Below are 287,550 nucleotides of genomic sequence, written 5' to 3'. Positions count from 1 at the left end.
CCTACTCGGGTTGCAGGGAGTATGCTGGAGTAAGTCCCAGATGATTTTGGGTGAGAGGTGGGGTACTCTTTGGACTGATCCAAGGACCAAGTTATGTTAGGAGTTAAAATTAATTCATAAAACTCATCAACAGGGAAACACACTAAAAAAGCAAGCCAGAGGCAGAACTTTTTATTTTGCCTCAAAAGAGGAGAAGCTGTCTCCGCTCCAAGCGCCACACTCGTTACGAAGAGCGGCCTTCCCATCATAGCTTTTTATTAACCCACTACATCAACATCACATTTTCGTTTTACATTCCAACAAACCATATAAGGACATTTTTCATTAGTTGGTGTGTGCAAGTGTGGTCAGTGGGGTAGTGTCTGGAGACATACTTCAAGGCTATATGTCTGAGGAGCTGAATGTCTTGACTGCTACTATTTTTCCAAGTGTTTGCTCAATAGATGATACAATAGATAGAGAATATATGTGAGTTTTCATGTGATAACTTATTCACATTTTCCCATCATAATGTTGATGTTTAGAAGAACAGCAGTTTTGCAGTAAAAAATGAAAGAATAAATACAGGCCACACAGCCAGGAAACCCAGGTTTGATTCCCCGCTTGGGCATCTCTGTGTGGAGCTTGTATGTTCTCCGCGTGCGTGTACTCCGGTTTCCTCCCACATTCCAAAAACATGCTATGTTAATTGGCGACTCCAAATTGTCCATAGGTATGAATGTGAGTGTGAATGGTTGTTTGTCTATATGTGCCCTGTGATTGGCTGGCGACCAGTCCAGGGTGTACCCCGCCTCTAGGTAGGCTCCAGCAGGCCCACGACCCTCGAGAGGATAAGCGGTACAGAAAATGGATGGATGGATATTTAGAAGGAAGAATATTTATATTCTTATAATATATATTCTTATAATATATTTAGAAGAATTCACACACATTATTCACAGGCTTTTGCAAGCCACATAAAATGATGTCTGTGCATTACGGTCACATTTTAACAATGATTTGCTGAAGAAAAACATGATCAAGCTGACAGCTCCCACATCCCACTGATGGATAATTAGCAGAGCTCCAGGTTTTATTTTAAGATGTAGAGCAAAGCTTGCTTTTTATTTTTTATTACATGAGGCGATCTGATTTAGCTAGATGTGTGGGGGTGGGTTGAGGGGTGGTGTCAAAATTTCAAAAAGGTGGCGTGACAGGCAGGGTACACTTTCAATGTTACTGCAAACCTGCCAACATGAACACATTTATTGTACTCAAAAGGCAAGTTGATTTTTGAATACTCTTGTATACTTCACAGCTCTCCATTTTGTTGCATTTTCCTGTTTTCTATTTTGAGTACAGTCTGTATAGTACAGAGAAATAAATACTTGTCAGTTTCTCAATAATCTTTAAAATCAGGGGGGGGCGGGGCATGACAGAAAATAATTGAGAACCACTGATCCAAGCGCTTTTCCTCTCAAAGATGGAGCAAACAAATGAGAGAGATAATAGATTTTTGTCACATTTGGTGCTAAGCAATAGGCACTTGGTGTCCCGAGTTACATTACAGTTAGAACATCATTAAACAGTAAATTTTTAATAATTGAGCACACAATAGGATACAATAATAGAGGAGTTTCAATCACATTTAATAAAATAACATAGTACACCAGAATAATCTTTTATTTAATACAAATGTCTGCTATCCTTGGCCATTATGCTCATTTTTAATCACCAAAAATTCAAAGCAATGCTGTATTGAATCATGTGACATCGGGACAATTTTACCACCAAACCAGCTTGCCATCATATTTCAAGGCACTGCTCTGGCAGATAGATGCACACGATATCCGCTCTTGAAGGTTATTGTAGCTGCAGGGTTTAATTTTTATCCAGTTACAAAGGGTGCTGAAATCTGCAACCCGTACATCTTTGGCGGGATGATTCTGTAAATAACCTTCATAAATAGTAAATAACATCTACTGCAGGGCTATATACATGCATAGACTTTTCAATTTTCACATGTCAAACTATTTGAGAAATGACATCAACACAGACAAGCAACAATGTGACTTGTGTATTTCATTCTCTCATGACACTACAACCCATTTGTTTTGCTGTCAAGTTCCTTGAATAAAACTAGTTGTGAGAAATGTATTTTTGGGGCCAGTCTGGCTGCTGTGGTTGATCAATGTTGATAGTGTTTTGTATCTCTAGGTGTCATGACAGTATATGATAAAACATTCATAAATATAGGCTATCCGTCAATTATGGAAACGACCGTAATTACCAAACCTGCCTTATAAGCAAGAGTTAATCATAGAGTGATGAGCATAAATGGAAAAAGGTTAAAAACGTGGCTTTTGAGGGTCAAAATGTGCCATGTGGGGGAGAGGAAAGTGGCTATTCCAGTTGACAGATGACAGATGAGAGTTTTGGGCTCTGCTCAAGAGACTCAAATTGTTGCAATTGTGTGCGACAGTGAAAAGGCATACTTTTTTCATTTTCTTTCTATGCTTTTTGTCGGAAAGTGGTGAGTACTTTTCAACTTCTACGGTTGAACTCAAATTGTGACAAACTACCGAGAAAACATTTGTTTGTCTTCATTTCTATCCTCACAAGCACGTTTCAGGAAGGTTAATTAGTAAACATAAAGTACAGAAACAGAAATATCCAATGTTTCATTGATGTCCTTCAAACACACTTCAAACTCGACTAAGTCATGAACCCTAAATTGCAATATAAAACCAAAATATTGCACCTTCTATTAGTGGGCTTATTGTGGGTCTACAAAAAACTACTACAAAAATCTACAAAAACGACCAGCTCGTTTAATCCTACCCCCCTTTCTGTGTCACAGCAATTACAATACAATTGTTCAATTCCTGCATTCCAAATGTTCTCATTGGCAATTTTCTGGCAATTTGAAAATCCTCATTAGGTAGCTAATGTAACTAAGTATTCACTCTTGACGTTCTGTCATTGGCCAGTCACACACAGCGACAGCCCCCTCCCTACAGACAGATTTTCTGCAGGCTGCACATAAGAGGAGCCATGCCTCAGTCACGTGCATGGTGCAACCAGCTAAAAAGACAAGCTGTGTGCTGACGCCGTCCTTTATTTATTATGGTGAACTTCTACGACATTAGTGGAAGAAATAGGTCAAAGCAGTCGCCTGCTAACTACACACACTTGGTGGTCTTGTTCAGGCCTCATGGGTTTTTGGCGTCAGGTGTATGACACATGTACTTCACATGGCCTGAACCTTGCACCGTTCTTTTTGGGTGCCCTCCTGATCTCTCAGTGACAAAGCAGCACGTACTGGCCTTTACAACTCGACTGGTGAGACACCTTATTTCATTCAAGTGGAAGCCTGTTCACTCCCTGTCACAATTGGCTTAGGGAAGTCTTAATTAATATCATTTCTACCACTTATCCTCAGGGTAAGTGGGGTTGTGGGGGTGCTGGAGCCTATCCCAGCTGTCTTCGGGCGAGAGGCGGGGTACCCTGGACTGGTCGCCAGCCAATCACAGGGCACATGTAGACAAACAACCATTCACACTCACATTCATACCAATGGACAATTTGGAGTCGCCAATTAACCTGGCATGTTTTTGCAATGTGGGCGAAAGTGGGAGTCCCCAGAGGAAACCCACGCATGCACGCGGCAGCCCGTCAGGCAGTATTGAAATAGAACTACTATTCACCCAGAAAGTGACCTAGATGATGACTGCCCTCCCCCATCTGTCTTGTTGTTGTATTTGACTTTCTCATTGTCATTGTGTGGAATTGTATCTTTTTTGGGTTATTTTTCAGTACTTATTTACATTTTTCTTTTATAATGTTCAATAAGGGATAACGGACGTTGAAACTGAAGAAAAAAACTAATCACTGCCTATGTAATTAGATAATGAAATAAGCCTTAATAAGATGATTGCTGCGTTCGGCCAAGATGCTGTCCCACTTTCTTAATGTAACCCTGAAATGAGATATTCAGTGAGAATCCTCCATTTATTAACAAGGACACATCAATCCTCATGTCTATAAAAGGGCCAATGCTCTATATAACAGTCCTTGACCACAATGTACCCTGAGACAAAATTACACATTCACAGACAGAAACATTCCATAATGTATTCTGGAGATGAAGACTGGAAAAATGGTGAACATTCAACCTCAGAGATACCACGAGAAGCAACCTGTATAATGTTTGTGTCTTCATCATCTCTTGGCGCCCACAAAACGAAAAGGAAGTTTCATTTATTTTGATATCATGTCTTTAGATATTTATATTAATCTGAACAAATTGAGAGTATGTTATATAATATAACATGGAGAATATTTATGAGTACCTGTATTTACCTGTATTGCACTGTACCTGTATTGCACATATAAATCAGGGTTTTATACACCTCATTGAAAAGTAACTCCCTACTTTAAAAATCTATTCATGTGTTGTAATATTTTTCATTTTGTTTTTGTGTATGTTCCATGATGTATAGGGATTAAATCTCTGTTATAATTCAATTTATGGCGAACATGAGAACTTATGTCTTACACTCTACAAGAGTTCCTTGTGTAATCAGTTAATGTGGTTCCCATGCGGATTGAGAAATGCGGATGCAAAGGCTGGTGCCTATAATAAATTTCAAATACATTTTAAATAATAATACATGTTATGTTTACTGTTAGTAAGCAAATGAGCCAACACGCAGCGCAGATTTTGTGGAAACAGAGAAAGTGACCCATTAAACAACTAATAATTAACAACAAATAAAACAAAAATTAATATAAAGTTGGTTGTTAAAATCTGACTGTCAGTTATATTTTTTATTGTTCATTTTTTTCTCAAGGAGGATGAGGCGATGGCGAGAATATACCATCAAAGGTTCTCCTATTTGGCGACGACAGAGCATGAATGCAGGTGGATCATAAGCACGATGACTGGATTAGCCTGCTGCTGTGTTTAATGTGACTGTCAGGAACAGAGGTGGTCTACATGGTGATGCGCATAGTGGCCTCTGATGCGCAGTCCAGTGGGCCCTGCGCATTTAAAGACAGCGAGAGACGTTCATTTGATTGGTTAAGATTACACTCCTCCTTTTTTGCCACTTGCGCCAGTGGAGGCGTGAGTGCGCCGCGCTGCGCCAGACTGCGCTGCTCAAAGTGCGCTGGCCACACCCCTATGGCAATTAACGTGGGGGTACGCGTACCCCACTTTCGGAACCACTGCTATAACATCTTCAAAGTGACGTTTATGTTGTGGGTGGCACGAACGATCTACCCGCACCAACTTTGCCAATGACGTAACAGGCACCCCTGGGTTAAAATCTGGGCACAGTTGCATACTAACCACCAGTGGGATTTCCTTTTAAACCGGACTTGCTCTAATGGAGAGTAAAACAGTAGCTCATTAAAACTGCGAAGATTAAAACTGAGCTAGCAGCTGTCTGCGGTGTCTCGTCATACTACTTTGCAACCCAAGAGACAAAGTAAGTCACTGTAGCGTGAAGAAGCAAAGGCCTTGTTGCGTTCTTTTTTTTTTATTTTTTCGCTAAGTCCAAAGTTAAATGTCCCAAGAGACAACAAAGTTCTACTCATGCGATTGTTTAGCTTTAGGCTGGACACTTTCTAACTTCTTAATGTTTTTCTTCTTAATTTGTTTCCTTTGGAACTACCCCCATACGTCATCATCATACTGATTTTGGTTATGTGCTCGACTGCACACTGCACAGGCGAGCCAAACCATGAAAAAAAAACAAAACAAAAAACATGTCTGCCATGTGGAACTTACGCACCGTTTGTCAGAGTGAAAGAAATGTTATACTTTACAAAACATGCCATGAAAACATTCTCACCGGCATACCATGTTAAAAAGCTTTGATTTCATACGACAATTGGGGAACAAACACTTGACTGAGTATGGTGAGTTTTTAAAACATCAGTAAAACTAATATAGACTAATACTAATATAGTCAAAGTTGGATAGTCAACAAATCATAAAAATGATTACATTCATTAAACTAAATGCCCAGCCTCTCTCAGCGGTGAGACACCTCGTTTGCTGACTGCATTCTCACTTGTTCCCTTTTTCATATCATATATCCAATAGCAAGGTTGCAACCAGGAAGTGTGAGCCCCATGAAAAAAGGGACATTGGGTGCCCCCCCTTTTTATTTTTTAATAATTAGAATTATTTTTGGTCCTCTGGCAGTAACCTTTTCCCCTTATACAGCAACATGGGCCATTAGCACTCACCATAAAAATTTTTCACTTAATATATGTGATCGGTATGAGCCTGGCGAAGGCATCTCCTGCTGTGTCAGTGACTGCCTCGAGGCCACCTGGACACCATCTGAGGCGCAGTCTTGCAGCGTGCACTAGTTAGGGAAACCACAGTCACATGCCGGGCCGACTTTCATCTTACACCTATGGAGATAGTGGGCTGTCATGGCAGAGGTTAGATCCTATTCAGGGATGCTCACTACTCCCTTGGAAAGTCAAAGCCGACTGGTTCTGATGTGGGGCTTCAGTTTTGGAAATTCAGTCTCCTTCCATAATCTCTGCCTTTTTTTGTTTTAGTTTAAATTGCTATCTTGAAGAGACTTTGATAACTGCCAGAAAGGTTTGGAAGGTGGTCTAAGTCCTCATGGGTGGTAAGGTCAAGCTTGGAGTCCGTAACGGAGGAGAAGCTACAGCAATGGCCAAAAATTGCTGTAGCTCCTGATGAAGCTAATTTGTTTGCATTCCATGGACAGGCATGGCCAAAAACATAGGCACATATAGTCACTATAGCATGTGCATCATAACCAAGCCATTTAAGAGTCAACACTTAATTCGCCCAGCACTAGGCTGGCTAAAATTGACTGCCACCTTGGCACACTTTTCCATGGTCAAACATCTTGTGGGTTTTTGACTTATTATTTCCATCTACGGGGCAGTACATTCCTTCAGAACTAGATCATAAAAATGAGTGGATGGCAGCTTCCCAGTGGGAACTTATCTTAATGACAAAATTAACATGTTTTGGTGTCATAAGCACTTTAAATGACTGTCTATAGAACCCACAATCACAAAATTACAATGTGTTATCGGCCGAAGGTTTCAAAAATAAAAAAATAAAGAAACAAAAAAAAAGAAAAAAAGAAACATGCTGCATCACCTGATATTTCTTTCGGAGTGGGTGTGGCCGTGTGTGTGGTTAGAATAATTTAAAACAGACCATTTTTGCGGGAAGCACAAAATCCAAAGAAATTCATCTGGAATAGGTGCAGATTCTGGATGTTCTCGAAAGCTTTCTGTGCTGGTTGTTGTGTGTAGCTGCTCTTAAGGAGTCCACAATTCAATACAAAGGGCCCCAAAAAAAAAGAATAATATGTACCCTGTAATATGTATCCAAAATTCACTTATTGTTGTTGAGTCTAGAACTGGTTATCCATGATAAACGAGGGACAACTGCATAGTCCCAGATTTTCTGGCTATGGGAGTGAAAATTGAATTCACTGAGGGATGATATGGGTGTAATAGTGCAACTTGATAGGAGATAGGAAGCTGAAAAAAGGGCTTCAAGCAGTTTATTGAAACTCTTCAAACTTTTCCCTGTTGTGTGAACAAGATACCAGGGGAATAGAGACACTATTATATATATATTACATAAATCAGATGCTCTTTGCAACGTTTAATTAGCTATGACCTTGGGATATTGCCGCCTTTGTATGAAGAAAAAAAAAGTCATCCTTTAAGAAGATAAACCTTAGAAAGATGCTGTCAGTTTTTCTTAAATTGAAATCAGGAAGGACGTTTTACAAATAAACACGGACTTAATAAGTAGGCGGATACCGTCTGGTAGAGATGCATCATAATAAGCAGCCTGCGTTTCCTGCATCATACCCCCCTATTTGAAGCAGCTTGGCTCCTTAAGTCATCCCAGCATCCAACAGCCTATAGGTGTCACACTAATGAGCTCTAATTCTTTATTCCAGTGATGCAGGAGCTGTTGGGCCTTTATCATTAGGCCCCAGAGAAAGGTCAGTGCCGAGAACCCCCTACTATGACTTTGTGTCCTGGGGGAGTTTGGTTGACTATTGATCATATGGCCTGATGTGAAGTGGGTGCTTATGTCTCTGTTTACTTGTTCAAATTGTACATCTATTTGTCCACAGAATTGTACAAACTCTGGCCAATCTCTGTTTTTTTCATTCAGCAAGCAGCATATCATGCATTGTTTTGACTCAAGAACTAATAACTGTGGAATTAGAGTAGGCACATCCACTACTCCAGCATTGCAATATGATGTGATCCATACCTTCCACTTCAGTCATCTGACACCAGCATAGCCACGCTCACAGCATATCATATTATATTCCAGCATAATATCATGCTTGAATAAAGATGCTTATTGCTGTGATAAGCACCAAAGCACATCTATACCACTGATCAAAAGACCAGTTGAAAAATGGCAAGAATTTACATTTTGCATTTTTGGATCTTAAGGCGGGTCTAAGTAGAGCTCAGTCATGCACAGCTGCACCATTCTTGTTAATCACCTCCAAAATTAACTTCCAGCCCCCGGAAACTCATATACAACCGTGTTTCCAGCAGGCTAGTGGGAATGTTGCATCGGGAGGTGAATGAAGATGGCTTCATGGAGTGCAGGGATGGTCAAAATCAATAATGTTATTTTTTTGTCAGGCAGGCATTGTGAGTTTCAAATGACTGGTCTCTGCCCGCCATGGGAAAAAAGAAAATTGTGCCCGGTTCTATGACATGTCATCTATGTCATGTCCAATTCTAATCGCTTATAGTCCGGGAAGGTAAAGGTCTCCAATTCCAGATCCTGCTGTCCTGTTGGTGGTTTCATGACAGGTTTGCGTGGATGAATTTTTAGTTTTTCATGACAAAGATAAGCAATGTCCACCATTCTTTTTGTAGCTCGCAGCTCAGGCATCAACTCCCTCCTTTTCCTCCTGACATAGTCTGTGAAGCCCTCGTTTATAAAGATGGTTGATCCCCTGAGTGATTTAGTATGCTTTAATATAACCTCTGTCTTTCTATACCTGAGACCCACAACGTGTCTCCACCAAGCTTTCATCTTCGGTGCACCTTCTCCACTTCCACATCCTGTTGTAGTTGTCAGTCAGACAGACTTTCTTTGTCCATTTCCTTGTGCTTTGGTTTGGACCAACTCTTCCTGTGCGATTCATGTTTCCCATCGAAGACAAGAATGTTTTGCCTGGACTGTGTCTTATCTGTGATAGACAGCAAGCATTCTTAGACTTTGCAGATGTCTGCTTGCATAATGTTGCTATGTTCCGTCTGCTTAGTTTTTGCCATTTTTATGTTTTTATCCACATCTTTTTCTGCATATTGGAAGCTTATTTTTTTAATATTCTGCATGTGATGTCAAATTCCCCTTTTTCAGTTTTAGACCCAGTTGTATTCTATTAGCACAACAAAAAAATAGCCCAGTAACCACTGCCAATGAAGAACAAGGCTAAGACTGAGACGTGGACATGAGGGATGTTTCAGGGATTCTCTGCCATAGTGAAAACACATATTTTGACAGGCAGTGGTTACACAATGCCAAATGGACAATGTATTTTGGGGGCACTGACAATTTATCCATCCATCAATCCATCAATTTCCTATATTGCTTACCCTCACGAAGATACTGGAGCCTATTCCAGCTGTCTTTGGGTGAGACGTGGGGTCCAACCTGGACTGGTCACCAGCCAATCACAGGGCACATATAGACAAACAACCATTCACACTCACATTCATACCTATGGACAATTTGGAGTCACCAATTAACCTAGCATGTTTTTGGAATGTGGGAGGAAACCGGAGTACCCAAAGAGTGGAATCGAACACAGCTTGATAAAACATAGCATAAGGAGAACGCACAACAAATGTATGTGTTAAAAGTGAACTTGAAATAAACAATGTTAATCAGTTTAGTACAAATACTGCCGACAGCTAGCACAACATGAAAGCTGTCCAGGCGTTGCTATTATGTTGGGTCACTATGAAAGCCGCAGAGACACTATTGTCATTACAAGCCAGTGTACCATCACAATAGTTGAGATGCTCACTTCAAAGTTAAAAATGATCACATACTCCGGCTTTAATTGAACACCCTGGCTGGTGTTGTGGCAAACCCTGACAGAGAAAAAACAAAAATGAAAAATAGATCCAAAGTCACAAGGACAACTGGAAGAGTGAGTGAAGAGGCAAAGGGCAAAATTTCATGTGTGGAAATTCTCTTAGAAAATGTGGCTGTTTACATGTTTCATGTAAACAAAAATAATAAGGTCAAGAGAAATACAGGTCAAACTTTTTTTTGTGTCTCATTCCATTGTTTAAGGAGAGAAAATAATTCAAAGGAACAACAATCCTCAGCCATCCCCCACAACACTAATTCCTTTTACTTACACGCCCTTTTTCCTAGAGGCAAGGTAGCTGTCCTCTGAACATTTATTATGGAGGGTTCTAAGGAATGTAAGGTGTAAGGTACGGCGAGTTCCAAAAAACAGCTTTTGTTATAGGTTGTTTGTGCAGCACAGTGCAAGCTGCGGATTGTGTGCTTGGGGAAACAAATCTCAAGAGCCTCAGCTGTAGAAAAGCAGAAAATTCTTGCAAAAGCAGTCAAAACAAAGGCTAACAAAATCTTTCATGACACATCAGATGGGGATGTTGCCTGCCAAGGCCTTTGTCTCCTTTATTTTCCAGCTGCCATTGTGGAAAGCAAAGAGACATGAACCCACACTGTCTGATATTCAATAAAAGAACCGTGCAAGGATTGCACTCAGTGGAACACAGACCTCAACAGGGTGAATATAAAAGTGGACTCTCATATTTGTAGTGTGTTTGCATGTTGGTTAGCATGATTTTGATTCAAGATCAGCGGTTAGGATCAGGGAGAACTAACAAAGACCAGACCCATACACTGTCCAATAAGGTCCTGGACTGGCAGTGAATGCATTATTTATGTATTTTACCGGGGCATCTTTTAAAGACTTTATGCCACTGGCTGGTCAGCTTGGGAAATACACTGATGACGTGTGTGAATGTATGCCCCCTTAACATTTCTGACTGCCCCCCATGTGCATGCCTAGAACTGACCCCTGGTGGTGCTCCAAAAAGTGTAAATGTGAAACTATTATTTGACAGGAATCAATCATGAGGTATGAAAAAACGCTTTGAGTTTGGCGGTGGCATAGAAAGTGGCCTAGAAAATAGATGGATGCTTGCAGAGGTGCTGCAATGCTGCCTCTGTCCACCAGAGAGAGCCAGAGAAGCCCAGGGGGAGGCGTTGTAGTGCATTGGAGTGCTGGGACAGGCACCGATGAAAAAGTTTTTCAAATTTAACTCGTAATGGTACTTGTATTGTGTATTTCTTAGCTACCTTTTGAGTGTTAAATTGCTGTGTGATGAGTTTAGAGTTCCTTGTAAGATGACACAGTGAGACAGACTGTTATATTGACTAATGACCTTCTGAATGTCAACTGTCAACTTCTTTTGGACATTAGCCTGCCTGCACTTGCAAAGGCCTAGAAGATTTCATTATCAACTCAACACCAATAGACAACTTAAGTTTTATTTCACACTTCAAGTATTTACAGGAGCTTGTCAAATTAGGTTGATAAACTTCGAATGAAAGAGGAATAGCATCAAGTCACTACTCATTACCACACAGTTGTAACATTGGAACAATAATAGTGATATACCATTGGTTTATCCAGTCTTCTCTTGTTACAATCGTTTGAATAGTTGTCACAATGATGTTTGAAAAATCTTAGTAGTACTAGATTTACCCATTATTTACTTTGTACAACCACCTAGCATCATATAATGCATGGAATGGTTTTTGCATGTCACATGAATATTGAACAAGTCATTGAAAAATTTTCTCAGGGGTTTGAAAAACATGCACATTTTACATCATAATTATCAGAAGAATTGTCATACTCTTTGGTCATTACATGTACAGTCATATGATGCTTATTTTTAACAATATATTCTCAAATAAGCCAAATTTGACGAAACAGCTATTTGCAGCTTGTAGATGGTTGTTTATTGGCCGACGGCACATTCTGACATTATAATCTAAGAAGAAAATGAAAAAAACAACAAAAAACAACAGCACCAATAACTAACTAACTAAATAAAAATAGCAACAATTTTACAAGAAGAAAGTCCAAATATTAAGACAGAAAAGTTACAATATTAAAAGAAAAGTTGTAATTTTACAGGGACAACGTCATAATGTTATGAGGAAAAGTCATTTTAGTGGCATAATGTTGAAATATAAATTTCTTTTAGTTTTTGTTGTCATAATAATATGAGAAACAAACAATAACAAACAAACAACAATAATTTTCAGAAAATTAGGTTAATCAAAGAGTTCTAATGTTCATAATTATGAGAAGAAAACGTCCAAGAGGAAAACTGAAATAGTTGTAAAATAAAAAAAGCAACAGCAGAAATGGCAAAAACAAGTCAAAATATTAAAGGGGACCTATTATGCTTTTTCCACTTTTCTGACCTATAAATGTAATTATAATGTTGTATTGTCATGTTAAACAATGCCAAAGTTTCAGATAATGAGGTTTGTGTATTTGGAAGTGAGCCCTGAAAGAAGGTTGGGATGGCTCAAAACGCTCTGTTTGAAAAGGCGTGGTAAAACTGCCCCTTTATGATGTCACAGAGGGCAGAGTTCCTTATATGGTTGGTAGTTAGGAAGTACTTTGGGCGTGTGACCAATCACAGCCAATTGGGCATGCCCAGAGGCGGAATAAATTAAAAAGGAGGAGACCACAACTCAATACAAAAAAGTTTCAACAAATAATTTGCAATTTTATGAGAACAAATGTGTAATATTGTCATTTTAGTAAAAAAAAATAAACTTGACGATATGCCAAAAAGAAAATAAAGTTGGAATTTTTTGAAAATTAGGTTAAGAAAAATGTTCTGGGAATAAAGTTTGAATATTAAAAGAATTACATTTACAAATAAGGAAGAAGATATGTGGAAAATAAAAATAGAAAAAAATGGGTAAACATGAGCAAAAACGGAAGTTCATACTACACAAAAACCTCACACAAAAACCTTCACCTGTATAGCTGAGATGCACTTTCTTCTAGATTATATGTAACTTAGCATATCTACATGTGTTGCTTTGCAAAATATAGTGGCCCTTGTATCCTTTCATTTTTCACGATGCCCTTGCTGGAAAGAGTTTGAACACCACTGATAAAAGCCAACAAGAAACACCAAACAACTTCTTCTGATGTGAGGCAGAGCTTCTCTTCCTGTCAGTCACACACACCGGTGACCTGGATAGAATTGGACTCTACAGTTTTTTCTACATTTCCCATCACAATGTATTAATCATGACTGCCCCCCCCATTCATGTCCCATCAGCCGAGAGCTTCAGCTTGTTACCTTTATTCTGTCCACTCACTGGGTAGCAGATTACACTACTTAACATCCCAGACAAGTGTCAACTCTGCTAAATGTCATTTATGATTGACGTTTATACATATTCATGGTTGCATTCCGGAGGAGTGATGCTTGTCAGATCGACAAAGCTGGAGAAGATGAATGATCATATAAGGAGTACTCAGAGGAAGCTGAGGAGAAAATGGGGCACATCCCACTGCATCTAGTATGTGATTATTTGCACATAAGAGGTATATGATTAAAGACGTGCTGCCGAGGCAGAATTGAGGTGAAGGCATCCTTTTGCAAATCTATAATAGTTTTCACCCTCACCTTCAAAATGTCTTTTAAGGTCAAACGTCCATCTGCACCAACACCAGGACAGGTGGTGCCTCTGCTACTTTGCCTTTGCGCCGCAGCAGATGAGTCAGACCCCTGAAAGACGGTGTAGTGTGGAGGACAATCTCCTTGAGACCCGCACGGAACTCACGACGTATCAGGCAATAGAGCACAGGGTTGAGGCAGCTGTTGGTGTGCGCCAGGCACACCGTCAGGGGGAAGGCATAGGCTTGTGTGTTGTAGAAAGCCTTGCTGAAGGGCACTAGGTCGAACTTGATGAGCACCCCCCACAGCGTCAGTGCCTGATTGGGAAGCCAGCACAGAAAGAAGGACAGAACCACGATTACAATGGATTTGGTTACTTTGGAGCGCCGGCTTTGACGGCATTGCTCCACTTCCGGACCAGCAGCGCCTGAAATGCGTCGGCTGAGGACGAGGCGCAGGAGAAGCAGGTAGCAGACCGTGATGATGATCAGCGGGATGAGAAAGCCCAGCAGGACCTTTTGCAGATGGTACAAGCCTAAAAGAAGTTGCGGATCCCAGTTGGCCGTGTCTGGGAAACGCACCAAACAGAGCTCCTCATCCGACACTTGGGCGGTGGTAGAGTAGATGGCATGCGGTAAAGTGACCAACAGGGACACAGCCCAGATGCCCAGGCTTGTCCACTTGGCTCTGGCTGCTGCCGCCCTCCTGCTGTGCATCTTCAGTGCAGAGGAGATGGAGTAATAACGTGCCACACTCATTGCCGTGAGGAAGAAAACGCTGGCGTACATGTTCATGGTGGTGACGGAACTGATGATTTTGCACATGACACGTCCAAAAGGCCAGCGGAAATCCAGGGCCGTGTCTACCGCCCAGAAGGGCAAAGTCAGTACAAACTGCAAATCCGTAATGGCCAGCCCCATCACAAAGCAGTTGATGGACGATTGCTTCTGCCTGTAGCGCGAGTGAAGCAGATAGAGCGCCAGCACATTCCCCACCAGCCCGAGCGCACACACTACAGAGTAGACGCACGCTATCATCACACGCACCACCAAGCTGGAGCTGTCTCCTTGGAACTCCATGGTAGATTCCCTCGTTAGCAGCTGCAGCCAGCAGTGCAGGGACAGGTTACCCGTGGAACCCGTACTGCAATTCCCACCATTGTTGTCCAAATCTAGTTGGACCTGCTGGTCACATGGCTCCGTAGCCAGAGTTTGAAATCCAGTCTCATTCATGTTGGATCCTCTTGAAATCACACATCTTCAACAACTGGAAAGTTGGACATCTGAATTATAAGCCAAAAGAGAAGTTCTCTAGGAGGCTGCATATTCCTTGTGTCAGATTGTCTCCCATGTGTGCTGTAAATGCCGTCTCCCGCTACATTGAAGATGACGCCGCTCTCCTCCTGCCTCTCTGCTGCTGCTTGCCGCTCTGTTGTGCGCTTCGAGCTTTTCCTGTGAGCGCGCAAAAGAGCTGTGCCGCGCTGACGATGCTCGTCTCTTGCAGCCGGCTGGGCGACTGCTGTAGCTGTAGAGAGAGTGTTTACGCTCTGATTCCCACTGCCATGTCAAAGTCTGCTGGCATGTCCATTAAGGACCAATTGTGGTGGGTTTGGGGGGGGTGCTGTGTAGGAGTGTAATGTTTTGGGTGGCTCATGCAAATGTACTATTAGTTACTGCCATTACCAACATTACTTTTTAATTACTCACCAAAACTCACATCCTTTGCTATTATAGACAAATATAGACTTTATTTAATTCTTGACTATTATTGAAAAACAATGGCACACCTGTCACACAAATGTGGAATTACAGAACCCTACACTGCACAATTACTGTACTTATCAGATTTTTTTTCTAAGGGCTACTTCTCGGTCTAAGTACCACATTGAATCACATTGAATTGAATACATTATTTAAGATGACCTTTCTTTTTCAAAACCCATTTTTGTCATGCTATCATTTATCCACATCCATTTTTTTCAAGTTTCCTTATCCTGTTCAGGGTCACAGGGAGATAGAGCTGCTATATATATTATGCACAACATCATGTTTAATATGTTCAATATCAGTGAAAGCTGATAGCTGATAGGAGATTCCACGCCAAAAAGATACAATCGAGTACATTGCTTAGTTGCTGGACATTGATGATACTGCATCACTGATCTTCACAAAAATTATCATCATAACTCCTCCTCTGTTGTTTGCTAACTTGCTAACACTGTATATAGAACATATCCTGTATTTACGTTATCACAGTTTTCAAATAAATTAAACATGATCAATTATAGGCTGCACGGTGGACGGTGGTTAAGAGGCTAGGAGTTTTGAGGTTTGAGTTCGCATGATCTCCTTGTTTATTTCAAGTTCACTTTTAACACATACATTTGTTGTGCGTTCTCCTTATGCTATGTTTACTCCGGTTTCCTCCCACATTCCAAAAACATGCTAGGTTAAGTGGTGACTCCAAATTGTCCATAGGTATGAATGTGAGTGTGAATGGTTGTTTGTCTATACCAGGGGTCGGGAACCTTTTTGGCGAAGAGAGCCATGAAGGCCAGCTATTTTAAAATGTCTATCTGTGAGAGCCATATACATTTTTTTAAACATTGAATACAATAAAATGTGTGCATTTTTATGTAAGACCAACAGTTTTAGATAATGGGCTCTAATTACGTAGACCAGGCACACTACCCCACGCCAATGGGGTGTGGCCAGCACACTTTCGTGAGCAGTGCAGTGTCTAATAATAAATCAAATACTTGTTGCCATTAATACAACTTCTGCTGCTGCATAGTTTTGCACCGTACTCCGTAGACGTATTTCATTCTTTTGGCCATCTTCGTCAGAAGGCTTGGTTCTGCAGCTTTAGCTATTTGACTAAAGGAGGAAAGTTTACATTTACATGTTTTTTTGACATCTCAATGACCGAGGTAGACTACAGCATTACCCAGTAATAATCAAGTTTTGGTGTTTGACCTGGAAAATATCATCAGGAAAGATAGATATGGTTGGCCGTATTGCAGCAGAATATAGATGGACGAATTAAAATGCATAAGAAAGTTGTTGATTTTGAATATTATTTTTAACAGTCATTTCTGTGATGGTTTACTTTAAAATGTTAGCAAAAATAAATTTTTATTGTGGTAAGAAATGCTTGAGAGCCAGATACAGTCATCAAAAGAGCCCTACCTGGCTCCCGAGCCATAGGTTCCCTACCTCTGGTCTATACTATGTGCCCTGTGATTGGCTGGCGACCAGTCCAGGGTGTACCCCGCCTCTCGCCTGAAGACAGCTGGGATAGGCTCCAGCACCCCCGCAACCCTGGTGAGGATAAGCGGTACAGAAGATGAATGATTAGGATTTGTAGCTACTGTATGTGTGAAATATGCCAATTTTTAGTGTATGTATGTATGCATTAAAAAGGCCGAATACAGGAAATGAAGAACAGATGAGGGGTAGGATTAAATGAAGCTATGCTTCTTCTAATGTGATGTATTCCATTGTAACCTGTATGCAAGTTCCAGTAAAATTAAACCATGATCATTATCACTTATTATTCTGTTCATTTTGACCACACACATAATGAAGGGGTGATGTTCTCGTGTCCTTGAATGCATCTTGTGGTTGTGTGATGAGAATAAGAAAGTCATTTCAAGGACGAACAGACCATAAAGGTCTTTGTGAGTTGTTATGATATTGGAATTCATTACTGTTGCTGTGGTCAGGTAGGAATAAAGTCAAGAATGTGCGATAGACTCTGTGACTCAATGGAGACGCTACACGAAGCTTGTCATGTCAGGCTGTCAGGCTTGCCATGATGCAAAATCATTAACAAGATTTTCAATCAAAAATTATATATTTGTTCTACTCGACTGTTGACTGATTTATTGTTGATCATTGTCTGAAAATGAGTCTTGAAAAGTTGTTTAACGATGCTGCTAGGTATCATATCAGCCCATCTTCAGTATACAAAGACCTCTCTTTCAAAAAATAAAATAAAATTAAGACAAAATCAAAAACCAAATCTATCTTTTTCAAAAATCCCGTTTTCAATATATGTAGGAAAAATGGTAGATTGCAAAAAATATATATCATCTTTCTCAGCTGCCTGACTGTTGCTTGATGACTTTGCTTTACTGATCACGATTATCTTAAAGGGAGCATATGCAAGTTGCTCCAAATTACATTTTTGAAACCGAGTAATATGAGCATACCACAGCTGCCTAGCATATGTTATCATAAGTGGTTTGAAAGAACAGACTGTACAAAATATGTCCATCCAGTTGTCGCTCTCCACTTCATGTTTTCAATTTTGGAGTTTCACTGTTTTTCAAAATTAATAAATAAAGCCGTTTTGTGGATTAATCTGGTATACTATTAGTAAAAACAAATGCATATTCAAGCAAAAGTTATGTATTTTTTGCCCTAAATTAATACAAAAATTACTGCACAAAAATGTGCAAATGAACTAAAATACAAATATAAGGTATTAAAAAATGCATCCAAAGACGAATGACGTGTGCAACATAGTGTTCTCCATTAGTTTGAGAAACACAATAGGATCCGACTTAATCGCCAGAACAACAGACTTTCATGGCAGACTTGAATTATCACACAAAGTAATACTCAACTCTGAACCCCAAATGTCACTTTCGTCCCCTAGGGAACACATTTGTGGTCACACACACAAGCATGGTATGTCTTAAAAGACATATTTACTCTATTTGTTTGGTCTACTACATTGGATATTTGAAATGTTAATGTTACTATAGGGGTGTTATTTCATGGCCAGAGCTCTAATAATGTTAAAAACCGGTGGTAAACAGGTTTTCTACGATCTGACTACAAAAATTCACTTCTCACAATCAGATCTAGAACTAACTCACCGTAATAAATTAGGGATTACTGTATTTAATTACAAATTAAATTGCATATATATTTTCATTTTACATGAATAAAATAACTGCATACAGTTCCTTTAAATTTAGCAGCACAAATCCTCCTTTTGCTAACCACTTTGACACACTTTTTTCCCCAGTGGGTCTCTTGTGTCACAGCTGCATCTGTGCAGGTCTCCTGATGTGTGTGTGGGAGTGACAGGAAGAAAAGCTCGTATGTGGAGAAGTTGTTTATTCCCACCAGTTTACTCTATAAATCTCTACACATGGAATGTAAGATGTTTAGATGGATAGATAGATATCTAAGATATTATTAATCTCCACAAGAGAGAAATTCCTGTATATTATTCATCGCCTAAGGCTTAAAAGCTGTACATGAGCAGGTGGTATTCTGTCAAGCCATATTGCTGTGCTTCTGACAGCGTCACAGCAAGAAACGCTTAGCTGTTTTTTTGTTGTTTTTTTTATACCTTGCATGTCATCTTCCACTTTTTGCTATGAAATGGTGTTGTGTGTACACCTGTCAGCTTGGCTTATAGGTTAGCGCACACACAGAGATGACAGCCTTGTGCAGCTGACATTGGATGTTAATCCTTCAATGTAAGTTTTGTTGGGGTAAAAAAAATGCCACACTTTAATCCATTTTGACTCATTTCTTGTCATTTTAGCAAGGTTCTCAAACCTCCAAATGTACGACACGGTTCAATGTCACAAATGCCTGTAGCAGACGTTTCACCGGGCTCGTACATAACTTCAATTATGTTGCACTCAACGATGTTGCATGCAGAGTTTCTCTACCTGCTTCAATAAATGGCAAATCACCTTGTAACAGGAATTTGAATATTCCATACATTTTGGTTCGAACATTGCTCCCTCACTCTGGTTTTGAAAATGGATTAATGAATAAATGATTACTGTATTGTGATTGGCTCAAAAGATATTTACAGACAAGTTATATTATGTAGTATTCAGTATTGTTAGATTAGATTATGTTACATACGTGTCCAACATGACAGTGAAAAACAAATTCTGTGTGGAAGTGGTAAGTTTTTGGCTTCTTATGTTGTCCTTCTTCCCACTTTGTTCTGTCTGTCTGTTTGCAATCCTTTCTGATGTTTAGAATTATGAAATTGGTATGCTATGTTTTCCTGTGTGTGTGCATGTGTGTGAGTTTAAGCTAAAATGAAAGGAAAGGTATACAAAACTGTGGTGAGACCAGCCATGTTGTTTGGTTTAGAGACAGTGGCACTGAGGAAAAGACAGTAAGCAGAACCAGACGTAGCAGAGATGAGGATGCTGAGGTTCTCATTGGGAGTGACCAGGATGGATAGGATCAGGAAGGAGTACATCAGAGGGACATTACATGTTAGAGGCCTTGGAGATAAAGTCAGAGAGGCCAGACTGAGATGGTTGGGACATGTCCAGAGGAGAGATAGTGAATATATTGGTAGAAGGATGCTGCGTTTAGAGCTGCCAGGTAGGAGGCGTAGAGGAAGACCAAAGAGGAGGTTTATGGATGTAGTGAAGGAGGACATGAGGGTAGTTGGTGTGAGAGAGACAGATGCTGAAAACAGGGTTGGATGGAGGAGATTTTGCTGTGGCGACCCCTGAAGGGAAAAGCCCAAAGAGAAAGAGGGAGTTTATCGAGAATCCTGTGTCCCGATTCCATAGCCTGCGTATTACAGGTGAATAATGTGTTGTAAATAAAGAATACTAGGAGTGTACAGTTGACTATATGGGTGTTATTTTATATCTGCAGGAATAATAATAGTATGAATCAAATCTAAACAGATGTTCCATGCTCTGACCATAAAAATAGTCAATTTATTCATATAGAATGCTACTTTGCGGAAAGTCAGTTATCGCAGTTCTGCAACCAGTTAAACACAATAAATTGAAAACTATGACTTTCTGTCGGAGATTAATAAGGTATCTGTCCAAACGAAAGACAACTTTATCTAAAAAGGCCAGTTGAAGGGAAGACTTCCCTGCAACACCTTTAGGATGAAGCCCTCGTCCATAATGATTGTCACTATGACAAGGCTGGATGGCACCAGATGTGTCCATGTTGAGGATACAATGTGTGACCTACATTTTGTTTCTCCTATTGTACCCTACAAAGACTGAACAACATGGTATGATGAGTTATTATGCCAGCAATAAAGCAAAACGATGATACATTAAGTCGGCATTCATTTTGGAGTATGAATAATGAGAAAACAAGGTGGATATTGAAAAAAAAATCATGAAGTGGTACTCAGGAAATGGAAATTGATGGTCACCGCTGGTCTGTTTTTTAACCCGCCGTCTTGCTGTCAAATCAGACTACTTGACACACTCACTTGACAAGTGTGTAATTATGGAGGGTGGGGCCTTATGACTCGGTTGCCTCAAGTGTCACCATGGCAGAACAGAGTCATTTAAGGCATACAGAAATGTATTGGTGACACACATCGGTGGGTCAAGCGTTTAGACAGATGGATTAACAATTTGCTTCAAGACTGGTCACACACTATTTTACCAAGTCAAGTCACTTTTATTGCGTTAGTGCCAATATCTCTATTTGAGCATGACCTTTGGAGGCGGAACTAAGGAAAAGCAAACTCTAAGCACCTACCTTGAACAGAACTGAGGTTGATCAGTGTGAGGCAGCTGTCTGCCTCAACCATTTGGGTTGAGATAGAGACATAGAGAAGAGGGACACACATACAGAGAATATTCTCGACTTTCCTGACTTAGTTTCTAGTTCTGCTTATTTCTATTGTGCAAGTTGGCAGTTATCATGAATAACAGGTGGGAAGAGTGACTGCATTAGTTATGATTCATATGTTGGCTGCTCATATAGGGTCAATTTTGTAATAAATATGCTCAGAAGGGCTGCCGAGTGGTTAGCACGCATGCCTCACAGTTAGGAGACCCGAGTTCAATTGCGCGGAGTTTGCATGTTCTCCCCGTGCATGCGTGGGTTTTCTCCAGGTACTCCGTTTTCCTCCCACATTCCAAAAACATGCTAGGTTAATTGGTGACTCCAAATTGTCCGTAGGTATGAATGTGAGTGTGAATGGTTGTTTGTTTATATGTGCCCTGGGATTGGCTGGCGACCAGTCCAGGGTGTACCCCGCCTCTCACCCGAAGACAGTCGAGATAGGCTCCAGCACCCCCAATATTATGACTTTTTTTGTTAATATTCGCTACTACTAAGATGACATTATTTTTACTGATTATATTACAAATATATTCTTGTAACTTAGGACGTTTTTTTACCATCTGAATAAATAATGTTTCTTAATATTTTGACTTTATTCTTACAGTTACAGCCGTTTACATTTTTTTTAATTTTCCAATTATTTCCTCTGCTTTCTTGTAAATGTACTTTTCGTAATTATGAATTTATTCCCATATTTATTCTCATAACAGTTTAAGTTTTTATGCAACCTAATTTTCAAAATATTCCAACTTTTTTCATTCTTTCCAATTTTTTTAACAGATTTTATTTTTATTTGTTGTATATTATACTGTATATTATGATGTTATCTTTATGTTGTTTTCCCCCCAATTTTCTTGTTAAATATATTTTTAGAATGTGCCACAGGCCAGCAAAAACACCCACACACCCCCGACCGCACTTTGGACATCTCTGACGTATTGTATCACAGCTGTAACTTTGCGTCTCTTTCATCACTGACGAGACATCAGTGACCCTGAAGTCAAGTCTACTTGTTAGACAAGGACATTTGGTCGGTGACTGCTCATTAATTCTAAATGACAGAATAGTTAGAAATGAAAGAAAAGATAGCTGCTGCTTGATGGGCAATGTGCTCAGCACGCCGCCTGCCTCCTTGAATGAACCAATAGTTTGACCGCTTTGTCCTACAGGAGCCTCAAATAGTGCTCGATATGCATAATGAAGTTTTTGGAAAGTATCCAAAATGACCTTCATCCTTAACAGCATGAACCGGTTTAGATTGCCATCAATTAGCCTTCTGTTGTGTATCCCCAGTTTTTTTTGATTACTAATGATTTATGACACTCAATTATTAAGGTCTGGTTTGTTTAATCTGACTACTAAAGCTTCTGTTTGCTGCTTCTGGTTGCCACTAGCAGTGGGGACCAAACTGATATGTCCTCTAACACCTCTAACACAGTTATTCCACATAAGGATTGATGATCATGATGATAACATTTTGCACCGTGTAGTGTGTGTGTTTGGGCAGACTCCCACACAATCTTCCAAGTTTTATCACACAGCGTCCAAGCGAAACTGAGGTGAAATCAATTTTATTCTTATCTCAGTTTGCTTCTTAATGTCATCCCATAATTAACAATCATGAAAATAGATTTGTTAGCATTTCGTGACTTGACTATTAACAGAAGAAACAGAGGATGCTAATAGAAATAACTCTAAATTGTCTATAGGTTGAGTATGAATGGTTGTTTGAGTATATGTGACCTGCGACTGACTGGCGACGAGTTGTTGAGAAATCGCATTTTCGGAACAGTTTTATTTAGATTGTTGTTCGGTCTGTAATGTTTCTGGGGAAACTCAGGTAAACTCAGCATCTATATTTGACCTTTTAAATGGCGCCATGGCTCAGAGACTTAACTTCAAACTGAAAACTGGGTACCTGGGGGACAACAGAGCATACTCGGTCAAAATGCCTATCAAGTACCAAAAATGTACACATGTTGGCAGGTCTGCAAGTTTGTCATGGCATCAGTTTGACTCTAAAAACATTAATACTACTTCAATTATTTGAAATAACAAACATTTAACTGACTTGAAAGCTGAATGATTTGATTTTTTAACCTGTGTAGGCCACAAAACACTAATCCCAATCCAAACATTTTACAACTGCATCAAAGCTGATTTAAAACACGTCTTGCTCCCATGAGGCCTTTTTTCTGTTACATTGTCTTAACCGGCTGACAGTGGCAACATTGTGATCAGAGGCAGAAATAATTAAAGTGACTTGTAGATGTCATCGGTCTGTCAGTGCCTTTTTTATTCATTTCTCCATCCATGATTATGTGAGCTTTTATTGTGGTTTTATTGTCAGAGACAACATTCCAAACGCTTCAGAAAGAATGTCTGTATATGTAAAAAAATCCTCCATACAAATCGGTGTCAACTGATTAATGTGATTGTCTATGAAAGTCAAAGTGGAATCCCAAATTGTGAGCAGTCCCTGTAAAAGGCAGAGGACTACAAAGGTTTAGCCACAGTCGCTTTCTTTTCAGCACTCGAGTAGCTTTCAGGTTCCTTCATGCTCCATTAAGAACAACTCATTCTCCAGCTTTACTCTTCTTCTTCTTTGTACTTGGGTTTAGATTTAGAGTGAATTAATCATGTTACCAATTTATCTCTGGTTGATTAATAGCTGGAGTTTGCATTCCTGTGTTATAATTACAGACAAAATGGAAACATCCACCTCAGGCAGACCGTTTAGCCGCAGTCTAAATCATATAATGCTTTATGTCACCCTCCATCAGGAAGTAACTAACATATAAATACGGTAAAGGGAGTATAATCCTCACATTTCAACTCCTGAAAGGTTGCCAGAGAGGGCGCCATCACTTTGAGGGACTATAGTGATTTGAAGCTATAACCATATACAAATATACTGCAAACAATAAACGGGGTAAACAATCTTCTTCGTGTTTGTCATGTATAAAACAGGATTTGATTCAAATTTCAGCCTGTGTTGCCAATTTGCAACATGTGTAACTAGTGTACTTGTGTTATCTAGTTTCATATTGTGTTTCTATCTTTTTAAATATATCAAATATTGATGTAACTAATTGAGGATGATGGAACTGTTGATTCTCATCTACCCTAATATGCTCTTTTGATGAACTTTAGTGCATGAACATGTAGGTGAAGTTACTTAGAAGCTCTCCTGTATGCATCTCTATGTAATTATGTAATATTATCACAACTGTTTTTCGACTATACCGCTATACACGCAAAACACTCTGAGGTACAGTATATCCAAGTTTATTTTCTATAGTATTATTCTTTGTGAAGATACACTACAATACAATACTTGCTAAAATCATGTAAGGTAATGTGCAAACCATAAACATAAACATCATTCCTCAATACTCAAGCACTGACGCAGTAATGAGAGGAATGGATGAACTTCTTGATCGTTACAAATCCTATATAAATGTTACTGCAGTTTGGAAGAATTCACAAATTCATTTCCTGCATTGGACAGCTTACAGAGTTTAGAGCAAAGCTGATAAGTGGCATCCAAACAGCAGACAAATGAGGAAGCAGTTAATACCCGCACAAGACTAATGAGGCGATCTCTCCCAATTATAAAATGAGCTGATAATTACACTCCAAGCAGCCCAAATCCTGGAAATTGAATTGGCGTGTGTGCAAAAACTATTTATCCATGTTTTACTGGATGGCACCAGCAAGCCAATAAACAAGACAAGGCAACAGATATTTTAGAATGGTTCAACACTGAGGTTTCTTTAATCTCCTTCTTTGCTGAATGACATTGGGGGTGTTTTTGAGAGGTCCTGTGTTTAGAGTTTTTCTTGGATTAAGTCCCATTTGTAGATTAAAAAAAACAAAGATGGGGCTTTTCTTCCGATGGCCCAAGTGACCTGGACGCAGCTCATCTCTGTGGAAAGGCTCCCCAGAGATTTTCTTTAATCAAAGCAATGTATTAAGGCACTGATGGTCAAGACACTTTCTATCTGATTAAAAAGTAAAAACCAAACAAACGAAAAAACTCCCATTTGTGGGGATTGATTTTGTTGTAACACAAGTAGTCTGACAATCCACTATAGATTATACTGCAGTATAATCTATGACAGGGGTGGGCAAACTACGGCCCGGGGGCCACATCCGGCCCGCCAAGTGTTTGAATACGGCCCGCCCAATCTTTCCAAAGTATTTCATTTAAACTCAACATACAACCTGGCATCATGGCCTGAGCCAACCTTTTGATGGTTTTATCAATTTCGTTTTTTTGACATGGTCTGTTGTTTACAAAGTGCTCCTGAAAAAAGGGACACAAGCACATAATAATAATAATAATAATTATAATTATTATTATATTATTATTATATTATTATTATATTATTATTATTATTATTATTATTAGATTATTAGATTATTATAATTATTATTAGAACTATTATGATTATTATAATTATTATATTAATGCTAATTATTATATTAATTATATATAACATTATTGTTATATTTGCATATTTTACATAATAACAATAATAATAATATAATAATTATTATTTTAATTTTATTGTAATTATTATAATATTTTATTATTTTTCAAATATTTAAATATAAAATAATAAATAATAATAGCAGATTACATGACAATTTTACAGATACAATAATACCACGTGGACTGTTACGTGTAAAATATATAGTCTGCCCCTCCCCCCCGTAAATTTTGTCATATCAATGTGGCCCGCGAGTCAAAAAGTTTGCCCACCGCTGATCTATGAGGACACGTTTCCAGTCAATGAGCAATTGATGAAACAGTGAAAATCAGCATAAAAGCCCATTTCCAGCACTGACAGAAACAAAGTATCCCGATGGTCAGTCATAAATGAAATAAAAAATTATTGTCGTAATTTATTGATTTACAAATATGTGATAACATGTCAGCATGGTAAACAACTGCATTGTAGTACAGCACACTGTTACAAGCACAAGAAATGGTCAATGGCAATCTTCAAATTAATTTAAGGAGGTGCTCTTTTATTTGCAGCGTAGCAAATACTCATCCCACACAGTACAAAAGAACAGAGGGTCATCGACTCGAACCATTTATTAATAATAACTATTAATTTAGCACTGAAATAAGGCACCAATGTGTTCGTTTTTTGGTTGGGTTGTTACTGTTTAACACAGCACTGATACTATTATGTAGTACTGATATCCATACCTTTTCATAATCTTCCCAGAATAATGTATTTTCTCATCATATAAGAAAATAGTCAATTTTTTTCATATGACATTGTAATCACCCAAAAATGAAGTTTTAATATTTTTGAAAAAATATTATTATTATTATTCATTTTAAAGTTTTTTTTAAAAGTCATAATATTACAAAATTTAAAATGTAAGACATTGTAATATTATGGGAAAGTTATACGTATTTAATGAGACAAATCATGATCCCGCAAAGTTGTGTAGGTTTTATTTCTGCCAATATCACAGCTTTTTTGTCACGATATGATGATTTTATGTTGTAATATTATAATGTAATACCCGTCATCCCATGTTTATTGTGGATAACTTCTTCCAGCCCCACCGCAATAAGTGAATTTCCTTGAAGTCAGACTCAATATAATAAATGGAACAATAAATTTCCTCACGAGGGTTGCAGGGTGTGCTGGAGCCTATCCCAGCTGTCTTTGGGCCAGCCAATCACAGGGCACATTCGACAAACCACCATTCCCACCTATGGACAATCTGGAGTGGCCAATTAACCTAGCATGTTTTTGGAATGTGGGAGGAAACCGGAGTACCCGGAGAAAACCCACGCATGCACGGGGAGAACATGCAAACTCCACACAGAGATGCCCGAGGGTGGAATTGAACCCTAGTCTCCTAGCTGTGAAGTCTGCGCGCTAACCACTCGACCGCCATGCCGCCAACCTGTTTATTATTTTCTGTAATACACGGGATCACTGCAGGGACATAAGAGACATCCATGACTTTCACCATTAACAAGCTAGTGAGCTAACTAGTTAGCCTCCAAAGTATTTACTGTGTTCTAAACTTTAAAACAGAGTAGGGAATAAGGACAAAGAAGCCAGAAGCTTCCCACTTCCACACTCAATGTGAGGACTTCTGTTCACTCTAATATGTCTGATATCTTATGACTGACTCCATGCAGTGTGGCAGTAATCTAATGTCAATAATGGAACATGACTGAGGCCTAGTGGCTAGAATACTACCATATACCTTTCTCTTTTGATATTGTTTGAGTAATAATACGGCATAGTCAACCACAAAACAGCATTTTTGAAAAATCATGATAGAGTGAGTGGGATATTGCGAGGGACGATGGTACCATCTTGAATGATAAATTCTGATCTAATTAACAGCTGAAAGTTTTCATTTCATCTGTGTCTGCTGTAAAAATCAGATAAGCTTCTCTAATAAGTAAATATGTCAATAAGTCGGTGTGAGGTCATGCGATAATCAGGTGTTCATGCGACCTTTGTCCTAGTTTTCTCTCCTCTGTTGTCCCTACCTACATATTTACCTTTTAGATGCCTTGGCGAGATATTTGATCTGTTTTTCAGGCTAAAGCAGCAAGCATTGGGGGGAGAAGATGCCTTGCTGGCACAACATTTGGACATCCTACGTGTTTGTGACATCATTTATTTCAGGCTATTTTCTCCATAAATGAAAGCATGTATTCCAAATTCCTCTCAACAGTTACCAAATTACCCACTGCGATCACAGTGGTGCCGGACTATTTGCTGCTTTATTCTGCTCAAACACTCCTAAATCAAGCTGCTCACTTATGAAAGCTCATGAGGCCAGCTGACAGGCAATATCATCTTAACACACAACAAACTGATACAAAACACATTGACAACATGATTAAAACCAATTTCTACTACATGTCATCAGCATTCGGCGGCAGCCCAGCAGAGCGTTTGGGATCCAAGGTGACTGTGGCTACATGGCCCGTGATGGGGTCCAGGTGGAAATGACCCAGGCTTTTTTCTTGGCTGCTGTTTTGGGACAAAGTGTCCAGTTCTTGCTTCAGCTTCATGTTCCCCATCAGACTGGTAATTTCCAATCCAGAATCTCCCGGGAAATGCGGGTGTGCAGGCTTCGACTCGTCTTCGGTGGACAACGGGGGGTCGATAGCATGCAGCACACGGGAAGCTTGGAGGGTCTGTAGGGACCGTGACTGGACTATAAGACAGTGAAGAGGTGTAAATGTACAATATAAATGGACCTACCAAATATTGTCAAATAAATATAAAATGTTACATTTTGATTTTTTTTTATTCTTAGGAAAATAGAAACTGAAGTCAATTGTGTTTTAAAGCGATTCAATTATGTAGGTGCTATGGAATTGACATTAAATCCTCGAACAGATGAGAATATTCCCTCAGATGGCCACATGTCATTCTTAACAGTCCGGGGGGGGATCACTCACAGGGGAGGTGGCTTTCGATGTCAGGTTGGCAATAGGAGCTATTTAATACGGAAGGATACTCACTTCTGACTGGGCTGAAGTCTCCTTGGCTGACTTTAGTGTCGGCATAGGGCTTGAGGCTGGGAAAGAGGATTAGGGAGAAGGACAGCAGGAGCACCTAAGAAGACAGGGCATAAAGAAGTCAAAAGCAGAGGACAAGAAGACGTAAAATGTGGCTTGAATTTGCATGCGATTCTTATTTTTCACAGAATTTCATTCAATAATTCACTGCATTGGAAGTTATTGTCCGCAGGACTGCATGACTGTCTCAAGCCATCCAATTATCCATCAAGTCAGACATAAATCTAACATTTTTAATTCATAGATAAATTCATTGTATTGTATTGTGTGTGACCAAAACTCGGATGTGATAGAAGTTTGGGGAAGTCATGGAGAAAGATGGCTTTGAAGAGATTCTGGACCACCATCCACCATCTCTGATGGTGCGCTGTTGACCTTGACTCCAGCTGTTGTGATCCTTTGAAAGAAATACTTCAAAGACCTCCTTAATGGGTACGGCAAGTGGTCAAAAAGCTCATCATGGCAGTACCCTGGTGGTGGATCAGATCTGGCAAGTGTCCCTGGATGCTGTGGTGCTGTCATTGTTGACACAACTGTGCAGCATCTTACGTACATGCCTCTGGATTGACTGACCAGAGTGGTGTTTCCTCTTTTTAAGAGGACTGTAGACTGTGTTCCAACAAATCATCCATGGGAGTTTTGTCAACCATTCCGTATGTGTTTTGTGGACATGGAGAAGGCTGTTTACCGTGTCTATCGAGAACTTCTGAGGGAGCTGCTTTGAGAGTGTGGGGTATCGGACAGTTTGATTCCGGTGGTTTGCTTCTTGTACAACTAGTGTCAGGGATTGGCCCGAACTTTCGGCAGTAACTGCAACACGTTGTCAGTTGGAGGTTGGACTCCGCCAGGGCTGTCACCGATTGAGTCTCTACTTTTATGGACAGAATATCTGGGTACTGTTAGAGCATTGAGGGAATCCAATTTGATGACTACAGAATTGGGTCTCAGCCTTTTGTGGATGATATGGCCCTGCTGGCATCATGGGGCATGATCTTCAGTGCTCACTGGATCGGGTCACAGAGCGTGAAATTATGGTCATGAGGTTTCTGTAATGATGGAACGAACAGGAAAACAAGGCAAGGCACTCCTTTGGTGGAGTGCCAGAGATCCACCCTTTTCCATGCATGAACCACTGACTCCAACTTGGCAGTGCTGATTCACATCGGGGGCTGGTAAATTCTTTGACCCTTCAATTAACTGATAGATATTTTAACTCTATGTATGTGTGATTATATTTATATAATTTTGGCACCAAAAAACTCAACATTCACATTTAGTCAGTTTTTGTGTATGTTTTCTGTGCATTCTTAGTTGACATCATAATGTGTTCAATGACTTGACACGTATTGTCATTCATTAAAGCTCCAATATTGGAAAACTGCCAGGGTGCAACCAGCTGCTCTATGGCCAATATCAAAAGCGACACATGGCGTCCATTCAAAAATGGTGCTTTTTATACATGGAGATTGTACTTTTGTGTGTCCTTTTGAAATGTTTGTCATGTCTGTATAGACAGAGATTGGCTATTTATTTTCTCATTCACATTCTGTCTGGCTATCAAAGTGTGTCGCATCTTGATGCCCGCTCTTACCAGCAAACATGTACCAGTCTGGGCCGGCTTATTAGATGTATTCATAACCAGAGCTTGGAGACGGCGCAACTGTTCCATCAGTGAACTGTGGAGACAAATATGTGAAAGAACTATCAGAAGGAAGACCAAACAAATAAATACATTTGTTGGAGGCTAGACAGGAATGGATATGAGGGCCGTTGATGAAATGTCAGTGATGTGCTGCCACTATTAAGATAACAGGGCTCACAGGGAGGGGAAAAGAGAAGTTATATTTTCTAATCTCTTACATATTGCATTTCTCCAGTTGGGACACTTTGCGCTGCAGCTCGTGGTTATGTGCATTACATGCGGCCATCCTGAAAGCACAAAAAAGCATCAGCAACAGTAAAAAAAATAAGCAAACACATTACCTTTTACTTGTATGGTTCTAACACAGTCAAACAAAGCTAATTCAGATTGATACCAACCATACCTCATTGGTTGAAACTGTGAAAAATGCATATTCTTGCAATGTTTCCACTGTTCTTGAAATTTTAATTGAGTGTATACTTGTATGTTCCTGTTGGTCTATTGTGGAATTATTTTGTGTGGTTTTGTACGCTTGAAAAATCACACTGTGGTGCTCAACTAATTTCTTCAGTTTTTTTGGTTAGTGAAATTCTACTGTAAAGCAAAAACCACCCCTAGAATGGATGCAACTTTGTGTGTCATAGCAAATAGTCCACTTGGCGATGATGGATCACTCGGTGCAAACAGGCCTTGTGCTTCTCTGAGCAAATTCTTAAAGGTTACTTTGTGACATTTGTGTTTTGGACAGTCAGGAAAAGACAGTAAACATGGGGTTGCAGCTAAAAAGTAGTCCCCCCCACACACAATGCCTTAAAAATACGTGTTGGTGAACCGTACTGAATATTGGACTTTGTGTAGATGTGCTGCATTGCTTCAAGCAATAATCATTCCTGCTTTGGATTGTTACCTGCTCTCCAGTCCATCAATGTACTCTTTCTTCTTCTTGCGGCTCTCCTGGGCTGACTGCTTATTACGAATCTTTCTGCGTATTTTCTTCAGGATTCGTTCTTCATTCTGCTCAAGGGTAAAAAAAAAACGTGAAAAAAAGAGTTGCTGATTGTTTGAATGGTTTAGGTAAGGTTTGGGCAAACTTTTTGACTGGAGGTCCAAATTGTGTTTAAACATTTTGCAGAGGAGTCATATATATGTATACTATATATTTTAACAGCGGCCGAGCGGTTAGCGCGCAGTCCTCACAGTAGACCTGAGTTCAAAGTGGCCATACCTTAAAAATTAGTTTTTTTTGTAAATTTGAAAACAATGTTAATATATTGTAAGAAAGGATATATGTTATATAGATACTTACAAAACATACCTCATTATTTCCTCACATATTGACCACAATTACTTTGAAAACAAGTTAAAATATCATAAAAATGTTTCACGGAATCGCTTGTTTGTGCTTTTGGGGCCTTGCGTATGTGTGACCAGATACACAACAGTCTGTAATATATGTAGTCAATTGGTGACATCTTGTCACAGGCTAATCCTATCCATGCCAATGTGTGTGATTGCTCACATTTCAATCTCAATCCACGTTCTGGCATCTTTGTTTCCACATTTTGCCAGGCTCTCACTGACTCTCTGGTGGCAGCTCGCTCACTCAGCTGTGTCACTTTACAATCTTGCTCTCTTGTTATCATTCCAATACTTATGGCTTATCATCAAAACACTATGAAGTGTGTCCATCTTCTGTGTCTCCTACAGATAGCTCATTAGCTGATTTTGAGTAGTTCACCAAAGAATATTTACTTCACCTCTTAGTGTTCTATTAAGACACGATTGTGGCATTTAATGACAAATCAACCTGAGATAAATGAAATCCAATTAAAATATTGGCAGTCGTCATAATAATAATTCTATGCATGACAAAGCAGCATGCAGTCCACAAGCACAGCTTAAAAAATCCTAGGAGAAACCCTGAATCTGTACTTGTAATTGAGTCACATCTGGAGGTTGCTTTGCATTACTTCAAGCTAAAAGCCTTTTAATGACAGACTACCTCATACTTTATTTACTGAATAAGACTCCAAGAATGTACACAAATAAAGGATGCATGAACTATAAAACATTGAATATCAAGAATATGTTACCATCCCCCCTTGTGTACTTCCCTGATGACCTCCTCGACATATTTTGAAATCAAGCCTTCATTCATTCATTCATTCATTCATCCATTTTCTACCGCTTTTCGCGGGGAGTGCTGGAGCCTATCCCAGCTGTCTTCGGGCGAGAGGCAGGGTACACCCTGGACTGGTCGCCAGCCAATCACAGGGCACATATAGACAAACAACCATTCACACTCACATTCATACCTATGGACAATTTGGAGTCGCCAATTAACCTAGCATGTTTTTGGAATGTGGGAGGAAACCGGAGTACCCGGAGAAAACCCATGCATGCACAGGGAGAACATGCAAACTCCACACAAAGATGGCCGAGGGTGGAATTGAACCCTGGTCTCCTAGCTGTGAGGTCTGAAATCAAGCCAAAACAGCAAAAAAGTATCAACCAACCCCCTCTTAAAATGTCACTTCACGGCAGAACTTTGTCACAGAATGCTTGCTTCTCTGACCCCCGCAGTCACACAGCTCGAGATGCTCTGTACACAAACCCCCACCCACTGTGCTTTCTATCAAAGCCTTATCTTCCCAGAGCTGCTGTGACGTTGTCCCTATGGTTACCATAATGACCCATATATCACTTGAAACAGAAACCAGTGGAATCAGTTTGATAGTTCAGGATGGTAATTAAAAAAATACCAGTGCAAGGACTATTTCAGACTACAGCTTTTATGTTAAGTTTTAAAATGTATAATTTGGAACCGTCTCGTGGATCATAGCAACAAATATTAAGGTGTTGTGTATGTTCCGTGGACCGTAGTTTGCCCCCATCTGGTTTATGTGATAATAACCAACCTTTGTGAGCGGCAGTTGGCTGGGTAAAGTCACGCCCTCTTTGGCTAAGAGCTTCTTCTCGTCTTCATTGAGAATCAGTTCTTGAATGTACTGCTGGAATGGCTGGGGGGGCTGACAGAGGGGATAGAAGAGAATGCAAATGCTTGAATCATCACAGCCGGTGCTTGATTACATTTCCACTTTCCACTGCAATAGTCGCCCTACATCTTCACTCCACTCTCTGGTGAAGCCTTGCAGGGAATAGTTGAATTAGCCGGTAAGACTCCACCAATTAGGGAGCGAGGAACGAGAGTGCATTTTGAAGCTCCTCTTAATAGAATGGACTGCAAAATTTGGATTGTAGTTTCCCTACTGCCCTTATGTCCAGATAATTAGGATAAAATGATAAGCCAGAGTACATCCCCAAATAGTGTACATGAAATGTACAATTTATTAGTTCATGATATTCATGTGAAAATCTACTTAGATAGCATTATCTACTTAGACCTTGGTTGGGTAGCTACATATCCAGAATAATACAATATGTATACATATCTTTGATATTTGTACATTAAATATCTGTGTAACTGTTTCCTTTACTTTCAGAAATGTTGTGATGTATTGTAACTGATTTTCAAAATACAGCACAATTGTTTGTATTGCCAATTTACTTTTGGGATTGTCATTATTTATCAGTTTGAGTATTGGCTCAGAAAAGAAGTAACACTCTGTTGACCAAACATCCTGTTTTCACATTTTTTTAAGTGATGAAAACGTCCTGGTTTTCATTGCTTTTCATTGGTCATTTAATAAACTGAAATTAGTAATAATAAAATAATCCCTGAGCGTCTGATGTGTTTTCTTTTTGAATTGGAGTTGCCAAAAAGCCAAAAAAAAAGCAAAACATATTAAGAGTTAATCCTCTGACAGTTGCTGAGTTAAAGTCTCGTAAAATTGGTGATGTCAGGCACAATGGCGGTTCAAATTTGCAAGTTCTTGCAACTTTAGAAAATAAAATTTGTGGTAATATCGGGTTCCTGCGTCATTCTGTTTTTGTAATAATTCCTTTGGAATGTGTGTCTTTTGATATAGATACTATTTTGTAATATAACACATTACCAGGGCTGGTAGCACGCAGGCCTCACAGCTAGGAGACCCGAGTTCAATTCCACCCACGGCCATCTCTGTGGGGAATTTGCATGTTCTCTTCGTTCATGCGTGGGTTTTGTCCGGGAACATGCTAGATTAATTGGCGACTCCAAATTGTCCATAGGTATGAATTTGAGTGTGAATGGTTGTTTGTATATATGTGCCCTGTGATTGGCTGGCGACCAGTCCAGGGTGTACCCTGTCGCTCGCCCGAAGACAGCTGGGATAGGCTCCAGCACCCCCATAACCCTTGTGAGAATAAGCAGTAGAAAATGAATGAATGAATGAATGAACACATTTCCATCCATACAGAGGAGGCTGACTTTAAATGTATTAAAGTTACAAGGCATCTTTGGGGGATGTCTTATATTCAGGTCAATGAAGACACTTACAAAACAAAGATCCATTGTCGCTCCCTGTCAGCACACAGACAGTGCAGTGCTAATCATACATCCTATAAACAACCCTCCATAATACATACGTACTAGACAAGTGTAATCATTCACTTGCATGTGCCCCTTACACCCTAACTCAAAGCTAAACAACTAATTCGAGCAGCATAACAGAGATTATCAGCCATCATCCCCCCTAATCCCCCCTACCACCACCATCACCACCACACTTTGTCTCACTTACTGGCTCTGCCGTCCCAGACAGCAGCAGATCCTTAACAGTCAGCGGCAAGCCAGGGGACGGCTGTGCTCTGTTTACATCCGAAGGATATCGTGGCGCTCTCGTCTTCTCCGTGGGGAGCTCGGCCTTCCAGGCGTCTTTTCACACACAAACACACACACACGCAAACAGGGAGGCACATAGTGGACATGCATTACTTGTGTGGATTTGTAAAGCAAACTCAGATGTCATTTGGAGGCTTTCCAAACAATGCATATTTCATCAACCTTTTATTGTGAGTGTAGCAGCGATTGTAAAACAGTAAAAATTATTGTGGAACCATGCGAGGTATCAACATATTAGGGACTGTATTAGGTATTATTCTTAGGTCTAACTATATGGAACTAGGTGTTTTATTTTTATGTCTTATTGTTAGCAGGGATTAACTTATATTAACACTTGTGAGATCGTTTGCGGCGCATCTGTGGCATGAATTTCCTTTGTATTCTGTCTTTGTCAGTAAAGTTAAGACTGTTTATTTGTTTTTTTTCTGTCTAAATATAATTAACTAAGACGTTTTGTCATCACTGTGTCATTTCTGGAAGTGATGTCATTGGGATGACATAGAATCTCAGCTAAAGCAGAGAAAAAAAAACGCTTCTCGAGGTAGATCATCGACTTGGTTACTATTGTCATCACAATAGTCGGCATGCCCAAATGTTTTGTTGCTGCTGGGTGTTCATCGTATCCGAGTATATATATATATATATATTGTATACTGTGAGTACATTTGCTTTTCCAAAACAGGAAGGTTTAAGACACAAATGGATATATAGTATATAGAAGTTTTATTTATTTTTTAAATTTTTTTTTGCAGTATTCATTTCACTGATGACTGCTTTAAGAACCACCTTCGCAAGACAAATTTGGTTGGAAAGTATGGTGTAAAAACCTTTTGAAAAACAATGCTATTCCGCCAGCAGAATAGTAGGATAACGACAGGAAAAAAAATGATGATAATGATCACTATGTCTTGTCAAATTTACTGCAGTGTTCATACTGAGAGGTGTATGAATATTTGGGTTATCCTATTTAACTTTTCGACCTGTTTTGTGTAATGCAGTGTAGTTCTCCTCCACCACTGTTTTTAATACAGGTGTACCTAATGTTGTGACCCGACAATCGATTATTTCATAAGTGACTTACTGGACTTGATGGCCACTCTGGCCTCCAAGGCTGCTTTGCTTTGTGGCCTCAGACCCAAACAACGGGCATCACCGGGGGGGCTCTCGGGTCGCTGCGGGCTGTCCATCTGGTCCGAGGGCGGGTCCTCGCTGATCCCGCTGTCGCTGGGTGAAGGAGCCCAAAGAGGCGAACCCGACATAGAATCACTTCCACTCAGGAGGGCGTTGAGGAAGTCGGCGTCCGCCTGTTCAGCCAGCTGGAGCATCTTTAGGGGAGTGTTGTCAAAAGGGAGGTTGTTGTTTATCTTGTCTTAATCACAGTGACAATATGCTGATAGAAGAATAAATATCAATTTGCACTTGATTGAGAGTTCAACGCACATTCGGCTCCTGCATGGGCCAGTGGTGCTGCTCGTTGCCTGCTTGCTGTCCCACTTCGTGGTGCCGGAGGATGCCGTCGTTTTGATCAAACAGCCAGTCGAGCAGCTCCATGCCATCATAACCCTGCTGTCATTGTGACATTTATTTACAACACACATTGTACGCATTCAGAGGCACAAAAAGGGACAACAAAATGCCACAGCTGCTGCTTTTACCACTTATCACCGTTCTGTGTGAGCAAAGTGTATGGCACAATATGTTCTTTGCTTGGGTACTGTTTGACACTTGAAACACTTTGGAGGGTAAAGGCTAGCAAATATAGGTTCATTTTGATGCTTGCTGTCCATAACTGTTTGTTTTCTACTGCTTTTTCCTCACGAGGGTTGCGGGAGCCTATCTCAGCTGTATTTGGGCGAGAGGCGGGGTACACCGTGGACTGGTCGCCAGCCAATCACAAGGCACATATAGACAAACAACCATTCACACTCACATTCATACCTATGGACAATTTGGAGTCACCAATTAACCTAGCATGTTTTTGGAAGGTGGGAGGAAACCGGAGTACCCGGAGAAAACCCATGCATGCACGGGGAGGATCGAACCCCGGTCTCCTAGCTGTGTGGCCTGCGCGCATTTATTAATTTATTATTCATTATTATTATTTATTATTACTGGAGCCTATCCCAGCTGTCTTGGGGCGAGAGGCGGGGTACACCCTGGACTGGTGGCCAACAGGGCACAACCATTCAACCATTCACACTCACATTCATACCTATGGACAATTTGGAGTCGCCAATTAACCTAGCATGTTTTTGGAATGTGGGAGGAAATGAGGGTGGAATTGAACCCTGGTCTCCTAGCTGTGAGGTTTGTGCGCTAACCACTCGACCGCCGTGCCGCCCTACACCGATTATATGATTAATATATTTAAATATGAAATGAATATGCATTTAACTGAAGAAGGGAAAACCTTTATCATATAATATCATATAATCACAAGAATCGTATCACAAATTCTGTCTATAAATGACAGTCAAATGTCTTTTTCTATGTTAGGAGTGTTGTGGTGTTGTTTAGGACCCACTGCAAAAACACTAGAAAAGATTCATTATATGATAACAGCACTCTGCTGTTTATTAGGACCTACTGCTAAAATCCTCAAACTTGCTGCCACTGCAGGAAAGCCGGAAGCAATGCCCTGCAGTTACTTGTTTTGTAAACAATGCTAAAGTTATTTATTCTATGACACTGTGAGTGTTATGTTGAGTAATGGCCTCCTGTGATTTCCAGTGGGTTGACAATATTGCGAGTTCCATTTTGTTTCCTACTTGCCCAATTAAAGAGCAACTTTTTAAAGCATCTCGAGTCCTCAAGAGTACCACAGTATTATATTGTATATTTCTTACAATTTCTTCATGAGGCCCAGTCTCACCCAGACTCTACATCCAGAAATCCTTAGTCAAATTGTGTTTGAGACCCCTACTCTACAGTACAGTGTATAAAAGGAGTCCTTTAAGGCCTGACTCCGCAAAGATCCTCTGTATAACTCGCTGTAGACATTAGTTGTTCATATTCTTTGAAACACTTGGCCCAGGAGCCGCCAGTTGGATAGCCTTGCTTGTATCAGAAGAGAATGTGACACATTGCGTAGTTAAGCTAATACGTTGCTCTTTCTGAAAATACAATCCTAATCGACTGAAACACAGTTTTATCGACTTACCTGATCAGGATAGTGCTCCATGGTTTTCTTGCTTGGGTGGCAAAGCCCCAAGACAAAACCCCCCAACCAAAATATCCCGTTTTGGAGAAGCTTTTGTCTCTGAAGAGTTTCGGTTGTATCACTCAGCTGAGCTCTTCTCTGGGTCCAAAGTTGAAACTCCAACACAACACACCCCGTTGTAGCCAGACTGCTTTACTCCCATTGGCCCAAAGCAGCTTTAAGCACACAACATGGCGCCTCTATCCGCAGAGCGTCTCCACTTTAAGATGAATCACATCAGAGAGGTCAAAGTCTGGTGCTTCTTTTATTTTTTGGTGGTTTATTGACAATGCAGCCATTTGACCTTAGCCATACTTTCAATAGACAATATGTATGGAATCTTCTCATCTAGAATAGTCGCTGACCAAAGTCGTTATTACCCCAAAATTACCACGATCAACTGTGATTCATTTTTTTTAATTAGTGAAATGTTTGGTTTAATGCCAGTTTGTAAGCTAATGGGATTTTAATCAGAATCATGCATTACCGCTCCATGTGAAGTGTGCTTACAATCATGTGACTTGAACCGGTTGTGTTGCCTTTTCTTAGGAAATTTGAGCCATATAACACAAATTGGATTGGTACATATTTTCATATTAACAAAGCCTCTTTCCAAGGAAAAGCACATGCTGTATCTCCAAGATTGGAGGCAATTTTTGTTCATCAAAAACATATTTTTTCAGGAAAAACATTCATTCATTTTCTACCACTTATCCTCCGAGAATTGCGTGTGTGCTGGAGCCTATCCCAGCTGTCTTCAGGCGAGAGGCGAGGTACACCCTGGACTGGTCGCCAGCCAATCACAGGGCACATATAGACAAACAACCATTCACACTCACATTCATACCTATGGACAATTTGGAGTCGCCAATTAACCTAGCATGTTTTTGGAATGTGGGAGGAAACCGGAGTACCCAGATAAAACCCATGCATGCACAAGGGTGGAATCGAACTCTCATCTCCTAGCTGTGTGGCTTGTGCGCTAACCACTTTCCACCGTGCAGATCAGGAAAACATATTGACATAAATGAATTGACACAAATAAAGACATCACCACTATAAACTAATAAATACAGCACCTTACCCCGTTATGTATTATGCTAATTATAATCCCTCATGGGGCACAAAAGAGCACAGCAGTTTACCATAAATGTTTTATAGGACATTTGCACTTGACTGGCATAAACCAGCTAGCTACATTTAATGTATTCCTGCCAAACAGATGACAAGACACAGCGAGCGAGAAAAACATAACCTCCTTGGCAGAGGTAGGATTTCGAAGGTGGCCAATGTGTGATTCCACATATATCTTCAGAACGGTGCCAGGACACGTAGGAGGAGGTAGCAAAAGCAGCAGCAGAATCAAAGTGGCAACAGATGATATGAACATGGAGTCATTAAGTAGGCCAGCAAGTGAGTGGAAAAGATGGGGATAAGTAAGTTAGTAAGACACCGGAAGAGAGCGTGAAGTCGTGCCTGGGCATGTTTATCCCATAGAAAGAACATTACATAATCGCTTTATTATCTACCAGAGGAGGAGGGTTCCAAAGGGCTCTGCAATAAGGAAACAAACGCAATACACACTAGTTTTTGCTGTCACGATTGTTTTTTTCTTCATTTGACTGTGACTCTACTGTTTCTTAATTATGGTTGTAGCGACCAGTTGAGTGCAGTATCATTTTGGAGTGCATGGGCTGTACCCTGCATGGCGTCCATGCATTTGTATGCCAGGGCCCGGGCTCCCCCTGAGGAGACTCAACAGATTTCAAAATGAGAGGTCAACAAGTCAAATGAGGTGTGAAATATTCATTTGTGGGAGGAAGCAGTCAAGTATCCTTAATACCACACCATTTTTCATACATGTAGTGTATGTCACACTTCCTAAGGGATTTTTAATGGTGGGATCCTAGATATGCATAATGATGGTATTGTTATCCTGCCAGTCGATGATGATTTCATGTGACATTTGACTGTGAACTCCCAATTTCCCGTCTGAGCATCACTCCCTGTGCTGTTTTAATCCCAGATATGTAAAATGAAGGTCAAATAACACTGTCGTCCTAATTGAAAGTTGGGAAACAGATATGCTAATGTGCCTTAGGAGCCTCTGGAAAACAGCATCACACTGAGATGTAGAGATGATGAGACCAAATGCCATTCATTAGCACAAATGCCAGCCTGACAACAATGACAGGGTGTACGACCTCTCAGATGCATCGCTTTTCCAAAAGAATTCCCAACCCATCATTGGGAATATCACTGGGATAGACTACAATAGAGGTCCACTTTGACATCTGCTTTGATTGTTTCACAAGACTGCTTATGTTATTTACTTTTGTTGATTACACAATTCCATTTCATATTAGGCTTCTATCGTAAAGACGTTTAGTGTATACACACGTCTAAAAAAAAGCACTACAGCATCACTTAACATCAATATCGTTACACGGCCATAACGCTGCTGTGTTGGACCCAGACCTAATCTGATGTGCACATGATTTAATAAACAAAAGCACATAAAAAATAAAAAAGCCACGACTAAATACAGTACAATCCAGATAGAAAGCTACATACTGCAAAGACATAGCCTAACTGGGCCCCTAAGCAGACTTTTATTTGGAGGTCCACCCCCACATTAAAAAATGGCACTGCCAAGAATTCTGGGCCCCATAAAATTCCATTGGGCTTCCCATGGGAAGCTGTGGTCACCACATCTCTAGGACCTTACTGACCCATTAAAAGCTATTTTTACACTATTTGACTTGAAGCTGAATTGACTTAGTAATATAATGCTAATAAATAGGAAACTGCCCTGTGATTGGCTGGTGACCAGTCCAGGGTGTACCCAGCCTCTCGCTCGAAGACAGCTGGGATAGGCTCCAACACCCCTGCAACCCTCGTGAGGATAAGCGGTAGAAAATGAATTAATTAATGAATGAAAAAAAATCAATTTAGGGCTTGGATCACACCTCTATACGTAGCAGCTGTACCATTACATGATCAGGTTTGTGGTTAATAACTGAACGAAAAAAGAGGGAGCAAAACTAAAATATCAAAAGCAGAGAGATAAGAGTAGCAAGCAAAAGCAGGGAATGAGACAGGCAGGATGGCGAAGAACAAAAAAAAACAGTTTGGTGTCTGTCTGGTGTGGTAGCAGGGTTTAAGACGGTCTGACTGCAGATGGTCAGCAGGTGGGGACCGGTAGCTACACCCTGGAACACCAAAAATAGAACCGCTACACAAAATACATGGCTGCACAATGAATGAGTGCCACACAGCTAGGAGACCCTTGGGCATCTCTGTGTGGAGTTTGCATGTTCTTCCCGTGTGTGCGTGGGTGTTCTCCGGGTACTCCGGTTTCCTGTGCTATTTACTTATCTTTACTTTTACACTTTTTTCCCCACTTTTGAATACATTCTTAATTATTTGTGGGGCTTTTCAGTAATTCTTTATTTCTTATTATTGATTGGACTGAAGGCCAAGGCATTTCTTTTTTGTTATTGCTATAGAGTGTTTGTGTTGATCCCATCAAACAAAAACATATTCATTCAGCAAGTCTTTTTTTGCTCTGTTTCTAAAAATGAAAACATTTGACATGTGATACTGTTGTTTGTCTTCTGACTTTATTTTTTGCCAGCATCTTACAGCAGGCTTGGAGATATGATGTTGTCTTTTATACATTGAAAAATATAACATAGTTTCTTCTATATTTTATAATGTAAGATTAATGTCTACATTTCAACAGTAGAATTTTATGGAATGGAATTGTGATGGAAACATTTCAAATTTACAGATAGAACTTCAGTACATGCTATTTGAGCCTGTATACTGTCTGTGGACTCTGAGTGGTACATTTCAATACAGGGTGTCTCTTTATGCAAATACGTCAACCAGGATACCATTGTTTAATCAGGCTGTCTTGGAGGCTGACTCCCCCTGTAAGTACTAGTAGAGGGTTCTCAAAACACCAGTTGACACCAAAGTATCACCTCCTGATACCATGGACAGAAATGCATCAGGGAAGGGATGCTTTTGTTTAACAATATAATTCATTTACATGCATTAATTATAAGGTGGTGCAATCAAGAAGTCCCCCTGTGATGTAAGTTCATTACCTAGGGTGTACCCCACCTCTCGCCAAAAGACAGCTGGGATAGGTGATAATAAATGCCTGCTACTCTCTGCAGTTGATTAAATGCCACTCTGTCAAAATATAAATAAAGAGGTGTCTTCAAAGCTTGATTTGATTAATGCTACAATAATGAAGACCTTACCCTGCATGTTTGCAGCTTGTCAATCCTACTTATTTGCAAAAGGAATTGCATATGTGCAAAAAAACCCCAAAACCTACACAAGATTGCCTTTGGAGTGAGTCAGGCCTTACATTCACATCAACTCTCATTTAAGAGAGTCTCTGCTTCAAGGCTGAGCCACTCATCCAGATGTGTGATGTCATTCTTTGTAAGAGTCTCAATGCTGTCAGTGCAAAGGTCCACACTCATCCTGAATAGAGCAGACAAGGATAAAAAGTTAGGTATTCATGAATTGGGGTGCCAATTGATGTGGTTAAGTTGATTAAACAATTGCAAGAGTGATAAACAGTCTTAATAAAGTTGCTGTATGTCACAGGTTGAAGGTTGCATTTTTTCAATTAAAAAATATATCAACACCGCTTGCTAGAATAGTTGTTTAAAAGAACAGGCTGAACAAAAAACACAAAAAAATAGCCAGATTTTTTAAAATGTTGTCATCATTCACGTCTTCTGTATGTGTAATGAAAAAGTCTTCCATCTTGCCTTGTGGGAAAATTCAATGGTAGGTCAGCCTGAAATGGTCCTATTGGATTATTTCTGTCTTTTGAGAAGACAGATGGCCGCCAGTCATACGGATCTAGTGGTTGTGCCATAGACTCACTCAGATTGGATGTGGTAGAAGGTTGCAGTTGCAGTCAGGTTGGGTAATGTGGAAGGCTAAGAAAAAAAATGTAATTTAAAGAAAGTGTTTTCCTCCTTGCTCTTATCGGGATTTAAACATTTTAATAAATTAATAAATGCGCGCAGGCCACACAGCTAGGAGACCGGGGTTCGATCCTCCCCAGGCATCTCCGGGTACTCCGGTTTCCGGTTTTAGGTTAATTGGCGACTCCAATTGTCCATAGGTATGAATGAGTGTGAATGGTTGTTTGTCTATATGTGCCCTGTGATTGGCTGGTGACCAGTCCAGGGTGTGTACCCTGCCTCTCGCCCAAAGACAGCTGGGATAGGCTCCAGCACCCCCATGACCCACTTGAGGGTAAGTGGTAGAAAATGAATGAATGAAGGTTTCTTATTTATGTCTTCCTTTTCCTTCACATTGCACATCACGGTTCACCTTTCGCAGACTGTTTTTTTCCACAGATTTTTTTTGCAGTTTTGCATGTTTGCATGTATGCGTATGAAGGTGCGTTGTGTTCTGCATTGTTGTGGTGTATTAGAGCGCTCTATTGGTGGAAATAAATTGGATTTTCTTATCACTCATTTCGTAACTCTTAAGGATTGAAGTGCCACTACACGGAAGCACACGGCTGCTATTTGTGACTGCTATTGGAGCTACACCCTGTTCTGGGTCTCAAGAGGGGGCATCCTACAGGACTCATGTTTCTCCTAAAAGACAACATATGGTGGGTGTAGCAACAGTGGTCCAAACACTGTTATGGTAGTGGTAGAGGTGGGTGCGGAGCAGGGATGGGAAAAAAAACCCCTGCTAATATAGGGACAGTCATGGCAGAATGCACAGCACTTCTAATAGTGGAAAAGATAGTTCAAGATTCCGTTGTAAATGATGATGGCTGTGTTTGTGTGAGAGGCGAAGAAGAGTGGATCAGACATTTTGATGAGCTTGTTGTCTATACATGAAATAATACCCATATGATCACCTTTACATTTGTATTACTCAATATTAATATCATACACATATAATAATAATAATAATGATATGCTATTATAGTACAAGGGATGACTGTATAAGGCATTCAGAGGACGGGATATGAAGTGTAATACAGTATCTGTGACATGTTGTGGGCACATTTAAGAAGTGGGGTGTGGCAGTGTCGTGTGTGTTGAGAATGTTCACTGCACAGCGGCATTGCAAGTGTAGAGGTGACTATTTTATGTCTACAGGTTTTAAATGATGGTCAAAAGCCGATTTAGAAGGACATAAACAGGTTTTCTATGCTCTAACACTAGAATTATTGAATTTATTTCAACAGGGATAACGGTCCCACAGTTTGTCCTGTCAGTGATGCACAACCACACCAAGCCAAGCGCATCCTTGCTGTGTATTGAACTGTTCCTTATTGACTCCAGCCACAACACTTGACTATGCCCCCCTACCATTGCCTTTCTCAATTCTCTTTGGACAATTGGTCTGCAAAATAAATACAATAGGTCTCTTCAGTGACTTTTATTTTTCACAATAGTCACATTATGTCCTGTGGTAAAATCACAGCGTTCACATGTCCAGACCTTTGTTGGCCTTGGCAACCAAACAACTTGGTGTGTCAGTGGTGTGTTTATAGGCCATTTGCACGAGGTCACTGCCATTAAAGCAGTGTTTTTCTTTGTGCTACAAAACATGCATCAATACAGCAAAAGTACCGTACAATATTTTTCTCACTGCCTGCTGTGCTACTTTTTATTTATACAATAAGCTTCAAGGCCAATCATACGAACATTCCTCGTTTATCGTGGTTAATCCGTTCAAAACGTGACTGCTATTTTAATGAATTGCATATCTTCATAGTTAGAGCATAGAAAACCTATTTATCACTTTCTACATGATTTTTACCTTTATTACAACCCTGGAGACATTGAAGTAGTCACCTTCACACGCCTATTATTCTTTGTTTACAAAACATTGCTCAAATGTATTACACAGGAAACGCAAGAAACTTTTCTTGTGTAAATGTGGTCCTAAAACTCTTTTATAATATTTATGTTTCACAAAACAACAAGCTACAGACCACAATTGCCAAACATAGCCTCACATTGGACATCCTGGTCTGTATTTTATTTGTCATTGTCCACATTTGGGATACATGAGTGAATTTGGGATTGATCTGACACAGCTATAAAATACATCCCTGTTGTGCTTTTCATGAATAGGTGTGTTACTGAGATCGGTTTCCTGGAATGGCTTTTTTTGGAGAGGGGAGTGTTGTAATTGTCTTCTGTCAGTCAAGAGTCGATGCTGCATGTCAGCATCCTCACATTTCAAAGGAAGAAGTCGGCTTGATGAGACTTTCATCTGTTGCACCCAATTTCCTCAGTCCACCATTGAATTCCCCACTCAACTGTGCTTCCACAGAACTTCTCATCTCAATAGTTCCTGCCTGCATGTACCTTCCTCATTTTATTTCCTCTGTCTGATCTACAGTACATGTAGTACCTTTTTGTTCAACCATATTTCACCATAGTGCTGAAGCCAGGAATTTATTAACGGATCAAAAGACATAGAGTCCTTGTGTCAGGATTATGTATGGAATCCTTCCATGAGTCAAGTTTTTGGGCTAAGTTTGGGCAGAACATTTACACTGCAGGTCTTAATGCCAAATTCCGATTAGTGCCTCTGCGATTTTTGTACTGCTTGTTAAAATTGACCCACTTCCACTTACCGAGAGGAAGCAAACTTGGCACAACTATTAGTCTTTCAAGAGTTTCCTTGTGAGTGACAACAACACATCTGTGTAGATGTGCCCTGATGGCTGCCAAACAAGCCACTCGCAGATTCGATTCATGTTTCCTAAATTTAGCACCCTTGTTGTTTCATTGATTGGAATACCTTTAGCACTATTGCATTACTGGGACACACAATTTGTTTGGTAAGCTCACTGACCCTTGGCCTACATCAGTGCTTCTCAAATAGTGGGGCGGGACCCCCTGGGGGTCGCAGGGAACTGTCAGGGGGAGGCGAGAGGCTTTCATTTCAATGCAGACCTGCCAACATGTACAAATTTATAGTAGTCAACATGCAATTTAATGAATATGAATATGAATATTGAATATGCTTTTATGCTCTCCATTTTGTTGTATTTTCCTGGTTTCATTTTTGTAAATGAATAAATATTATCAGTTTGTCTAGTATTTCAAATCCGGGGGGCTTCCATCATGGCCCTATGAGGATAAGTGGCATAGAAAATGGATGGATGAATAATATTTTATTATATTTTGGGGTGTCTTTGCATGATTTCCTGTGGGAAAGGTGTCATGTGTTGTGGAACATATTTCTTTATATAGTTTGTACAACATTTTACAATATTTCTGCAGTTGAAAGTTCTGCAAAAATGCTCAAAAACTTTCAGTTGAGGAAACCGAGGTGAAAGATATGCATGTGTGTGTGTGTGTATGTGTGTGTGTTTGTGCATATACAGACGCATACATATGTATACAGTATATACACATTTACACACTTAACACTTAGAAGAAATGCATAATGTACATTATGATTCCCCATTGTTCCAAAGTATTAGTATGTGGTATTCCTAATAAGACCTGTCGGCCAGAGGAAATAAAATGGAACACTGCTGCTATCTGGTGGTTTGAAACTGTAAAAGCAAATTACTTTTTGCTCACATGAATGAATACTGAAGTATTGAAAGACTGGGACCATACACACACTGTATTTGTATGGTTCCAGTGTGCAGTATGGCAGACTATTACTTTTACTTACCGATATTTTGTTGTTGTTGTGACTTGAGTAAGGTCTTCAGGTTGTGTGTGTTTTGTGTAAAAATAACTCAAATACTAATATCTCAGCACAGCTGCGACATCCCTCCTAAAAGGAACCCTGCTGGTGGTAGAAGACAATTAGGTAGGTCGGCCAGCCCTGCCAACAAGGTGCCCCTTATCCATTTTTCAGGGAGTTGGCAACAATAGCGCCAACGAGTGAAGGTGCTGCCAACAGAGAAGCAGTGGACACTGGCAAGGAGTCGTCACAGCAATAATGCATTCTGGAACTTGTGCTAGTGGTGTGTAGTCAGGGCCAGGAAAGCCTTCTCTGCTGACCTAAACACTATCAGTTGCACTGACCTACATTTACTTCTTGGATTCAAGTCATTATTCCATGAAATTGTACTAATTTATTGCCAACAGTGCATTATATTCATTTTGTGGCATGTCTCTTGGCTGCACTGCTTCCAGTATGCTATGTATGTGTATGTTAGATTTCTTTTCTCAGATGTGTTGCCATGTCAGTCTAATCTGCCCACGGCATTAAGAATCAGTGTTTTTTGGTTGATGTTTGTGGAAGCTTAAAATTTGCTTAAAATTCAATTCGGAGTGAATGGATGGGACATGAATGAGACAATATTTTTTGTTTTTCGTTTTTACTGTACTGACCCTATCGTGTCTGCTGAGAAAAATGACAGCAGGTTAACTGATGCGTTACATTAACGCCCAGTTTGGACTCTTAGGAAAAACAATCAGACTGCACTTCCGGAATAACAAACAAAAAACAGACTGTGTACATATATTTATACTGTTTATTCTGTATATTTTGTATTTTTCATTCTTTTTTAATAGATGTGTCTGCACCTACTTCACCAAAACAATTTCCTAGTATGTGTTTGATCATACCTGGCAATAAACCCTTTTTTGATTCTGATTTCTGATTTCTGAAGGCCCGGGTACTATATGCACGGTGCACCACTGATTAGAAGTATGTAGACGTCCCCCAGTTAAGACATAAAAACATGTTTAAAAAGTCTAGGTGCACCCACAAGTCCAATAACAAAAAGTGCCTTCAGGCTAATTGGACAAGAAAGGTCAGCTGACCCACCCAGCAGAGAAAAGAATCAAGATGCAAGATGAATGTACCCCAAAAACAGCACTGTAAGGGTTATTAGTTCATTAACTTCTCAATTTCACAATTGAATCATTGCTTCTTATATATAGAATACCTACTGCAACTACATAAATACCAAGTTTAGTAAGAATCTTGAGGTTCACCAATGCACTCTGCTTAACACGTTACAGAACATGCTCCTTCAGCTGTAAGGCAATGTCGAATAAAATTAGGGTGCAATGTGATGATGGCTTATCACACCAGAGAGACACCTTTATGGACCACTGACTTAAAATGCTGATGAGATGCGAGACAAGCCAGATGAAGGCGCACATTTTACTTCCAGGCCTTTGGCTATCTGGGAGGACAGTAGTACAAAACTTTTCTACCACTCATGCAGAACTTATGTGTCATGACCATTATAGCAGGTGGTCTTGGTGAGAAGAAAAAAAGTTGGATTCTGAGAGAAAATGAGAGGAATCTGCAAAAAAAGTGTTTTGTTGATGAAATGAGTAGTCTTTATTCATGACGGCATAATTTCCATATTATCATGTTGGCCACACATTCAGGAGATGGGGAGGATCTGTGTTTGATTCTCTGCTTGGACATCTGTGTGGAGTTTGCATGTTCTCCCTGTGTGTGCGACTAGTCCAGTGTGTACCCTGCCTCTCGCCCAAAGACCGCTGGGATAGGCTTGTTAGGATAAGCGGCATAGAATATGGATGGATGGATGAACTGCACTTTTTAAAAATTTTGCCCATCATTCACTATCCTAACGTATATTTCTTTCCATTTTCTGTACATCGTAATGCAAGAAAACAAGTTAATATGAGATCGCTAACAATGCAAGTCATCAGGACACAGCTATTTTGACACTTAATCTCTAACAGGCGGCATACCGATATGAGAGCATATATTGTAAGTAACTGTTTTATGTGTTTCACTATAGCCTGATCCGCCTAGCACACAGTAACATTATTCTCTGCGGGGGGAGGAGGTGTCTTACTCCTCCAATCAATGATTGTCTATGAATACAATGCACCTCGGATAAGATGTTCCAGTAATGTTTAAATGATCAAAATACGGCAAAATACTGTAAGTATTACATGATATAAGTTATTTTAGAGGGCTTCACAGTCGAAATAGGTGTGTCCCAATGATGTACATTGTTAGATAGCTCATATTAACTCCTTTTCTGGCCTTATAGTGCACAGAAAAAAGACTGAATATGTGTTCATGTTTCACAAGGATTGTGAATGAAAAAACTGCAGTTCCCTTTTAAAGTACTGACAATGTTATAATTTTTGTACTATGATATCTGGGATGTAATACCTCTTCTTTTACTTGCAATTTTTCTATATCTTTTATAACTGGTAATACATCATTCTTTCATTGTTTTTGTAAATTGTAATTACAGTATATTTTTCATTAAAAATACTGATTGTCATGATCCTGCTTTGTCACAGCTGTCTCTCTACCACCTCTCTTTTTACAGTGCAGGTGTTGGAATTCCAGGGACGGAGACACTTTTGTACACCTGTAATCACTCTGCCATTAGTCCTCTACTGTACCCTGACTCAATAGGAATCATTCATTAATGTACATTAATATATTTTGGAAAAGAATATGATGCTGCGAAAGTTGAAGTGCGATGTAGCAGATGGACAACTGTGTTGTTGTTTTTTGTTTGGTCCTTGGACGTCTGTTTGCTAGTTGTTAATCTATTTTAGTGCGGGTTGGCCTTGTGTTTATCCATTGTATTTTGTTTGCTACTTTGTTTTAGTGTCTTTCGTCAACCTTTTTGTGACCTATAATATCCATATTTTATCCATATTTTTGCTATATACATTTTGTGAACTACATTTTCGCTGTTTTTGTGACACACACACACACACACACAATACTATATATAGATTTTGCACCTCATCAGTCACTCATTATGGCATGCAGTATCTGCAGTATCTGTAGGAGTAGTCGCTAATATATAGTACACTTAAATAAATGAGGCAGCTTGTCTCAGTGTCTGCATATCAACAAGTACACTCGCCCACAATGTAAAATGACCTCCCTCAGGACCATGAAGACTTCACAAGCTTAAGAGATCGACACAAGCTGCCTTTCCACTCGGCAGTCCAGTCTGGTTAACAAGCCAGCGGACTAAAACGACAGCCAGTGAGATTGTATGTAACTTTTTAGTTGGCTCTAATAGTGTGACCTTTATTGATTTCTTGTCTCCGCCTTGGGCCCGGTGAAACACTAATGACATTGGTCAATAAAAACCATGAAGTGGAAGTTCTCTCTCGCCTGTGTGCTGACCACGTCCCTAAAAATAGCCAGAGAGACAGCTCAGGGCTCTTATTCAATTGGAGGGGCTTCAGCTTTGTTGTGGTCAGATGTAAGCATGGCCAACATGCTGAGACATCCGCTTAGTGCTGATTTTACTTTCAGCCCATTCCGAAGGGCCTGACACATTCAAGAAAGTACTCTGCCTCTTTTAATCAATACATTTAAAGCACAGCGGACCAGGGGCAAAATAAAGCTGTAAGTTGGGCCAGTAAATTGTTTAGTTTCTGCATACCAGCCCGAGAGTGTGCTGCTAAAAAACAAACAATGTCTGCCATTTTTTGCACATGAATGTAAATAACATTTGTGGTGCCCCACATAGGTTGTGGTTAAACTGTTGTGGTGACCTTCCATAGATGAAGCAGAGTCTGACGACACATACTCGGACAGTTCCATCACTGTGGCTGAGGTACCAGGGGTGGTCAAAATGCTCCTCAGTGGCAGAGCTCCGGGGGTGGCCGAGTTTCACCCGGAATTCCGCAAGGCTCTTGATGTTGAGGGACTATCTTGGCTGACACGTCTCTTCAACATTGCCTGGAACAGTACCTTTGCATACTGGGGTCGTGGTCCCCGTCTTTAAGAAGAGTGATCGGTGGGTATGTCCCAACTATAGGGGGATCACACTGCTCACCCTCCCTGAAAAAGTCTATTCCACGGTGCTGGAGAAAAGGATACGACCGTTGGATGAACCTCTTCTACAAGAGGTCCAATGTGGTTTTCATCCCGGTCGCGGAACACTGGACCAGCTCCACACCCTCACGAGGGTACAGGAGGGTGTAGAGTTTTCCCAACTGCCTGGAAAAGGCATTTGACCGTGTCACTCGGTTCGCATTGTCAGCCATAAGTCATACCTGTTTCCGGTGAATGTTGGCCTCCACCAAGGCTGCCCTTTGTCACTGATTGTGGTCATAGTTTTCATCAACAGGATTGCTAGGCGCAGTCCTGTTCAATCCAGTTCCGGGGCCTTAGGATCTCATCTCTGTGGTCCGGATGGTCTCTTTCTTTCTGGGATGAGACTCCTCCAAGTCCGAGGCCATGGTTGTCAGTTGGAAATGGTTGGAGTGCTCCCTCCAGGTTGGGAATGAGGTCCTGCCCCCAGGCGGAGCAGTTCAAGTATCTCGGTGTCTTGTTCCCAAGTGAGGGAAGGTTGGAGTATGAGGTCGACAGACGGATCAGCGCAGCTTCTGGAGTAATACTGGACCGTCGTGGTGAAAAGAGCGCTGATTTACCAGTCGGTGTATGTCCCCACGTCACCTATGGTCATGAGCTTTGGGTTGTGACCGAAAGAACGGCATCACGGATACAAGCGGCTGAAATGAGTTTCCTTCTTAGGGTGGCTGGACTCACCCTCACTCGCCCAGAGATAGGGTGAGGAGCTCAGTCATCCAGGAGGGGCTCAGAGTAGAGTCGCTTCTCCTTCACATCGAGAGAAGCCTGTTGAGGTGGCTCGAGCATCTCGTCCAGATACCTACCGGACGGCTTCCTGGTGAGGTATTCTGGGCATGCCCAGCTGGGAGAAGGCCTGAAGTCAGACCTAGGAAATGCCGGCGGGATTATGTCTCACAGTTGTCCTTGGACCGCCTTGGTGTCCTCGTGGTGGAGTTAGAGGAGCTGACCAGGCAAGTCAGGGTTCCCTACTGAGACTGCTGCTCCCACGACCCGGACTCTGAGTGTGGTTCATGGCCGGTGAGGCACTACTGGACTTCCATGCAGATTACAGTGGTTTCTGTCATTTTTACAGTTCTGTATGCTCTACCTTTACTCCTTCTCAAATAGTGAGGCAAAACCAGTATTTGGGCTGTGTGTGTATGTGTGTGGGGTGGAGGTTGGGGATCAGGAGGGACTATTCAAAAATCTAAAAAAATTGTATGTTCCCATTTGCATGTCAAATCAATCAGTATAATATTTTTGCAACAATTTATTGCAAGATATTGGTGAAATTTTCATGGGAGAATTCTTGGACGTTGTGTAACAATGGCCGACCACCAAAACCACATTTTCTTTTCCCCCTCCTCACCATACCAAATTGAAATTGGGTAGTTTTTCTTTGTAGTTGACACCTGAGATTCTAACAATATTGGCCCGAATATGTTCAAATAAACCATTTTTTTAAGTTGCTGCATTTCACATTTTACACAAAACTAATCTGTCTTAAAGTGTAGTAATAAAAATGACCACTCGGTGTCGCTCACTAGCGTCTAATATCGCGTGCATGCTCAATGGTGATCCACCGTTCTGCTCCTCACAGCCTCGTTCTATGCTGTGTGTGTGTGTGTGTGTGTGTGCGTACGTGTGTGCGCGTTTGTGTCGGCTAGAAAGTCAGCCTGGTTTCCAGCTGAGTGCTTGCTCTCTCTCACACAGTGTGTGTATGTGTGTTGTCATTATTATCCACTCTGCTCCCAGCTCAGAATGGCCAGATTCACTCAGACTGAAACAAGAAGGCAGCAGCAGCATCCTCCTCCTCAGCAGCAGCATCCTGCTCCTCCACACTATTCCAGCCTCCTTTTCAGCGGACACAGTCAAGCTTCACTGCTCCTGATCCCGCACCAGCAGCACCAGTACCCGCCGATCACGCTGCCCAAACCCATGAACGGCTCGGAACCCATTTCACTTCATCCGGAGAGCGGCGCCATGAAGGACCAGGATGCCATTAAGCTGTTTATCGGGCAGATTCCGCGCAACTTGGAGGAGAAGGACCTGAAGCCTCTCTTTGAACAGTTTGGGAAGATCCACGAACTGACGGTGCTCAAGGACCGCTACACCGGTATGCACAAAGGTACCGTGGCGACCCTCCAACTCCATTAATTGCCTTTTTTTTAAACAACCACATCACTTTATCACTTTTGCTTATGAATAAGGATCATTTAAGCCATGATGATGCGCATTACGCATGCTCTGTTTGTGCAATTACGCGCCGGTTCCTCCCGCATTTGGTGATCATTTTAGCCTTAAGCAAGTGTTATTTTATTGCTTCACCCCTTCTAAGTGGGGCAGAGGCGCTTGGAATGGATACATTTTTAAAGAGCCAGTGCCATCTTTTCATCTTTTATTCATCCATATGCTTCCCTCAACATCAGCCGGATATACAGTACAGTGCTATAGGCGCTAAGGCGACCAAAACCAGTTCAAAGCCTCGCTGACCCACCAGAGGAGTATAGTAGTAGCAGCAGCAGAAGAAGAAGGCTCCCCAAAGTATATGACAACATGACGGATGTCTCCACGGAGAGTGGAACGCCCCCCACCCCCACCCCCCACCAGCTTCTCACCCAGTAGGAGGCAGTGGGTGTAAATCCACGCTGCTCACTGTTCACACTTGACAACTTCCACCTTCCGTAATGAAGTTGGTTACCATGGATAGGCCTCAGCGCGTAAATCACCAAAGGGGGGAAATTCATTTCTTAAAATGACTTCACCCTTTGCAGTCCATCACAGAGTTCTCCATCCACCACCCACCCCCCCATCACCATCATCACCACCATCATCATCAGCTCTTTGATGATTTGCACTTCCCTGAAGCTAACGTTGCAAATGTTCTCCCCCAAATTAAGATGCATTGATGATGGTGGTGGAGTTTCTTGGTTTCCACAGTAACCGATATTTAATCTAGTCAGAAAAAGACATTTCTGTTATTTTTTATGTAAATGAAAAGTAAATATGTCTATGTTTTGTTGGTTTTTGGATACCCCATCAAAATGTGAACAAACATGCTTTTCATTTAATTTAGTGATTTATGACAAAGTAGTTTTTCAAACATTTCCAGGAAAAAAAACTTTGGAAGAAGGTGTTCAGTTGGGTTTTGGTCTGAAGGATACATACTTGCTCCATACTCCATACTCTTCACCTTCAGCTTCCTCAGCAAGGCACTTGTAATCTTGAAGGTGTGTTTGGGCTCCTTATCGTGATAGTTCGAAAACCTCCTTGCAGTCCATGACTCATGCTGTGCTTCACAATTTCACAGTACATGTTGAAATTCATGTTTCCTCTCAATGAAGTCCAGCTCCCCAGTACAGGCAGCACTCATGCAGCTCATGCTGCTACTGACTTGCATTGCCAACTATTCAGACAATAATGGCAGACAATAATAATAATTTTCAGTTGATATTAATTGACACAAAGTGCACAGGGACTACTTTAAAGTGTATCCAAGTTTACTTTCTATATAGTTGTCCGTAGAAAAAATTACATTTTGAGTTTTACAGCTTTGACTGTGAGTCCACTGTGGTAAAAACAAATCTAAAAAACAAAGAAAAAGCAAAGCTTGAGAACGGCATCTAGAAGTCTCATGATATTCTTAGATGACATGAGCTTCTAATTCTATATTTGCTATTCCAGACATGAACAGGGCAAGACTTTTTATTTATTCATTCATTGGTGTGTGATTGCGCGCTGGAGTGTGTGCAAACACATGTGAACGTGTCATTGCCCTGTGTTGCGTAATGATTGCAGCATTTACTGTGGAGTGATTGTGGCTCCATCACCAGCGGGTTTAGCTTGCAGAGGAAGTAGCTTTGATATTCTAATTGCACCTTAAATAAACAAATTGTAATATTGTAAAGTATTCATTGTCAGTTTTGATTAATATAAAATAGCTATTGAGAAAAACTATTTGGATTAAGACATAGTCTTTATGTAACCCTTAACAAAATGTAGACTCATTTATTTTTTTTGTATGAAATATATATATATATATATATATATATATATATATATATATATTTAAATTAAACAAAGGTATTGGACTGAACAAAATAAAAAAATATATATTCATATAACTCTTAAAAAAATCAGACAATGGCAGTGTAAATTTGTGTACATTTTTATTAATATGAAAAGTAATTTAAAATCCTTTATATCCCTTTTCAAAAGTGTTGCCAGTATAGACTTATTACTATTATTTTTAATTTTTTAATTTATTATTTTTTTGGTACAAAACAATTGCTAAAATTAATTGGACTAAAACAATACATATCACTTTATCTCAAAAAAACATTTCATAAAAGGGAATCTATATATTTTTTTATACTGCATATTCCCTTGTTATGCCCCTTTAAAAATGAGATGACATTTGTTTATATTTATTTTATCACAGTTTCACATGTTTATAATATTGATCTATTCATCGAAAAGTTTTTGTTTGTAAATTGTAGGTACATCCGGTAATGGCTCTTATCTCATACTACTAAATTTGCTGTATAGTAATCTCTTGTTTATTATGATTAATTGGTTACAGATCCAACCGTGATAAGCACATTTCCACAAAGTTGGATTCCTGATTTATAAATGGAAGATAGTCATATTTAAGGTATAGAAAACCTGTTTGCAAGCTTCTACATATTGCTTTTATGATTTATTAGAGCCCTCTAATAATCATTTACACTCATATTACCCAACATATCAGATAAAATTAGCAGATAAAAAGAAATAATTAAAACTTGTGCTTGTTTGTGGCTCAGTAAATGTGTTCCGGATGTGTGGAGGACAGGAAGTGACGTCGGGGGTTCAGAATTGAGTTTTAGCTTGGCATTGGTTATGGTCGTAACAGTATCCCGTGTCACTATTATTATTTTTATTATATGGGTATTATTATTGTGCTTGTTGCGAGATAATTAAAAGCTGCAATAAAAGTCTGTTGTTCCAGTGTGGTGCATGGCTCACCAAACATTACAGTAATATGACACCTAGTGTCACGTCTTGGCTTCGGCATTGCGACACGACCCCAAGATGCAGAGAGCAGGAGATCCAAGTGCAGATCAAAAGTCAATTTAATATATACTGATATGGTATACAGCAGCAGGATACGAGCAAAGACGGTTGGAGTAGCGTGGAGAGCTACAACAAACAATGCAGCAACCAACTAGGGAGCACGCACCTGAACTAAATAGGAGGGGAACACAATTAGCAACAGGTGCGAGTGATAAGGGAACAGCAAAGCCGGCAGACAAAACAGGAAACGCTACCAAAACAAGAGCATGAAACAGGAACCAAGGCATACAAGTATAAACTGTCACACAGGCGAGCTTGCGGATCGTGACACCTAGTGAACAATACTTATATTTTAGTTGAACTTTTTATGCTTGAAAATGCTTAATTGACGTAAAATGGTCTTAAAGATGCATAAAAAACCTCTATATAGACTATATTCAACCATAAAATAGCATGATTTATTAATTTATTATTGAAAACGGTGATAGGGTGAGGCTGTGGAATTTGAACCACAATCTGTACTTGTATGTGAAAAACGTCTTTCATATCAAAGGAGGGACTTTCCCTTCTTGTTGCTAAAGTTACATCTAATTAGGTTTGCACAGAAGCACTTCAGCCCCTTAGCAATCCTCCAATTAGTGATGTGATTAACGATACATAATCAATCTGCTATGTCACTGTCCATCTCTGACATTGTGGTTTTTGTACAGTAAATTATGTTATTAATCAAAATGGATTATGAGGTATGGATCCTGATGGAAATATGAGTTATGCCCCTCACAAGGACACACACACAAACACACAATTCATCAGCAGCTTTTCATTGCAATTTACTCCATCGCGTCCTTTGTCTGTTATTTCTTTGCGTGTGTTTTGCCTGTGGTAATCCGCGAGGGAGAACATGGAATTAGTTTGTAAAGCGCGATAATAATGCATGGCCATAATAAGTTGACTCAAGAGGATTAGCAAATGTGCATTGTCTGAAGCGGTGCGTCCCTTGGGTGATCAGCTGGTTGCCTTCCCTAAACAGTGGCTGCCTCTGCCAATTAAAAATTCCGTCTAGTCTGCCTCCTCCTCCTTCTCCAATGATTAATTCTGCCCACGACATCTGAGGGTTGCCAATTATTGTTGCCCAATTGGTATTAATAGGTAAAGGCTTTCCTCATGTACAATACATTACAGGCAGAAAACTTCTCCCTTCGGCTTTAATTAGAAAAAAGTTTTTTTTTCCACGGAATGCAGATCTCACACAGTGGATGGAGTTTAATAGTTCCATTGGGATAAACAGACAGGCGTAGTGAGACAGACAGATACTGTAGTTAGGCGAGGTTGCAGACAGACAGGAAATATGGGAATTAGACAGCCATCAAGGATAGGTAGAGAGATTGGCAAGCAGATGCAGCTAGTTGGGCAGCAATAATAGACGGGCAGGATGATAGATAGGCACAGACAGGTACAACCGGTAGGCTGTTGATGGCGGTGCCACAGACAGGTATAAAAACAGACAAACAGGACACCAGGCAGACAGGTGTTAGAGTAGACAGACAGACAGCTGTCAGTCAGACACACAGTCATGGCCAACATACAGGCCAAGCAAGGTGATGTATGCATCAGTATGAAGGCAGCATAGTTTTAATGCATTAGGAAAACTCAGCATCGATATTGCCTTCGACTGCAGCCAAGCAGGAGCATATTAAATCATAGAATAAGCTAATCAAATATTTATTCAACTTTTGACTTTTTTTCTTCCTCCTTCTCAGCTAGCAGGATACAGTATATTGGTACCGTGGTTCTCCCACATAACAATGAAAGATATGAAGATTGAGATGCATGCATGTAGCATGACATGCCATCTTGTGTAAAGTCATTTATCTTGGTTTGTCAGCACCTTTGAGTCTCTTTTCAGTGATGTAATGAACATCATCGCCTTATTGCTTGTGTCTTATGGCAAATGTCAAAAGAGCACAGCACACACCTCTGACATATGTGATGATATTGCACATACAAAGGCTTGGCTGGGATGATGATGGACAGTTCCATGATTCCCAGTTAAATATGTATGTAAAATTTTGTCTGGTAACACTGGATGATGGTCAAGCTGTTTGTAAAAGTCCATATTGTGCAGTTTGTGGTTGTGATGTCCTTGGTGTGTCTTTTTGACTTCCTGTTCCTTACTTTTTCTGCTGTGTGTAGCAGCGCAGCCCTCTGAATCAGTATCAGAAATACTTTATCAGTCCCCAGGGGAGGAAATTGCCCTAAATTATGTGTATGCCTTTTTTTCTTTTCATTTGGGCAAATGAATGTGCCTGGTAAATTCTGCCTGGCAACAAGCGGCCTTATACTGTATTCAAAGCAGAAAACAGAATGAGATTAGTTGTGTGGATCAACGCCTTCTAGCTGGTTAGTTAAAGGGGACCTATTATGATCATTTTTGGACCTTTGTATTGAGTTGTGGACTCCGACAGAGCAGCTACACACGATAACCCACACAGAAAGCTTTCTAGATCTTCCAGAATCTGCACCTATGCAGGCTCTATTTCCTTGGATTCCCTAAACGGTATGTTTTACTTCATTCCACCCATGGCCCATCTCCACCTCCACTTCCAACTCCGACTTCCCATTATGCATGACATCTTTTTATCTATCATCAGATGTGATGGGACAGTTAATACAAAATGCACATGCTGGTTCAGACGGTTACATTAAATAGTGGTTACTGTGATTGTTTATTGCATTGAAATGTGTCGGACACAAAAACCTGCCTGTGAGGTTTTGGTGACCTGTGTTCACTGTGCGCCTGCCGGGTGCGCATCACCTGCGCCGAAAATAGACCAGGTTGGAGCTGGCGAGCTTTCAGCTGACTGTTTTGTCATGGTATTGTCACTGTGTCAAGCTGAGAATGTGGACACCACCACCCCCCTCCCCAGTGCGCCACCACGCTCATCTCGGCGCAGCCCAGTCTACCAGGTTATCAAATTGGCTGTGCACAGTGGTGCGCTGGACGAAATTACCACTGCAAGGGGTGTGCCACGAAAATAGACCCCATGTAGACTTGATAGGCACTTTTCAATCTGTGATATTTTTGGAATGTGTGGGTAAACCCGCAGTACCCGGAGAAAACCCTAGGCAGATAGACCATTCACTCCACACAGAGATGGAGAATCGAACCCAGGTCTTCTCGATCTCCTGATGTGTGGCCTACATACTAACCACTCGTTCACCATGTGCGCCACCAGTTCTATGTATATATTGATCGTTGTTTTAATCCTGGATATTGGGGGTGGAGACAGAAAAACCTGGTCATGGTTTTATTGAGTGGGCTCTGAGATTAACTGTAATTTAATTCTGTAAAAAGACTTGCAGTGGAAGTCATTATTGATGTGCCGTTTACACAATATACACATATTTTGACTCCCTTGTCAGGAGTGCGTCGTATAGATTCCTTTTTTTTCCTTTGTTTAGAGCTTTGTTGCTCTAATTGATTCCCTACACTATAAGATGTAACTCATTTCAAAAACAGACTTTCAAAATAATGTCTTTAAATAACACATATAAGTAAAAGTGAATTAAATTTTAGCCTTTAGCCTTAATCAAAAGATGTGTGTGTAATTGTTCAGTCAGGCATGTGTGAAGGCTGCCAGTTATAAATAGAGACTGTGTGGTATTTCCGAAAATAGGTTAAGCTGCCATTGCTGCGCTGCTGGCATGACATCACTGAGTACTCCCCCCCATCCCATTTTCCCCCAAAACACTGCACTATGTATACATCCTAATCTGACAATACAGTATGCATTTTTAGATGATTTTGAAATATGTTCCTCTTTTAAGCATGAGTCATCAAGACCATTTGTGCTAATAATAATAAGAGCGCAAAAAGATATGAGATAATAAAGCAAATATGACCTAAAACAAAAAATGCACGGTGTAACAATAAAGTGTGACTTTTTTAGTGTGTCTTTTTTGGCTCACCTTCCTCAAACGATGTTCCTCCTTCCATCTGAGCGATTGTCGTCCGTTTGAAGCGTCGTCTTTGAAAAGGTAGCTTTCAATTTGTGGTATCAAAGCCACTGAGCACCTGATCCCTTTGTTAGCAGACAGTTTGACGCCTGCCGGTCAACCACGATTGTGTCTTTGCTCTGATCAATCGATCTTCCTCAGAGGTTTAAACGGCCTAAAAGAAGGTGAGCATTGACAGGAGTGTCACGTCTAATATGTCTACTGTAGAACGGAATACACTCTTATCTTTGGAGCCTGTGCTCACATTGCTGTTTGTTGTTGGCTTGCAGGAAAAAAAAAGATTTACATGAAATGTTGTGAAGTGAGCATTTTTATTTTTTACCTCAATTCTCATTAAATAATATCTAATGACAAAATTCACAAGTTATGGCTATATTTGCTCTTTTAACAAAACCAGTTCCAGCTTGTTTTTTCATGCATGTTTATGTATGTAAGCCCTCTCACCCTCCTCTGGTTCGTGTTGACACACGCCACCACACATTTTGACCATCATGTGTTTTTAACAGGAAAAAATGGCGAGAAGAAAATGATGGCTCCTGTTGTTCAAATCAAGTGTTTATTTATATATAGTAAGCGTATTTCCGCAAAGTAGGATTCCTTTTTTATAAATTGAACATTTTTATTTGTAGGGCATAGAAAGCCTGTTTATGTTCTTTTGTAGTGTTTTTTTTTAAACATTAGAGCCCTCCTAGACATGAAATAACACCCTATTCTGTCCATTAAAAGGGGGACCTATTATGCTTTTTCCACTTTTCTGACCTATAAATGTAGTTAAAATGTATTCTCGTCTTAAACGATGCCAACGTTACAGACAATGAGGTTTGTGCAATTGGAAGTGAGCCCTGAATGACGTTTGGGATGGCTCAAAAACGCTCGGTTTTAGAAGGCGTGGTAAAACTGCCCCTTTGTGATGTCACAGAGGGGCTGACTTCCTTATCCATATAAGGAACTCATGGCTGTACGTCAGATAAGCCCTCTGCACTCCCCCAAGCTCTGCTCCTCTGTTAACGTGGCTAACAATGGCTCAAGCACCCAGTATTGCATGAGGAATATAGTTGTTCCTCCTGCCACTTATTAATGATAACCGCCACCTTGCGTAATAAAAATAAACACAACCACTTGAAATAATCCACTTAGTCAACTCCTCAACCCAACTTCAATGCAATCGTTCCTCCCACTAGTTGCTAATGAGAACCAGAAATAATTGCTCACTCACAGGTGCCCAATCTCAATGTGATTGTTCCTCCCACCAGTTATTAAGGTAATAGTCACACAATGGAAATAAACAAAATCATTCTACATAATCCACAAAATCAAGGGGTTTGCAGTAATATAGTGTCAAATCTCAAAGGTAAAGTTTAAGCATAAAGAAAATGTATGATTTTGTGGTATCTTCTTGCATCTTTTCCCAAAAGATGCCGTTTTTCGGCATTTCCCCTGCAAAGGTTGGCGGGTGGTACGGAGTATTGATTTTTGTGGAAAAAAAAAATCCTGGAAGAGCTTACTCGTTTGTAGGGAGGGAGTGACATGTCGGGGCTGTAGAGACGGGACTTGGCAGGTTCACTCTCTTTGGCCTCCCAGAAGTAAAACAGCAGGAGGCGCTAAGTGGCAACCTCCACATTATTTACAGCTCTGTGAAAGTCCATCCATTAACTGTGTCAATTAGCTCCCTCATCGGGGGATGCTGGCCATGAGATGTATTTATAGAGCTGGCACTGACTTTAATAGAAGAAGCAGGATAGAGTACTCGGAAAGTCGACAACAAATAAAGAGCAAAGATTGGCCAATGTGCTCTCAGGGCTACAGTCACGTATTGAAAAGATTTTGGCCGACTTGACGACGGATGACCACTTGCAATCTGTCATGTCATCTCTCAAAGAGGCAGCAATCCCCCTGGATAACTTTATTAGGAGCCAGTTGGAAATGGAATCCAGCCGTGCCATAATGTTGTTATCCCCGCAGTGTATATAGTCTTAAGTATTGGGAAAATTACTCCCTGCCTCACTGTGTCAGTGCATCCTTCTTTTTTATGATGGCTTCTTTACCCCAATATTGATCCTTCTCGGACCGCAGAGCATCTCAAAAAAGAATTTATTGCCTTTGTCAGCCTTATTACGCCGCGCACGCCTCACCCTAACACATGTACGGCATGTAAGTACACGACATGGCGCTCCTTTGGGATGCGCCGCCTATGGATCTGCTTGACTGCTACTGGGAGGCAAGTGTAGTCTGTGTGTGAGTGAGTAGCAACAAATCAATGGTTCAGGTCTTTTCTCTCAGGGGTCAGAGAGGATACCAGGGGAGGGTCTCTCGACTATTGCTGCATTCAAGCCTGCTTGGAGGTCAGAACCACTGTAATGCCTCATGTAGTGGCTTAGTGAAAACTAATTATATATAAGACGTTATTTTGTTCAACTTTAATAACAATTTAGAATCAATGAGAAAGTGGAAATGGAAATTGTGGCGCTCTTTGACCACATTATCTTTTTTTAACAAGTATATTACACAACAGGGCGGCACGGCGGCCTAGTGGTTAGCGCGCAGACCTCACAGCTAGGAGACCAGGGTTAAATTCCCACCCTCGGCCATCTCTGTGTGGAGTTTGCATGTTCTCCCCGTGCATGCGTGGGTTTTCTCCGGTTTCCTCCCACATTCCAAAAACATGCTAGGTTAATTGGCCACTCCAAATTGTCCATAGGTATGAATGTGAGTGTGAATGGTTGTTTGTCTATATGTGCCCTGTGATTGGCTGGCGACCAGTCCAGGGTGTACCCCGCCTCTCGCCCGAAGACAGTTGGGATAGGCTCCAGCACCCCCCGCGACCCTCGTGAGGAAAAGCGGTAGAAAATGAATGAATGAATATTACACAACACAGCAGCAACAGAACCAATATTGTGTTAGCGGTAAGACACTCAACCAGCGTTAATACTAATGAAGACCTCACTGTAAACAACAGTACCACGTACCAAGTATAACACGCCTGAACTTTACATCAACAGTTAAGTAGTGCAACCAACATTTTAAAGAGCATATAGAGGTAAAAAAAAAAGTGCTGGATTCTGACTCACAATGTACCAAACGCACCTACTGCCATCTTGTGGTTGGTATCTTGAGGTTGATGGTTTACATTGTGGTAGTGAAGAATGCGGTGACCAACGGGCTATTAAATGTCATGTGTTTCGGCGTGACACTGTACGTAATAAAACAAAACAAAAAACAAATACAGTATCATAGTGTGTCTCTGTATTCGTACACCCTTGATGGATGCCTGTGCTGCTTTTTTTGCGTTCGGTCATGCATGTTCATTAATTCCAACCATAGCTCAAGGTGAGGGGTGACAGGGAGGGGTCAGTGAAAGGAGAAATGGGGGAGGACGTTGGAGCCTGAAGCTTGAAAGATGAGTGGGCTACAGTGATTTACGACACCCTGATGGAAGGATGTAGCGGGCTTTGAGATCAGGCGATGGTGACTGAGCTGTGCTGACCCCTCCTTCAGCCCCCTTTTAAGGTGGCTGTCTGACTTCATTAAGGTTTACAGGTTACGCAAGGCTACAGCTTACATTATAACACTCATTACAAGGCCATTAGGCCCAGGCAGAGAAAATATTGTTGTCAGAACAATGAGTGAGAGCATTTCGGTGGGCGGGGAAGGAGCGTGCTCTTCTTCTTTTATTACACTCCTACCTTACTCTTTTTGGGACCGTGATCAGTTCGGGAATCGTTATTTTTCCAAGGTAAGGGAGTGATTATAGGAGTTAAAAGCTTCTCAGAGACCACTGTGATTACGCCCCTCATGGTCAATCTGTGCCTCTGAGCCTCCCTCTTGCTTCCCCTCCAGCCAATGATTCAGGACATAATCGCATTCTTTCAGTGCTGATGATGCATGCCTGGGCTTCCTTTGCCGCTACGCTACACTACACTACACTGCACTACACTATCCATCTATCTATCTAACAACTCTTGCGTTTTCTTTTCAAATATTTATGTAAATGTAGCCGGTCTGTGCTGACACTGGCTAAAAATAAGCTCTGCGTTGTGTCCTTTGGTTGTGAATGACGAGGTGGAAAGGCTGCAATTCTCTCGCCAACCAGAAGGGGCGTTTATTTTCTGTGCACAACATATAAAATGTGCAGCAACGTCAATACTTTGTCATGCAAACGTCTCCTACAAAAAGAAAACCACATGAAAAAAACGAACTCCTAAAAACTAGCTTAACTAATAGCAGTAACTTTTATGAATTTTCTTTAAATGCTGCACATTATAAAAAAAAACACATACTGGGATGAAATGCCTAATATAGTCATACTTAATGCAGTCAACCATTCTTGCCACCGACTAACATACCGCCTCATCAAAAGGCGGAGCGCGCCAGAATGGCAGGAAGTGACATCACAACGATGTCAAAGAAAAAGAAAGTGCAAATAGAGAAGTGCAAATAAAATAACTGACTATAAAAAATGCATATTGCGACAAATACATACATGAAATGAATTATTGGTGAAATTCAATTAACTAAATTAACACATCGGTCATATAAATACTCTATATACTAGCTATCACATAACGTAAATATTAATATTTGTCGATTTAATGAGATTATAAATATATTTACTATATGATTCCAATGTTTTCAACAAGCCGTCTGAGTGCACACTGAGTTGGCTTTGCTACTTTCAGTTGGTCAGCATGTCACCAATAATATAATGATGCAGAAACATGTCTTACGCACCATGACATGCAGTACCGCTGTAACCTGAAGGAGTGGGGGCGCGCCTGAGCTGGAAGGTACAATCACTAACGTCCTTCCACGTGCTTGTCTGCTACGACTAACTAGCAGCGAACAAAACGCATTCAATGTATGCATGGAGGACTATATACCCAAACTCGCCAGAAGGTGGTCAAACTTTGAGACAACAAAGGACCAGAACTTTTCCTGGCGAAGGAAAGGCTGCATGCACTTTACACACAAATAAAAGGTAAGAACACAAATGCTTTCAGTTAAAAAAAATACATTGCACTGCATATGTTTTAGTACGCCTCTCAATGCCTGAGACCACCTGACAGTCAGGTGAACTTGCACTGTGATGTGGATGACACTCTGTGGCTAGATAGACAGCAGGAGAGGGCGGTGAAAATGGTACAATTTTCTTGGCAGTATGACTGCAGTGTGTGATGTCAAATCTCAGTTGCTACTGTTACAGTAAAATAAAAAAAAATATTTTTTTCAGTTTTATAAACAAGAGAGAGAGAGAGAGAGAGAGACATGCCTTTATTAGTCCCATAAGGGGAAATAATTTTTTCTTACATAGACAAAAAAAACAACTTCACTTAGACTACTGATGGTTCTCATTAGCTGAGAGTGGTGGACATGGTGATATTTCAATGGTCCTCTGTCATTGGGACAAAACATGGTAACTGGGCATGTTCCAATCAGGGTTTTATGCTGCATATACCGAACCTGTTTAACCGTGAATGAAATCGGCCAATACCGATTATGTGTAATTATTTAAATACTGGCTACATTAGTGGTGGCCAAGGTTTTTTCTTGTGAGAGCTACTTTTACAAAATGAAAACGACCAAGAGGTACTCATTTTGTAACATTTATTTTCATATCTTATTTCAAGCCAAACAAAGTTTATATGCTTGTTTTACCAGAACATGAATAAAATGCTGGTATCCACAACTCCCGTTTTGTATTTCACAATATATTTATTTCTAGTCTTCTCACATTATTAACTGAAAACCTGAATGAAAAGCACGTTTGCCCGCCTCTGCTGGGCCCCTCCCGCTGCATCCGTTGCCTTCTGAACTGCAGATGCAGCCGACTCTCTCTTCTGTGCCCTCGGCATCCTGGAAAGGAGACCAAATGCTGGCACTCGTCTGTCAGCATGGCGCACACGCTCACTCGTCATGGTCCACGTGAGGTGTGCCGGTTATTGGACAGCCACACTGAGGAAGTGCTGAGACTGACGTGCACCCACCACTTGTGGGAAGTGGTTGCAGAGGGCACGCATGTCACATGTCACGTCATCCGTAGCCCGACGCAGCCTCGCACACAGCGGAAGTTCCTCCTGCACTAAAAGTGCTACATAGTGTCTCCATGCTCCCAAATCCATACTGAGGCGGTACCCAAATTTTGCCCACACTTTGCCCACACATCGCAAGCCTTGAAACGTCACCACATCCTGCCTAGTGCTTGCCCTTATGCCATGTGTATGCGGAAAACAGGGTTCATGCTGTGCATTGGTTTCAAAACCTTGACACACTTTTCCTATAGAACAACAGCATGAACGGCGTGAGCCCTTTTGTCAGTCATACAGTGTCTTTGTCACAAAGTGCAGGAGAGCATAGACAATCTTTATTTTGCTTAAAAGTAGTGTTACAATCTCATCTTGACTTGTCTTATACACCCAATCTCATGTATCAACTCATCTCGTAAACTGACTATATCGCAACCCTCCTACTAAGTGCAAAGTGCAACACAAGTCATCTAGCCGCCCATTCTCCAAAGATGGCAAATAATGTCAGAGAGGGGAGGAAACAAGCAAGATGCGTTGCCAGCAGGACCGCTTCACTTGTTTTTTTTTGCTACCTTCACACTTTTCCCCCCATGTAGCGAGGAAAATGGCACAGTGCGAACGAGTTCACACTTTTTTTATTACCTGGGGCAGCCTGGCTCTCTGCCGGCCTCTCAAAGGGGCGGTCAACAAAGGGAGTGAAAAGCGATGTGCAGTTCAGTCTGTCCCAGAACTGCACTTGACAATGCCGTGGTATGTAATTTATGCTTAACTATAGACACAACCATGCACCTGCTGTATAACTACAGTATATTGTTCTATAATTATTGTACAGCTATACAGTTATTATTAGACAACCTGTTTCTTCAGTTTTATGCTCCTTTTAATGCGTGTACACGTGTTTAGACAAATATAATCATGATAAAAAAAATAACTTTTTAGCTATTGATGAACTGAAATGTCCGCCCCTCTGTGACATCACAAAGGGCCAGTTTTACCACGCCTTTTCAAACGAGCGTTTTGAGCCACCCCAAACTTTTTTTCAGGGCTCACTTCCAAATGCGCAAACATCATTATCTGAAAATTTGGCATCCTTTTATACGAGAATACAACACCGTTACTACATTTATCGGTCAGAAAAGTGGAAAAATTATAACAAGTACCCTAACATGTGTTGATCAGCTACTATCTTGTTCTGGTGAGAGCGTACAACTTGCTGCAACACATACCTCTGCAAGTTTCTATTTTGCAAATAGTTAAACAAAACAGAAGGTCCGTCCGACTTTAGTTTCTAATTGTTCGATACACTGTCTTTTAGACAGCTTGAGACTAGCAGAACCTCACATAGACAAGAACCAAGAGATGCAAGTAAACTCTTCTAGGATAACTTCTATGCTAGATGTGGTTAAGGCTATGGACAAAGTAATTACCAGAATATTCCCCATGCCAAACTTTCTTCATGGTGAGCTTACAAAGACCTCCTTGGCTGCATGCTTCATCTCACCATGCTCCCTCTGTCTCACTCACTTATTCACTTTTTAATTACATGGCAATTCAACAGTGGAGATGAAGAGACTCGGCCCTATTTCCCAGTACACACACACACATACACACAGGCACACACACAGTGTGGTGCACATGAAAATATATCATTAGGAAGCTGGGGCGCGTTGCAAGGAAGAGATAGATTTGGCAGCTGCAAAGAGAAAAGCAGAGGAGGAATTTGTGAAATCAATGTGGTAGATAAGGCTGTTTAAAGGTTTCTATCAGACGATGCACAGGATCATCTCCTCACAATAGGAACGTTTCCCTGTTGCTTTGTCAGCAGGGTCCCGATGCCGCCGTGGCTTTCTTGTTGGATTTCAAACTATTTCATCATGCCCCCAGCCTCCTCTCTCACACTTTGCTATGCCATGCAGCACAGCACCTGTTTGGCTTCCAATTATGCTGTCGGTAAAGCAAGTTTGCCTGTTGCCTGCCAATTCTTATCAAGCCATGTATTAAAGAGCACAGAATCTCATGTAAATGGAGTTCGGGACTTTGCTTTGTTTGGGGGTTGTTGTTAATTTATGTTCTGTGCCCTTTGTGCTGCACAACAAATACAATATGTTGCAATTGTAATGCAAAGAGTGAACGTAAATTCCCTCCTCTTAAACCCCTATAGTGGGGGTGTGGCCACTTTTTTCCACTGGGGGCCGCATACAGAAAAAATGAAGGATGTAGGCTGAATGAAGTCTAAGATATGTTACGCTATTTGAAGAAAACATCAATATCTTACATTTGTGTTATATGTGATAAAGCAAATAGTGCCATATTTTATTAGTAATATGTTCAGGATACCCAAGGGCCATAAAAAAAAAAAAAAAAGCTGCGGGCCACACTTTTTTTAATGTTAGCACTCCTGATGATGCGTGCAAAGAAGGCAGTGTGAGGTCGAGTGTGAGTGATTGAGTGATTTGCATGGCGGTCATTGGAAATCATTAGGTTGGGGCTGGAGTGACACACTGGAGGCCACCCTGACACCACTTTTATAGGCAGCCACCTCGAAGGTCATGACCCTGGATGAAGGGGCGTGTCTTTTTTACCCACGCATAGCAAGGGAATGGTAGTATGGAAAAATGGTTTTAAAAAAATCTGTGTTATGTAAAACCAAGCATGCAGAGCCAACCAAAACTTCTTTCAGCGTTCACTTCCAAATGCGCAAATCTCATTATCTGACGCTTTAACACAAGAATACATTCATTCATCCATTTTCTATACCGCTTCTCCTCACTAGGGTTGCGGGCGTGCTGGAGCCATACCAGCTGTCTTTGGGGAAGTGACCGGGCACAAAAAAGTAAAATTAGTTCCCTTTAAGGAGTTGGACAGGAGGACACAAACGTGAGAAACTCCAGCACAGTGCTAAAATTTTAACAGCAACATCATGCTAGGTTAGAGAGTTGTAGAGATTTATTTTAAGATGTGTAGTGAAGCCATTTTTTTCTGACAAAGTTGTCCTTCCATTTATAGGGTGGTGATATGTCCATGTCATAAAAAGCCATAAATTCATAATCGATTGCTTCTCTCAAAGGAGCAAAAAAAATGAGGGATGTGATATATTTTCCTTAAGTTTGGTGCTCATAAACAGACACTAGTGACACCTATTACTGTTATAACATCATTAAAAAGTCTCTTTTGCATTATAAGCCTACAGTACATTACCACCTGCTTGAATGCACTCGAAGGTGGAAAACAAGATCCAGTAAAGCATTATCGGGAAGGGCAGAAAATCTGATGCACGGTAACCCATGTGAACCTCATTAATAGAACACAAGCAAATCTATTTATTCAGACAGTCACAGGGAAAATGATTGCCTCAATACTCCATCTGGTTTCTCCTCATCGCTCGTCTCTTCTGTGACAGATGTTGTGTGGCGTGTGCATGGGCGGCCATTAGTGAATGCACGCATACTCTAGCAGCCTTTGCGACCCACTTTTAGAGAACTAAAACCAAGCAAATTGATCCATTTTGAAACATAAATAGACATGTTTGTGCTACTGTATTCGCACCATTTACTATGTATCAATGTGGTGTGACTTTGACAGATATTTGTGGCTCGGCTGAGAGCTCCTGTATGACCCTTTTTTGCTTGTTTTTGTTCTTAACGTTGTGTTCCTGTTTTACAGGTTGCGCTTTCCTCACCTACTGCGCCCGAGAGTCCGCCATCAAAGCCCAGAACGCCCTCCATGAACAGAAAACACTCCCAGGGGTAAGTGCTGTCTCCTCCACCTCTCTGCTCATAAAATATATGAGATGAGAAACACTGGAAAGCAATTCAATCAGCAGCTTCAGCCTTTGAAGGTCTTGTTTCTACGATTGCATTGTGTCTTGTTCTCTAGAGGACATTAGACATATGCTGCCTCATCCTTGTGAAGCCATTCAATACAGTGATTCTGTTTTTTTCCCCCAGAAAGGTTATGACAAGGGTAGAAGCATGCAACATAAATGCATCATTTGCTCAAGAGATTTGAGATCATTTTCAGTGCTATGCTTCAGCTCTGCATGGTGGCTTAGGTTGGTTGTGTAGCCAAGTGATAGGAGGAAATGAACTCTCTTTAGCCATATACAACTTCCAAGTACAAAAAATCAAGTCAAAGGCCTGCATCTACTGATTCAAGTAAGATAATGTTACAAAAACACACAGTTCAGAATTATTATTATTTAAATTTTCAACATACATTTAGGTTGTAAAAAAATGCATTTGTTAAATTTTAAAAGGTATATTGGAAATAAATGAATCAATTAATGAAATGCATTTTTAATTTTACTTAATTTTATTTAATTGTTGAAAAATATAAATAGGTAGGATTTCTAAATGGCATTCAATAGGATAAAGCGTGAAAACCTCATACTGCCAATTTTCCCTCAGTGGTTACTTGCAGTACTGCAATAAACAGATCAACAATGTAAAGGGGACCTATTATGCTCCTTTGCACATGCATATCATTTACAATGCAGCTCCACATTATAACCCACACAGAAAGCTTTCTAGATCTTCCAGAATCTGGACCCATTCCAGCTGTATTTCCTTGTCTTTCCCAAACGGTCTGTTAGCTTGCGCTTCTGATTCTTCAAAATAACCGAGCAACGTTGGAAAGGTATCGGACTTCACCAGCAGTTTGGCGCCTAGTCCAGCTTTGTATAGTCCAACTTTGCCCATGCTCACTTAACAGTCTCATATTTTTCTCTTCACCTGGAATCTAAAACTCCAACCACTTCTGCCTGATTCTTGCCACTTTGGGCAAGTTAGCCATCCCTCGAATTTCAGCCTAGTACCTGGGCACGCCCATATAAGGATACACCAGCTGGATGGAGCCCGGGACTTCTCACTGTGAAGTCACAGTGTGCTGGTGTTGGAAAACAACTCTCTGAAATCGAGCGTTCAGAACCATCCCAAACTTCCAATTACGCAAACCTCATTATCTGAAACTTAATACGAGAATAGAACATTCTAACTACATTCATTGGTCAGAAAAGTGGAAAAAGCATCATAGGTAACCTTTAATGGACAGAATAGGGGTGAATAATGATTGATAGGACACATTTATGTCTCTAAAAATGGTAGTTTACGATGGTCAGATTTTTCTTTTTGTGACGTGATTATTTTATTTTTCTATCTACTGTATGTAATGTTAAGCTCCTTGACAAGCTCTCAATTTTGACTGGAGTGATAGTACTCTTACATTACACGTTTATTTCATTTGAAGGTCACCATGATGACATTTTCATGCCATTTTGTTTTCAAATATAGCGTTGCATTTTACACACGCACGCACCCTAGAAGACACGACATTGCACAACATGCAGTTTGAAACCCTTTTCATGTACCTTGTTCAATCGTGCTTCATATAACCTTTCATGCTGACTTCTTGGACACGTCCACAGCTCCCAGCTCCCCTCTCTTGCTGAGCTAGAGCATGTCATAGAAATAGAACAAGCCAGCGTTGAAGGCTGTCGGAGGGTTCACGTGCTGTATGCGCCTACTTCGCTGTTGCCGTCCTTTCAGCTTCACTTAGTGGGCCCGGGAAACATGAGGCAGTGTGGGCCATTAATATTATGCCATTGGGCTTTTTGACCTGTGGTCTTCAATAGGTAGGCCCCGGTCCAGATTTGGATTTAGATGGCTTTCTGTAGGCACCCGACCATAACTCCCGACCATGTTGAAGGATTTCTAGCAAAATCACATGCTTTGTAGCTCCTCACTCCAGCCAATCGAGTAGTGTTTTTTTGGTGGTAGAAGAGAAAGAAAAAGGATGATTGTTGTGCTTTAATAATAAGAAAAACTCTGAAGAGAAAGCTGGTTAAAGCCCTGTAATTGTTCACATTAGTTCAGATTGTTGATGAAATATAATATAATAGTATTTTAAACGTGGGAGTGGTTATTGCGCAGGCAACACAGCTAATTCAATTCCACCCTCGGCCATCTCTGTGTGGAGATTGCATGTTCTCTCTCTCTGTTTTGTCCGAGTACTCCAGTTTCGTCCCACATTCCAAAAACATGCTAGGTTAATTGGCGACTCAAAATTGTATGAATTTGAGTATGAATGTGAGTGTGAATGCTTGTTTGTCTATCTGTGCCCTGTGATTGGCTGGTGACCAGTCCAGGGTGTACCCCATCTCTCGCCCGAAGAAAGCTAGGTAGCGATAGGCTCCAGCACCCCCTCATGAGAATAAGCGGTAGAAAATTAATGAATGAATGAATCTAAAACTAAGACTATTCATCCATCCATCCATCCATCCATTTTCTATGCTGCCTTTTCCTCACTGGCGGTATGCAGGGGTATACTGGAGCCTATCCTACTTTGGGCGGGAGACAGGGTACGCCATGTATACATATTTACAATATAAAATGCCCTGTTTCATTCAGACTATTTTCTGTAGACAATACATCTTTGGCATTACTTTTGATGATCTGCTTTATTAAAACCCTCTTTCATACTTCATAACCTCATCTAGAAATCTAATTGTGCTTCAATCAGCATTTAGCCACAGTAGCCAGAATGAACAATATGTCACATAGTACAAGTACAGACAAGTAGTCATCTCTAACACTTTTTATTGTTTGTTGGATACGTACTAGGTTCTCTCCATATGGAAACCAGAAGGCACAGATGGTTTAGTCCAAAACATGAAGAGGGTCCAAAAGTGTCCTTTTGCTGTCAGGAGCTCTGATAGCCTTAAAATAGATGTTTGGACCCTGCTGGGAGTCCTTGGTTGTACTCTTATTTGTGTTACGCACTCTTTAATCTTGTTAGCCGCTGAAAGGAACAGCATGGCCTAATGAACATGCACTGGACTGGAATATAGTGCTGATATCATGAGGAACCCCAGGGACGGCAGTGCCTGACATGTGAGTTTGCCCGCAAAAAAATAAAAAACCCAAACGGGAAGCTCTGACAACCAAACAGGTGTGTATGTGCACACTGCTTGGATCTATTTGCAGCCAGTGCAGATGCAGATAGGCAGGGAGTAAAACATGCACATGTGGCAGCTTGCCGTGATGACACACCACCCACCACTTCTGAATATATTATTTGTCTTTGTATTTGAGCTACTTTTTTCATTATGTAATAACTGCGAGTATGTTTGCATCCTCCTGTGGCAAATTAGCGCATGGAAGTCTTTATTCATAGAGTGAACACAACACCCTGGAATGAATATAAATAACAGAAGGATTCTGCATGAGTCTAGTGTCTGCCATCCATCCGTCCTTTGAGTGTTTCATGTTTTTTTTTTTGGCAACCTCCTATTAGGGCACCAACCACTTTGGTGTGGTACCTAAAGTATACATACAGCACAACGGAAAGAACAAAATGATTGTACAGCTTAGTTTGGTTTAATTAAACACAGGATTTTTTTTATTGGATTTGACAATTATTCTCACACTGAAAATTATACAAAGGAATAAAGTCATAAACTTCTGAGAATAACATTTAAAAAACATTAGGAATTTGATTTATGATAGTAATAATAAATAATATAGTTTTCTCAAATTTTTTCTTGTCAAATAAAAAAGTTTTTCTGATAACGTAATTTATTTATTAAAAAAAATGTAAGGCCCTAACATGTTTTTAATATTATAATATTATTTTAAATATATTACTTTTGTCTTTTACTTCCATCCATTTTCTATGCCGCTTATCCTCACTCGCGAGAGGTGGGGTACACCCTGGACTGGTCGCCAGCCAATCACAGGGCACATATAGACAACAACCATTCACACTCACGTTCATGCCTATGGACAATTTGGAGTCGCCAATTAACCTAGCATGTTTTTGGAATGTGGGAGGAAACCGGAGTACCCGGAGAAAACCCATGCAATGTGTGATGTGACATGTTACTTTTTCTCTGTACCTCAGGAAAAAATAGCACTCTTCTCGCCATGAATTGGCTCAATGGGTGGGGATTGGTAAAGGTGGATTGGAAAGTGTGATGATAACCATAGCAACACAAACAAAGGTTCCAACATTATAGAGTCACTCAATTTACATGGAAACACTGAAGTGCAACTAACAGATTTCATGTTCCGTACTGTGGCAAGCTGAACTAACTTGTACTGCTTGGTAGGTAGGTGCCTTATCTCACCCATAGTGTCCTCACTCCCTCAAATCCTGGTGACTTCAAGGCCAAAATAATCTCAGTCACATCCACATGTCATGTACTGTCATACACTATTTAACTGTTTCTGTTGCATCCATTCAGTAGCAGGCCTTTTTATTATTATACTCGACCTAGGATGGGGGTGCAAGTGTAAGAGTCTGGCAGTGATGTAGGAGGCAGGTTTATGGAAATAGCACCCGCATTAAAACCCCAATGAGAGCAGGGAGAGGATTATGTTGTGACACTGACACACACACAGACACACACCATGCACACATAGCCTCCTGCAATGTCAACACTAAATAGATCCCCACCCTCTCAATTGCCTCCCTCTTCCTCCATTGCTTTTTTCATGATCTTTTTGCGTCTGTGACGTGTCTTTAAAAAGCTGCATACAGGTGCATGGGTATTACTATAGGCGGTACTATCTATACATTATACTGGGCCTCAATGGGATGTACGAGGGAGTTATACAGCAAGGCTACAAAGGAGTGTGGCCGACCTTGCAGCTGGGGGAGACGAGGAGGCTGCCGCACCATTGGGCTGTTCCTTGACACACCGTTGAGCTCTGCTCTTGGAAAAACATAAAAAAAAAACAAAAGAAAACGTAATCTTGCATGCTCTGCACCGTTCTTCTGCTTAACCGTCACATGAGCCAAACTTGCTCGTGCGATCTGCTGCAAAAGTCTGAATTATTCAATGGTACACTGTGTGAAGGTTGGAGGTGTATGAGTTTGGAGTGTGTGTGTGTGTGTTGAGTGGGGGTGGGAATAGAGCGGACTGGTCAGCATGAAGCCAATTGGTGCTGGCAGGATGTGAAGCCTTGTAGCTAGAGAGAGAGAGCGAGAGAGAGCGAGAGAGAGAGAGAGACAGAACTCATTAGAATTTAGCCTTTGGAAAACAGGAGTGTGTGTTTGTGCATGCGGTACAAAACTGCGTGTTCCTATCAGTTAAATGATTGTGGCAAAGAAGCATGGTCCTTTTTTTTCTTTAAAAGATTTATCCTTTGAATAACAGTGGTAGCATGTGTTTTGAATATACTATTAGTGTTTAAACCACAAAAGCCCATCTTTACTGCTCTACCGTGTTTTAATTTTTCATAGCGGCCGCAGTGACGTCTCTTAGTTTCTTCATTTTAATATTTTATCTCATGGTTCCTCCTTGCAAACAGCCTAAAAACAGACACTGGACCCAACAATCGGCGAGAATTTGCTCCAAAAGAATGCTAAAGGTCTGTGAGTTAAGGAACATGCATTTGTGACATGCACACCACTTAGGTGAATTGTGAATGTGCAGAATCTTCACAAATTCTTCTGTCTCTTGTTTGGTGTTCCTTGTAGGATTGGATGATTGAACTCTTACTAATAACAAGGAAGAAACTAGACTTACAGTATTGGCAATTTTAAACTGTAAAGGCGCTGAGTAGGTTATGATATACCACCTTTTTCTGGATACAAACTTGGAAAATACAACAACTTCCCCCAACTTTTCCTTCCAAAAAATTCAACCTGTTTTCCTTCTCTCTTTCCTTCTCTTCTTGAAAACTTTGCCCTTGTTTACCCTAAAAAACATTTTCCCTTGAAAATATATATCTATCCAACCATTTTCTACCCCTTATCCTCACAAGGGTCACAGAGGGTGCTGGAGCCTATCCCAGTTGTCTTTGGGCAAGAAAATATATCTATTTTTCTCTTAAAAAAAGAATTTCATTTTTCTTGAAAATGTACCGTTATTCCTGAAAAACACATCCTCTCACTACTTTTTTCATAAAAAATACAAAACTTTCTTACTCATAATATTTAATATTTTCCTTGAAAATATAGAACTTTTATCTCAAAAACTATTTCTCATAATATAATTCATTTATTTTGTCACGTGCCCCTTATGCTATATTGCAGAATTAACATTTTAAACTAAACTGTATTATAAAAATATCTTATTAAGATTTATGTGAAGTAAATTCAGACTGAGATGGTTGGGACATGTCCAGAGGAGAGATAGTGAATATATTGGTAGAAGGATGCTGCATTTAGAGCTGCCGGGTAGGAGGCGTAGAGGAAGACCAAAGAAGAGGTTTATGGATGTAGTGATGGAGGACATGAGGGTAGTTGGTGTTTGCTGTGGCGACCTGTGAAGGGAAAAGCCCAAAGAGAAAGAAGATTAAGATATATGCAGTTAGAGCTAAAAAGTTAGCACAATCGATTTACTATTTATTAATTAATTCCTCATGCTGGTCGCAGCCTGGTCACGCCACTCTTCAACAAGGAGTTGAAGCCAGTGTCCTCATATTGGCTGCTCGATTATGAACAGCATCCAATAACTAATCTTAATTGTCCTCTTTGAGGATGGAGTTCAGTTTCATATTGTAGAGATTCATTGATTGATGATAAGCCTTGTGTTTTCAGTGATGGAGATGTCCACGCTCCTGTTTGTGACCAGAATGAGGAAGATGTTCTGGTGAGGTCTAAAATGTATTGGCAAAAAAATAGTGTCACAGCAGACAAACACACACAACTCATCTTTTTCTAATAGGGTTACATTCATTGAATTTATTAGCTCAGGGTGAACTGAGCAACACATTGATGTTACTATTTGCAAGGAAGCCACAATGGCACATTTCCCGTGTTCTGCTATATGTGATGCATGTGGCTCTGTGCGGCACTATATGACAATGTGGCAACAGTGACAATGTGTAAACACAACCGTTCCTCTGGTGTGTATATGTCTCTGTGTGCAGCGTGACGGCTGTCGTGGCATGTTGATGTAACTTGCTGCTGTGGCGGCTTGCAGTGTTGTGCTCCTCAGAAAACAGATGAATCCTCACACACATGTACACACAAGCACACACACACACACACGCATGCCCCCACTGGAGCAAAGAAGCAGCTAGAAATAGACGAGAGCAGATATATGGTGAACTGTTGGTGCCGTCACTATGTCGCAATATTTTCTCTCTGTCTTGACATTGCTCTTTCTGCTACACTATTGGGGCACACACGCACACACATATACACACAACAATAGCCACATATTTAGAGAAGCCCCCTCTGAGGATTGGCTTCTCTGTATTTTAGAGAGGGGGCAAAAAAATAAAAGGATTTGTTCTGTTATCAGTACCTAGTCAAAGACCTTCTATACAGTATGACAGGAGCGCTCTGCTGGACCAACTGCAAAAAATGCTAATCAAAGATCCTCTATACAACAGAAACAGTTTTCTGTTTTTAGAGATTGACTGCAAAAGCACAAAATGCTAAGATTGTTAAGACTGTTACGATCCCCCACTCTGCACATCACCGCCCTCCCCACCCATTGAGCCACTTCATGGTGTTAGAGTGGAGTGGAGTGCTATTTTTTCTTGAGGTACAGGTTACCAAAAGGGCTGAATTATTAATGTTTTTGATATTTTTAGCCCATTTAACCTATTTCTGGTTGTGGCTGGAGACCGCTCGCCCATCTGTCTGCACATTCAATCATGTGACAAGGCTGCGATCTGGGTTAGACAGCTCACTTGTGAGAGTGGAGTGGACTGGAATGGGCTCAGTAGGAGGGGGGGGGAGGCTTTTTGGATGTGCACCTGCTACCTGTAGGAATATTAGGTTATGTGATGTCATGCAGGTCGGACTACCTAATGTTAGCAAAGCATCACTGTGGAACCAGATGAGTCCGGTTTTGTCAGGACTTCAAAATGGACACAGGCGGTCGATCCATTAGCAGGTTTGTGCACAGGAGGTTTGTACTGGTGTGCCCTAGCCCCACAGGCACAAGAGAAAGAACATGGTTGATAAACTCTGGCCTTGAACGGCAGCTTGTCCATGTGTCTCTTGTGCCAGCGTGTGTGTGTGTGTGTGTCCTTGTGTGCGGAGTGAAGAGAAATGATTAGCCTACAAAAAAAAAAACCCCACACACACAAACAGACAAGCCAGCAGATTAGCTGGCAGGCAAGCGGAACAAGCAACTTCTCGCCATAATGAAGGAAACATGTACACTTACAATACCGTGTCACCCAATGCCACTAATCAGATATGACATCTGACCTTGGGTGTGGGGGAGTGGCGAGTGTTGACACCTCGGAGTCATACCTTCTGAGCTAAAATAGCCAAGCGTGCGTCGTATATCTGACTGAAATGGCACACTTACAGTGGAACCAGTAGGGAGCTCATTTGTAAGGCTGCCTTTGGAGTGTGCAAGGTGGTGGTGGTGGCAGTGATGGCGGAGGGGGGGGGGTGTTGCACAGCACGACAGCCAGCGATTGTCAGCAAAAATCAGGACTAATGAAATACAGTCCACATGGCTCAGGGCGTGGGGGAAAGGAAAGTAGAGGAGTGTGACTGACAGGAGGCGTGAGTGGAAAAGAGCCTGAGGAAAGCCTCCAATCTTTAAGTCCCAGCCCCCTTCCCAGCTGGGATAAGGGAAGCAGCATGAGGCATTTGGGAGAAGATAGAGAAGAAGAACTGTGTGTGTGTATGAGGGTCCCCGGGGGGATATGACACGAAATACAAGTGCATAGGGAGTGCTACTGATGGAGCCTGTTCATGTGGAAGTAGGTATTATGATTGCGGAGGAGAGCTGTCAGTGGCGCTCTCTCAGGGAGTCAGTGTCAGGGCCGTCGCCGGCGGTGAAGGCTCCGTCATGTCTTTCGCCCCGCAGGAGACCACAATGCTGGCTTTAGCTGAGCTAGCATTGGTCACGTCGGGCACATCATGACTCGGAAAGTTAGTTTTCCTCAAACTTTAATTTTTAACTGCCATTTCATTGTAGTGACTCTGTCACAGTTGCTAAGAGATGCAGTTTCTAGTTCCTGGTCTGTCAGGATTGGGATTCCATATGGACAACAAGAGCTTAGAGAGTCCATTGTTGTTTGTTTTCACAGTTTCCAGCAGTACTATTAGGAAGCTGAAAACTCTCCGAGCTGAAATAGTGCTGTGCAGTGGAAAAGCATGGTTGACATAGCTTTTCAGCCATCCATCCATTTTCTACAGAGGACTGTGTTTACTTTTCTGCAGAGCTTATCGTGTTTTTGGATGAAAGGCAAACCACACCCACACACGGTCCGTGTTGTGACAGACAACCGGTCACACTCACATTCACAGTCATAGTCTGGTCAGATTTCAACTTCTATGTGTTGTCATCAATAGAATCTGTCAGAATAAGGGGTGCAAACACTGTTAGTATTGGGGCTATTTTCTATCCATCAAAACTGCATGCTCAAGAAAATATTATTTCTTAACAGAAGTGTGGACTCGAGTTAGACTCCAGTCACAATTTTGATGACTTTGGACTTGACAATATCATTAAAGACATGCAATTGACTCGGACATTGGCGTCAAGTCTGCTGACTTGAACATTTTCAGCGATTGGGTCGAGTAAAATGTTCCCATTCAAAGTATTCAACGAATGAGACATTATATCATTTCAAGCCAGATAGATAATTTATCCACATAATCTGCCTTATTGAATGCATCCAATCAGTTGTAAGAACAAACAAAGAGGGTGTGGATTACACGTCTGTGAGACCAGACTGCTGGAGAGTGGTAGTGATTAACACTGATATGTGTTAACATGCTATAGAGGATAATTTCATTTGCATTCACAAATTACAAGGTCATGGCATTATGTTTGGTACAAGTAGCAGTGCTTATGCTTGCTTACTAAGACTCAACAATTTTAAACCTATAACTTCGAACTTTCCTTGCCGTGTCTTATCTTGGTTTGAGACTTGGACTTGCACGTCTGTACTTGATAATTGACTTGAGGCTTGGGATTAAAGACTTCAGATTTACTTGAGACTTGCAAAACCCTGACCATCTCCCACTATTTCTGGATGAACCCATGAGAAATGCCCTTATGGTTATATCATGGTTGTCTGCAGTTCTACTCAAAGCTTTGGACACACTTTGACTGCTATTGTACACCCATTGGAATGAGTGTTTGTGCTTACAAAAATAACGTGCACAGCTGTGGCACTCGTGCACATGTTCCGGGTCACGCCACCCAGTTGGGTTATCGTGCTACCTGGAACAGGAAGATAGCTGGACTGAAGACAGAAAATGGAAAACAGCGAGGATGTGGATTAGACAGCGACATGGGGTAAAGCAAAAGGGAGGAAATATATTTGAATCACTGAGTTGTGAAGATTAAAAATGAGATAGAGACAGAGGGGAATGGAGGGTGGTTGGTATTGATGGAGGGTGCTTGCTGCTTCATTGGACTGTTTTTTTTCCCCTCCCTTCTCTCCAACCTCTTCAATATGAATCAGGAGAAAAGTAGCACAGCTGTGGCCTGTCTTTCGTAGAATCCCACGGTGAAGTCCAAAGGCATCCCAGAGGTAATCATTATGTTGACAGTGTGGCGCTCACAAGCTGAATACAACACACGCATTTACAAGCTTGGCTGCAGAGAGAAGAGAGGAAAAAATGGATTAAAAATCATGCAGGGAGAGTCAAAATGAACAAAAGATCTGCAGAAGCAAAGCAATCACGCAGCTTTTATTCCTGCCACATCTTGGATAATCCATGTTTTTCATAAAGAACCACAGCGGCTGTTTTGTCAGTATATTAGTACATAGTATGGATGAGGACCAGAAGACAGAAAATAAAGCAAAAGTCTTCTCTTTTATTGACTGCCAAGGCAACTAATGCCCTTTTATCTACATGTCCTTGACAAATACACAACATTATGCCTTACAGCATGCTCTGTGCTAATTAGTTTTACATTTATGTGGCAATGTGTCAGTGAGTCCATTCTAAAGTACAATATACTTTAGTTAAATATGACTGTTTTTCTGAGAAGAATCAAGAGAAAGAAAGAAAAATTCTTGAGTCCTCAAGTAATGGCCTCTTCTCTAAAAGACGATATGTATCAAGTAATTGCTTGGTGTGTTGCTTCTCAGACATATGCCAGTCTGTAATTACAATGCAACTGTAATTACCTAATTTTATAGACATTATTACTCTGTATTTTTACTATTTTGCTTGCCAAAACAGCAAAACCTACCGATCCATCTAAAATGAAGAAGCATTATGTCAAACTGGCTGAAATTTTGATTTTTTTAAATGTCTAGTCCTCTCTGCAATTGTGTCAACAAACACCCAGTTGTTGTGACACGATATAGAGTATCTCGATCTTCTCAAGGGACAATACAACAAAAAGAAATATAATTTACTGCTGTCCGTGTATAGCACTATATGTTTACTCATTCATTCATTTTCTACCGCTTATCCTCAAGAGGGTTGCGGGGGTGCTGGAGCCTATACCATTGGGCACATATAGACAAACAACCATTCACACTCACATTCATACCTAAATAACCAATGACAATTATTCAGCCATTTGCAGGCGACATAAGTGAGTAGCAAGATAATTGTGTCAAACAATGTTATTGTCATGATGTGGGACAGTATGAGTGCTGCCAGCACTGGGTGAGCTGCGGTTGAGGGAAACATGAATCCCAGCATGTGCTGTGACATTATGAAGCGCAGCATAATTTCCTCCCCTGGGAAACCAGGCTGCATTCCAATTCGACAACGAGCCTAAACACACCACCAAAATGCTAACTGCTAACTATTTGGTTAACCAAAACAAAACACCACCACCTACTGGGACACGTGAGTTGCCTTTTAGTGGCTGCAAATTGTGGGTTGTAAACACCTCACTCCAGGTATGTAAATAAACACCACCTATTAATTAATGTAATTTAAGATTTAATTAATTATTAATTAATTATTTAATTATTAATCAAACTGTATAAAGCACGGTGGCATCACGTTAGCTACTTGTACTTTTCGTTCACGTAGCTAATCTTCTTTGTATTCCTTCTTGTCGCTGACATTTTATTCCATCCATAAAACATTTGGAATTACAATAATGACTTACAAATGTATATGAGATTAACGTAATGGGCTCAGCTTGTACCCAATAGCCTCGCGGGCATGCTTTTATTTATTTATATATTCCTGAAAGGCTACACTTCAGTGGCCGTCTTCCAAGTCCAGTCAAAGGAGGGCAGGAGCATCCATCCCGCCACCGCTCCTCCTGCCTGCTCTAACAACCTCTTTTATCCCACCAACTCCTTCCAAGTCTTCACCGCTCTGACCATTTGACAGGCTTAAAGGTACCCTGCGGACATGCGGGTAACGAGTGGAGATGTCTGTAAAGCACAGGTCTGATAAGTGGACTCTGTATTGCTTGTGTGGCATGTTCTGACATCACACAAAGCCATGAGCAGGTATGCTGGAAATGGGACAAGAGGGAAACAATAATGGCCTGCAAAGTAGGGAGATTCAGCCCTGCACATTTGTTGGGGCCTGAAAGGATGCACAAGGCGTGTTGGTGAAAAATGTTGTATATAAACAAAACCATGATTGTTGGCAGTTTAAACTCTACCGGGAGCCATTAGCTGACTTTAGCCAAGATGAATAGCAAGTCATCAGTGGGCCAGTGGACGTCTGTCATGTCCTCTGACACATCTAAAAGCACTTAGGCTGAGTTTGCTGAATGACCAGAATCTGGTAATGCCAGATTTATGATGGTGTCCGTCTGTAGCACGATCCCAATGGGGTATATATGCCGCCCAGCTATAGTTACACTGCCTCCAGTTGATTTGATATTGTGGCACAAAAAAAGAGAAAATAAAAATCTTTTCTGTTGCTCTTTCCCTGACATTTCTGCCCAGACCTTTTATTGAAGATGCTAGATAGCGGGCTGGTTATGGCTTACAAAAATAGGTTATCATTTACAGGAAAGAAGCAAAGGAAATGTATGGAAAAGCAAATTAGCCAAACACAGACCTTACTCATATGAAGGGTGTTCTCTCTAGCTTTGTTTGTTAAAACGCTTTGCTAGCTCCCTAAATTGCTAACATCATAGCTGGTAATGTTAGATGTTGGCTGTACTACTGTACTGTGCTGGTGGGTACTTTGCATCAATATGGTAGGCTAAATTGATCTGCTTCGGTGGTAAGCAAACTCCTTACAATGAAGGTATACAGTATCTCACTAACTTTGTCAGTGGTGCTGTTTGCAGTTTTGAGATGTATATTTCCCATTCATTGGACCGACAACTCTTACATGCTCCTTCATTTTCACGTCTCCTTTCCACTACTTACAGCTCTCCACCTTGCCCTCTCAACAACAATGAAAGCTGAAACAAACACAATGATAGACAATCAATGTCTTTCAGGCTGTGACTGACCATTGTTTCCCACACAAGAAGCCCAGCGCTTAAAAACAGGTTTTTATAAAAAGGCAACTCGCATACACAAACAGTAAAAATGCACAGACAGCCTTTTTTTGGTCTTATTTCGTAAGACAAATCATACCAGCATAGTTTGACATAAAAATGCAGAGGTTGGCAGAGTTTGCATCATCTTAAGTGTCCTTCAAATTAAATAACAAAACAAGTTAACTGTTGAACTGCTAAAATAAGTGAAGCTGAATTAAAAAAATAAAAAAAATAAAACGGTTGACATTAATCTTATCTTTAAGGAAAGCAATTTATGTCTCGTTACCAGTAGTAGTTTAAAAGAACAGATTGTATAAAACAATGTTTTTTTGTCTTAAGATGTCAGAAAATGACAACAACAATTTGCAGTTATGCTATTGTTATGATGTATGTATCAAGTGATATCAACAATAGGTTATATATTCATTGATAACTAACTGTAGTAGCTAAACTTCGCCAAATCATTATCATTAGCTGACAACAAACATATGTAACTAGTGAATGTGTTACACCGGGGTAACTTGCATATTCAAATCAGAAGAAGGGTGGGGATATAAAGCGTACAGTATATTCAATTCACTCCAAAACACATACAACAACTTTTTTCTCGTACAAAATGACAAAAAAAAAGAAACAGAGACTGTGTTGCAGATAATTCCTAATGGTTTTAACGTGAAATATTTCACAGAACTTTTCATTCTTAATTGTATTGTCATGCGGCCCAATAACGTCAGCTCAGTTAGCACTAACAAAATGATGTCACTTTAGAGTAATTTTTGTCAAATTCCAAACTGTATGGCCTTGGGAGGCTTTCGAATTGATATTTGCAGAAAGGTTTCTTGAAAATAATAATGATAACATTGACATATTGTGCTGTGGTTCGCTATTGATGTGTCAGGAAGATAGAGTGATGATATCCTGCCATGTCAGATAAGACACCATGCACAGCAGGTCAACATATTTCCACAGCAACAGGAGCTGAGAATCACATGGAAGCTACTGCAGCACAACACATCTCCAACAATGTTTTTTTTTTCTTTTTTTTGCCTCTCAAAGTCTAGTTTGTGTTATTTCAGAGCTTGTAAGACAAATCCTTTCTAATAGGAAGCCTGGAGGAGTGTTGAAGCAGCACGGTCGATACAGAGGGCCTTTGAAGCTGGCCTATCTCTTTGTCTGCGTCCAAATAAAAAGACAAATGAGGGGCCCACGGGTGACAGTGTTGGGCTAAGTTTCTATAACACTATCTACATAGCACCTAAGATGTCCTTTTGTTTGATGTGACAGCATCCAGATGAACTCCCATTACGGAGAACAACAAAGCCTCAGGGAGGTGCCGCTTGGCACACAAAGGGTGTTTTTTCCCAACTGACGAAGAGAAATTCTGTCAAAACATTTTAGTCAGTTGGTTATTTAAAGTGTCTTCTTTTGAAACATACATTTGGACAAAACATGAGCTTTTAGATGTTAGCAATAATCACCACCAAAGGCAGAAACTGTCCCTGAGCTTCAAACGCAAACACTCTCTCCTCCCTCTTTGGAGGTTTGTGCAATTTTCAAGACAGACAGGCGGCATTCTCCGTCTCCATTTGAATCCATCACACTGTTGTGAAACAGATGATGTGCTACATGTGCGCTTGACATCCTAAGTACCAGCGTTTGGGTTCGGCTAATGCATTTGCTTTGACAGCGAGCTGGATTGGATCGCTTAGTGTCACCATGTGAATTGCAAACGGAACAATGAGCAAATGCCCCCACTCCCATGCCTTCTAAGTGAGTGTTATTCTCTCGGTAGCACACTCAATGATGGGTAGACATGCATATCTTATTATTTTACATTTGTATGCATTGTTATGTTGTCTCAGCTTGACATAGCATACAGATGATGCTCAAAACACACCCCCTGTTGATTGCTCTCACAAAGACAGCAAAGGAAGCGTCATTCTGTTTACATGTTTGATACAAATACTAAAAGAGTCAAAGTATGAAATTATAAATAACCATTGTGACAGGAATATGTTGACGAAATGCATTTGAAGTGAACCTACTATAACTACTAGTATAACTATCCTAGTACTTTTTGTCCATCCATGCATTTTCTGTACCGCTTATCGCTTAGGGTCACAGGGATGCTGGAGCTTATACCAGCTGTCTTCAGACGAGAGGCGGGGTACACCCTGGATTGGTCGCCAGTATTCATTCATTCATTTATTTTCTAACGCTTATCCTCACAAGGGTCGCAGGGGGTGCTGGAGCCTATCCCAACAGTCTTCGGGCAAGAGGCGGTGTACACCCTGGGCTGGTCGCCAGTACCTATGAACAATTTAGAGTCACCAATTTAATCTAGCATGCATGTTTTTGGAATGCCCGGAAAAAACCCACCCACACACGGGAAGAACATGCAAACGCCACACAGAGATGCTTGAGCGGTGAGCAAATCCCGGTCTCCTAGCAGTGTGGCCTATGCGCTAACCACTTCCCCACCGTGCAGCTAGTACTTTTCGTATTTCCATAAATTCTGTACTTCATTCATTCATTTTTTACCGCTTTTCCTCACAAGGGTCGCGGGGGGTGCTGGAGCCTATCCCAGCTGTCTTCGTGGAAGAGGGGTACACCCTGGACTGGTCGGCAACCAATTGCAGGCACATATAGACAATCATTCACATTCACATTCATACCTACCATTTTCTCTTGAGGGCTGAATACAGAAAACGTGAAGCTAAAGATGCTAAAATATATTTATGTAGGTTGATATACACTAAGCTCTTTGAAGCTAGTCGAACATCAACATCATAGCGTTGCTGAAGCCCAATAAAAAAAAGTGCCGACCAAAAATAGTAACTGGGCGGTAGTAACCGCACACTGGAAACTCCTGGCTGAAACAATCTTTTAATCCATATGGAATAAACTCATGAAAATGTACAGTAACTGTGAGCCCCCACAGTAGCAACGCAGACTGTATGTCCTGTCTCTCTAGGCCCATTGAATTCCTCCTCCAGGCCCTTTGGCCTTCTGACTGTGAGCCAGTTGGTCACATCGAATCAAATTAAAGATCCTCGCTTCCAATGAAACGTCTTTGTTTGACTGCAGAACACAGTGGAGGGGTTATTTCGGATTGCCACGGGTTACAGGATGAAGGCGTTTTTACGCTCCCGTTGAGAAAGTGTGGAAATGGCTTTTCCCCTTGAGTGGGCTCTAATGCATTGCCTCTTGCCTTTGATGTCGACTATAAATATGAATGGACCAGGGGCTGTGGTTGATATTGTATAGATTTTTTTTTCCTACCCCTTTTTTGAGGAGATGTTTGCCTATGTTTATGGAAAAGCCATGAGGAATCTCTTTGTACTGTTGTTTTAAAAAATGAATAAAATCAATCGTTGGAGTCCTCGCAAACTGGGCTACATGTGGGAAATGTGAGAAGCCTTTCAAGTGCAGGATACAGTGGATGTAAACGCTCCAATTAAGACCTTTATTCAGTCTCCTTTAGTTGCTGGGTGCATGGTCTACAAAGGCAAATAACAGCCGGGCTCCCTAATTAGTGCGGGGTAAAAAACAGTGGTATTAACAGCCATGGCTGTCGACAACCGGAGTTGTTTTGCGTGAATGCCGTGAATGTTTTGCATTTGAAGTGGTCAGCATCCAGCGGCATTATCGGAATTTACCTCTGCATGCACTTTACATTGAACTCATCAGCAGTTTCAGTGCTGGCTTTTTGGGGAGATGTTTATGGAAAGGACATTAGGAATCTTTTTTGCACTCCACAATGAATGAAATCAATCATTTTTACCAGGAATCTGTGCGACATATTGTGAGAAGCCTTCCAATTGCAGGAGACCATGGCTGTCTTAAACATGGCGAAGCAATGCATCTTGAGCTTCTCGCCAGCCCACGCGCTCCCACGTCAAGTCTGTATATTTAGCAAAGGGGAAAACAAGCTTCATTTCTTCTCTGCGGTGCAAGAGGTGCACGGGGGTTCTGTAATGTTTGTCTTTGTTCTCCTGGCAGAATTTTCTGCATGTGTGGGCGTTTCACAGTTTCTAGGAGCACCTTGGGAATACATGGCAACAGATGGAGGCTTTAACTGGAGTTGCAAACACAGGCATGTACGTGCTTTTGGAGCGTGCTATTTTAATGTGTTTGTGTTGCTTTGCTTTAGTTAGCAAATAAGACGCTGCTAGCTTCTGCTCAAATATCTGTGAACCCCCACCTCCCAACTTCAAAATGTGATCGTTTCATGCCTCATTCAATTCACTGTGGTGCTTTAAAGACACCAACTCTCCACAGTGCTGCCTTTTGCCGCTGTCCATGGTGCTGAACAGGTGACAGCAGTCATATCTTCTGCAGTGGCTCAGTTGCCAATGTTAAAATGTTTTTTTTTTTTTCAAACCTGTGCACTTAATTGACGTTGTATGATGGTTTGACACTGGAACTGAATATTGCCATTTTGCCATTGTATTGTTTTGAAATAAGAACAAATCAGTGTTGCATTCAACCTTAGAAGTTCCCCTGTATGTGTGAATTTGTGTCCATCTCAGTGACATATTGATTTAGTAGCTTAGCTTATGTAGCAGCAACACGAGAAGGAGGGAAACATCATGCAGCAGAAATGCAGCGTACAATACTAAAAATGCAAGATAAAGAAAACATTTCATTTTTTTGCAAGGTAAAACAATTCCTGTCACCTTGGGGCCCAAATCTGCCGTGTGTTATGACAACCATCCCAGTCGCCTGCTTGCCGTCGTTTTGTCTTCAAACACATTCATTATTCGCTTTGACAGCCCCAGAAAAGAGTAATTGCTTTTCTGACCTGTAATTTTAGTTCAGTAGAAATGCATACCCTTTTGATTTATGTATTGTCATGCTTCGGATTACCTTGTGGGTTTGGCTTTAGCACAGTCTTACGTGTCAACAGATGTGTTGTTAGGTGGCTTAATGAGTGTTGTCATGATTGAACATCACACAGTGTCCCGTAGGACGTGAAATAGTAAGGGAGAGCCTATGTCCCATTTTTCTTCTATATTGTCTTCTTTTCAAGTTCCATCTCACTCCCTCTCAAAGCCATTTTTCTCCTGCGTCAGCAGTGGTGGCGTTCCACCTGGGATGATGGGTGCTGGAATGCCGCTGGCTTCCCTGGAGCCAGAGTGTAGCCTTCAAACACTTAGCGTCACACCACACAGCACACCTTTGTATTAGTCCTGCTGAAATAAAGTAAGGCCATGCAGAAGCAGGATTCTGTATCAGTGGGGTGCTTCTGGAAGAATCTGTTCACCTATTTAGGACCACCACGATCTTTAAAAAAAAAAAAAAAGCAATGTATGTCTATGTATACATGTGATAATGGACAAAAGTATTGGGATTGTGGCTGTGGAAATAGATGACAATACAGTGAAACCTAAAAATGCCCCGAAACATGCGCAGTTTTCAACATTTTCTCTATTAATTTGCATTAAAAGTCAAATCTCATGATACTTAAGCTCAGCGAGATTCTAAAGCAGGGATAGCCATTTTCTTTACTGGCTTGTGACATATTCTAAAAATAAAATGAAACTGGAGCCGCATCATTACATGACTGAAGAGCATTAGGGCCGCGATGAAAGCATAGTGAATGTCACAATTTTAATAAATACATGTAGTGCATTTAATAAGCAAATGGTTAACTACTGTATCAAAGGTTTTTCTTGCAACAAAGGTCTGGCTGCTCAGTTCAGTATTACCGATACATATAGTTAAATATGAATTTCATACAATTGGAAACACTATTGGATTTAAGAAATAACTTGCAGCAAAACAGGAAGGTATTGTCCATGTGGTGTCTCGCTACCATGGCGTGTCTGTGGGAACAGTCATGTCAAGTTTTCAATGAATGTAAAACTAAGCTAGACCACCTTTTCACCGCCTTTGTACCTGTATATGTATTTATATGCATTTTAAATTGTTTTCTGCATGTCAAACGATAATTGTAAAACTATAAAAATATTTGATGTTAACATTATTGACTTTGTGGAACAGATTAAATGGGTTTACGTTATTTCTTATAGGAAAAATTGATTCGGTTAGAAGCTGTTTTGGTTAGAGTCAGACCTTCTGAATGAATGAATGACGCAAACCAAGGTTTCACTGTACTTTATTTCGGTTGTATTTTATTATAAAGTGTACCTTTATAAAGTACCTTGTAAAGTGTATAGTGTAACTTATAGTGTTTGACAGTTAACCATGTTAAAAAACTATACTTAAAACATGCCTGTACATTTAATAAAGAGACTTTGAGCCTGAAACTAATTAATTGACTTCACCACCTTCACAAAAATGATGCTTATTTTTGTACGTTTTTTGGAGGCTCCGCTACATGGAGAGGATGGGAGGATTTTGGTGTGCTTCTGTGAGAATGTTGTCCATTCATCCATAATATTGCTGAAAAATATATGAAAGAGATCTTCACTGATGAAGCATGAGGTGTTCCCTAATGTTGATCTGCATATAGTGCATGACTTGCCCTCAGAAGTCAAACAAATAGGTCACTATTATGGTAATGTGCTATAAATAGTCATGTGTGGGTGGACGGTGTGTGCAGGCCTAGTGCATTGCTCTGGTTGTATGTCAGTGATGTTGTGTCTAAATTGAGGTTCTCATGAGAATGGAGACACCATGAGACCAGGAGAGTGAATGAGGAGAGAGGGCAATGTAGGGTTTAGTGTTTTTGCAATAACTTCCACTAATATATGTGCATCATCCATGCATTACAGGGGGCACAAGCTATAGGAAGACATGCATTTATGGATATTGTTATGAAAATGTCTACTCCCAACCTTTCTGTTCCAGAATGTAGCGGTGGTTAAGTAGTTTTTGATAGGAATGAATGCAGACAGGAAGGGTAATTTATTAATGTACTTTCCCCAACCCATTCTCCATCATCCCTACACATAATTTTAAGATGGGCTCATTAAAACCAAAATTTGCATAAATAGAGCAGATAGGAACACAGACAAGATGCATCCGCCGGACTGCGGTTACAAAATAATCACTTTGGTTTCCAATTAAGGTTGTTCTTCCTAAGTAGCCATAAGGGCTGCTCGGCTTGATTTCATTATTGCAGTATTTTTGTTTTTATTTTTTCTTTTAAAACTCACTCTTGTGGAAAGGCCCCTTTTCTGGTGCATTGAGTTCTGATGCAGAGAGACAGCGCTGTCCTTTTCAGTCATGCCGTGCCCCTGACACATAGACCCCCTCGCTCTGCACAGCCAGTTGCTGTGCTCTGTAAATACGCCTGTACCTTCAGTCCTTATGCCAAAGAATAGGCCAAGAGATACACACTGGTCACTTTTTATACCTTTGTTCTTTAGCTAAGAACAACTTCAGGTTACGTTAAGAGATCCAAATGTTAATGCCGGTCTTCTGTATTACTTACTGACCAAACAAACCACAAATAATTGTATATGTATTGTGGCTAGCTTGCTAGCTCGTTAGTTAACGCATGGTGGCCCACTCAAAGTTAGTTACTGTGAACTGTTAACGCCTCTGTCCATTTAATTGCCAAGTCTTCGATAATTGACGGGTGAATTGAATGCGTTTTACATGCGTGTTACATACATTGCTTATTGCGCTATTCAGCTTTTTCTTTTCACTTTCTCATGCTCTCCTAAGGTTTATTCAATTTCCAAAATTAAGCTGTTTTTTTATTTTGCACGTTTAGCCTGCTTCCAATTAATTCTGGTTATTAACCAGCTAATTATGAACAATAGTTAATTGTTCTAATTAATATCTTTTTAAATCTCACCTAAAAAATGCTGAAAAAGGCCCTCACCTTGAGGTATTTTCAATTAAATTAATTCTCATTGTGGTAGATATATAGAGTAAAAAAAGATATGTAATAAAAAGTGGCTTTATAATGTAATTTATTGTTTTTAACAGCCTTGAACAGATGCAGTCCTATCCATTTACATTCCGCTGTATTTGAGACTAGTCCCGAGTGCCGCCTGCAACCTTTTATTTTTGAAAGCCAAAATCTGAGTGATTTTGAATTGTAAATATCCCATTCATTGGGCGGTTAGCTCTCACATGCTCCTCCATTTCCACGTCTCCTGTGTTACTTACCGCTCCTCACCTTGCCCTCCCAACTAAAATGGAAGCCCATCAGCTGATACTACACTGATACTAAACACAACGACCGCCAATCAGTGTCCACTTCAGGTGTGACTGTGACTGACCATTGTTGATCGCCTCCAACAACTCAAACACAAGAAGGGATGGGCGTAATAATCATTAAATCAATTATTATCCCCATCTCTTGACCAAAAATAACGTTGACACAGGTGGGATAACATGATAACTGCTGCTTGCCTGCGCTCATCATATGGTATAAAATAGGGCGGTTTTCACAAGGAGTGAATGAAACAAGAGATATGAAGATGCAATCATCAAAGAACTCCAAAAATCCCCCATGAAAACAAACAGGAGCTCAATCGTCACATCATAAAGCAGTTTGTTGTACACAAGTGTGTGAAGTTAAAGCGGTTAAAGGTGAATAACATCCTCCATGACTCAGTGCCCACACACATAAAGTCTACATTTGACTTTATTGCTCATCTTAATGATATCCTGCTTTGTCAGCACCAAACACTGCTTTAGCGCCGGAATCTGACCCAGCATACATTAAGCTTTATCATCCTGTAGAGCGTCTGTGCTTCTTCATGGCTCCATGCAGCAGGCTGGCATGTTTCAACGCCTAGCTCGCACATTGAATAGCGCCGGGAGGCTTTGCTCTCGCTGCTAAAAGTTATTTCTCTCTTGACCCAGCAGAGACAAACAGCACACATAGCTATTTTCCAAATACTTTCTCACTTACCTTGTTTTGCCGGAGCAAAGAAGAACCATTAATATTATCTTGCCGCTACATCTCACGCTCTGATAATGCAGCCATCGCTTGGAGATGAAAAGAAATAGTGCATTACTGTCAGCATGGCAGACGTGTGGTCGCTCACTTTGAAAAACTATAGTGCTATTCCGATGAGGGAAATGGGCAAATATGCAACGCCATTGGAGGAGGTTAGTTTGAAAAGGATAGAGGATAAAAAGCCAAAATGGAGATGGGAGACATTTTTACACACAAAACACCATAAAAATGATACAGCTGTATTACTTTGCCCCAGCCTTCTCAGAGTTGTTAGAGAGGAAATCAATGTGGAGAGCTGTTTTAAATCTGGGGAACCAGCCTCAAACACAAATTCTACAGGTACAAAACTCAACAAAAGTATAAATGCAACACTTTTTTTCATGAGATGGACTTTAAGATCTAAAATTAATTCCAGATACATGATATTACCATTTCTCTCAAACATTATTCACAAATCTGTCTAAATGTGTCATAGTGAGCACTTCTGCTTAGCTGAGATAATCCATCCCACCTCACTGGTGTGTCACATCAAGATGCTTGTGCACTGGTGTACCTTAGACTGCCCATAATAAAGGGCCACCCTGAAATGTGCATTTTTTTTTGCTTTCTGGGGACTCACAACCAGTCAGTATCTGGTGTGACCATTTACTTCATGCAGTGCAACACGTCTTCATTGCATAGAATTTATCAGATTGTCAATTGTGGCCTGTGGGATGTTGGTCCACTCCTCTTCAATGGCTGTGCAAAGTTGCTGGATATCAGTGGGAACTGGTACACACTGTTGTATACGCTGGTCAAGCACATCTCAAATATGCTTAATGGGTGACATGTCCGGTGAGTATGCTGGCCATGCAAGAACTGGGACATTTTCAGCTTAAAGGAATTGTGTACAGATCCTTGCAATATGGGGCTGTGCATTATCTTGCTGAAACATGAGGTGAAACATGGATGTATGAATGAGGCATATGGTGGTCCATCACATGAATAATGGGAGAAAAAACAAAAGTGTTGCATTTATATTTTTGTTGAGTAAATATTGTTTGTAATTAGTAAAACATTAGTAAACATTCAGAATTCCTAATATACCTAATCTTCCTCAGTGTGGCAAGTCAAGATACCGATTAGACAGCCTGATTATTACACTTCTGTCTTAGGCTGGTCACTCCGAAATGTACTGTTTAAAATTCTGTTTAAACTGTTTGTTTTTGGAGGGTACTTTTCTTCAGCTTTCATGTTAAATTCCAAGTTGTTTGATGGAAATGATAGAAATTCAGGAAAAAGCGTCCAAACATGATTTCTTCCATGGCGCTGTCTGACCTTCGATTTGTTCAGATTTAAAAACAATGTTTCCCCCTAGGAAATAATGGTGCCTCCTACACTATTTCCTACCTTTCTCCCTTAGCTGATTGATTCTCATTAAGTTGCCTCTGATTGTCTTTTACCTCCATCCCCTCCCGTTTCTCTTTTTAATTACTGGCAAGGTTGCTTTATTTAATATACTCACTCTTCACTCTGCACGCTGTATGTCATCTCATTATACGGCGTGTCACCAGAGTTGGATGACGTGCTTGGCCACACGGCCTGTTAATACAATATACAGTAGGACATCTTGCTTTTAACGACCTTTTGAGGTAATGCTGCCTTTGTGGATACTGTGTTTCCAGCACATTCTAAGTCCACCTAGTTGTAAAATAGGCATTACTGATCTCTCTTTGTCCTTTGTAGCACATACATGTGAAAGGCATGTGATGTTGTTGTATACTGGTACATTTGATGCTTCTACTATGATCACTTCACTTGCAGGCCGGCTGACATTAAAACATCAACTGCGTATTTTATAAAATAAAGCATGTTTTCATTAATGTTATAGGCTTCAGATATTACTTCCGTTTTGTGACGTTTTAACTGCTTGCTTCATTTCTATGAATTTACATAATAACATTGAGAAAAAGTTCAATAGAAATTTTGGTTAAAGTGGTTCAATTTTCTGCACCACGGCGCAGTGGTTAGCGCGCAAGCCACACAGTTGGGTACCCGAGTTCAATTCCACCCTCGGCCATCTCTGTGTTGAGTTTGCATATTCTCCCCGTGCATGTGTAGGTTTTTTCCAGGGACTCCGGCTCCCACATTCCGAAAAAAAAAATACATGCATAACCTAACATGCATGTTAGGTTAATTGGCCACTCCAAATTGTCCATAGGTATGAATGTGAGTATGAATGGTTGTTTGTCTATATGTGTCCTGTGATTGGCTGGCGACCAGTCCTGGGTGTACCACGCCTCTCACCCGAAGACAGCTGGGATAGGCTCCAGCACCCCAACGACCCTCGTGAGGATAAGGGGTAGAAAATGAATGTATGAATGAATGGTTCCATTTTAACTGTATAGGCATAAATGTAATATTTGAACATTTAATGTCAATAATATTATATAAACTATCAGTAATGCAATGGAAAATATTTTCATTCTTTATTTGTTGGGTCTTTTGTTATTTTGTCCTGTTAGGTATCTGAGTATCTTGAAAAATAAGCTCAAACATTATTATAATGCATTCTGATATCAAATATTGTGCATGGTTAAACTAAACTATATTTTTCTATTCGCTACTTCTAGTCGCTATGATCTCCCTCACTGACTTTGCAGCTGTGTCTTGCTCTATTTCTTGGGTCATACAAGCTCACTATGGACTTGTGGGAAATGTAGTCATGCTGTCCAGCTAAAAGCCTCTCCAAAACCTCGCAGGAAACGGTGGAAGTGTGGACATGTTCAAGAGACCTCGGCTGTGTGCCCTGTCATGCAATAACACTCATGTGCAGCACCGTACAACATTTTCACTTCAATCCCTCCCCGCAAGCTTTGTACTACTTCACTCTCCGCACTCCCTCCCCTCTCCATTCTCCTCACTTTTTGCCTCACTTGGCAAAGCAAGGTTTATTTCCCTGGTGGAAATATTGGACTGTCACTCAGATCAATTGCCAGAGTCCGGGGCACTTCATGGTTCCTTTAATTATAAGCCTGTGCATGGCTGGCGCGGGCCCACGTAGCTGTGGGGCGGCCATTGTAATAGAGGCATCAGTGGGGAAGAGCGGATGGAGCGCCGTGGCGAGGCGTGGGCCCAAAGCCTGGCAGTCATTGCTTGCGTCGATGGAGAGGCTTTACTCCAGCAAGCAGTCGGAGCAGGGGCCAGAGTGTCTTATCTGGCTTCTCCATGCGGCTCATTGTAAGCTGGGGGAGTGCATTACCATTTTCTCTGTTGCCCTCCTCGTTCCTCTTATTCCTCACTCCACACAGCCATGTGAGGAAGCCAAGCACTTGGCCATTTTTGCACAAGCAGACGTGGACTGTGTTTAACCAATAACATTCATGTTTTGTTTTTATTTTGCCACAAGTCAGCTCCTAGAGGCTTGATGGCATTGTTGTAAATCTCAATGAATAGACTTATGACTTAAGCCAATGAATGCACAGTACTGTAGTGACAATATGGAACTACAACAGAATGTCAGTCAGATAGTTTGTTGGTTAACAAGTTATTTCTGGTTCATTCAGGATGCTGGACAGTGACATTATTCTGAGATGTGGACTGTTCCATTAATACCATAGTAGCTCCACTTTCCACAGCATGGTGCCTACTCAGCCGGATAAAACGCAGCTCTTTAATACACTACAAAAACACCAAAATGAACACACATACTAACGTTCGTGTTAATGCATTTGTCTTAGCGCTGGACATGGTCTCCACTTTGCTGCAGCTGCTCCCAGTCCTCTCTTGAATAAAACTGGCCTCCTTCTCTTCATTGTTGTTGTTTGTTAGGATGTCTCATTCTGACTGATGCATTCAAGAATAACGTTCACCTCATTGTAACTTTTGAAATATACTGACAGTCAATAGAAACTTTGAGGTAAAAATGTATGCATATATCTACTCATAAGGAGGGTTGTATTCATACCTTGTAGATGTATTGTTGACTTAGTGTATGGGTAGATGAGATAATGATGTGTCGTGTTGTCATGGTTCATTGCACATGGGTTCATTGCAAAAGTGGGCCGAATACACATTGCACAATTTGAAGATTGGTTTTGGACGCCTATCATCATCCATGTCTATAACGTGAACAATTCCGGGCATTGGGTATGGTGGAGGCCGGTTTGAGACAGATGCATTCAATGCAGATTAGTATTTGCAGGTTCCGACAAATCTAAGGTGAGAACTGTGCAGTGGCTGTATCTGCACCTTTATCCAGATACTCTCCAAGATTATAAGCTAAGCAGATGATCCAGGGATGCGATGGCAGTAGGCCACCATTTTGGAACTGCTACTTGGAGGTTAAATGACAATTATTGTTGGGTTAACTTTTGATTTGCAGGTGCGAATGAAGCCTCTGAGCAAGTTTGCGATTTTACGTACTTACTTGAATACACCACCACTAAAATAACCCCTCGTTTTTTGTGACAGGCACATATTCCCTCCACAGAATGCTGCAACACACTATAATATTCTTAACAATTGCGTAACCAACCCCCCCCCCCACACACACACACCTGCCACTGGCATTGTGCGATACCCATCTTCACATACTGAAAGAGGTGTGAGGAGGAGAGAATGCAAAGGGACCGCCTGAAAAAAGCTGGCAAAGATAGAGAGAGTGTGACATGAAGGAGTGGAGATGAACAAGAGAGAAGGAAAATGAGCGCAGACAGCAAATAGGTGCGTGTGTGTGTGCGCATGTGTGTGCGTTCGGGGGTAGTGTTGATGGCGACAGAACGAGGCGACAAGATGAGGAGGAAACAAAGAGAAAGAGACAGTCGTAATACAAGACGACGGTGAAATGAGAGGGATGCACAAATAGGGACAAATGTGATGTGTATGTCATGTGGGAACAGCCGAGACAGGGAGGTATATGAAAGGCAAACAAGAAAACAAAGGAAATTAGGAATACCTGGAGCAAAGTAGCTTCTCAAATACACAGGAAAAAAAAATGTGAGTTATATAATCAGATGTTGCTGCTAGGGAACTGTGGGGAGGCTCTCTGTCAACAGAAGGGAGGGTGTGGAGACACACATAAGAGGATATGGCATTACTTACTTACAAGGAAGTGTAAGTGAATAAAGGATATTATAGAAGACAAGCTTTAAGATTTGGTGCACTATGGACGAAATGATATTAGCTCTTTCACGATAACAGATTTTGCTGGACGGTAATTGGTGAACAAACACAACATAATAAACAAAAAAGGACAGAAAACCCCCAATGAAAATAAAATGGACTCTTTTAGAAAAAATGTCACTTACATCGGTTTTTGGTACACACTGAGGCTTTATACATAGGGACACGTAAGTTCCATCGTATTGTATATTATTTATGTGTCAACTTTTTCAAGTTACAAAACTGGCTGACGTTAGATCACAACAGACATGTAAAACGTATTCAGTCGTGTAGCACATGACACACACAGCTAGTGAGTGCAGTCATGCTAGAGCCCCACCTTCCCCCATTGGGACTAAGAGACCGAATAATTAACAGGAAGAGTCACTCACTCTGTTCATTTCATTGTAGAACCAACGTGCCCAGGTGCTGAGACATCCATACAGACATGTTGTCATACAGCCTATTTTTGTATTTTGGACACTATTAAGAAGAGGGTAGTGGTTCTCTTTTAGAATTGAGACACCATGGAAAGATTCCAGCCAAATAATGGACACTTCATACTCAACAAGCAGGATCAAAACTAGCAAACTGCTGTCAGTGCTGCTCCAGCTTTTTCTAAAATGGTGCATTCAGGTGCGTCACGCAAGTCCTCGGGTACAGGTTGCTGCGACTTTCAGGGACACTTGGAAATCAAAGGACAAGGAAACACAAGCACACATTCATGTGCAGCTCAAATCATGTGATATTTATAAAATCACATTGCTGCTCAGAACAGTAAGGCAATGTTACAAAATGTTACAAAAATATGTAGACTTGGCATCATGAGTGGACTAAAAAGTGAAGCTCAAATTCAATCCATTCAAGGGAAGGATGCCAATATATATGTAGGATGATTACTTATTGATTTATCAGTGCCTATGTCAAACTTTATCCTACTGTCATCATGCAAAATACACATTTTTAGCGGCCATCATGTTTTATGTTTGTCTTTGACTGACGGACTTCAAGGTCGGACCCAAGTAAAACATTTGCCTCCCATCTTTAACATATGAAGCATTTATTCTTACAAGATACGAACAAAAGTCAGCATTGAGGAATCTATTCTACCCTTTCTACCACTGAGGGTAGGTTCGTACATGTTTTTATGAAGTCTTTGTATCACTTGTTCCTCTAAGAGGTATGAGTTCCAGGCAACGGGGGGAAAGCTGTAAAGAATAGTAAAAGAGTGAGATGGTCTGCCTATAGAAGCCTTAACCATCGTTTCTCGCAGTGTGAGCGGGCGTATAATCACTCAGCCTTACCACAGTAATGACACCATCTGGGCCCGGGGAAGACGGCAGCTTCAGCTGAAAAATGGATGGCATAGATCAGGGAGATTAGAGCATCTGCAGTATACCCAGTCCAGCCACACACTCCCAATGAATTCTTTGCACAGCTAATAACCACAGCGACATACACTCTATACTGTAAATCCAATTGTTGGCAATGTATCCTAAAAAAACTAAGGTATATATCTTTAAGACAAGACAAAAGCAGACCTTATCATTCAATATTTGAACTTAGTGTTGCGTGAATCAAGTTGTAAAGGAGTTATATATTTAGTAAGTAAATCTCCAAATTTCCATCAAAGGTTTTTCCTTTTCCTGTATAATTCAACTGTGTTGAACTGTTGATTTTTTTCTATAATCTTATGAATTTTTCCTAGAATACCAACATTTTTTAAATTAAACTTTTCACAAATTTATGACTTTTTAAAATTAAAATTAAAATGATTTTCCCCCCAACATTAAATATATCTCCTCAAAAAATCAAGATGTGTTTCTCATGATATTAACACTTTAACTGTCTAAAACTGTCTAAAATTCTACTTTATTCTCGTAAAATTAAAACTGTCTCTTTGTAATATTAGAATATATTTATATATTATATTTTGTATATTTACTTTATTAAACGTACAATTTTGCTTCCAACATCTTTCCAACAGAAAAAAAGATCTTTTCTTTTTAACATTCACTGTTACTATTACTTTACTTCATGACTTTATTCTCGACAAATTCTGACTTTGTTCTCTCAATATTTGTGATATTTACTGTTTGTGATGTTTACTGTCCAAAAATTGCTGAAATTGCTTTGTCTGTCTGTTTGTGTCTTGAAGGAACAGGGAAGCTTGAAAATCATGGTTCTCTATGAAGCGTTGTCATAGAAACCTATTGATCCATTTGCATTCCCCCTCCACGTTCTCACTTTACTCTAACTTTTGCGCCTCTATCACTTTTCCCTTTTAGTTTCTTTCCTCATCATGGCCTCTCTCCTGAACTTCCATCTGTCTGCATGTGTTCCGTCATGGAGATGGATGCCTTGTGGGCCGACGCTAACCTTCACCTGCTTCTTGCATATATTCAGTTCCAATCTGTCAGATGCGGCGCGGAGCAATAGCTGTACCTGCCGCATTCATGCACACATTTATTCCCGAATTTAAATCCTCACCCCCAAGGTGATGATTCAGTAAATACTTTGAAGAGCAACTGCGTCGTGTGATTGCATTATTAAATGTTGTTACACCCTAAATATAGTCCTAACTGCAGGCCCAATGAACAAAAAGGAACTTCATGCTCATTTTGGAGCTCATTTGAATTCACCCGGTAATCCGATTTTTGCCCCCTGATACACTACTACTGACAACATGCCAATTTTGTTTTTTGGGCTTGCATCAAATTGCACACTCACTTTTCGAACTATGAATAGCTTGGAGTGTTGTCAAAATGCCAAGTACAACAATTAAGTCTAACTTGAAGGTGAAACGAGAGTAACTTTACAGTCTACATGTTTTTGTGTTCTCTCAGTAATTGTCTTATGGAGCCAAAGAATGCAATACATCTTTACTGTTTACTTATAGATTAGTGAATATTTCTTAAACATATTTACAGTGGTGTGGAAAAGGTGTTTTGCCACACAGTCAGGAGATCAGGAAGACCTGGGTTCCCACATTCCAACATTCCAAAAACATGCTAGGTTAATTGGTGACTCCAAATTGTCCATAGGTATGAATGGGGGTGTGAATGGTTGTTTGTTTATATGTGCCCTGTGATTGGCTGGCAACCAGTCCAGGGTGTACCCCGCCTCTCGCCCAAAGACAGCTGGGATAGGCTCCAGCATATCCGCGACCCAAGTGAGGATGGATGGACAACACAACTGAACACAAAATGCAGTTTTTAAATGAAACATGTTATTATTAAGGCCTACATGGCGCGATGTGGAAAAAGTGATATTAAAACATAAGTGAGATTAATTGATCAGTGTGGAAGAGTTTCTAAAGCCATTTCTACTGCAGTGTTTTGGGACTCCAGCGAACCACAGTGAGAGCCGTTATCCACCACATGCTGACAGCCATTAGCCAAAACATGGAACAGTGGCCACTCAAAATTACCCCAAGAGATCAGTGATGAAAACAAAATGAAGACATTGGAGTGCCCTTGTCAAAGTCCTGACCTGAATCCTATTGAGATGCTGTGTGGCATGACCTTATTAAGGCTGTTCAGGCAGGAAAACCCTCCAATGTGGCTGAATTACAACAATTCTGCAAAGATGAGTGGGCCAAAATTCCTCCACAGCGCTCTAAGGGACTCATTGCAAGGTATCACAAACACTTGATTGCAGTTGTTGCTGCTAAGGGTGGCCCAATCAGTTTTATCGATTTAGGGGGCAATCACTTTGTCACACAGGACCATGTAGGTTTTCTCCCTGGACTGGATTTTGTGTTTAGTTTGATTATATTATATTATATTATATTATATTATATTATATTATATTATATTATATTATATTATATTATATTATATTATATTATATTATATTATATTATATTATATATGACGTATTGAAATGTATTTGATGACTTGAAACATTTATGTGTGACAATTTTTCACACCACTGTATATTTACTTTTTGTTTCTGTTTCACCTGCTCCTATTCACCTCCCTTTCCGGCACTTCTCCCTTCAGTGTGACAGTCCTTTAATGAAAACAAGATAAGCATGCTGTTCAGCTTTAAAAAAAAAACGCCACATAAAAAAAAGCCACCCTGACCTAATCATTGCTGTGTTCCTTCCTCGCAGGAGCAAATTTGATTGTGTCTGGATAGAGGTGGGAGAATGGAAACCAATAAGGGTCTCCAAAGTGTCGCCAAAACGGAACGTGATGCAGCCGGAGATAAGGGCCACAAAAAAACACAATTATGCCTGCGGCATTTTTGTATCACACCAGCAGTGTTAGGACAGCAACACCTTCTTTTCTACCTTTCTGTAATTGTCTCATCTTAGTGGTGACGGCTCTCGCTCTGGCTTAGGCCTCAACACTGTTATCCTGGCAATGTTCCTCCCTCTATTCACATGGACTGATACAGACACCATTGAAGAAACATTTCCCCCACCCCTCAATGGAATTGGCTAGCTCCCTTCAGCTCAGAGATGGTTACGCCTGTTTTTCTTTTTCATTCTGTAACTTGGGACAATACCATTGAAATTAAACTTGGATATATTTAAAAGTAGTGTATAGCTTGTATCCATTCACTATCCAGCAATGACTACTGAGATAATTGTGTCATGCCTACAGTCAAGGATGTTAGTGGTAGCATCATAATTTTGAGGCTGCATGAGTGCTGCATTATAGGAGCTGTGATTCTTTGAGAACCGGGGAAACAGGTATTCTAACATGTACTCTGTTATTGTGAAGCAGAGCATGATCCTCTTCCTCAGGAAGCTGGGCCACATGGCAGTTTTCCCAACGTGATAACGAGTCGAACCGCACCTCCAAGGTGACAAGTGCCTTGCTGAGGAAGCTGAAGATGAAAGTGATAGAGTGGCCAAGTGCAAGTACTGTGTGTTGCCTCCAAATCCACCATGGAGGATTAGAAACAGTAACTTTGGACACAATTTGGGCATGTTCACTGTGAGGCGTACTTGCTCATGTTGTCCACTGTTCAGACAATAATGGCTTTGTTGGCTCATTTTCATATATATTTCATTTATTGGATAGTAAATCTGTAGAAGCTGTACCTGACTCCTCCAAAGTATATCCAAAGTTTCATTTCTGTAGTATTGTCCCTTGAAAAGATGTCAGAATGAAATGTGAGGTTGAGGCTACATATTCAAGGTGTCTTTCATTAGAAGAAGCCTCTAGTGAAGCCATGGTTACTCTTGTGTTCTCCTGCCACATAGTCACAACCCTTTCAGGGAGGCGGGCGCCGGGGCTGGAACATTCCCTGCTAATGACGTAGGGAAGCTTCCTCTCCACAAAGCTTGCTGTCATTGTAAATGGGCTCTAATTATAACCCAAGTGAAGGTCTGCCATTATCACAAACATGCATATCACTGTAACAATCTGTTAAATGTTGATAAAAATGCAGATTATTCAAATGTTTTTGAGGTTGTTTTATGAGGATGTATGCAGCCCATAGAGATAAACTGGTGGTGGTGGGGGCGGGCAAAACGGCCATCATGCTGAATGGTACTGTTTCCTGTTCTCCAGCTGTGAGGGCCATGACAGCCACAGCGCTATTAGGGGGTCTGGGTCACCGCCCGCTGTGTGCTCCATTGTCAGCTGCCCGCTTAGCAGGCACAGGGAGGCGGGAGCTTGCTGACCTCTGTAGTGGCAGCGTTGCCAAACAGCAAAGGAGATGGAGGGGGGCATATGATGACTGTATAATTGCATGGTGAATGCCCGTCCCATCCTCAGCAGCATTTTTGGCCTATTCATTCTTTTTATTTTTTTTTGTTGAAACAGTAGTGTGTCTGCTAATTAAGCGCTTCCATTAGGCAGCCTGTAATTGGCTTGAAAAGTAATGACATGCAAGTTTATTTACAAGGTAATTAAAGTAAAGCCAGGCATTGTGCTGATAATAATCATTTAAAAAAATACCCAAAATGGAGCGAGCCAATGTAGGACTATTTTTTGGTTGATGGACAGGCAGTTTTGTACTCATATCACTGTTTTATCTCGTTTGTTCACACACTCCACACCTCACTTTTAATCCTGTTGTTTATTTGTTTTGCGTGAACATTGAGGTCTTTCCTAGATGTGGGACGGCAGCTACAATCAGTAGTCTTAAGCCATGTCCACACAAATACAAGCCTAATAGTATTTATGTTACGTTATGCCACTTATGTACTTACTGTTACTGTAAGGTTACATTTATCTATACTGATGTTTCCTAACTTTACTTTATTATGTTATCTAATATGATTGTTTGTTAACTTTATACTTCCATGTATTACTTCCAAAATTCCATATTTCATGAAGTACATGGCCGCGTCCACACTGACTGCCACCTTTGCCATGTATGATACAAATGTATATGATTCACGCTGATATTGTATCGGATCAAAACTCAAGGCTGCAATGTTGGTATCTTATCGGAAGTTGAAAAAGTTGTATTGGGACACTTCTACATGGCAGTACCTGCCGAGCAGACATGACATCTGTAAAGCTGACTTCATTGGAATACATTTCAGCACATCTGATGACTGCTAAAAATATGTATTATACTATATTTTGATGAAACTGTTTTTGTAGTAATAAAGACCTCCAACACAATACTCTCTGCAGTTGACAGCTGCTGTCAGCCTTCCAGATTTAGACATTTTTCTGGTAGGTGGATAAGGCAGATACAGTATGCAAAGGCTTTAGCAGCCATAGACATCTCTGCCCTTCACTTTCCAGGCAACAGATGGAAACGGTGTATTAAGGCACCCGGGGGCAATATGGGGCACCATAGCCAAAGCATGGCCAGGTTCGGGGGGGAGCAGGTGGGCATCTGTTCGGTGCCCTTAATCGCTTGCCACACCCGCCATCCCTGTGGTGAACTTGGCTTTTTGCTTCTGAGAGTGTGTATGTGTGTAATGTATTTATATCCGGGCAGTACAGGCCCTGTGTTGGTCACCACTCTGACGCCTCCACTCAGGGAGTAAGGGGGATTTAGTGTGGTTGGAGGCTGCTTTTCACTGCTTGATGCCATTCTGTACACACATTGTTGTACCTTTAGGGGTGTGTTGGCTTGTCAGTGTGGTGGTGCCCTCAAAGTTACTGTTTTTATGCCCTTTACAGAGCCTTGAAATGTGTCTATAGGATGTCACCAAAGTGAGTACACCTCTCACCACCATTTGTGTTACAGTGTATCTTCTCAGGGGACACTACTATAGAAATGAAACCGGACACAAGAAACTGCAGATACTCCATCAACTTCACCTTCAGCTTCGTCAGCAATGCACTTTTCATCTAGGAGGTGCGCTTGGGGTCATTATTATGTTGTGAAACTGCCAATTGGAATTCATGTTTCCCCTCAATGACCCGCTCAATGAACCGGTAGTACTCATTTAGCCCCAGAACATGACATGGCCACCACATTCACAATAAATTTGGACTTGTGGAACAAACTCACTGTGAGTTAAAGACAACGCAATTTTTGTGCACATGTGTGACCATCGCAGAGAACATTTTTGAGTTGATCTTGAACCTCTTTTGTTGAGTTAAAATTTTACTAATCAGCAAAAAAAATACACATATGCCACCTTCAGGGTCATAAAAGTGGACTACTTCCTAGTGGAAAATTTCCTAGATCTTCCAGAATATGCACCTATTCCAGGTGTATTCCCTTGAATTTGTGCTTCCCGCCAAGTGGTCTGTTTTAATTTATTCCACCCTTGGCCCGGCTCCGGGCACGTCCACTCCGCTGTAATTGGTCACATTCCCAAAGTGCTTCCTAACTACAAACAAACCCCACTTTCTAATATAGCGGGTATAGGAGTTGATAATAAATGAGCAAATTCTGTGGAGACCTAATTGAAAAGTGTTGAGGACCTACTGGCAGCTCTTGAGCTACTGGCTGGAAACCCCTGACTTAAATGTGTTTTGTTTAAACTTAAGAAGCCAAAAAAGTCCACACAGAATGGGATTGCAAATGGTGTAGTGTTCAGGCTGAAGTCCAGTTTCAGCTTGCTGTGGGGTCAGAATGAACTCCAAGAGAGTAAACTAAATTTACTTTTGACTCTTGAACTATGGTGGAAATGACATTAGGTGCTTCCATTCCCTTATTGTTTCTGTTAAGTTGACGAGCTGCTGTTGTGTTGAAGTGAAGATTGTCAACTTCTGTATATAGCTTTTAAATATATTGAGTAGAGCTCTATAGCAAAAGAAGCTTGCCGTGAATATGATTGGCAGTCATGTTTCAAAGGCAGGCTAATTCCATTAAGCTATTGATTTCTGCCTCAGCGTTGGCCCACTATCAGCTATGAATACCTGTTTACTTTGCTCTGGCCTTGGGGCTCTACAGCGTGAATGCCGCCCGTCCATCTGAGTGTCTATTTTCCGTTGTCGCAACGACAGAATAACTGTGTTCCAGTGCAAAGCAGAGAGGCAGACAAAGAATGAGCAGCTTGCTCTTACCGCGCAACACAAAAATGAGGAGATGCTGACTTAGCCGGTTCTTACAAAAAGGGGGTGGGTGCATCTTGATGCAAATGGATATTACAATATCTGTTATTGCGTGTGACAGCTACTCATACTAATGCTTCTATGCACATCGCTGCTGTCATCAGCAGTCACACTGCTGTCCTTCTCCATATTGGAAAGAAATGTCACATGATTCTTTCAGTGGGTTGCATCGAGCAGGTTAGTGCTCCTTGGAAAAGCCAGTTCAAAATTACAGTATGTACTAGCCAAAGGCTGATATCATGGTGTGCTTTTTCAGACAGCAAATTAGTGGAGACGGAATCAGCAATGCCTCTGTTGCACCGTTGAAAGACCATTTGTGAGGTCAGGGGTCACTAATATCTGACTTGAGAGAGGGATGGGCTGACATTCTATGTTTTAGTTCATGCGAAAGGTCGTTATTGGAGATAAAGTAGAGTTCTTCCACACACTTTATGGAAGTCGGAAGCACAAATTGAGCATTTTTGATATTTGGGTTTAAGGGGAACAAAATCCAACACCTAATGACCACTTATTTCACACTTGCTTTTGGAAAATATCACATCCCTTTGGGAGACGTTTTTGGACCCACTTGGTTATTTGTATGTAAACTATCATTAGATCCCGAATATAAGACGACCGTATTAAAAAAAAAAAGTCCTACATTCGGGTCAACACCAGAGATGGATAGGCGTGTGTCGATACTTTTATGTAATTGCATTAAAGACGTGAGGCAGGAAAGCCGCCGAATATCCCCGGCCTGTTTAACTGCTAACTTAACTCGTACAGTGGAGCTGTGAGGAGTAACGAAGCAAACAATGAGTTCCCCCCGTGCATTGTGGTTCGGCTGGCCTGCTTTAAATGTGAGCCCAGTCATCGGCACTTAAATGCTTGATGGATGGCACACAAGTGAGGATGATTGTGGGATATGCCAGCTCCCAGTGACAAGCAATTACTCATTTTGTGTAATGAAACCTTAACACCAATCACAGAAGCTTTACACTTGGTGTAATATTACATGTCGCCTTCGCCCCCCACCCCCACCGCCATCCCACGGGTGTCGCGGTGTAGACGTTTACTAAATAAGCTCATTTGTAAAAGCTCAAGTGAGGGTAGACAACAGGCCTGCTAAGTGGATGAGCACAAGTGTTGACTTTTTAAATGCAAGATCTACTCTATGGACAAGACATGCACAAGAGTGCGTCTTCTGATTCTTGCCAAATAGTAGCCTCACTCCGTTATCTGTCAGGGAACGACGTTGCTGTAGCAACTAAGACTTAATTACAGTTTTTATGTGGATGCTGCTCTTCATCTTTAGCTGCTATTTGTGCACTTCTTCTGTGCAGTGCAAGATAGTGGAATGAAAGTGCTGTCCGCCCGCCTCTTTTCCTTGCTTTTCTGTGCCAGGGCTACTCCAATTACTCCTGCACCCCTCTTCTGTGTGAAATCACTGTAATTATCTACAGCCTACATCATGGGCACACTGGCTGGCAACAGGTGCCATGTGAAGGCTAATGCCCGCCTTCCTGCTGGCCGCACGCTATTCTTCTGGCTGGCCTTTGACAAGCCAACTGTCACAGGCAGAAGGGAGAGGATGCTGCATGGACAATAATTAGGCTGTCTGCTGGTTGGAAGTTGCAAGATGTCAAGTGCTGCTAAAATGTAGGGATTTTCTGCAGGGCATGCACAGTGGAATGTTTGTTTTATGGTAAAACATGAGTCACCATTGGAAATAATGGAACCAGCAATTTGGGACATGATTAACTCACATAATTCTACAAATACATTAAACACCTAAAATCTAATTTTAACGTTAGCATTAAATGTGAATGTGGATGTTTTGCTTTGCGTAGATATCAAATTCTGTGCACATTTAAAAACTGACTTTTAGCTGTTTGAAGGCAGTACCCACCCAGAAGTACAGAGATTACTGTGATTGGTTGCTTTCCATGAAACCCCACTGCCATGACCTCTTCTTTCCCCTGATTGACAGCCGACAACCTGTTCCATCGTTGAACTAGAGAAGTCAAGTGGGATAAGTGCATTTATCATGAAAATACAGAATCATGAATTTAATTGCTACAGTTATGTATATGTGGTGAAAAAGACAAGTCTATAAGTCCATAAAAAAACCTGACATGGGCTATGCGGTCTCTGGATTTTAAACTCCTGTCATAGATGATCTTTGACTTGCAATTTTGCATTGGGCCCTCAAACAGTAGAGCGCTCCTATCATATAGAGGATCTTTGACTATTGTTTTCCCAGTAGGTTATTAAAACAGCTCATGTGGGCTTATGTAAATGTAAAGAAAATTAAAAAATTCATCCTGTCATGCACTGGGTTGTCATGCAGTATACTGTGTAGAGGATCTTTAACTCATGTTTTTGCGGTATGGTCTTTAAAACAGGAGATGTCAGCCTACTTTTAGAGAGTTAAAGGAAATGCTTGGAATTCCTGCCAGTTCTTGGATGCTCGCTGAACTGAAGGCTGTGTATATGCGTGACTGCAGTTTGTGTTATAGCACATGTTGTCCAATTCTCTCAGAATCAAAGTCAAAACCAGAATTTCACAACATTAGACACTGTATTTTCTGTCATACCCCCACTGGGTGACAGAAGTGTTTTTACGCCCCCTGAATTTTTAATTCTATCAAGAAACTGATCATATTTATTAATTTATCTGGAATGTACAGACTGAACTGGAAACTGAAACCAACAAAATAGAGAGCATTGAAGCATACAAGCGTATACTAGAGTGCTGCGAACGACAAATTCATATATGTTGGCGGGTCTACACTAATATTGAACGTCCTCCCTGCCGCTCACACCGCCCGCCCCACTATTTGAGAAGCACAGAGTTGCGGCCCTTCTTTATGCTACACAAGTGTGTACACAAGAGCCTGCTTTGCATAGGCGGAAACACAAGTGTGCAGAAAAAAAAACTACACAGATTTGACATCAATCCATGGCATTAAATGAAGTGTGAAAAACAGGTCAGTGAGGACTTCCTGTCTTTATAAACAGCCCAAACGCTCTCCAGATGTTCCGTGCCTCTGCTGTCCCCAACAAAATCTGCTCACATCAGCGCTAAATGGCAAAATATAGCCTCTTTAAAGTGATATACACCGATGATGTGGGTGGGGGAAACATCAGTGCCTGTACCAGCTTGACTGCTGCACTTTGACTATGGTCTGGAGTAAAAGTGTCAGCCTCTCTACCTGTATTTATAGTGCATTTCACTGTCTTTGCTTGAGTGCCATCCCAATGAAAATGGGTAATATCTCTTCATTTTTCTACCTTTGCCAAGCCATCTGTGTGCCGGGGATGAGTTGCGCTTTTTGCCCAGTAGATCTGACATGGATCCACACGAGGACCCACTCCGGTCCATTTACTGTTGGAAAAATATGTACAGAGGAAAGGAGGCTGTAATGTTGGGGATACACTGAGAGGGTGGAGGGCTAAAGCACTGCTACACTGCAAAAACTCAAGTCTAAACAAGCTTATACATATATCTAAAATGGACAACAAGGATCCCAGATGGTGCTACACTATATGACCAAAAGAATTTGCTCACCTGCCGTGACTCGCATATGAACTGCCATCCCATTCCTAATCCATAGGGTTCAATATGGTGTCGGTACGGCTTCAACTCTGCATGGAAGGCTGTCCACACGGTTGAGGAGTGTGTTTATCGGAATTGTTGACCATTCTTTCAAAAGCACATTGGTCAGGACAAACACTGATGTTGGTTGGGAAGGCCTGGTTCTAAGTCTCTAAAGGTGTTCTTTCGGGTTCAGTTCAGGTCAGGTCAGTCAAGTTCATCCACAGACTCTGTCATCTATGTCTTTATGGACCTTGCTTTGTGGGGCCTGCTCCAAATTGCGCCCACATGGTTGAGAGCATGGAATTGTCCACAAAATGTTTTGGTATCTTGAAGCATTCAAAGTTCCTTTCACTGGAACTAAGGGGACAAGCCCAATTCCTGAAAAACAACCCCACACCATAATTATTCCTCCACCAAATTTCACACTCGGCACAATACAGTCCCAAATGTACTGTTCTCCTGGCAACCTCCAAACCCAGACTCGTCCATCAGATTGCCAGATGGAAAAGCATGATTCATCACTCCAGAGAACGTGTCTCCACTGCTGTATAGTCCAGTGGCTTTACACCACTGCATCCCGAGCTTTGCATTGCCTCGGTGATGTATGGCTTGGATGCAGCTGCTCGGCCATGGAAACCCATTCCATGAAGCTCTGTGTAGTGTACTTGAGCTAATTTGAAGGCCACATGAAGTTTGGAGCTCTGTAGCAATTGACTGTGCAGGAAGTCGGCGACCTCTTTGCGCTATGCGCCTCAGCATCCGCTGACCCCTCTCCATCAGTTTACGTATATGGCCTACCACTTTGTGGCTGAGTTCCTATTGTTCCCAAACTCTTCCATTTCTTATATTAAAGCTAACAGTTGACTGTGGAGTTTAGGAGTGAGGAAATTTCTCGACTGGATTTGGTCAAAATATTGTTGTCACACAGCTCCAATCACTTTCAACACAACAGAATGAGGAAAGTGAGAGTCAGGTGTTAAACTTCTCATCCTAGTCATAGCATTGTGGAATATGTTTACCCACAGGCCCCATCCTACTTCTGTTACCGCTCTATTACTTGTTCCAGTCGTAAAATAATTGCGTGGACTTCATTTCCCTATTCAGCAACATAGTAAAAAGGCTGAAAATGGCAGTCTAATGCAAATGCAGGCTAATATGGGAAACATGGCGAGGAACAACATAAGTGATGGTGACCTATCAAACCTAAAATGAATAAGTCATGATGGCTTTTACCATCCAGGAACACAAACAAAACAGACCAGTCCAACATAGCACGCCCCATTCGACTTCTAATGGTCACCCTTCCCACGGGCTTGACCTTTTCCCCCCATCCCTACAAAGCAGCGCACATGCTGATAGAATTTTCCTTTTTTTTCCCACCTCCTCTTCCCTGTTAGCTCACCCGTTATTCTGCACATTATCTTTCTGACACAGGGGTAGCGGGGGAGACCACGTTCAATGTTTAATGCTGTTTGTTTTATATTCCTGCCTCATTTCCTTGTATCAAAATTTATGATGACATTCTCTACCGTCCATAAAATATTCATAAATGTCATTACTAATAACTTTCATACATCATCTAAACTGATCCTTCTGTCTGCTTTTGGCAATGGAGGGTGGAAAAAAACGCACAAAATGTTGTTGTATAGTAGGGGTTCATTTTTGGTACAGTAAGTGGACAAAATGGAAAACTTAAAACTGTTGAGGTTTTGTGTAAATAGCTTCAGTGTTTTTTTTTTTTAAATGAAGCATTAAAACAATGTAAACTGCTAACAGTTAAGTCTCCAATTAATTTAATTCTCAAATAGAAATTAAGAATAATGAACAAAAGTAAGGCTACACAGTGTAGTTGACACGCAGGCCACACAGCTAGGAGACCCGAGTTCGATTCCACCCTCTTGCATTTCTGTGTGGAGTTTGCATGGGTTTTCACCGAGTACTCCGGTTTCCTCCCACATTCCAAAAACATGCTAGGTTAATTGGTGACCCTAAATTGTCCATAGGTATGAATGTGAGTGTGAATGGTTGTTTGTCTATATGTGCCCTGTGATTGGCTGGCGACCAGTCCAGGGTGTACCCTGCCTCTCGACTGAAGACAGCTGGGATAGGCCCCCGAACGCCCGCGACCCTCATGAGGATAAGCGGTTGAAAATGAATGAATGATACAAAATAACTATGAAATCGTATACCATATAATAGTTGACAACCTTTCAAGACAAGTGCTTAAAGTAATAGTTTGAACAGTCTGAATTAAGATTGTAGTTCCTTATTGCCTATGTTAGGGGTCTCCAACCATTTTTCTCGATTTGTTTTTGTAACATTTACAGTATTTTTGTAGCTTATTTAAACTCAAACAAAGTGAACGAGCTGGTGTTACCAGAACATAAACAACATGTGAGTATCCACAACTCACATTTTCTACTAAAACATCTATAACTCATTTAGCACAAACATAAAGCATTTTTAAATGACTATTATATATGCAGTATGTGCAATACATACATAACCGCCGACTGAAACTGAAGACAGGTTTTTTTTCTGGAGGAACACACAGGTGAAAACATCAGTGAGTTTCTCCAGGAATGGGTCATAGATGAGAAGAACTAAGTGTGTGTAACTACTCACTAGTGGATCCAATGTTGTGAAAGTAGCTGCCCTCAACATCTGGAATACACTGCTGAGCGTGCTTTTAATGTATTGTAAAAGACTCAACTGAATTTATTTTTATAGTTATATTGCGATACAGGTTAAGGTTGATATCACCCAACCCTACTCCATACTTCCATACATGGTACATGGTGCGGCAAGGAAAAGTCAGTTGATGGTGACGTTGCGCATGCTGAACTCCACTATAGAGGAAAATGTTGGAAAATGTTGACTTTTTAAAGTGTTGCATTAACTTTGGCTGCTTTGTCTTTTTGTAAAAGACTCCTGTGTATCAGTATGCCCCCGTACCATAACGGCTGTTCTATACCAAAAATATACGACTATACGTGCACTGTGAAACCCTATTCTATCATGTAGAAAAAAACCTGATGCAGCAGCTTCTTAATGAAGGAATTAATTATATACCTAATGCTAATGATGAAGCCTCATGTTCTCTGTTGACACAATACTGTATATGCTAAAGCAATCTCATGATATGAACTCGGTGCATTGCAGCTCCAACTTTCCCAATATCACGCTATTAATACAAATGAGCTCCCGTCTTGTGGTGTGGTAGAAAGGAGCGAAGGTGTTTTACATATTGCATGATATAAGCTGCCAATCACACTTCAGTTGCCTTGAGGACATTAAACCTGCCCCACATCTACTCTGGCTGTATTACAAGGGAAAAGTAATGAAACTGAGAGTTGTGAAAGCAGACAATTAAAATAGAGAAAGTAGTGATCGCCATATCATTGAGCATATGCTGGTATTTTCAAAGTAACAGCAGGAATTCCTCGTCTCTTTTTGAAAAAGTTCAGACTATAACACAGAATTTTTTAATACGACTCCCTATAGGCTGGAGTCTGCTTCAATTAATAATTAGCATAATGGCTAATTCTCCATAGATGAGGAGGAAACAGCTTATAGAGCCTGGCCGTGAATCCTCATCCGTCTGTACTTTAATAGATTCCCACTCAGTGCCTTGTGTTGCCTGTGAATTGATTAATGGCCCATTTAATTTGGGTCCATTTCACGTACATGCCATATGCATTTGCCTCTATGATCCATGCTCAACATATATGCATGATTTTGTCTAAAGAAAACAGCCAGGATAACCACTGTATTTTACAGAATCCAGAGTCACTCTGGAGCACAGTATACACTACACTAGCCAAAAATGAAGAAAAAAAACACACATCATATTTTCCGCACAAAAGGCACACTTAAAAACCTTTAATTCGATAAAAAAAATTTAGAGTGCGCCTTATAATCCAGTGTAAACATGTCCTTTCTTTAGTGTGCCGCTTGATTGACTCTCAGACCATTTCCCACTGAAAAAGGGACATACACTGGCAGTGAAAAAACAATCAGAGAACATTATGTAATGCGTACAGTACGTACACTTAACCTTCGCCACGCCTACCATTACCCGTAGCTGCAAACAAACATAGCGCCCATCTCTCCACTACTGTGAAAAACCATGTAAAGCAAATGAATTCTGAGCTTGCCATCATTCCAGAAGCATTAACTAAAGAACTCCAATCGCTGGACATTGGTGGAAACAGGCTGTTCAAAGTGAACTTGTAAGCGGCGTGAGAGCGATGGATGAAAGACAGCAAACACACCTTTACTAAAACTGGGAGGTAAAAAAAAGATAGAAGATAGAAGAATATGATATATATGCTTTTCTCTTGCCTGTCTCACACGTTACTGTTGTTTTTGATGATACTTTCTTCCCTTACTATTGTTCTTACTCGCTTTAATCATACTACTGCAACATGATGTTAAATACACAGTATGAGGTTTTATTTTCCAGAAATACCTCCTGAAATAGTAGCTGTACATCACATCCGGCAACAATTAATAGTTGGGACTTTAGTTCATTTAAATACATATAATTCTGATACTAATGTATGTGCAGGCATTGCATCTGTAAAGCTGAAGTTTGCAGTGGCATTTCAAAGGAAGGAATCAGTATGTGCATGAAAACACAAGCATTAGTAGTGTCTAGAAAAATGATACAATGGAAGCGGATCTGCAGTATCAATCAGTGTGGCTGTAAGTAAGGGCATCAATTAGTTGTATTGTTCTCTGTGGATTTGCTGCTTGTCTTTTTCAACGAAAGCTTTGGTCATCAGTGTTCCCTTCCATTTGGAGTTGACAACCGCACCACCACCCAGCCACTGCAACCACCCTGGTGCAGAGATGAAAGATGAAATGGAGATTGTGACTGATGCAATTATGCTGCAGCTGATTGAAGGAGAGGGCCAAATTATCACTGCCCTGATTGGGCTTTGTCTGGACCGTGAGCATGCCACGCTCTGATTAAAGTGTTGAACGGCGATGTGTGGGTGTGTGTGCATGTGGATAGAAGAAAGACTGAATTGTAGAAGTGTGGAGAAAAAAAAAAACATCCATGACCTTCCCACCTGAGGGTCCTTCTGGAGCAGAACCAATGCATCTACTGAATAAAATGTTGTATTAAAAATAGCAGCATTGAATTTGATTGCTTGGATGGATTTTTGGTAATGGTTTTATTTTATTTGAACATGTATCACATAACCAGTTCACAATTCCACATGTCCAAAAGGAATAGGAAGAAGCAAAGCTTATTAAATCATACCTCTCCATCTGGTACTTTTACAATCAGTAACTGTTACATTTGTTCACTTCCTGCTTTCCATAATACAGTTTAAGGTTTTTTTTTATTTTTTTTTATTAATGCACCTCGTACCGAAGTACGAGGTGATATGACCATACAATGACATAATGTGTACCATAGTAACTGTCAATATAGTGATATACGTATATAGCACATCATGACTGGTTCAAGACTCTTCATCCATGTATTGAGCAAACATCAACTGCTTGTATTGTTTCTTGAATTGGCTCATCATTGTGCATTGTTTGAGGTCCTTACTCAATACATTCCATAGTTTGATTCCACATACTGAAAAGCTAGATTTTTGGTTGATTAGACATGCGTGTCATTGTAATGTTGATGCCTGTTGAGTTTACAGTTTATACGTGCTGTGTTGTGTCAAAATCCATACTGTCTGTACCAGTGCTTCAATATTATGATCTGAGCTTGATACCAAGTTGTCTGGCACGTTTAATGGTAAATGGTCTTCACTTGTGTAGCGATTTTCCACCTCAAAGGCACTCAGAGCGCTTTGACACTGTTAGCGCATTTACCTACTGATGACGCAGCATCAGGGGGTTTAGTATCACTCCTTCATCAAGCAGTCTGTCCCTTCATTGCATCCTATGTCCATTGCCACACTATCAGCTACAATGTAGCCACTACATTGATTATACTCCACAGTCTCCACTTTGTTGCTTCTATAGTAACATTAGCATTAATGCTAAGGTTGATTCAACAATGTAATGGGGTTGCCATGGCATTGACACATGCTATTCTTGAGTCAAGCTACTACATATTGTGCTGTCATATAGAGCCTGTGTTTTCCTATCAGCAGTGTAAAATGCCTGCTGCAGCGTACACTTTTAACCACTGGAGGCATCCTTTTCTTGCCACAGAGCTTCTCTCACTATAGCCGCCTCTGTTTTTCCTCCCTGTACCTCCCTCCCCACCTCATCTCCTGCACTCCTCTTGCATCAGTCTTTTTCAAACTGCGCATTCAGCCGAGCCCCAACTTCAAACATGCATTTAAAAAGAAACTATCTCATGTTCGGGAGGAAGGGGTGGGGCGAAAAAAGAAAATAAACCCCAGAGTCTTATTTGCCCAGCGCTCCTTTTCCTCCTGTTCTCCATTCAGCCCTCCATCCGTCCCTCCCCATCCAAAATGTTGTTTGTTTATCATCATTGGAGCATTCTTGCTCCAGGTTGTTGCATCAGAATTAGCAGCTGCTTATGTGTGTGTTGGTTATGGGAGCTACTTCATCCTTGTGGCCGATCCCAGGAGCCGGCTGTGTTGGTTGTGCACTACTGCAGCTTCACAGCAAATATGGACATATCACACTTCACGTATGAGCTGCATTGGACCGATATAAAAGACTTTATTCGCATCCATCTAGCCGCCTCCTCTCAGCCCCTACTGTATGTAACATGGGGGGGGGCTTTAAATAATTACACACAAGATCTCTAGAGCGCCAAACGTGGAGCGGTTGGCTTTAACCCTTTCGTGATACGTGCTTTCTCAGAGCAGGATGGATACGCATGGCTGCGATTATCTTGTGTGTGCATGCCTGGCTGCTGCTTCAAGCCTAATCTAATCTCTGTATGTAATCTAATGTAGTCTTTAGCGACAGCATATATTAGGACATGCTCACACTAAGCCAGTGGTACCGTGCCTGAGCTTCACATCAACTGCGTGTTACATTTGGCTCGTGCGAGTGCACTGATCTTCTCCCAAGCAACTTGGCCATTCAGGCCATGTTTGCTTGTCCGTCACTTCTTTTCTACCGTTTTACTGCCTTTCCAGTCTTATTTGGAATAATTCATATTATGAGTGAGATAAGCGATTGCAACTACATTTGTGTGCATTATAAAAACATTTAATCTTTATCTGCAAGAGGCGCTACAAGGGAATGACGCACTACCATGATCGCACCTTGCTGGTTCATAGTCATAACTACTGCAATACATTGTAGAAATAAAATACAAACACTCAACATACTGAAAGTCAAAAGTCAAAACCACATCACACTCTCACACTTACGGTCGTATTAGCGTGCGTGCATGTGATCACTTCTCTCTCTAATTTACAATAGCCACCACCTTGCATATGGGAAATAATTTGAAGAACTAGAATCCACAAAGTCAGTGAATTTGTCGTAATACAGCAGAATAGAAGTGATGAGACAATATGGTTACCTAATCATTGAAGGCTCATTCAATGGACTCGGCTTCCCAGCAGATAGTCAAAGCCACTCGTTGATGATGACATAAAATACATGTCTACAAGATGCTGCTTTTGTTGCCCACACCAGCATATGTGAAGCATTTATATTGTTATTCCACAAAACTACTCAGCAGCCGCAGCAGCAGCAGCAGCTTGGTCAATAAAGACATCTTCAATTCGCGGTGCCATGCTGTGCCCGTTTTACTTACAGCAAGAACAGCTCCATTAATTATTGAAATCGCAGGCTGGCTTCTGGAGTAACTGTAACTGATGTTCTTCCCATTGTTTCCAAGTCGACAAAAACATTGTGCAGACAGTCAAGCATTCAGCCTAATGCTTCTAAAGCATTCTATAAGACCACATGATCTCTAAGAGTTTTTCTTGCAAGAGTCAAATCAAAGTCTGAATAAAATGACTGGTTAATCATGACTGTCTTGTATGCACGTATATGTCTGCAGCATACAAACACACACAATTTGGAGTCATTGTGTGGTTATGATACCCCTATATCAGGGGTCTTCAATTAAAATTGAGTAAGGTCGTTCATGCAATTTATTTTCACAAAGAAGATCCGAACCTTATTTTGCCTGAAATTGCAGCTCATATGAACATCAAATGTGATGAAAGCCTGAACATATGTACATGCTTTTAGTACAATTATTTTGGAACCTTAATTGCAAATTTCACATTAATAATAAAACATTTGACTGTACAAACCATGAATAAATACAACATTTTTAATACTGGGCTCTAATTTCCATGCTTTCTCATCAGACTTTGGTACTTCCACTAGAATGAGTGTGTTTTATGAGGTTGTCGCGTCACATTTCCGCTTATTTCAGAGCATATGAATCACAGCGGTTTGGCACATGATTCCGGAAGAATGAACATACCGGTATATTGGTCTGTCCATTCACTTTTAAATGTTCGTTATTCTCGATCAACTCTTCTTACTTTTGAGCAAGCAATGGTTGTCATTCACTCAGCAAGTAAACTAACTATTTCACTGGTTCATTTTGAGTGACGTCACCGTGCTTGCTGTCAAATAGCTATAAAAACTGAAGTCAATTTGCCCACAAACTCACTGCGATCCGCGAGCATGATTATATGGTAATATGTTTCCCATTCACTTTAATTGGTCACAGGTCCATCAAAGGCCATCACTGTGTCCGGATTCGGACCCATGTCCGCCATTTTGGGATGGCTGATCCACACATTCATTGATAGTTAATGTTAGTGCTGAACCTTTTGTCAAATTCCAATCATTAGCTGACAGCAGACATAGGGCGTAGCTTAGCTGGAAGAGGGAAAGATTGAATGCTTGCAGTAGATTTGAAAGTTAGCACCTTCTTGGCAGTGTTATTCATCCTTTTGGAAACACACAAAACCCAACCAACATGCCCTAAATATGGAACATGCGGGGGCATCACGGACAAGATGTGTAAAAGTATCACATACCCACTAAACTTTTAAAATTAAGATCATGTGAAAAAAGCGATATAGATGTAGAGCAACTGTTCTCTGCTTTTCCGTCATCTCGTCTGCCAAGTGTAGGTTGCTCTTGCTCACATTTTGTCTTGGGCTGCATTCCCAATGATGTATATATGAAGAATAAGGTGGGTTTGAGTCCCGCCAATGCAGATGGCGCCTTAATTTCCACAATGACAAAGGTTTACGTGCAGTGCCAATGAATATTGATGCCTTTAAAGCTTACTTGTGGTGGGAGGCTCCTGTGGATAGTCGAGTGGGGCTTGGACTCAGAGACCTTAGTGAGTGTCAGGGGAGGAGTGTCAGGGGCTATTGGAGTGTGGCTTATAGGGATGAGGGTTCCTATTCAGCTGGCTTTATGGCTTAAAATGTCTTTGTCTTCATTGCAGCTACCGGAACGCGATTAAACAGCCCACATTTTCTCTACAACCAAGTAGGCAGTGTAGCACCACATTATGTAATAACATGATAAAGTTTTACCTCATTATGTAATAACACCACATTTTGCTGTATTTCAAAAACATGCATGTTAGGTCAATTGACGACAGAGATGTCCAAGCAGAGAATTGAACCGGGGTCTTCCCGATCTCCTGACTGTACATGGATGAACTACTTGTCATACTGTAACTCTTTGACGATTTGTCTAAGAATTATAAAGGATTTGAAGATATCTGTATTACATCTACCATGTTAGCATGTCTTCCAAAGCATTTTAAGCACAACAATAGACATGAGTGCAGTATAAGATGTGGTAGATACAGTATGTGCTATGGTGAAAATCATGTTGCGTACAATTTACCTGTAAAGGTAAACATCACAGGTAACTTCATAGCCTCTCTGTCGTTTTGCTCACATGGTAATTGTTTTTCAATCACTCCACCACTTAGGTGAAACCACAGAGAAAATGTCGAATTGATTTTCAGTGTGGCGTTTGCTCCACTTCGATTGGAGTCATGTAATGACAACAATGTGTCTCGCCTCAGTATTTCCCTACTGAGCATGTTTGTGTGTACAGTACAAGGGCGACGCTAATCAAATTCTCTCTCTCTCTCTTTTTTTTCCACCCATGCTGTTGTCTCTGATGCATCTCCAACATCAGGTAAGAAATTGTTCTATCATTCCTCCAATCAATAGTAATATGGCCTGTAGCGAGCTGCACCATGGACACCCACTCCCCCGCATGAGATTTAGACGTGTGCAAATAACGGCGGTGATATTTCACGCCTGGCGCCAATAATATTATCAGAGCCCTGCTGGAGCGGCACACTAAATCCGCCTCTTGTGCTTTTTGTTTGGATCTTTTATCAAGAGGGATACTTTTAAGCGTGTAATGAAGGCTGTTTGGCGGGAGTGCTCCTCACGGGCCCTGACAGGTGTGGTGTCCCCACAGTGACAGCTCCCCCCCGGTTTATGACAAATGGTGGGGCGCTATGTGGGCTAACAGGGAGGTAACGCCTGTTCCTTCGTTAGTAGGCCAGGTCACATGGGCCCAGGCCCATACATACTGTAGATATACAGTTTGGGCTAAAAGGTTACATGTACTCATCATGGGCATGGATGTCATGATAATTTGGGGATAGAAATGTTTTCACACACCCCCAATTTGAAATACCATTGGGAACCTGCTGTATATTTATCTGTACAAACCACCGTATGAGTTGTTGGCACCAGTATTGTTCAAGCCAGTATACTAGTCGTCCCTCGTTTATAGTGGTTAATTGTATCCAGAACCCAAAAGTATAGTGCCTCCGCCTTTCATGCCCCCCCGACACCTCACCACACCCACCGCACTATTTCAGAGGCACTGACCTAAACCATTGACTCTATTAACCTTAGCGTCTAATTTTCTTAATAAATATGTGTCTCTCCCTTTACAGCCTTTTTACTTTAATAATAATATATTACTTCAAGCTAGGAAGATCCTAGGAAGATCTAACACTCACTTCTCGTTGAATCTTTCAATCAATAGACTCAACATAATTGCCTCTCTTTCTTTCATTAGTTCAGTTCCTGAGTCCTTTCCCCCGCCATTGTTCTTTTTACCTCCTCGTCACTGACACACACACACACACACACACACACACACACACACTCGCTCTCCATCCTGACTAAAGGCTCTCCAAGGGCCGAGGTCCAAACTGCTTGGCCCTGTCTTGTCTATTAATAAATGGCATTAACCACCTGGTCCGTCGGGGACTATTCATTTTGAAGATGAAGTGCCCAAAAGTACCAACACAATGCCGTCTCGTTTTTTACGGCTTCCTCATTACTGCTCGGGGCAGCTAAAGACTCATCAGTGACCTGTCCCTCCGCCTTTAACCACTTCGCTTCCCTCATCAGCAAAGAAGAAAAGTCAATAGTATAGCAACACAAATGATTATGATCACAACGGGATGGAAGGTCCCTATTGTGAAACTCCCATCACCTCACTGGAGGGCTTTAAATAGTCTGAAATACCTGCTTTGAAAATGCTCTAATAGTATATGTGGTGCTGCTTGTATATAATCACTATTCTAATCAACTCTATAGTAGAGTGGCATGCAATGTGCGACTAGGGGCGTTTAATTTGGAGTCATTTCAGTCCCAAACATGCTACATTGACTCTGGAGCTGCCCATGCCAATTTACTGTAATGCACAAGAACACTAATTCGTTTAGAGAGCTTCATGTTAAGGGCCTGTGTTAGTCTTTAATGACTTTCACTGTAAATAACCTGAGAGTCATGCTTGCTAATGCTAGAATGGGAAGCTCATGTCAGATTCAGCGGAGTTCAGTACACTTTACTGTGCGAACGTGAGTGTAAGATGGTTGTTCTCAAGATGACATGTTGTGTTTGTATTCAGGAGATTTATGACCAGCTCGTGGTCTTCATTAGCGAGTAAAAGCATTTCTTCCTGCAACATCTTGCATCTGATGCAATGAAACAGTTTTGCAATTTTGCAAAACGCCCCCCCTAAATACATGGGTTTTAACTGCACTTAACGGAAGACTCCGCCAGAAAAAAAAAAGCACAAGACGGCGAAGGGCAGGTGCGCTACGCCTGCGCCTGGTCTACAAAGTTCCCATTTATGTTTGTTTGTGTGGAAAACGGAAGGACTCACCCAGTGTATTAATAACATGAACCAAAGAATGCACACTGGACTGTACCAACATTGGAGAGGTCATGAAAATGGGGATTGATATAGTGTTGAATGAATGAGTTTGGGCTGCACGGCATACGAGTGGTTAGCGTGCAGGCCTCACAGCTAGGAGACCCAAGTTCAATTCCAGCCTCGGGCATCTCTGTGTGGAGTTTGCATGTTCTCCCTGTGCATGTGTGGGTTTTCTCCGGGTACTCCGGTTTCCTCCCACATTCCAAAAACATGCTAGGTTAATTGGCGACTCCAAATTGTCCATAGTTATGAATGTGAGTGTGAATGGTTGTTTGTCTATATGTGCCCTGTAGTTGGCTGGCGACCAGTCCAGGGTGTACCCCGCCTCTCGCCCGATGGGATAGGCTCCAGCACCCCCCTTGTGAGAATAAGTGGTCGAAAATGAATGAATGAATGAGATTGTGCCAGTTGCCATCCATTGAAAGCAATAGCATTCCCATCCTTATACCCATTTGCACCAAAATTGAATGTGTTCTTGCTATCCATGAAGTTTAATAGAAAGTTGTGCTGTAGTTTTTGATGAATTATGCAAACTAATTAATGAACAAACGGGTCAAAAACCATTCCCCTCTTTCCCTTGATGGAGGTAATTTTCTTTCATTGTTCTTTTAGGATTTTGGAGTGGGTAACACATGAACCAGATCACTAGGACCCATCTGGATGTCAAAATATCTGTTCCAAATGTGTTTTTCCAGGCCCAGCAAATGGGTGATGGCAATGGTTTGTGAAGTGGTAGAGAAAGCTTGCCTCATTATACACACCAAGTCACACAGTTATTCTGTATGAAGTGCGGATAAAAGGCGAGGGGGTGTTGGGGGGTGGTGATGCTGAGCGTGAGAAGAAATAAAAAGAACACTAGGAAAAAGAATTGCGTTGGAGAGAGAACAAACAAGATGAGGCTTTAAGAAGGAGAAATGTGGAAACAAAAGGGTCTGAATCAAAAGGCGTAGGAAGGAAAGCACCATGTTTTTTTCTTCTTTTTGCAAAATACAGTGCACCCCCCCCAAAAAAAATACGATCAAATCATTGCAAGACATAGTGATGCAACTGACTTTTTTAGCAGTCATCAAGCGTAATGTGTTACATCTTTCTGAAGTCTGGAGACAATTTAAAATGACTCTATGCTGATATGGCATATGTTAATATGTTAATTAAAAACTCATTGCTTTTTGCCATGACTGTCAGCATATGTTCAGAGCATCAGGGCCTTCTTTTCTTTACACTTCCACTGGCCACCACTCAACAAAATACTGTAAATGCTTGGCTTATAACTATTATTACCAGTGATAGCAAAAAGGAAAATAAAATATCCTAACCATGGAACCGGAAATTACTTAATTGACCCAAATATAAGAAAATAAGATCATCCCTCTTTTTGGACGTCCATTTTTTTCAGAGACAAATTTAAGACAACATTTGTTGTTCATCCATTTTCTATATCGCTTATCCTCACAAGGGTTGTAGGCATGCTGGAGCCTATCCCAGTTGTCTTCGGGCGAGAGGCTGGGTACACCCTGGACTGGTCGCCAGCCAATCACAGGGCACATACAGACAAACAACCATTCACACTCACATTCACATTCATGCCTATGGACAATTTGGAGTCGCCAATTAACCTAGCATGTTTTTGGAATGTGGGAGGAAACCGGAGTACCCGGAGAAAACCCACGCATGCACGGGGAGAACATGGAAACTCCACGCAGAGATGCCTGAGGGCGGAGTGTTACAAAAAAATGATGTTTGTAAACACAGTATATACAATATATACAAACACAGTCTGTCTACCCTGGAACAGATTATTTTTATTTCCTCTTCTTTATTGGAAGAAATTAATTCTGAGTTCCAACAAATTGGATGTCAGCCATGGCTTTTGTGGTTCCACTTTATAAAAGGCGACCACAGCACATGCATAATTACATAACAAGCAATAAACCAGTGATCACATGCATAACAAGCATGTAAAATCTCTCATCTGCATTACAATGCTCCCACCTATTAGTCTTAACATATCTACATACTGTATATGTCCTTATTAATTGCACCATGCTGCTACTGGTGCACCTAACTGCTTGACAGTCATGGCCTCGTGCGCGGCACAAAGTGTGCTTCTGAAGATGAGAAGAGGCTGAGACGCCTGCACGTGTTTCCGTCGCGCTAAATTTCTCCAGCGCCCACACCGTTGTGCGTTGCTTAATACAAAGCATGCATAAAGCTAAAAAGATGATGCACATGCTTGGATGCATATGAACACACGCATAGATAGGTGGTTTTAAACTAGTCAGGCTTCACTGGCTCGTCTTGTCTGCTCTAGAGGACAGATGCGCTGTATGTAGAGTTCCGTTTTTGTCTGCTGTGATGCGTCTATCATAATCCCTTAAACAACCATCTGGCCTTCTCTTTGGTATGGACAAGTACTGTAGGTAGTTTTTTTAAACAGCTTCTCAAGAGACAATATTATTGAAAGTAAGCTTGTATATACTTTAGAGCAGTGCTTCTCAAATAATGGGGGCGAGTAAGGTGTTGGGAGGGTGCACGGTGCTGGAGTGGTATCAGTTTTGATCACTACTTGCTAGGTCAGCAGACAGATAATAGGTTCTCAATAAAGACTCAAGTTGAGTTCCATTTCAGAGCATTTACCTTGAAACCCTGTAAAACTGAACAAATAAAGCATGTCGATTATGATTGACATTAAATACAAATAATTTCTCTGTGACATTTAACAGAAACGAAATGCATTTAAACAACTCTAGCTCAATGGTAATTCACTTTGGAAAACTCATTTAATTAGGTTTAGCGATTTACATGGTGATTTCAAACACCTCCGTACATGACAGCTAATTAGACATTTAAATGTACCTTTTACTTAAACAGATGATGCATAATGGGCAAAACATATTTACTGGCAAACATTTTCTATGGCTCAACAGGAGACAGGCCTGACACATTATACGTCTCAATGGCAGTAGCCATTTTCCGACTACGGCAATATTCCTCGGGTCAAAGTGAATGCAAATGCATACTGCAAATGGGACTCAGAAGCATAAGAAAACAAGATAGACAACACAAGTGTCATGCATTGCCCACATATGCATGGTATTCAAGCTTCACTGATACATAAAGCTCCAACTAGGTAGCAACACTGCTACAGCTACAGTTTTAATCATTTATACTTCATTGTAAATGTCTGATCACCTCCTGGTGAGTGTGGGTATATCATTTTCCATCTTAGCAGTCAAATTCATTCATTCTTTCTTTCAGCAGAGCAGTGACAAGAAGCACCTTTGAGCTCACACAACCCTGTCCCTTCAGGTTGCATTTGTACTGCAAGTACCTCCTGTGTAGTATTTTTATGTATTTTATTGTCTGATTAGCAGGAATTGTGACATTACACTTACATTAAATACATTACACAAGCCCCGTGACCCTAATGAGGATAATCGGTATAGAAAATGGATGGATGGACATTACACAAACTGTAGAAAGTCATTGTCTACTATAAATATTTCTGGAACATTATGTTCATTGTGACATGCTGACGTAAACAAACTGGCAGGTGCTATGAACCAAATCTTGGTGGGACTTGTGCTTGAGAGTCTATTCTCACAGTGTCCTTACCTTTAGTTTCTTCGGTTGGTCAGGAAATCTGCAAATTCAGCATTTTTTATGCTTTTTTCCCCACTTTTCTGACCTATAAATGTAGTTATAATGTTGTATTGTCGTGTTAAACGATGACAAAGTTTCAAATAATGAGTGTTGTCCATGTGGAAGTTAGCCCTGAAAGAACTTTGGGATGGCTCAAAATGCTCCGATTTCAGAAGGCGTGGTAAAACAGACCCTTTTTGACATCACAGAGAGGCGGACTTTCTTATATATAAACTCTCTGCCGTCCCCCATGCAGCCACATTTGCAGGAAAGCCACATTTGTTTACAATTCCGAAAGACGCCACCATCAGGCACATGAGGTTGGAGTTCCTGATTCCCTACCAGCAAAGGAAATGCATTTTAATCTGTCAGTGGCATTTCACACTGGACTGTTTTGTGAACGTGCTGTACACTGACTACTGTACAATAGCAAGTTTAATTTCTATAGTATCGCCCTTGAGAATATATACTGAAACAGGAATGGTTGGTTCCTGAAGTGTGAGAGACTTGCGGCCACTATTTCAAGCCACTCACTTTGGATAGAAGTGACACCTCCAAAAAGGCGTTCTGACACACCAGCGGGGGGGGGGGATCTGGCTACATCTCCGATTGCTGCCTCACTTGACATTCTATCATGTTTGCATCCACCCACTTTGAATATGCAATCAAATCCTCCCCCTCCCCACCCTACCCCAGCAGATGAAATGGCATCCAGTTGACTCTCATATCCCGCACACGTGTGATGCGAGGCCGGCTCACAGAGCATGGATGTGTGATGAGGCACCCCTGGGATGTGCTCTGTGATGAAAGATTCAGGAAGAGTTGCCAGAGGAGCGCCTTTCCACGCCAAGCCGTAAAATGAAGCTCCGCAGAAGCAATCTACACTCACAGAGACCCAATGCTTTCATTACCGTGGAAGCCCCGTGCATCAAAGGCTGTATTTTAAGATAAACGCTCTGTGCTATTCTTCTACAGTGGGCGGGTCTTAAGGTTCATTTGCATACCATACATGCTCGATGGAAACATGTAATCTTTCAGTTTCTCATTGCACCTCAGATAAACGCATTACTAGGGTGTTTGTACTATATATCAATATATATATATATATATATATATATATATATGTATGTGTATATATATATGAAATGAAGATAAATAGATTACATTAGCAGTATAGTATCTTCGCTAAAGCATCTGATTAATGCAACTGTTTGCTGATTCAGAGCGCTCAATGATTTACGAGCACTTTTATAGCTGATTGCGTTCTGGCGTGCTCATGTATTTAAGTGTGGGAACAGTCCACGTGAACGTTTACAGAGGTGCAGGATTTAGCATGTTAGCTAATCAGGCAAACCAGCCTCAGAAAGGAAGCAGGAGTTTGGTACTGGATGTTCTCCACCACACACACACACACACACACACACAATGAATTGACTGACCCGTCCTGCACATAACATTTGAGCAATTAAACATTGACTGATGTCCTGACTGATCAAGGATACTGGGCCAAGGTGAAGCCCAGTGAACAGTGTCACATTGCTTTATGGTCCCTGGCCCACAAGTCCTATACCCACTTGCAAGCTCGCTCATGTAAGCTGATGCTGCCCTCAACAGAAAAATGTCAACATTGATCTTGCTCAAATAACATGAAAAAAAGGCTATTTCTTATATTTTTCTGACTGCCACACTTTGTAGATCCAGCAAACATATGGTACCACCTTTGAAGAAGCAGCAGTATTGGTTTTATGATAAATAAACCTCCATAAAACAGGGATTTGTTTACTGGTAATTATAACCCTACATTTGTCCATTACAAGGCTCCAGCACCCCCCGCGACCCTCGTGAGGAAAAAGCGGTAGAAAATGAATGAATGAATGAATGAACCAATACAACCTTGTTTTGTACTACTTCAAAAACTATTTTCCCCATTTAGTGTAAATAAAAAAATAAATCCTTGTTGTCATAAAACCTTTATTAACTATACAAACACTGTTTTAAGTAACAATTTGACATACTAATGTTGAAAAAAGCTAACCACTTTTCACGCAATTGTTAGCCACTTTTAATGTTAAGCCATGGAAGCAATGAAGCAGTCTTAATTTTGATGACAAATTAGAAAGTCATAGTATCAAAGTGGTATTACTGTCATTGAAGTGTAAAAAAAAAACTCCTTTGTATGCAAGCTTAATTTATTCACTTCTAATACTGTAGTGAGGCATACAAAACAATGAAGCAGTCTTCACTTTGATGAAGTTATAATGCAACGATGAGCTTAGCTTTTATAACACTTTAATAAGTGAAACACTCATCCATCCATTTTCTATACCTCACTGGTCACGAGCCAATCACAAGGCACATATAGACAAACAACCATTCACACTCACATTCACTCCTATGGACAATTTGGAGTCGCCAATTAACCTAGCATGTTTTTGGAATGTGGGAGGAAACTGGAGTACCCGGAGAAAACCCACACATGCATGGGGAGAAAACATGGAAACTCCACACAGAGATGGCCGAGAAGGAGATTCAAACCCAAACTTTCCCGATCTCTTGACTGTGAGGCCAACATGCTAACCACTCATGACGCACTTGTCATGGTACAAAGAAATGATACATTTCAATATGAAGATGTGAAAATAGTGAAACAGTTTTAACTTTGATGACAAAGTGCAATGAAAAGGTGACCTTACTGGTCTTTTATTCTTATTCTTTCTCTTTCTCTTCAGCAAATCAGTTTCCTCAATCCAACCCTGACTTCTGCATCTGTCTCTCTCACACCAACTACCCTCATGTCCTTCTTTGCTACATCCATAAACCTCCTCTTTGGTCTGTGCCTCCTAGCTTTAAATGCTGCATCCTTCTACCAATATATTCACTATCTCTCCTCTGGACATGTCTCAACCATCTCAGTCTGGCCTCTCTGACTTTAAACATGTAATGTCTTTCTGATGTACTTGTTCCTGATCCTATCCATCCTGGTCACTCTCAATGAGAACCTCAGCATCCTCATCTCTGCTACCTCCAGTTCTGCTTCCTGACTTTTCCTCAGTGGCACTGTCTCTAGACCAAACAACATGGCTGGTCTCACCACGGTTTTGTATACCTTTCCTTTCATTTTAGCTGAAACTCTTCTATCACACATCACATTTTTCTCCCCCCGTTCCATCCTGCCTGCACACGTTTCTTCACCTCCTTTTCACATTCTCCATTGTTCTGAACTGTTGACCCCAAGTACGTAAAATTCTCCACCTTCTGTATCTCTTCTCACCATCTAACCTCACTCTTCCACTTGGGTCCTTCTCATTCACACACACATACTCCATCTTGCCGCAGCAAATCTTCATTCCTCTCCTTTCCAGGGCAAAACTCCACTCTTCTAGTATCTCCTCCACCTGTTCCCTACTCTCACTACAAATCACAATGTTACCAGTCTTTTATCCAAGTGTAAGAAGAAGCTATAACACATTCCGATTTCCAACTTTCAAGGCATATTTTTCTACAAATACAGAGTTTTTAACTCTAAAATGGCAGATATTTTTTGTCATGAATGAAGTACCTGAATTATACTTGCAGTTGTTGAAATTATTTGAAGTGTTTAAATGTTCACCTTGCAGGTAAACGTATTACATATACTAACGGAGCTTTGTGGCCCATGTTGAACTCTTTTGCTAAAGACAAAGATTAAATCCCCAAGGGGGGATGTTGATAATCAGACATGTTGGTCAGTATTAGTGTTTACTTGCAGGGCACTGATAGAGATAACTGCAGTGTAATAGACTTTTTTTTTCCTTGTGACTTGGCTATTGATTCCTGATCGGGCCTGCTCGCAGCAGAGACAGGAGTGATAGGATGAGGAAGGAAATGCTTTTCTCAGGGCTGATGGGGGGCAAAGGGGCAATATTGAAGGGTACGACCGGGCCAGGCTAGAGCTCTCTTGGACCTGCACTGTCCTCAATAGGTAAATGACTCATTTCATTAAAATGATTTACTTGAAACCTCTTCCTGGCTTGCTGTCATTGCATGACTTTTTAACTGTCTATGGCTATCTGCTGCAAGCCCCTCCCAGCCCTTTCTCTCTCCATCGCATCCTCCGCAGAGCCTATCAGAGTGAGGGCCATAACTCAGGTCAGGTCTATAAAACCGTCAGGATGGCTGCACGCACGGACCTTGCATTATAGGGTCAGCGTGGACTTCATTACCACAATTAGAGCAAGGTGCCGGTGGTCGCCTTAATGGGTGACTGCGCAACCCAATTTCCACTCTACCTTGTCTCTCTTTGACCACAGGAGTGATTGCGAGCTCACAAAATGCTCCATTAGACAGTGTGTTCAAAAAGCACTCTTGTTAGCACTGTCAAAAATGTTGCTAGCAGAAAAAAATGATTGCAGAGCAGCATACAACTGCCAAATTGCTATGTGACACAGTAGTTCCAGATTGTTACAGTCAGTAGCATCAAGTTTCAGAGTGCGTTCAGTTCAAACAAACTCTGGTACATTTGCTTTGCTTGTACGGGCCATTTGGTCAAGTGTGTGTTCATGCACTAAACAAATGGACCAAGACTTCTTGAGGGACTGGTCACCATCAGCTTGCAAGAAAAGTATGGTAAAATTCAGTTCACTTAATCTCAAATGTTAATGCTATATAGACCAAAATTACATACAGCCCTTACGTTATGAATATGTTCTTCACTGTGCAGTGTGATGCACCAAGTATCTTTTTTGTTGCTGGTCCAAACCAGAGGGTGAACACAGCCTCAGAGACAATAGCTTGAACTTAATAACTAAATAAGCAAAAGCTAAGCCTAATATAATATGTGAAGGCCTGTCAGAGGACTGGGGAGGAGGCTCTGAGGGAAATATTGTGCATGTGAAAGGCCTTTGGAGGATTAGAGCGAAAGGCCAGACAGGGAGATGGAGTCTAACATAATAAAGGCAGAGCAGCTGTTCTACAGAGGACAAATTGGGAGATGAAATGAAAGAAGTGTGAGGGAGCCCGAGAAGGCGAGAGACATTGCGGAAAGACGAATGAGAGCTGTATTTTTATTTAGGAATTAAAGATTTATCGAGAGGTGAAAGAGCAGAAGTGATGGAAGAGAAAGTGGATGGTGTATGGGGGAAAGACACTTGGGTATTATTATAATATGCTACTGTTTCAAAAGACGTCAGAAATGCCATTTTAACATCTCTCAATCAGCATGATGATGGAATATACTGTATGCTTTGTATACTTTACTCCCAAGAGCACATCATACGTTTACATTGGCACAATTCAACATAAGGAGTAGGAAGAAGCAGATCTTATTTCTTCACCCTTCTAGAGATTATGAGATTTGCCATGCTCACATTACTGACTATGCTAGTACAAAACACGACTCAGACACGGACCAAAAAGGAGTTGATTTTGCCACACACAAAGGATGGCTGTGGAAAGAAAAATCATTTTCAATCTGAGGATGTGCTATGGCCAGGAGTGTAGCATGGAGCAGGATGGCGTCACCATGACTCACTGCTTAGAGGATGTCAACAATGACCTTCCTCCCCTTCAGTGTCTTTGTCACTATGAGGCTATGTCCACGAGTATTCAGTGTTTTCCAGATTGTCCCCGTAGCCTGTGGTTTAAAACAAATGACCGTCAAAACAGTATGAAGTGTGCCAAAGTAATTCATAGACAGGATACAAAATATAGATATTTCTTTAGAAGACAGCTAGGGTAGGCTCCAGCATACCCACAACCCTAGTGGGGATAAGGGGTGTAGAAAATGGATGGCTTAACATGAAGTGACTTGCCTCAAAAGCAGTAATCCTCCCTTGTCACTCGTCATTAAAGTTAGTAGATATTGTAGTACATTTGCATTTTACTAAGAACTTTAACTTATATGTACACATGCCAGTTCAAAATACTAAAATGTTGAACTTAATACAGGTTTTGGTCACACTTTACAATCAGGTGCACGAAAATACAGTAGTTATTGAGGAACTAATGACTAAGGCACACACATTCAGAGTAGTTACTGAGGATCTAATGAGTAGTGGTGTATCTAATTGTAAACGGTTACCCAGGTTTTATGATGATGATTCATTCTGTGTATTTATTTTCTATGGGAAAATGTGTTTGTAAACTCCAACCAAACAGCATCTTAAAGCCCAAACTACTAAGCTTTTTTTTTTTTCATTGAATCAGTATTTCCGCAATCCTCTGTGGTGCTCGCACCAAATCAGAATACATTCCAATTTGCACAGCTGTACTTCATGTATTATGCAGTCAGCATTCTTCAGTCGGCATTAATAAAGATTTGGCTCTCAACAGTGATCATGCTGAGGTGAGGATGCATGTCCTTCACATTATTTATTCAGTGTTAAAAAAAAAAAAAAAAACTTTTTTATCACAAGACTGATGCAATTTGTGGCACCCTCTATGGTTGTGCTCAAAATGCTTTAGCTTCCTAATTGTTTTACAATCATTAAACAGATGATCAGTAACTAATGGACAATCACTTGCTAAGTCTCACTCATGCCCTTGCAAAGATGACCGGCAGTGGCTCGGGAGGTAGAGCATGTTGTCCTGAATTCGGAAGTTTGGCAGTTTGTTCCCTCTCGAAACTTCACCCGCTTTGCCTTCAGTGCTGCTCACACTCGTGGTGTATGAATGTGAATTAATGTTCGGTGGTAGTCGGAGAGGCCGGGCCTGCCTCAAATTGGCAACCATATTTTTGTCAGTCTACCCCAGGGCAGCTGTGGATACAGATGTAGTTTACCGCTACCAGTGTGCGACATGACATAGGGATGAATGATTAATGGGTTCACTTCCCTGTGAGAGTCCTTTGTAAACAGATGCTATATAAAATCATTCCATGATTATCATTGTGTTTTTCTTGATGGCGGCCATCTTGTGCAACCAGTCTTGCTCCAAGTTGACATTAGGAGAGTGACAAGTGCTCACTCTCGCTTCCAGGTATCCTCAAGGTGTGTACCAAATTTGGTAATGGTAATTATTTTATTTCATTTGAACATGCATCACATTACAATTGAGTGCATCACATAATCAGTTCACAGTTCCACATGTCCAAAAGGAGTAGGAAGAAGCTAAGCTTCACATGGCTTGGTGATTGGTGGTGATTCGGCACACTGAGTTGTTGTAGGACTATGTGAGAAACTTTAAGTCAATTCAACTTAATGGGTTTAATAACAGCACTACCATGTGGCGTATTTGTCTGAATGTTATGACACATTTTCACCAATTCGCATGCAGAAATTAGATTTTTTTACATGACTGTAAAGACCATAAAGACATGGTGTAGATAATTATTAATTAATAATAATTATTATTGTACGTATTATTGTGTATTGGAGCTGTATGGGAGTTGCATTTCACTTTAAAAAAGTTTGCGAGTGAGCCCTGTATGCCCTCTATTGAAGCGCTATTGAAATATTTGTTTGCACACCTCAGTGGCATTTAATCTCCTGTTGTTCATCAGTTTCTGCTTGATTTATTTCTTCACCTTCGCCTGTTTATTGAATTTAATTACACCTCAAATCCCAATGCAAAGCCGCTGCTTTTAGAGGCTTGAGGGAGGAGGGCACAAGGGGGGGGGGTGGGAGGGAGTATAAACAATGATTCAGACAAATAGCCCGGCTCCTTCCCAAAGACATACACTACGTGCCCTCTTTTATTCAAGCTTGCGTTCAGCCAAATGCACACGCTCATGCTCGCACATGGCTCCACAAATTAGCCGCTGGGGTCCGTAAATCAGCACCGGGAGCGGCTCCAGTACGACGTACATCCTCCAGAATGCTGGCAAATGATGTGTAGTGCAGTTTGTCTGTGGCCTCGCTGACCACATAAAATATCGGCCAGTTAATTAGGCCGTAATTGTGCAATGTGCTCTTCTTTTTAATGTGCCACGCATTGGGCCATAAAGAGGCCATGTGCAGTAATAGTGGTGGTGGTGGAGACAGGCACACAGATGTAGGTGCTGGTCCACATTATGGCCGGAGGTCACTGATAGAGGAAGAAGCCCCGCCCCTTTGCTTTATGTGTCTGAAAGGGCTCATGAAAGAGGCAGTCACCTTTACCTTTACGGTGTCTTTTACTCATCCTGTTTTAAATAGCAGTGTAGTGGTTCAATGATAACATAAAATGTACCTTCACTCTCATTTATTTGCATCATAAGCACTTCTTTTTGGGGCAAAAGATGAACAACAGGAAGATAGTTTTAGACAGGTTTAGGTATTGCATCCTCTGGGGTCATGTCCACCTCTGAAACATCACCAGGCTTGACTTTGTGCTTGTAGAAGCACAAAACTTCCAGGCCAGTGCATATTTGCTGAATGCAGCAAGCAAGCTGAGACAATAGTGTTTTTTGCAGTGGTGATTGAAGGAGCCTGGATACATGTTAACTTTGTTATTTTTGCTATGTAAAATAACATTTAAAGTCATATTTCCTGTGTTAGATACCATTGAAAAAATATATCGATTGGAGATTGAGAAGAAAGAAAGAAAGGAAGTGATGTAACTTTGAAATGCCTCTCAGAATGACGCATGGAATATATTGGTTTTATATTATTATATGGTGTATTTCTTTTGATTATCTGTTGCTGTATTTGATATTATGTCTACTTGTTGTTGGCTTTTGCTCGAATGCTCGAGCAAACGGAGTAAGCCTGCTGACATTTCGCCACATAAGATTTTTGAAACTAATATAATGGCAGCTATAGCGACTTCATCCAAAAGAGTCGCTGAGAGGCTGAAGCCGGGCCTTTACTTTGTCTGACGCGCCACACGTAAAAAATCTCCGAGATACAAAAATGAGTTCAACCTTTTATTAAAGAAAATTAATGATCAACTTATGATACAGTGCACAAACTCATAATCAAAGTAATCACAGAGATTAAATGAATTAGCGGTCAACAAAAAAATACGGCAACCCTGCTCACCCTCTCTCTGTCTCTTCCCTGGCCACACAGGTGAACAGGTGCCTTTATTAACGAAACGTCACCGCCCATAACCATTTGACCTACTTCCCGTGTCCACGTGATCACAACGAATCTAAATAATATCATAAACAATAACAAACACCACTATTCAAGTTTAAACTATCATGCACCTACAAAGAATCAATCCAAATTCATTCATGGCTCCTACAGCAGCCAACAATTCTTATTTTGTAAATGCTGGAAAACTAATTCTGTACTGTACATTTATGGTATAACAATGTCCAATATATTAATATCTACTCATCAACACAATATCAGTAGATATTGTTTTTTGCACAATATTGTGGATGAATGACGCAACAATAGGCCTCAGGCTCTCGTCACAGTATCTGTGTGCATTCAAAATGCCATTAATACAGGAAAAAGTACATGTGTTGTGGATGGAGTGGCCTTTGATGGCAGTGGATGGGGTTATGGTATGCTATTGAGGGGTGTGAGAAAAACAAAGATTAACAAAAAAAAAACTTGACTAGTCAACTACTAAAATATAATAATCATGATTAGTCGACTAATGATGGCAGCCCTAATGTAGTAGTCCTCTCACATGTGAGACTCCATGTGCTGCTGCGTCCTGAGGTCAGGCTGCGTCACTGTGTCACGCGGGTGTGTGTGTGTGTGTGTGTGTGTGTGTGTGTGTGTGTGAGAGAGAGAGAGAGAGTCAGTGCTGTGTAGCTGCCATGCTGCGGGTGTCTGCAGCCAAACAGCACTGAGACAGAGATGTGACAGTGATAGCTCCTTAGCCCGGGGCCACAGCTGGGAGGCCCGAGACACACCCACATTACTGACCTTCGCTGTCACCACTGCAGCAAACACACGCACACACATTACACATTACAAAAACAGCCTTATTTCTATCACTTTAGAGGGCATTACATTACAATGGAGAGTAACTGCAGAGTCTATTCTATATATGAATATAGAAGGATTTTGTATGCAATCCTGCCGCTGAATTATGGCATCCTATGGGTCCCCTATGTCACTCTCCTCCTGTCTCCTGGTATCACCTCCATGCTCTTGCCACTGTGGAACGTGGTGCATCCATCGTTACAACCAATTTTTTTATACCGCTTGTCCTCACTGTCTACAGGCGAGGGCTGGGCTAGACCTTGAGCTTGTTGCCAGTCAATCACAGTGACTCATTTTCAGTGGATAATAAACCAGTACTGCTGCACAAGCTGTACTCTAAAGTACTCTATATCCAAGTTTACTTTCTTAGCATTGTCCTTTGATAAGCTAAACTGTGATAAAAATGATTGCTGACATATGAGGAGTGTATTAACTTTGGTGAGATCATGGTGTAGCTACACACACACACACACACACACATCCGCCATTGTTATCCACTCCTCTCTGTCAGTCAGATCTCATCATGCAGTCCACAGTGATTCACCAGCAATGTGAGTAAGTTACTTTATGGCTACAACACACACCACAGACCATATCCTTGTTACCCTCCCATCTCCACATCATGGACTGCTTCCGGTATGGCCCCGCCCCCTCAATGCTACTGAAAAGCTATTGCATTTATTTGGTATTTTATCTTTTACATTTATCAAGTAACACCGGCCGATGACTCTCCTTGGCCTAGCTGGCTTTGCAGATAAATATTAATGCACATAGAGGTTACAGTTCGTCAAGTTCTTCACTGGGTTTTCTTTTGTCAAATCAGTTGACAGATTTGAAGCATGATGTGCATAAGTATGCAGCAGGGCCAAAGGCAGCAGCAGCAGCAGAAGGAGGAAAATGATAAATTTAACTCGCACAGCCACAGCCAACTTTTGAACCCAAAAATAAAGCTTCATATTGTGAAGTCTCGGGGGCTCTTGTCTATACTTCTTTTTAACATTTTATCTGGGCTGCTGTTAATGAAACATAGAGCAGATCCTATCTGCTGGGCTTAGAACTTTTGTTCATTGCTGCAGAAGAGCTCAACAGGCAGTGGAAGTTTGATAGAAATACCCATTTATTTATGTAAACCTACCAGCCAATACATTAGGCACATTGGCATCTACAGGAATATTACAGCTGTATCAATGTTTGTTATAATAACAACCATGTTTGGTCTTGTCATAGGTTTTAATTAGGGATGCTCCGATTGATTGGCCACCAATCCATATCAAACAATTTCAATAAAAAAAACTGATCGACATATGCCAAGAAATGCTGTTCAAAGCCGCTACTGTAGCTAGCGAGGTATCCGTGTACTTTCTGGTTTTCGGACTCCAAATGTGACTTTTTACTACAGTGACCATTTAGTACTCCAAAACAACCATGAGCATTAAATTCAGGTTTGTGTGAACTAATACAAAAATTCACACAAATAAAGGCAATCCACCCCAAAAAAGTTTATTTTTTAATGAATAATTTGTAAATAATTTGCCAGGGGCCAATGGAATTGCCTCACGGCACCCCTGGCTAAGAGATTGAAACTTCTACAGTTAATCCTTGTGATCAATATTGGCTAGTCTCACTCATGGATGATTGGTATCATAATTGGCAGCATAAAATCTTGATCAGAGCATGCCTAGTATTACTTTAACAAAACACATTCTGTATTTATACTGTATTTCCACCAGTTAGCAGGAATTACGTGGAAATACACATCCTTTGTACAGTATACAGTACACAGGAAATAATGGTATGGTAATGGTAAAATAATCTGTTCCAGGATCAAAGTGACCACCATAAAACCTTTTGATACCAACGTTGGGATTGATATTATTTTATATTTATCTACTACTGATTACGATTTCTTCCAGGTATCCGCAAGTAGCTCCGTCCCGGCAGTCTGCCCCCGCCAGGCGACATAATGAATAAGACTCTAAGAGATGTGCCAACCTTGAATACATTTTACGAGTCTAGTTTTCCCCCTTACCAGGGGTGCCTGCCACACTATTTGAGAAGCACTGCTCTAAAGGAACATTTAGTCGCTCTTAACAGTCCTACTGAATAGGAATACAATTTAGAGAACACTCAGTTCTCGTTTTCCTCTCCTAACACCACTTATTGTGAGTGGTCTTCTTTTGCAATAAATGTTATAAAAGCCAAATGAAAAACACAACACATGCTCTTGCTTGCTGCTTACATCGTACATGACAGTGGTACAAAATTTTACTTTTTAGTGTAGCCAGTCTGATTCAGCCAGCCCACATTCGCACCACACTTGAGCCACGGTCCACAAAATGAGAGTTAAGAACACTAGCCATCAAGCTAAAAGCCTGGACTGTCATCTTGATGTTCAGTGTCACTCTTAAAGTGTCAGGGAGTGAGGATTACCAACATACTTTTGCACAGCTGTGCCTGCTGGCATCCATTGCACTCGCTCTCCTAAACATCACTATCATCCACATCATAGCAGCAAGGTAATCCATCTGTGAACCACCTGGGCTCGAACCAGAGTCCTTAGAATGGGAGTCTCACCATGGAGCTAAAAGCTCAGACTGTCAACTCGATGTCCAGAGCCACTCTTAAAAGGATAGTTTGGATTTTTTTAGGTATAGTAGTTAGGTATGAATGTGATGTGCCATGTGATTGGCTGGCGACCAGTCCAGGATGTACCTTGCCTCTCGCCCAAAGACAGCTGGGATAGGCTCCAGCATACTTCCGCAACCCTAATGAGGATAATCGGTATATGAAATGGATGTCTGGATGAATGGACCGACAACATGCTCCTCTATTTTTACATTTTCTCTCCGCTACTCACTGCTCCTCACCTTGCCCTTCCAAGTACAATGTTAGCTGATCTTCTGATGGTAAACATGTCCAAACACAATGACAGCCAATCAAGGTGTGACTGATTGTTTTCCACCCCCAATCCACATAAACTTTAAAGTTTACACCACTAGAGATTTTTAAATACTACTACGATGCATGTTGATATGGTAATCTAGCCGCAATTGTCAAACGTGAGACTGAAAAGAATATTGCAATGTTTTTTAGGCCATAGTATGATGCAGGGCAGTTCTATCCACAGTAAATAACTACATCAGCAAACATAAAATGAATAGCAACCTAAACATGCAACTCTTACTGCAACAATTATATTCCCCAAGTGGTTGTCCATTGCTGGATAACCTCCAATGTGCTTGATGTTGTAGTTGGTGTGCCGGCCATGACACAACCAGGAAGTGTTTTTATGGTGATTCTATTATGCACTGTGGGGAAATATCTCAAATGGTGCACGGAGGAAGAGTAGAGGAGCATCATCAGCTATAGGACACAGGAGAAGAGAAAATGTGTTTTTGGGTCTTTTTTTGTTTGATATGCATGTATGTTTTTTGTTTTTTTCCCTAGCATTGCAACTCTATGCATTTAATTGTGACTTTGTTGTTTTTTTCCTGGCCGGCAGTGCTAATTAATGCTTTCTTGTGGATATTTTTGAATGAAATCTTGATCGCGCTGACCTTCCCGTCTACATCTTATGGCTAATTATCTCCGGAGAATCCTTGAAAAGGGTGCAACTGCAGTGAAAATACAAATTAATCACCTTGGTGTGGATTTTTTTTCTCCTCTGCTCGGAGAATAAATGTACTTTTTGAATTTTCCGCAAAAAAGCACATGAAGTAATAATGAGGCCACCAAGTTCCTGCGTTGGACGTGTATACTGTTCAGCTAATGTACCGTAGTGAAAAGCACATTGTGTCTTTTATAGTGCTGAGCGAGGTGACTGGCAGCCACATTGAAGCCTTACATTATGTAGTGCATTAGCACACGCATGCGGCATGGTGTATGAATGTGTGCACGACGGCTACATGCACCTGTCAGCACACTACATCGCTGTACATCAGGTCCATGCGGCAACATTAGATCACTTCTATGACATGTGATTTACAGGTGCTGTCAGGGGCCCCACTGAGCTGTCTTCCTTTTCCTGGAATAAACTGCGTCTTGAAAAAAAAAAAGTAGAAACAAAGACGTGAAGAAGGTGCTTGATGGGAGAAAAAGTGCAGTTGTAGCAAACCTTAATGATTTGTAGACCAACTAACTATCGCAGAAGTTTGAACAACTACAATGACATTCAATCTAGCACAATCTCAAGCACAGAATCATCTTAGGCACAGTCTTATATGAGTATGACAGACAAGTATGAGAGATTTATGAGCTTAAATTGCAAATAATATGCATGTAAAACACACCCGGGGGTGTGGCGTGGCGTGGCGGTGATTTTTCTGCCTTCGCCATTGACCATCAAAGTGTCACATCTTATATACTTACTTATATACAAACTTATATACCAAATGAGAATCCAACACCGAACAATATGTTGCAGCTCCCAAATGACATCCCCTCAAAGTGACTACCAAGTGCCCCCTACAAGTTTTGAAAATTTAGCCCTGCCATCCGAGTCACAGATTTTCACAAAATTTGAGACATCATTCATTTAGGTACGCACAAAAAAAGTCTCAAGAGCTGATGTTTGTCTCATACTTTGACAGATTCCTCCTACGGGCTTTGAGCAAATGAGGCCAGATGAAAATCACAGATACAGGATAGATGTGCAATGACAAATTGTGAATCAATATAGTCTACGCCATAGGATGTGGGCAGAGCCTTGGAGACTGGCCTCGCAACACAAAATTGAAATAACTTGACTCCACAAGGTCAGACTTCTACAAGATATCGGTGTGTATGATGTAGATGACACCCTGAAGAGATCCATGTCACTTCCTCAATTGGTAACAGCAGAAAGTAACAACGAAACCCCATGACGACAAAAGCCAAGTTAATAATGAGTTAATTATACGAGTTAATAATTAATTATTGAATCACTTTCACATTTATACAGGGCACATTCAATAGAGCATAATGTTTCATTATACGTTGTGGGTGGAGCTTGGCGGTGATGCCTGCTCCTTCCCGTTTACCATCAAACATAACTTTGTTTCATATCAGATATCCTTCAAAACTGATATGAGGATTAAGAGTTGAAGTCTGATCATGAATGCGTTTTGATATTGACTCCAATGGCGCCACCAACGGGTCGAAATATATGACAGAATATGTGTTTGTTTTTGGACAATAAAACAAGTATTTTTAGTGACGAGGACCACAAAAAAAAACAGATGTGAAACAGGGATAACGGTCATGTGGTGGCCAAGCATTCAGAGACTGTGTTTTATCCTTGGATATCGGCTCTTCCTATCATGGTGAAGCAGAAATCACCAAGCGTTTGCTTATTCATACACTAATAGGGAACATGAGCTGGATTTAGAGTTGAATTAGTTTTATCCTACTGATGATGTGTTGTTACAATACTAATACTGCTCGGCCGCACTTCGGATAAAATGCACTTTTTGTGGTGTCACTCCTTAACAAGACCTCTGCTGTGACCTGAATTTTCATGGTTATCTGCATAATCGTTTTTGTATAAACAGTCCTTAGATGGCATGGCGCTTCACCCATTCACAGAGTGCTGCTGAGAAATGAAGAGTGGGAGTTTGTTGTTGGTCTATCCGTGATTTCAGAATAATGATGTGATGAATGAAAAAAGAGAGGGCCAGATTCCCTGGTTAATGCCAGGGGGGGTTGTCAGACAAACCTGCATATGTGTAATAACCACAGAGGTTAAAATGGCACACAGCTACTAGAGATGGCTGCCAACTATTTTGACATCTACTCTTACCTCCTCCACACAGCTGCTGCTGCTGAGATTGAAGAAGAGAGGGATGATTTAGCGCAGAGTGAGAGATGGATTAATGTGACTGAGATGGGGTGGGGGGATCCTGGAATGTGAAGGTTTGGTGGGCAGCGGGAAAGAAAAAGCTGCCCCTCTTTTAGGAGTCTGATTTCCAGTGCGATTTGATCCAATGTTGCTCTAAATGTGAGAGATGTTTGATGCCCATGTGCGGTTTGCTTTGTTTCACATCAGTACAGCTGGATGTAAGCGTGCTCGCTCAAGAACAACAGCACTCAATGATCCAGATGGGGGCTTTAAACCAGGTTATTACCTGATACGGAGAAAAGCACAGTGGTATATACTGTATAGTTTGTTTTGGAATGCTGGCTGTTGTGGTCGATCTAGCTTACTTTTGTCAAGGTTCTGGCCCCTGAAACTTTGATGCAATTTATATGTGCAAGTATCCATAGCAAACCAAATCAACTGAATGAAGGATGGCAATCTGCTAATTGTCAGTGTGTAGTAAATGTATACCACTATACATGATGTACACTGACTACTCCACTATGCAGTTCTGTAGTATCTGTGAGTGTGTACACACCCTTTGTGTTTATTTCCTCTTGAAATAGGTAAGGAAACGATGCACATGCACACCTTTGTCTGCATGTTGCCCCTATAACCCCCCTAAGGGCCGTATATATAGATCGTGTCTGTCATCATCTTTTTATTCTGGTGTGGTATGGATAAATAACTCCTGTTCCCTTTAGATTAACCACGACCTTTCTACCCCCACTATATGCACCTCGGAGACCCCCCCCCCCCCGACAAGCCTTTATGCCATGATTGCATTGTGAATCCTTCACAGTAACAAATGTCAACTTCATTGATTGGCCAAAATAACAGCGAATGAAAGGGTAAGAGGTGGGTGGGGGGGGGGGGCATGGGGCATCACTCGGCCATTGCAGGGTCTCCGTGTTGTTTGGGATATTGTGGATGAAAATAAATAAATAAATGAATAAATAACAAAGCATAGTCATTAACTTGAAGTCCACAGCGCTGAGATTTCATGGATTAATCAATGCTAACCTACTTTATCAAAGACACTTATCTTCCACATACAGAAGTCTATGCATGTCCCTTGCCGAGAGGTCGATGGCAGGAAATACCTTACATTACCCACCTTTTTATTTGTTTTTTCTTATTTAACCAACACTAATTCTCCTTGCTGCCTCTCCCTCCATGACCCTCATTTCATCTTCCTCTTTTGCCTAAATGTCCTTGGGATTGCACAGAGCGCAAAGGAGGGGTACTCATATCACATAACTTATTGGTTCATTTTGCCCATCTCTTTCCAATAATGTGTAACATTACCAGTGTTATTAGATAGGAGATTAATGGTGCTTGGCCCTGCTCCTCCTCTTGAGGATGGGACATGGAGAAGAGAGGGAGGGATCCCCTTGAACACAAGCCTTAATATTAGACTTAGCACCATCATTTTAAAGGCAAGGGACATGCAACTTTTCTCTTTTAGCATACAACCCACCCGTCAATCGCTTTTTTTGCCCTCCTCTCTCACTATCTCTGCATCTTCCCTGCCACCGGCAACCTTTGATCCTCCTCCTTCACATCAATCAATGCAGACAAGGAAAGAGCGAGACGGATGACTCGTCTTCCACTGCTTCAGGTGTTGTGTCAGGCAGAAGTCTGCTGCTCTGTTTATCTATGTACTTATTTACCTATTTATTAGGCTCTCCGTTTGCCTCCTCCCGCTGCTACCCTACCTCCTCTCCCGCTGAAGCACAAATAGGGAGAAGGCAGGCAGCTATTGCTTTCATCAATGTGGTAAAGTCCATTGGACAATATCTCCTAAATGACTTTTTAGTATCCAATTAAATTAGTTATGTTTTGAATCTAATTTGTAATGTAAAATGGGTTAAGGAAGAACCCATTTAAGTTTTGTGTGGATCCTTTTTTTTTTTCCTTTGTTCGCATTGCAAACATTTTGAGAAGAAGCATGATGTAAAAAGTCACAAGGGGGTTGAGGGTTCACAATCTGGTGCTACTCCCAAAGAATCTTTCACATTTGGATCCTGCTAAATTGTCACGTCACAGCCATAACAGATTGTTAACCTGTGCCTTTTATACAGACACCAACAAAGCAGAGCATGGCAAGTTTTCATGTAAAAAAGCTCCATTGAATTGTAGTGAACTCTGAAAATGCACCTCAATGTATTCCTTTCCCGTGTCCTTCCATCCCCCACTTCTCTTCTCACTCCCTCTGCTTCTCCCCTCCCCTACTGTGTTGTACGGAGTAATAACTTGCTCATTATTGGATGTAAGAAATATCTACTAAGAGATTATGCTAGATATAAAAAGCTCACAGGTGATAGGAGCTGCGGACCACTCCGCATCCCTAATGAGGTACAGGGATTGCCAAGCACGTTCCGCTGAGGCTGAGCGTGAGTCTCTCAACGAGCTTTTGGAGGAGATGACACTGACCGGATCTGTTCAGTTCTACCTGACCTCGGCTGGTGTAATCAAGTATTTATTGCAAGCTCGACCGCTCTCAGATTGTCAGTCACTGGGACTTATTGGAGTGTTGTTGTGCTTTTCTGCAACACCTCCTGGCTGACTTTACTGCTTGAGAATTCCCAGTAACGGTCCTGTTTTTAGTCCTTCCATCCATTTTCCTCCAGCTCACACTGAATCTGTTATGGCTCTGGTTCTGATCCAGTCTGGCTTGCCGCAGACTGGATCCACTCTCAGTCTGGTAGGTCTCTGGTAGGCACAGAGACAAACTCCGCTCTGGCTGCGGAAACTCCCAGTTTGACCTGAGTGCTCCTGATTTGTGACCCATATATTTTCAAAGTTTACAGAAATCCGTTAGGTCGATGGATTGACTGATCAATTACCCATTTTTTCAGGTTCACACAAAAATGTGGTTTTCTTCTCAGAAGAAGAATTGATAGATTGACCGACAGACAGACTGGGGTAGCTTTTGTTGTTCTAACTAACACATTGGCAGACTGATTTAACTGATTTGACTGTTATATCTACAGTATAACAAAAGTAATGGTTTCTTTCTTGGCCCATCCCCTAAACCTCTACCTAGGTTTGTGTAAATCAGACGGCCCAACATATCAGCTTATGGACGGGTCAACCCATTAACCGACAGACTGATCATTGGGGCTTCCAGGATCCTCAGACGGACCGGCCTAACTAATTAACTACCCAGCTAAATGTGACAAAATTACTTCTTGAGTTAAAAAATGGTTAAAACACCCAAAACTAGATCAACATTCATATGAAAACACACAGGGCAGTCTGAGTGACAACAAGGATTGTCATAGGTGGGGACAGGCTCTCTGAGTGCTCCAGAGAAGACATGAAACATCTTTTGACCCACCACAGGAACAGCGAAGGGCAAATGTTTGAATGATTTAAAACTCCAGAGACACTGGATCTGTTACATTGGCCAGTGGCATCAGGGTCTGTCTGCTGGAGAGCATGGCAAGCCTGAGGCCATCCGTCCTCCTTCTTTCTGTACCGTCATATCACTACCTCCCCATTGCTTACACTTAATTGCTGAGGAGTGGAAGAAGGACAGGTAGCAGTCAAGGAGTGGCGAGGCCCACAAGGGATGATAATATGGAGCAAAGTAAGAAATTCAGGAGTTTAAGGAGGACAGTGGCATTTGCGCTATTATTTCTACAGGCAACAACCTACTCTATCTCTCTTAGCCAGCTGCGCAAGGTGGGGATTTTCTTTTCCTTTTTTTTATAGACATCTGGCAGCTCGTATTTGGTGTTTGTTGCCCTCTGTGACCTGTGGGGACTATTAAATGTCACTCCTCTTTAAGTGAGAGAGAAAGACAACTTCACCTAACTTTGTGATGCCTTTAAAGGTCAGACATGGCTGGGGTGACAACTCCAAAACAAACACACTGACAAACTAACTACAATCCTTTGGCATAAAGAACATTTCTTACAGGAAACTTATTTTTTTGTTGTGCCTTTTAGGATAATGAGGTTGGGTAACAATTTTGTGTTTTCACATCATGTTGTCCCATTATACTGTATATGAGACATTATCAAGTATGTTTACCGTTGTTGAATTAGGTAAAGGTGTCATGATCCATTCTCCCCATGCTATTTTCCTCCTGGTGAGTCTCTCCCTCTGTTTTGCCTGGCCAGCCAACCCCACACCCAGCTCCCTCCAACACACACTCTGCACACCTGCAGCCAATGATTACCTGCCCTGCCTGCTCTACATAAGCCTCCCCCACTCAGTGCCTCTTGTCGGATCGTCTGCAAGCCTGCACGAAGCTCTGCTCTCTGTTTCAGCCCACAGCTCGACTCTGACTCCAGAACCTGACCTGCCCTGATCACGATCTCCGCCTGACCCCTGCCGGTACCTTTGCCTTGTCCTGACCACCTGCCACAACGACCTGACCTGCCCTGACCACGATCTCCGCCTGACCCCTGCCGGTACCTTTGCCTTGTCCTGACCACCTGCCACAACGACCTGACCTGCCCTGACCACGATCTCCGCCTGACCCCTGCCTGTGCCTCTGCTGAATAAAGACTCGTTCCTGACCTCTGCTGGAGCTTCAATAAACATCTTGAACTGTGACGCTCGTGTGGTCCTCGTTCTGTCTGATCCCTGACAGTACGATCCGACCAACATGGACCCAGCGCACAGTTCTCCCAGCAGAGGACCCGAAACACCCTCCGCTATGCAACGCCTGGAATCCACTGAGGGAGAGGTGAGCCGCATGGCTGCTGACATGTCCTCTTTGCTTCAGCTCAGCCAGCAACAACAGCAGCAGATTCAGCAACAACAACAGCAATTGGCTGAGATCGCTAATCTGCTCTCCAACCAGCCACCGCCCGCTGCACCTACCCCACATCAGTCTGATCCGAACATGTCTGATTCTGTTGCTCCATTCTTCACCACCACTACTCCAGAACCCAAGGTCGGCAGCCCTGAACGCTTTGATGGTGATCCTGCACAGGTTCGGGCATTCCTTACCAGCTGTCGACTACAGTTTGCTCTGCAACCTAGAACCTTCGCTACGGAGGGAGCGAGGGTGGGTTTTGCAATCACACATCTGACTGGCCGTGCACGACTCTGGGGAACGGCTGAATTTGAACGCCAGACAGCTGTGTGCTCTTCCTTCAACCTGTTCGCTGAGGAGATGCTGAAGGTCTTCGACTTGGGATCGTCTACAGATGAGGCATCACAGGCTCTGATGACGATCCGTCAAGGTCGAAGGTCAGTGGCAGACTACTCAATCAACTTCCGAACCCTGGCGAGACGCAGTTCTTGGAATATGGAGGCCTTGGTGGATGTCTTCCTCCATAGCCTGGCAGACTACTTGAAGGACGAGCTGGTTTCCCATGATCGACCTTCCACCCTGGATGAAGCAATCGCCCTAGCTGTCCGCATTGACCGCAGGATCCAGACCCGCCGTCAAGAGAGAGGGCGCCAGACTCTTCGTGATCGCCGATCTCTGACCACGCACTCAACCTCTGCGTCGGCTGATCACGTTAAACCCATGGAGATCGGTCGTGCTTCGCTCTCCCCCGAAGAGCGCCAGCATCGCTTCGACTTCAACCTGTGCCTGTACTGCGGAGGAGAAGGGCATCGTGTCGTCACTTGTCCAGTAAAAAGACGGGGCTCACCGGAAGTAGGAGGGGTCCGGCTGAGCCCAACAAACCTGCAATCCTCCAACTTCAGTAAACCTCTTTTCAAAGTTTCTCTTCACTCTCCCAATGTAACCAACACCCTGTCCGCTCTGATAGACTCTGGTGCTGAAGCCAACCTGATGGACACTGATTTAGCTTGCCAGTTGGGAGTTGAGAGTCGCCCCTTACCCAAACCCATTCCCGTCCGCGCTCTGAATGGCCATCTTCTGGGCACCATCACCAGTATCACCTCACCCATTTCCATGATGATCTCAGGCAACCACCGTGAGACAATCAGCTTCCACCTACTTCGCTCACCCAATCAACCTCTCATCCTAGGCTCCCCTTGGCTCCGCCTGCACAATCCTCACCTTGATTGGGCCTCTGGGACCATCAAGGAATGGGGTGGGAGATGCCATCAGACCTGTTTACACTCTGCCTCTCTGCACCGCAGCCCAGTCCCACCTGCTTCCGCTATTGATGTTTCCAACGTTCCTGAGTGCTATCGCGATCTACGCGAGGTATTTAACAAATCCAAAGCCATGTCCCTGCCACCACACCGTCCCTATGACTGTTCCATTGACCTCCTCCCAGGCACCACTCCACCCAAGGGCCGTCTGTATTCTTTGTCTGCTCCTGAACGAAAGGCTATGGACGATTACATTGGTAACTCCTTGTCTGCTGGTATCATTCGCCCCTCTTCCTCTCCAGCCGGTGCCGGATTCTTCTTCGTGGGGAAGAAAGATGGCTCACTTCGACCCTGCATCGATTACCGTGGACTGAATGACATCACAGTCAAGAACCGGTACCCCTTGCCTCTTTTGACCTCTGCTTTTGAGCTACTCCAGGGAGCCACCATCTTCACAAAATTGGATCTCAGGAACGCCTACCACCTTGTCCGAGTCCGAGAGGGGGATGAATGGAAGACGGCCTTCAACACCCCATCCGGCCACTATGAGTACCTGGTCATGCCATTTGGCCTCACCAACGCTCCAGCTGTGTTCCAGGCCCTGGTGAATGATGTGTTGCGAGACATGCTGAATAAGTTTGTTTTCGTTTACCTGGATGATATTTTGATTTTTTCCAAGAATATGTCCGAACACATCTGCCATGTCCAGCGGGTCCTCCGCCGCCTCCTGGAGAACTCCCTCTATGTCAAGGCGGAGAAATGCGAGTTTCACGTCAAGTCAGCAACCTTCCTGGGGTTCATCGTGGCAGATGGCAGTATCCAGATGGACCCAGCGAAGGTCTCGGCGGTGACAGACTGGCCTGTTCCGGAGAACAGAAAGAAGTTGCAGCAGTTTCTGGGGTTCGCCAACTTCTATCGGAGATTCATCCGGAACTACAGCACAGTCGCTGCTCCTTTGACTGCACTGACCAGTACCAAGCAGCCCTTCGCTTGGACCCCAGAGGCTAACAAGGCCTTTGCCACCCTGAAGGACCGGTTCACCTCAGCTCCCATCCTCCAGATGCCGGATGCTGACCGACAATTTGTCGTGGAGGTGGATGCGTCTGATGTAGGAGTCGGGGCTGTCCTCTCTCAGCGGGCAGGGGAGGACAATAAATTACATCCTTGTGCGTTCTTTTCCCGTCGACTGTCCCCTGCAGAACGCAATTATGACATTGGCAACCGTGAACTGCTAGCGGTCAAGCTAGCCTTGGAGGAGTGGCGCCACTGGCTGGAGGGAACCACAGTCCCGTTCCTGGTATGGACCGATCATAAGAATCTTGAGTACATCCGCTCTGCTAAACGTCTGAACCCAAGGCAGTCCCGCTGGGCTTTATTCTTCACCCGTTTTAACTTCACTCTGTCATATCGTCCTGGTTCACGTAACACCAAACCAGATGCTCTTTCCCGCCAGTTCCAGATTGACGACACACATTCCACAGAGCCTGCCCCAATCCTGCCTGATCCCTGCATGGTAGCAGTCCTGACCTGGGGGGTGGAGGAACAGGTTCGACAGGCCCTCCGAGATCAGCCCGGCCCTAGTGCGTGCCCTGACGGCCTGCTCTTTGTTCCGGAGAATCTTCGATCCCAGGTCATACAATGGGGTCATGACTCCCGTTTTGCCTGCCACCCTGGCTCCGCTCGCACCAACCATCTCCTCGCTCAGCGCTTCTGGTGGCCTTCGATGAAGAGGGATGTCAAGGAATTTGTGCGAGCGTGTCCAACCTGCAACCAAAACAAGTCCACCAACCAGCCTCCTGCCGGACTACTCCAGCCTCTGCCTGTGCCCACTCGTCCCTGGTCCCATGTCTCTTTGGATTTTGTCACAGGCCTGCCTGCATCTAACGGTATGACAGTCATTCTTACAGTTGTTGACAGATTCAGTAAAATGGCACATTTCATTCCGCTACCTAAATTACCATCTGCCAAAGAGACTGCACAGTTGGTCATCGACCATGTGTTTCGCATTCATGGATTGCCAAGAGACGTTGTCTCAGACCGAGGGCCACAATTCACCTCCACTTTCTGGAAGGAGTTCTGCCATCTCCTAGGAGCTACTGTGAGCCTAACCTCTGGTTTCCACCCCCAATCTAACGGCCAATCTGAGAGAGCTAATCAGGAGCTAGGAAAAGCACTGAGGTGCATGGCCTCTCACAAACCTCAAGCCTGGACACAACAGTTGACATGGATCGAATATGCCCATAACTCCCTCATCTCTTCTGCTACTGGCATGTCACCCTTCATGTGTGTCTATGGCTACCAGCCACCTGTGTTTTCCAGTCAGGAAGAAGAGGCCACCTGTCCATCTGCCCAGGCCAATGCACGCAGATGCCGCCGAACCTGGTCCCGAGCCCGTGCTACACTCCTCAAGTCGGTCAGCAGCTATACCACCAGTGCCAACCGCAGGAGAGCCCCAGCACCAACATACCGGGTTGGCCAGAAGGTGTGGCTGATGGCCAAGGATCTGCCTCTTCGGGTGGGGTCGAAGAAGCTGGCTCCTCGCTACCTTGGTCCCTTCCCCATCCAAAGGGTCATCAGTCCATCTGCAGTCCGACTTAAACTTCCCCGATCCATGAAGGTACACCCAACTTTCAATGTTTCTAGAGTGAAACCTTTCCAGGAGAGTCCACTGGTCCGCCCGACACCTGCTCCCCCTCCTCCTCGTCTCATCAATGGAGATCCTGTCTACACCGTCCGGCGCTTGCTCCGCTCCAGACGATGGGGTCGAGGCATTCACTACCTCGTCGATTGGGAGGGCTACGGTCCAGAGGAGAGGAGCTGGGTGCCATCAAACAGGATCCTGGACCGAACTCTCATTAGAGAATTCCATCAGCAGCATCCTGACCAGCCTGCCGTTCGACGGGGCCGCCCACCTCGCCAGGCCACCCAGCCAAGACCACCTGAACCCAAATAGTCTGCAGCCGACTCTGACCTGTCAGAGGAATTCTAGCACACCACCAGCTTTGGGGACGTCAGGAGCCGTCCCTTGAGGGGGGGGTTCTGTCATGATCCATTCTCCCCATGCTATTTTCCTCCTGGTGAGTCTCTCCCTCTGTTTTGCCTGGCCAGCCAACCCCACACCCAGCTCCCTCCAACACACACTCTGCACACCTGCAGCCAATGATTACCTGCCCTGCCTGCTCTACATAAGCCTCCCCCACTCAGTGCCTCTTGTCGGATCGTCTGCAAGCCTGCACGAAGCTCTGCTCTCTGTTTCAGCCCACAGCTCGACTCTGACTCCAGAACCTGACCTGCCCTGATCACGATCTCCGCCTGACCCCTGCCGGTACCTTTGCCTTGTCCTGACCACCTGCCACAACGACCTGACCTGCCCTGACCACGATCTCCGCCTGACCCCTGCCGGTACCTTTGCCTTGTCCTGACCACCTGCCACAACGACCTGACCTGCCCTGACCACGATCTCCGCCTGACCCCTGCCTGTGCCTCTGCTGAATAAAGACTCGTTCCTGACCTCTGCTGGAGCTTCAATAAACATCTTGAACTGTGACGCTCGTGTGGTCCTCGTTCTGTCTGATCCCTGACAAAAGGTATTTAATTGATTCGGCAGTGGTAAGAATTAGGCCTTATCAGGATGTAGAATTTTTTTCACAGTTTCCCAGATTAAAAAAAAATATATCAAAATGCCATGACAAAAGTAATATAGACATTTATAAATGTGCATAAAATGGTGCTAGCCCAAATGAGGGTCATTGTTGTGATCACCTTGTTTTGGTTGGTTTGTTGTTTGTCAGGATTACACAAAAACATATTCCCAGTGCCTTGGAAAATACATCATATGTGTTAAAAGTTTTTTGTAAACTGGCTGATCGACTAACCAACTGATTGAATCACCAACCAAGGATCATCCCATTTATCTGGATCTGTACCATAATAGGTACCGATAAATCAACAGACTGATTGACTGACCCTTCCGGATCAAGCCAAATTTTAAAGGTGCATACCTTGTGACATCGAGGATTGTGCAAATCTGGTTAGGTACATTTTCTTAACCAATGACAGGTGTATCGAGTGACTGACCAGTGTGCCGACCAACTTACCATCCAGTGTCCTCAGTCACAATTGAAGTGTTTCCCACACCTTGCATTGCATTGTTGTTAGCATTGTTTTTAGCATTTAGCATTCTGAGTTCAAAGACAGCTAAAAGTGTTGACAATCTTTGACAAGATTTCAATATAGGTGGAAAAAAATGTCATCTTCAGTCTCCTTGCCTAGCAATAGGATGCCTTAATATGATGAAAAGTAACCTGCTTTCCTATTCATCCGCGTGTCCAAGTGTCCATGTTAAGGAGGCTTTTGTGGAGCCTATTTGATCACCTCACTACAAACAACCCTGTCAGACTGCTTTGTTGTGTCTATCTATGCCCATTAAGATGGTCATTAAAGAGCGGCCATGTCTCAGCCTACAGGGTGAGTGTGTGTACATGTGTGTCCGTGTGTGTGTGTGTACAGCACTCACTTACTGTATATTAGTATGCTCTAGCAGTCTGGCTTTGTGTAGGTAACTACATGAGCGTATATGCTGCCACACTGGGCCCATTATCCACGCTTCGTGGTACCATGAGGGATGCAGATTTGTTTTTTTGTCAAGGTTATTAAATTAAGAAATCAAGGTGAGGCTGTCTGAATCCGGACGCAAGGACACATTGAGTGTGGGGGTGGAAACAGACATCCAGCTGGTTCCTCTGAAATTTTAATTAGAAACCCTTACTTCATTTCCCTTCCCAAGCCTGACTATGCGCTTGCAGACAATCAATAGAGATACCCAATTGAACAGCAGGTGGTCCAGTTTGGTTCAATACATGGAATTGTTTTCATTATCAAAATATGTGAAGTGTATCGTTGGCGGTCAACACACTCTTCGACCACATTGTCATCTCGTTTTTTTTTTCATTCCCAAAATGTCCGGCATAAACCCAGTTTCTTTTTTCATAGGAAATAATGGACATCCAATTCCTCTATTCCAGACACCCAGGAAGATTAACGCAAACACTTTTTAGGGAGAATATAGTTTAACATGCAGAAAATAAGGCAGAATACATATAAATGACAAAGGAAATCGCTAAACCACAATAGACTCACAATCACAATAGACTCAGCTCACAAAACGAGACAATATACGAGACATGATATTGAGGTCAAGAGAATGAGACAATACCCTATTTTAACATTACTTTTAAGAAAACTACATTGACAAATTATTGGACAAACATTGTATTGTTGTTTTTGAGTCACAAAACAATACATTTTGAATCGATTCATTCAACTTTGCACGCATGATGCTTTTTCAACTTTTCTGACCGATAAATGTAGTTAGAATGTTGTATTATTGTGTTGAATGATGCCAAAGTTTCAGATAATGTGGGTTGAGCATTTAGAAGTGGGCCCTGAAAGAAGTTGTTTTTGAGAGTTTGAGAGAGCTCTCTGTGACATCACAGAGTGCCGGACTTCCTTATATGGGCATGCACTGCAGGTCAGATACGTTGTCTGCCCTCCCCCAAGCTCTGTTTCTCTGTTTACGGTGATAGTGGTGTCTACCGGGAAGCATTCCATCTACAAGTGTAGATTTTAGCCACAACCTGTGTGTGTGTGTACGTGTGTGTGCTTGTGTGTGTCCAGACAAATCACATTTATGAGCCACAGTTCCAGCATGATTTGATTTTATTGGCCTGACAGTTGGGAAGGAATTGAACAGCACAGCGAAGATAGCGCAGTGGAGACAATAGAAATAGTAATGTAATGCTGCAATGTGTGTGCGTATACGTGTGTGTGTCTATTACTAGCTGCACGGTGGTGCTTCACGGTATGATGCATCCTCCTAATAGTAACCCTTTATGACCCTTTCAAACCTTATGGATGACTTCTCTATCACATATATACACACCCTTAGTAAAAAGAACACATAACATACTGTAGATACTGTATAGTACTGATTAACTTGTTGTAGTAACATCTTCACTGATTCGGGAGTTGACTCTGACTTTGAGTGAAGTCGAGAAATGTGTGAAAAGTATTTAACTAATGTAACCATTATTATGTAATTTTCAGAAAGACAACACACTGTATTTTCCCTTTTGAATGCATGTATTCCTTTTTAATTAGGTTTAAAGGGGACATATTATGCTCATTTTCGGCCCTTTGTATTGAGTTGTGGACTCCTACAGAGCAGCTACACACGATGACCAGCACAGAAAGCTTTCTAGATCTTCCAGAATCTGCACCTATTCCAGCTACATTTCCTTGGATTTGCAAAATAGTCTGTTTAGTTAGTGTGTTTTAATTCATTCCACCCATGGCCCGGGTCTGGAAAGTCCGGCTCACTGGGAAGTCACAGTGAGTTGGTGTTTGAAAAAAAAAACTTTGTAACCAAGTGTTCAGAGCCAATTTCTTTCAGGGCTCACTTCCAAATGTTCAGACCTCATTGTCTGAAGCGTTTGCATCATTTAATATGAAAATAGAACATTCTAACAACATTTATAGGTCAGAAAAGTTATTTGGAGACACTAAACAGTGGTTATGACTTGTAAGGACTTCAACTTGACTTCGATCCTGACTCGACCTATCTTGTCTTGACTTGAGACTTGTCTTGGACTTCATGTCTTTCTTTACTCAAAACTTGACATGAGATTAAAGACTTGAGACTTACTTGAGAATTGCAGAACAGTGACTTCCCAGCTCCCAGCTCTGCCTGGGGTACCTTGAAACACTTAAATGCTCAACACCAGTCACAGAAGATCCAAATCAATTCAATTCAAAGTCATTTGTACACAAAAAGCTGCTCAATAGAGTCACATTAAGCCAAAATCTAACAGTCTAGTGATTCATCATCCACATAGCTACTGGCCATCATCTCCAACCCTTGCAGCACAACGTTCAATAATTCTAGACAAAAGTACTGGGACACTGCCAAAGTCCATATTTACCTGCCAATTTTCCCTGCTTATTCATCTCATTAGGAGAAGTTGTGCAGGAAGTGGGCAAGGCATGCTCCATTATTTATGGCAGTGTAATTATCTATGGTGTCACCAGCAGGCAGAAATTTACTGTACAGGTCCTCAGTTTCTGTATCAGCAAAATGGCTCAGTAATGAAGTGAACCAACCTCTAGGCTCCTGTTCTTTTTTTTTTATTTTACACTGATTCACTGCATTTGCTCAGGGTAGCTCGTATGGTTTGTGTCTTATAATAATAATCCAAATAACAACACAAAGCTCAAGATTAAAAGAAAGTGCGCAGTATCGCTATGATAGTCGTAATTATGATTGATTGCTAAGAAGTGGTCTCCTGAAGTGCTGAAGCAATTAGCTGATTGAACAATTAGTTGATCAACAGCGTCAATGTCAATGCTTGCATAGATTTGAAATATAGCATAGTTTGCCTGCTTCTTCAACAGAAATACTGTACAAGGAGGAAAATGTTTGGTCATTTTTGTACCCTTTGAATTTAAGACTATGTTCACAATTCACAGTAATGAATATAGACATAAAGAAAGGGCATGGTTGGACAACTTTCGTGATTCAACTGAAATACTCCAAACCAGAATGTCATCTTATGGTTTGAGTATTTGCAAGTTTTTTATTTACTACATTTTAAAGAGTGCAAAAAGACAGCATTCCCAATACATTTTACATTTGTGTTATTTTAACACTGGTCCTTGCCTTTGGTCTGTGTAGACTTCTAGAGAACTGAACCACACCAGAGTTCACTTGCAAATGGGCCAAGACCTGTTCATCAAGTGGTCTCTTTCCATTTGTTTGGTGCACGCCAAGGTTTATACAATCATGCTCACACTTGACCAAACACAGATGAACTGTGTGACGCTCTGGGCATACCAACTAAGCCAATCTAACATTAGCATATGTGTGTATTGTTGATATTTCTGGCTGTGTATCCTCTAATGTTCCAATAGTGTGACGATAGTGTATCTGCTCGACCGATGAGCAGCCAGCAGTGGGTTATATCACCCATTTGGCATCAGCTTAGCACGCTTGGAACCCCAACTCCTAAAACTATGGAAAAACATCAGTTTAAAGGGTTATTATAGGTATGTGAAAGTCCAGCATCGACTAAATGATACAACAGGGAATGAGGAGGGTTGGATCAGGCGGACCGGCCCGGCTTACTTCTCGGGCTGTGCGTTCTGGCTGTGTGTGCACGCCCACGACAAGCAGATTCCTCACGCAGCTGCTGCAGCGCCAACGGGGTCATTTACATATAAATGAATGTTGCCGATCACACGCCGCTGACCCCATTTATTCCCGCAGAACGACAGACAGACAGACAAACAGGCAGGCAAGTCAAACGCTAGCGAGTAGCCGAATTACTCCAAATTACCGCATTTCTATCTCCGCATCAGGCCTGACAGACTGTTGTCCTGGTATTTTTTTTTACCCTCCATCACTCCCTCCCCCTCTTGGAGTGTGCAGTGACTCTAATTGGCATTGGAGAAATTTAAAGGGACCTGTTAGCAGCTAGCTTATGCACAGAAATAACACTGTTAGATTGAAGGAACTTTTTGCCATAGTTTTTGCACATATATATATGGCACCTAAACCATACTTTTGTAGGTATTAGTTAATGTGTGTTAACATGTTGGCCGAAGCCGAGGATTGTCACACATCTTCTGGAGGACTGTTCTAGACTTTGGCAGCATAAAACTGAAACATAGCCTCACCGTGTTTAGTCCTGAATCAGGGCAGCCGTAGGAGACCTGTCCCTGAGCTTCTCAGAGCCCAAGACGGTTTATATGGCTCTAACATGACAGAGAGGTATGTTGGCCCAAGACCGTGAAAATACTTGTGCACAAGCAGAGCTGTTTTGAAGTCTATTCTCTGAGCGACAGGAAGCCAGTGCAGAGACCTGAGTACTGGAGTAATATGGTGTCATCAGGACTCGAGCAGCAGCATTCTGAATGTGCTGCAGCCGTTTTACAGGTCGTTTAGGGAACTCGGTGAAAAGGCCGTTACAGTCATCGAACCTGCTGGAAATCTGCTGGAAATCCGGCTTAGACATTATTCCTTTGATGTTGGCAATGTTTTTTTAGGTGGTGAAAAGCTGATAATATTGATTTAAAGTGGCTGCTAAAGTTCATATCTGATTCCATTATTCCCTCTACATTTCCAACCTGATGATTGGGTTTTAGAGAACAAAAAGTCTTAAGGTGACTGATGACACTGTCTCTGTTTATGTGGGCAAACACTATGATATCAGTTTTTTTCTGAGTTGAGCTGGAGACAGTTGTTTTGCATTCACATACTGATCTGTTTGATGCAGTGACAAAGTAAATCCGCAATACCGTGTTTAACTGTTGTCAGTGACACGTGTCATCTGCATAGTTGTGATAGGACACATTGTACCTGCGTATTAGCTGGCCTAAAGGAAGTTTATACTGGTTGTACAATAGTGGCTCCAGGATTGATCCCTGGGGAACTTCAGAGGTCATAGCCGTTTGGTTCTTTTTCAATACAAAACCTTTTTTGAATTAGAATTTAATTAAAATTTTCTCATCTTCAAAGTATAGTTGAAACATTTATATGCTAGGACTACGTTAAAAAGCCATAGCATTTCAGTATGTGGAATCAAACTATGGAATGGATTGAGTAAGGACCTCAAACAATGCACAACGATGAGCGAATTCAAGAAACAATACAAGCAGTTGATGTTTGCTCAATACAAGGATGAAGAGTCTTGAACCAGTCATGATGTGCTATATATATCACTACTATATTGACACTTACTATGGTACCCATTATGTCATTGTATGGTCATATCACCTTGTACTTTGATACGAGGTGCATTATTAAAAACAAAAACAAAAAACAAAAAAAACCTTAAACTCTATTATGGAAAGCAGGAAGTAAACAGATGTAACAGTTACTGATTGTAAAAGTACCAGATGGAGGGGTAGGATTTAATAAGCTTTGCTTCTTCCGACTCCTTTTGGACATGTGGAACAGTGAACTGATTATGTGATGCACTCAATTGTAATCTGATGCATGTTCAAATGAAATAAAACCATTACCATTACCATTACCATAGTTCTGTGTGCATTGTCAAATCTGCAGATAGTACGCAAAGCTCATTGAGATTGTTTTTTCTGTGTGCATGCACAGGAACATACCGCATCTGACATTAATGCGCCTTGCCCGGCCACAGTGGGCAGTTTTTCACGGCTGACACTGTCGTTCTCTCCACCTTCGTGGACAAACGGCAACAAAGTGTATGCGCACTGAGGGTGGCTTCTCCCACTTTACACTCTCGTTCTCCCGCTCACGACAACCGTAGGTGTCACAGGAAGCCTGTTTGAGCACGGCAGCCACAGTGATGAGCAGCTGCTGCAGCAAAAGAGAACGAATGACACGATCACTCGGCCGTGCCAAGGTGACAACAATAAGTGTGCCACTGTGTACCATATTGTTCAATACACATGCATACCAAACCGTGGCCCCTGTATGGAACGTTTCAATACAAATCCACATCTTGTTGCACCACTACTACTTTAATGCCTGTGCTCTTATTTTCCTGAAAATTACACCACACGGTGGTGCTGTTATAAAAGTTTGCCTCCCATAACTGGTGTTGAGTTTACATTTGTCAAACAACTTCCAATTCAAGCCACCACTCAGTCCAATTTAAACTGCACTTATCCACCTCCTACATGTAATTTTTCATACACTCACATGCCATATTGCGACTTGAGTGTCTTCATCTTACATGCAACCACTCTCATACACGATTGCTTTAAGTACCACACTACTCTAAAGTCTTTACAGTCCAGATTAATACCACAGAGTGCCATGATCCTAATGTGATAGCTGCGTCTCTTTCTCCAAGCTGTATCTTCACACAGACAGTGTTGTATTGCAAAAGGGCCATGGAGCTGTGATTGTGCTTCCGTCAGCTTCGTTTGGCTGGTTAAACAGCCTCTTCCTGTTAATTATTTGTCTATTTCATGTCTTGTATCACGGCGTCCTTACGAGTTCATTAAAGGAAGCGTGAGCAGCTTGACCGTGAGCCATCAAAATGCAGGATAAAAGTCGAAACACGTCTAATTACTGGAGATTGATGCATTCTACGAACATCCCAGTGATCAGCGTTGGTTTTATATGTGTAATAGCAGGACAGGGATAAGAGGCTGCCTGACCCTCTGTGATCATTAAGAGAATTAATGTAGGCACATGCCGTACTGGTGGATTTTAAACATGCTCGTGTTGAATTTCTTTACATCACAGAGGACCAACATAACCAACCAGCCGTGCAAATGGCAGTTAAGATACAAAACATGGATCATTTTGGATGTAATCACTCCCCAAAGCACCTAAACGGCTGCTACGGCTGCTTCATTTAATGAATAGTTTATTTCTAAAACAAAATAATGTTTAGTTACTAATAAGCGGTACAAGGTACACAAGTAATTGCAGAGTCGTCGTTCGTTCCAGACTTGACTGTGATAAGTGACTTTCCATGAAGTAGGATGTACTATTACTATTAATAAACACAATATTTTGTAGTTAGAGCATGGAACATATACTTTCTAAGTACAGGTTTTAACTCTATTAGATCCCTGAATAGGGCCGCACAGTGGCCGAGTCGTAGGTCACAGTCAGGAAATCTGCAAGACGTGGGCATCTGTGTGTGGGTTTCCTCCAGGTACTCCGGTTTCCTCCCACATTCCAAAAACATGTTAGCTTAACTGATGGCTCCAAATTGTCCATCGGTATGAATATAAGTGTGAATGGTTGTTTATCTATATGTGCACTGTGATTGGCTGGCGACCAGTCCAGGGTGTACCCCGCCTCTTGCCCGAAGTCAGCTGGGATAGGCTCCAGCATACCTCCAGACACGAGTGTGGATAAGCAGTATAGAATATGGATGGATGGAGATCCCTGAATACATGAAATAAGACACCAATAGACACTTTTACACTCCTTTTGCACATGCGACAATCTCACTTTCGGAGACGCCCACCGCTAGCATTGCAAACTAACAATCTCAGTAGTTAGCTTCTACCCTTTACTCATTAAGGAAGTTTTTCAAAAAAAGAGGCGAAAAATGACGAAGAAGCCCAAAACTTACCATTTCTACACTGCATAAAAGGAGAACCTTTTTCCCCACTTGATGTCAGTCATGGCATTTTGGCTTGGGTCTGCACAGTCTCTGTGCAGCGTGAAAGGTAATGTAATGTAATCTGTCTCATAACATGACTGACATGCCTAGTGACCATGATACTACGTATAATAATATGTCTTTCAATATTATATTTTTGAAAAAACGCGATATAGCAAGGGATGACTGTACTACACTGTACGTATACTAGTATCGATTCCCATATTACAAAATCAATATTGTTACCTTCGCTGACACATTTTTTAGTAGGTCTCTATGTTTCACCAGGTCACTGCTGTGTGTGAATGACAGAAAGAAAAGCTCAGACTCACTTGGGGAGTCATTCATTGGTTTGCTTGTATAAAACACAAGCCCAAAAGTCTTATATTGGAGTTCAATACGGTCACGATACAATACTTTATTTATATTATATTTTTCAAAATAAAATTGCTTCATAATCATTTTCCTTTTTTTCCCCCCAGGTCCATAGATCCGCAATACACTCAAAATGCATCCCACTATTTGAGAATCACTGCTCTATGAGATGCTCCTCTAATTTTACTGCAGTCAATGAACACACACATCTCCCTGAGGGCTGACATGCTACAGTATGTGACCAGTAAATGTCGTGACTTATTAGCCATGCTTTTAGCCACGGGTTTGAATGCATCTCTACAGGCATGCGGCATACAAGGTTTTGTTGTGTTTTTTCCATGTATTTTGCAGAATGCTGCAAAGGATGGAAATAACAAACTACACCAGGGTTACAGTTACACACAGAGAGACCAAAGACGGAGTAAAATATGCAAAGGTCTAAATCCTCTCTTCATCTTCATCAGGAGCTCTTAAGGCTCTCTGCGACATGTTTCCTCTGGTGGCCATGATTTCCCCTGCACTCATCTCTCACGCATACATTCATTCTGCTGTATGTACACTGTACTATTTATAGCCACTTAACAGCTCGTCTGTATAAGTGGGATATATGAAATCATTTTTTTTTTTCATGGCTACACCGCAATGGTGTGCTCATGAAATCCAAATATTGCAATTTGGCTTTAAGTAGGAAGGAAGGGATGCATTTTAAAAATGCAAAATGCAAGCTGGAAAGCCTATTAATCTTGTTTAAGAGAGAGGCAAAGATTGTAATGGAGCAGTGGATCTAAATGGAGGGCAACAACGTTACAGGCTGCTTGGCTTTTTGTGTATACAACATCATGCAATTTAGTTGACTTTGTGACTTTACTGCAGGGTAATTGCTCACACTGAAGCACACTTGTTATTGCTATAACTCTTATATTACAGAAAAAAATGCTCTGCAGCTTGCAGATAAGCATTGATTTGTCAGTAGGAGGCATATGCCTTATTCAGTGGTAAATTACAAAAATAGCAAAAAAACAAAACATGAAATTTTCTTTGTAGGGTTTTCACTAAATTTCTTTCATTTATAATATTCATTAAATATTTGTTATGTTTTTAATATTACATTTCTGAATGTTCTGATCTCCTGCTTTCATACTAACGCAGAGCAATGCTGAACAATGTAGGCCAACTCATCTATATCTGACGTCATGTTGTCCTTTAGATCAGTGATTCTCAACCGGCGGGTTGCTTCCCAAAAGTGGTAGCCATTTCCAGTTGGTTGAAAGTCTTTACCTTTGCAAAAATATAAATAAATAAACATCAGGACATGGTGTCCGTGAATGCACCTCACATTCTGTTCTATTTGTTTGCTCCACTGCCATAACCATTGCAAACAGTCTCCGTATACTTATATTATATAAGTCCCCTGATAGAGATATTTGACAAGTTTGACTTTTTGCCCCCGCTGATGTGACATGTAATATATTTGTCAAACAGTGACAGTTGCTTTCAACACAACAGGGCAGGAATGCTTTTAGATTCTAATCAGACAAAGTCATTAAATGTGTGCATTAAATGCACACATCATTTTCAATTCTTTATTAACACAAATTAGATTGACTATGCTTTGTATAACTAAAATAAAAATGTAAATATTTCTGCTCAGCAGCAGCTGTGGGCTCATCCCATGTGGTCAGAATAGTACAGTCTTGATTTCATGACATTTTTATGTGATTTAACTGCGGAGTTGATAGTCAGATCGGACTATTTAGAATCTAACCTTTCAACAGTTGAACATTGTGAAACACCTTTACACATAAATGTAAAAAATATGGCTTTTACATGTGTGCTGCACATTTTACGTGTATTAACACATATTAAATCATAACTGAGATGGGTGAATGAGATGCGCTTTCTTCTGATAAGTGACTATTATTTTAGAAAAAAAATGACAAAAAACTTTACAGCTTGCAAGACTCCACTGTATTTAACATCTAAGTATGTGTACTTGGGTTGGTTTCAGCCTGTTGAAAAAAAAAACTATATATATATATATATATATAGAACTCAGCATTTTTTTAAATCAGGGAACACAATGAATTTTGGTCTCATACAATTGAGTTATTTTTTGGCTGTGTGCGCACAGACACACACACACACACACACACCTACATATCATGAGACCTCTCCCTCCTTTTTTCAAAAACTGAGTCTGCCCCACTGTCCTACCTCAGGCTCACCCCGAGCCGACCTGGCGATGTAGTGTCAGCAATGACATTGGGATTCTATTAGCAGGTTGTGCAAGGCCCTGGCCCCCTGCCCTGTGGTGAGACCTACCATTGATCTGTCATGGGAGATGGCTGCTCTACGCTCCACGCTCCCATCGGGCTCAATTTGAACCTTTCCAAAAAAAAAAAAAAAACAGAGGGGCCAAACCCTCTCTGCTTGAAATCTACCTGGGGAGAGGAGAGGAGAGGGAGTAAGGGAGGAGGAGAAGGGGGGTCGCTCAAGGTTAGACTTGTCACCGGTGTGCAGATAAAGACGGTTTGGAATGGTCGACAGCGACGATAATAGCCAGTGAAAAGTAAGGTTATTTGTTATTGATTCCCAATGAGGGAAATCACCAGCTCTATATAGTGCTCTTTATGCGTGTGTGTCACATGGTTGGCGAGGCATAGAGAGACAATCCTCTGAATGACATGAAAATCTACCTTCCCCAATGGCTTTCCTTTTTTCCTACTCTGAATGATCTGTTTTCCCAGCCAGCCTCATTTGTATTTTTACTGAATTATGTCACATAGGCAACCTGAACCCACTTAGGGATGTCACTTAGCGTTTGTTGAAGTCAGACCAGACAGAACCCTCGTCAGGTTTCACTTAGGCAGGCCTGTGGCTAAGTGGCCGCTTGTCATGTTTGTTTATTTCTTTTTTTTTTTTTATTGCAAATTGATACGTGACACCACTGTTTACTGTCTAAGATGTTTCGGAAGTCATACAGTAGACAGTCTGTAATTTCTAGGATTATATTTGAATACAACTTGACAATCAAGCAGTCAAAAACAACAATTAAAAAAAACATCCAAGTGTGGTCCGAGAGCCATTTTGTGAGCCTGAGCTTGTTTTTCTGTCATATTTTTAATATAAAATTAAAGATGGGAAAAAGTGAAATTGTTAAATATGACATTATGTCACAGTAATATGAATACTGATAACACAATGTGGAAGTGTTCCAACTCCCTAATAAATGACCACTTTTTCGTGTCTGACTATGCCCTATGATTTCTCAAAAATATTGAAAGTTAAGTTATATATGTACTATTCTGGTCACTAGGCATCAGTAAGGCTACAGTGATGAGACATTGCATTACCTTCATTTTCACTGTAAGGACTCAGTCATGGCATGTCCGATATGGCATAAGGTCTCTTCCCATTCTGTGTGGAAGTGGTAAATTTTCGACTTCTTATTTTGTCCATTCTCACTTTGTTTGAAACCCTTTCTTAAGTGTAGAATAAATACATTGGAAGCTAACTAGTTAGCTTGGTAGCCTGCTATGCTTAAACTAGCGGCTGTTCCTTATGTCCCTGCAGAGACCATGTCGCCTAGCACTATTTCTGATATTTTTATTCATTCATTCATTTTCTACCGCTTGTCCTTACGAAGGTCACATGGGTGCTGAAGCCTATCCCAGCTGTCTTCGAGCGAGAGGCGGGGTACTCACATTCATACCTATGGACAATTCTGGGTCACCAATTAACCTAGCATGTTTTTGGAATGTGGGAGGAAACCGGAGTACCCGGAGAAAACCCACGCATGCACGGGGAGAACATGCAAACTCCACACAGATGGCCGTGGGTGGAATTGAACTTGGGTTTTCCTATTGTGAGGCCTGCACGCTAACCACTTCTCCACCGTGCAGCCCGTTTTTCTTCATTCTGTGCGGAATTATATAAGACACAAACCTTAAAATAATTATTTTTCCAGTGTTTTTTTTGGCCAAGATTCCAATAGGTTCGTTTTTTTTTCTTTACTGCCACAATTTAATAAGCTTGTTGTGAGATTTCATACTCTTAACTATTCTTCTCCCCATGCTGCTTTAAATATGAAAAAAGTCATCTGGAGTTATTTGAATAATGATGAATTAAAGGCATTTACTTATACTTATGAAGCTGTTTAGTCCAACCCCCTCAACTAACAGACACACACACACGTAAAGCAAATAAAGCAAGTAGCAGTAGGGTATATGTGAATTAGCAGTGTGACAGTACAAACAGAACAGAATGCTTTAAATTGCCCCCACTGGCAATGCAGCAAGACGCTTCCCTGTGCCCGCTCCATTTTTTTTTTTTTTTTAAATGTATGAAAAAAATTCTCTCACGGATCCATGATATACATTATAGATGAGGGCTCCCGTTCTGCACTCCAGTCACCCGAGCTGAATTTTTCCATGATATGCACTCGCCCACCACCATCAGCGCCATCACGCTGCCGCCCACTCCTCTCCTCTCTCTCATCCCTCACTTCTCCTCCCAATGGAGCCTTGTTTCATCCCTTTCATCCATCTCCAGCCTTTTGGTCTCTTCTTATTCTCAAGCTTACATCTTTACGGACTGAGCAAGGAATGTAATATGAGCCAGTTGAAGCAGTGTGTGTTTCCCTGTCTCTTCTTATTAGAAAATGGTAACATGTTAAACACAGGAAGTGAACAAAGCATCAGTAATTGCTGAGACATGCAAAAGGGGTAGGATTGAATAAGGTTCACTTTTTCCTTCCTTCCTCGAGAGGTAGAATTGTGCAAGTTTAGCTATGTAATGTTCCTTAAAACCAATACAACCGTGACCTTTTCTTCCACCAGTTTCTTCCAAGTGATGCTGTAGCCTGCTGTGCCTGCAAACAGGAGCAACACCATCCGTTGATTTGTCTCTTCCGGTACTGTATCGATTTAATTTAAGGAAAGGAAAAGTACAAGAAGAATGGGTTGCCTGAGGTGACGTGAAATTAAAAAACAACAAGACGAAGAAGTAGAGGAATTTGTGATGTGCTAGAGGTCCCTACAGTGAGAGAAGTTTATTTATTTAGATGTTATTTTCACACTCTTCACATAAACGCCGACTGCATCTCAGGCTGTGTCACGCCGCAGTTCCTGCCTTCAAAAGATTCCCCGCTTGGTTCAATTTGAGTTGTGTGCAGAATAATCGATCCCCCCCACCATTAATTCTACTTAGCTGAGCCTCACAGTACAAGCCTAGGCTGAACTGGCCCCGCCAAGGCCAATGCTGCTGAATGGCTGACCTTTACGCAGCTCGGACTGCCATTGATTTTCCCCAGGACTTATTTCATGAAGTGGGCTTTGGGACAGGGCTCCGAGATGAAGATGAACTATGGGGCCTGATCACTTTCTTTGCACTTTCTTTTCCACTGTCTCCGTTCTCTCTTGTTAATCATATCTTTCTATTTAATCTTTTCCTGGTTAAGAATACAGTGGAACTTTACAGTGGATTCATTTTTTGGGATGCCCCATCCATCCATTTTCTATACCGCTTATCCTCACTAGGCTCGCAGGGTATACTGGAGCCTATCACAAGTATCTTCAGGCGAGGACTGGTCACCAGCCAATCACAGCACATGTAGACAAACAACCATTCACACTCACATTCATACCTATGGACAATTTGGAGTCGCCAATTAACCAAGCATGTTTTTGGAATGTGGGAGGAAACCAGAGTACCCGGAGTAAACCCATGCAGCACAGGGAGAACATGCAAACTCCACACAGAGGTGCCCAAGCGGAGAATCGAACCCAGGTCTCCTCAATCTCCTAACTGTGTGGCCATGGGATGCCCCTCGACCACCAATTTGTTTAGATTTCAAAAAATGTTCTTATATAGTTTTTCTTTTTTTTGATATATATAATATAGCACGTTGGTCTAGTGGTTAGCGTGCAGACCTCACAGCTAGGAGACCAGGGTTCAATTCCACCCTCGGCCATCTCTGTGTGGAGTTTGCATGTTCTCCCCGTGCATGTGTGGGTTTTCTCCGGGTACTCCGGTTTCCTCCCACATTCCAAAAACATGCTAGGTTAATTGGCGACTCCAAATTGTCCATAGGTATGAATGTGAGTGTGAATGGTTGTTTGTCTATATGTGCCCTGTGATTGGCTGGCAACCAGTCCAGGGTGTACCCCGCCTCTTGCCCAAAGACAGCTGGGATAGGCTCCCGCTACCCTCGTGAGGAAAAGCGGTAGAAAATGAATGAATAAATGAATGTATAGGCAATGTTTTAAGTACATTTTAACATGTGGCAGTGTTTCTCAAAAAGTGGAACTGAAACAAAAAGAAAAAATTGTGCAGTATGCTAACAACATTTTAAATGACTCCATGCATAACAACGGTTTGAACTCTTTTTCTCTTTTTCCTGAATATGGTAAAAATCCCAATTGTATGACCTCATGGGCATTCCACTGTACCATACAGTACATGTTGGCACCACATGTGTCACCTTCCTCTAGAGGTCTTTATACTGTATGTGGGGCTTTAATAGCAGTGTATATAGGTTCCATTGTTAAGTGCTTTCGGATTCCTCTCTGTGTCACACATGTTCCCATGGCATTTGTAGGTAGGATATAACGCAGAGTGGGAACAGGCCATTAGAGCTGCTCCCTTATGAAAACAAAGAATGGACGAAAACATTCATGACCTCAGGAAACCTCACACACATCACGACTACTAAAGGGAATGAACCTGAAATGGCCCACATTTTAAACTAACCTTTAACTTGTGAATGTTCGAAGAATGAGTTCAGATGAGCAGCATTAAAATGAATAAATAATAAAAGCTGAGGCAGGAAAAGAGTGGGGTGGAGGGGGAGGGGGTTGGATGTGTAGGAAAGCTTGTGAGTGTGATTTAACTCCAGTTCATGCAAAGTTCAGCCAGAGACTCCCTCTCCTCCTCTGTCACTCTGTCTGCACTCTCCTTCCTCTTGGCCTGCATTAGCCGCATTTCAGTGACACTGTAAAGCAATATCTTTGCATTTAGCATACATGCATAAAAATGATGGCGGGGGGGAGGAGGTCGTTCACAGGCCTTCAGCAATCCAAGCCAATCAATTCGATGACAGTCAAGAATTTTAACATAACAATTAAGATTGTTGAAACCATTGTTGAGGCGATGCATCCAAAGACTTTTATTCACTCTATCAGAAAGTTGTTCATTCATGCTGGAACCTATCCCAGCTGTCTTCGAGCGAGAGTCGGGGTACACCGTGGACTGATTGGACACATATAGACAAACAACTATTCATGTAGGAGTTACACAATGTGGTGTTTAGTAAGTGTCAAACCCAATAGTCATCATTAGTTAAATAGCATATAGCACTCTTTCTGATATTTTTATTCATTCATTCATTTTCTACCGCTTGTCTTCACAATGGTGCTGGAGCCTATCCCAGCTGTCTTCGGGCGAGAGGTGGGGTACACCCTGGACTGGTCGCCAGCCAATCACAGGGCACATATAGACAAACAACCATTCACACTCACATTCATAACTATGGACAATTTGGAGTCATCAATTAACCTAGCATGTTTTTGGAGTACCGGCGTACCCGGAGAAAACCCACACATGGGGAGACCATGCAAACTCCACACAGAGATGACCGAGGGTGGAATTGAACTTGGGTCTCCTAGCTGTGAGGCCTGTGCACTAACCACTCGACCGCCGTGCAACATTTGTGCAGTCATATAGATTTTAAATGACATTAAAAATGGCCCACCCCAAACCACATCCACTCACACCCTCCACAATGAAAAACGCCACCCAAGGCAAAGTGTTGAGAAGAGAGGAGTTGGCACAGACACTTCCGATGTGTTTTCTGCTCCAGTGGCTCTTGTTCTCACTTGGTCCCTGTGTGTTTATTGCGTTTTTGGGAAGAGCGGTCAGTCAGTCTGCCTTCCCGGTTTGTTCCAGGCCCTCGGGTTCTACATACGCGGTTCAAGGTCGAGGCAGGCTGACAGCTTTTAGGCGAATGATGTCTTTGTTGTTTAGTGCTCAATGTCCTTATAGGCAAGTGATGAAACATGCAACATGCAAACAGGCTTTATAGTGAGTGTGATGCAACCAGCTGAAGTCGCAGGTGTGTGTGTGTGTGTGTTTGTGTGTTTGTGTGTTGGGTATTGATATGCTGGGAATGAAGCATTGAGCAGATGGACAGAACAGGCTGGCCGGCCAAGTGTCGATCCTGTGAGCTCTGGCTTCCTCTTGCAGTCCGCCTTTGATAGACACACACACACACACACATATAAAAAGCAGGCATTTTCCAATAAGATAACAAATGGTTGACCATCTTATCATTAATAACCAGTGTACCATAGACCCTATTTTAAATACCCAAGCTGGCACATGATGGTGGATGGCAGGTTGTAAGAAATGATGCCTCTGAATTCATTCAATTTGGAGTTCAACCATAATTTTGTGGAAAATATGCCTCTGAGGAGGTGCACAAACTGTTAACTTACAGTATTAGTGCCACAGTTTGTATATTTGTATATATATTTTCATATGATGTCAGCACAGAAGGGTGCCAGCGATGGGGTGAAGTGTGATGACAACCAAAACAGGAAATAGACACAGGGAAGTGATACACATCGGTCAACACCATTGGTAAAAGAACAGGATGTGCAGTGGTGAAGAGCCTGGCTTCCCAGGTACATGCAGTAAACTTTCCACATGTGCCTAAGATAAGATAAGATATGCCTTTATTCGCCCCTCAGTGGGTCAATTTGTATTGCACAGCAGCAAGAGTACAGAATCAGTTAAGCAGTACAAAATACACAATATAGAAAAAATAAACAATATAAACAACCCAAGTATTAACAAAATCAACAGTTTTTCCCAGAGTTATATACAATACAGTATGTAGATAATATGAAACGAGATGAGATATATGACCAGTCTATACACTGAGATCTTGCTAGTGAGTTAATATGAGGCATTATGGAAATGCTTCACATTGAACTTAGTATATTGCATTTAGAGCCCTTAATATTGCACATGGAGGTTGATCAGATATTGCACAGTGAATTGGGTCTGGAGTAACTATACTTACTGTAAAAGCAAGTATTACACATGTCATCACACATGTCATCAGATGTCATCCATGAGGACATCATTTATTTTACTTACATATAGTGGTTAATTTATTTTTACATGTGCATGATAGTTAAAATGCCCCCTCACCTTTGTGCTCATTCCGTCATAAGAGTGACCAATTTTGTTTCTTATATGAAAGCAGTAGTCTTATTTTTACACTAGTATGACAGTTCATCGATGAAGGTGACTTGCCATTGCGCCACCGCAAAAGTTTTGTCTCATACTGGTTATGTTCTCCTACTATTCGACATAATGACATCATCACAGGTAGGATCAATGAGGTCTTCAATAAACAATAGATTAGTTCCCATGGAGCGAAAAAGTCAAAAATACCGTTAAGTAACTCATATTAAGAGATGTTAATTCTAATTCTAATTAACACGAGCCCTCACTTCCATGTTTCCCTACCACACAGAGGGAGTAATTTGTTTTTATTTTACTTGCATTTAGTTTTATTGCACAGGGCCTCATTTCTTTTATACGTCCAAGTATGTAAATATAATACTTGGATAAACATGGCATATACAGTTATAAAGGATAAATGATGATGACATTTTTCAATATACTTTCTATAGTTTGCTGTGGGCAAATCTGAACAAATTGGGGATCGACCGATGTGTTCAGCCTGTGTATGCTGGGAAAGAGAAGCGAGACGACCCCTCCTCACCTTTCATTTTTGTCAAAATGCATTTTTGTTTGTTTTGTTTGTTCCTCTCTAGCTCCCTGCAATGTAAATCCAATGTGCTTGGCTGCCTCCATCTCTATCCTCTCCTCACCTCCCAGAGGGAGGTTGGGGGTGTGATGGTGAGAGGGTGACAGGCAAGTGTTGGCAAATTGCTTACAGGCAATCATAGTGCATAAAACAAGGATGCCTAGTGGAGGTCCCGGGCACGTTAAGGAAATGTCAACACTGCATAGGTATGCCAAGAATTATGAATCAGTGGGCAGCCAACACTTCTTGGCTTCTATCGGTCAGGGCAGCCAGCCGTAATCTGTCACAATCCTGGAGTTGCTGTGACAGCAGTGGGAGCATTCCGGGCTCAGCTCAAAAGACGGGGAAAAAAGGAGACACGCTGCTAAGAATGCGCGTGCACGTGGCCGTGGGCGTATAAGCCTGTACAAGTGTGTTTTGTTGCATGAGTGCACACGCTGAATAACAACAATGACTGAAACCAGCATCATGACTTTAACTGAAGGCCGCTTGGCATGTTAGTTTTTTTCTACTCTTTTCAGGCAGCAAAAATTATGGAAAGTTGATAGAGTAGAACACATTTTCTCCAAATGTATTTGGTTTGAAACATATTTCCCCCCCCACCCCCCATTCCAGTGTAACTCATCAATGTCTGTACAGGCGTTTTAAAATAACATTTTAACATTATCAACTGTCTTACAAGCGTAAAAATAAGTTCCTACAGGTAAAAAGAGAAGTTAACAACTAGCACCAAAAGCACATTTTAAATTAATTTATTGGAGCAATCGATGCAAGGAACACAAGCTATGGGAAGCTGAGTTACAGCCATGCTATGGCACAACTTCATGCATGGAAACAAGAGTTCAGAACATTCTAAAAATGTACCATCCCTTTTAAAAGAAAATATAAAAAATAATACGTTTCCTTCACTGATGTTCAAGGTATACTGAAATGCCAAAAGAAAAGTCGACTTCATGGTCGTCTTATATTCGGGTCATTAATATTGAGATTATTTAAACAATAATATATCATAAAAATATAGTTAATAGGCATAAAAATTGCCTTCCAACACATTTCATGATGGTGTTATAACACAGACAAGGTTGCTTTTAGCACATACAGTCGTCCCTAGCTAAATCGCGGTTCGAACATTCACAGCGACTCTATCGTGTTTTTTCAAAAACTAATTATCAACTAGATGATGCAGTCAGCCGACATTGCGTGTTAATTCTGAAAAGCTGAAGGGAAACTGAAAGGCTTTGAAAAGGTACAAAAATCTAAATTTAGAATGAACACAGGAGTCGTTCAGAAGCTGAAGCCTGACTGAAATGCTGTGGAAATATGGCAAAACGTATCACGAAAGTAAAGTGTAAATTGGCAGTTTAAGCTAAAATCAGGAGTTGAACAAGCGCTTTGCCAGCTGCGCTATACAACTTTTACTAATTTGCCACAATTGGTATATATAGCGTAGCATGAGGGTATACCAAATAAGTCTAGTGAATTCTACCGTCATGCTTTGCGGAACTGTTCTTTAAATGGTTGTTAATATTATTTGCATATTTAGCTTTTTTTCATCATTTTATGTGCATACTGTAAGTAAAGTGTGTATTTGTTATCTTCTATTTATCATAACTACAGTTATGGTGATAAGAGGACAATGACTTATGTCTGATTTAATCTAACTGTATGCAATGTGATGAAAAGTAAAAATAAATAAAACAATGCATATTTAAGCACATTGTATGTGACCTAAATGAATAAAGTCATTGAGATAGTGAGAGTGAGTCTCTTCTTAACAACAAACAGTGGTAATAAAATAGTATTCTACGCTGGTCACTAAGTGCCTGTAACGTTGTTGTAGCTTGTGTGACTGTTTAAGTTTCATTTTTATGCCTTAGTTCCTGTTTCATGCTCTTATTTATCCTTTTTTCCTGTTTTATCTGTGTTTTCTGCCTGTTTTACTTTCATATTCCAACACACCTGCATCTCATGTTGTGTTTGATTATTTAATCTAGCCTGTGGCGTTTGTCTGGGAGCATTACTGGAGCATTACGTTTGTTTGCGTTTGTTACTGCTCATGATTAAGTCCCATGCCATTCATTATTTAATAAATACTTTTTACCCGGCTCTCATCTCTCTGCATTCCTGGGCTTGCGCCACAACGTGACAGTAGCCACCAGGAAGTACGCCGACGTGTCTTATTTATGTCTAAGATGGCTTATTCTTTTAAATTATTATGTCTACTGTATTGGGTATGGCAAGTGTCACTATAGGGGTGTTGTTACATGTTTGTAGGGCTCTAATAATTTATAATAGTTTTAACTATTGAATCCTAATTCACTTATTGAGGTCGGGTCTGGAACCATTGAATGGTGATGAATGAGGGACCACTCTGTTCAGTAGCATCTGACTCATTCAGCTGCATGTAAACACATGTACATGTTCCATTGTGTGTTGTTATTTAACTCTAGATTATCATATTGGTATATTACCATCTTATGTGCCTGTTTCTATCATTCCATATATTTTTGTTGGTAAAAATGTTAATGATCAAATGCAAGGGCAATTATTTAATATACAATATAATAATGATATGGAGACGCATATGCAGATATATTTATAAAGTTTCCTGGTTAGAATCAGACCTCTGAGGACAACCCTGCTTTAAGCAATGTTTAAGCTATTTGAAGACGGTTATTTTTCGATCCTTAGATGTGTCATGATAAGAGTTCAAGATCCGACCGGAGTGCACATGTGTGATATTTTACATCATTACAGCAGCAGCAACTCGCCAACGGCTAGGAAGAAACCTAATCTTCAAAGCAAACATCAAGGCAGACTTGTAGATGTGGAAACATGTCGTCACTGCACGAGGGCACCTTGAAGAAGTGAAGACATCTGTAATTCTGTCACGGAATATATCCACCGTTTCATTAGACCCCCTCGCTTGTGCGCTGTGCATGCTGGGATTGCCGTCATGCGGCCCCTCTGGAGCTTCTGCGTCGGTCGGGTCCGTTGTGGTTGCGGTGCTCTTATCTTTGGGACAGTTTCTCAAAAATCAACCGCAGAGTTTAAAGCACATCAAACAGCGAGGCCGACAAGAACATATTAGTGTGTGTGTGTGTGTGTTGTAGAGTCGTGAGCCCACCAAAAGCTTAAGCCTCCAGTGTGCCGTGCAGATAAGATTCATTAGATAGGTTGGGAAATGCAAGAGAGAGGCAATAGGAAGGAAATTTAGAAGGAAAGGGGGAAGGAATGAAAGAGGGCAAGAGGAGGAAAATAGAGCGCCAGTATTTGTTGACATAGATTTACAATGAGTCTCCCACTGCTTCACGCATTACAGTAACACACCATGTCAATAGCTCTCTGTGCTTGGGGGGGAAGAAAAAAAAAGTTGGCATGTTGGCGAAAGAATCAAAAAGTATGCTACAGAGAAACATTTTGCGACCAATGTGAATGAGAATCATAACAAAAATTATTATCAGGCATGTTAAACACATGCAAGCATGTATATGAGTTGTTGTAATATAGATGAACGTTTCATATGGAGTACAACCTTCTCACTTCTGATATGAAACTGATATTGCACCCTTGAGTGTCATCCGACATCAATGTAATATCAACACACATTATAAATAATTTTATTACTTATTTTGTAGTGTGGAATGTTAGAAAATGCTTTATCAAGTGATATTACAATAAAAAGGTTTTGTAGACAGTATAGTATCCATCCATCCAGTTTCTATACCGCTTATCCTCACTAGGGTCGCGGGCATGCTGGAGCCTATCCTGGCTACACCCTGGACTGGTCGCCAGCCAATCACAGGGCACATATAGACAAACAACCATTCACACTCACATTCATACCCAAGGACAATTTGGAGTCACCAATTAACCTAGCATGGAATGTGGGAGAAAACCGGAGTTATCGGAGAAAACCCACGCATGCACGGGGAGAACATGCAAATTCCACACAGAGATGCCCAAGGGGGGAATCGAACCTACTGACATCACGCACCACCAACAGGGGCTAAATTTAATACGATATAGCTAGGCATAAGCCGGATAATAGTTATAAATGATTATCCATTAGGAATACTTCATTTTTGCTGGATTAGACTATGAGACTTGTACATTTCGTCCTCGAAAGTCCTTGGTACTTGGTTAACTTATTTTGTAGCATACGTGGTGCATTTGACAAGACAACACTGTGAGGGTGTGTGTTACATAAGTCATTTATGCATAATGGACATTTTTGTCTTATTCCATGACGTTATCATAAAACAGACATGCTTACTTACATAATTTTGTTCATTTTCAGTGGAAAGTATGCAGACAGCTGTAACAGTCACCAATTGACTGCCGCATGGACTGGCCACAACTTTAGGTACACTGCCTGTATGGCTATGCATCTAGTGTGCACGTTGCAATCTTAAACTTGTTTTGTATGCGGTGCATTTCACAAGGGAACTGTACACGGCTCGTTGTGTCACTGCCTTTGTTGCTCATGATGCTAGCTTGGTACTCTAACACCATCTGGGTGTCTGTTCTCGGCAAGCAGGAAACCTCTGAAAAAAGTGCCAGCCTTAGGCGGGAGCTATTGATTATGTGTGATAGTGGTCGTGTTCATTTGTTCATACGTTCATACACAAATGTTGAAACACATCCTGTTACTAATTGACAAAAATTTTGTATTTTTTTATTATTGAACATTATTTTAGTGGAAGTGTTCATCAGTTCAAATCTTCTATTTCTGAATAGAGAGGTGGGAAAAAAAAGTTGAAAAAATAATGGATAATGACTTATTAAAATAATCCTTATTTGCAGCCTTACATGTATGCCAAATTGGATTCGGTGTACACCCAGAAGCTTCAGTTTTTTATAGATTTTTTTTAGAGCTGAGTGAGAAATTTCAAGTCAATTTCACTTGTGATTTTTAAAACAGTGCCACAATGTGGTGTATTTGCCCAAAAATAATAGCATGTGCATGACAGAAGGAATGTTTTGACAAATGTATATGTTTTTTGTGTGCAGCGGTTCAGGAGTAGAAGCTTACACAAGCAAATACATACCACAACTGTATACGTTTTAGTCGTCCCCTCTGTGATTTTAAAAGGTGTCCACAAGTCAGAAATGTGCTGGTGGCAGCAGTGTGGTGGATGTGATAAGAAGGCCCCAGTCTCTGCTTTAAGGAGATGGCAGCTATAAGCGTCAGGATTCCTATCACAACCAACAGGATTTAGTTGAATCGCTGACTTGGAATGACACCTGCAGGCCCACGTTAGCTGCTATCCCATGATGTCACCATGAAGAAAACGTAATAATAAAGAAGAAACATAAAGTTAATCATCACCCTCTAGGATAATTGCATGGATGATGTTCCGGAAAGGCCACTTTTGATGATCAGAGACAAAAAAAATGCTCATTTTATTTGAGGAGGTGCTGCTATTTACAAACGCTGAATAGCTCCTTTTGGAACATAACTGTTGATATCCATCTGTTCCATTGCTTCTTGTAATACGACAATTAGCATTCAAGGCCATAGCAAAGTCGCCGACACGTGCGGTCTGTAGCGCCATTACCGCTAGCACCACCACATCCCTGATGAAGACCATTAGACCGTCTGTTGTCTGACGCCGTCCAAGTTTTTTTTTTTTCTACTTTTCTTCTCCCCAAAAAACACTTAAGTGCTTCCAAGAAGCAGCCAGAAGTCCATCTACTCCATGGCCCCCTGTCTATTATTCTCATGGTTTCACCCACTGAGGAGGCCAGCTGTGTGACGGCCGCTGTCCTCATTACAGCGACAGCAGACCTCAGCTCTCATCGAGATTTAATGAGGGTGGCACCCCGTGACTCAGCACACACTGTGGCACGTCACGGGTCTTGGAAAGGTTCTCACAGCAGAACACTTTGGTGCTTTTGTGCAGTTCGGAAACACCATTAATAAATGTATAGGCTATATAGGCTCTATACAGGCTGAATGTCTGCATTTGCACGTCAGCTATACTGTCAGGGTTGTCTTCTATTCAGGTCAGTACGGCTTTAATCAATGAGGTGAATAAAACAATAATATGAAGTCTCTTGGTACAAAAATGGCACTCAAAATCATCAAGGTTGCTTTAATGTTTAACAACTATTTTGTTTTTAAACATATTTTCCTCAAAATATTACCAGCAGTTGTTTATTGAGTACATAATCGCCACTGTTATGACTTTGGTAAAAGATGATGATAACCAAATGCAAGGGCAATTATGTAATATTCTGGAACAGCTGCATTGTCAGCATCACATTCTGCTGTCTTGTTGGTTATTTCTCCCCGTCTTGTGGTATATAAGCTTTACAGCAGCACTGCTGTGGGAGCGCTACATGACTGGTACAATGGACTAGTCAGTGTTGGTGACAGAAACCGGGTGCAATCACGAGAAAAGGTGGTGGAGAGGGGGCGGCGAGATGGAGGGATTGAGCTAATGCCTAAAGCCTGTCTTACTGAGCCTGTAGTGGGGCGGGGGGATAAAAAGCAGAGGGAAAGAGGAGGAGGGTGCTAGAAATGGAGCATGGAGAAACAAATGTAAAGATTAAGTGTTTTTTTTTTAAGAGTTCTGAGTGTCCAGCTTAAAAATATACGATGGTGACATTGCAGCAAGGGAGGGTTTTAGAACCAACAAATTAATTGCGAGTAGTCAGTGTTTTATTACAGTTACCATCAATTGCAAATCTGAATAAAAATGTTGACAAAAGCTGCCAACCTTCAACAACTTCCTACTCCCGCGTTCCAAAAACATGGTAGGTTAATGGGCGACTCCAAATTGTCCATAGGTATGAATGTGAGTGTGAATGGTTGTTTGTCTTTATGTGCCCTGTGAATGGCTGGCGACCAGTCCAGGGTGTACCCTGCCTCTCACCTGAAGACGAAGTTGGGATAGGCTCCAGCATGCCCGCGACCCTCGTGAGGACAAGCGGTGCAGAAAATGGTGTCCATCCAAAGCATCCACATATTGGTGACTTGGAGTTGGAGTTTATGTGAAGAATGGATCATGACTGTTTCAGAGTTGGATCACTGTCAAAAGATTCCTTTAATAATTTTTAATATGTGTGTAGGGGTGGTTTATTTGTTCATAGAACACAGACAGAACGATGAACAACTCCTCTCTGTCTCCTTTCTCCATCATAACAAGAACAAGAACTAATGGCTGGTAAGGCATTGAGGTGCACTGTGTGTTTCGGAGTGTTAGACCAATATGTGATAAAAAAAAAAAAAAAAGCCTCTCGCCCAAAATACAGCTGAGATAGGCTCCAGCATACCCACAACCCAAGTGAGGAAACGAGGCATTGAAAACGGATGGATGGACAGCTGCAAAAAGTTGCAAGTGCCAGATCTTTGATGATGATGATGTGCTAAATGGATTAACATTTTTAAGGGAAATATTTATTTGTTTTTTGGGCAACTTTTGGAGTGGATTCATAACAAAACCTGAGGTGTTACTGTAATTACTTCAATAAAATAACTTGATGAGACGTTGTCAGTCAGTCAGTCACTAAATCAGCTGATCTCACCCAGTTTCTGTTTACTAAAAAGTTATCTTTTTAGTAAAGATTAGTAAAGATAAATCAAAGACGAAAAATGCCAATAATGGCAGCAATGAAACTTTGTGCCAGAAACGGTTCTGTCATAAGGTTCTTTATGTTATATTATTTAGTCTCATGGGGAAATAAGTAAACAATCGTAAATGGTGTGTAAACCCTTTGCATTCACATATATTTGTTTGATATTTTGAAAGAATATGGCTGTAAATTCTTGCTTCATGTCCCCCTCAGTGCCCGCTTACATCATCCCACTGTATGTGGTAGATTTATTTGCGGACAGCTACCTCTCAGTAGTGGCTGGGATCAATGATATGGGATATATCCATTCTCTCAGCAGTCAGAAGGGGGCTGTTTATGCCGCTGTTACTGAGCAGTGCAGCCACATAAGCTTTGATGGCCCACTAAAATGCATTAATGATCCCAAGACAAGCATTACTCCATATTAAACCTGACGTGAATGCCAGAAGACATCATGCATATTGTATGCTTACTTTATTGCAAATACTGTAAGTAAGTGCCATCGACTTTTACAATGGACGGAGTAGTCGTTACTAAACCTCAAAATGTGATTTACTGCTTTTTTCCCCTCCTCACTGACTTGTCCAGTTTCTTTGAATTATACAAAAACAACCGTTATTAGAATTCCCTTCAGTTTGGATGTCGGATTTGATATTGATGTGCTTCGGTTGTCATGGCGTTGTCTTCCTCGTCCACCAGTGACTCGTCCCCTGTCTGATTAGTGCTTTCAGCTGCCTCGTCCCTGTCAGCCCCGCCATGTTCACCCTGTCCATTGCTGCCAGCCTTCATGTCCTACCCACCTGTGTCTCATTGGCTCGTCAGATCAGTGTTCATCGTTCCAGCCTGCCTGCCCTGTCGGCTCGCCTTGTTCCTCCCCACTGACGTTCTTGTTTTTTTTTTACATTAGTCTACATTTTCCTTGTTAATTAACCGTTACTTTGCCTCAGCAATGACCTTGATGTTTGAGGTGCATGGTTTCCTTAAAATAAAATAAAATAAATCTACATCTAATTTAGCAACTCATACAAAATTGTGTGTGCACATATGTCTTTGATTTATAATGGGACATATTGAATCCATGCTTTAATCCATTGTGCCTTTAATCCATTGTAGTAATACATTACTACAGAAAGGCATTGTTTCGAGTTCTTTCCTTAGTGGTAGATCCGTCTGTATGTTTTATTTTTTCCATCCATCCATTTTCTATACCGCTTATCCTCATGAGGATCATGGGCATTCTGGAGCCTATCCCAGCTGTCTTCAGGCAAGAGGTGGGGTACACCCTGGACTGGTCACCAGCCAATCACAGGGCACATATAGACAAACAACCATTCGCACTCACATTCATACCTATGGACAATTTGGAGTCGCCAATTAACCTGTTTTTGGAATGTAGGAGGAAACACACACATGCACGGGAGAATATGCAAACTCCACACAGAGATGCCTGAGTGGGGAATCGAACCCTGGTCTCCTAGCTGTTTTAATGTATTTATTTCTGACACATCCCGACACCAACAGAACCCAGTATCCTTGTTAAAACCAAACAATTTAGTTCTTATGTATATTTTGTTGCATTGTCACATCTCTTTTTCCCTTGTTAAGTTGCCAAGAAACCCTGGGAAAAAAAGGTCAGATTTAAAGACAGGGCAGTCCAAAAAAAGCATGACATGTTCAAGGAGAAACACCATAATGGGATTTTAAAACGTCTTAATAACATGCTGATATATGGGGGAGAAGCCCAGGCCTGATTCATTAAGTGCTAAACGTATCCATTTTCACCTTGAGGAAGTGAGTAACCTTCCCTCCGCTGGAATTATTCCATAAATGTAGCTGTCGTAAATAATAACTAGCACCATGTACGTCTTTGTAGGGAAACAGGGTGGGGGTGTTATGCTAGTGAGGGTTGTAGTTTGAGTCCTATTTAAGCATATAACATATTTTTTGAAGATGCTATAGAAAAACAACTGTTTTATTCCATGTGTAATTCTTGTTAACGACTGTGTGGTATTAGGACTCAGAAATGTGCCAATAACTTGATAATAAACAAGTGACTTTCCTGATAACTTCCTGGCAATTCTGCAGCATCTGAGCTAATTAATTCCATGCTTTCTCTCTGATGCACTCTCTTGATATACCAATAAGGTAAAATAAAATAAATAGACAGGACACAGTGCTGCAGATGCATGTGCGCATGGATTTCATAGTCGACGGCGACAGTGTCACACACTGATAAGAGAAAATACACCCTCAAGATAAACAACTTTTACAGCCCTGCACTGAAACACCGAAAGTCATTGACTGTGACATGTCAAATAGACAGAAGATGCCAAGGTGGCGCTGTTTCGGTTCCATGGGGTGTCAGGATGTGTCTGTGTGTGGGAGGCGGCGGGGCAGCTTGCTGTAATGCTAGTTACTGTTCACTCTCCAACATACCGGCTTAATGGCCTATTTAGGTGTCCGAGAGCAATGCATGATGGTCCTTAACAGCCATTACTGATGGGTTCGGTTTGTTCCATCTCCCTCAAAGCTGGAGTGTTTTCACAAATAAATGAACTGTCCGTCACATCCAAGCTGCAAACCAATGTGCACAATGCTCATTAAGCCTGATGCTGATAAGACACGGGACGGGGCTTAAAGGCCGATGTCATGGCAACCTTTACAGATCGGTTGGACAGAAATTAGATAATTAGGTATTAGGTATTTCCATGACATTTTGTGGATAGGTGGCTCACTCTGTTACTAATGACAACCAAAAGTTGCAGTGACACAGTATGATGGCAGTAGACATGCTTACTAGTGGGTGTGAGGGGTATTTTTCTCAATAACTTCATTTTTATACATGAAATAGTGTGAATATTATTATATAATTGTTTTAAACTTGGGCTGCATGGTGGACGAGTGGTTAGGCTAGGAGATCCGGGTTCGATTCCCCCCTGGGCATCTCTGTGTGGAGTTTTGCATGTTCTCCCCATGCTTGTGTGGGTTTTCTCCAGGTACTCCAGTTTCCTCCCACATTCCAAAAACATGCTAGGTTAATTGGCCACTCCAAATTGTCCATAGGTATGAATGTGAGTGTGAATGGTTGTTTGTCTATATGTGCCCTGTGATTGGCTGGCAACCAGTCCAGGGCGTACCCCACCGCTCACCCAAAGACAGCTGGGATAGGCTCCAGCATGTCTGCAGCCTCCCGAGGGTAAGCAGTATGGAAAATGAATGGATGTTTTAAACTTATTTCTTGTGTGACCACCATGGGCAAAGTGTTTCCTAGTTCTGCGATAAATTATAGTTACAATCAATTGGACTGTCTTGATCAGAAGCAGTGTGATAGTCAATCGAGTTTGGTCTGGTATTGGGGTGAAACTGTATATCATAATCATAGTACAGAACGTAAGGCCATGGTCTGGTTCATTTTTGGCGCAGTGAGATACACAATAAATAACACTATAAAAATAAAGGCTAAAAATCAATTTTACTACTAATATTGCATAGATTTAAGCCTGATTTAGAGCCTGAGATAGAGCCCCGGCCCCCTGTCATTTATTATATAGAAAGATTTTGAATATATTTTTAAGCAAAAACAATAGCAATCAAATTTAAAAAATACCAAAATAAATATTTACAATGTTTAGTTTTTTTTTTTTTATTAGAACTCAAATTGATTGAGTAGACCCCAGAGGGTTAAGATAGGATAACACTGTATTTGTCTTATCCACTTGTCTGTTTTCATATTTGGGAAGGCAAAGTGGTCCCCAACAGAAGACATTAACGATGAAAGGTTCTTTTAGCTCTGGCTTCTCTTTGGCACTAACCCTAGCCATGACTCCCGCAAGCCTGTCTGGGTTCTACTTTATTTGTTTATGATGTAAACACCTTACTACATTGGGAGGCAGTTATGCTTCCTGTCCCTTACTTAATGTGACCTTAAACCGGATGATCTGTTGCAAAAAAATGTGCGCCCCTGATAAATATGTACATACTATATATACAAACTCTGCCATTCAAGGCATAATGATGTAGGTTGCTAGCACAGTGTGGTATTTATTCTGTTTGGGTTTTCTATAAATTGACTGGCCTTGAAGAAGTCGGGTGCCGCACTGCAGTATATTGCTGCTTAGTGCAAACAAGGTTCCATTTTTATTACAGTATGTAGTCTTTATACTGACGATAAATGACTATATAATATTCTCAACTTGTATGGCAGCAACATTTATACGTGGGATGAAATAAAACGTAAATGAATAAAAAGGGGTTATAATGTAAAAGATCAAATGGCACTTTCATAGTGAGTCATAGCCATATTGACATAAATGCAGAATGACTAATTTTGAACCAAATGAGCTCTTGGATGATTCACTTGTACATTTTCAAATGAGTTAGTCTTAGTCGAGTTGGAAGTTTTGGAGCTAGAAGTCTCTGTGCTGCTGCTTGCAGGGCTTGGGGAAAATCTATAATTCCATATGCTTTCATTGAGCCGCCTCATTTGCTCAGTTAAGCCTCCAGTCAGTTGAATTAAAGCTCTTAGCGCTAACGCGCTGCTGTTTTATATGACGGGTGAGGATAGAAACCCTTGAGCCAACAGGACGTAATGTGGTGTGTACACGCTTGGAATATACGCTCATCTGAACTTAGTCCAGTTTGAAGATGGATGGGTCAGCTAGTCTGGGGATGAAATATTGTAAATGGACTGCAAACTGCATTTATAATGGTGTGTTAATGCAAGGCAATTGAAGCAATTGAGGCGAAAATAGGGCATACTACTTGGCTATGTGCAAGCGTGCCTGTTGTCCTTATCTCACACCTCCAAAAACAGACAGGAAGTTGATTGGTTTCAGCACCGTGGCGTGTTTGGTCCATCAAACAACGGCATAAACAGAGTGAGGCCTTTTGTCAGTCATACAGTCACTTTGTCTCAGTGGGTAGAGGCGGGGCCAGTAGCGTATACACAGTGCAGAAGAGTGTAACGTAATTATTAGATTGCAATACATTGTAATATTTTATATATTTTTTCCTCATACTGTTCTTAAAAAGTAAAGCTTAAAATGTTGTTTTCATGGACCCAGTCTTGTGTAGCCTCGATTTACTATTATATTATATACTATATTTTACCATTATACTATTACATGCAAAACACAATTATATAAATGGCGAATGAAAGAGTTACTTGAACCTTTTTTGATAATGTGACAATTTCCAAAGAGACAGAATGGCAGTGAGATCAACACGGACACCGCCTTTTGTTTATTGCTATAGGTTAGTCCTTCAATTCAATTCACCTTGTTTATCAAATCCTGGCACTTGCAACTTTCTTTGGCCTCATTTCGGGTTATTAAGGTGACAAACGCTATTGAAGTCAATAAATAACACAAAGGCGGTGCCCGTGGTTGATCTTGCTGCCACATGGTGTCTTTGGGAACAGTCATGTCAAGAATCACATCTTCAAAGAAGGTAAAACTAACCTTAGGTGTGTAATGCGGCCATTTCGGTTAGAATCACACCTTGAGGAATGGATTAATGACGCAGCCAAGGTTGTATCTGTAAGTAATGTGCAACTTTAAAAACGGTATTAAACATATTAAGAATTGAGAACTGTCTGACATTTATTAAAAAGGTACATTTTTATTATATGCATATAGCTCAACAAAATGTATGTGTATGACTGGAAGGCTTCCAACTTTTGGTCCAAACAAGTCTTGTGTTGAAATATGAGCGAGGTAGAGACTGTGACACAAAGACAGTGATGACTGAGGTGTCTAATCCAGGCCATGCCATTCCTATCAGGGTCCAGTGGATTAGAGTGAGCCTCCTCACCCCACAATCCTTCCCAGACAGACACTCTCCACGGCCCAAGGGCCCCCGATCGATAGGCCTGCGATTGATCCGTCTCTTTTTCACTTGTCCCGATGCGAGATTCACCTTTATTAAGGCTGCAACAGGCCTTGCAGCCTCTCCAAGCACCTTTTGGTGGACAAAAAATAGCTTCAGTCAGGCTTTGCTCTGTTTTACTGCAGTTATTAAAATGGAAGAGACGATGTCAACAATACTAAGTTGGTCTTTCTTGTCTCCTGCTCTACAGATGACTCGCCCCATTCAGGTGAAACCGGCCGACAGTGAGAGTCGTGGAGGTAAGCGCAAGGAGTTTTTTTTTTTAATTAGTTGATTTGCTAATGGGCAGTCTTGCTAATTATGTTTGTGGATTGGATAATTCGTCTTTCACACTTACAAGTAAACAACAAAACACTTGATATTCACTACATAGGTTACTTGGTTTCAGACATTTATACAAGTCAAAGCATAAAATGTATCATCTCCAAACTTCATTGACACACAACAAAGTTGCTTTATTTTTTAATAAGAGAATATGTGCCTTGTTGAAACCTGCAGGGATTCACGTCCCTACTTTCCTCATCCCGGTTTCACCCACAACGAGGTAAAGAGTGAAGTTTCTTGTCGCGCCATCTTCTTTCTTCCCTCTGCCAATGCCAAGTGCATGATTGCAGCACTGTGAATTAAATGGTGATTAAGCTCAATATCGGAGTTACGGCCGTGCAAGGGGCCCAGTTAAAACCTGCTGCTGCTCCAACCTGAGCATAAACAGCGGAGAAGGGGGCGGAGGACTTGGAAGCGGGATCCTGTGCGCACACAGCTTGGCAAACAATCAATAAATTTGCAGGGTGCTCGCCAAGATCCTCATTACTCAGCCTTAATTCTGTCGCCTTTGATCGCTCCTGTTTTTTGGAACAATTTATTTACTCCCAGGCGTGCATGCATGTTAATGGGATGAGAAGTTGAGGAACTGTTCTTATGTGTGGTGCTTTTACCACACCTTTTGTTGTTTTAGTTTAAAAAAGATCAGCATTTTTAAGATGGGGAAGAGCGAGAAACGATGCAGAAGTGATGCCAAGTGCATACAGCTGCTGTCCTGCCACTTCTGAGACTTTTCCTCAAAACCTTTGGCTGCATTTGGTGTGAAATAAAATGGCTGGCTGCCTGGCGGCCTGTCAAACAAGGCTTCAAAGGACAAGGCAACCTGGTAGAGAAGCTGCTGGAAAGGCCAATAGAGATCACAGAAGATCTCAATTTCTATGTTGCCGCGCTTCTCTCATTGCACTACAGAAGTGATGAGACGAGCCAAAGATTGATGTCCCCTATAGCGCCATTGATTTTGCCATTGTGTGTACACATTAACAGTAACACTCAGCAGCGTCTTAACCTGGTCGTGAGTGGTGTCTTTGACAGTTCTTATGACGCTGGTGTCCATCGTGGAGTCCACTGAGGAAAGAAGTCGAAAGTAGCACATCATCTTCAAGTGGTCTTGCAGGGGCCATCAACAACAAGTTAAAAAGGGCTCTTTTCGCCAAGCAGGCCACTCCAGTCCAGTATTAACTGAGCAGGAACTGGAAGAATTAATTAACTCCTGTGCATCTGTGATGGTAGGGACACAAGGGAAGAACCCGGTCTGGCCTCCTTTCTCAGGGACCACTCCTCTGCTCCGATATTCCTCAGTGCATGAGGTTATACTAATTAGTGCCTTAATCTTATTATGATGAGACAGTCCAGAGCACCTTTTTTTAACCCTTAAGAGGTCCTACAAATTCACCCACATTTTTTCCTAATGGCATAAAATGTATATATAAAATATCCTTGTTGTCCTTATGCACTGAGATGGGTCAGTAGCGATTTTCAGCAATATTTATCTTTTATACATTTTTTTCTACAGTGTCAGAATAAAATAAGAGATGACAAAATATGTCACCTCCTGTAAATTTCAAATGTTATATTTTTTAACCCTTTAAATGTGTATCTTAAGTCAGTATGTTTACATAACCACTTTTTTAATATAGTACAACATTCCAAACATAATAGTGACACACTTATTTAAGTAGCAAGGCATCAGCAGCATAAAGTGAGTAATCTTGCTGCAATCTTTGAATGGATAATGGATATCGGCCTATACTTGCTCTATAAAGCCGATTACCACCATGGATCAGCTCCTCCCCCACTGCAGCAACCGGAACAACCATCTATTTGTGGGTGGAACTTCCATTTTTTGTGAGAATGTTGTTTGTAAGATCACACCATGAGTTTGCAACATTGAATAATGGACCTCCTGGAATTTCCAATGGGTTTACAAGCTCATGATTGGCTCTTGGAGATGCCTGGTCCTCGTGCACTCAGCTTCTTCTTCTTCTTTCTCTTTGGGCTTTTCCCTTCAGGGATCGCCACAGCAAATCAATCTCCTCCATCCAACCCTGTCTTCTCTCACACCAACTACCCTCATGTCCTCCTTCACTACATCCATAAACCTCCTCTTTGGTCTTCCTCCACGCCTCCTACCTGGCAGCTCTAAACGCAGCATCCTTCTACCATTATATTCACTATCTCTCCTCTGGACATGTCCGAACCATCTCAGTCTGGCCTCTCTGACTTTATCTCCAAGACCTCTAACATGTAATGTCCCTCTGATGTACTTGTTTCTGATCTTATCCATCCTGGTCACTCCCAGTGAAAACCTCAGCATCTTCATCTCTGCTACCTCCAGTTCTGCTTCCTGTCTTTGTGTCCTCGTGCACTCATGCATGCCATTTTATGACATGGGCACATGCACCATGTATCAGTTTTCCTCTAAATTTAGAGCGTGATGCTTATAAACTGGAATTTATGGTCATTTAAGGTACATGGGATGACAATGACAATAAGCCGTAAAAAGCCAAAATGTCTTGGGAGAAAACGAATGACAGGATATCATAAGGGTGAAAGGACTTACCTATTCATTTACCTGCTGGACTTTAGCATCTTCAGGGGGTCTCAGCAGGTAAACACCACACAGGCCTGAAGATTTGCCAGCTTTGTGACACATTTATAAATGAAACTGATCTAACAAAACCAACATTGCTGGCTTTAAGATGAAAGTGAAACTCTTCTAACAAAGTCCCCTTGAATATTTTATTACTTTGGGACATTTAATCCAAACAGAGCTGTTTTCATCTGAGGGAGGCAGGGGGATCCCTGTGGCATCCCCTTAATCTGACACCACCAAACAGTGCAGCAGAGAAACCTAAGAGTGCTCCATCTCTTGTACACAATCAAAGGGAAAATATACGCTAGAGTAAATTCATCCAAACACTCTGTCAGCTCCTGCTGTTGCTTAACAAAGACACACTGTGAAATGAATATTAATGGCCAATCACCGGCCTAATGTAGCAGAACAACAGCCCCTTCACATTGTCGCCGAACGCCTCTGTCACCGATGACGATTACCTTTGCTGGACGCCTCTTTCCGGCACGTCGCAGGTGATGCTGTGTGGAGGCAACAGGGACCTAGCTCCCTGGCTTTTTATCTCCTCACATGGATATAAGCTAGATTGATTTTCCATCACACGTGGCACTGACGGCTGTTGATATTTCAATTTTGAAGGGCTGTTCAAAGAGTCTCCTCAGAGGGCTCGGCGTCCTCACACTGGAGAAATCAGCGTCCACCGCTTTGGCGCTTTACTATCACCCTGTCCTTGCTTCTTATTTCTTTTTTATTAAATGTTCTTGTTTTCACGTCTTGTTTTGGTGCAGCCCATCGCCTTCCTTGCAAATTATTATTAGTAAGAAAATGACCTCTACGACAGAGCAAAATGTGTCACGCCTGCTTTAACGAGAACACTGAGAGCAAGGACACATTAAAACTTGCTACCTCATGCATTTATTGGAACAGATATAGTTGAACACCAGCATCTCCGAGGGAGTCCTTGAAGAACATCAGTTCATGTATATTTGACAGGAGTACTCTTCTGTTTTTTGGACTCTAGTTCTAGTCAAAGAGCGTGTGTGTGGTGCTGTTGTTACTTTGGAAGTAGATTCCTAAAAACACAAAAAATCACCTATAAGGCGGAAACACTGTGCTGTTTTTAGTGATGCCCTGTAAAACGCTAGTCAGGGGTCCTCTACTGTATATGACAAGAAAACTGCTGTTTTTTAATTTTCTTCTGTATGGAGGGAACACTGTGCTGTTTTTAGGAATTTACAGCAAAACATGAGGATAGGATTTTTTTAATGAGTCTGCTGTTTCTTCAGACCTACTTTAACCCATAGTAAAAGATAAAATCATCTACTATATGACAGGATCACTGCTGTTTTTAGGAATATACTTCTCTAATGTATGTGACTTCTTTTTTAATGACCTGCGAACAAAGACTGGGAAATGTGCTGTAAAAATGTCACTCTCACATTTAGAACTGAAGTCTGCTGATGTCTCACTTTGAATTTAATTTAATTTAAGTTTAAGAATTTAAGTTTAGCCCATTGATGATGTGCTTTTTTTTTCTTTGCATTGACTTTGAAATGATGAACAGTAAAGGAGCATGTAGCCAGCACCCTGATTTTGACTCTCAGCGACCATCCTCCCATTTTTATTTTTTTTTTTGCAGCTGTTCCAAAGTAGTAAAGTTTTGAGCCGAGGAGCAGGTTTGCTGTCAGCTTGGGCTCAGTTGGTGTTGTAGCGGGCCCGCCGAGCACAGCCGGAGCCTACAGCCCACTGAGGAGGGCCTGGATTAGAAACAGGCACTGGCATTATGGAGGCGGGCCTACAACCCACTCAGCCACCCACACAGACAGGACAAACAGGCAAACATACTGTACATCTCTCATGCAAACACACACTCACACACTGGGAGGGGGTTGTATCACATAGTAATAGGAACTGGACGTGTGCAGCATTGAGAATGTTTAGGCACACATCATGTAGTATGTAATATAACACTGTATTTTGTGTGTGTGTTGCAGTATTGTGTTGTTTTTCATCAGTCCACTAAGATGTGACAGAGGAATGAGAAGCAGAACCAGAGAGAGATGCAATAATTTAAAATGTAGCGCAAGGACAACTAGAAGAAAAAGTATAGATTGAGAGAGAGCGCCTGGCTGCATGCTCGATGGCTGTTTTTTGACGATGAATTTATCTTGTATAAAAGACAACAGAGCAGTTCATGTATGAAACGCCAGTGTTCTCCTTTCATAGAGAGATGAAGATCAGTCGTGAAACAAAGCAGCGCAGGCCTCCAAGGCTGGATTCTCTGGTCGGGACTAAAAATAAGAAAAAAAGATACTTAGCATTTATACTGGTACTTTTGCCACGAGAAGTAAGGATTTCAACATTTGTTCCACATTTCATGACATTACAAATATTACTAACCAATATGTAGGTTATTTTCATATTTTGATATTTTTTGATATTTTCATCCACCGAGATAAAAAGACTGGATGACTGACAAAAGGGCTCACTCCGTTCATGCTGTTGTTCTTTGGAAGAAACACTCCAAGTTATTGAAAGCAATGCACAGAGACAAGGAAGCAGACATGCATGCAGATTGTGATTGGCAAAATTATGAAGTTCATTTTCATTTATTGTGAACTTAATTAATTTATTTACATTTTAATTTATTTTATTTACTTTTTTTTCCTGAACGAGGAATCACATTTTAATCTTGCGAGATCTTGTGACACCGCAAAAGAAGGCTTATTGGAAAGAGTAGAGAGTGGAAAGCATAGAATTGGTTTTCTGACAACGAAGAACTGCATATGCTGTAAACGGTAGATGGAGTACAGTATATTCATTCATTCATTCAGTCATTTTCTGACGAGGGTCGCGGGGTGCTGGAGCTTATCCCACCTGTCTTCGGCGTGAGGCGGGGTACATCACCGGGCACATATAGACAAACAACCATTCACACTCACATTCATACCTATGGACAATTTGGAGTCACCAATTAACCTAGCATGTTTTTGGAATGTGGGAGGAAACTGGACTACCCGGAGAAAACCCGCGCAAGCATGGGGAGAACATGCAAACTCCACACAGAGATGCCCAGGGGGGAATCGAACCCGGATCTCCCAGCCTAACCACTCGTCCACCATACAGCCCAAGTTTAAAACAATTATATAATAATATTCACACTATCTCATGTATAAAAATGAAGTTATTGAGAAAAAATACCCCTCATACCCACCAGTAAGCATGTCTACTGAGAACATGCAAACTCCACACAGAGATGGCCGAGGGTGGAATCGAACTCAGGTCTCCTAGCTGTGTGGCCTGCGTGCTAACCACTCGTCCGCCGTGCAGCCTGGAGTACAGTATATAACTACAAAAATAAACAATAGCAATGTGCTTGGCTGAACACAAATGGAAAGATTCCAAATAACAGGCAGCATGGTCAGAGGTTGTCGGTAACAGGCAGAGATAATCCAACACTGAGGCCCCCTCGTCCTGATCCTCTCACAGAAACAATTGTCCGACACGGGCAGTTCAGTCCGATAACGCCAGTGATCATGTGTCAGGTCAGCCAACACATCAGAATATCGGAAAAGTAGGGGCCGTGCTAAGGCAGGGAAGTCTCCTTCAAATGCTGTCCATTCGCGAGCCACAGGGTACAATCACCATGAATGTACTTCACAGTGCTCCAAATGGTTGGACATTTTCTGGGACTAAAAAGCTTAGGGTTTGACACGATTCCCTTTGCCGATCATGAACCATGAACCTCACCGCACATTACTGAGTCTTTCAGAGATGTTGTTTCCTGCCGTGACCTGCTGGTTTGCATGTATACATTTCTACACTTTGGACATTAGACGGCCCATCTCAAGGAAAAATACTGTCTTATACTGTATTTGGGTCACTGCTGCACACCTTATAATATGTAGGTGAAGCCCTGGAGAGTCGAAAACTTTATCAAAAGTTAAAGTAAAGCTGCAAGTCTTTGGTGTGCTGGTGATTTAGATGTAAAATCAGGAGAGCAGCAGCAGCAGACACAGGACGATGATGATGAAATCATTTCTGCAGGGATATGCTTTGCTCCTGAGGCTAAGATTGTGCTGAGAGTGTAAGAGTTATGCAGAGTCAGTTGGAAGGAGGAGCATGCACGATACGCTAATACACCGAGCTAGGTGGAGATCAATTAGCCTTATCTAACAAACTACTAATGATAATGCCACCGCCCAAATTGCTGACGGCGCCCAAGAACAACAAGAAGAGAAAGCAGAGTGATGATGTTGTGAATTTAAGCAAGCCGGATTACTCTTGTACTTTTTTTTTCTCTTTCTGGAAAAAAATAAAAAATCCACTGCTTTAACAGTGCAGATGCAAACATCAGAAGATATCACATGCTCATAAAGTTAACAGCTGTTTTGACATTTTCAGCAGTCTGAGATTTAATTTCAAGTGATGATGTCACCTTCACCTTGGTAGCTACTGTATCAGCCCTAAAACATCATTTGTATGCCAGGGACCCTGTATTGTTTATGGAATCTGCTCATATTCATACCTATGGACAATTTGGAGTTGCCAATTAACCTAGCATGTTTTTGGAATGTGGGAGGAAACCGGAGTACCCGGAGAAAACCAACGCATGCACGGGGAGGACATGCAAACTCCACACAGAGATGACCGAGGGTGGAATTGAACCCTGGTCTCCTAGCTGTGAGGTCTGCGCACTAACCACTCGACCGCCATGCAGCCTGAAATCAAAGTAAATCAAAAATAAAGTATTGGACTGGATATACAGTATTAGAAAGTTGCTTGTTATTGGGGGTAATTTTGGGTCCCACAGCCAAACCAGTTGTAAACACTGGCTCTACATGGCACAAGTGCTTTGTTTTGTTTTTTTTTTTTGGAATCTGCTGTAAAAAGTTAAAGATCATATATTGAGGGGAAAGCCATTCTGTTTTTAAGGACACACTGTCAGTGGTTCCCAAACCTGAAGCCATGTACCCCCTATACTCCTGCACACTCAAAAACATAAACCTTAGCTTCTTGTGATACAGTGTTGTACAGAATTTGTTAATGGATGTTTTAGTAACTTTTGCATAGTCACAGTTTGATATAATTTCACATGAATACTTATAAATAGATAAGTAATCATCCTATATATCTTTTATTCCGATTCAATGGCTTGAATTTGTCCACTCACGATGGCTATGGTTAAAGTGTGCATATTAAATCAATACCAAATTGAAGGGGAACCTTTAACAACCACTATAAAGCAGTATCCAAAATACAGAAATATAACCAACCAACAATAAATCCTCATTTTCTGGGGAATCCCTGCTCAGAGTGGTTTTTAGCACTGTGTCATGCGAGGATAGGAACACCAATAAAAATGAAATCTTCAAGATCAAACACTCCTAATGCACAAAATAATCATCAAAGTAACTTATTTCTACACAGAGTAATGAACAACTTCATGCTCTGTCTCCTTTCTGCTCTGTTGCCGTGAGGTGTTCAGGCGCACTCGTAATTGTGTTAGGCACTAACTGTTTTTCATTTTAATTCACATACCCCCTATTACAGTTGGCATCCCCCTGGGGGTACGCGTACCCTGCTTTGGTAACCTAGGATATATATGACAGGAGTGCTCTGCTGTTCCTCACTCTTTTTTTTAAAGCATTCATTCCCACAGGCGCACCAAAGGTTACACTTGTACACAGGAAGGAAAGGTCAGGAATCATGTTTAGTTTTTCTGCAGCCGGGAGGTAACTCCAGCATGGAGTGCGTTCAGACAAGCAGGCTGGCAGGAAGGCAGGGGCATGCGGGGCATGCAGATAGGGCCGGACTAGATGGCGGAGGTGGTGGTGGAGATGCTGGTGCAGGAGGAAGCCAAAGCGAGGCAGGGATGACAGGGTGAGACAAGGTTATCCCAGTCAGACGCTCGTTGCCTCTCAGCTCCTCTGCTGTCACCCTTAATAACACCCTCTCCCTTATCACCCCGACAATCACCTTGAGAAACAAACTCTTTCAAAGAGCATGAAGGGTAGAGTGGGGGGACCGACCTCTTTGGGGACGGATGGGGTGCAGATCAATTTAGTGCTCAATTTTGGTCACTTTATAATTCTTTCTGTGGTGCATTTGTGTCTTTCTAAGTCCTAAAACATAGCAGACGATTGAATTGAAGCACAGCAATCTTGACTACATTGGATGCCACTCTGTATCTATGTAATTTATGATGTAGTTTTAATGTCATTGTAATTAGCCACCATATTATTATAATCCAGGAAGCCTATTAACTGTCTGTTTTTCCCATTTTTCCAGAATATAATAATCTGTTCCAGTGTCAAACACATGTATTACTCTACACGCTGTGTTTTAAGTAACATAATAACATTAGTTACTGTCACACACTGTAAAAGGAAGTTAACCACTGTAATAGCGAAGCCTTACTTGGACACCATGGATCAAATTCCAAATTTTTCGGTATTCGGCTTTCTCCTAGATACAAAACAGTATTTAAAAATTGTAGTCTATTTGAGCACCAACCAACGTTAACAATAGTCAAGTGGCGAATGCCTGTGTGGGTCCCTTCCTTGATTGCAGTGGACCCAGAAGAGGTCAATTGAGGCCTGTGATTGGACGGCAGAGTCTGCTCGCAACCTCTGTCCAATCACTGCAATCACTCGTTTTCTCCTTTGTTGCTACTTAATGACTCCACTTCATAAGAAACTAGACTGATCATCAAGCGTATAGTGAGGTCAGGCTAGGTTGATTGGGTGGGGCACCACAGGCCTCAGAGCAGGGAAATGGTCCTTTAACTACATTGCTTTCAATTACATATGTTGTTCAGTGTTGGCTTTTTATGATAAGGTCACTATTATAATATTTTTCATCAATTTTAAACACGTCTCACAGGTCCCACAATAGCTTATTCTAAGTGTGTTGTCTAAAATCTAGCCTTAATGCTGGAATTTAGACAGTTTAAAAGTGATTTTAGTAAGTTTCCTTGGGAAGACAGTTTTGTGTGTTTGCAAATGAGCTATATTTTGTCCTATCCTCCAAGTAGTGCAATTGTGCAGTAACATTAACATCCAGCAGATTGGCTGAGTTCCAGGCTTCATTTTAGGATGTGTCAGGAAGCCTGGCTTTTAGAGAGCTGTTCTCTGTGAAGTGGCCATACACATGGGACAGGGTCATCGAGCTCCATGAGGCAGGAGGTTTTTTTCCTTCATGACGCCATGAAAGCCCGCAAATTCAAGTCATAATTTGAGCGCTTCTTACTCTTCAAAAGTGGAGCAAACAAGCGAGGAAGATGATGATAGAGTTCATGTTTGGTGCTCATAAACAGGCTCAAGGGCATTCAATCATTCATTTTCTATACCGCTTATCCTCATGAGGGTCGCGGGCATGTTGGAGCCTATCCCAGCTGTCTTCGGGCGAGAGGCAGGGTACACCCTGGACTGGTCGCCAGCCAATCACAGGGCACATATAGACAAACAACCATTCACACTCACATTCATACCTATGGACAATTTGGAGTCACCAATTAACCTAGCATGTTTTTGGAATGTGGGAGGAAACCGGAGAAAGCCCACGCACGCACAGGGAAGAACATGCAAACTTCACACAGAGATGGGGGGGATCGAACCAGGGTCTCCTAGCTGTGTGGCCTGCGGCTCTAGGGCAGGTATGTCCAAAATTTTCAAGAGGCACTATTTTTATAAATATATATTTCTAACTTGGGGCTACTAAAATGATGTTATTTTTCCTCATGATATTATGACATCAATCTAGTAAAACTTTATTCCTGTAAAATTACTACTGATTTTTAAATTTTTTTTAGTTATCTCATTAAATTATATTTTTAGAACATGAGTCCAAAAAAAAACAAAAAAAACAAAGAAAAAGCATTGCACATTGGACATCCCTGCTCTCGGGATACATTAGTGTTGAAACATCATTAAAAGTCAGTTTTACATTATTGTGTATCAAACTGTATCAGCAACGCATGCACAGAACTGATTGCATTTCCTTTACGCATTGTGCAATGACACTACACAATGCCCCACGCATACTGAAGGAGACACCATATTTAACCGGTGCATGATTGTGACCAAATAACATACACAAAACTACTATAGTGGGACTGAATTGACAGCGACAAATGGGGATAACTAAGAATACACAGGCTTTGCACAGAATTATCTACCTGGTTACAGTTGCCTCTGCCCTGGGTTCTTTTCTCTGGCCTAATTGTGAGACCTTTGCTCACTGTGCTCTATGTGGAAAGCACATGCCCAGCTTGTACGTTGATGAGTCCAAAGTGCATTGAGAGATCTGTTTTCCATAAAAAATGGAATCAAAGAAATATGCTTTGCTCTTTCTTATAGCCCTTCAATAAAGCAAACCACCTTCCATGATAAACTGAATTGCTGGTGATATGGAGGTTGTTGTATCACACAACACAAAAAGAATGTTTGTCAAAATAATGACACAACATTGGAGCAGTGTTGCCTTCACCTCAGGGCGGGGACAGAAATAAACATCTTTCTATCTGTCTCTCTCCAATGTATGCACCACCGTCACTATTTATTTACATCCGCACAAGGCAATTTCACTCTCACATATAGTGCCCTCTCGCTTAAGTGAAGGGAAAAATGGAATATCGCATATGTAATGTCTCCAGATGGATGGAAATGCCAAAATATAAAATCCAAATTTTACCCTTTAGGGCCGTATGGAGGGACGGATATGATGGTGGAGTGCATTTATGTGCTGCGGCTATAAAACAGATACAGCAGCAGAAAATAGAACTCACTTGAATTGTGTTGTGATACCATTAAAATGATGCTGTCACTGTGCCATTGTGACCATTTAATGATACTGTTTATCTATATGACATTAAATTCAAATCAATTTAATGTTCATATTCCATAAATGCTCCAATTAACATCTGTATTCAATTAATGTCTGAGTCTCCTATAGTTTCTGTGTAGTCTACAAAAGCAAATAACCACCGACATCTCTTATTAGTGCCAAGTGAAAAAAATGTTGTATTAACAGCTGTGGCTGTAGGCAACCCCCTGATGTTGTTTTTATTAACTCTTATCATCTGTTTCCAATTAACATTTCTTCATTTTTACGATCTAGGTCAACAAACGCCCTAGATATAATTAAAGCATTTACGATATTGTCTTTATTTGGTCTTCCTTAGTTTTTTGGAGCTTTTTCCAGTGGCGTCAAAGTCAGTTGCCTAAAGTCAACAATTGTTGTGCATGAAATGCGCCCGATTTGTTAACAGACAAGGACATAGTAGACCTGGCGAGACATGGCCTTGTTTGACATGTGATGCGTCATTAGATTGGTGGCGGTGATGGGGTGGGAGATGCCAATGCTGCATCAGTAGGCACCAAATAGAGGCTTTTAAATTAGGCTAAGCCACGGCTCACCTGCCGTCACCGCCGTTGTGTCATCTCACCTGCGGGGACGACAAATAGTGCTGCACACATTGCTAACGCTCTTGTGATTACCCACACGCCCACTTGTCATCCTCTTGTCTTTCCGCACATCTGCCTGTCAAACAAGTAGCAAGGGGTAATGGGGGGAGAATTTGTCCTTCCACAAAAGGATGATTGCTGGCAAACTTGAATGATTTATTTATCAGCAAAATTTTAACCCAATTACATCCTTCAACCACTTTAAAAGTCAATATTTTTGGCCTTTGTTAATGTTAATCGGCTATTGGGACAAAAATGACATAAAGTAAAACACATACTTGTACATTTTGGGTCAAACTGACTCCCGGTTTTGAAAAATAAGATTGTTACCAGATTGGAACTCATCTCTACGTTTTACGGAAGTAGAAGAATTGTATGTGGCATTAGCTATTTTAGATGCATATAGATCCTTTGGATCCATTTGCATTTATTTTCGGGTTTATATTTTCTTTGTTAACTCTCTTAGAGTCTTTCATGAGACAGCCAGTAATGACTGGCGACTCAATCCTCGGTGCAAAAGCAGACAATGACAACACAGCCTTCTTAGAGCCGGTGACCGAGTCCGAACACTGATTGCCACTTTAACATGAAGAGGGCTCCCACCTTCAACCCCCACACAAGAACACAAAGGTTGTATCCGACAATAAGGCTTCAAACGACCTCTCTGGCTGCTGGAACTCCGACATGACACTTGAGCCAATTTTTACAGAAGCTGTACTTCAAAGAGGGCTTTGATAGGGCGGATATTGGATGAGATCTAAGGGAGTCAACTTGGCTAAGGCTTTATGATTCTAGATTAGACCATGTCCACACTAACTTGTGTATTATTTCAAAAATAGATTATTACTATGCGTTTTGGCCTTTTTCATTCAGGATTAGGCCAAGTCCACACTAACTTGGGTATTGATAGATAGATAACTAGATGGCTATATTCTTTATTAATCTCCAAAAGAAAACAGATCCAGCAGCTTACAGATATGGAAAACACGGGTGTGCATGCAGGGTTCAAGAAAATAAGGGAATGGTAATGTAAAATAGTATAGTAAAATAAAATAATGAAATAAAATAAGGAACAAATACCAAATACAGTAGAGCAAAAACATCAAAAATATAATTGCAAAGCAAGAAAAATATAATGCAAAAACCTCTTGTGCTGTTGTGCAAAGAAATGTTGTACAGCATATACATGTACATATTCATGCAGTACAGTGGCAGTTAGAAGTACACAAGTGAAATGAAGTACACACTTGTTTACCAACAACAAAACAAACAGTGCATCCCTACTAGACTGGACATGCAACATTTCCTTATTACCTGTTTCTGTCATAATCCATCACCATTAAGGCTATGATGTTCAGTCTTGAAATGAAATGTGCAAGGAGCAAAGGCAGGGCATTGGGTTAAAGGGATAAGGATCTATGCACTGGTTCATTGACATCACTGAAACATGACTACAATGTCATCAGGGAAAGGACAACTGCGTGCTTGGATTGTGTCAGATCTTTCCACGTCATCAAGAATGACGCAAGGATGAGGTGGTGGGCTCGGCTCCTCTAAAACCAGGCAGGAAGAATAGCTAATGACAGATGGAACATGTTCATTTCAGACCTGTGAGGTGTGTGAGTTTGGAAGGCAGCCTCTTCGGCTGCACTGTGGGTGATGATATCATGTATGATATCATGTAAAACTATGTTATAAAGACTTCGCTTCACTAGGTTTTTTTTGCTCATTACTAAGTTCTTCCATCTAAATAGCATGGTTTTGCTCTGGTCATATTTTAGTTGGTTGTTGGTAGTCGGTTGACCTCGCAAGTCAAACCAAACTAGGAGTCTGTTGCTTTTTATTTGGCTTTTTGGGGCTTTTTTGGTGGCACCTGTGAAGAAGACAAGAGATATAGGTGTGATGATAACCATAGAAACAGCAATTGAACATACTGTAACAGACTAACCTTGAGTAGTTTTGCTTTATTTTAGTTGTATTGTGTTTGCACAGTGGAAGACTGGTTAGCATGTTTGTCGGGACAGTGAGGGTTCCAATCTCTGTTTGGGCATTCCTGTGTCTGGAGTTTGCACGTTCCACACATGTTTAGATTTTCTTGGGGTACTCTAGCTTCCTCCCAAATTCCAAAAATAAAGAAATATTAGACAACTGCTAATATTTATTCATTTATCTGTACTGTACAGACTGCACCTGAAACTTAAGCCAAGGAAATGCAACAAAATGAAGACCATACAAGTGTATGGTTAAATTGCATGTTGAGTACGATAAATGTGTACATGTTGGTAGGTCTGCATTGAAATGTTTCCTGTGACCTTCAGAGGGGCCGCTCTACTATTTGGGTTAACTGGGGACTCTGACTTGTCCATAGGAGTGAGCGTGAATGGGTGTTTACCTTAAAAGGCCTGGTTCACTTGACTAAACCAGTTCAGGGTTTGCTCCGTCTCTTGCCCAGAGTCAACTGAGATCATGAGGACTACTTAAGAATGTTAAAATGTTAATAAAAAGTTCATGAAGGAAATTATTAGAACATTAAATATAGCCATAATTAACCCTACATTGTTTACAATTGGACTGATTTTTTGTTCTGTTTATGCTGATTGGTCATGAAACATCACTTGGTTCTACTGGAGTTCATTTCAACTTCAGCAAAAACGGTCCTAAAGAGCAAAGCATAAAACATCATTATCATCTTCTTTTTCAGACTTTTGTATGTAGAAAAACAAAACTGATCTTGGACAGTTTTCATGGGTCATGCTGTGCACTTCTAAGAGAAAAATATTAATATGAATAACAACGAAAGAAGGATTTTTCTTCCTCTTCCTGTTGCTGCACAAATGCATGTGACTGCTTGACACTAATGCGTGCTTTGCCGAGTTAGTCTCTCATTATTATTGTCATCCTTGCTCACAATGACGGCAAATTGCTTATTTCCTGTCACGTCACGTGAGCAAAAGAGAACAAAACAAGATAAAAGCTGCAGAAATGTAAAATGCTGGGGGAGCGGGAGCAGCGGTGGAAGCAATGTGATGCTGTCAAGTCGGCAAACTCCTCCCTGTGTCTGCATGTCAAGCTGCCTTGGCTTTTATCTGGATGACATTAACTACAGAGGCAATAATCAAAGATCAATCTGCGTTTGACATTGGTGCATGTTCGCTGGCTGCAGGCGGCAGATATTCTCGCTGCTCCCCTTCTCATTTGGCATTACCTTTTAAGGACTAGATGCTGCATTTCTACCTCATATCCTCTCTACCCCTTCCAACCTTGTCCACGCGTCCCGATTTCCTTGCTTTGGCAAAAGGATAAACGTTGCTTAGGGGGAGTGCGCTATACGTTCTCCACTAGCACCACCATGTGACCTGGACTCTCTTCCTTCTTGTCTTTCTTTGTGCCCGCATCACTTTATCTACGAACACCACACTGACCTCTTTTGGAAGACACAACAGAGTTTCTCTGCTAAACATGCTAGTTCCAAAGTTCACCTTTTTTTTCAGAATTTCACCCAAAATCACAAATGTAAATAAAATGTCTCCTCCTCAGTCAGCCATCGTGGGTGTAACTCAGCTTGTTGAAGACATTTGCTCTCATCAACCAATCCAAATTTTACTGTGGAGCTCAATTTCACACACTTCACTTCAGATAAATCTGAATAAAAAAAAATAAAATAAAACCAAACATTCCAAGTGTGTATGTGACATGGGCCAGCAGTCCTAATTCTGAAGGCCCTGGGCAGATTAGATTGGCATGGCAACACGTAGAAGCAAAAATCTAACATACTGTAGATGTACTGGAATACATCTGGAATGTATTCTGAAATACATACACCCCATAAGTCAGTCCAACTTTGGGATTTAACAACAGCGCCACCATGTGTTGTATTTGTCCAAAAAAATAATAGCATAGGCAACACAGTAGGGGTGCATGTTTTGAGAAATTTGTGTGTAGCAGTTCAGGTTAGCTTTCACTTATAGAAATATTGAAATGGCAGGAATCGTAATGATTTACTCCAGCCACAGTTCCTAACTAATAACTTTGCTAACTTGCTATTCTATAGATAATATTTTTCTTGTGGGAAATTGAATGGTGTTTGCCCATGTGCTATGCATGAGGCTGCAGAGCCTCTTCCATGCAGAGTGGGGGCGAGACCATGTGGTCTGCACTGAGTGCTTTGGACAGGGACAGGCGGATCCAGCTGGTTCAGAGAGAGCTGCTCTACGGCCAGCCAAGACGCCCCCGCTGCCTGCCAACCACACACGCACACACAGTGGATGCTTAGAGAAAGATGTACACAGAATTCATAACATACATTTCCCCCAATGTGTTCCGAAAGGTCCAAACCGAGCATTTGAAATAACACATTGAAGAGTACATGTCCAAGCTTTTCATAGTCCAGTGTGCACCCATACAGTTTTACATCACTTCAGCTAACCCGCGACTCACAATTGGAGAAAATGGCCATCGAGCGCCGACAAAATTGTTCGATATCTTTGAATGCAACATGGGTGAAAAGAGGGGGAGGAGTGGGAAAAAAAATGTATTTAGTTGGCAGGCAGGTGCTGGCCCTGCAAATTATATATGGCCACAGGTCTTGTTATTGATTTTCTCTTGCTTTTCTGTCTGATAACACATTGTTAGATGAAAGCCAGCACTGTGGACTCTCACAAATTGTTTTGTAAAGTTGGAGAAAAAGAGATTAGTTCAGTAGATGTCACTTTCTTTTGTTGTTGTTGTAGTATATATATATATTTTTAAAATTTCTGATTCTCTTAAAGAACAGACCAATAATTTCTAAAGCAATCTTTGTTCTATAGAGCAATGAACCATATGAGGTAACCTGAAGTTAAGCTGCGTTGATAGATGCCTTTCTATAAGCAGGACCCTATGAAATTACTTGTATTTATGTATTTTTATAATACATTCAATTAATCGCTGGTCTGGAGACAAGCTACAAGCATACGTTGTGTTTTCGTGCTGGTATGCTGGTAAGACCATGAGGACCAACTGGCGTCTACTGGTCATGCTGGTAGCTGATGTATGCTGTCCTTTGGTGAACTACTCAACATCAGCTTGAGAGCTACCCCTGTGATAGCATCTCAATTTAAAGCTGGGCATACTACATGTTTATGTTGAGCAACTTAAACACATAACTAGAGTGTTGAAGATAAGCCATAAGTATTAGAATGATAACAAGAAAACAAGATTATTATACACGTAAAAAAACTGATGAATGTGAAAACCAGTGGTAGCTCGCCCATGGGACAAAAAAAAAGCTACCAAGCAGAGCGAGCCAGGCAAAATGTTTAAACTAAGATGTCAGAACGTCGAATGACATTGAAACATGAGCAAATTTACGGACTATTTTTCATCCTAACCATAATAAGGAACAAAGTGAACATCAATACAAGTATTGTAGTATTATCTGATTGTACAAGCGATTCCGGTGCATTCATTCATTTTCTACCACTTTTCCTCACAAGGGTCGCGGAGGTTGCTGGAGCCTATCCCAGCTGTCTTTGGGTGAGAGGCGGGGTACACCCTGGACTCGTTGCCAGCCAATCACAGGGATTCCGGTGCATTCATTCATTTTCTACCGCTTTTCCTCACAAGGGTTGCGGGGGTGCTGGAGCCTATCCCAGCTGTCTTCGGGTGAGAGGCGGGTTCACCCTGGACTGGTCGCCAGCCAATCACAGGGCACATATAGACAAACAACCATTCACACTCACATTCATACCTATGGACAATTTGGAGTCACCAATTAACCTAACATGTTTTTGGAATGTGGGAGGAAACCGGAGTACCCGGAGAAAACCCACGCGTGCACGGAGAGAACATGCAAACTCCACACAGAGATGGCCGAGGGTTGAATTGAACCCTGGTCTCCTAGCTGTGAGGTCTGCATGTTAACCACTCGACCGCCAGATTCCGACGCATGTTATATCAAAATACAGCATAGTGAAACATTTTCATAATTTTTGAAATTGCTGTAAAGTAATTGTGGTCAATCTGTGCGTATATTATGAGATAGATATGCATCCGTTATAACATATACATCCAATCATATTACTGAATATTGTTTTCAAGTAAAAGAAAAAGGGGGGGGTGGCTTTTATTTTGTCATGGATTTGCGCCATGATCAATTACATGTAGCGGAAACCCTGGTAGATTTTGTACAATTGCATTCAACACAAAATGATATGACGACGAGAGACATTTTTTGTTAAACTTCAGAATAAGTTCTCACACATGTGTTGTCCCCCATGTTATGACTTTCTAATGGTGAAAATTGCAGGATGAATTTCACCCTCATGTATTTGTTGATATAGAGCAGTGGCATGGAAAAAGGTCTAAAGAAGCTTTGACTGGCTGTGTGAAAGGGGCTGGCAACTAAGTGTCCTTTAAAGGGTTAAAGCTGATTTAGTTCATTCACTTCTTGGGCTTTGGAGGAGAATGCTAACTGGAAAAATATGGACTGTATTTAAAGTGTATATCTCTAAGACAGTTTACAGCAGCTCTATTTATTCCAACCTCCATCCCACCCCCGCCTTCACATGCGTACATGGCCCATTGATTCTTTGGCCAAATCTGAAGTGCATCTCTAAATGATGTGCGGTGCAAGACGAGCTGTACAAAATTATCAGCGCTAAAGTATACTGTCGAAGGAGGGGAGGTGGCTCACTGGAGGCGCTGCTTATCTGAACGGCGCAAACGTGGACGGAATGATGAGCTAAGCACCCCCTTGCATGAACATCTTTACTACTTTCCCTATAAAACACTTTCTCTCTCTTGCAAGTAGTGCAAAGGTTAAACCTGACCGGGGGCTCCCATACAAGGACTCTCAAAGTAATTTCTTTCCAGTTTGGAGAGAAAGTAAGCTTTTCCTTCTCATTCGTGTGGTGGAAGTGTTACCTGTAAACCCGACTGTGAGATCCCCAGTTCCTCTATTAGAGCGGCAGCTTGGAATTGGGAGGGAGTAATTGGCTGGACAGGGCTGCAGTAGGTTTAGCCGCCATGCTGGCACAACAAGGCCGCCTGTCCCCATCCTTGGCGAGATGGGAGAGCAGCCAGGCCCGCTCTGCTGCCACGTTCCCCCCCCCCTTCAAAGCCTGACGACAAGCTGGGGATGGCAGCAGCTGTTGTCCCGCAGGAGCCAGAAGAAGTCTGCTGGTCATTAGTGGGAACTAGTGTGCTGGGACGAGGCTGGGTCTTAGACAGCTGGGAGACCCCCTCGTCACCTGTCATCCCTTCGTTCCCAGATCCCCGCCAAGAGGGATTGTGTATTATCAACTGGCTTGCCTCTAACACAAGGCTGACAAAGGCTCGGCCCAATGAGGGGCTGTGCCAAGAACCAGGCAAGATAGTTTAAGCGTAGAGCAGGATGCTCCGATGCTTTTTTGCCCCATTGTGGGACTGAATTTCATTTCATCCCAGCAGGAAGTACACAGGAAGTGAAACACAAGTAATATACAAGTAAATATATGGTCAAACCCTTAGTTTCATACAGTCCATTATTAGGTTTTTGTCTGAAAACTTTGCTACAATATTACAGTATTTTTTTGTATACATTACACGTAACAAACTAGTCCGTTTGCTCTGTACTGTATCGTTCTGTGAAATAAAGTGCACAATCAAAGCAACCCTATGCGTTGCATGCATTATATTTTTTTATTGTGTGACTGGTCAATAACCCACCAAAGAAAGTTGATCTCACCGGGGGGTATGGGAAGTTCCATCCATTAGTCGATTATAATTATGTGCATTGTTTTTGCATGTAAAACTATAATTATTCTCCAGAAAAATGTTTTTTTGTATATGTTTTGGGTGTCTGCAACGTATTATTTGAATATACGTCGTTTCCTACAGGAAACATTTCCTCAGTTTTTGACGTTTTGGAAAAACGAAAAACAGAGGTACCATAAATGCTCCAGTTAACACCTGTATTCAGGTAACTGCTGAGTTTCCAGTAGTAACCAGTTGCATGGGATAGTAGAGCAAATAACTGCCAGGGTTTCTAATTAGCACTGGCTCAAACAACATTGGCAACCTTCAGACTTAGTTTTTTATTAACATGACAAGATGCTCGTATAGCTGCATTGAAAGTATCGTGACTCATCAGCAGCCAGCATCGTTATCTATTGCTGCATGCACTTTCAAATGTTGGCTGCATGTTACGCTTGTCTTACTGTTGTTTACAATGAACCCATCAGCTGCTATTACAACATTGGTTCTGTTTCTTATGCTATGTTGTGCAATATCCATCCATCCATTTTTTATGCTGCTTATCTTCACTTGGGTTGTGGGTATGCTGGAGCCTATCCCAGCTGTCTTCGGGCGAGAGGTGGGGTACACCCTGCATTGGTCACCAGCCAATGACAGGGCACATATAGACAAACAACCATTCACACTCACATTATACCTATAGACAATTTGGAGTCACCAATTAACTTGTTTTTGGAAACACTTTACTGTTACCTCTCCATCACGTGTGAGTCGTCCTTGCTGTATTTTACTTGTAGTTTGAGTATGAGCCTGGAACAAATTAAATATTTTTTTATTTTAATTTGTATGGCAATATTTGTTGCTGTTGTTGTATAAAGGTGTGCTTTTAATGTCAATACATATAATATATTATATTATAATTTCAATAAGTATGGAACTTTTGTGCCACTGACGATTGTCTGCTGAGTGGACAAATAGTGTCTCTGCATGACAGGTTATGAATATCTTCAGGAAGCCAAGCTCCTTCTGTACTGAAGTTATCACATGATTATCCTATTATTTAATATGAGTCCATGCATGGGGAATCCATACATAATGTATTGGCTACATCAATATTTATGCATGCAATATTTATGTGGTGAAAGGATGCTGAAAAGGAGCAGACCCTCTGTATGGATATAGAGAGGACAACCCCTTTAAAAGGGCAGTCAATTCTAAATATGCTAATAAGAAAGGGCTAGAATAATAACAAAGATACATATAGAATAGTGTATATATTCCATGGTAAAACTGGCATTTCCTTAGCATTCACAATAACTTTGCACACACAGGAAAACTTCTGTCATTGTATGCATTGTTAAGTGGGACTGATGGAGACAGCGTGGCCATTACTCACTGCGTCGCCTGGCTAATTTCTCTGCTCTTACAAGTACAAAGATGTCAAGCGGGAGCAGCAGCCTTACCTTGGCTTCCCCCCGGGACCATTAATCCTTCGGCTGGTGTTGTCCCTGCTGTAGCGTTGGCTGGCTACCTCATCCGCTTCATGGCTTTGCCAGCAAACTGCTATTCCCAGCCTTTTTCTTTTTTTTTTCACCCTCCCCACCTTGTTCTATTTATTTTGGTTCCAGCTAAACTCCCATCACCGACACCTTGTGATAGCGATGGAAGAGCTGAATAATACGACACTATGGAAAGTTGTGAAACTTCTAAACACAAGTAGAAACGAGATCTGTCTTAATATAACTACCGTCATTTAAAGCCATTATGACATTTAGACAAGCAGTTAAGCCCAAATTGCATTCTTCCCCTGGGCAAATTTGGAGTGAAGGCAAATGGTCATGTTTTAGCAGAAAATGACAGAAGAAAATGGCAAAAGGCTTGGAAAAATATATTATCATCATGTATAGATGGTTATGTTCTTTTTTCTGGTTTACCAGGATACTTTTCAACAGTTTTTCTTCTCTCTTCTTCTTTTTACCTGTCCCGTGCAGCCAATATTGTAAATGTTATTGTTGCCTGTACATGCTAAACACATTTGCTCTGCAGGAAAAATGGTCATGGAGTGTTTACACTTTTGCCTCAATTTGTGCACATTTGTTTTTTGTGTCTGCATAAATTACTCACTTTGCATGCGACATTCAGGGACACAAGAGGAAGCAAAACATGGACGACGAGGACGAATAGTCGTGGTCGTGTTGTTTGTGTCCATGTGTCTTTCAGCTGTAGACAACAAACCAGGAAGATCACTTCCTACATCACATCGTCATGCTTTCTAGCCCCGCCCACTCCTTCCTGTTGCTTCAGTGTAGAGGGTTGTGCCCTCCTCTTTCGTTTATTTTTATTTTTTGGACAAACTTCAAAATGAGGAACTGTTAAGGAGGATAAAGATCTTATCACGATCACAAAATCAGTCTTACTGTCTCTACCTTTTACATTGTTTTTATTTTTAACCAAACGGGGTTTTGTGATTGAAGTTTTCAACACAAAAGTCAGCTGATGTTTTTGGTAAAGGGCGTTGCCGACCAAAGATCCAAGATGGCGGTTAACTTGAGTATTTTCTCTGATGTTCCGCTCAGAATGTGATGCTGCCTTTGTGCTGCCATATCAGTTTTTAGCGGAAGAGGGCGCTCCCCAGCAGGGGGCCATATTTGTTTTCCTAATGGATCATGATCTTCCTCTTTCATGTTAACCCGAACGGATCCCATGACTTGTGTCCTGTCTCCTTTTAGAGTTATGCAGCTGCTTTACCTCAGGGCACCATAGCTGCACCACCATGTTGTTGTTGTTGTTGTTGTTATTATTCCCTGTGTGTGTTTGACTTTACATTTTTACTTGCCTGTGTTTGAAGTTGATTGAACCTTTTACTCCAGCAAAGTAGATTTTTTAAATAATTGACAAGTATTTGTAGATTTTTGCAAATGTGACTCAAATGCTGTAAACGTTATGCTTTCCTGTCATTTACAGTGACGTCCAAATAAATTGTAATATTTCAATCAGAAACATTATCTAATTTCTATTGCAGCAAGCAGCATACCATGCACTGCATGGTATACATACATACATACATACATCAATACATCCCTACAAGTACCTAGTCTTTTATCACTTTCTTGTGGTCATAAAATAGGCTTAACTGACTTAACTGTATGCACAATGTTATATTTTACAAATCTTTTCTGCCTTTTTTGTCCTTAAAGGTCACATTGAAGTTGTCTGTTTAGCAGAACCTTTTTACAGAACCTCCCACTTTGCATCTTGCCCAACATCTTTTGGGGTGCATTACATTCTGACTGACATAATTTGTTATTTGAAGTGCCCTTGTCATGCTATTCACAAACGTTACTTGACTTAAACTGACAAAAGACAGACATCTTACAAGATATAATCCTTCAAAAATGAATGGCCATGATGCTGATATTCAAGTAGTGTAGTTTTGAGAACCCCAAATCCAATTGTCCCTGAAACACAAATCATATATTAAACCTAAACTCACATTTTACCTCAGACAGGGTTTTATCTTGACAAGTACTACACATCTTTGTCAATCTGTGAATTGTGTGTGGAAGTAGGAAGGAAAGGAGGGGGGTGAATTGCACATTACCTTTGCAAATGAGAGAGAGGGGGAGAATCTAACTTATAATGATCAAGGATGTATCCAGGAAAAGGTCAGATGAAATTGCAACAAGCGTAATTAGTTGCTTATCAATAATGTATCCGACGTTTCAGTATGCGGTGTGCAATGTGTGTGTGTGTGTGTGTGTGTGAACACGCCTCCATAGGTGGGCTAGGGTGTGAGTACATATACACACCTTTTTCTGAGATCCGTTTATATAAAAAAAAAACCCACACACATCAATGTCCATAAGAATTATTAGCATGCAGATCCTCTCACTTGCTAACCACACTACAGTAGAAAACTATAAGCGACGCATTGATCACAAAGTCAATTGTTATTGATCACAGAGGCAGAATTAGGAGCCATAAAGGTGTCAGAATGGGAGATGATGCTATGTTTTGAATGCAGAAGGAGGATTATGCAAAATGGGTATTGGCTCCCGATCAAGCAAAGTATAATAGAGAAGAAGGTATTCATACGATAGGTGAATACCAAGTCTTAAAGGAACTATAGGGGTGTGTTGTTCAGCTTTCTCAGCATAACACTTGTGTGCTCAAGCTCCTTATGTTGGAAGACTGCTTCGCAGTGTCACTATAAATGTTGAAATTCATGTTTCCCCTAAAGAACCATAGCTGTCAGCACTCATGCAGCCCTAGATCGTGAGTCCTCTAAGGTATATCCATATATCCAGGTGAAAGCAGCCTGTGTGGACTCTAAAGGCGTGTTAGCTATGTGTATAAGGTGTCTGTGGTTGTGTCCTTACATGTGATGTAACGATCCTGGCTCCTTTGACCCCTGCCACTTGAGAAGTTAGCACAGGTGAACAGAGCAGGCAGGGCAAGTGAGGAGAAGAGCAGTGAGATGAATGTGATCAGGTTGCCGGGCTGAGCACCGCGGTCCTCTCCCATCTGTCTCGGAGTCTGCCATCCCATCTCACAGGCGGCAGGAGGTAATTGGGTTCATTGTTCTCACTGCGGGATGCAACGGATTGAAAGCTTCATTATCAGGATAACCAAGAATGTTAATGAAGCACACATGTACAGTACTCTATCCTGACTAGAAGGAATATAACAGTATATCAACACCATGACAACCAGGAAGCATATGAACACAAACACTGCATCAGTTAGATTTTTGTAGTGAAAATGTACTTCCAATGGCTCCCTGACATGCAAACCCTCAAATACAACTTTTGGTATGGGAGATGATTTGGCGCCATATAACAAGTCCATGACACACCTCCTTTAGTATTATGAATGATGACATCATCCCTTCAATATGGTAGTTTGCTGCACTGTTTTGATGGGATTTTTATTTAAGTATTCGTATTCAGCGATCCACATCCCTATATCCAGCCATCCAATGGAAGGATGAAGATTCAGCAGTGAAGCCTTGTGTTTTGTGTATAATTTGTGCAAGTTAAAACTTTGCAGAAAATGGGTGCAAAAATAGTAGCATTGGTATAGACAGAACCATGCTGCGCCATTATGTGTGGCGGCGTCATCGTTGGAGGTTTTGTCAGATAGTGTTTACTTTCCTGAAGGACGTTGCACCTCTGGAAGCCGGTGAATGAATGGAAAAACTCTTTTTTTCCGATGGAGTCAATCATTCGCTATTTCTTCTGCTCTTAAGGAACAACCTCTCTCCTGCTAGGTGAACAGTGGCATCCTCGGGGGGGGGGGGGGGGTGACTGTTAAAGAAAGGACTTTAAAAGCATTAAGAATAGCCTGAGAATAAGTTTATTGCAAAGTAAAGGTCAGGGTAGATTTACTTATAGCGCTTTATTGGGCAAGGTATTTGGTAACGTCATGTGGGCATTATAAATGTACTTGGTAGACTTTATATGCATCCTTTATATTAATCTTTATAGCAATTTTCATCTTAGATCCGAGAGCCCTACATCGGGACTCACTGGGAGAAAAAAAAATGTCTCAAAGGTTGTTACGAAACTATATTGGAGGATTTATGATGTTCATTTTATGATAATATAAATTAAAGACGTTATGAGTAGCCTTGAGATAGACCATGATTAAAAATATATACAGTTCTGGCTATGATTGTGTGTTTGCCGTTGTCTTCTATTTGGATCAATATTTCATTTCAGTGAGTACAAACCACATATAGAGCAAGCGCATACCGCTTGTGTCATTAAGTGCACACATATTTGATCGTTAGGATGCTAGAACGTGACGGATAGTGGGTCGAGGTGGTCGGTTCATGTAAAACGTGTTTAAAGCTTTAGCGTGGCTGCGTGGTTCATGTCACGACTTGTATCTGGCAGATGGCGGGAACAGTTAGGGATCTCATTAGATCAACCAAGCGGCTATACTATGCTTGTTGCACCATCCTTTAATTTTCGGTTTGCATCGCCAGAGTAGCGCTTGTTCACACACTGCTGGTCAAAGTCAAGAGAGGGTCGAGCATTTGCATGTTAGCAAACACAAAGAGAAGTGTGTGTGTCTTAGATAGGAGGAGGGTATATGCTGCTTGCTGGAGTCTTCATATCTGCTCGTGCTAATGTGCTCGTGTGGGCGTGATGGGTGATGCATCCTTTGCCGAGCATAGTGAACAGCATCGCAATGGTCACGGAACACATTTTGTACCATTTGCCTTGTAATTAACTGGAATTTGTTCAGCACAAATGCACTGCAAGCATGGGAATATGCGGAGGGGGGAAAATGTAGTGCAAATCATGACAGTTAGTAATTATTTATTTGTGTCTTCATGTTAACACTTATTTTATTTGTATTATCTTTAATGACACAGAGGCTAAATGGAGCGTAGAGGGAGCTGATTAGCAGCACCCCGCAGCCTCCAGTCAATATGGGTGTTTTATGACTTTTTAAAGGGCATATAAATTCATTTTTATATATGGTTCACGGCTAATCACAGCCAGCAGTATGTGCTGAATGATGCAGTGCAACATACAGATCTCCGAAGAACTAGGTTTTTCACCTAATACCCTAGCCTGAGTTCACACTTGTGGTTCAGTACTCAGGTCTGGACCAAAGAACTTTAAAAGAAGATACTTGCTGTGTACTTCAGTGCGGTTCACTTAGCATCCACGCTGGTATTAAGTAAGGATTTGGTTGGACAGATTCTGTGCCATATTACTGGTGCTGGGTGTAGCGATCCACTGATACATGGATGGATCGATTTATATTCCTTTGATCCAACGGCATCGATATGTGCCCAGCAAAGTTTCCTTTCAGGACGACATACAGTATATCAAGCCAACATCAATTAAAAAGTGATCAATTGATTCAGTCAATACTAGGAAATAAAGTATTAGATTAAGGCCGCATGGATGATGCCATGTTGTTACCAAGGTTACAGAGGGTAACAGCTTGGTGTGGTTGGAGTCGAAAAAAGAGCGCACGTTTTGCAAGTTTTTGTCCTTCAAGAGTGACTCTAGACAGCCTACATCTCGGATGCTGCACTCAATTCAGGCTGTCTGTGATGTCATCGTCACGCTTTATACTGGATTTATACTTCCATCCATCCATTTTCTATACCGCTTATCATCACAAGGGTTGCGGGCGTGCTGGAGCCTATCCAAGCTGTCTTCGGGCGAAAGGCAGGGTACACCCTGGACTGGTCGCCAGCCAATCACAGGGCACATATAGACAAACAACCATTCACACTCACATTCATACCTATGGACAATTTGGAGTCGCCAATTAACCTAGCATGTTTTTGGAATGTGGGAGGAAACCGGAGTACCCGGAGAAAACCCACACATGCACAGGGCGCTAACCACTCGTCACAGTACGGCCGGATTTATACTTATATACAACTGTATAGTATATCTATATGGCGTTGAAACACATCAAGTCACATTGAAAGTTAAGTCCAACTTTAAGCCTTTCAAACTTATAGAATCAGGCTTTAGGACATTAAAGGTATGTAAGATATAAATTCAGTTTAATATCAATCTGACTTGAGACTTGAGAAGTTATTATATTTTGTAGTACGGTTGCAGTTGCCGTGTACTTGGGTAGACAACTGAATGAAGTATCAAATTAAAGTTCAAGGCATGTTTTATCAGATGGAATTAATCACATACCTGATTTAATTAAAGCTGTTCATTAATTCATTGTTAATTCAACCTGAAGTTTTGGTTGCACTTGAATTGAAATGAAATGAATTGTTGTTTACTTGTTTGTTTTAGATACATAATTAAGTTATACCTGATCCCATTACAAGAAAACAACAGGAAACTAGGAAACTTCACCTGCACTGTCCAATATTCAGGTATTTATTTTGTATTTTGTTCGGATTGTTGCAGCTGAAAGGTTACCGAGTCGCTTTGGATCCTATCATTGTAAATGAGCCAATATCCTTGAATCATGTTGGCATCCATGAATTGTGATACGAATCGGATGTTTATTAAGACGAATGGTCACACCCCTACTGCCAGCATTCATTGACTTTATCCTTTCCTGTTTTGTTTTTCCAGTTTAATTTTAAATATTGTTTTTTACGATGTGCCGTTCACAGGCCCGTAGAAAAATGTGGTTTATAGACATCCAGTTTAGATTAATATTTACCATACAATTTTGCATATTTATAAATATGAGCATTTATGTACGTTGTACGTGTATATCAGCGTCGCACATTTTTACTCATCACCAATAAGTACCACGTTGCACCTCTGGAAGCCAGTGAATGAAGGGAATGACTCGCTCTTTATTCTGCTCTTATGGAGCGACTTCTCTTAGCAATATATAAAACTAATATTCAAAAGAACACAGCAATATTCACCCATGGTGGTTGAAACTGTTGCAGGCAGCATTTGAGACTAGTCTCAATATCTGTTAAAAACACTTTTTTACCTTAGAAACTCATATTTTTTGTTATATATGAAGTCTTGGTCTTCCACAATAACAGAATGGCTGTCTATGAAAATACCCAAGTGAATGCTTTCTCATAATTAATCTCTAAATGTTTTCAATCACATGACACCACTACATAACAAATGGCGTAACTGAAATATTCAACACCAAAATGCCATTCACGGAGGATAATAAACCATACTAGCAGAGCAAATGCATCGGCGTTCCTTTTAAACGAACTAAACATGACAAGTGTGAATCCACTCTTCGTGGTTTTTAATGATTTATATGCTCTCATCAGAGGAATATCGCTTAAAAAGACTCTGAATGCTCTGAAACTTCTAGCGCATCAACGGGTAACACCATCAAACGCACAACGAGAAGTTTGATCTTTCAAAGGCGAAGGAGAGCGTACCCTGGATGCCTTTGCCCTCGCAGTGTTGGATCCAGTTAAGTTGTTGCGAGCATTACTGATCAACACCTTAGGAAAGCAATCGACAGAACTATTATGTGGCGTGATTGAGCACGGCAGCCCCGTGCCCACAGCCCTCTGCTCGATTGCACTTTGGCAACAGAAAAGCGAGCTATTTACAGGGGGTGGGGGTGGGGGGTGGGGGGTAGGGGGGCTACAGCAAGCTCAGAAGTAGGTCCTGTAGCCCGAGGGTGCAAAATACTTGAAAATAAGCTCCTGGTCTCTTTGATGTGAGGGTGCACATCAAATCTAAAAAAGCATTTGAAGTAGTGCAGCGTTTCAGCCAAGGACAAGTCCAGATTGTCTTCTTGGAGTTGGAGGAGGGTGAGGTGTGCAAGGAGGATAAATGAAAAATCAACAAATATCTGACTGCTCTTTACACGCTTGCTGACAGGAGAAATGCCAGAAGGATATTTTGTAGCTTAAACACCAGCACGTCATTGTTCATCTGCTGATGAGCAAAGACAATAATCAGTGCTCTCCGCTCCAGTGGATGTCACGCCTCAATTCGTTGCTCCGCCTTTAGCTCATCTTGAATAGAGCTTTGAGGCAATGACATCACGGCCATTCATTGCCTTTCCTTAAATCTTGCCTAAAGTGACACAACCAACCGATGTTTGGGCTGCAAAAATAAATAGCACTCCTCTCCTGGATTAGACCTGCGTTATTTCCTTTGATCTACTTTGAATTCATAGACAGTGTTATTAAGCATGATACATACCACTGGAGGATTAACATACTGTAATGAGCCGTATAGAAGACAATCCTGAATATAAGACAACATTTGGAAAACATATTTTTTAATCAAATCAGATTTCAAGTCAAATTTTGTTGGTTGTTCATTCATTCATTCATTTTCTACCGCTTATCCTCACGAGGGTTGCTGGAACCTATCCCAGCTGTCTTTGGGCGAGAGGCGGGGTACACCCTGGCCTGGTCACCAGCCAATCACAGGGCACATATAGACATACAACCATTCACACTCACATTCATACCTATGGACAATTTGGAGTCGCCAATTAACCTAGCATGTTTTTGGAATGTGGGAGGAAACCGGAGTACCCGGAGAAAACCCACTCATGCACGGGGAGAACATGCAAACTCCACACAGAGATGCCCGAGGGTGGAATCGAACCCTGGTCCTCCTAGCTGTGAAGTCTGCGCGCTAACGTCTCGGTCGCCGTGCAGCCCCTTATCTAATATCTTGGGTTTTTTATGGCTTTGCTTCATTATCTGAAAATTTGCATAGTAACTCCTGTTCTGTCATTTGTCTCTGCCATATGCTAGATCATCCATCCATCCATCCAGCCATCCATTTTCTGTACTGTTTATCCTCACGAGGGTCACGGGCATGCTGGAGCCGATCCAGATCAGTAGTATTCAAACTTTTTTTAGTATTAAAAAAAGTATAATATAGTATTTAAACTAGATGTGTTCTGGCATTATTACATATAACGTTACCAGGAAATGGTCAGATCCCTGTCTCTACATTACCCAACGTGCTCATCAAAATGTCTGATACACTTGTCACAGTCTTCTTCGCCTCTCAGGAAAATAATTTCATCTCCAAAAGGGAAGCACAAAAAAAGTTTGGGAACCACTGTGCTAGATTAACTGTGACAATATATGGCATTCTGCTTAAAATGAATAATGAAAATAAATAAATAAAAGGCAAAATTAATTGTAATTAATCCCAAATAATTGACACTCTGATAATTGATACACTCCCCCTTTTGCCTCCTCCAGAGAAAGGACATGTGCACATGTTGGACTAAAATTGGACTAAAGTACTGGTCTTCTGGTGTCTACATACAGTAGGAAGCAACAATCAGTATATGACTGTTGTCAGTCAGCAGGGTGCAAGATGAGCAGATGGTGCTTTCGAAAAGTGTATATTTGTGATTCATGGTGTGAATAGTCTCCCAGCATCCCCACAATGAGCTTCATATATAGGGGAGACATAACATGTCGTCCCCCCATTTAACAGCCCTAATATGATGGAGGGAAACTGTTTTGGAGCACATTAAGTGAGCACTTTATACCATGTGTCTCACAGCTATTTCATTTGGTGACCGCTGCTGCATTAGAGGCTCGCCTCTGGAAGGCAATCTGCTGGGTTTTTTGGGGTTTTTTTTTTGTTGTCGTTGCAGCTCAACAGTTATTTGTCACTGCAGATAAGGCATCTAGCAGCCCAAACACTGATTACATGTCCCAGAGCTTGTAAATTACACAGCAAGGCAATATAACATCCCCAACGACGGTGTTAAAGAAAGCTATTGTAACACATCGAGGAGATAAAATCGTCACGCGTGAAGGAATAACTTTCCAGTATACTGTAGCTAAATTTATGTGTCTTTTTTATGTATTTAAGATGGATGATGAAAGGAAAGGGTAAGAGGGGTTGGCGTTTAAAAAAAAAAAAAAGATCAGATGCCAAGCGGTGCTGCATTGTAAACTATAGGAGATAAAGATGGAAAATGTGATGTAGTACTTTTGGAAAATATATATATAAAAAAAAAAGACTGCAATTTGAGCTAGGCTGTAAGACCCCCCGCGGGTGTGAATGGCTCAAAATATGTGAAAAGAGCTCAATTTTTAAAATAGGACGCTTGCTAAACTGCTGTAGCCATGGCTTTTTTCAGCTCGCCTCAAAGAAGAGAGCTGGAAAAATAACATTTCACCATCTCTGGACTCCTGAAAGGTTCCTTTTGCTGGGAGAGTAAAAACGTTCAGACGTTCACGCTTGAACAGTTATTTGGACGCTATTTTCTATTCGGAGCCCTGGGAGTCACCTTTCCCCATTTTCTTGGAAAAGCAGGCTTTGAAGAAAAGGTTAGCTTGCAAAGATGGGTGTTGGTTGAAAGACATGTTTGAGGATAGGTCTGAAGGAGCATACAGTATGTTCCCTTATATGGCATTGATGTGGGCGGGGTTAATTACCCATATAACACTAAAGCTTGTATTATCTTTTATTCAAAACTAGCATCAGTAAGGACTCGTCTATAATATTATACTCAGTAGGGCTGCACGGCGGAGGAGTGGTTAGCGCGCAGGCCTCACAGCGAGGAGACTCAAGTTCAATTCCACCCTCAGTGTGGAGTTTGCATGCGTACTCCGGTTTCCTCCCACATTCCAAAAACAAGCTAGGTTAATTGACGACTCCAAATTGTCCATAGGTATGAATGTGAGTGTGAATGGTTGTTTGTCTCTATGTGCCCTGTGATTGGCTGGCGAAGTCCAGTGTCAAAGACAGCCGGGATAGGCTCCAGCCCCCCCCCGCAGGATAAGCGGTAGAAAATGAATCAATGAATTATACTCAGTAGTACTCAAAGCCAAACTCAACTGTGTTTACTTGGTTGAGGTACATACGTATGAAGGTAGCAGATGGAAATGGAGCTTTAAAGCCATGATATAGGAATTTCATTTATATGAGGCACATACACGGAAAAGTACTATCCGTCTTGGTTACTGCCCACTTTTGTAGATCGTAAAAACACTAGGATTTCACTGCTGATTGATGTATATCTCTTCACTCCAAACAGAACTTTTCCCCCACAGCGAGTGTAAAGGACATTTGTGGGGGCCCTTATGGGTTGTGATCAAAATGCTTAGGAATACATGGTAGCATATTCTTGTGTCATACATGTCATCATTAGACCAGTGGGCCCAAAGCTTTTTTGCCCACCAGACATCCTCCAAATAATGTGGCAATGCTGTTTTGAACTCTGTCCATCCCCAATCCCACTGATTATTCATGAGTGATGTGATTGTGAATTTTAATATCTGGACCTGTGAAAGACACACCATCCCACTGAAGAATTGACTTCCCAAACCAAAGACCCTCGGCATGGGTCTGTGCCTTTTTTATTGAGTGTCATTTTTTAAATAATTCGCTTTTATGTTTTGAGTGATAGCAATTTGACACGGAAGGTGAATAACACCGCTGATTTTAAGACAAAAAGTCATTGCAAAGTACAAAGATGGCATCTGTTGTAGGGGAAGACTTCATTCAATGCGATTCAAAGGAAAAGGAAATCAAAGGAAGCTCATGTTGTGGAAGTGGTAAAGATGTTAACCAAGCAGAGGTCATAAGCTGTTGAAGATTTTGAGTAGTTGATGTGGATTAATGAAAAACAGATACTGGGTATCATTTGTTAGAAGGCAGTGTTTAATAAAACTTAAGAATGATGTTAAATATTTATTTAGTCGATTATTTTGTTACTTAGAATTGTTTCACATTATTTTCATTGTGTCAAACCTTGCATGTTAAAACGCCAGAAACAGAACTCCCTGGATATGTGCTTTGTGCCACAGGAGTGCAGTAACAGTTACAAACAAAAATGTTTTCTGTGCGGGTTATTGTGTGTAGCTGCTCTATAGGAGTCCACAACTCAATACAAAGGGTGGAAACATCAGCATAATGTGTACCCTATAAATGTTTAGTTATCCTTTTCATTTACCATTTTTGTAATAAACAGTCTGGTTTATTACCTCTGGCAAGATGGATATGTGTTCATCGCTATGTTGTTGTTGTTGTTGTTCAGCTTAACATATAAATCTAGCAATCATGAATTGAATTGCCATTAATACAGACTTTGAGTCATAGGGAAAGCGTCCATTTTTTCAAAACTATCACCATTAATAATGTTTGTTGGCCTGCAGTGATGGAAAAATTACACGATCATATTTTTGGACTTTACAAACCAGATGAGCCTCTGCGGGCTGAGGACAAAGCAACTGAAACATCGCAACCTCATTAGAATTGACTTCATTCAAAACGCTTAATCAGGGGCTGTTTTGCTGCAATGCAATTAACTTTATTTAACAAACTAGTTGGATTAAAAGCTCCTCCACTGAGAGCCCCTACAACAAAAATAAATAAACTAAAATCAGCTTCAGGGCAAAAACGACAGCAGCATAATTTCCATACCTATCAAAGACGACATGGGGTAATTTAAATAAAAGAGATATTAACCCTGAGCACAACATATGCAAATCGGGGCCAATTTTGCACTCCATCAATTGATGCCAGTATTTTCATCACGGATGCAAAGTACACACGGGATGCCGCTTGAGTATGGGAGATGGTTACAAAATAATACAACCTGATTACATTAAATTTGACTTTGTATTATGTTTTATACCTGTCTGCTGTTGTTGAACGATATATCATAGAGTTTAATATAATAATGCAAGTTCTTATACAGTTCTTCCTCCACTCAAGTCTCAAACAGTCAAAGGGGAGCTCTTACTTTTTAGCCTTATTTTCAATATTTTAACTTTTTTACATTAAAAAAAATGTTTAAAAATGAACTCCCGGATGATTTTCCTTAAAAACAGTCTAACCCAAAAGGGGATAAAATTTGTATTTATCTCCTTTACTTAGAGGGTGTTTACAATGTATCCTTCAATATCCTTCCTTCATTTTTTTTTTTGTATCGTTCCCTATGCACCGCTGAATTAAACAGAAGCTCCATATAAATTAATTATGGAGGATGGGGAATTGTTGCTTGATCAGTTGCTGAGTTTTTGTGCCTAACTCTCCTTAAATGTCTAACTTGGTTAACAAAGAAAGTGCTGGATTAAGTATCCCCTACTGATATTAGAAGCATTTTGATCATTAATAAGTCAAGACAAGACTTAGACTTGCTTTTTTGTCATTGCACAAAAAACTGTTATACAGTTATACAGTATATATAACCAGGTTGTGTCAAATAAGTCTCCATAAGCAAATCAGAGCTTGTCTTCTTGTCGCTCACACACAACAGGAACTTGGCAAAAAGGGAAGTAGTTATAATGTTAATTTTTAGATTCTGGTGATTAACAAAGCAGTCATGAAACAACTGTTGAGTAGCTTAGACAAACAATTCACGTGTTTTTCTTGAAATTAACCAGTTGATTGGAATTTTTAGTAAAAAATATATATTTTCTTCCCACAACAGGACTTGTAAAAAAGATGTCATAGTCTATTTAGTGTTGTCTTGTATACGTGATACTTTACATGGTATAACTATCACAATCATAACACCTTTGTTAACTGTGCTAGCTGTACATGTGCAAAACGGAATTCAACATTATCATTCAGGTAGTCTTCTTGTACTGAGACAAGTTTAATACGGTTCCTGTTCGATGTGACTTTCACGGTGTCTCTGACTATTTATAAACCACCAAGCTGTGCCATGTCATAGCAACTGTAACTACGGGAAATAAAATGTTTAGGTTAGGTTAATGCCTCCCTTGGTCTCACTGTACAAAAACTCCTATGTTAATTTTACTAATGAAAAAGTATGCTTCCATAGACCATGATGTTTGAATTTCAGTGTGGCCATCCTCCACTGAGAGGTGCATATAAAGATTGAATATTGAATGAGTATTTTTACCCAAATGTCAAGATTTTGGACCAGACAGACAACTGTTTTACAGCAGTTTCTACTCCATGCATTTTTCATTTCTTCTTTCTTTTTTTTCAATTTAGCTTTTCCTATCCTGCTAAACTTCTTTGCAGTGCATGCTGATACAGCATTTTTCTGCCTTGCAAACAAAGCCCTTTGGTGCTCAGTGTGCTGGAGCCAGGATCCGATTGTGCGTGTTTGCAGCCCTGTTTCAGTGTTTTGTATCAGGAGACAATGTGCTGGCTTTCGCCTTCACGTGAGTGTGACGGAGTCCTCAGACCGCCACCCCCCCTTCAACCCACACTGCATCGAATGTCTTTAATTTATTATTCTGGGCTGAAATAGAAATTTCATTTTGTTTTGGCCCAAAGCGACTGGCAAAACTGCCCTGGTTGAGATGAGTAAAGGTCAGCGGGAATTAAAATGCTTACTGTAAGGTTTGTCAGAGGGAGAGGAGCCAGAGGAAAAGGCCATCTGCCTGAGAGTTGACTCGAACTTTTGGTAAGAGGGATGAGTTCAGTTTTGTACAGGGGTACAATACACACCGCTACGCAACGTGAAGGTGACACTTCAATCCCATATTCCCGTAAAACCTGTCTCAAAACCTCAAGACAACTAATATTGTGAAAAATATTTGTGTGTATGTCCCCCACATGCCTGTATGCACGCCCTGTCCCTAATAAGATCCATCCATTTTCTGTACTGCTTAGCCTAACGAGGGTCACTGGCATGCTGGAGCCTATCCCAGCTGTCTTCGGGCAAAAGGCCGGGTACACCCTGGACTGGTAGCCAGCCAATCACAGGGCACATATAGACAAACAACCATTCACACTCACATTCATACCTATGGACAATTTGCGGTCACCAATTAACCTAGCATGCATGCAAAAGAACAATAGAAATGTTGTCATGTAATATACAAACGTTGAAAAACCAAGCTATACTTTTGACAAAGGGTATCCTTTTTACAATTATAGGGCCAAATTTGACAATTTTACTATATTAACATGTTTTATAATGGCAAAAGCTTGACTTTGAAACTGACTATTTGTCCTTATCTTCTATAGAAACTGTATGATCTATCTGTGAGTTATTCACGGCCTCACAATAGGTTTTAAATATGCAATATAATGTACATGCGTAACGGCAGGAAGAATGTTTGTTTCAATGTTATTGTACTGCCGCTTCTAAAAAAAATACACAAATATTTTGCATAATTCTTCTATTATTGTTCAAGTGACATCAACATACAGCAAGGAAATCAGCACAGGGAGGAGGTAGGTTTTGGATGAGAGGGTCAGCAAAAGGACAAAGGATTCAGTGTTGTGATGTGTCGTTGTTTAGGATTCATTGTGACAGTCATTACTGCAGCGAGGGACTGTTTCCACAATAACAAAACCTGCATCTTTCCCTACACATAAGCGAGTCTTTCTCATGTCTGAATAAATAATTATGTTGTTACATTTTCATATAAGGAAGGACACATGGTTGTTTTAAACAATCCTCAGTTTCATACTGTTCCCTGTCACTTAACCAATGCATTCTGGAGATTTGTATTTACCACATTGCCTTGAAAATCAATTCTGCTCAGTCTATGTTGCCTCTACCACCCACGCTCATTGATTTCATTTTATTTTTGCTTGATACCAAATGAAATCTATTGAACAAATCATGCAAGAGGGGAAGATGGGTGGAATTGCAAATGATCACATATGAATTCATCTCTTAGCAGGTTGCCTCATGCATTAGATTGACTGTATTTGTCATCCCGTGTCCTGCTATATGCGTAATGAAATTGCTCGACTGTAACACCAGCATGCTTGATTTTGGACACAGAATGCAATAAGTCAAATGTATGATTAGGAAAGGGGAGCAAATATGCAGACATGGTGAGCCTGCACCCAAAAAGCATCATAGCATATAAATTATAGGCACAGTCATCATTATGCATTATGTCCTTCATTGACTAACTTTCTGTTCATGAGTGGTTAGTGCGCAGGCCAAACAGCTAGGAGACCCGTGTTCGATTCCCTCGGGTATCTTATTATCGTATTTTGTTATTCCTTATCTTATTTATATTTTATTATTCCTTATCGTATTTTGTGTGAAGTTTGCATGTTCTCCCCGTGCGTGGGTTTACTCGGGGTACTCCGGTTTCCTCCCACATTCCAAAAACATGCTAGGTTAATTGGCAACTTAAAATTGTCATAGGTATGAATGTTTACAAAATAGAAAGCAAACCAAACACCTCCTTTGCACATTAAGATGCACCTACCTAAAAAATTGCACATTATTATTATTTAAAAAAACTATGATTTGGAATGGGGGCTGCACAACGGATAAGTGGTTAGCGCATAGGCCACACAGCTAGGAGACCTGATTCAATTCCACCCTCGGCCATCTCTGTGTGGAGTTTGCATGTTCTCCCCGTGCATGCGTGGGTTTTCTCCGGGTACTCCGGTTTCCTCCCACATTCCAAAAACATCCCCGCGAGCCTTGTGAGGATAAGCGGTATAGAAAATGGATGGATGGATGTTTTGTTTTATACTAGGGTATAAATTACTGTCATTACTACTGTATTTACTATTTTTATCTCCTATCCTGGCTATTTGTAGATAATAGTAATACTAATACATAGTAATGCATAACAACCCATTCTCTCCATACAGAGGACGCATATTTTGACAATACTTCCAAGGGTTTATTTCATTGCCAGGCTAAATGTGCTGGTTTTCAGTCATCAAAATATGGTCACCATGCTTTATACCATATTGATGCAAAAATAAGCCAAATAATTATTCAATATTAGTTAAACAAAAAATACTATCTTGTGGTCAATATTATAGTGAATTTAAAACCATGACAGTTTTGACAGCTTCACCAATTACTATTATATTAAAGTTAGCACTATATCTCATCCTACATTATTTGCTAACAACCTTTGTTGTGTGTGAGTGACAGGAAGAAAAGCTCTGACTCATGTGGCACCACCTGCTGGTTTGCATGTATATGTTTTTAGTCAGTGGTTATGATATGACTCACTGGGCTGTAAATGGCCAAACTTTATCTGCTTCACTGTATCACCTAGTATGTCTGTGTTCACATTGTGTCCTTGTCTTGTGTCTTCTTTCTGATCAGAACAGCTCTAGAACATTCTACATCATTCATTCATTCATTCATTCATTTTCTGCCGGTTATCCTCACAAGGGGTGCTGGAACCTATTGCAGCTGTCTTCGGACGAGAGGCGGGGTACACCCTGGTCACCAGCCAATCACAGGACACATATAGACAAACAACCATTCACAGTCACATTCATACCTATGGACAATTTAGAGTCGCCAATTAACCTAGCATGTTTTTGGAATGTGGGAGGAAACCGGAGTACCCGGAGAAAACCCACGCATGCACGGGGAGAACATGCAAACTCCACACAGAGATGGCTGAGGGTGGAATTGAACTCGGGTCTCCTAGCTGTGTGGCCTACGCGCTAGCCACTCATCCGTCGTGCAGCCCCCATTCCAAATCATAGTTTTTAAAAATAATAATAATGTGCAATTTTTTAGGTAGGTGCATCTTAATGTGCAAAGGAGCTGTTTGGTTTGCTTTCTATTTGGTAAACTATAGCTCTTTTTAAAGCCAGGAACATCAATAATACAGATTTAAAAGTTCTGAAGCCACTTTTTCATTTGCAGTATGCGCCGATCGGAAATTATACACAGCGTTGCCCTCTGAGTGCTAAGTTTCCTGGTGTCACTGAAGCTACAATTACTTTAAGAAAAAAAAAAGTAATGCACCTGCACGGGACGACTCAAAGAGGAAGCCAATTTGGTATTTGAGGCTAGAGGTTCTTCCAACATTGTCCCCAACCAAATAGAAAAGCACTTATCGCAGTGAGGCGGAGGAATCAAAACAGGAGCTCTCAAAGGCAACATATTATTTCTTTCTGCAGCTGTTATTATTCTCACTGCTAACCCATCTGATGTTCCACCCCAAATTAATGACGACGGCCGCACATTTCCACCTTTCTTTTCACACATAGAATAAAGGGCTTCTCTTTGGAGCTCCATGTTTTATTTTTTGTTCTCCATTGACTCTCATGTCGCTAACATGAAAGTACGGCTGGAAAAGTGAAAAGGTTCTCGCAGTATTTACTGTAATTGGTGTGTGCTTTTCACATATTTTATACCACCGTAACTAAAAGCAATTAGTTAGTATGCTATTGTGGATTAGCCAAAGTGGTGCAAAGTGTGTTGTCTATAGTAACCCGAATATAAAGCGGTATTTTTCCTGAGGAAAGGAAGATATGTCTTATATTTGGAGTTGAAAGATTTCTACATACGAACCTTTTGCTTGATCAGTGCCACCCCATTAAAAAACACCAATTAACATGCAACTGGGAATCAGCCACATTAATGTAAAATGTCAATAGTAATCCCTCTTTGCACTTCAAATTCTACTACTTCACTCTTTCATGTTTTTTTTCAAAATATATCAATTAATTTCAATCAATATATCAATCAATTTGCCTAAATGAAGCATATGCAAGCATAAAATGGCTAAATGAACTAAAATACAAATATAAGGCACTCAGAAGATGCATTCAAACACATAGAAATATGTAGTATTCTACGTCGGTCACTAGATGTCAGTAATGACCTGGTGTCAGAATTGAATTGAATCTCACAACAGCCTACAAGCAGCTAAGAAATATGATGCTCCCTTTTATTTTCTTGATTTTTCTGTTTTGTCTTTTTTTTGTCTTTTTTGTCTTCAAAAGTACATAAGAAAAAGATGGATCCTCTTAAAATTAGGGTGATCTTATTTCAGAGCATTTCTTACTGGAGGTGTGATAACATCGTAAAAGTTGAGTTGCTGTACTGTTATTATGTGACAATTTCATTATATCCGAGTGAAAGTGTCACCTTTAGATGAATGCACCAGCCTATACGAGTAGAACCATTCAGTAAATAGAGTGATTCATGGAAGGCGTTTACAAGCATACAAATGTGCAACATGGCAGTAAGTGTTGTGTGTGAGATGAGAGGCTGTGGTTGCTAATTGTTGCACCCAAGACTTACAGTTAGGCAACACTAAATATAACAAAACACACAGTCCCACATAAAAAAGGGGATTTAGAATCTGCAGCAATTGGGAACGCTATCCTTTTAAATGGCATTCGGCATACAAACATAGCGGCTCCACGTACATGCAGCATGCACCCCCAGGAGATGTCTGTCACTCAACATCTTCCACAGATATCCTCACACGCTGAATGAATGAATCAGTGCAATGTAATGGCTGCTGTGTTCCATGCCCCCGCTTTGGGGATTTTTAGCTGCATGTCTGCACTGCTGCTACTCTATATAGCCTTCAATGCACAATTGGAGCCTCCTCGAGACTGAAAGACCCTTCCCCCTCCCCACATCCGCACCTCCCTCGCCTGCAAGCACATCAGCTGAAAGGAGAAAAATTGAGGGCGAAATTGCTTAAATTATTTTATCTGCGGCATATACATCTCAGCAGATTTACACCCAATATGATAACAAAAGTGAAATATTACTGTCGACTTGGCTGCATTACGGCTCTGCTCATAAATCTTGAAAAGTGCTGTGTGTAGCTACTGTATATAAACATTTACAATATGGCAGTCCTATTTATATTGTCTGCTTTCATATAATGCCACCTGAAGGGCATTTTGGCATCCGTTATGATATGGATTTTTCCTCTATATTGCCTTTCTTCTGCATCCAGATACAGTAGTCCACCTTTGGCAGTATTTAACACAGCGCTATAGCCTGTTTCTTAATTATTTTCTCATCGCTCGTCTGACACTGATTCATGAGGCTTATGTTGGACGCGCCCTCCCAACAACACCCCCACCTCCTCATCTCGAAAATGCACTTTTTTACTCCTTTTTTCCCCTGCCAGAGTATTCTTTTTCTTTTCTCTTTGTTTGGGTCTTCTTGCCCTCAATTTCACCCTATCTCCTGTTTGACGTTTATATTCATTTTGTTCTCATGAGGACGTAGTAGAGAACTGTACAAAGTGTTGAAAACTATATTACCTGCTATCCTAACTGGACTACCTGCCAACAGCAGTGCACCCCTTGCTTATAAGTGAATTCCTGCAGCCCATTTTGGAATTTTACAAACCTACCTCATCTTTTAAGCCGTTTAACTATGGTATACTTTAAAATTTGAAAAAAGATGGTGAACCAACAAATGCCGTTACACAACAGCCCCCCCCCCCAAGCGAGTCTGAGCTTTTTTTCCTGTCACTCACACACCAGTGACTTTTGGATTTGTCCTTATTCAGTCGCATATTACACTCCAGTTAAAAAAATAAATAAATATAACAAACATAGCACACCATTGACTGTATGCATGATTGTTTGTGACGATCATTTAAACTTGGATCCTTTGCTACAGTATAACAGTGGTGCAACAGTTAGCATGCAGAAATTTAGCGGTGAAAATTATATATTGATATCATCAAGTGTGTGTGCAAGGACACTTGCTTGTATATAACTAATTCATCCTTTTAACTGACTAGCACATGTGTCGAATTTGAGCATGATTGATTGGAAAAACATGGCTGCCATTAAACAAAATGAGCATTTGTCTAATGCAGGGGTCGGCAACCTTTACTATCAAAAGATCCATAGAAAAATAGACTGGAGTCGCAAAACTTGATTTCAAAACAATATCTTATAAACTTTTGAAAGTTTGAATCTTTCTTAATTTTTACAAGTTTTAACACCAGAATACAACAAATAGAAATGCAGTGTGCATGTGTAATGGATGCCAACTCATAGGATACTAATCTTGGTTAAAATCTCAATACCTGATGCCTGAAGAAATATGCATCGAATTGCGAGTCTGCCAAGATTTTGATTGACTGCCAGATTTGGAGGGAATTTTGTAGTAGTTCAGAGGAGAAAAAGCGGAGTAGATGGAATACACTTGCTGGTATAGGGTCTCACAGAAAGTCGCATTCCAAGGATGTGTATTTTTCCCATTCAGGTGTTAAAATAATACTTGAGCATTGCGAATGGAGCCACAACAAAGAGGCTGAAGAGCCACATTTGGCTCTGGAGCCGCTCTGGAGCTGACCACTAGTCTAACGATATAAAGCAGAGGTAGGGAACCTATGGCTCGGGAGCCAGGTAGGGCTCTTTTGATGACTGTATCTGGCTCTCAAGCATTTCTTACCACAATAAAAATTTATTTTTGCTAACATTTTAAAGTAAACCATCACAGAAATGACTGTTAAAAATAATATTCAAAATCAACAACTTTCTTATGCATTTTAATTCATCCATCTACGTATATTCTGCTGCAATACGGCCAACCATATCTATCTTTCCTGATGATATTTTCCAGGTCAAACACCAAAACTTGATTATTACTGGGTAATGCTGTAGTCTACCTCGGTCATTGAGATGTCAAAAAAACATGTAAGTGTAAACTTTCCTCCTTTAGTCAAATAGCTAAAGCTGCAGAACCAAGCCTTCTGACGAAGATGGCCAAAAGAATGAAATACGTCTACGGAGTACGGTGCAAAACTATGTAGCAGCAGAAGTTGTATTAATGGCAACAAGTATTTGATTTATTATTAGACATTGCGCTGCTCACGAAAGTGTGCTGGCCACACCCCATTGGCGTGGGGTAGTGTGCCTGGTCTACGTAATTAGAGCCCATTATCTAAAACTGTTGGTCTTACATAAAAATGCACACATTTTATTGCATTCAATGTTTAAAAAAATGTATATGGCTCTCACAGATACACATTTTAAAATATCTGGCCTTCATGGCTCTCTTCGCCAAAAAGGTTCCCGACCCCTGATATAAAGGATAGTAAGGATCCAGTGCGGACCAAGCTGAGGCTTTGTCATGCCAACATTGTATAAATAGCCACTTGATTTTTGAGCATGGTTCCAATAGAAGTCCATGTTGTTTGGCTTTGTTGTGGCGACTGCATAACAGGCATCATCGGTTTTAACGGCGCTTAGGTGAGAACCAACGCATTGTTTTCTTAGTGATGCATGCAGTCACCCAGCAACATGTCTGAAGTTGCAAGCGCTAATAAGCCACCTCATTAAGGCTAGAAGCGTGTCGTGGGCCTCACTGTCATCTCAGTGGGTGAGCGCGCCCGCTTCAAAAGACAGCTGCAAATACAATGCTAATTTATTTTCGGAATGGGTAAACAAAACTATTCTAACCAAAGAAGAACGGCCTGGGCATAGTGACAAAAAAAATGTCTGTCTCTCCGCTGATGATGACATAAAAAGGCTCATTATTCAGGCGTTAATTTGGCTCCCTGAGGCACGCCAAAAACCTCCGGACGCCTTCCCCTCATTGACTGCACCCCGCCAGTGATCCCTAACATGCTTAGCATCCGCTGTGGCTGTCAGGGCAAACACATACCCAGCCTCTCATTAACGTAAAGCAGTTAGATCCCCATATATGTCATAAATTGGATTAAATTCCACTGGCTAAGCACTGTGATCTCTTAGGGTTAATTAATTTCATTGCGTTCTGTCTGTGTTTTTAATGCTTCAACACATGCTGACACTGTTATTGTGTGGTATCCTGCTTATTGGGGGAGTATAATAGGCTTGTGAAGGGGGCGGGTGTTTGGTATTCTGGACACAAAGTGATTTGATTGTTGCGCACAAGGCTACAGTAGCCGCATGGTGTTGATACGCTGGATCCATCCTCCTGCTCTTATCTTCTTTTAAATGAGGAGACAAACCGGATGCCATCTCTTCATTTCAGCGTCGGATGCTATCTCAGTTAATATATTTATCCATTCATTATTATCAGCCAAGCTAATACCGGTCATAATTTGTTGTTATCGCCGCCACTGACAGCCACATTTACACATGCATGGAATGACCCTTTTCCAATGCTTCCTGTTTCCACTATTCTGCATTGGAACATGACTGACAGCCCTGCTGCTGTATAAGTTGTTGTCATAGTAACCATCCCGCCGCTTTGTCCCAGAATCTCAGCGTCGTTCCTAAAACCTCATCCTCCTTTCCCGACTTCTCTTTCATCCATTCCAGCTTATTGAGGACTGCAATTTACAGTATGGGCGAATCCTTCCCTCACTTTTCTCACTCACCACTCTTTTCCCTGCTTCTTATTCTTTACACCTTCTCTTTCTTTCTCTCGCAGTGCCCACATTGCTTTTCACTGAGTCTCATTGTACTGTCCAAATCCTTAGCAGTCTGTGGTGCTATCACGCCAGAATACAGTAATAAGTCTCTGTGTGACTCGGTTGGAATACAGATGGTCTACGCAGACTTTATGCATGGGTACCAGGATAGCAAGAAGAGGCATTTTGCATTTGCTCTAGCAGCTATAAGTACATTGATTGTATTTTAAATGTTCCCTATTATGCAATGTTGACATTTTAATGATGTTCTAGTGGTCATAAGTGTCTCTAAAGTATATTTATGAGCACCAAACGTGATAGAAATTCATCATCTCCCACTCTTGTCTCCCACTTTTGAAATTGCGGGTTTTCACAACATAGTGAAGGAACAACTTTCCTCTATCAAGTCTTGCCCCTAGCGAGATGTGTCCACCCCATATACTGTATGCACTACTTCATGAAGTAAAAATTAAAAAAACAGGCTTCGCTACACATCTTAAATTAGAGCATGTTTTGTTTTCCTAGGATGATATCGTAGGATCAAGTGGTTAGCATGTTGGCCATGCAGTCGGGAGATCATGAAGACATGGGTTCGAATCTCCGCTTGGGTATCTCTGTGTGGAATTTGCATGTTCTCCCCGTGCGTGCGTGGGTTTTCTCCAGGTACTCCGGTTTTCTCCCACATTCCAAAACATTAATTGGTGTGAATGATTGTGAGTGTGAATGGTTGTTTGTCTATATGTGTCCTGTGATTGGCTGGCGACCAGTCCAGGGTGTACCCGACCCGGGATAGGCTCCAGCATACCCCCATGACCCTAATGAGGATAAGCAATATAGAAAATGGATGAATGTCTGGAATATTCTAGGATTTCTATTAAATTGTAGCTGTGGGTCTTATGGCTTTGAATGTGGAGATTTCATGTAACTTCCAGTGTGTATTATGCTTCTTTTCTACTTACGTTCTTCTTGTCTTAACATTCCTTGTTGAAACTGCCACTTCTATGTGAATATGGACATAGACACATTTCTGTTCCGCAATCAAGTGTAGCACACTTCCCTGGCCACAGCATACATGAGATGGACCTAGACCCGGTTCGTTGTGTTATAGAAATACCGCTATTCTTGGTTTTCAGCATTCTGAGTTGTGTCGTTTCGTGGCTATGCACACACTCCCCTAAATTGCAAGCCAAAACAACATCAGCAAAGTCTCTGCACAAAGCCATCCTCAATCCTCAAAACAGTAGAACAAAACTCTTTAACACTACACATAACTGCCAGGTCGCCTTGGTATCCTTGATCATGTTAAAGGATCTATTCCTCTGAGAGCAATGCAGAGTAGTGGTTTTATTACCGAGATGGAGAGGTTGCTTTTTTAATACCTATTTTATTATGTCATAATAGTTTAATACATTTCTTTATTTAGTGTATTCATTCTGTATTTTATGTTTTTCACATAATCTATGTATAAGCTATAATTTAGGTGTAACATCTGACAAACACCGAAACCAGACTTCCATCATAGTCGAGGGACATCAAGGACCACCGGTGGAAAAAATGACTCTAAATAATGAAGTGTATACTGTGGGCCAATGGGTTCAGTTGCACTTTTAGGGGTAGCTATTGATTCCTTTCAGCCTGAGGTGACAACCTTGCTATTTCAGTGCATGTGTATTTAAACATATGAGAGCCTGTGCATTGGCTCAAAGTCTATCCCAATTCCATCATGTTCTTGAAGAAACAGTGGTAATGCAAATGATGGCAACATTGGTGGTCGTGTGCGGGGGTACATGTCACCCCTCCTTCGAATTTATCCACCCCCAGCAAAAAGGAAGTACCATCTCGGCCTTTCATTTTCCGGTTCAGGGCTTTCCTCCACACATTTTTTTTTTTTCAGATAAATGCTCTCCAATCCACCCTGACAGATGTCACATTGCATCACTACCATTTTGATGCATGGCCTCTGATCCTGCCACTTGCAATAAGGAGGGTGCACCAGGGACACGCCCTCCTCCCTAGATAACACTGTGACAAGCTTGATTATTTTATAGGTGATCATTTGTGCCGTCCAGTGCTTACACACTGTAATGTGGGTCAAGGACCAAGCAATATGACATAGTGTGTAATAGTCACAGGTAGTGGGGGGCATGATAAGATGATTCTTTATCTATCATTGACGATTTGTTGTGACTCATCACAGGCAATTGAATGAGTTAATGTCATCAATTTGCCGACTAGTTGCTACTGGTTTATTGCCATTCTGTTGGTCCCGTCTTTGACTGGGGGCATTTCTTTCATTTTATGAATATCTTTCCCAAGAATAGATGCTGTGATATTTTTATGAACAACTCTTTCATGTATTCTCCATCTGGGAACCGCTTCCTCCTCCTTACAATCTCAAATGCCGCCACAACACTAGCAGCTGTAGATGAGTGTGGAGCCTTCATCCACTTCTTGAAAGTATGTTTGCGTTGCTCAACCTTCCGTGATAGTTTCAGAATCGCTCCCTTATCACCCATCTGCAGTTGGATACTTTTCCGAAAAGCTGAGTGCTTGTTTTGAAAATGTCTTTTAACATCTTGCGGTTTCTGTTGTTTGCTAATTTGTCACCGCGTATCACGCATATGGTTAAACCAGTGGCATTAGCAGTGAAGGCAGTGAAGGTATGTCCATTCAGAATTATATTATCTATTTTCTTCAGATTTTTTTAATGGATGTATTCATGGTTACGGATAACATTTTGCAGCTGTAAATGTGTGCAAGTGTAAACATCACTTAAAGGGGAACTGCACTTTTTGAAATTTTGCCCATCATTCATAATCCTTATGTGAAACCCTTTTCTGTGCATTATAACAGCTGTGGTGTTTCCTTATTACAGTGGAATAAATCTAGGAATTGTGTATTTTTTTCGTCAGTGGAAAGTGAACAGAGGGGGTTGAAGTTAGCACATCCAAACACCTGCATCCATTGGTCACTTGTGTAAATACTCATTTTGTAACAGAAGAGAGACACTCTTTTGTTATAGTTAGCTTGTGTATTTGGATCTGAAATTGTTTAGCTCAGAGCCTCAAGTTTCAATTGCAGATTTTTTTTTCTCCTTGTTCTAACAAAGCATCATTCATTCCCTGAACACAATTTCTTTTGGACTATCTTTCTTTAAGTTACTATAAAAAAATAATACCCAATGGATCATTTCTTTGAATGTCCAGCTGTAGTTACAAATCACCCTCTGACATGACCTCGCCACTGTGCTGTTTTGTACAAATACTCTGTATGAAGGCCGTTTTTTTAGTGCATCTTCTGCCAGCCTGCAGAGACTGTCGCGTTCGAGTTGTACATCAGTAAACACAACATGTCAGGTCAAGGTAAAGATCAGATCCCCACTGCGCTTAACAGAAGTCAGCAGCGTGCGGGGCCTATCTATTGAAAAGTCAGCGTTATTCACCACGCCATGTCTAGGCAGTCGCTCTCTGGCAGGATAGGAAAAGACGAGGCTATTGTTCAGCTGAGCGGCACGCTGAAATATTTCTCTGGCGAAACAAAAAAACACTGGATCAGCAGCAATTAGTTGAGGAGTAAAAAAGAAAGAGATAAAGAGTGGACGGCAGTTGGGAAAGTGCAGGGTGGAAAATGTAGAATCAGCGTTGAGAAAAGAGAAAGAGGAAATGAATAGCGCTGGTGTGGGGGTGGGGGTGTGGGGGGTAGTTTAAAAAAGCAAGGTAGTAAATGGGAGAGAGGATCATGAGTTTCCGGTTAGTAAAGATCAGTTTGAGACTAGAGGTCCGTGGAGGCATGTTCCCACCAAGTGGTACAGTTCACTTCAAATTTCGAAAGGTAAACCCTTATCTGACAATCTTGACATCATTGTTGCTCTGAATGCAACACATTTGACCACAATAAAAATATCGGTATCTAAAAATTCAACATAGATAATATTGGTGTCAATGAAAGGAGAGACAGTGATTCACGTTGTGGACTCCACTATAGAATATAGAAGTGCATGTTTTCTACACTTCTGTTTCTTAAGCTGATGGTTAAACCTTTTTAATATGTTGCCTTGACTTAGGCTGAATTGTGTTTAGCATAATCTTTGTCATTTCTTGCATATTTTCGATAAAAAATGGACGCTGACATATTATTGGTATTCATGTTATGCACAGCTATTGAGGACTTATACTGTCATATTGAGTTGAATTGTGGATTATTTGTGAATTATATCAAGTACTTGGAGGCTCCAGCATATCCATTAGTACAGTGGTTTCAAAGTTTCAAAGTGTAGGTTTCAACATCGTTTACATGTTTTATAGTAAGAGATCGATAATGTTGAGTGTGCACCCCGATATACATGTACAAGATATATAAAAAGTAGGCTGTGAAAGCACTCATGAGCTAAGAATTACACACAGTCATTAGTTACTTACTGTATGTTGTGTACAGCGTTTGTTTGTATTTTAATTCAAGATTATTTCAAACATTAACCTGTCGAGAAAATGTCTGTTATTATTTAATTAATTTTATACTGCTTATACTCACAAGTGTCGCGGGCGTGCTGGAGCCTATCACAGCTGACTTCAGGCGAGAGGCGGGGTACACCCCGGACTGGTCGTCAGCCAATCACAGGGCACATATAGACAAACAACCATTCACACTCACATTCATACCTATGGACAATTTGGAGTCACCAATTAACCTAGCACGTTTTTACTGTAATTTATTTTCTGAATGTTCTGAACTCTTGTAATCTAATGTTGTATTGAACAGAATACTGCTGCCCAGGGGGGGGGGGGGGCATCTTGTGGATGTAGCTCAGCCTCACATAGCTGCCATCATATTGACCACAGACTGCTTCAGACTGAATCAAGAGCACCTCTAGTGGTTACAGCCAAATAATGCACCCAGTTTTGACTCAATTGCTTCAGTTAATCAAAAATGTATTCCACACAATCAAGCCAGTAGGCCTCTCGCCTGCCTGTAATATTACATTTGTATTTGGATACATGAGTGTAAATATGTAATTAGATGCTAGAAAAGTGTAACAAAATAATCATCTTGAAGTGTTGAAAAAGAGGGTTTATATGAGGGTGTGAACTCCTCATAAACCTCCTCATTATTACCCCTGACCACACTATTGCCCCCACTAGCTGCAACTCATATGGGAGGAAGCTCACTGATGCTAAAAGATTAAAACAATCAGTCATGAGGAAAAAAAAGATCATACACTGTGACCCAAACTTGACCCGGGCTAAATAATATAATAATTGTGCGAGCATACAAATTTCACTTGATAATGAAAGTGTAATGGAATTCCTTTTGGGTTTCTTCTCTTCTTTTCCAGAAGACAGGAAGTTGTTTGTGGGAATGCTGAACAAACAACAGACAGAGGAGGATGTTTATCGCCTGTTCGAACCCTATGGAGTTATCGAGGAGTGCACGGTCCTAAGAGGTCCTGATGGCAACAGCAAAGGTAGGCGCCGTGACACACTTGTCAGCAGGAATTTAGGTCACTGACAGAGTGACCTGACGCCGTGAGTGAACATCCTTGTCATTTAAGGGGGTGTATGTATAATGTATTGTATGTATAGGTCAAATAGCCATTTCACTTTCTTATAAAAAATGTTTGCTATGCATTATGATTAGCCAGACAGCTTTAGGCTTAATGAAAAATATCAAACCATTTTTGGGAATGAAAAAAATTAAGGCACAACGTTTTTCCAAAATTAATATAGATTAAAACTTCTATCCATCCTTCCTTCTTCTATGCCACTTATCCTCATTAAGTTCACAGGGGTATGCTAGAGCCTATGCAATCACAAGGCACATATAGACAAACAACCATTCACACTCACATTCATACCAGTAGATTAAGACTTGCACAATTCAATTAAAACGTAAATAAATAAAAGATTCTGTGCACATGTTGATTGATGAAATCTTCTAATTTGTCAGATGGCGTGGGCATCGCTTGTGCACACGCCCTGTCAGGTCACCGCGCAGCTTTTCAACCATAGATTTCAAACTGGAATTGAGTTGGGCCATTCCAAACTTTCATTTTCTTTTGGTGAAGACATTCTTTTAGTAATTTGGATGGATTCCGCTTCTGACACCAAGGGCACTGATCGATAAAAACTTGACTGTGGGATCAATGTGTGAATCCCACTGCAGGAGTCCCAACTATTTGTTGGAGAGATGCTGCTTCCTGACTAGCGTTTAAAATATAAATATAAATATAAAATATACTCACTACACATTTTCAACACTGCGCAGCAAAAAGAGGACAGAGCCATTTATCAGTAATTGTAATCACATACAGTAACAGTGAACACGTCATTTTAAAATGCTGACTTTGCCGTCTAAAAGTCTTCTCTCAGCATATAGAGAGGTATCTCATATCTAGAAAAAAGAAAAACAACTTCTGCAATGCAAAACCAAGATTTCAATCCCACACTGTCCTCATTTTATGCAAAGATAATGTTAATGCGAAGCCGGGTTTTTTTTGTATGTACGTATGTCGTTGTGTGGTTACAGTTGTGAGAAGACACCAAAATACCTTGTTTGTTGTTGTTTTTTTTTAATGTATGTCTATTATAACATTGTATGGACATGTTTTTCATCATTTGGTGACCGTAAAAGCAAATAATACAGTTTAAATGATTACAATCATGGAATTGAATTTTAATGAGTGTGTAAACTGCTAAAGCCTGCTTTTATGGTCAGTAAACTTAATACAATACTGTATTTCATAAACAATTACAGGGTGCATTTCTATTTATAAGAGCATATAACGTGTGTTTTACACTTGTAATGTGCAAATAAAGGTTTTGTAAGCACTTAAGCCTTAACTTAAGGATAACCTTTGCTTTTCTATCATTAAATAGGGTGCATTTTCATAAGTAGATGATATATGTTTGTTAGTTCCCAAAACGAAAGATTGTTAATCATGTGGTGGACCTTATAGTTGTATCTCCCCAATATTTGTCCACATCAATGCGCAATTATTAAGAGTGGTTTCCCGCTGATGCAAAGTCAAAACAGGCTGGAGCCAAACAAAGCCATGAAGATGAGCATATGACAATAGGTGCAAATTGTGCAGCCTTACTGTCATTTGAAATAACATGGCCAAAGAGTATTTCAGTACCATTTTCATTACAGTATATCTTCTCAAGGGACAATACTATAGATGGATTACTTGGATATTCAGTACTTTAAACTAGTCAGTGTACATCCTAGTTTCCCAAAGTGGGGTACGGCAATTGTCACAGAGGGTATGTGAATACAAATAATAAACAATTAGAGCTTGACACAGGCACCTGAATGCCTCACGGTGCAAGGAGAACGGAGCGGAAAGGAGACAGAGCATGAAGTTGTTCCTTGGTCCATCATCCAACATCTGGAGGAGCAGTTCATTGAGGGGAAATATGCATTCTAACATGTACTGTGATATTCCAAAGCAGAAACTGGGTCCCATGGCAGTTTTCCAACATGATAAGGAGCACAAACACACCTTCAAGGTGAGAAGTGCCTTGCTGAGAAAGGTGCCCAAGTATGTTTCCTCCAGAACTGAACCCAATTGAGCAGCTCGAGTGGAAAGGTGTGGAACATCCACCAGCTCCACAGTAACAACCTGTGTGGCTGTGTGAAATTTCATGGCCAAGAATATTAAGGCAGTGCTGGATAACAATTGTGTTCACACTAAATATTCACACAATTTGGACATGTTCACTATGAATAATAGGTGTGTGTTGAGTTATTGTCAGTGAACAGTATATATATATACTGACATTTAAGCTGTACCCCGACTGCTCAAAGTTGTATCCAAGATTAATTGTGCCATGAGATGATATAGTAAAATGGTACTGTATGTCCCAATATTCACCTCATATAGGAAATAAAGTTTACCACAATGCCACTGGAAGTTATTGTTACCTTAAGGCATGCATGAGGCAACCCAAAAACTTTTGGAGACATCAATTTCCTCTGACATATAGCAAGGTGCAAGGGGGGACTAGTTGTTTTTCATGTCGGTGCAGCCTATTCCCCAGCTAGCACTTATGGAAATTGTTGTGGAATTATATCTAAAAGGGCTGGAAGCCAGAGCATTGTGACTCTGCAGTAGTTTGGAAGAAGAGGAGGAGTAGGAGGAGGAGGAAGGGAAAGATGGATGTCAAAACAATTCACATATCCCTGCTGTGAAGGTGCACAGGGCCAGCCCAAGGAAGCTTTATTTCTCTTTGTATAGCTCTGCAGTGTGTGCTCTGTATCCAGGTGAATTAGCGATATATGTAGTAAGTGAAACACACCAGAACACCAGAACGTAATGTTCTAATCATCTTCTATCATCTACAATCTACTTCTGCTTGGCCTGCTGGTCGTTCATTGGTGGAGCAGATCGCTGGTGAAACATTTAAGAATACAAAAATAAACACACCGTATTTCCTGATTTGATCAAATTGAGGCTGGAATTTTGCTGTAGTTTGCAAACATTTTCCAGTTGGTGTAAATAAACTGCTTGAGTCCAACTCTGGTCTTAATCGATTTTTATCACAAAACTTTCTTAGCTTGTAACAAAAGAGTTTACTTGTTATACAAAATGACAACCGGAATTGGAAGTCGCCTGTCGATGATGTCATCAGCAGTTGAAATGTTAACACACAACATGTTTTTATAGTTTTCCATGTATAAAACAATTACAAATGAAAATACATGATTAACATGATGATGATGAGGGATAAAAGAACATTTATGGTTACTTTTACCTTCAAAGATGTGACTGTGTGATGTGAGAAAATACATGGACGACATCTTCCTGTTTTATTATGAATTGGTTCTTGAATTCTATCGTGTTTCTGACCTTCTTTATCAAAATGATGACACTTGCAATTTTCTTTGGCTCCATTTTTTGGTTATTGAGGTGAGACACACTATTTAATTCAAGAAATAACTCATTGCAAAACAATGTGTCTGTGTGGTGTTAACATTTTTGGCTTTCTGGAACAGGTTCATTGGATTTACATAATATCTAATATGGAAATTTGATTTGGTTAGCATCCTTTCTGGTTAAAGTCAAACCACCATCCATCCATTTTCTATGCTGCTCATCCTCATTAGGGTGCAGAGGTATGCTGGAGCCTATCCCAGCTGACTTTGTGCGAGAGGCGGAGTAGACCCTGGACAGGTCACCAGCCAATCACAGGGCACATATAGACAAACAACCATTCACACTCACATTCATACCTATGGACAATTTGGAGTCGCCAATTAACCTAGCATGTTTTTGGAATGTGGGAGGAAACCGGAGAACCCGAAGAAAACCCATGCACGCATGGCAATAACATTCAGACTCAATGCCCAACAGAGGTTGAAATCCCAGATCTTCCAGATCTCCTGACTGTGTGGCCAACATGCTATTCGGTAGGCCAGTCTGAAATGAATGAATGATGCTAACCAAGATCTGGTGGAATACACTGTTTGTCCGCAATTTTATTTTTTTCCCTCCATGACAAACAGTAGACATTTTCAAATTCTAAAGTAGGTTTTGTCACTTTAATGACTGAATAATTGATGAGCAACAGTTGCTGTTGATAGGCATCAATAATCTATGTTTTACCACAATGGTCTTGAAGGACATTAGACTTGAGAGTTGGTTTATTGATCTGCACATCCTGCTCTATGCGTTGTGTGCAAGTCTTGGCTACGAGTCCTGCTTGAATTTAATATGCACAGACAGGCGTGTGCGGCTAAATAGTACACTTTTCTGCTTCATCCGTGCAGCTTCAGCCTGCTTGTCTGCCCACCCATTGTGAAGTGAGCCGCACAGCCACCCTGTCTTTTCATTGTTTTTTCGGCTATACTTCCACATCCTCTATTTACATTCAGTCGACTTTTCACCTCACTTGACTGATTGCACATTCATAACCTGTGTGTGTGTGTGTGTCTCTCTCTCTCTCCTTCAGGTTGCGCCTTTGTCAAGTTCTCCACACATACTGAGGCTCAGTCCGCAATCGGTGCCCTCCACGGAAGTCAGACAATGCCAGTGAGTCCAGCTGAGTACCCTATACACACACATGAACGCTGTACACCATATCCACAACATGAAATGACTCAGCAACAAATCAAATTTGCACATGAAGCAATACAAATACAGCCAATGACAATTTTGTATTAGGGGCAAGTGGGTCAGTGCCCCAAAAGATGGCACTGTGCTGAAAAAAGCACACTCAGTAACATTTTATTTTCAAAACTATATTAAGTCATTCAATCCCAGACATTTTTCAAAAGACATCCCTTTCAGTTCCGGTAATTTATGACGATGTCGATTGATTTTTCAGTCAAAATCTGTGTTCTCATGCTATATAGATAATGGTACTGATCAAAAGAAAGATGACACTCTCATCTTTCAGCAGAAAAATAACTTTCGACCTTTTCCATTCTTCAATAATCAGCAGTAAGAACAAAGGTAAGTTTCAGCAAAATATCATTTCTCAACAAAAAAAAGGGAAAAAACAGCTTGTAGTGAAAAGGTACATTTCAACCGTAACTTTCACATTGAAACAAATTTAGCCATGAGTACAAATTTAGCCAAAATATCTAAACACACATGTACATACATAACTTGGCTTCTAGAACAGAGTTGCTCTTTATGTCTTTATGCTCTTTATGTCTTAAATGTCTTCTTTTCTGTTATATAAAATATGCAAGATGTTTATAGGGGTGTTATTTCATAGCTAGCTCTAATAATGTTGAAAATTGTATTTAGAAGGTCATAACCAGGTTTTCCATTGTCTAACTGCAAAAATACACTTAGAAATAAGGAAACTTTCCAGTCTGGAACCAATTCACCACGACAAGCAAAGGATTGCTGTATTCTTTTTATATTAAGGACGTAATTGATTGTTAAAAATGTGTGCCCTTGACTGACTAATTGTACTTGGAAGAAACTGGAGTGCCAACTGGAGCAAAATGGAGTGCACTTACCTGCAACTAGCTAAATTACAGATATATTTTATGAATATACACTGCTCGAAAAAATAAAGGGAACACTTAAACAAAAACCATGTTGCTCCAAGCCAATCACACTTCTGTGAAACCAAACACAGGAGGCTACACACACTACCGAGCCTCATTTTGAATTGTTTAAAGGACATTACATCAAAGTTGGATCAAACACAGGTCACAATGAGTCACATTCATATTTGGTGTGTTTTTAACAGCATTTGAAATGTGTTTATCCAGTTATGATTACGTTATGGCATTTTTGATGGCCAAACATATACAGTATCATGATTAATTGTACTCTTCTGCATTTCTACAGTCCCTGGTAGCGTACTAGAAGAAAAAAAAAGTACTTGTCACGGCTTTGAAAAAAAATGGGGGAAGTGTAGCACTCTGTCTCTTTAATTAACATGATATTTTTTAAAATCTCATTTGAAGATAAAACTGTTTAGAACCATAATTGAATTTCAGGCAAGTCATCAATCAGTGCAGTTCTGCTTGCATAATCAACGACTATAACTCCAGTGCCAGATTACATTCGCTTGTTATGTAAGCGTGCCCATGTCCTCCGAATTCCCTTCTCCATTGGATTCATCCTCGGATCACTTATTTTCCACGCACCCCCACCCTCATGTTCAGGCGGAATCTGCGTTCTTCACCTGAATGGATCAATTGAGCGAGCCTGCAGAGAGGCACATCTCTTATTACCACAAAGGCCTGCAGTGTGTGTCGCTTTCCTTCTCATTTTTGTTTTGGAAACTCTTCATCGCTGAAAAGCAGGGACCCTGAACTCTCTTTCTATGTCTCTCTATCTTCCTGCCGCGCCTCCTCACAGGGTTGCTGTTTGTCCTTTATGATTCCATTATTAATGGTCGCCAGTGTGTTGCAGCTAGAGAGAGGCACTAGAAGCCAGCTGTGCCATTTTAGCGAGTCAATCTAAGTGCAAATGACTGCAGGTCGCCAGGAAAGACACTTGATGTCCATTCTCCATAGATACTGTCCCTCCCTATCGCTCCGGTCCACTATCTGCGCTAGCTCTTTGCCCCTGCTCGTCTCTCTTTGGCATCCTCTGGGGATATTAGGCAATAGACTTGTTTACTCCACCTTTCACCACATCGGCTGCTGAATTATTCATCTAACTATAAGCAAGGGGCCGAAGGGGGAGAGAAAGGGGGGTGAGGGGGGTGCAGAAATTGGAGAGAGAGAGAGCGAGAGACTGAGAGAAGAGTGAATGGACAGGATTTATACCTCCTGCTCTGCTAAATTGATTATAGAAATATGATCAGCATCTCATATCCTGAGGCTGCTGGCGGACAGAGCTCATCAGTGTAGATACTTTACAGCCCAACGGGTCACTTTCATGTTGATGACGAAAAGAAATCAAGGAAGCAACGATGAATAGAGTTAGCATAGTGCATGAGTGCATATTCAATATACCAGATTGTTGCTGTCGGATGAAAACCACATATCGCCGCTTTGTGATGTTTTTAACTACTCATCCTGATTAGATTCACTGCCTTCTCTTCAATATTCTGGTTTTAACCATGTGGCTGAACAACCAGCGGAAATATAACGTAAATGCTCCAGTCAATGCCTCTAATCAGTTAACCGCTAAGTCTCCTATAGAACAAAGGCAAATAACTGCAAGGGTCTTCAAACTGTGTCTCCTGATGTGGCATTTTTATTGTACTCCACAAAATGGCAGGGTGCATTTAAAGTATCACGAGTTGTCAGCATCCAGCAGCTTTATTTACCCCTGCATGAGCTTTATAGGAAAAGTACTAGTTTTGGAATTTTGCCCATCATCCATAATCCTTATGTGCACACACGTCTTTGTATTTTCTGAGTGTTCTCATTATTGAAAAACTGCTAGCACGAGAAAGCTAACAATGCATTTAATGTGATTCTATTTAAACACCTCTAAAAACTCTCCCAACGTTTTATTGTTTTATATAAATGCTGTGGCCATATAGTAACAGGGACATTCATGACTTGGTAATACTTTTGTATTTTGTTTTTAAGCAGGTCTCGGCAGATCCATGTGTAGTGACAAATGCTGATTGGTTGGGCACAGTCGTAGTGTTTTCTCCTGAGCCGTAGTGTTTTAGCATATGTGTGGCTGTGTATTTATTTAAACCAACTTCATTTTGATACCCAAAGCTACTTGAAGTGGACAGAGTATTTTGAACATATTTACAAAGGGACATAGAGGTAGTGACCCAAAACAACCAAGTCTGTGGAAAATTGTGGATAAGGGAAAAAATGGTGAAAAGCTAAAGGAACATAAATGCTGAAAACTTTGTTTTTCAGCTGGTTACAGAGGCATTGAGACGATGACAAATGGCACAAGCCATTCCAAACTTTGGAAATTGTAATGACTAAAAGAACTACAACTGTGATTGGCTGGCAACCAGTCCAGGGTGTACCCCGCCTCTTTCTCAAATCACCTGTGATAGGCTCCAGCATACACTGCAACCCTCGTAAGGACAAGCAGCATAAAAAATGGAAGGATGGATAACAGAATGCTTACAGTGCCTACAGTACAGTAGTACATAATAATAGTAGAATAGTAATAGTAATATAGAAGCTAATATCTCATATTTTGAAGTCATATGCAGCGATTGTATTTTGATCTGACAAAATTTAAGTACATTTTATTAAGTGTAGACTTACTACAACTTCTGCTTGGACCACGGCACCTGTTGAACTCCAATGAAAATGAACAAATGACACTAGAAACACAAAGTGCAGGTAGAATTTCATGTGCCTCCACCTTGACTGAAAATCCAATATCAGAACTAGGCATGCAATATATGTACAGTATTTCAAGGTTGCTTTAAAACCTCAACTAACTACATGAGATTTCTCCAGGAAGGCTTCATAGTCCAATGTCTGCAGATGGGACTCGATGGTTGCGATAGTGTGTGTGCATACATAAAACAGAGTAACACTGAGGACTGCAAAATATGCGTGAGCACACACACTTTTTATATCACACTAGCGGTGTTTCACTCTCACCGGCAGCCACGAGGAAGGGTCAAAGGCTCCCTGACTGATCTTATTTTCCAGCTCGCAGGAGTCTAGATGAATACATTGGTGCTATTCAGGGGCCACTGGGCATTTTGTATGAGGAACATGTGTGAGTCAGGTAGGAATGAGAGCATCGAAGCCACGGACAGTATGCAGAGTTTGTAAATATGTGTGACTCGGTGCATATATAGCATATGGCTTATTTATGTGCAGGAAACAATATGTGCTTGGTATGTACTGTATGATGCTGGCATCAGTTGTACTGAGTGTTATCGCGGCATCATCCAGAGGGAGAGCATATTATAAGAGAGGTGGACTTTGTCATGATGTAATTTTACTTTTAGGTTGTCTGAAAATCATGGAACATGGACCTTTCCTAAAACTTGTTACTGTCATTGAAATATTACACTTAATTTGAAAAGGCTCCCTTGTGAGGATAAACGGTACAGAAAATGGATGGATGGTTGTCACTTTTACCTTTATTGACAATGTGATTCCTACCAAGGACACGATGAGGCCGGAAGATCAACACAAACACAATGTTTTGTCATGTGTTATTTGCTGAATTCAATAGTCTTTCTTGCCTTCTTTATCAAATGGTGATGCTTACAACTCTCCTTGGCCCCATTTTGGGTTGTTTAAATAACTGTGATCAAAAGGAAAGCAGAGACTTGAGCTGAGTAATTGAGTTCAAGGAATACCTCATGGCAAAACACAAGGATGGTATCTGTGTTCATCTTGCTGTGACGTTGTGTCTTTGTCAAGAATTATGTATTCAATGAGGGTAACTGTAACCTTTAATGTTTATTTATTCACTTCATTCACCATTCATATATATGTATATACATTTCAATGTGTTTTCTGCATGTAAAGATATAATTGTAAAAATTGTAAGCTTCTGCTCAGCTGCGTGGCTCAGGTAGCTTTTTCTCCTTTGTTTACATGAGGTGGGCTTCTGGGAATATGACCAGGCCTCCTCATTATTAGGTATAAAAGGGGCAGAAACTCCTTTTATACATAAGCTGTAGTAGTTTACTTTTTAATCCCCATTGTTCACATCCCTGTGCGCATTAGGCGGATTAAAAATGTAACTAGATTTGTGCTTCAAGCGTCAATCTGTTCATCACATACCAAAACTCCATAACCACAATCATACCTGGTTTAAAAATAAGTCAGTTCATTCAAATCAATGAATGCTTGTAAATATCAAATAGCATTTAGGTTTTGTAGCTGCGTGAGAATACTCACACAAAAATCCACGAGCCAATTTGAAAAACTCCAGGAATGTATCATGTTTCACTTCTGCATTCTGGTGTAACGCTGCCCTTTGCCGAACACTCCAACTGTTAAACCTCACAATAAAGTTAATGATGCAGTCACTGAAAAGCCGGACACAAACAATAGATGAAGCCTGTGAATGTATAACGGTGTCAAAATTAACCTTGGAGTGGCTGATAGTAGTCAGAATGTGTTTGGCTTACAAATGGTGCAAGCCTGTTTACAGTGTAGCCTCCGAGGTTGTTTGTGTTTTTGTTTTGCTGGTACAATTACTTTCGGGGATGACACTCAGCACCTCCAAATCCGAGGTCTGGTTTTCAGTCGAGTACTCGAAGTGCTCCTAAAGTGGTCTCAATTTACCGGTGGGTCTATGTTCCCACCATCACCCATGGTCATGAGCTTTGGGTTCTGACCGAAAGAACGAGACCGTGGGTATAAGCAGCTGAAATGAGCTCAGTCATCTGGGAGTGGCTAAGAGTAGACTCGTTGTTGCTTCACATCGAAAGGAGCCATTGAGGTGGCTCGGGCGTCTATTCCAGATACCTCCCTAACACCTCCCAGGTGGGCTGTTCCTGGTATGCCCAGTCGGGAGAAGGCCCTGGGGCAGACCTAGGACACGCTGGAGGGATTATGTCTTACAGCTGGCCTGGGAAAGCCTCGGTGTCCTCCTGGTGGAGCTGGAGGAGGTGGACGGGGACTGGAAAGTCTGGGTTTTCCTGCTGAGACACAAGATGACAGTATCTGCATTTGAAGTATGACAAAGTCTGTTAGCATTCTGCAGCTTTATCTCCCTCTGCATGTGCTTTAAAATGTTGCTACCCAGCTGTTGGTGTGAGAGTCTTGTGTGTTATATTTGCCATACTGTTGTTATACCATATACTCAGCAGCAGTATTAAATGCGGTTTTCTTCCATGAGATGAAATCATGAGATTGCATAAATAACTTCCTCTCTCTATTTATTGCTTTGTGATTGAGGTAAATAAATACCCGATTAGAAATTAGAGAATGTATTGTACTTCTTTGGCCTGTGGAATTCCCAACCCCGCTACCATCACCACCGCTCACTGCTGTGATTGACGCTATTGACAACCTTGCACCAATTTCAAGGGGAGCACCTTATTGTGAGTGACACACAACCTTTCCACACCGTCAGATCAGAGTAATATTTCGGCCTTTTATGTGGATCGATTGGCCACTTTCATGGCGTGGCACACAGGAGAGGCGGGCCGCACAAAGGTCAACTGTACCGGTAAATCATTTGAGGATTCTTAATGAAGGGTGTGTGGCCAGCTCACCTGCTGTTTGGGTGATTTGGGCCACAGAATGACAACAACAAAATGTGTATGAGCGACGACCAGGTGGAGCAGGAAGATTGAAACATCGAGGGCAGAATAGGAGAAATTGCACCTAAAAGTGCAGCACTTTTCTTTGAAGTAAGAGGTCAATGGGTGCTCGCTGAAAGTGCTTTCATGTGTAGGTTTTATCTGAAATTAGTGTAAATGTTTACTTTCAATGAGGGCGGAGGGGACCAAGGTGGCATACAGCAAAATATAGCACAGGCATTAAAACAGGAGGAATGTACTGTACAGTAATCCCTCATTTGTCGTAGTTCATTGGTTCCAGACGCAACCGTTATAAGTCAATTCCTGTGAAAGTTTTATAAATGTAATCGTTTTGTAGTTAGAGCATAGTTTTTAACATTATTAGAGCCCTCCAGAAATGAACTGTATATTCACATTTACAATTGTATTACCCAATATAGTAAACATAATAACAGAAAATAGGCCATAAGAGAAAAGTGAGTGGCAGACAGGAAGTGACATCGAGGGTTCAAACCTGCAATTAAAAAGCTTGTTTACCCTTGTGTGTCTCATCATTACACTTAACAACATTACAGTAACATAAGTGATGCTTATTTACCAGCGTGGAATACTACATTTCATCAAAGTCTTTGAACGCATCTTTACCTTATACTACATCTGTATTTTAGTTCATTATATCAGTCTTTTTTTTTTGCTAAATCCAACAACTTCTGAGTCTGTTATTTTTTCTGTGCATTCTTATAAGAATACTATTATTAATATAGCGCAGAGAAGAAAATGCCACTGTGATAGCACGTCTTCTTTTGGTCATTTAAAATTGAAAGCCTATTCCTTTGGGAATATATTAGTTGTAGATTAGCAATAAGGATAATTGGTTTATGACCTTTTGCTTTTAACTATTTTCTGTCACGTATTCTTTAAAATCAGATAATTCCAACACACAACAATAATTTTATAAAAATTATTTAAATAATTGGAAGACAATTTCGGCCTTTAGATTGCTTGACATCACATGCACTTATTTAGCCTATCATCTCTAAATCAGGGTAAAATAACACCTGAAGGAGAACTTGTAACAATCTGAACTTGATTGACACTTCTCGCTCTCTTCCCTGATACAGGGCGCTTCGTCCAGTTTGGTGGTGAAGTTCGCCGACACGGACAAAGAGCGCACCATCAGACGCATGCAGCAGATGGTCGGCCAGTTTGGCATCTTCAACCCAGCCATCGCCCTTCCCTTCAGCACCTACAGCTCTTACGCACATGCGGTGAGTTGGAAAAAGGCAATGTTTGAAGCACACACACTTGTATAAATCCACACACAAACAGTACATATACTGTCTGTCAAGCAGTTGGTGCATGTAGAAAGGAACATGCACTCGGCACAAGATCAAGATGAAAGTGAAGTACAGCCATTTTAGTTTGGAAGTTCTCAAACTGCGCCAGCTTGAGAGATCGAGTAAGTGAACTCACTTGAGCTGAAATGTGAACAAACGCTACACTGGCCAAAGACATGGACCAGGGTTACAATGATGTCAAATATGTAGGTCAGCTGGGATAGGCTCCAGCATACCCCCATGATTAATGACGATAAGCGGCGTAGAAAATGGATTGATAGATGGAGTTGTAATGTCACGAAAGCTGTCCAATCAAGTCCCTACTTTATGCATATGTTCTTTCATGGGCAGCCTTCGCTCCCATGACCACACCAAAGTGGACACCAAGCCTCTTTTTGTAGCATTAGTTTGGACCAGTGTACCCAACCAGAGTACCCAAGTGTGAATGAACGCAGTCTCAGAGTCAGGACCAAACCCTAGAGTCAGACCGCCACCCTTAAAACATTAGCATTTGGACACATTTCCTGGGAAAGGGACTGCATTTCATGAATGGTAATGAAGGTGAGAGCTTTGCTGGAGAGAAGAGAAGTGATGGACCTCGCAATTACTTTGGGATGGTCCATTTGCACATTTCATATGGGGCTCCCTGCGGTGCTGATATGAAAATGAAATGGGGGCAATGGATAGCCCCCTTAAGACCGTATACATATCGTTTACATTTCCTTCATAGTCAAACAAGTTGTGTCCTTGCTTAGTAAAACTAAAGTTGTGGTCGGAAGTTTACATGAATGAACGAGTGTGTGTATGTGTGTATTTTATAATTTTTACCATCAAATTTGTTTCAATTTCAAAACCTCATATATAGTTTTATGGTAATGTCATTTAAAGTCAATGTTTTGACTAGGAGGTGTTTTCCGAATGATCGACATCGGCCGATAAACACGTTATTGATATCGGTATCGATATCGCCTCATACATGCTTCATAATGCCGATCCCCCTCCACCGCATTCAGAAGTGTGGGACATTTTTTTTGATCCAGAATTGCTATAAAATTAATTAATTAGCCAAATTATTATGTTCAATATTTTGAAAAGGGACCTATTATGGTCATTTTTAGACCCTTTGTATTGAGTTGTGGACTCCTATAGAGCAGCTACATACAATAACTCACACAGAAAACTTTCTAGATCTTCCGCAATCTGCACCTATTCCAGCTGCATTTCCTAAGAGTTCAAAAAATAGTATTTTTAAATTATTCCACCCACGCCCCCCCTGCGGACACACCCACTCCGCTGTGATTGGTCACACTCCCAAACGCTTCCGGAGTCCTGCTGAACCCCATTATAGGAGTTGATAATAAATGAATAAAGCTTTTGAAGAGCTAATCAAAAAGTGGTTAGGAGCTACTGGGAGCTCATGACCATGGGAAGCAATGTTCTACAGATAAGAACATAAGATAATAAATAATGGTTGGTGTGTAGTGACCATCGTGAGATAATTCAACATTCGATTGTATCTCATTATACACTCAATGTACAAATGTACAAACTTCCTTGGCCCATGCCCCACCCTTCTATCGTGTAAATGAGTTCAGTTGTTTTTGCATAATCCTACAAACTAACCAACCACGATGAAAACATAACCTCCTCTGTGAAGGCAATTACAGCACAGTGTGCACTCAGGTGCACTTAGAAAAGTTAGTTCAACAAAGACAAACATTAGCAGCATTAGAGACACAATGTAGTCGAAAATGCCGCACTTTCCCCAGCACACTGTTGCTCCAGCAAGTTGTGAAGCACTTCATTAAATCATCACCTCTCATTCCGAAACGGCTAAACACGGTGGGGCAACATTAACATTCATTTGGAGTCGTCCTTTCTGGCCGCCCCGATAAATGAAGCCAAGTATCCGCTCTCTTTTTATTTTTTATTTTTTTACTTGGCGTTTGCACTTCAACACTCCTGAGGGAAATGTCAGATTGTGTAGCTGCTAAACGCTCCAATATATTAATTCAGCAGCTCATCTGCTAACTTTGTCTGCCCTGACTGATAAGAGATTTGGATGGAGAAACTGCTGCCTAAATGTCATACAATCATCGACTTATATAAAGTAATCCCTTGTTTATCGCGGTTAATTGGTTCCAGACCCGACCACGTTAGATTTCTGTAAAGTAGGATTCCTTATTCATAATATTATTCATTCATTATGCAAATGTTTGGCTCTTTTTATCGAGTTGTGGACTTCTATAGAGCAGCTACACACAAACTCGCACAGAAAGCTTTCAAGAGCTTCCAGGATCTGCACCTATTCCAGCTCTGTTTCTTTGGATTTTTGAAAACGGTCTGTTTTTATTTAAACCACCCATGGCCCGTCTTTGGGCATGCTCACGCTCATGGGTTTTGTCCAGGTACTCCGGTTTCCTCCCACATTCCAAAAACATGCTAGGTTAATAAGCCACTCCAAATTGTCCATAGGTATGAATGTGAGTGTGAATGGTTGTTTGTCTATATGTGCCCTGTGATTGGCTGGCGACCAGTCCAGGGTGTACCCCGCCTCACGCCCCAAGACAGCTGGGATAGGCTCCAGAACGCCCGCGACCCTCGTGAGGAAAAAGCGGTCGAAAATGAATGAATGAATGAAATTGCCTGTCTCCCCTACTCAAAAAAACATTGCCCACCATTGTTCTACAATGACATAGAAGGCCTTGATCTTAAGTCCCACTTCCCATACATGCTGGCCAAAACAGAAGGGAGGTGGCTTTCACGAATGTACTGTAGAGATGGTGTATGGAACTGTAACCAGAGAATACAGTAAAGTGCTACCTCTCCACTATGTACAGCTGTGGATAGGATTAGAGAGTTGAGTTGACAGCCAGTAAATTGGATTTTAGTCAAACGAAGAAGAGGAGGCTGCCGGCTGGATGGGAGGGTGATCTCTTTGTATGTGTTTTGGACAGGAGTGGGCTGAGAGGGCTGCAACACTGACCAAACTGTTTTGATGGATGCAGACACTGGCACTCACTGACAGGAGACATTACATTTGCAAAAAGATGATTTCTTAAAACACAACACCTTAATGTGGAGAGCCATACGGTCCATGTTTCCATACAGTGCTTTTATATTAAGCTGTAATAATCAGACCATAAAAACGAGTAATAGCTGCAGATTTTATTGCCGTTTGTACAGTGTAGCTTACACAAGTGTCACATTCAAGTGTCTTTCGAAAGGCATTTTCTGATTTTTGTACTATTACACTGATATTTGGTAACCAGGTGCTCAAAATGTACTGTGGTTGATGGACTATTTCACTATTGGGTAGCTTGGTTTTGCTCAGGGCTGAGTGGAACCCGGGAATACCTGGGTTTGATTCTCTGCTTGGCATCTCTGTGTGGAGTTTGCATGTTCTCCACGTGCATGCATTGGTTTTTCCCGGGTACTCCGGTTTCCTCCCACATTCCAAAAACATGCTAGGTTAATTGGCGACTCCAATTGTCCATAGGTATGAATGTGAGTGTGAATGGTTGTTTGTCTATATGTGCCCTGTGATTGGCTGGCAACCAGTTCTGATGTACCCCGCCTCTGAAGACAGCTGGGATAGGCTCCAGCATACCCATGCGCCCTTAATTGGGATTAGCGGCATAGATAGCGGTGGATGGGTGGATGGTTTGGTACATCTGCACTAATAGTGAAAGTAATATTACAAACAAGTCCCCTGCCTCTCGCCCGAAGACAGCTGGGATAGGCTCCAGCACCCCCTTGACCCTTGTGAAAATGTACAATACACTACCCTCAGTGGCAAATACCTAGCATTTTCAACGCAGCATGTCTGCCATTTTTGTGGTGTTACATGATTTGTTATTTTTCTCACCGAGTTGGCAAAATCTAAAAGCAGTGGGCTCCCTTTTTTTAAAAAAGAGGCTCCAGCCTGAGCTTGAGAAAGATAGATGAGAGGAGACGCTTTAAGCGGCTGCTAATAGTGACAGCGTGTGGGCGGACGAGAAGGAGGGTTGGGTGACTGTAAACTGGCATTAGGAAACATCTCCCCCTGTTGGAGGGGATTCGTTCCTCAACAGGAAATGACGCCGACATTTGTGTGACCTGGTTTAGCTGTGCTTGTGCACCCATTACAAAGTGCATGAGAGATGAAGTAGCTATTAGAATATTTCAGTGCTAGTGCAGGATACTAGCTAACAAATTGGACCCTTGAGCTCCCATTCACTGTCTTCTTTGACCCCACCCCCTCCTTTTTTTTCCCCTTTATCCTCCACTTTACACTCCCTTTGTCTCCATCGCCAACCTAGGCTGGGGTTTTACATGTGACAGTGCTGAGAGTCACAGAGCGGAGCTACGCAGATAATTGCCATGTGATAAAGAGGTGATTGCCTGCTGGCATCCCTGGAGGAGCAAAGCCATCAGGTCGCAATAAAAAAAAGCAGATGCCTGACACTAAATGAATACCGCTGGAAGCCGCACAACTTTCTGTGCTGCCTTTTGTTCACCCACGTCCTGTTTTTTGTTCGTCTTCTGCTCAAGAAAGAAAAAGAATGACATTCAACGTCATTCTTTCATTCATTCATTTTCGACCGCTTTTTCCTCACGAGGGTCGTGGGTATGCTGGAGCCTATCCCAGCTGTCTTTGGGCGAGAGGTGGGGTACACCAAACAACTATTCACATTCATTCCTATGGACAATTTGGAGTCTCCAATTAACCTAGCATGTTTTTGGAATGTGAAACCCACGTATGCATCTTTGCATTGACAATAAATGCAAAATACAAATAATTAGCATCGCTGCTGCAAACGTGACGTGACAGTTTTTAGTCTACATTATCATCCTGGACTTACACCCTGCTAACATTTATAAAGGAGGCTCGTCACGTCTCTTTATTTCTTCATCTTGGCTTTTGTTCACTTTTTTGTTCCATTGTTGCCTTTTACCACTAGAAAGGACTCGACTCACCGTATTAGTGAAAGAAACGGATGATCCCCATTTGCCACCTTGATAAAATTATGCAAATGACAAAAGGCATGAATAGATAGAGGCGGCAGGGAGAGGCACGGGGCTAATGGATGAGATGCCAAGCACTGGGGATCCTGCAGCAGGACAGCCGTTTTCACGTTACCTGACAGCAGCACTGAGAGAAAATAAGTGGCTTTTTTTTTTCTTCCATTCCCTGTCGCAGGTTCCACCATGCAAATACAGCCAAGGCTAGTGGCGTACTGTCCGGCCTCTGTTTCGCATTATCGTCATTAGCATTAGCGCCAGTGGCAGAGGAGTTTGATTTCTGCTTAGTCCTGGACCACAGCCATCATCATCACCACCACCAACCGCCCCCACCCCCCTCGACAAACGGCAGCTATGCGAATTAAACAGGACAAGAGGCACAGCCTGCAAATCATTATTGATTCCGTACAAACTACAAACGTGCAGTGGATTTCATTCTTAATTCAATCTTAATTGGACAACACAAGTCATCTCAAGGCACATAGGCTAAAATCGCCTTGGAAGCATGTGAGGAGGCCATCTAACTGTACTAGTTAGGCTGCGACACACTACCACGGAAATTATGTTCAAAATATTCAACCATTTAAACCAGGGGTCTCAAACTCAATTTACTTGGGGGCCACTGGAGCTCGGGTCTGGGTGAGACTGGGCCGCATCAGGTTTTCCAAAAAAAAACAAAAAACGCATTTATTAAAACCAAAAAATTGTTTTTAATTTTGCTTTGGTTCCAATTTTCTACAAGAAAAGCTCTGATAAACCATTCCACTGTTCTCAAATATCTTACTTTTTATTTTTCTACACAAAATAAGATGAAAAATAAATAAACAAATCAAGAATAAAGAAAATCAATCAATCAGTAATAAATAAATAAATATAAAAATAAAACTACAAATAATAAAAACTTAAGAAACCACATATAGTTGGTGGGTAAAGAAATTATTTTTTCAGATTAAAATTAACAAAGCATTATTAGAGCCCTGTAGACATGACAAAACACGACTATAGTCACATTTATACTCTTTTTATTTACAACATATTGCTCAACTGCGACCTAAACGGTAGCCTTCAAGTTATTTCCTTTAAACTTAAATAGCCAAAAACTTACCACTTCCACACGGATAGGGAGGATAACTATTAACAGTTATTTAACCTTTAACATGAACATTAATCAAACGTAATAATTTTTTCTGGGTACATGATACCATACAGCATCCATATCAAACTTGCGCGGACCGCACTAACATTAAACTTTCATATCAAGGCGGGGGCCTCAAACTAGTGTCCTGCGGGCCACATTTGGCCCGCGGGTCGCGTGTTTGAGACCCCTGATTTAACTCAGACCCCCTCATTTAAACCAATTTCTGGCAAACTGAGTACAATTAAAGTTTTGCACTTCCACAAATCTCATGTGAAACGTGACTTTCCCTTTTTCTATGTGTTCTAAAGGGGGATAAACAGTTAGCATGAGGGAGCTAATAATGCTCCCTCATGGGGACACCTATTTTGACAATATTAGCCCTCTAAGTTTTACTATTTGCTATTTTCTATACATGCTGTCACTATGCACAGCAGGTACCGTCATGATAACATGCAATACTTACAGTATTTGGCCATATTTAGACAATTTTAGTCATGGATTTGCTGAATTGAGTGGCATCCAGTGTTGCCATCCATGGGAAGGCTTTGTGTAGAAGGCGAGGAGGACATTGCGCCAAAAGATTGCATCACTGCAAGCCCAGACATACCACGTAGAGAGCAGGGGGATGGCAGACAGAAAGGGGGGCGCTATTATATTGTATATAACCACAATAAAACTGGCCCTCTATTTACTTGGTATCAGATGGATAGCAACTCTAGAAGTATCGCATACTAGTAGCACATAATAATAATAATAATATTACATTTTATTTGTATAGCGCTTTTCAAAATACTCAAAGACACTTTTCAGAAGAATGGAGTTGAATAAAAGCAAGCAAACAGAGTAAAAGATACATAAAAATACAACATTCATTCGTTAATACACAGTTAAAACATGAGTAAAAGCGGGGCGGGGCACATACGTAGCACTTGATATAGCAACACAGTCCATCTCGCCGTTAATAAACAAAACGTGGAATGTGGACTTTACACTTTACACTACTACTACACAATACTTTACCTTACTTTTGTTACTTAGTCAGTACAGATTGGTGTTTTATCAAATTGTTTTGAACAACGCTTGGTAGTGACATAAGGAGTCGCTACGTCAGAAAAATAGTTCTCTATATAGGTCAGATATGTAAATAGAACATTTTTTGAGTTTTTTTTCAAGGCTTCATAGTCAAAATAGGTGTGTGCCATTACAGTCCTAAAATTCATTTTTCCTTTAAATCCCATATTTTGGCAATTCAGGCTTTGTTGAGCTGCATCTTCAGCACAATGCCTGGGTTTGTTGAGCCACTTTTGCCGTATAACCCCAAGAAAAGGGTTGATCCAGTGACATTACTCAAACAGAAAACAATAATCAGCAGCAAAGGGTATAAGAAAAACAATCCCATTGACTTCTTTAAGCACCTGCGTTATAGTTTTAACAACGATGTAGTGGCAGCTAGCCATCATATACTAGGTTAAGGTGTTCATTGAGGCATTTCAACCCAACATTGTGTAACACTGCTTCAAATAATTCTTATTTAGCATCCACTTTTGGTTAGGCACCCTTGTGCATGTGTGTGAGCATGATTCCTTTGCGGGGCGACACGGTGTAGTTGTGAAGTTTCCAAGGAGAGCCCGCTGCAACTCTTATGCAAACTTTGCCTGTTCCCAGAGCGCACAGATAATGTGCACATGTCAATGTGTTGATTTGTATGAGAGCAGGAGCAGCTGGTGACAGGCTTCCTGCTGCCAGCCCAGACAGATGCACTAAACATAGGCTGACAGGCTTCTTCTTCTCCTCCCCTCTTCCCTTTCTTCTACTCTGCTCTACTTTCTATTTCCCCTCCGCACTCCATCCATCAACCTCAACATACATCCCACCCTTGCCTCCCCCCTTCCTTCCCAACTTTCTATATTTTTCCATTACTGTCTGTCCTCCACTCATACCCCCCCAACCCCCTTCCATCCTCTGTGTCCCTCTTATTTAGCTCATGCAGCAGCAGGCGGCCATCATGGCGGCAAGCCACAGCGGTTACCTGACGCCAAGTGTGGCCGCCTTCCCCGCCACACAGATCCACCAGATGGGGGCGCTCAATATCAACAGCCTCCCGCCCACCCCCATGACCCCGGTGTCGGGTGAGTTTCATCAAGCCTTGGGTGAGCACTCAGTTTCATTCCCTTTTCTTGTGGTGTGCACGTGTGTGTGTGTGTAAGGGATATCGTCTTTCCATCTTTTCGACATCCTGTGTTTTTTTTCTTTTTTATCGGCGCCATATGATGAGCTAAACCATGTTTGTATGCATGTGTGTGTCTTTGTGTCATCGTTTTTTTTCAAAAATGTGTACTCTACATGAAGTTATGTGTATGTTTGTATGAATGTATGATCCCCGATTGTTAAAATGTGATATTTTATGTTAACATTACCCAAAAAATATGACTTGTAAACGTGAATGCAGTGCATCTGGGAAGTGACACGCATGTGCACAAAACACAAGGTCGCTCGTGGTGCCGTGTGTTTGCAGAAGTAAACAAGCCCCAATACATGTTCTCAGTCCTGGCGCATTTATGGCAATTTCAAGGATTTTGTGCGACCGGAATCAACATTTTCTTTTAGAACCAGGAGGGGTAGGATATTGACGTGAGTTGCTTCACTGACACTGTTTTTTAAAAGTAATTTTTTGGATAATAAGAAGCATCGGTGAGTACCTTTCCACAACACTCGCACCTACAAGGACGTATAGGTCGACTATACATGACCAAACGTTCAGACTAAGTAGCATCTGATTTATATCCACATATAAAAGAGGCCTGGGTTGCATTTGAAAAAACAAAACAAAACAGAAATTTTACTATTCACACAGACTTTTAAAAAAAATCAGGTCTCATATGACAATCTTTTGGGTACCATGGTGGTGTGTATGTGTCAGGTTGCAGCAAGGTCATCAGATCACCTTCTTACTGTAACTCACAAATGATTCTTACAAATACAGTGGAGTATGCAAAGATTTGGAAAGGGAGTGACTTTGAACATCTCTGCATCGCTTTTGCTTATTCAGCTTTTACTTGAGAGAATGCAAGACAGAAGAGGGGAATGATTCTTCCCTCAACAAAAGCAGAGAAGAGAAATAAATAATACAGCATCCTAGTCTTTGTTGTGCTTCACTCACCTACTTTGTCAACACCACAGCACCGAGTGATCTTTTGCTAACTTTTAACCAATCGGCGTCAGCCAGTCAGAGGTGCTATCACAACAATCCAGCTTGCTGCAGCTTATCAAATTATTTCTGCTTTTTTTTTCTTTCTCTCTCACTCTCTCTCGCAGGCATTTAAATTGAAATTCCGTTCGCCTCTCCGCAAGAAGGCAGTTTGTCTTTTATTCAGCGTGCCCGGTGGTCCTGCTTCATTTAATTCAGTACAGTCAGTGAATTTGAATTTACAGAAGAGACACAATCAATGCAACACGACCCCAATTAACCTTTTTCTTTTATCAAATGTGTGGTCACCTGAAGCCAAAAGGGGGTAAAAGTGCAAAGTACAAAAAGAGTGTTGCTGCCCATGTACTCGTTTCACTGTATGTGCACTCCCGCTTGGTATTCATCAAGTGTGCATTTTTGGATGGGAGTGATCAATCAGAGAAAGTGATTAAAAGTAGCATCCCAGTCTTGCTAGGAAGCCTCTAATTCTGATGGATAAACCAGAGGTAGTATTTACCCTAAAAAGCATGAGGTGTCCACATGTTAACATTTGTGACACTGTTTATGGATTGTACTCTCTATGCTTTGGAATACATGCAACCGTATATGTAATACAGGTATCCTCAAAGTTGCATCATCATTGGACAAGTGGTCAATGACCAAAGGGCAGTTAGTCGCTCAGTCCGCCGTACTAAAGACTTTTTGCTTGATGGCAGCCATGTTTTTTCACCATCTTTTTGCTTGTCAGTACACTCAAGGCACGTACCAAATTCAGTGGCTAAAGATCGTAACGTTACAGCAGTTAATACATACTGTACTGTGAAAAAAATCTTGTCATGCAACTGCATACATCTGCATACGTGTGACAGGCAGGATGGCTAAATGTCCTTGATTGATTAGCTTAGTGAATTCATGATCAACCTATCTATTTTGGTATAATGTTTATGTGTGCTTTGGATTGTCAGTTAGTGCACACCCCAATTCGCGTATGTTTTGGTTTATTCCAACAATTTTCACAAAAATTTTGCCTCGGTTTGCACTATTTCAGTTCCAGCAGGGGATTTCTCACACATTGTAAATGTGACAAACAGCAGTGGATGTTTCAGGAAGTTGTTGTGAAAGTCCATCTTCAAATGCGTGATGAGGTCAGTCGCATTAAACTTCCCCAGTTCTGTGCCACCACAGGAAACTTGAGCATGCACGTTTTGCACGTTTTGCTCAGACTGGCACTCTTTTTTTCAGACTTTAACAAAAAATCCCTCCAACTCCTTGCTAAACATGCCTACAACGCGGTTGTTTGTTATAACATGGGTTTACTAGAAGGGCTGCTGCTAGATAGAAGTGCTGGTGCAGAGCCTGGACTGGACTGCTCGTATCGGTGTGTCAATATCAGAGATTTTACATGCAGGCTGTTATAATCCAATGCTGTTTTGTAGCCGATATCGGATATCAGAATATCAGATTGGCACACCCACATTGAGAAATTCAAGAGAAAATTCAAGAAATAACTCGAAGGTGGGGTCTGAGTGGATCTTGTTGCCTCATTGTCTTTGTCAACAATCATGTTTTCAGCCATGGTAAAGTTATGGTAAATGTTGCTGTCATTCATAATTGATATTGTATGTATTTCAAATTGTTATCTGCATATCAAAATATAATTATTCCTTATAAATGTGTTTTGTGTTAATTTTTTCTTATGGGAAAAATATAAACCTATCAATATTGTCTTTCATATTTTCTTTCAAGAAAGAAGAAGCATGTTGACATAGTGGAACTTGCTGCGATGCATCAATAGTGCCAGTTGTAGTTCGTTGTGCATTCCACTTCACACGCAAAAATAATCAACAAATCCACAAAAAAGTGCATGAAACTGATGTCATCTGCTTTATCTCCCTTTGAGCCAATGCCTACTGATTACTTTTTATTATTCAACATGATGTACCATTAATCCTTCAAAGAAAGGCTGGCTTATTTTTTCTTTTTGCCAGACTTCAAGGACTTACATAAATATGAAATGTTTTATTTCCCTGTTTTACTTGACTGCGTTCATTAATTTTAGTCATGCTGCCTCGGGAGCAGCTCTCGTATACTACATTTGTGTGCCTATGACTTATTTAGACTCAGTTGAAGAGATACAAAACATTACTTACAAGGCTGTCTGCATAAGTAGGCCAAGGGAGTGTGACACTACTGAGTGATACTGGAGGATGTCAGTCATGAGTCAGAGGAATAATTCATTTCTTTATCCATTTTGTATTCTGTTTTAGGGTCTCGGGTTTAATTTATGCATTAAGTGAAAGCAAGGTAGACCGGGGTGTGTGTATTAACATTAAGATCACATCGTCGTTGAATTGGCACCCACATCCGAGCTCTGCGTGTGACATTGATTTTTGATTGAAACGATCCGCGTAACCTTTGTGAAATTAAAATTAAAAAAAATGAGTGGGCGACAGCAGGCCGGAGTACAAAGAGACACGTAGGTTAAGGGTGTTACTCGGAAAACAATGAGGCGTCCGTTTGATCAACAGATGCAACACATTTAAGCTCAATGGTGCACGAGCCGTTAGCCAGATGGTTGGGCTGATTAGCGCGTGTATGCTCACAATGATGCATGATGATGCTTTTTGGAAATAATGTTAAGCAGGTGCCGCTCCCAGTCTCCCATCACTAGGATCCAGCTGTGATAGGATGCTTTGTTCGGATGGGAGAAGTGTATCTTCTCATGTTTTGTACACACAAACAGAACTGCAGTAGTTGCAAAAGTGGATGATGCACCACAGATATCGTCTATATGGGAAAGATGTACGCAAAACGGACTTTTCAATGATATTCTCATAGTCATACGTTTCCAATAAATTGGTAAGATTCCAATAAACATGAGAAAAATCTATCATCCACCTCACTTATTTGCACTACTTTTGTAAGAAGAGGCTTTGAAGTTGCAACTAAAGCTTAAAAAAAAAGCAGGCTTCACTACACACCTTAAAATAAAGTGTGGAGCTAGATCACTTAGCTAGAGACGTCGGAGCTGATTCCGTTTTTCTTCAACTTGGCGAACCTAGCATGATGGTGGTGACTAGCATTGTGTTGCTGAAGAAAGAACGTGATCATTGAACTCATTATCGTTGTACAACATATTTATGAATGAAGAACTTGACCGTGAACACATTCAGATTTTATATCATAAAATAACCCGCTAATTTGTTGTAGTTTTTGTTTGCATAGCGTGAAGAAATAAACATGCTTAGGCCAAAAGGCAAAAATAAAGAAAATAGTCAATATTGTTCTACAATTCCACTAGGATAATATATAGTAATTGTAAACAGTGATCAGTTTTAGGTGGTGGTGGTTGTCATAGTTTCTTTCATTCTCACTTTTCACTAGAGATGTTCCGATCAAGTTTTTATGCTGCCGATACTGATAATACATGTGTGAAATCGTCCGATACCGATGTTTAAAGGTATTACTAGCTATATTGAGGGTCACAAATCTTTTTTTTGTTGTTGTGAGAGCTACTTTTACAAAAAGACAATGGCCAAGAGGTACTAATTTTTGTAACATTTATTTCCATAGCTTATTTCAAGCCAAACAAAGCCAATGTGCTGGTTTTAGCAGAACTTTAAAGGTGACCTATGCTTTTTTTCCACTTTTTTGACCTGTTAATGTAGTTAGAATGTTGCCTTCTGGTGTTAAACGATGAGACTCAGTCGGTCAGTCGGTGGAGTGGTCCCGCCAGGTTGGGAATGAGGTCCTGCCCCAGGCGGAAGAGCTGAAGTATCTCGGGGTCTTGTTCACGAATGAAAGAAGGTGGGAGCATGAGGTCAATAGGTGGTCGCTGTACGGGACCGTTGTGGTGAAAAGAGACCCGAGCCAGAAGGCAAAGCTCTCAATTTACCGGTGGATCTATGTTCCCACTGTCATCTATGGTCATGAGCTTTTGGGTCGTGACCGAAAGAACAAGATAGCGGATACAAGCAGCTGAAATTAGTTTTCTCCATAGGGTAGCTGGGACCTTAAGAGATAGGGTGAGGAGCTGAGTCACCCGGGAGGAGCTCAGAGTAGACTCGCTTCTCCTTCACTTGGGCAGACCTCGGACACGCTGGAGTGATTATGTCTCCCAGCTGGCCTAGGAACGCCTTAGTGTCCTCCTGGTGGAGCTGGAGGAGGTGGCCGAGGACCGGGAAGTCTGGGCTTCCCTACTGAGGCTGCTGCCCCCACGACCCGGACCTGGATAAATGGAGGAAAATGGAATTGAATAAATATAATTTTGAAAAAGTAAAGTAAAGCCACAAATTTTGAGATTACTATAGTTCCTTCTTGATGTATTTTAATGTAATACCAAACACACATGAGAAAGATCATTACTTGAAAAAAAAAACTCCTTTTGCTCGATTAGCATATAAACTAAGTATGTGTCAGAGACAAATATGCACCAAAGTGACTATTAGTATTCACATACAAGTAGTTCTTCTTGGAGTGTCAGTTTGTCTAAAAAAGCGACTCTGTTATTCATTTCTAGACATTTTCTTTCCTCCCCCCCCCCCCCCCCAAAAAAAAAAAAAACATGCATCACAATTTAAATCAGTTAGATGAAAGCATCTGTTTGGAGTGCTTATTACTTGCTCCAGCGGCAGACAGTCCTCGTTGGCGGTAATGACTGCACTCCCGTTTCCTTGCTTGATTTGAATGTATAATTAGCATAATAAATACTTCTGCCGCACACCCAAGCTCCTTTTTCGCCAGGCAATCACAGCAAAGAGTGGATCAAGAGTTTTTCCTCCCCCCCATCTTGTGTCTCAATGTAATTTTGCTTACATAAAATGAACACAGTACAGTGAATGTGGGCTTACTTCAGTAAGGGTGGGTAACCTACAGGCATGCGGCCCATCGTGTACTTAAAAAACAAACAAAAACCTCAGAGTAACCATAAAAAAGCCCCATAATTCTCTAGACAAACTCTGATTATTAATATTAGGTACCCACCATGAGAGGTTGGCGACACTAGGCCAACATGGTCATCAAAATCATTGTAAAGTTCTTATTTTACAACATCAATACATACAGTGTTAAATATTTCAGTGCTCACTACAATATCCATGCTAATGTTTATCCCCAACGGATCATCCCTGTTTGTCACAAACTCCCTTTGGAGCCTGCCCCCTTACCTTTCATGTCATGCTGGCACTTATGTAATTGCTCTAAAGGGCACCCCCAAAGTATGTTACTACAAAATGAATCCACTTGATGATGGAGAGTCTACATTATATGGCGCAAGGGGTTGGAGGCTACATTATACGCCGCAAGGGGTTGGAGTGCGTGTGGCCTTCCTTCCTTTAGTAGGCTTGTCGTCACTGGTTAAAGAACGGGAGAGATGCTCTCCAAGGTACTGGCGGGAGAAAGGACAGAAGCTGCAGGCTAATTCATCACAGTCCCACAGGAGGCGAGCAATGGTGGGGAGTCTAAAGAGGGGGAAAAAGGAAAGAAGTGTAGAAGACAATAGCTCTCACCTCACACTGTTGTGAGCCCTCTAATGACTACCGGGGCATTTGCACTTCATTGTTTTGAACTGATAGTGGATTTAGTAGTGTTAGTTTGTTTGTGACAGACATAAGAGCATTACAGTAAGAGTTTTTTAAAACGATACTTTCATTTCCATTTTCCAGTATAAGCGGTACAATAAATGGATAGATGGACTTTCATTTTAATCAGTGTGAGTGAATTTGAATTCCGTTTTTTCAAGTAAATGCTCAAATTTCCCGGTAGGAAAACAAAATACATTTTATAGAGAATTATTACAAGCAGAACATGAAGTGAATTAATTGTAATTGACATAATGATCGAACTGATTGTTGATGTAGATTTTCCGTGCATACTGCCGGAATCAAATTTCGGACATTGTTTTTTATCAATATGCTGGCACCCGCAATGGGGCGTCACAGCGTTTGAGTGGTTAGCGCGCAGACCTCACAGCTAGGAGACCAGGGTTCAATTCCACCCTAGGCCATCTCTGTGTGGAGTTTGGATGTTCTCCCCGGGCATGCGTGGGTTTTCTCCAGGTACTCCGGTTTCCTCCCACATTCCAAAAACATGCGAGGTTAATTGGCGACTCCAAATTGTCCATAGGTATGAATGTGAGTGTGAATGGTTGTTTGTCTATATGTGCCCTGTGATTGGCTGGCGACCAGTCCAGGGTGTACCAGGCCTCTCGCCCGAAGACAGCTGGGATAAGCTCCAGCACCCCCTGCGACCCTTGTGAGGAAAAAATGAAATGAATGGCACCCGCAATGTTTTTTTGGTCCCATGTAGGGTTATTTAGCAGTTGCACTCAATAAAAATGCAGATAGTGAGCCAGCAAACCGTAGGCAGCTTTGCTTGGCTCTCAATTTCACGAACCACTTTATTGCGTGCAATATTGTCCGAAAACCAAAGCAGTGTGCAAAAATTGAGACAAAATTCTGAATGTACAACATGTGTACCGCCCCATTTATGGAAAACCTCATTGTGAATCGCTGATACTACATGGGCCACTTGTTACGTGCTTTGCCACTGCCAAGGCCCAGCACTGTGAGGGAAATATGTGTGGTTGCGTTTCCGTGACAACCACACAAACCTCCCCCAACCCCAAGTTCCCTCCTTCCCTCATCCAATCAGGGCTAAGGTTTCCAGAATGAGAGGTGGTCTCAGGGGAGCTGTACTTCAGTGAGCACGGATGCTTCACCACAGAGGCCCCTTCTTTAGAGAGGCCATCACACCGTGAGATTCTAGCGCAAAATGGGTACTTTGGTGTTCCTGGCATAATTGGAAACACTTTCCAAAGGAGGGCCCTTTTAAAATGCATTGCATGAGAGGGGACGGCAAGCAACCAATTTCCATTCCGCTCATGAACCATCCTGCCGCTGCTTCTCAGGCGTGCATCAAATATGTTATGACCCGCGCGTTTGTCAACCTGCCAAATGTTGTGGTGTGTGTGTAACGGACATCATTTTGTTTCTGCTACCTGCTTCTCCAGGCAAATGCCTCTCTAATCATTTCCATCAGGTTTTTGCTTTATTTCCCCTCAGTAGTTTCATGGTAGTTTCATCATGCTGAGCAGTAGAGTGGACTTGCACAAACACGGCCTCATTTTTCACAGGTTGGCTTCCCTGCGATGCTGCCTGATGTGTCATGACAAATAGCTTATGTTTGACAGGCGTGTGTCACACTTGTCCTTGCATTAGCCAGGAAATGTGGTGTAGCTCGGCATGGTCGTGAAGCCTCTCCGCACAATGCTGACAACAATGTATGTGTGTCTCAGTATGCCTGAACTGTTTTCTATCTGTCGCACAATCAAAATCCATCACTGTGCATTAAAATGTCACAATTGGAGGAGCAATTCATGAACACAATTAAATTAATATGATAATATTACTGTGGAACCCAATTAAGTCGACGCTGTTTATGTCAACAAACCTGTATAAGTCGACCAACTCATCAAGTCCCGGTCTACTGTGTTCTTCTTACTTCTTAAAAAGTTCAGACTTAAGCAAATTTTGGCATAGTAGACTTTAATAGAAGACATCTCAGCCATTCTTTCATCGCCCTTTCCACAACTGCCATAGGTTCACAAATGCTTTATTATCGCCCATTCTCCTTATGCCTCTAGCGAAGTCACAAGGAAATGTGCAAGCATTAGCTATACTCGGTTATGACGACAACCGCTTTTGTCAATGTGAGTCAACCAATCTGAGGGATGTCGACTTAAATGGGTTCCGCTGTCCTGTGAGGGAAGGTAACTAATTTATTTCATTAATTACATTTTTTTTGTAATGAATACATGCACAACCAGAGAGCAAACACAACTCTGTTATGATGGCAGACAGAAGCACAGTGGAACATCCCCACAGACACATAGAGTCTTGCACCCTTTTATAACTTAATTCGGACTTGAACACATTATCAGCAACCTGCCAACTCTCCCTGTCCTTTTCTTGCAGTGTAAGATAACCTATGACCTATGTTGCCAAGGAAACAACATAGTGACCATGACTGCCAAATGGGACATGTTTAAAAAATAAAAAATGTGGCTTGAAGACACAATTAATTGTGCCCCATAAATTCTACCTTGCTACAACAACAAAAACAAATGGGTAACAACAGTGTCATGATCAATTCTCAGTGGTCCTCTCTTCGTCCCCTCAGGCCTCAGTTCTCCGCCAGCCAACATCACCACCTCCGCCGTTCCCAGCATCGTCACACCCATCGTCAACGGATTCACCGGCATCCCTCATCAGCCAAACGGACACCCCGCTGTGGAGACGGTCTACACCAACGGTCTGCCACCTTACTCCACCCAGAGCCCCACGGCCGCCGACACCCTGCAGCAAGCCTTCACTGGAGTACAACAATACACGGGTGAGCGCCTGCCGCTACTTTATTTACAACCAGCTTTAAATGTATTGCAATGGCACCACTATAAGAACACCATCAGGTCTTGTGTTATGGACCGTAGACCTTACCGTAACGCCATCCGTATTTTTCTTGTAGCAATTTACCCGGCCACCACGCTGACTCCCATTGGCCAGACGCTGCCCCAAGCGCCACAGGTCATCCAGCAGCAGCAGCAGCAGCAGAGAGAAGGTGAGGGTGAGAGAACATTATTACTTTTGTAGATTTATAACAAAGATAAGCATGAGAGGACAATATTGCTGTGGCTCTCTCATAGAGAAGAGGCCAGAGAACGATATTAACTTGATGCTGCACACATCTCATTCTCTGTGTAATAGATAAATAAACCGACCTCATATAATGTACTGTTCACAGCTCATCCCAGGAAATAGATACATACAAGATGTGGGTGATAAAACACTGTTAATGGCGTCTTCCTACATGTACAATATAGAAACATGACAGTTGTCATCTTAAAGGAGTATTAGCGCTGGTCATCATGTTGGAAAACTGCCTTACACCCCAGTTTGTCCTTAACAATGTCAGAACGTGTTATTTTACTGTTTCTGCAAATCTTTTCTAAACTTTTAGGTGTTACTGTATTAGTTCATTAAAAGAATCCAATAATAATATACCTGCAGTTAACCTGGTACTACCTGGTAAACTAATGAACTAACACATCTCATCTTAATGAAGTCCTCCTGAAAGTCCGCATTGAGAAGAGACGAAATAAAGAATGCCAATTCCCAGCAGTCAGTCTTGTTTCTGTCTGCAGGTCCGGAGGGCTGTAACCTGTTCATCTACCACCTGCCACAGGAATTTGGAGACAATGAACTCATGCAGATGTTTCTGCCCTTCGGCACCGTCATCTCCTCCAAGGTCTTTATGGACCGGGCAACCAACCAGAGCAAGTGTTTCGGTGAGTTCTTCAGTCACAGGACAAGACACAGTAAGCTTCAGGTCAACAGGCAATAACCTAATATGATACTTATAATGACTTTGTAGTAGTGTGGCTGCACATGAGCTGGACATAGTGCATTCTTCCGCTGTAACTAGTTCTTGTTTTGTGTTTACCGACCAAAATTTAAGTTATCGGAACGTTTACCACAAAATGCAGTAACACAGAATGCCGTAAACCAGGGGTCTCAAACTCAATTTACTTGGGGGCCACTGGAGCTAGGGTCTGGGCGAGACTGGGCCGCATCAGGTTTTCCAAAAAAAAAAAACGCATTTATTAAAAACAGAAAAATGAACTTTGCTTTGGTTTCGATTTTCTACAATAAAAGCTCTGATAAAACATTCCACTGTTCTCAAATATCTTAATTTTTAAGATGAAAAATAAATAAACAAATCAAGAATAAAGAAAATCAATCAATCAGTAATAAATAAATTTAATAATAATAATAAAAACTTAAGAAACCACATATAGTTGGTGGGTAGACAAATTATTTTTTACAGATTAAAATGAACAAAGCATTATTAGAGCCCTGTAGACATGACAAAACACGACTATAGTCACATTTATACTTTATTTTTATTTACAACATATTGTATGTAGGCTTCAAGTAATTTCCTTTAAACTTAAATAGCCAAAAACTTACCACTTCCACACGGATAGGGAGGTTAACTATTAACAGTTATTTAACCTTTAACATGAACATTAATCAAACGTAATATTTTTTTCTGGGTACATGATACCATACAGCATCCATATCAAACTTGCGCAGGCCGCACTAACATTAAACTTTCATATCAAGGCAGGGGCCTCAAACTAGCCGCGTGTTTGAGACCCCTGCCGTAAACCAACAACCACCGACAGTCCAAATCATTATTAATAAAGATGGAATAGGGGTTCTGATCCGCTGTATTTTTGAAGATTGGATAATGTCAGATCAATCTGGTTGCCGTATCACGTTCGTAACTCTGGACCATACACCAACATGCTAGTTGCTACTCGACTCCCACCACCCACCATGAGGATTATCATGCAGACATGCCCACAATGGTGAATATCGTGGTGAAGTTAGTTTCACTTTGGATATTGGATATGAGGCTCAGTAACTATAGCGGTAGTTCCCCCTCACTGCGCTTGGATTGCTGTGTCATTGGGCGGTGAGCTTGCATGGGAAGTGCTCTCACTGCTGTTTTTTTTATACTACGGACTGGCAATAAATTACTATTGCATTGAAGAGAGTGCAATAATTATCCCAAAATCTGACCAAGGTATGAGCAAATTTGGGATAGCTGTTTTAAAAAATGCCACTCTTGGGAAAAGCACAAAGGCGAAGAAAAATGAAAGAATTGCTGAAACCGATCTTGCCCCCGACTGACCTCCATTTGCATCTTGATGACTGTTGTGTTTTGGCATCAGTACTGTTGAAAAGGTCTATAATAAACATATACACTGAGGCCACATTGGCCATGATGTCGTCGATCAGGATCTATGTCCTTGTTTCCTTGGAGCCGCTGCGTGACCTGAACACCTTGCTGCTGCTGCATCAGCATCACCGTTCTTTCACCCCAATATCTGTCAATACTCTCACTACTGAGGCTGATTCACGCACCTCCTCACCGCGCCTCCTCTTGTCTCATTTAGCTCTGTCAGCCTACACATATAGTAAACCTGCCCCGGGGCTGATAAAAACTTTGACCAGGAATGTTGAGTGTGTGAGTTGGGAGGGGTGGAGGCAAAGGACAGTTATAGATCAGCATTTGTTTTCACTTCAGGAGCAGAATTGATCACCAATCCCGCCTCCCCAGGGGGACTTAATAACATATAAATTCATGAAAGAAGACCTATTTGCGGTATTGACGTATATACTATGCATTTACAACATGGTGTTAGGCCAGGGGTATGAGTAGGAACAGTGTAATTCATCTGGAAAGGGGGATACATTTAGACTGATGCTAAGCAAGTCTGGCTCGGGGGCCACTTTTTGGCCATATTTTTATTGGCCTTTCGTATATTCTGAAATCAAATTAAGCATGGTCTACATTATAATTACATACAAACCAAAATGATGTCTTACAGCATAGCCTCTTTACTGATTGGGGTTCACCCTGTCATGAACATACCAGCTTTCAGAAGGCTGACTCCCCCAAAAAGAGATGGAATGGTGGTTAGTGCGCAAACCACACAGCTAGGAGACCTAGGTTCGAATCTCCAGTTGGGCATCTCTTCTCCCTGTGCATGTGTGGGTTTTCTCCCACATTCCAAAAACATAATGACGCAAAACAAAAAACATAAACACTCCAAATTGTCCATAGGTATGAATGTGAGTGTGAATGGTTGTTTGTCTATATGTGCCCTGTGATTGGCTGGCGACCAGTCCAGGGTGTACCCCGCCTCTTGAAGACAGCAGGGATAGGCTCCAGCATGCACGCAACCCTCGTGAGGCTAAGCGGTACATAGATGGATTGATGGATGGATGTTTCCACATTGTAGGAAGCTGATCGGGTGCTAACAAGGACGTCTTTTGATAAAAATACACAGAGAACACAGCTGGACTCACGCAGTGCATTAATAACACAACAAGACGTGCTAATCAAGGTTTTGCTGTAATTGCTTAGCTTATGGTGAGTCACAATGGAATATCAAAGTGGCCCCTCCACCCTTCAGTTTATCTAAATGCAGCCCTCCGTGGAAAGGGCTCCTCCAATGTGTCTCCTTCGCCATAAATGGTCTGAGTCAGACCCGACCGAACAGGCTCGCGCAGACACGTCCCCCAGGTGGCCGAGGAGAATCTCCTGCTGTTTTTCACGGGTCATGGAACCTTCCTAATGACACCCCAGACACAGGGGAGCGGATCAAGCGGAGACACACTCAACTGCAGTTTCTGGTCACTGACTTCGCAAGGTGTTATTTTTATTTTTTTTATACACTTGATGCAAACAGGATGTTTAGTGCAGGTAAATCTAAGAGGACTTTTTTTTGGGGGGGGGGTCCTCAGGCAGACTCATCATGTGTTGAAACACACCCTTGCAATGTAATGAGCACTTAATTGAGTCCAGATTGAGTCAAAACCTGCTTTGGGTTTCACTTTTACATCATTTTGAGTCTTTGTATTTTACTTTTATTATGAATTGTGTCAGTCATCGTTAAGAATCTGCAATGAAAGGTCACATTACAGTCCTTTTATGACTCAATGACATTGTGTTTGGATTCTAAATATAATACACTGTACATGTTCCCATGAGCTTTTGTTAGCAGAGACTAATGCACTTAAAAGCACAGCATTTTTCTGCATTTTTCAGTTTTTATTCAAGGAATACATATTTTATTAAATGAAAAAAATGTATGTATTTAATGGGAACGGTGTTGCTGATCAGTCTTTTTTCCCTTTGATTGGACTTTTGCTTTTTCTTGTCAACATTTCACTTTTTTGGCCCATTCATTTTGTTCAGTGATGAAATTCACTTTTTCATTTTCCATTTTCTATTCCACTTATCGTTGGGTCGCGGGGGTATGCTGGAGCCTATCCCTGGTGGGGTACAACCTGCACTGGTCGCCAGCCAATCACATATAGACAAACAACCATTCACACTCACATTCATACCTATAGACAATTTGGAGTCACTAATTAATCTAGCATGTTTTTGGAATGTGGGAGGAAACCGGAGTACACAGAGAACATGCAAACTAACTACACACATAGAATCGAACCCAGGTCTTCCCGATTTCCTAACTGTGTGGCCCACATGCTAGCCACTCGGCTACCATGCTGCCCGACATATCAAAATCCAAATGGAGCACCACTGCACCATTCTGTGACGTGAATTAATACGGCATTAATTATGTGTAGGAGGTGATTACCCATGGTGCTTTGCGACTTTGCTTACCTGCTTACTGTACATACTTGGTCATGTTGTGATTTGGGATATACTAGATAGCCTTTTTTCCATCATTGGTTGAATTAGATGATAGTCCCAAGGTTGTGCAGTAATTTAGACGTGTTGACAGAAGTCACCATCCTGTCGAGAATGTAACCAGTGGAGACATTGTAAATAAAATTCTTAACCCAAATATCTGCAGTGAATTACTCAGTACTACTGGTTGTCTAGAATCTGTAGATAAGCTCTGGGGTTTTTTTCCTGCAGGCTTTGTGAGTTTCGACAACCCGGCCAGCGCGCAGGCAGCTATCCAGGCCATGAACGGCTTTCAGATTGGCATGAAGAGGTTGAAAGTCCAGCTAAAGAGACCGAAGGATGCCAGCCGCCCTTACTGACACAGCCTACCTTTAGTATTCATTGCAGCAACAGCAGCAGCAGCACAGGTGAGTTCTACACAACTACGTTAAGTACACTTGAACAATCAAATCACATGCAATTACATGAACAATATTGCCTTTACAAAGATAATACTGCTCATTTCTTTTTGTCTAATTACACAGATTTAAAATCACCATATTACATATACTTAAATAGTCCATTAATGATATCAAATCTGAGTTATATTCATTTATTTCACCTGACAATTTTATTTTATTTTATTCAATATGCTTCTTTTAATTAATGTTACATTCCATGGAGCATGCATTTAATATTAATTATTTTTTAGGTCATGAAATATATGAAATGGTCATTAAATATTTTTTCAAGTGCAATAAATGAAAAAAAGTTAGAAATAATTACATTTTTTATATTTAAATTAAATATTTCAAAAATGTTTAAATCAGTATAATTAATTTTAATATTTTTGGCCTCCCAAAAAATCCTCCATTAATTCAGTTGACATTGAGTGTACATGTAGTCATTCATTTGAACTTCAAATTGTTGTCTGCCAATGCTTAATAGTTTTCTGTGCAGATTTTTTTTTGGGGGGGGGGGGTTAGCCAACAGAGCAGCCAGCATGTTAATTAGGAGCTCTGCCACTGTGGTGATTGACAAAGATCAATTGGTATGCCAGTTCGGGTTAGCCCTCTGCAAAGCACTAAGCTGATGTAATACGACCGTATTAAAGAATTGTAAAAAAAAAAAAAATGACGCTCTATTTTCCAGGTTTTAGAGGAGACGTGACGATATCACGGAGGGGCTTAACTTTTTTTTTTTTTTCTTGGAAAGCAACATGTTTTTTTTTTTTAAATCAACGCATAAGGATTTCTTTTCTGTGTTTTGGAAGACATATCAGCATTTACTTATGAAGACATAAGTTGGAACGAGACGTGGAGATGCGTCGCCGGGGGACGCAAACAGATGGCACAGTGTGAGGAAAGGAAAAAACTGATGAAAACAAAAAACACTGAACAACAGAACTTTTTTTCTTGTTGAGACTGGAATTGTTAATTAAGCAACAAACAAACAGGAGGAAGCATCAACAACAAATAGATTTCTATATACATGTTATATAAACATATATATGTGTGCGTGTATATATGTATATATATGTGTATATATATATTGTATATATATACATATATATACATATATATATATATAAATGAGAGATGCGCTTGTGGCTTTTACTGCACTGGACAAATGAGGGTTCAAACTCGAAGACGGACAGTGGCAAGATAAAAATCTCTTCTTCTCTTCTTCTTCGTCCACTGGAAGTCTTTCTGTTTTCCCTCTTTTTCTGACATTGTCACCCAGCAAGCGCCAAGGAGGAGGCTACCAGCCCGGAGGAGTTTAGCAACAACTGAAAATCTTTCACCCAAAAGGGACCACAGGACCAAACCTGTTTGTATTGTTCTGAGCAGTAATGCATAGTATTAATGAATTAAAAACTACTACTGATGATATTACACATTTATTAAGGAGGAAACACTAGCTTCAGGTTGAAACACAAAAAAAAGAGGAATGTTTTTTTTGTAGCTATAAGGGTTTGAGAATATATTTTAAAAAGTTATGCTATTTTAGTGGCGTAGAAAATGGGGGTTGGATATTGTTACGGGCATGTTCATTTCATCTACATTTCATTCATTTTGTATATCACTTATAAGCTGGACTCATTTAATGAAAATGATTACATTTTCGGCTGCATGGTGACATAGTGGTTCGCGCGCAGGCCACACAGCAAGGAGACCTGAGTTCAATTTCACCCTCGCCCATCTCAGACTTTCCATGCATACTGCCGGAATCAAATTTCTGACATTTTTTTTCATCAATATGCTGGCACCCGCAATGGGGCGGCACGGCGTTCGAGTGGTTAGCGTGCAGACCTCACAGCTAGGAGACCAGGGTTCAATTCCACCCTCGGCCATCTCTGTGTGGAGTTTGCATGTTCTCCCCGTGCATGCGTGGGTTTTCTCCGGGTACTCCGGTTTCCTCCCACATTCCAAAAACATGCTAGGTTAATTGGCGACTCCAAATTGTCCATAGGTATGAATGTGAGTGTGAATGGTTGTTTGTCTATATGTGCCCTGTGATTGGCTGGCGACCAATCCATGGTGTACCCCGCCTCTCGCCCGAAGACAGCTGGGATAGGCTCCAGCATCCCCATGACCTCCTGAAGATAAGCGGTAGAAAATGAATGAATGAATATTACATTTTCATCAAATCCCAGCAGCATCACCCTGAAACAGGAAAATTCACTGATTGTCACAATTGCATAAGAAGGCTGACACTTCTCAACATATGGAATTATGATATGAGTTGCTAAATTCACCAAATGAAAGTGATGTTTTTCATGGTAGAGGTCAGTGTTAGTGGAGGTTAATGGCCAATGAATTCGTAACACCTATGCTAGAAAACAGTGGCGCAATAGTATAATCTTTTTCATATATATATGAGCCAGAGCAGCGCCTTTTATAAAGTGAACAACAGGATCAGTAGTCCTTCCTTTCCATCATTAAAGCCTTGATATTCCAGATAATCTGACCGTAAAGCAGTGTGCTAAAAGTGCCATCCGGCTGAGCAGCGTGTGAGCGAGGCAGTAAAAACAGCACAGTGTCTGTAACTGCTTAATAAAATATACAAATGAGCCTGACAGTGGTTGTAAACATTCCCGCAACGCCGTGCCGCAACAGCGGTGCCTGTCGGGTCACGGCCTCTCCTGCTGCCAAGCCTCTCCAGCTGCTCTCAGCGGGATGGGGGGTCCTCGTGATTCCTGCGCAGGAGCCAGCGTATCGCTCTCTTAATAGGAGCCTTAAATCTGAGGGCTACCTAATGAGTTAATATTGATCAGATGGGCAGCAGATATAACTAATATAGATATAGAAATATCTAATCTGACACGCCAGATGGTGGCTTTTGCAAAGAACAGACACAAACTGTTTGGAAAAGGCCACCTTTAGAGGTACGGTGGTTGTCACTTGGCAGGGAGGGACGCCAAAAGGTTTTTCCCACCACATCCGGAAAAATCCATGCCTACCAACCTTTCAGATTATCCAGATTACCGTGGGTTACTTCACCTAACTTCAGGTGTCTTCTTAACATCCTTTGTTGGATGCCTGAAGGGCATTGGACTTTAGAAGTTCCACTGGATTTTGGATTGTAGGAAAATATCCTTTTGATCAAGAAAAGCCGTCGTGCTCAAGACCGGTTCCGATAAAACTGTTCCATTATAAACCCTATTCATGGGGCGCCTATTGTTTACATTGTACTTGGCACACCTTCTCATGATGAAAGGATGCTGATTGGTCCATTTACAGACTATTTATCTTTAGTGTCACTAATACACTTGCTGTATTTACTGCCAGTTAACATTCCAAAGTATTAATAGACTATCTAACAGTACACATGCATGTTTAGGGAGTCAACTATATGCTGTTGTTCAGGGAAGAGCATTTCCTCTCCAAAGGCAATAATAGCACAGCAAGAGTGCACATTTGCAGCCTTAGGAGGTCAAATTAAGAGCAAAATGATCCATCAATTAGACAGCAGCAGGCCTGTAGGTGTAGCAGCCACAGCTGCCAACGACAAAACGACCGCTTACCATTAGCGACGGTCACACATGGCCGCCATATATCTACACTACCGTCACCTTACAATGTGCGCAAAGACATTACATGAAGTCATTTCCTTTTGTCATCTATTCTTACTTTGCTTTCTGGGATTACTGCCTTTTTATATCTGAGGATGGGGCTTGACAATACAGTGAAGTGAAGAATTGAAAGTAACTTTTATTGTTGTATTGTTAATAATCATTCCATATGAAGTACCGTATTTCCTCAAATAATGGCCTGTGCTCTTGTAGATGTCATGTGTTGTCCACTTTACGCACCTTCCCTTGAAGTGACACCAAAAACAGGTCAACCTCATTGTTACCCAAAACAGCAGCTGTAACACAGACGCATGTTACATAACTAAAATATATAGCTCAACTTGGGCTGCACGGTGGTCGAATGGTTAGAGCGCAGGCCACACAGCTAGGAGACCCAAGTTCAATTCCACCCTCGGGCATCTCTGTGTGGAGTTTGCATGTTCTCCCTGTGCATGCGTGGGTTTTTTCCGGGTACTCCAGTTTGCTCCCACATTCCAAAAACATGCTAGGTTAATTGGCGACTCCAAATTGTCCATAGGTATGAATGTGAGTGTGAATGGTTGTTTGTCTATATGTGCCCTGTGATTGGCTGGCCACCAGTCCAGGGTGTACTGAAGACAGCTGGGATAGGCTCCAGCACCCCCGCGACCCTCGTGAGGATAAGCAGTAGAAAATGAATGAATGTAGCTCAACTTCCCATAGCTGATTCCTTTTGCATCACAACGCGATGAATCAGCAACGAACCACAAATTGATTTATTGATTATTATTCCTCTCTTTATGTCCATGCGACTGCCTAAGCCTTAATAGATGTCCGGGACTCTCTACAGTTGATTAAACAAACGTACCAGCCACTATATGAGAAAATACAGTATTAAAGTACATGGTCCAACACAGTAGAAGGAAAGTAGTTTTGCTCCACTGAGTTACTGTTCCTGTTGCCATCCTCCTGTCAGGTGAAGCTGTGATAGATGCCCTCTTTTTACTCCAGGCCATACAAGGCCTTATAAACCTCACACTTCCAAAAAAAAAAAAAAAAAAAAATCTTTCCTTATGGGATTTTCTGCCAGGGAGAGCGGCGTGAATTATTAAAATCAAATTAAATTTGGCCTTCACAACAGCTCGGGTAAATGCAAATTAAAGATGCCAGCTGTGTGTGGCTGAAATGTAATGAGTTGGAGGGAGAGAGAGGGGGACCGAGCGGGGGTGGGACAAAATTACACAGCAGGAGAAGCGTTACTGTGTATGTTGCAACACGGTGATGAAATGAGGGAAATCCATCACAGTGGAGCCATAGAAGGTGGCCAAGCTATAACATATCTTTTTTTATTTGCATCCTTTTTTTTTATTCTTTCATACTCCACATCACGCTCTAGGGTTGTAACGGTAAAGCCATATGGTTTGGTTTGTTTTCTGTTAAGTAAAGGAACACTATATATATCAGATTGCAATGACGTGTAAAACTAAATGCTACAGTAGCAAGTCATTCTCTTTTTCGGAAACAATGCAGTATGACGGTAACAGAATTAAATAGTGTTTTATTTTTAGGAAATTCAGTGCATTGTCTAAAGGTGCAGTTTTTTTACTCAAAACTCTTGTTGTACCGTTACAGCCCTACCATAGTGCCCTTTGCAATGTCTGAGCATGCTCAACAGGGGAGGGTTTGACATTATGACTATTGGTACTACTACTATAATATGGTATGAATGCTAAGGATAGTAGCTTATTATAAATGTGATGAAAATCTGTATATTATGAAAATCAGCACAGGACCTTTTTTGGAGTGGGTTTGTAACAGAGGAAAGGGGATGGTTTGTGGGTTTTTGTTTTTTTTTTCTTCTCAAGGGATATTCCGGTTTGTCAGCACAAAGCAAACAAATGAACAATATGAACAATATAGCCTGCAGGGGGCAATAGAAGCAACTCAGTGCTGTTATTTCAACGCTGTTTACATGCTGTATTTTTCCTCTTTCTTCTTTTTCATTTCATTTTCTGGTTTTGTAGTTAAATGCCACCTATTTTTGTGGCAGTGTCAGTACAGCATGACAGGGCTACATATATATATATATATATATATATATATATATATATATATATATATTCATGGGGAGGGCAAAAAGGAAGAAAATGTGTTCTGCATCATTATTGTTGTTATGACTAGCCTGAGAAACCAAACAAACATTCCCCCGTTGAAATTTCTTAAGACTTGCTGCTTATATGACTTCATATTAATGATGATTAATGATTTTATAATTAATCATCACTCAACTATGTGACATGACATTTTATTTATTTAATTATTTATTTATTTATTTTAAATTAATTTCATTTGCGGTCCATGGTAAAGATGATATAAATGTGTATTTTAAAAAAAAAAAAGGAAATGCTTATTTAGGCTTTTCTCTCTCACTCTCTCTCTCTCTCTTTCTCTCTTGCTCCCTCTATTTCTCTCTCTCTTTCTCCTTTTTTCCAATTTTACAATAAAAAAAAATCAAACAGGATGTTGTTGTTTTTATGTGTTGCTGCAAAGAAAGGGAGAGTTGTTGCACAAAGGAAGCGCCTTGCTGGTAACACCCTTCTATGCCATAGCCACATACGTAGCTATTGAAATTGAACACTGATGATGTCATCGCACCCTTAAGGATACAGTAATAAGGTTACAAACACACACACACGCAGTAGAGCTCATGAAATAAATTGTCCCAATTACAAGAACGTGTGGCTCTTGGTCAGCGTGCACAGGAGGCAGTTCATCTTTATTACAATCAGTTAATGAAAATCAATCCCCTCCTGATAAACTCTTATCTCCACACCCTTTGTGCACCCCCCCACCTCTCGTCTTGGCAGATAATAAATTAGCCTAATATTGCCTTTGTAGAGCGACTGAATTGCAAATTATCGTAACTTACCGAGATTTATTATGCAGATGCTTCATTTCCAAGCCCTTTGTTAATTGGCACCTTCGGAGGGTGTGGTGGGGGGGTCCTTAAAAGTTTTGTGACTTGTGTATAAATACAAATAGAACACTTAATACGGACAGATGTTTATCTACGTAATGGGGGAGATGTTTTCATTGCCATATGGATAAGTATTACGCTACACTGCCAAGTTCCAAAGGAGGTTCTTTAATTTGTTGTTATTGCAATATTTTTATATTTATTTATAAAAGTGTATTCATCGTGCTTGAAAATTTAGGCATAGGTCTAAATTTTACTTACATTTTTGAATGCATTAATCATAAATAACTTATTCTGGCATTTAAAGCAGTTGGGTATGCCCGCTGAAACTGGATTTGAATACTTTGGTTTTTATTTTTATTGTTTGTTTTCTGCAGTAATTAAAAATGAGAAAATATACTCAAATATATGTATATACTTTCTAAAATAAGTGGATGAATGTTACAAAATTGTGCCATGTACAAAAGGGTCATACCAGCATAAATCCAGTTTTAGACATTTTGTTTTATTTTAAGTAAAAAAGAAAGAAAAAAAATGTATTAAATTTTTTAGGTTTTTATTTTTTAACCTTAAATGTTGTTATTTGACACGCCCAAAAATTCAAATACTTCTTTGTTCCAAGTATTACTTGGAATGAATGTGGATATGAATGTGTGAGTCAGCTGGGATAGGCTCCAGCATACTCGTGACCCTGGTGAAGATAAGCGGCATAGAACGGGAGTCAAAGTCATTCATTCAGCAGCATACCAATATCTTGCATTTGACGGCAGTGGCGAGTACCTTCAAGCTCACACTCCTTCAGGTGGAAGCAAGTACTGCACATGCCTTCTGTTTGTCATTTCTATGTATTTTATCATCTTATTAGCAAGAATAATGATGATATGTGTAATACAGTTCAGTGGACAAATATCCCAGCTGTCTTCGGGCAAGAGGTGGGGTACACCCTGGACTGGTCGCCAGCCAATCACAGGGCACATATAGACAAACAACCATTCACACTCACATTCATACCTATGGACAATTTGGAGTTGCCATTTAACCTAACATGCATGACTATCATTTTCATCTACCTCAACTGTGTCCCCTGACACCGCACTGCTAACTGCTACCTTGCCTCTTACTGAATAGTTAGCTAATCAAGGACCTCCAGATGTATACTTTATATACGTATAAAATGTTTGCAGCTCCTGCTGTGCCCTTCAGCATTGTGGTGCTACGTCCATCTATGGGGAACTTCACAGCATTCCTCAGCATCAACGTTTCCTCCTGGTGGAAATGGCCAAATGACCTGAGGTGCTGCCCGCAGGGACTGTCACCGCCAATGTGTCTCAATTCATCTCAGCCAGTTTTACCAACTTATTGGAGGAGAGGGGCTTAAAACATATTAGAACTTCCCTATACTACCCTCAGGCCAATGGTGGTGTAGAGAGGTTCAAACAAACTCTCAAAAATAGCCTCAGAGCACACCTGGTGGAGGACGGCCTCCCTTTTGCATCGGCGCTACAGAGCGCAGACGCTTCTCTGGCCCTCCTGATGCTTGGATGTCAGTAGCAGCTTCCCATGGACTACCTGCTCCCACTGAAAGGAGTGAGCCCACTGGCAACACCTTCCCTTGGTGGGGGTGAGTGGCCCGGCAGCAATACTGGATGAAGCAGCAGTCCTTGAAGCATCATGCGAGACAACCTGCCCTTGTCGTATTGGACCTAATCTGTCATCCCAACCAGTCATACAAGCTGCTCTCATTTTGGTCGACACCACATCAGATCACTGCACACCTTCCTTCCGCTTAGCCGACGGCTCACACTGGCACAGCAGACCCGCATTAGACGAGTGCCGTATAACACACATAACTTTATTTTACACTCATCTCAACCCACTGAATACACTGTACACCAGGGGTCTCTCAAACTCAATTTACCTGGGGGCCACTGGAGCTAAGGTCTGGGCAAGGCTGGGCCGCGTCAGGTTTTCCAAAAAAAAACAACGCATTTATTAAAAACAGAAAAATATACAAACTTTTTCAGTGCTTTGGTTCCAATTGTCTATCATAAAAGCTCTGATAAAACATTCCACTGTTCTCAAATATCTTAATTTTTATTTTTCTGCACAAAATAAAATGAAAAATAAATAAACAAATCAAGAATAAAGAAAATCAATCAATCAGTAATAAATAAATATAATAATAATAATAAAATGGCAAATAATAAAAACTTAAGAAACCACATATAGTTGGTGGGTAGACAAATTATTTTTTTCAGATTAAAATGAACAAAGCATTATTAGAGCCCTGTAGACATGACAAAACACGACTATAGTCACATTTATACTCTTTTTATTTACAACATATTGCGCAACTGCAGGGTCTTGAGACACATGCTAACTCGCAAACTAGAGACCTAGCGACCTAAACGGTAGCCTTCAAGTTATTTCCTTTAAACTTAAATAGCCAAAAACTTACCACTTCCACACGGATAGGGAGGATAACTATTAACAGTTATTTAACCTTTAACATGAACATTAATCAAACGTAATAATTTTTTCTGGGTACATGATACCATACAGCATCCATATCAAACTTGCGCGGGCCGCACTAACATTAAACTTTCATATCAAGGCGGGGGCCTGAAACTAGTGTCCTGCCGGCCACATTTGGCCCGCGGGCCGCGCGTTTGAGACCACTGCTGTACACCGTCGATGCATCCAGCTTCTCTATCAGTGACTTTTGCAAATTCGAACCTGTTCAAACTTTGAACCATTCGGGGAAGATATAGCGCTCTCTCCTGGGCTTGTGATGCTAGTGTCGTGTTTTGTCGCTTGCCTTTCAGAAGAGCTCAATGACATGCATCAAAACAAAACGCCTGGAGCCTTTTAAAAATAGCGTCTGCTTATTTTTTTCTTTGGGTTATATTTTATTTCATTTCACTGCCATCACTTCTTAGAGCTCAAAATGAAAGACCGAGTCAAAGTAAGACGACACGGCAGCGTCACCTGCTGCATCCTCTTCATAAATAACATGGCGGATCTGTATCATGTCACTGCTGGTTCTAAAGCCTCACTCAGTAAGATGAAGGAGCAGAAGGACATGAGGGGATTAAGTATGATGGTATGTGTGACAAATTATGTTTCATATATACAGTACATTTCCACCCACATCTGCTAACTGGAACTGTGAATTGTTAATGAGTGATGACAGATATATGGCACATATATAATCATATATGTTTATAGGTCACATGCTAAGTTTGGCAGTCTTTTACAGATGGAGTCAAATGTTCTCAAGTATGACATATACCATAAGAATGGAACTCTATTATACACTCTATGGTGCAAAATTATTATTAGGAAAGGTTTGTTGTTTTGAGGATTAATTTTATTATTGCCCCGACTGTTAATAATCCTCAAAGCTGAATAATTAAGGTATTAAACGAGAGGTTTTGGATTTTTTTTTTACTTGCACATATACTCTATTATGCAACTGAATGAAAAAAGGCATTTACCCATCACTTTTGTTTCTTTTCAAGAGAAGGGACTGTTTTATTTCACCCTAAAACGTGTGTTAGGGCCCAATATAGTTGTCAATAGGTTTTAGGTCCGGTGAAGAAGTGGTTCCTTTTGTCTTTAAGGGTTTAAAGATAATACTTTTGTGTCCAAGATGTGTCCATATACATGTCATGGAGCATTGTGGTGCATAAAAAACTAACGGTGCATACTTTCTCCTGTACCACTGCCTGAAGAAAGTGTCGCTAGAGATTTGGTTTGGGTTTTCAGTCGATTTTCTACCATCCTTTCCTTCACTTTTGCTGATATTCTTTGTCTCCTGACATTCTTCTCCACCCACTCCTTCCTGCCTGTACTCTTTTCCACACTCCGTTGTTGCTCTGAATGGTTGACCCTAAGTACTTCAAGGAAAACAGCACTTTTTTTCCCCTTTACTGCTAGCATGAGGCAGCTGACAACACACGTAATAGGACACACCTACTTCGCCATGAAGCCTGATAGGTGGGCGCTGCACACTCGTTTCCATGACTTGGTAACTTGGTGTGGTGCGATGGTGTGGCAATATCAAGCAAAACACATTGTCTTTGTGAAAACACATTTGTGTATTTCATATCCTAATTGGAGGCTTCATGGATCTCCATTAGCAACGTCTTAGTGGCATGACATGACAGTCATTCAGCTCGGACACTTACTTAGTGCATGCCCTGATGTGGTGGGCATACCTCACTCTTACCATATGTCCCATGAAGATTTCATAGAGCTACACCACACAGTCCTTACTGAATTACCACTAACCGTTTAAATACTGTGTTGCTCGCGAGTCATTGAGGAAAAGGCATCTCTGTCTTTGGCAGGAGCCAATCACAAGCTACAAGGGAATTCACGATGTGTTTGTCAAGCCATCACACATTGTGAGTTAGTACTCAGTGTGACTCACGGTGTTGTCTTAGGAAGAACAATAAAATCATCATACAGCTGAAAACAAAAAGGCAGGTAAGAAGTAAACATGACAAATTTGAATACGTGTTTAGAATTAAAAAAAATTTATTTTAACTTCCCATCATCCATTGCATCCCCGCACATGCATATCTGCAACAAAGAGCTGGTCTCACTTCTTCCTGAAGTCCTCACAGCAGTTCTCGTTCTTTGACTCTGTGACTCTGAGACTGTGTTCCTCCCTCTTCTGGAAATAAGCTTTTACCACAGCCAGTCGTCAGGAAGAGCATCCGGAATTTAAAGGGCTCAAGCCAAAAATCAGTATGCGGATCAAAAAGATCCGCTGTGGCAACTCCGTAATCAGGAAAAAGTCGAAAGAAACAAACAAAATTTCCATTTGTATTGTAAAATCTACCACTATCTGTCCTTCCATGTTCCTGTCCTTAACACCGAACCTGCCAATCATCCCCTCAACTCGTCTATGTCCTTCACCAATGTGGCCATTGAGGTCTTCACTGACTACTTCTCTCTCTCACTTCTGGGAAGACTCTTCATCGGCACATCCAACCAGCTTCACAAATGATCTTTCTCTTCTGTATGTATGCATTACATTACATTACATCACATTCATTAGTCCCCCAATTGGGAGTTATAAACAGATGGTGTGTGCATGTGTGTATAAATATATAGTATGTATACAGTGTATATATACATACATATACGTATATAGATGTACACACATATATTGTGTATACACACAGCATATATATTAAGTGTATATTACGTATATAATAATCCTATAATAATATAAAATAGTTAGAACAATGATCTCGGTTGTAGTGTTTGAAGCTTGGAGCACCTTCACAGCGACATAAAGCTATATCGCTTTTATAAGCTCTTATTGACTGAGGACCCCACCAGGGCAGAATGGGAACTACAACTACACATGCAATATGTGTTGATGAGTTTGCTTATTCATGTTTTGACTTGGGGTACAGACCAAAAGTTTGGAGACACCTTCTCATTCAATGCGTTTTCTTTAGTGTCATGACTATTTACATAATAGATTCTAAAAATTAAGAATGAACACATTGAATCATGTACTTAACAAACATGTGTGCCTTGTCAGATACATAGATACTTTATTCATCTCCAAGATGGAATTTCTTGCCTTACTAATGGGACTGGGACCATCATTTGTGTTTTGTGTCCAAACCTCTGATATGTACTGTATATCAGTATTTTCTTAAGGCAGGAATTGTTCAAGTTTGTGGAAGTGGACCACCAAGTCAATAAGCATTCTAAAATTAATACAATTTTGAGGATTTTTCAACACTTTAATACAGAAATGTACATAGGGAACAACATTAGTTTTATTTCCTAAAACAGCCTACTGAACATTATTACAGTTAAAACATCTATACATCAGCAAATGTACATAAATATAAAACACATATATACACTCTTAATATATTATTATATAAAGATTTGTGTTTGTTTTTTGTCTTTTTTTCATTGGAAGCTTAAACAGCTTGAAGAGGGAGTGTTTCACAGACGAGTCATTGTACGATGGTTAGGTAGTTTTTTTTATAAACAGTTGTTGGAGCTTGTGTATTTAGCATCAACAGTGATAGGAAAGTTAATTTTACATACACAAAACGTACTGTTGGCGGTACTGTTAAGTGCTGTTTATCACTGGGACACTTAAGAGATGCATGGCAGAGTGACATTTTGATATTTACAACAAAAAAAACATTAATATTTCTTCTTGTGTGAAATCCTTCAAATGAAAACAGAATCAACATTGTCAAATCTTCTCGTCATGCTTTCCTCAAGCTAATGGTGCTTCCACCTGTCTTTTTGAAATTTGAAAGTATATCTATGGCCTTTTTTTTTTTACAAAAGCAGCACAAGAATGAGTATGACTGTGAGAACAGAAGACGAGCTGTCAATTACTACTGTCTGTGATGTCCCTCTGTTGTAAAGACGGGGTGTCCTCGGGGAGTTCTGCTTCAGTTTACTGGGCGGGAGTGCCTTTAGGTCCTCTAGGGCGCCATAGGCCGCCATGGAGAACTCGGGGTCTCCTGTGGTGAGTAAGTCAAACACACAAGATTGGAAGTAAACGTCCTCCACTTGCAGAGTCTCTCGACATTTAGCCGTCGCTCGCTCCACTGTGTAGACCTGGTGAGGCGGTCGCAGTGGACCCGTTTGGTGTTGTTGCTGCTGGCTCTGGCGGCCCAGCGTGTGCTCCTTGATGAGCTCGTTGCGTGGGCAGCCGTGCAGGCACAGCTGCAGGCCGCTGCCACCATCTTCAGACAAGTTCAATGTGTCTTCGGGCATGCGGATGGCGAATGTCAGGTAGCTGCCCACACGACGCACGATGATGGATGTGCCGATGTAGCGTGCCTGGATCTTTACCTGGCGCCCCACTCCGGAGCCGCCGCGCTCCGAGATGGTCAGACTACTGCTCTCGCCGCCGCTGCGAGTGCCATCCTGAAAGGCCAGAGGCAGGTCATCTGTGGTGGCCTGGTAGACTTTCTGGTCCGTGCAGCCATGGTATGACTTGAAGATGACTGTGATCTGGAAAGAAAACAGAAAATAATATCAGTGCCATTCCAAGACCTGAATCTTGGACAAATACCTACCCTAAATGGAGCTCACATGACCAGTACCGGTGAGGACCACACGGTGGCAGCAGAGAACTAAGCATGTAAAACACTGCGCCTTAGTGAAACAAGACATTCAGCTACTGAATGAGACCCAACTTAAAAAAAATGAAGCACTATGCTTTTGCAGTGTCAAGGATTTCTAGCTGAGCTCCGAAAACTAAGTAAATAAATCTGGGCTGAAGAGTATGTGACAAAGCAGCCACCACAGGTCCATTTACACTTTCAGAGGGGATACTGTAAGTTGATGGATGATTTCCTGTCTCCAGTGTGGCAAGTTGAAAACAACTTTGAAGGCGCGGTGGGGGCATACGAGTCGTGGTGAAGATATGATCTTGCTCTCAGAATAGGTGCATCAGAGACTGGGGTTTTGGACAATTTGCAAGGAATCTGGTGGAGATAGGTGTTCTGTTGGTTGGTTTTAACATCAGTTTTCAGACTATATCAATTACATTCCGTAGCATTCACCAGGTGAAAAGTAACACCACCTTTCTAGGTTGCATTCTGTGTGCCAACCTGCAGCAGGGTTTTCTGGTTCAAGACTCCAACTGGGACATGGGCCCATGATTGTTGTGTCAAATGGCTCGTACGTATCTCTGCGTGGACTTTACATGTTCTCCCCTCTCCGTATGTGGGTTCTCACGGAGTACTCCAGCTTCCTCCAAGATTCCAAAAACATGCTTGGTTAATTGGAGAATCTAAATTGTCCATAGGTGTAAATGTGAATGTGAATTGTTGTCTGTCTGTATGTGTTCTGCTGGCTGGCAACCAGTCCAGGGTGTACCCCGCCTCTTGGTCCAAAACAGCTAGGATAGGCTCCAGCATACCTGTGACCCTAGTGAGGACAAGCGGTATAGAAAATGGATGGATGGTTTGCCTAGTGTATTTTGTTATGTCAGTATGTGATACTTAATAAGTGTCTGTTCTAAGACGTAACCAACATTCTAATTTCAAGTCTTGAAAAAGTTACAGCCTGAGAGACGGTCTTTTGTTTTAATTGAGAAAGGACACTCCTCCCTTCCCAATTATTCTTTTATTTTTCCACATCATCCCGTATTTACACAAAAAGTGCCAGGCTAATTACTTGACCAGAGGGGTGAAAAAAACATTCCAGATTGCAGCAGCGGCCATGGTGGAGAAGGAGAATGTTTGAGTGAGCGTTAATCACTACCATATGACCACCCATGTGTTAAAGGTAGAGCACTCAAGCATGTCAGTGATTCCACACCAGTGAAGGACTATCCCCCCCTCCCCCTCTCATACATCTGAAGCCGCCCCGAGACGAGAGGAATGCCGGGGAGACTCGAGAGGCACCATGGAATGACGATTAACTTCATATGTTTTGGCACTTTATGGTGAGACTTTGCTAGTGCCCCACAATAAAGGTTCTATGCAGGCAACAAAATAATGGAGGTTAGCTTACTTTGCTGGTTGCAGTGGCGCTGGAGCCAAGGACCACCGGAACGTTGGTCACCTGCACTGACAGGAAGCGGTTGTCAATCAGTGGCCAAGCCCCTTCCACCTTACACGTCTGAAACTCATCACGGAAGGTCCGTAGGTGTGGGTCTCCAAATAATCCACAATGGGCGTATTTCTTCTGCTGGCCGCCTGAGCCAGCAGTCAGTACTCTGTTCTCGTAGTTGCACAGCTGTGGCACGGCTGGCCGCAGCGTACTGGGCATCTTTGCAGAGGACGTGGGTCCATCACTCGAGCAGTTGTGCTGAGAGAATAACTCCTTTATGCGGAACACGGCCGAATGGTAGACCAGGTCGCCCCGACAGCTTCTGGCCTGCCGACGCGTACACAGAGCATAGGCTCTCAGCGCGATGCAGTAGTCCACATCAGTTGCAGAGTCCTCCTGCAGGCCGCTAGAAGGTGAGGTAGATGCCACATACTCAGTATTGCAGCGCTGGATGCGACACTGTTGGCAGTGAACTGGAAAACAAAACACAACCATGAGCATCATTTGGCATTCGTTCGCAAATATCAAAAAATCTAAACTGACACTAAGTAGAAGGTGTCCCGATATGATAATGATATTGGATGTGGGGCCGATATCAGCAAAAAAACAATATTTAATTATATCGACCTGCATCTCAGATCTGTGATATATAAATAATATAAAGTATGCATGCGCTGTGTTCAATATCGGTACGGACCGATATTCATAGCTGCAATTGGCTGTATGTGATCCTGCTAATAAACAATTCGTCCGCAGTGAAAATATGACTTTCTTGATGTATATAAGCTGGCCATTTTGATTCAGGTCTATTGTGTTCTTAGTTGTTTAGCAAGTTCGGAACCAACTCTGATTTTGGACCTTTAGTTGAAATGTTTGAGATAGCCTGGTGGACGTAATGTACGCCTGGATTTATACTGTATGTCTAAGTTATTAAATCCGATTTAATGCCTACAATACATATTTATTTGCTATTTACATGTATTTTAGAAACGCATATCTGCTATCAATGTTTGCATTTACTAAACCCCCAAAACAAGCTACATACCCAAATTGCATGTTAACAACTACAGCGTTAACAATGCAAAAGTAAACAATAAATAAAGACCATTTTGACCCAAATTTAAGATGAAATCTAAAAAAATCTAAAAAAGCTGCATTGTTTTATGGTATATAGGGATGTGGATTATACATGGAAGCCAACAGGTGGCACCAAACGACTTCTTCCCAAGTCAGTCAGAGCTTTCCTTGTGGCACTCCAGTGACCAAGTGACAGAGGCACCCATTCAAAATAAAAAAATCTGTCAAATGTAGTGAGCAAACAACACAGGGGGAATTATGATGCAAATTCTAAGATCATGGTGATCAATGAAGCATACAACTGTTGAGCAGCTACAAAGTTATGGTATTCCTTTCTATCCCAATCTACCAGTCACTGATATTGAAAACATAATTTTTTAAAAATTGTCTTTAAAAATGTCTTAAAAACAATATTTCCAAAAGTGGGTCTTGAAAAAGACCAGTATTGCCCAGTATTTTAGACACTCAGCTAACTACCTATTATGTTGTTGCTCAGGGTTAAGGAAGACGTTGTTGCTGATGCAATTGCAAACACTTTATGAATGTGGTCCAAAAGAAGAAATCATTAGTCAGTTGGGCACAGCACATCCTGTCGAAAAAGCCAGTCCTTACCACACAGACGAGGGTCTTCAGTCATGAGGAATTCCCCCCTGCACATCTCCACATAGCCAAGCTGCCGCTTGACACCCCTGCACAACCCTCAAGGTCCATTGTTTCATTGAAGAAAAAAGCACCCCACATCTTTAATGGTGCCCCCTCCACTGTGGCGTATGGAAAACACCTCAGGTGGTTGCCTGGCAACCTTGACATGCCAGTAACTGGAAGCCATCAGGACGTTCAAAAAGAAAGCTTTTTGCCTCTGCCATTGTTAAAGTTGACTAGACTTATACAATAGAAGTACTATAGACATAAACAATGTTTGCACTGCTGTATACTTTAATTTTGCAGGTTGCAGGTTGCCTGGCAACATTATCAAGCCAGCTGCCACGCTTGCGCACTAAAATGAACACACAAACCCTTGATTGACACAAGCTGGAACCAGTTAAATGCTAACACATAATCGCATATTGATCCAATCAGGAAGTAGTAGGACCTGACTCAAGGATAGCATGTCAGAGTAGCCACTCCTTTCTGGGCTTCCTGCTTCCAACTTTGACAGTAGAAGTCCAGTATGCTGTACTTTGAGACATCTTCCACACAATTTTATCACTTGGTGTCAGGCTCACATTGGCAGGATAGTGCTAAAATTTGGAAAAGATCTAATTCCAATCTAAAGGTATTGTTATTTCAAGGTTTCTTTTTTCCTCTGTGTGCTGCATTTACCCATATGCCAAACACACCTGTGGTGTTATGCCAGCCTTTGTACAACTTCCGTCCCTATTCATTGATACAAGAGACACTATGGTGTATTCACCACCCCAAACCATGGGAATATTTTGCAAGACCACCTCTTCCCTTTCATAGAGGTGTGACTTTGCAAAGGGAGGAGAGGGGGGATGACAGATGATTAATGCACGTCACCATGGCGGCACTTCAACACTAGCCCTGATAAAACAGAGATGCAGTGTAAAGAGGTCAAGCCAGAGGCATTCAACATCCCTCCTCAGAATTCCAACACGGCCTCAGCCACTTTGCTTTTTCTTGGGGGGGGGTCAGCACCCTGACAGTTATCGCATGGGAAACCAACTGCCGCAGCACATCTACCGAAACAATGGCACATGCTTTAAGGACCACAGTGTGTAACAGTAGACTCCAGCACAGTCCGACTCGAAACCGGGGCCACGCATCCTCACTGAATGTGAACTAAGTCGGGCACCATAAGACAACAGGCTAAAAGCCTAGGCCTGGCAACTTGTTGCACAGCTCTTAAGGCATCTGGGAGTGAGGTTTATATATCACACAACCACAGTAAGTCACGCATTACACTAGCCTGGGTCACAGCACCAATGCAATGTGGTTCAGCCCTGCGCACTTCCTGGGCTCAAACGTGGGTCCACACATCCTCATTGAATGAGAATTAAGCCGAACCCCAGCTATTGTTCAGCACAGCTCTTAAGGCATCAGGGAGTGATGTCTACACAACGTCCAATTGCACAATCACACTAGCTGCCATGCAACCATGAATAAATTGTCATAACTTGCAGTGCTATACTAATTTTTCACCATTCTTCAACATTGTTTCCATTGTTAATGTATTAATGTACCTGGTGTCACACCATAGTTTATTTAAACACAAGAAAAAAGTCTTTTATAGACATTTCTAGAACATAAGACCGTAAGAAACGTGTAAAAAAAAAAAGTATTTTGTGATATTTCAGCCTGAGGTACATAATAGAAGGGAATTCTCCTAATTCTAACTACTAACTACAAACAATAATGAAAACAACAGCTACGTATATAGGAACATACTACGAAGTGGAAGAAATAAACATTATTACCCACCTAAACATCGTGGTTAGCTAGAGGATTGCTTTCTCGCTTGGTACCAAATACTGGAGCCCCCCGGCAGCATCCATTCATGGCAT

General features: G+C 41.2%; 4 protein-coding genes across 13 annotated transcripts in view; 1 reads left to right on the top strand and 3 right to left on the bottom strand.

Annotated features, from left to right (window-relative positions):
* Window positions 1-11,591: 11,591 nt before the first annotated feature.
* rxfp3.2b (relaxin family peptide receptor 3.2b) lies at window positions 11,592-15,239 on the bottom strand. Of its 2 annotated transcripts, XM_058073314.2 has the most exons (2): window positions 14,154-15,239; window positions 11,592-14,060 (listed from the first exon to the last, which is right to left on the bottom strand). In XM_058073314.2, exons 1-2 carry the CDS (start codon window positions 14,973-14,975, stop codon window positions 13,773-13,775), a joined length of 1,110 nt encoding a protein of 369 aa, XP_057929297.2. In that variant the 5' UTR covers window positions 14,976-15,239; the 3' UTR covers window positions 11,592-13,772. The 2 variants fall into 2 exon arrangements, with proteins under 2 accessions (XP_057929297.2, XP_057929296.2); XM_058073313.2 differs by having other exon boundaries at window positions 11,592-15,239.
* A 12,751-nt stretch (window positions 15,240-27,990) lies between these two features.
* On the bottom strand, window positions 27,991-38,677 carry creb3l3a (cAMP responsive element binding protein 3-like 3a). The gene is made up of 10 exons (XM_058074299.2): window positions 38,518-38,677; window positions 36,798-36,923; window positions 36,439-36,682; window positions 35,257-35,390; window positions 33,493-33,603; window positions 31,482-31,588; window positions 30,793-30,861; window positions 30,524-30,608; window positions 28,876-28,969; window positions 27,991-28,565 (listed from the first exon to the last, which is right to left on the bottom strand). The coding sequence occupies exons 1-10, from the start codon at window positions 38,536-38,538 to the stop codon at window positions 28,261-28,263; spliced, it is 1,296 nt and encodes a 431-aa protein (XP_057930282.2). The 5' UTR covers window positions 38,539-38,677; the 3' UTR covers window positions 27,991-28,260.
* A 14,350-nt stretch (window positions 38,678-53,027) lies between these two features.
* On the top strand, window positions 53,028-272,645 carry celf5a (cugbp, Elav-like family member 5a). Of its 8 annotated transcripts, none has more exons than XM_058073574.2 (12): window positions 53,028-53,482; window positions 70,122-70,204; window positions 183,447-183,495; window positions 233,137-233,265; window positions 237,752-237,831; window positions 245,542-245,688; window positions 253,881-254,049; window positions 263,265-263,477; window positions 263,610-263,708; window positions 264,286-264,429; window positions 268,608-268,783; window positions 269,508-272,645. In XM_058073574.2, exons 1-11 carry the CDS (start codon window positions 53,128-53,130, stop codon window positions 268,733-268,735), a joined length of 1,596 nt encoding a protein of 531 aa, XP_057929557.2. In that variant the 5' UTR covers window positions 53,028-53,127; the 3' UTR covers window positions 268,736-268,783; window positions 269,508-272,645. The 8 variants fall into 8 exon arrangements, with proteins under 8 accessions (XP_057929557.2, XP_057929560.2, XP_057929553.2 ...); XM_058073577.2 differs by having other exon boundaries at window positions 53,028-53,494; window positions 233,140-233,265; window positions 253,881-254,028; window positions 263,610-263,702; XM_058073570.2 differs by having other exon boundaries at window positions 53,028-53,494; window positions 233,140-233,265.
* An 8,503-nt stretch (window positions 272,646-281,148) lies between these two features.
* Window positions 281,149-287,550, bottom strand: part of rgmd (RGM domain family, member D) — a 14,143-nt gene continuing 7,741 nt past the window's right edge. For both annotated transcript variants that reach the window (XM_058073833.2, XM_058073832.2), the window contains 2 exons: window positions 283,910-284,421; window positions 281,149-282,400 (listed from right to left, as the gene is read on the bottom strand). In XM_058073833.2, the coding sequence (XP_057929816.2) occupies window positions 281,717-282,400; window positions 283,910-284,421 (1,196 nt within the window). In that variant the 3' untranslated portion in view covers window positions 281,149-281,716. The remainder of the gene's footprint in view (window positions 282,401-283,909; window positions 284,422-287,550) is intronic.

The sequence above is a fragment of the Doryrhamphus excisus genome, linkage group LG4 (genome assembly GCF_037039965.1).
Source record: "Doryrhamphus excisus strain RoL-2023G ecotype Guam linkage group LG4, RoL_Dexc_Guam_v1.1, whole genome shotgun sequence".
Lineage (NCBI taxonomy): Eukaryota > Metazoa > Chordata > Actinopteri > Syngnathiformes > Syngnathidae > Doryrhamphus > Doryrhamphus excisus.
The sequence above is the reverse complement of the archived record's forward strand: the minus strand, read 5'-3'. Positions and strand labels throughout refer to the sequence as shown.

Coding starts and splice junctions, on each gene's coding strand:
- celf5a (XM_058073569.2), top strand. CDS start 53,128: ATGGCCAGATTCACTCAGACTGAAACAAGAAGGCAGCAGCAGCATCCT. Junction 70,205..183,446: donor AACAGAAAACACTCCCAGGG/GTAAGTGCTGTC, acceptor CCTGCTCTACAG/ATGACTCGCCCCATTCAGGT. Junction 254,050..263,264: donor TGAGTTTCATCAAGCCTTGG/GTGAGCACTCAG, acceptor TCGTCCCCTCAG/GCCTCAGTTCTCCGCCAGCC.
- rxfp3.2b (XM_058073313.2), bottom strand. CDS start 14,975: ATGAATGAGACTGGATTTCAAACTCTGGCTACGGAGCCATGTGACCAG.
- creb3l3a (XM_058074299.2), bottom strand. CDS start 38,538: ATGGAGCACTATCCTGATCAG. Junction 31,589..33,492: donor GCCAACTGCCGCTCACAAAG/GTTGGTTATTAT, acceptor ACCCTTGAGCAG/AATGAAGAACGAATCCTGAA. Junction 30,862..31,481: donor ATTGATGGACTGGAGAGCAG/GTAACAATCCAA, acceptor TTGTGCTTTCAG/GATGGCCGCATGTAATGCAC.